The sequence below is a fragment of the Pezoporus flaviventris genome, unplaced genomic scaffold (assembly GCF_033815535.1).
Source record: "Pezoporus flaviventris isolate CSIRO_AGI_PZ_B2104156 unplaced genomic scaffold, CSIRO_AGI_Pfla_v1 ptg000013l, whole genome shotgun sequence".
Lineage (NCBI taxonomy): Eukaryota > Metazoa > Chordata > Aves > Psittaciformes > Psittacidae > Pezoporus > Pezoporus flaviventris.
The window spans coordinates 36405231-36636854 of NW_026892561.1; the positions used below are offsets into that span (position 1 = coordinate 36405231).

Sequence of the window (231624 nt, forward strand, 5' to 3'; positions counted from 1 at the left end):
ACAGTCCTTCCCTCCCTGCATGGGCACAAGACCTGCCCCTTGGGGACAGCAACCCGGTGTGGTGGCTGCAGGGAGAGGTGGCACCTCTACCACCAAGAGCAGGACCAGCACTGCCAGCTGGGCACCCATGGGTGTCTCAACACGCACTCGAGTTTTGCAGTTCTGGGGTGGCCCAGGAGCTGTGGGACCTGCTGTCCTATTTGCCATCGCTAGCACTCCCCATGCAGCATGTGACAGTGGAAGAACTGCTACAGGGGGTTTGATCCCACTGCTGGGGGTTCAAGCTGTGACAGCCTCTTGGCTGGGCTTCCCAAGCTGCCTTATGGCAGCAGGTGCCTTGAATCTGAGCCATGGGCTGAGCTGGGCGTTGAGAGGCTGGGGTGGCTCTGCCATCCCAGCAATGTGCCCGCTAAGCAGGGCTCAGCAGTGAGGAGAAATGTTATCCTGACGGGCCCTTGCAAACGCTCAGCAGCTAAGGTCAGAGCAGAGGGGAAACTGCTGGAGCCCTTGGACCGCCAACAATTCCCTATTGGCATTTTAGCTGTGCTGCCTGCCAAGACTGCTGCCTCCCATTTGGCTGGAAGGGAGGGAGCTGTGGGGATGTGCCTGCAGTGGCAGGGCCAGGCACCTCCAGCAGCAAGGGGGGACCCTGGCCCCACACATGGAGGAGGTAGCTGGGAGCATCCTCCCACTGGGCAATTGGAGGGAACTGCACCAGGTAGCTGGCTCTAGGAGTCCTTACGCTTTGCACCAGTGCTGTGCAAAAGCCAGCCAGGGTACGCTGGAGAGCAGTGGGGTGGGATCAGGCTGTTGGATCATTTTGTGAGAGATTTAGGGTAGAAAATGGGCTAACACACACACAGCCAGCAGTCCCTTGTATCTGCACTGTAGCTTGCATGCACAGTGAGCCATCTCTTAGTTCACTGGTAGGGGATGGATATTTAGTTACTCCTAAGAAAGCACTTAGTTATCCATTGATATGAATTGATAAAAGTGGTCAATTCATCTTTAGGGCTCCTGACAACCCCTGGCACCCCCAAACTCCTGAGTTGTGAAATTACAAACTATCCATCAGCTGCCTTCTCCTTGCCTTCTGAGCCTTCAGCTGATGCTCCTGTTGCCTCTTCCATGGCTCTGCCTAGCTTAGCCAGGCAGAGGCTGTCACTGAGGGTGTGTTGGTGGCCCTGGGTGCTTTCAGGCTTCTCTGTGAACGTAGGGAAGGTTTAAGCAAGCTAATTCACTCTTCCCACCTTGGAACCCCATGAGAGTCAAATGTTGCTCATCAAATATACCTGGTACATAAACAGGGTCATTAGCATTTATATACATGTATGCACACAGTGAACTACTGAGGAGGGCAGACCAGACAGAGAAGGGAAGCCCTACCTGCCTTTACAAGAGAGCTGGTCCACCACCAAAGAGATGAGGTGCTGTCATAGCAGAGGGCTGGTTAAACCTCACACTCCATATTTCTTCCTCCTTCCAGTGCAATCAAACCTCTGCAGAGTGTCAGTGAGGCCAGCCCTCATTTGAAACCCAGTACGCAAGCCCTGGAAAGGTTTGTCTGATACTTTGTGAATATTTGACTGATGTGTTTGAAAAGTGTAACAAAACCCAAACCAGAGAAGCGCTGCAGGAGCTGTTTGCTTTTCTTCCTCAGTTCTGACAAGGAGAGACTGCTGACCCCAAGCTCCCAAGTTCAGTTCCTGCTCAAGCGAGCTGCTCCGCTTCAAGGGCTTTCAGGAGAGGAGTTCAGGTCTATGCCTAATGCCAACAGCAAACATTCTCCGCTTGAGAGGCTGTGTGGGGATACTTGCAGGCAAGCAGCAAGTGGCAGGCACAGCTTGTAAGCAGGGCCTGCCTCTGCTTCGAGGGGGGGACGCAGCTCGGCTCTACAGCAGGTACACATTGAATGCTGTCCTCACAGCAAGAAAGGCTGCAAGCCACCACAGCTGTGGCCAGGCAGTGGAAAAGGTGCCAGTGGAGTGCTGGAGCCCCAGACATTCTCACTGTGCTGGAGTTTGTCTACAGCCAAGGGGCAGAGAGGCCACGCTGCTGTCCTCAGTTTGGAGAGATAAGCCCGAGCCACCATGTTCAGTCAGTGCCCTGGTCAGAGTTTTCCCAGAGCCTGGGAGCATTCTCATCCTATGTTTGGCTTGGCCCACGGCCTCTAACACCCATTGGCCTCATTTCGAACCCGCTAATATCATTGTCTGTCTGACTGCAGCAGACTCCCAATTTTAATGGATGCAATCTAGGAAAGACTCCAAATTAATTGTATTAGAGCTTTGTTTGGTCAACAGGTTTAGAAGGGGCTGAAAGCATGAGCTCTGCTTCTGCCTGACCCTCCGAAATTGTGTGTCTCTGACTAGGTAGTGAGCATCGCTCTCCAAAGGTTTCTGAAATAGCAAAGAGTGCACCACAGGCCGACTAGAGTAATGAAGAAGTCAATGGCGGGGTTGTATTAGGGATATTCCAGATCACTGGGGAAAAAGTACTGACTCTGCCTCTCTTCTTACCCCATAAAAGCTGTCATTGGCAATGGACCCATCATAACATTTGACTAAATACAGCAAGAGCTTTGGAATCACATCTCTGGTGAATTGGGTATCATCTCAGTGTGGCTGTTGGCCAAGCAGCATGTCCCGGGCATTGCAGGGTCTGGGTACCTGGCTCTGCCTCCTGAACACAGCTTTTACTTTATGGGACCAGGTGGGTAATGTCACTTGGGGCCCCAGGAAGGAGCACCGTGGCAGCTGTACTAGCAAGTACTGAGGGCATATGAGCATGTCTTGGGCAAAGTACCTAAAGACCAAACTGGAATTTCAGACTGCAGCCATCCCACCCTGCTTGTGCCATTGTAAGCACCCAGGCTGCCCCAACAGGAGCTTCCTGTGACTCTCACCAACCCAACTCCCTGAGAACAGGGAGGGCACTCAGTCACCGGTGCTAATGTGGGCCAGGAGCTGCAGCAGAGATGGACCTGGGGCTGGCAGCACACCTCCAGGACATGCTGTGGTTTGGGGACCGTCATTGTTTTGCCTGGTCTGGGTCACAGACAGTAGGAGAATGGGGCAACACTGCAGCAAAGCAGAGAAGCTAAGAAGCTTTATTTTAATTGATCCCAGTTGACTGAGCCTGCCAAGTCCCCAGAAGGTTTAACAAGAGCCCGTGGCAGGCTTAGGAGAAGGAGGCAAAATATGAGGGCAGGAAAAGATGCTTGTCTGCAGAGCCTGATCACTGGGGCCAGTATGGCAAGGAGGAGCTGGGGAGGGCTGGCAGCAGGCATGGGGGCTGCCCTCCCACCAAGCCCCAGCCCTGTTCTCCTGTGCCCCAGGCCAACAATTAATTCCCTGGCAGGGTGGGGAAGGGCTGTTCCCCACCCGCTATTCCACTTGGTCTTGCTTTTGTGTGAGTTTAGAGCTGCCAGCATGGGGGCTTTTGCAGTAGGCAGCCAGCCACTCCACACCAAGCTGAGTGCCATGCCGGGGCTCCAGCACCAAGGCCCTCCAGGAGATGGTGTGCTGACAGCAACTGCAATGCCCAAAAGGGCTGTGGTGAGCATGGAACACGCTGGAGAGGAAGAAAGAGAAGGGGCTGGCTGCAGGAGCATCCCTCCACAGCACCCAGCATCTCCTGCCTTCCCCTTGCAGCCGGGGACAGGCATTGCCCCCGTGACGGAGCTGGGGCCGAGCCCCACGCCAGGCTGAGTGACCACGGCCAGGGCACTGGCCGGCTCCAGGCACAGCGGGGCCTGAAAGGGGCCATTGTCTGCCCAGGGCTTTGAAGACGAAGACTCTTGTACAAGTGCCAGGTGGTGCGAGCCACGGCATGGGGGCAGCTCCCAGCTCCCCGGGCTGCTGCTTCTGCTGTCAACACCCCACACACCCTTCGTTTAGGGGAAAAAAAGCCAAAGAGTGTGTGTGGGGGGGGGAATGCTTTCTAAAGGGAAAAAAAAGGCTACTGCCCTTCCTTCCCCATCCGTGGTGGCCGCGGCAGGCGCTGGGGGCTCAGATGTTCTTTGTCACCCGCGGGGCTGGGGGTTGGCAGCGGATCCGCACGGAAACTGGCAGGAGCAAAGCGCCGTTCCAAGGGCTGCAAGCCTCGGCTCCTGTTTCTCCCGCGGCGCGGCCGGGCTGGGGCAGGGCAGCTGCTGTGAGTTCACTGGAGCAGCACTTTCCCACAGTCTGGAGAAGTGACACATGGCTCTCACACATTCCTGCGCCGGCAGGCTCGGCCGCTCTTGGCCAGGAGTCAAGGCAGACGGAGGGCTGCCGCTGCTGGGAGCTGCTGATTAGCAGGTTCCGACTTTGGCACCAGCCCGGCCCTCAGAGGGTGAAGGAGACGGGGGCAGAACAGCCCTCGGCTCCGGGGTGGTTTGTGCAAGCTGCTTAACTCTTTGGAGGCAGGCACTGAGCGAAGCTTTCCTCGGGGGATTTTGCTCCGCGTTGCCTGCCCTGCCTTTGCTGAGCCCGCAGCGAGCTGCCCAGCTTCCTGTGCTCCCTGCTCGCAGTGCAGGCATCTCCCTTGCGCTGCCCATCACCCTCGCATCCCTTGGCATTTCCCCCAGAGTGCAGGTGGGATGTGCTTGCAGAACGGTGTCAGTGCTCGGAGAAGGCATCTGACCCTGGAAAGCAGGAGGTCTGATCCTGCCGGACACCAGCCCCACTTCCCACATGGCCAGTCAGCTTGTCCACAGAGCCTGGCAGGGGGAGGAGAGGGCTGGCAGGGGGTCAGCAGGGCTGGCAGCATCCCAGTGCATCAGTGGGTGCTGGGACAACCTGGCAGAGCACTGGGAGAGGTGTCAAAAGAGCTCCTAGTGCAGGAAGGAAAGGGGGTCTTCACTGACTTCAAAGCCTCATCCCATGCATGGGGGAAGGTTTGGGGTCTGAGCTCCCGAGCCCATGGAAAGGCTTGCAGGTTCCCAGGCGGGCTGGGTGAGTATCTTGCAGGGCTTTGGCAGTCCAGCGGCTCTCAGCCCTGCCTGCACTGGGAGAATGGTGGGTCTGGGGAGGACGCTGGACTGTGCTGCAGGGAGAGCAGCAGCACCCCTTGACCAGGGAAAGGCCCTGGGGGAGAGAGGTGTTACCCGGGCACACCCGGCACCTGCCCAGCCCTTGCCGCTGTGGGTGAAGGACCTGGCCACGTGCCAGCACTGGTGATTCACTGTGTGGCATGACCGACATTGGCCCCTTCCTTCTGCTGGAGCGGTCCAGGCGGTTCCCAGCCTGCCTCCACCAGGGCCTCCATCCCACAGAGCTGGCAGGGGGCCCAGGGCAGCGGCTGTGGGGATGGTGGGGGAAGCTGCTCCTCACCTCTGTGCTGAGGCAAACCCTCCCTTGTGATAACATCAGTTTCCAAACCCTGCAAAAGCTGTGATGCTCATTCCCATGGGGCACCCACAGCCCCAGCAGAAGCCCAAAGCAAGGACATGCATGTGGCTGGGAGGAAGGCAGAGGAAGCTGAGGGTGGTCTTTGCCTGCCACCCCCTTCTTGTGTCCTGAGGGAAGCTCCCAGGCTCAGCTTTAAGAAGGACCACAGTGTTTCATGTGCTAAGGGTACCCTGTTCTGCAGTGGCATCAAAGACTTGAGCGAGTTGGTGATGCTGCTGGCACCATGCTGGCCTAAGCATCCCTGCTCCACTGTCACATTTCAAAGCCCTGCCAGGCACTGATGGATGTGGCATGATGGCTCCTTGGGCTGCTCCAGCTCTTGCCCGAGTCCCCATTTGCTAACACAACTGATCCCTGACCCTGCTGCTTGGGCATGGCCATACCCAGGTGATGGCAGCTCCAGCTCTGCACCACTCTGCCTGTGGGAAAGTAATTTCTTGACTGTTTCCACTCCTGTTTTGTGTATTCAGGCCACAAGTTCTCTTCAGAGCCTGGAGCAGCTCCAGCCTTAGGTGGGGTTTCGGTACTTTCATGCAAAAGCTGTGGCAATCACAGTGCTACACCACCACCACCAGCAATTGCATTTACAAGTTTCCCAGTCCTCCCAAAAGTCAAAGGAGCTGGTTTCATGCCTTCCTCCCTGCCTGCTCACCTTCGCTTGCTAGTTTTGTTTGATTCCAGACTAACTATGACCTCCTCAAAGGCTGGAAAGCTCTTTTCTCCAAACAGCTGGAGGCAAACCCGGGATGGCTGGGGTGTTCCAGACAATGCAAACTCTCTCTTTTATCTTACTTAAGTATTTCTGCTCCTTGCAATTAGATGTGTGCCCTGTCTGCTCCCTATTTCCCTGTGGTTCCTCCCAGCAGCCCTGCCTCAGACACATTCTGACAGAGAAGCACATCCCCGTGCCCTTTAGTTCTTCCGACAGCTCTCTGGCAGTTGTGGGTGTTGGCCCTGCATTCACACCCACCGCAGGCACCAGCGAGGCACAGGGACCAGCACTGCAGCTTGCAACAGCTCGACCTCTTGGCCATCTCCTCTGCAGTGTTTCCTGCAGGAGCCTCTTCCCCTGTGCTCATTACAGATGACAGTCATGAACCAAACACTTGGGGTGTCTGGGTGATGCTTAGATATCCCTCAGAGGTGAACCAGTTCCCCAGCACATTGTCCGCAAGTGTTGGCTCCTGAAGCACCGTCTCCTCTTTCTGTTCATTTTTACTAAACCTCTGAGAAAAGCTGAGGGGAAAATAAATTGAGTGAGGTTGTGTCATTACAGCTGTGGGGACACCTAATCTGCAGCACCAAGCTTTGGGGCCTGCAGGCTCCTCCAAGACATGACAGATACAGCCTGCCTTTCTGCTTTCCTGCATCAGGACGAGGCAAGTGCATCCACATCTTTTTTCGAAAAGACATTAAAAAGAATGAAATAATGAATGCTTCCAGTGGCACTGTTGATTGGAACTCAGAGAGGGTTCGTTTGCCAACCATGCCAAAGGGGACCACAATTTTCAGTCCTCAAATAGTGGAGGAAGCGGAACAGCCTAAAACCCTTCATAGTATTTGCTTTTACAAGAAACCAGATAGCAGGATCGCTGCTGTACAAGTGCTGCCGATACATCCTCTCCGTGCACTTGGCCGTTACCTGGCCATTTCAAATATTATTTTTTGAAAACCACTTCCATAAGTCAACAAACACAACCCAGCACCAGCAGAACAGCCCACACAGCTGGAGAGCTGGTGGCCACTGCCAGTCACTGAAGTAGAACAAACTAGCAAGTACACAAAGAAATGTGATTAATGAAAGACAGACCACAAAGCCTATAAAAACACATTTCTTGCTTTTATGAGACCAAAGCAACTGTATAAAAAGAGCACATGAGTCCAAGATCCCCAGATAGAGGAGGGTGAGAACTGCCACTGCCCGGCAAAGACGAGGCATGAGGATCATCTCCCTGCACCTCATGCTGCCTGCAAACCCCATGCACATGGGGGAGAGGAGGCTCTACCATGGCATGCTGGGCTGGCAAGGACATGCATCCCTGCCAGAGCTGGCTGGGATGGTGAGAAGGGCTGGAGGGGAGAGGCATAGACAGAGAAATGTGAGTTAATCACAGCAGTATAGCAGTGCTCACGAAAGGATGGGTGCTGCTGGGTGTCCAGCACTGATGTGTTGGCACCACGTGGCTGTGGAGAGGATGCTGTGGCATTCCATCACTTGTCTCTCAGTGACTGGGGCCTCCAACCTTCAGAAATGTTATTTTTTGTCTCTCCTGGTGCTTCATTTCAAGCTAAAAATAAAACCTCCCAGCAGCGGAAAGGAAATGTTTGTTGTCACCCCCCATTCAGCGTGGTAGAGACAGCAACAACAGTGGGAGATCCAGTGGGAGATCGACACGGCACCTTCGCTTCCCAAGGAAAATAAAAGCCACTCCACTTCCCTGCCACCGGCATGGCCTAGGCATAGACACTGGAAAAAAAAAAAAAGAAGAAGAAGAAAAGAAAGCCCCTTTTTCTGCTCTTCTAGGCAAGATCTCCTCGGCGAGTGCTGGCAAAGAAAGGCATCTTGTTCAGGGGCTCTGAAAGGCAAGATGAAAGGGGAAACCTACATTTTTCAGCCCAGCCTGTTTCTGACATGGGAAAATAGCGCAGACAAGAATAGATAGCTTGTTGGCTCATTTTTTCCTTGACAGATTATCTGTGTGAATGCACCGTATTAAGCCGAGAGTGAGACGCCAGGATTCCCCCACCCTCCCTCTCCCCCTTCCCTAGCTACCTTGAGAGCAGCGAGGAGTGAGGAGCTGTGATTTGTGACTGTGCAGAGCACTGGGGCTGCAGGGGCAGCCATCCATCACTGACCACTTCTTTCTGCCACCCCTCATGTGCTCAGCAGCCTTCTGCCCACACACTCAGGCTCTTGCATGCCTTAAAAATGCAACCATAACTGTGCCGAAAGCTAAGCTCAGGTTAAGAGCTGTGCTGAGATTAACTAAGTGACACTCCCTGCAAAACATGTCCCAGCAGCACATGTGGGTGATGATGCTGGAGCAGGACATGTTGCCGTGATGGGATGGGAGAGGGTGACCACGATCACTGGGGTCCAGGCTGATGCCAGCAATTCTCTCAGGTGGCACTTGGGTCCCCAAAGGAGCTCATTTTGGCTCCACATCTCAGCTCCCTCCCACAGTGGCTTTTGGTGCACTTTCAGTAGCTCAGCAGCCATCGTTTCTACCCTGGCGCCGCTTGGAGTGCGGGTCACTGGCTGCAGACGGCTATGTGACCCACCAGCTCTATCACCTGTGACAGCTGCCCTCCACTGCCTGCTGCGGGTCGCCAGGCACTGGGTTATTAAAACAAATGTACAAGTGCCACACTTAGGGCTCGAGGGAGGCTCACACCAGCATCCTGCCCGCCTGCACCCTGGCTGAATCAGGTTTTCACGCTGCAAAGAAAATGAAAATGGCTCAAGTGAGGGCCCTGTGGCTCCCTGCGGGGAGGCTGGCTCTGCTCCCATGGGCAGTAGGGACATGGCACCATCAGTCCTACTGCTCCCATCAGCAGGGTCATGCTCTTTGCTTCTGTTTAGAAATGAATCCTTGTCAGAAAGCAGACCTTGTGGCTGCATTGCCCAGCCCCAGGAACATGCACCAAAAAGCCTCACTTAGGCCAAAAGCAACACGCTAACTTAAAAAAATACAATTAAAAGTCCGTGCATTTTGGATTACCTTTGTCCTCTTCTGAACCATTTGGGTCCTGTTGCCAGGCTTTAGACTACTGTTCAAAGACAGAACTAGCAAAGGGCTTAAATGATGGCTTTCCCTCCTCGTGGGATGTCAGCAGGGTGTGCAAGCCACCACCCTTCAACCGCAACAGGAACCCAGGCACCAGATGCACCAAAATGCAGCCACTGAAGCATGACACAATGATTAGGGAACATGCCTGACCAGACTATGGGTCACTGAGAAGATCCCTCCTCCTCCAGCACCTAGGATGTTTTCCAGGCTGGGCGAAACCCATCCTGGGACCCTCTGTATCCCCTTGTATCCCAGCACCCCTGTAATCCCCAGTGCTGCGCTGCCCCATCAGCCATGCGGCCATCTGCATGCATGTGCGGGTGCGTCTGCCTGGGCATGCTGCAAGGTGCTGCATCCTGCTCTGGAAGCGTGTGTGCGCACGTGTGTGTGTGTACCGGGAGGCCTGTTTGCATATGAAAGTGGCCGTGTGCTCCGGAGGGCTGTATCATTTATTGTATGATCTTATCTGGCGCGTGCCTCAGCCGCCCTTTCCCACACTCTGCATGCTCTGCTGCCAAGGCCCCGGGCTTAGCCTGTCAGCATTACCCAGGCTCAGCAGGCAGGCAGTAATTCCCTGAATAAAGAAAACATTTTAAGGTTTGACAAGTCCAGCATTTGCATGTCTGTTTTCAGAGAAATAACCATCTCAGGGGATTAAGCCCTTTTTTTTTTTCCCCATCCAGCCCAAAGTATGAAAACATTCTTGACATAGTTGCCTGAAAAAAGGATTTCTATAGAGTAAAATACCTTGTGTCCTGTGTGAGTCCAGTGATTTGCTTCGGGGGGAAGGAGAAAATAAAAAGAAACAGAAGGGGAAAAAAGAAAGAAAAGAGATGCTCTAGTCCAATATATTGTTGGTTTTAAAGTGGGTGAAACGCACCAGCAAGCGCCACAGATCCCAGGCGATGCACACACTGGGAAGGATTTTCATCCCTCCGTCACTGCCCACCTCTTTGTGCTGCACCAGCAAAGCCTGTCAACTGGGCTCCCCGTGGGGCTTGGGCCATGCTGGCTCTCAGCATCGCTTGTGAGCTGAATGAATCGTTCCTGGCTCAGCAGCCCTGGAGGGGCAGGCAGCTGCGTGAGAATGAGGGCTGGGAGGTCCAGGGGCCTCCCAGGGGCTCCAGGGTTCAGCTCGCTTGAGGTGTGCCCGACATGGGGGCTTTTGCCACCCTTGCCAGGTACATCCTGGAGGAGCGCTTGCTCACTTCATGGCTGAGTCAAGGGATGCGTTGCTGCAGGAAATCACCGTCCTCTGGAGGACTGGGAGCGGGTCATGGCAGAAAAGCAGAGCCATGTTTAGGGTGCCAAACACTTATTTACTTGGAATAAATTGGATTTACAAAGGGCTAGTCACCCTTTGACTCCAAGGAGGAAGTCACACTTCTTCAGATTCAGGCTTCTTAGGATTTGGCCGTCTGGTGCATAACTGAGGGGGACCCGGAGAGACCAGCCTTTGCTTTGGTACTGCCTGGCAGCTCTGCACTGGCAGCTTCCTTCAGAGCCTTAAAGCAAGAAGTTGCAACGGGAATTACACACACACCAACCCAGGGCCCAGGCTGATGATGAGCATCCTCCGCTCCTCCGGGCTCTCCATCATGGTGCTGCTTGACACACCAGGGATGCTACCAGGCACATCGGCCACTGGCTCCCATCCTGCCACAGCTGCTGTGGCTGTTTGTAATTTGTCAGGATGCTTTGCCTTCCTTCCCCTGCCCTCAACCCACCCCCCCCACCCCCCCCGCCCCAGTACACTGGTTTTCTTCACAGCTAAATGAGGCTTTAAACTGAGGGATAATACAGCTTTAACACGGAGAGGCTTAAAAAGCAAAAGTGAATCATTTCTCAGTTCTCTTTACCGTAATCTCTCCCGGTAACATTAATTATGAGCGCAGAGTGCCCCAAGGCAAGCGCTGCTTTCCCAGGACAATTAAAGTTACTTAATTATTAAAAACCATGTGTGCTGTTCCTGTGCGTTCCCCAAAGCACCGTGAGGCAGGCGGGCCACCAGGGCTCACACACTTTCTCAGAGCGGCAATTGAAGCATCTGTGGGAAAGTCTGCTCCTTTGTAATTCCTCCGGCATAATCTCCGCAAATCCCACCCCTGTCCCGCACCCTGGAGGGTGAGCGATGCTGCAGCCAGGCCTCTGCCCACGGCCCTCATGTGCGGGGTGGCAGCGGCATGGCAGTGGGGCAGGGTGCCAGGCTGCGGGCAGGAGGAGCCGGGGGGCTGCCTGCGGATGTGCCTTTGGGCGTCAGATGCTGGTGCGGAGCTGTGGAGGATGTTGAGCTCTGCTGCTGGTGCTCCAGGCTCAGAGCAGGGCTGACCCGCCTTACATGCAGCAAATGGCTCTGCACCAGAAAGAAACAGCTTGCCAGCAGCCACACCAAGCCCTGCTGCCCTCCTGCCTCACTCTACTTGCAGGTGCACCAGGTTGGGCATCCAGCACCTGCAGCCCAGACGCCTGTGACAGCCCAAGTGTGATGCAGAGGCAGGTTCAGCTTCTTTTTCTTCCTGAGTCAAGATGTTTTTCAATCCAACAGAGAAAAGCTCAGTCAAGTCTTGCTCATAAAAGCCAGGGAGGGGTGAAGGTGCTGTGCAGCAGAGGCAGGCCAGGGAGGATTTCTGCCCAGCAGCTCAGAGCCAGAGCATGGCACATGGGAAGCAAAGCACAAGGGCACAGCTCCATGCCTGACTGCGTCTGAGAAGGTGCCTCTTTACGCTCACGTCAGCCTCATGGTCTGGTGTTCTGGTCACTTCTTCACTTTCCCAGGCCAAGGACCGGCAGCTCACAGTGCATCAGGAGCTGATATAAACTTGCTCCTGTGGGAGTGGTGCCAGCCCCTAGCACCCCACTGGTGACACTGGCAGGTATGGGGCTGGCAGGGGAGCAGGGCAGTGAGGTGGGTGTGAGCAAGCTCATCCCAGCTGCTTGCTGTTGTGACAGGCTGACTCAGAGCATCAGTGGGTGCAGCTTTCCCCACCTCATGCACTTTTGTCTGCCACAGCAGTTTGTGGCAGAAAGTTCCACAGCTGAGCAGTGCCTGGTGAAGGCAACGGCTTCCTCCTCTTTGCTTTGGGTTTGTTCTCGCTGTTATTGCACTGTTCCCAGTTTGATGCTAGCTCTACCTCCACCTGCCACTCTGGCTTCTGGGACCTTTATCATCTCCCTTCAGCTTTTCCAAGCTTGTGTGACCTGGACAACTCATCTTTCTTCACCATGCCTCCAAACTCTACTTCCAAGCATCCTTACAGTCCTTTATACCTGTTACATCCTTTATGAGAAAAAAATCTGCACATAATACTCAAGAGGAGAAGGTTCTCTTTAGTAGCTCTCTAATCCTTCCACAGTCATGCATTATGGTTGCTGTCCTGGCTCTCACCAAGCATTGCAGAAGGGGAGATCAGGGTCCGCATGGCTAGTTAGGGCTGCTTTTCTGCAGGTTGTCTTTGCCTTTATCAATACTGAATTTCATCTGTCAGTTTATCAGCCTGAAGTTTAACAATGTGAGCTCCTGCTTCAGCTTTACAGTCTTTTAACCAGCTGTTTTCTTCCTGCTAGGCAAATGTCCCTCCGGTCCACTAGGCGTTCAGGGACTTTTGGAGAGGTGATGAGGCAAAACCGTTTTGGAAGTGCCGCTGCCCCATGCCGGGCACATTGCTCTGCTCCCCATGCTCACGGACCTGGCTGATTAGCAAAGCATGTCCTCCTCCTGAAAGGTGGTGTTCAGTCTTCTCCAAGTGCTGCATTGACCCAGACAGTTATAGATCACTTCTCCCAAATTGCCCATGACTCCCCTGACCCCTCTGGCTATGGCTGATGCTGCTTTCCCCACTCTGCCCCAGGCTGGCAGGAGCAGCTGGTTACCAGCCCCGGCTGGGCTGGCATTGCCTTGTTCCAGACATGTGCCACTCCGCAGCTCCTCTCTTTGTCGGAAGACACCTCTGGCAGGCCCCTGCCATGGGATGTGCCCCACGGCACAGCCCCGTAGGAAGGCTGCCATGGGGCACTGCCTGAGCATCCTCCCTGATCTTCAAACCACCCTTCAGCTTTTCTACTGAGGCTTTGCCTTCCTTGGGTGCCCTGCTCATGCCTCCACCATCCACAGCCTGCATTGGCTGGCTGGCTCATTCCCTGCTCCTGCCATGTATGCAAACAAGCTTATTTTCAGCTTTTAATACCTTTAGCAAATTCCTCAGACTTTTAAATCACCTCTATTGTGACTACTTTTAACTTGCCAGTGTTTTGTTCTTTTCTGTTTCTCACATTACACACCACATCTACTTTTGAAGGCTGTCTCCATCACTTGTTAGCTGCTCCCTACAACTGCTGGATTGCTTTCAGGCCTTTCTTGAGTGCCCAAGTGAGCTGGGGGCTGCACAAGCCCCAGCTGCTGCTCAGAATCACACTAGCAGAACATAGCGGCTTGCCCCAAACACCCGGGTAATCCTCTCCCACCCAAACACCCAGACACCCCTGGCTTCTGCCCCACGTACAGTAAAGGCTCCTTCCCCCCACACTACAAACCCAGGCATTTCTTTCCTTCCTGTGACAAAGCCAAACCCGAAACAAAGATTTTCTCCAGTGCTGCCAGCAGCCGGTTTGACTCCTTGAAGTAATCGCCGTAATTGACCCTTGCAGGCGCTGAGCGCCAAGGGAGAGGGGCTGTTCATCAGGCTGACAGGGTGTGAAAACTATCAACTCTTTGACTGGGCTGGCTCCAGGCCCCATCAGGCTGCCCCGGGCTGCCGGCAAGCCCCACAGCCATCCTCAACCCTCGGTCCTGGTTGGAGGGGGGGGGGGAGGGAGGGGGGAGAAGGGGGGCTGGATGGGAGGGTGCAGGTAGGAATGAGGTGAGCGGTGCCCTCATCCTCCCGGGCATTCCCATGGCACACGGGGAGTGCGGCTGGAGTGCTTTCAAAGAGAACCAGCTTTCACCCCAACACTGCCAAGTTTTGGTCAGCAGGTCCCGGGACCCCCAGGAGATGAGGATGGACCCAGCTCAGAACTGTGGCTCTGCACTACTGGCAGCATCGCAGTGTGGGGTGGCATCACTGTGCACCATCCTTTCAGTGCAACCCACATCCCAATCCAGGATTATTCCATGGGCTGTTCACCCCCAGGGTACGGAGCCTCTAAGTGGCTTTTCCTTAGGCAAGGGACATCTTCAAGGCATAGAGCTGGTATCAGAGGTGACACATCCCCAGTGACAAACCCCACGGGGCTGGCTGCTCCTTGCCTCTGCCTCCAGCACCTCCTCTGCAGGCTCATGGTGAGGAACGAGCTTGTGCTCCTGTGCAAGTGGTGGTGAATTAGGACACGGAGATGCAGCACAGGGGACACTCGTACCTCACCAGCCCATGCCAGCTCATCCCTCTCACACGTGGGCTCAGGCCCCAGGGAGCAATGAGGTTATTTTCTGGTTGCTGCCACTCCTGCCAGGAGCTGCTCCAGACCCTCCCGATCCCAGTGATATTTCAGCCCCATTTGTCTTCCTGGCAGTTTTGTCATTCCCTTCTGCAGTTTTCTTCCTCTGACTCAGCTGTGCACATGTAGGGAGCGCATTGCCCGCTGCCCACCCTCACAAGCAGCCCTGGGGGACCAGGCAGTGGCTCCCAGCCCCACACCAGCCTCCACATCTCACTTTCCTGGCTGGGGAAACACATCTTGCAAACAAATGCTCCCTTTCAGTGTCCAAGTCACTGATGAAAGCAGACCAGTGTCCTCCCCCAGCCCTCCAAGAACAACTGGCCACCATTCCTCATTCCTGTCCCTCCCTGTGCTGCAGCTTCTGGGCTGGATTCTCACTCCTCCTTTTCGTAGAGCATCTTCCCACGGCAAGAACAGCACTGCCATGCATTGCAGGGGGCAGCAATCACCTAGCCCTGCCAGGTCTGATAATGGTGTCTTAAAAGCAGATCTCACATTAGCATGATTGAACTCTTTATCCCTGTTTGTCCTTCAGTCTTATTTTCCATTTACACCTCTTTTAACTACCTTTCTTCCGAAAGGCATTGAACGTGTTGACACGGGTAAGAGTAATTTAAGTATCCATCACACTGTGGGATGGGTTTTCATGGGATTATGGCTTCCTCCCTCCCTACACCTCACGAACACACAAGATTTGGGATCTCTGGCTGCTGCATGACCGTGGGAAGGCAGTGGGAGGAAGGCTCCAGATGGGACCCGCCTTTGCTGGCCTGCAAGTGTGTCTCCTTCTGGGACAGCACCAGCAAACCTAGTTAGCAAGACCAGCACAGGGACTTCAGTGCCTGCTTTCCCCTGATGCAAGCAGCCTCTGATCACGGCTGTTATCCCTATGCCTGTCCAAGGTGGAATTCATGGACCTCTGCAAACTTCTGTGTGTCCCTTATTCCAGTGTCAGCAGCATCTGACTGTGGTGCTATGTTTGGTACTCAGCATCCAAAGGCAGATGTATGTGTGCTTCCCCTGGCTGCTAACCACTGGAGAAAGGCTGTCATGCACCAAGGGTGCTGGTCTGGTCCTCTGCTGTGACCACGGGATAGATCTGCTCTCCCTATTCTCCAGAGGTCGTTTGCTTTACGATCTGTGAACATCAGGAAGAAATGAAATAGCAGTGGAGAATTCCCTTCAGCAAAGCTTTGAAGGTGAAAAATGTGCTGTTGGGTTGTCAGTTCCACAGAATTGAGGGGAAAAAAAAAAAAGAGAGAGAGAGAGAAAGATGAGCAAAAGAAGGAGGAAGGAAAGAGAAACCATCTGCTTTTTACAGGAGCTCCTCACCCACACGCTCCATTGCTGCTGCTGCTGCTCGGAAAAAAAGCCTTTTCTCCTCTCCCCTCTGTTCCTGTGCAATCACATAGTCCTCAAACTGCCCCTGGGTTAATTGAAACCAGAAGCCGCTGTCACTTCCAAGTGTTACGAGCACAGGGACCACGAGGAGCTCAGGTGTTTTGGAAAGGATGATGTCAGTGGGGTCTGTGATGAAAGGCCCGCTGACAGCCTGCAAGGCTATGCTGCGGGAACAGCTGCAGGTAGGGGCTCAGCTGCGGAGAGGCCGGACACGAGCTCGGGGACTGCCCTATCCGCTCCCCACGCTCACCCCCATACTGTTAGCTTTAGGGGGAAAATAGATTTTGTAAAGCAAAAAAAGCCCGGTGTGAAGAGAGGCTCTGGAGCCCTTCCTGGGAGGGGACAGCTGGTGGTGGTGTGTACCCGGCCTCCCTTCAAAGTGCGGCGAGTGGCTAATCTTGTCTCAATAAAACCACCATCGTGTCAGGGTAATCAGCAGCCGTCAACACTTTAATGGCACTGGCAAAGCCCCAGCAAGGTCTGGGGGTTATCCTGGCTGCATCGTATTCCCACGGGAAAGGTAGATAGCAAGCTCCCTCCTCCAGGTACACATCCGAGGGCCGTCAGGTGCTGTGGGGCACGCGCGGTGCTGCCAGCGCCTCTTATGCAGCTTCGTCTGGGTTATTAATGGGTTCTTTGCTGCCTGCAGCCATCCCTCCTGGGCATCCCTCCGGCCAGCGCTGGAGGGGGCAGGATAGAGCAGGCCGGGACGGGACAGACGCCCGGCTCGCCAGCGGGCAGTGTAAATCTCAGCTTCCCAGGCGGGGCAGCTCTGTAAACCACAGCGGTTTAGCACCGCGTTTATACGCTTTACATTTACAACAGGCAAATTGACAGATTACGCTGTGTACACAGATTGTGTAAACTGCTGTCGGGTGCTGCCCCATGCCCCTTGCTGGGTGCCAGCACCTGAGCCTTTCTGTGGGGACAGGAGGGAGACAGGGGGACCTAACAGCGATGCAGCTCAAGGCAAGCCCAGCACACTCCCTCCTACCCGTCCCCGCGGCCTCAAGGGCAGGCCTGGAGGAGAGCGGGGTGGGGGGAAACACATTGATTTAAGATGTGAGAAGGTCAAAAGTTTTCTCTAGCGGAGTTACTATCACGATGCTGAACACTTCATCCCCCTTTTTATCTGCCCCAGTATTTATTGTCCATGAGCAAATACTTATGTTTTTATAAATTCCTTTAGAGTGAATCACCCTTCTCCTGTTTAAACCAGAAAAGACCACATCAAACAGTATTACCCCATCTAAAATTAATCATTAATTTGAAGTATTTGACAATATTTTGCCAGCATTGTTTCTTCCTCCCTCCTATTAATAAAGGTTAAGCTTCGGTACCAGCACTTTTGCAGGATGCTCGTGGATGGTGGTGTCGCTGGGAGCTCACCAGCCCCAAACTTGCCTGGGGCAGCACAGGCACAGAGCTGCAGGTCTGGACCTGGCTTCCAGGCAGGTGTAAGTGGCATTGCTGCTGCCTGCTCCTGATGTGGAGTGAGCAGCTGAGCCGCCTCACTGCCTGGTGAAGCCACAGGACGCTTCACCCCGCAGCTGGGGAACTAATGCACACAGGGGCTGGTGTCAGAGCCTTTCTGCTCTCTGGGAAGCACAGAAAGGCTCGTCTGGTCTAGAGGATCATAAAAGAACATGGAGCCTTCCTCTGCCTGCTCTTGCTGCAACCCCTACAAGCACAGTTTCAAATCAGGCCAAAATGTGATCTGAGATGCATGCATGTGGCTTCTATTCACATGAGACAGAATCCAGCCTTTAAACACCACATTTTGTACTTTGGTTTTGCTTTATGTCTCAGGCGTGTGTTTTGCTAGGACACTGCATTTCATTTAAAAATTATTTTTGACAAAGCTTTATGGTTCACAAATTCCTCCATGCCAGGTCCTTCAACACACATCCCAGAGCTGCTGGCCTCTTCAGAGGGGTGGTTTTGCTTCCCACTCACAAACAAGCCATGAAATTACCTTGGTTTTTCCAATGTCTTTGTGGCAGGGCATTTTCCTGACACTTTTCTGACATTCTGCTGCAGCCTTTGGATGGTTTGCTATCTAGCTTGCTTGGATGCTTTGCTATTTAGAGAGCATGGCTGGTTGCTTAAGTCATATGGCACTGCTTCTTGCTTTCGAACAGATGGGTAAAATGTACAAACACACAATGGCACATGATGAAGGCAGAATATAGCCTGCTGTCCACAAATAACACACAGAAGGAAAGATCAGGTATGGTAAGCTGGCCATGCTGACACCATTCAGGCAGACTGAATGAGATGTGGGTCTCTAGCATTTCATGAACGCATTTAGCTATTAATCTGGGAGTTAAATAGGGCAGACGGGAGCTTTTCGCACAGTTTCCACATTGCAGCAGTCAGTGAGGTCCCCTCAAGATCCTTCTCCAGGTGCCTATAGCAGACATGCTCTGAATCCACAGGTGCCTTCAGGTCTGAGGAGAAAACAGGCATAAACTTCTGGGCATGCAGCACAAGCTGTGTTTTCTAGCTCTCTCCTTGTCCTCTCTTGCCTGTGGTATCCAGAGTGTATGTCACAGAGGACAGAGAAGTCACTGCCATATGCTGCATGCCTGGCTGTGGCTTGTGCTGCTCAGGAGTGTGATGGAGACGGTGCCAGGCAAGGAATGAGCATTATTACCTTGCCAATCTCCAGCAGGGAGATTTCACAGGCTGGCTGACCCATCATAAAGCCATTGGCAAGGGGTGCTGCTTGCCTAGGAGGAAATCACCTACCGAAGTCTCTCCAGATTTACACCAAAAGGGCCCTATTTTACTGCAGAGAGAGCAGGACAAAGGGTACCGTAACAACAGGCTGGGCTACTCACTGTGACATCCCTGAAGTGGGCATCCCTGCCCGCTCTGGTTGCTGGCATTTCTCCACCAGGTTTATCACTCTATCAGCTATGTGAATACACCTTTTTTATGGCATGAGCCTTTCAGTGGACTTTCTGAAAGACAACGATGGGCCTTTGAAGGTTTGGCTGATCCTGTTTCCTGTATGCTCCTGAGCCTTGTATACGTTTAAATTTGACTTGTTAAATTTATAAGGATACTTCAGACTTGTATTGTACTGAAATTGGCTGGGATCTCAGTATCTCCCTTATTCCCACGTACTTTTTTCTTAGAAATGCTTTGTAGTCATGTTATTGCTGTTGGGAGGTTTGGCTTTAACAGCCTCCAATAAAGATATGATCCTACGAAAGGGCACCAGTAGCCCAAGATTATTCAGTAGCAACTGAAGTGCAGGTGCCTGCTGTTTGTCTCTTACTCAAGGCAGCAGCAACCAGCCCCAGCTCTGACACCCACTGTGGCAGCGAGCAGGCAGTGTGCAGTCAGTGGGCAGGCGGTGTGCAGGCAGCAGGCAGGTAGCAGGCAGGGTTCCTCATGCCCCAGAGGATGAGACATGCCTGTGACAGGTACTAAGTCCTGCAGCCTCCAGTGCTGTGAGCAGCAGCAAGCACGTACAGCAGTGGGCTGCAAAACCCCCTTTTGCTGGGTTTATTTGCCACTGCTTCTGTTTGCATCCTTGCACAGGGCCGAAGCCTCACCAGTGCTAGGGCAGTGGCACTAACATCTCCCCTTTATCTCCAGAAGTACTCCCAGCTCTGCAGCCGTGCTGCTGTCAGCTAACACTAACTCCAAGCCCATTGCAGGCATCCTCAATTTTTGTCTCTGCACTCTCTCTTTGCATTTTGTAGTATCAAAACAATTGCACCTGCATGAACCTAGGCTTGCTACTCTGCTCTCTTTGTCACTCCTGAAGGATTCCTGCCTTCCTCTCTGCTGCCAGGCAGCCTGAACCCATTTCTGGAGTAGCTGATGAAAACACTGCCCTTCATTGCAGGGAAGGAAGGACAAGGCCCTTGAAATCTCATTTCAGAACATTTCGTCATTTGGATTACATGTGAAAATAAATGTCATTTCATACAACATTCCAGATTACTTATCAAATACTGATCTGCCTCTTAATGCCTAGACGACTAGAATCTGTGCAAATTAAACTTTGTACTTGCAAATGTATTTATTCATTATGCTTGGCAATTAACTCATGATTTAAGTAATTGAGCTGTAAATTACCCCCTTGTTTATAAAATAACAACATCCTCTGAGGGATAATATTTTCTACAACAGCAATTAGTAACACATCAATTCTTGACTTGCGTGTAAAATATCTCCACCTCCCCTTCTCTCATATTAACTTGTATGAGAAATGCAGTTCTTCTGCGTGGTCTCCAGCACACAGCTTTGGACTAGCACATGTATGGCCATGTGTAACCAAAGCAAATGGAGAATGCACAGGAAGTTTCCAAAAATCCTACCCCTTGTTAACACATGTCCAAGGGGCTCATGAAGGGGTTTGGCAGCAAATCAGCAAGAGAAAGAAGGAAAATGAGGGAGAAAACCACACCATCCTAGCACGCACCCTGCTCTGCCATTAGAATGCGTTAATTGAGGATCTCAAATCACCACCTCCCACATGAGACCTGAACACCCTGTGCATGAAAATAAACAAAACCCCAACATCCCCGTGTCTCTCTGGCACACCGCCCTGGGTCGCCTCACCTGCCACTGCAGCTTAACTCTGGTGTAATTCAGGTGGCCCACCAGGACTGCGGCAGGCAGGACGCAGGGCAGGATCTGGCAGGGATGATGCTGAGGGTGTGCTGGCACCCAGATTAGCACCAAGCCCTGACACCCAACCCACATATATTAAGACATGTGTCTTCATAAAGTTGCTAATACTAATAACACATGCTCATCCTGATATTCTTGATATAGCTGAAGGACTAATTTTAGCTCTGCTATCACCTTGAATAATGAATATTGATTTTAGGAATGTGGCAATCAAATTACATATACGTTAAAATATTACTGAGATAGGCTAATTCTCTCCATAACTCTCCCAAGCTAAAACAAAACTGAAGACGCTGGGGAGATCAGGCGCCAAGTGTACATGAATCATCATACCCTGGATTTATCAGAGTCCATCTACTTACCACTTCAAGAAAGACACTGGCTGTGCAAAGGATCTATGCTGCAGTAGCAACAGAATGCACCCTGAGGCCTCCTGTGTTTTCTTGAATAAATTGATACTGGAATAATGGAAATGGGAGGGCTGGCAAGCTGTGATGGATCTCATCTGCCAAGGGGAAATGCCTGGTGTCCCAAGGGCTCTGGGACCAGGTCAGACCAGGAGGGCTGACACCTCTTTCCTTGCCCTCAGTGGGGCACGAAGCCACTGTGCTGGCTGGCCTGCCTGCCTGCCTGCACTGCCCTCAGCTGAGCTTCCCAGGGCCAGGCAGGGCTGCCTATTGCAACACCTCCCAAAGGTCCCAAATATTATCTTTCTGCATCGCTATGGTTGCCAGGGTTTTGAGGACAATATGCAGTTTACACACTGCTCTCCCTGCTGCCAATTCATGTCATCAGGAATAAGAGAGGATGATCAGCTGGTGAATTTAACAGAAAGCTCTGGGTCTGTGATCAGTCCAGGCTGCCTTCTTGGACTGATTAATGCAAAGGAGAGGGAATCATGTTGGGAAATGTGATTGATCACCCTGCAGAGGACCACAGATGCTGCGGTCAAGGGCTGGCCCTGTGGGATTTATGAGCCTGCAGATGGTGAAGGTTGAGTCCCCAGTGAGCTGCATGCCATGCTCCCACCTGCCCTTGTCTGTGTGTGCCAGCAGGGCAGGGGGAAGAGGGCAGAGGGGGCACAGACAAGGGCTTGTGTGCTGGGACTCGAGGGCAATCTGATGCAACCAGGCTCTGTTTCCCTGCGCTGGGGGTGGCTGGAGAGGTTCCCACCATGCCACGCTCCTGCCTGTGTCTTCCCGGCCCCCTGCCGCGCCGATCCAGCTGTACACAGCTGGGCTGCAAAGTGCACTGCTGGTCTGATCTGACTTAAAAGCCATGTTCTGGAAAAGCCTGCGGGGCTTCTTACAGCCACAGCATGCCAGGGATCACATATGGCTCAGCACACAAATGCAGGCTCAGGGCTGGACTCAGTGGATGTGGAGCTGATGCACATCCACCTTTGCCTGGAGGCTCTCAAGAGGGTGCCTGCTACCCCGTGTTTGGGTCAGGGATATTTTCTGTATAATTAACCTCCTCCAGCCCCACCACTGCCAAACTCAAGGTATTTTCATGTATGGACCAAGGCTCCACAGCTTGCAGGGCCTCCCCATGCTCTGCAAGCATACAAGCACCATGGCTCCAGCACAGAGACAGCAGCCTCAGGCAGCAACACAAGTGGGATCTTATTAAATAAATAACTCGGCTCTCACAGCCAACACCTCCCACCACACAGGAGGATGACAGGATCAGAAAGGATGACAGCTGAGAGACACTCCTCCTCTCTGGAGCACAGCAGTGACTGCGAATTTATTTCTGGTTCTCTGAGGGATGCAGGCTCAGCTGAATGTCCCTCTGCCTGAAGCTGCTATATCATGTCAAAGACACTGGCTGTTGTGCTGAAGCACGACTGCCGTGCCATGGCCAGCAGACCGCAAATTCGTGGGCCAGTGAACCTTAGAGCATCTCTAAGAGAAGGGCATAAGGCAGCTCCCAGTCTCTGGCTGGTGACTGCAGTGGCAGACACAGGTCCAAGCCCTGAAAACAACTTGGAGATGCTCCCACTGCCTGTTCCCTGCTGCAGCACCTGCCAGCACCCAGCCCTCGCTGCCAGGGGAGGACCAGGCTGGAGCTGGGGCTCTGCAAGGGCACAAGGGGGAAACCTGGGGCTGCACCATCTCATGCCCATTGCCACACGTGGCTGCTCCAGCCCAATCAGCAATCTCTGAAGTAACACCACGGGTATCAGGGCAGGAAGGGAATTCCCATCCACATGGGTGGCATTTCACAGCTGCCAGAATGCCCTCCCCGCCAGCAACCCAGCAACATTTCCTTGGTTCAACAGGATAGGAGCCTGCCAAAAGGAATCAGCTTAGCAAGAGATCCAGGTATCCTGGCTCTTGTCCCAGAGCCCTCCTCAGTGCAGAGCTGTGCTACAGCCTGTGCTGGGATAGGGAGATGAAAATGGTTTTTCAATGCCTGTCTTTAGTGACGCTGGAGTTTCTCAGAGTGGTGCTTTTCTACTCCAGCAAAGCTTTGGCTGCTTCATCCCACAGCTTCCCACACCATTCCTGGGATGCCTGCCTGGTAGTGTGGGCAACAGAAGGAAGGTTACCAGTTCCTGGAGCCCACAGATGCCCTCCCAATGCAGGGAGTGTCATCACAGAATGGCCAGAGCGCTCACACACCCGGCCTGACTCACACACAAGGGACTAAAAATGAACAAACACTTCAGCCTCTCTTCTGCAGCGGCAGCTCAAAGAGCCCAGCTCCAGCACAGCATGTCCTTGCCAGGAAAGCAGCTACCATGCGAGCCCCCTGAGGGTCATCTGCCAGTGCTGGCATCCTGGGTCCCAGCAGGCCCTTGGGAAACGGGTCCCCAGTGGAAAGGAGAGCACAGGATCTTCCATAAAACAGGGTTGCCATCCTACACAGCAAGCTGCTCCTGCCATCGGGAGGTCTGGGCAGTGACACTGCTGCACAAAAGCTGCCCTTTTTACTACAAGGACCGTGTGCGTAGGCAAGCAAGGTCCGTGAAAGCTTTCCTTCATCTAGGGAGCTTTGTCAGGAAGTCAGTTTGAAAGTGACCTTGTCCCAAAGATCTGCCAAATATTTATGGAGAGGAAATAAGCCCTGAAACCTTCACCCAAAGTTTCTGAGATCACAGCTCCCAGGGGAGCCGGTTGGGTACGGATTGCACAACAGCTTCTGGGATGGGAATCACGAGTGGAGGCATGTGTGCAGGGCTGCCCAAAGGAGACATCTGTGCCAGGGACATGTCCCTGAGATGCAGCACTTGTTTTCCAGCCTTCAGGGTCGTGATGGCTTTGAGCTGCAGCCAGACTAGGTTTTCAGTCCATGACCCAGAGAGGAAAAGCTTGGTGTGCCATTCCTGGGCTCTACCTGTACTCCAGCTCTTACAAGCAACTTGGTTTATATTTTCTGTATTCAGGATCCTGCAAGCTTTGGAAATAAATTATTTTGGATCTCTGGAAGAACATTTTTCTCATCTTGGCAGCTTCCTAAAGGACCCAGCCATCCCTGCCACCTCCTTGCCTCCCACATGCCGCACCAGTGGAAGCATCCTATTTTATTCCACCTTCCCAGCCCTGGGCCTGTGCCTGGAACTAGTCTAAATTTTCTCGCCAACATATTTTTCCTCCAAGATGTTCTGCCAGTCAGTAATGTCCTAATGCGCTGTCCAAAAGTTCTTCCCAAATCTGTTTTGGCCAATTCCCAATCTGCAAGCCAAGATGACCGCCAGAGCAAGGATAAAACCATTGCCAGAGGACTATGGAATAAGTGACATGCCACTCCGTAGGGCAGCCCCTTAATTTGGGGCTTCAATCACTTGATCAAACCCTCTGAAACCTTGACACCTCTTCCACAAGAAAAGGTAGGGCTGGAGAAGCCCAGAGGATCTGTTCCAGGCCCCTCAATGGTTACAACCCTCTTCAGCACCTCTTTCCAGCCTAAGTTTCTCCTCAGCCACTTTATTTCCAGAGACATCCTTCCATGCAAATCCTCCCCTTCCTCTCCTGATCCCCAGGGAATTTGCACATATACATGCTTCCACTTGAGGACCACAGCCTTCACATGTGTAAGAAGATGTGGAGCAGGGATGCAAGTATCACTGCCTCCCCGATGCCCCAGGCAGCACTCAGCCTGTGGATCCAAGAAGCCTCCACAGAAGCAGGTGCTTTTGAAGGCCCAGTGCTCCACAGCTGGGCTCCTCACACACCCCAAAAGTGAAACCCTTCCCACGGGCTCTGCAGCAGGCAGGGCCTGGGCTGCGGCAGGGTGGGAGAGCAGGCAAGGGCAGCTGCTGCCCAGCACTGCCCAGGTCCCGGATATTGCTAGTGCTGGCAAACTCCAGATTCCAGCCTGTTCTCGCTGCCTGCCCTGATCTCACCCCCCAGAGGCACTGACTTGTTGCCAGCAATTAGTTAGCAGCTCCCCGGCGACCATAAACTGCAGCCTGTTCTCCCTCCCTCCCTTTGCAAATCCCTACAGGAGGGAGAACATCAACTCAGTAATAGAGATTACCTTCTTTTTTATTTTTTTTTCTTTTTACCCCAAAATACATAAATAGCAGGATTAGGAAAAAATCAGAAGCTCTGGAGAGCTTCTTAGGCTCTCCGGAAATGTTTTGCAGTTTTCATGCTAATGGGTTGTCTCTGACAAAGGTGGCTGCAAAAAGGCATTTTTGGTAGTGCCTTCCCAGCGCAGGCTTGATCTTTTCCTCACTAGAATTTGTCCGGCTGTCTAGCTAATTGAAGCTTACGTCAAATATTGCTCATCTGAAGTTAAATCTCACATGCTGAAGGCTGCTCTTTGCTTTTAAATCAAAGGGGTTGTGCCTCCATCAGGGAGCAGAAAGAAAGCCTGGATTTGTACTCTTTTGCCGTTTTAAACACGACACTCTCCCTGTTATTTATTTTCCTTTCTCAGACTCCGCAGGCTCAGCAGGCAAGGCACCGCGGGGATGGGGGCTTTGCGCCGGTGAGATCTGCAAACACGTCTCTCCTTTCTTGAACTTTGCTTTTCTCACGGTCTCTGAAAAGGCGAGATCGGGTGATACGTGTGGGATTGGCCCTGTACAGGTGCAGATCAGGTACGGGGCTGGAGGAGGTGGAAAAACATCGCTGTGTGTACTCAAAGAAAAAAAAAAAAAAGAAAAGAAAGACGGAGAGAAAGAGCGAGGGAGCACATTTCTGAATAGGCCAGGTCTAGTTCTTGGCAGGATGACTCAGGCTTAGCTGGCAGCCTCTGGGAACAGGAGTGTGAGAAAGTCAGTCAAGCGGAGGGGAAAAAAGATTCGAGTCCCCAGGCAAAACACTTTTTCTTTCTTTTGCTTTTCCCGTTCTCTGTTCCCAGGTCACCACGCGCTGTCCGAGCCGGCTCAGGCAGCCCCAGCGCGGCCGCCCGCCACGGACCCGCGGTTTCGCCTCTGCCCGCTGCCGCGAAAGCAACCCGCGCCACAACGCGCGCGAGCGCCGGGACGCGTCGCCCACAGCGGTGGCTCTGGCAGCCCCGCCCGCCCCCGCCCCGCAGCCCGTGCCCGGCCTGGGTGCCACCTGCACGCGGGCAGGGGCAGGCGGGAGCCGCGGCAAGCCCCGCACACGGTAGCCGGGCTCTGGCCACCACAGCCGGGCGCTTCCCGGCCGACACCCCCGGAGGGCCGCGGCCCCCCACAGCGCAGCCAGCGCGGGGCCTGTGGCCGGCGCCCCCCGAGGGGAGCAGGCGGGGCCGCGCCCGCCACGGGGGCCAATTAACCCGCTAATTAGCGCGCCGCTCCCCGAGGGTCAGCCCCTTGTCCCCGCCCTTCCCGCGGGCGGCGCCCAAGGGGTTAACCGCGGCCTCCCGCCCGCCTGCCCCGCGCCATTGGCCGGCGGCCGCCGCGCGGCCCCCAGCCAATGGGCGGGCGCCGTCCACGAGCGGGGCCGCGTGCGGGCGGCGCCCATTGGCTGGGCGCGAGTGTGGGAACGGCGGCGGGGGACGTTTCACACGAGCCGCGCGCGTGCGGCGCGCGCTATAAGTAGGGGCGGCCAAGGGCGCGCGGCAGCCGCGCCGTGCCAGCCCCGCCGCCCCCAGGCAGCGCGCGCACAGCCGCTCCCGGGTCTTCCCGGTCACACGCTCGCCACCTCTCGCTTCCCCCCCTCCCCCCCCCTCCCCCCGCTGCGGCCGCGGCGCCTCTCCCGCGGCGGCGGGCGCGCAGGATGCCGGCCGACCTGATGGAGAAGAGCAGCGCCTCGCCGGTGGCCGCCACCCCCGCCAGCGTCAACGCGACGCCCGATAAGCCGAAGACTGCGGCAGAGCACAGGAAGGTAAGGACGGCGGGACCGGGTTGCGCCGGGCAGGGCAGCGCCGCACGGAGCAGCGCCGGGGGCTGACCGGCGCCTCTCTTAACAGTCCTCTAAGCCCATCATGGAGAAGCGGCGGCGGGCGCGCATCAATGAGAGCCTGGGGCAGCTGAAGACGCTCATCCTGGATGCGCTGAAGAAGGATGTAAGCGGGGGGGGGGGGAACCCGGGAGGGGGTCGTGGGGAGGGCCGGTGCCGCCGGACCGGTCTGAGCCCTGCCTGTCCCCGCAGAGCTCGCGGCACTCCAAGTTGGAGAAGGCCGACATTCTGGAGATGACTGTCAAGCACCTGCGGAGCCTCCAGCGAGCCCAGATGACCGGTGAGTCCCAGATGACCGTAGGGAAGAGGGTTGGGGGTTCCTGCCTGCATCCTGGGGGCTCGGGCATCGTGCTCCCTGCCGGCTGCATCCTCAGTATGGAGGGTACATGGCTCCACACCTGCACCCCTGGTGATGAGGGTACTGTGTTACGCCTCTATCTCTGGTACAGAGGGAGCCCCCAGCTGCATCCCCAGTACTGGGAGGTGGTGAGAGGCACTCTGCTGTGTACTTGTATCCCCGGTACAAGGGGGTTGGGGGCGGAGGGGGCATTGTGCTCTGTATCTGCACATGTACTGGGGGACACTGAAAGAGGCTGCAGTCCTTGCTTGGGTCCTCTCTACCAACAGAGCTGTGTTCCCCACCTGAGTCTGTTTTGGTGGGGTGCGAGGCATAAGACCCACAGGGGAGCTGTGCACCCAACCTGGATGCCCAGTATTTAGGGCCATAGGGCAGTCTTTGGGATAGTACGTACCCCACGTGGGACCCTGATGCCGGTGGACATGGTAGCAGAGGGGCCATGCTCTCCATCTGAATCCTTGGCACCCAGGAACACAAGACACCCTACCAGAAGGGCTGGACTCCCTTCTTGGATTCCTGGCTTAGAAGGGCTCCAGGATGTAACACCTGTGGGCTGTGCACCCCCATTCCCTGAGGACCCTGCTGACTGCTGTGCTCCTCTCTTCCGTTTGCAGCAGCTCTGAGCACAGACCCCACAGTGCTGGGCAAGTACCGTGCTGGCTTCAGCGAGTGCATGAACGAGGTGACACGGTTCCTCTCCACCTGTGAGGGTGTCAACACAGAGGTGCGCACCCGGCTCCTGGGCCACCTGGCCAGCTGCATGACCCAGATCAACGCCATGAACTACCCTGCACCCCCACCACCACCACCGCTGCCACCAACCGCAGCCTTTGGGCCACCCCTGGTGCCACCAGGCAGTGCTGCAGGGCCGCTCCCGGGCATCCCTTGCAAGCCAGGTGCTGATGCAGCCAAGGTGTACAGTGGCTTCCAGATGCTGCCAGCCTCCGATGGGCAATTCGCCTTCCTCATCCCCAGCGCTGCCTTTGCTCCTGCCGGAGCTGTGCTGCCCCTGTATGGTGGCCCACCCTCGGCTGCCACCGCTGCCTCGCCGCCTGGCCCGCCACCCGGCACAGCTGACTCGGTCTGGAGACCCTGGTGAGGGTGGTGGGCACTGGACTGGACTGAGCACTGCACCCTGTGCTGCTGGCACGGCTGTACATAGGTTATATGTTCATATTGGATTGTGCCTTTGTACTATAGTACTCCTTTGACAGTGTTTCGTGTTTTACACGAGATCTTTTTTCTCCCTTCCCTCCCCTTCTCCCTGTGACACCAAAGATCGGGGGTTTGGTTTTTTTTGGTTGTTTTTTTTTGTTTGTTTGTTTTTGTTTTGTTTTTTTGTTTTTTTTTTGGGGGGGGTGTGTTTTTTTTGTTGTTTTTTTTTTGTTGTTTTTAATGCTCTTAAAATAAAAGTGTCTCTTCCATTTTGGAAGGCCTCTGGAGATAAATTGGAGTTCTGACATACGTGCATAGGAGGGAGCCCTGCTCCTGGCTGCCTGTGGATCATGCTGTTCCAGGTCTGCCTTGTCCTGCTCTCCAGGCTGGAACTGTCAGTCAGACCCTCTGTCCCCTTTATGTTCTTGTGAAATTACCTGGCCCCTCTCCCTGCCCCGGGGCAGATGTAATTACTGCTTCCTTGGGAGCAGCACAACTCATCAGACTTCTTAAAAAGAGCTTATGTTTGCAGAGATGGTGAACGCGCTGAAGGAGGCTTCTCTGCTCTGTTCCTGGCTACTTGGGCTGACGGAGTGGAGTAGCCCAGGCAGATTCTGGCTTCCAGCCCAAGCTGCCCTGGTGAGCCTCCTGCCCGGGACCTGGAGGGGCCCGCTCCCGGGCCGTGGTGTAAGTTGCGAATGACTGCGGTCAGTTGATGTGGAGAGCAGCTCCTGCCAGCTTCTCGAGTTACAAACCCAGCGGCTCTCCGCGGGACCTGACACCAGCGCTCCTGTCTCCGGGCTGACAGGCTGCAGCAGGAGCTGGGCACCACCTCCACCTGGACTTAAAAGCACAGAGCTGTTCCCGGCCCTGAGCACCAGCGAGGCTCTGCGTGGTGATTAATGCTCTGCATATGTTTCTGATAGAGTTGGGCATTTCCTCTGCTGTTATATGGAAAACACGTGTCTGGGGGAGTGATGCGGGGCTGTGTGGACTATATAACTGAGTGGCAACTGACCCCTTTGACTTGGGGATGCCCCATTTCCAGGCAAGATGCAAGCCCTAGATAGAGTGAGCAGCAGTCTCGGGTTACAGCTTGCATTGCCCTTATTAACAAGTCCTAACTCAGAGCGGACAGCTTTAAAACGTGCTAGGATACTCTGGGGATTCCTTCCAAATCCTGTTGCAAAAGCCTGTTGGATTTTTGTCTGGATCAGCCAGGTGCTTGACTGTATCCAGGTGCTGGGAAATGAAAGCTGGGGAGAGTGCGAGACCGGACAGATTGAACATGCTGGGGTATGAATCCCTCCTGTTCTCCCTGTATACAGACATCCTCCTGATCTGAAAAATGCTTCTTGGGATGGATTTGTAGGGGGAAGTTGTGGATATCTTAATGAGGGGTGCACTGATGAGCTTGGAGCTCCCTTTTAAAAAGGGTCTGCAGGGGCTGATCTCCACAGGTGATGTAGAAGAGCTTCCCCTCTGTCTCCGAGCACCTTGCTGACCTGCCTGCATTGCTGCCCTCATGGTGGCATCTTGCAGCCAGGTTTTGTGTGCCAGGCTTGGGAATATTGGCTTTGCTGTCCCTAGGCACGTGTATAGCCACGCAGGCTGAGCCTGCTTTCCCTTCCACCAGCCATAGTGTCACCTTTCTGTGCTGGAGATACTGAAGGCAGGACTGAGGCCAAGCTGTGTTCAGAGGAGTATGCACAGGACCTGTCTGGGAATCGCATCAGACCAGCTCCTGCTGTTTTGTGGCCTGTGTGGAGCTGATGCAGACCAGTAACACATCACCTATAAGAGCTGAGGCTGTTCTAGTTTAGCAGAATCTTCCTTTTCTGCTGAAGCAGTTGGTTTGGAAAGTGCATTAGAGAGAAGAAAAAAATAAAAATGCTTTGCTGTAGGCTAAGGGAGAAGCAGGTCCAGGAGGGAAAGACAAGACGAACCTATTTGCTAATGCAGTTTAAATAGCCTAGCATAAAGGAGACATACCATGCTTGGACCACTTTTCTCTAAAGCTTTGTTTACTATATCCCACAGCCTGTTGACATGAGAGATCTGCTTGAGTTTGTGAGCTTTGAAGGGATCAGAGCAATTCCCAGGAGCCGTGCTCTTGATGTCAATTCACTGAGCCTGTGACAAATTGGGATGACAAATGCAGGCTGTGGTCTGTGGACCTTGATGTGCAGGAGTTGCCCTTCAGGTCCAGCAAGTGCCTTCAAACTGGTGCCGTGGGATGAGCAGGCAAGGGTAAGGGAGGGGTAGGGAGGGACACGGAAGGGACAAGGCTGAGCTGCTGTATGGCGCCTCTCGTTTGGCCATGACACCTGTGCAGGGTTGTGCAAGACAGGTAGGAAAAGGGACTGGACTCAGTGCTGCTGGGCGGGATGCAGCTCCTGTTGGTTTCTCTGGACACCGTGGTGAGCCCTGCCCCTCAGCAGAGACATTACCCGGAGGAGGCCTGCAGCCAGGGCTGCTATCTCTCTTGGGTTTGTAAGCAGTTTGCCACAGTTAGGTGCGTGCATTTGCGGCCCGGAGAGCGCTGAGCTGGAGGGAGCAGCGCTCCATCTCTGCCTGCAGCACACCTGCACGGGGGTCCAGCGGCAGGAGGCTTTGCCTGCCTCCCCCGGCACCCTGCCATGCCCCCCACCCACCGCGGGGCTGACACCCTCGGCTGCTCTTCGCAGCCCTGCAGCTCCCGCCATCGGCCGCTGCTGCCGTCCCGGGAAACCTGTCATTAAAGACAATTAACTTTTCCCACACTCCTCGGGAGCGGTGCAAAAACCCCTCCTCGCTTCCTCCTTGGCTCTAAAGTGCTACCATATGGCACAGGCCCCCGCGCCCCCCCACACCCGCCCTGCCTTTGATTCCAGCCAGACAGCCGGAGCTTTATGATTTAAGCCGGGAGAGCCCTCGTACCAAGCCCTGGGCCGCTCTGCGGCCAAGGTGGTTTTTTTAGCAGGCAAGGCTGTTTTCTGGCAGGAAATGAATAGCTCCCAGATGAGCTCAGGAACCTGAGAGGTCGTGAGAAAGGAGCGAACCCCCGGCGCGGTGGCGGGCTGCCAGGCGGCGCTGGGCGCGAGGGAGGGAGGGAAGGAGGCAGGAGGGAGGGAGGGGAGCGCGCTGCCGGCGGCACACGAGCCTGCCCCGGCCCCCGCTGGCAGGCGGCGAGGCCGAACGCCGGCAGCCCGCCGCCGCACGCCGCTCGCCGCCCGCACGCCCCGGACCAGACCCGGTGGCACGGCCCCCCGGCCGGCTGTCCCAAACCACCGGCCTGGCTCGTGCCACGGGCCCGCGGCCGCCCGCCGGCCTCGGGCTGGGATCCAGGCATCCGGCCTGCGGGGAGTGTGGGGTTGGTGAGAAACAGCCCGGCAGCCGGGCTGGGATCTGGGGGCAGCGAGGGAGGGCCCCCGGGGTGCCAGGACCCCCCGGACCAGCAGTGCGCACCCCCCCGGGGGCTGCATGCTGCGGGTGTGCGGGCAGGTTCGGGGGAGCCGTCTGCTGCGGGAACCGGGATGCGTCAACCCCCACGGTGGGGCCAGATCCTGCCCTGACCCAGGCACCCCGTGTCTCAGGCTTGCACCGACGCCCTGAGGCCAGCGCCCGCCTTTGCTCTGCTGCTACCCCCAGGGTAGGGAAGGGTACCTGTGATTTACAGGAGTGACATGTGTTTTGCTTAAAAGAAGTTAAACAAAAGGCCGGTTTGTTTTGTGGAACACCGACTTCCTATGTGGAGGGGGTCAGCCCAGACAAATGACTCCACTCCCTTTCATCAAACATTCGCGGCCATCCCATCAGCTGACGCTGGGGACAGCTTTCCGGGCTCAGCTGGGACAAACTTCTTCCTTTCCCTAGCCTCTGCAGGAGGAGAGATTTCCAATGTCCCCTGCTCCTGCAGAGCTGTGCCCTAGGCACAGTCGTGCCTCAGGGGTACCAGCTCCAGTTACTGTGACTCTTAAGTGTCCGAGGACAGTGATTTGACTGACGCAGGCTGTGGTCCGCTGCTCTTGTGTGCAGCAGTGGCTCAGCCCTGCGCCGGCGCCAGTGGTTAGCACTGGGAACAGGGTTGAACATGTCCTTCGTGCCAGCGCCACAGCGAGGGTGTCACAGGGGCTGTGCACCACCGGAGGGGTGCAGGGCTGGAGGGAGGCTGCCTCCGAGGTGTTTGCAGTGTGGACAGCAAGCAGGGCAGGGCAGCGCAGAGGTGCTGAAGGACATCCGTGGAGGTAGGGCTACCTGCAATCTGTAATGATTAGGAAGCTTTTTCCAGCCAGGGTTTATTGCCAATAAAAGCTAGCTCAGCACAACTGCTGGGACATTAACTCTTATCTGCCTGGTGCGATAAGAGCCACGGGTATCGCCTTGGGGCACGAGGAGAGCAAACACCTGCGGCAGGGCCATGGCACAGCCTGCACCGTGCCCTGTCTCCCTGGGGACACAGCAGGTGTCCTGCATGGGTGGGACACGGCCCCGGAACGTGCTCCCAAAGCCCGTGGCCCCAGCTCTTTTTGCCGGCTGCCCACCACGCGGGAGGAAGCATCAGGAGCCCGGCCACAGGGGTGAAGGCTCCGTACCCGAACTCCTGAGGGGTTCAGCTGTACAAAGCAGTACAAACCCATTTAATTAAAAGCAGACCTGCTGTAACGAGCCTGCCAGCACACCAGCGTGACTCGGGAGGCTCTGCTAGATCAGAGGACAGGACTCAACCTCACTGCAGGGCTGGGATATGGGGTGGCCCAGGGGCTGGCAGCCAGGGCTGTGACTCCCTACAAAGCCACATCTCCCTTTTGTCCTCCCAGCCCACCAAGGAAACACAGCTTGCCTCCAGTCCAGCCTGCTGCTGCTTAAGACCTCACCAAAAGTAACTGTCATCCCTAAAACTGCCCCTGGAGCAGGGTCTCCACTGAATCCTTCCCTCCAAGTGGACTCCCACACCATCCCCAGCCTGTCAGCTCCCATCACACCGCCCAGCCAGCTGTCACTGGGACTGCCAGTGAACATTCCTCTCCTGCACGGAAGACATCTATGGAGGCAGCCCTGGGAGGAGGCTGCTCTCTGCTTTGGGTACTCGGGAACAGCACATACCACCCTGCATGTGGGCACACCGCAGTGCCTTGCAAGAGCCTTTCCAAAGGTGCCTTGCATTTTGTTGGGGTTTTTTGGCTGCTGAGGATGTCAGGGCTGTCAGCAATGACTAGAGGCTGCCACGGATCTTCCCACTGCAGAAGATGGGCTACAGTTCTGTTTTCTGGAAAACATTATGAGTTCTTGAAACCGTAAAACAATCTGGCTGGTGTTTCTCCCTCTGACGTTGGAAATCTGGACAGTGTTTGTACCAAGAGAGGGAGCAGGATGTAGAGACACATGCTGAACCTCGCAGTTACATATCTTGCCTGGCTCTCACTTCCACAGCCCTGCTGCAGCCCAGGCACAGATAAACCCCTATCTCTTCTGGCAGCACCAACATGCGTAGGACATCTGCCAAACAGGGGAAAGAGTTCTGGGCCTGAGCCCACCACAACATCCTCACTGAGAGTAACAACTGGTACAAAGCAGGACAAACACAGGCTCATCCTGCCGGCCTCAGGAAACATTCGGCTTTGTTTGCAGCTCCAGCATCAGGCTGAGCCCCATCCCTGCCTCTATCAGCAGCAGGCTCTGCTCTGGACCTGCTGCACTCAGGGGTTCAACTGCAACATGCAAATGCAGAGAAATACCAGAGCTCTTTCTGGGTACGGAGGAGAAAGCAGGACATCCTTCAGGGCTATATAGTGGTAGGTGCTGGAGGAGATGAAGGATCTGGAAGGGGATAGGGGAGCTTTGGTATGACGATACACTGGGACAAATCCTTCCACTAGGCCATGTTCCCAGCTGAACCAGTCCCACATATGGTGAGTGGACAGGTAAACTGGAGCTCTCATTCCCAGCTCTGCATCTGGGAGGCTTCCATCTGGTAAGCAGCAGGACAAGGTTCTCATGGTGAGGACCTTGGTGGGCCCAATGGATGCTTTCTTTCCCCCTGCAGCCAAGCCTCTCTCCTTACTGTGGTTCAGCACTAACTAGTCCCACAGCTCAGAGCTCCGCACTTCGCTTCCCACAGGGTGGCTTGCTTTCAGCCATCCTTTGGCTTTCATTGTGCTCTGAAACAGAGGGGCTGGCAGCTGGACAGCCTGGGCTGGTGTTTCTCAGAGGGCTCCAAGCAGCTGTTTGTGCTTGCAGACAGTGCTGGCGCTTGCTGCCTTCCCTGCTGGGCTCAGCTGCGTGCGGGCAGGCTGCAGGCAGAGGCTGCATTCAGTCCCTGCCCGTGGTGCTGCCTGTTTGGGTCAGCTCTCCACTGAGATTTGAGAGCAGGTTTGATGTTGGGCACTGGGTAAGTGGGGTCAGGTCTCCCCAAGGGGAGCTGGACCTCTGTGGCCTCCCACTGCTGCACAAGCAGAGGGTAGTGGGAAGGGAGCAGGCAAAGAGGCAGAGGCGAGGGGCATGGCCATGAGCTGCATTGTGCTTGCTCAGCCACTGTTACGGTGAGCATGAGGGTCAGAAGGCGCCTCCCGGGAGCTCCTGCTGCGCCGGGGTAGCCCACGGCACAGCCAATGCTCCCCACTCCCACCCTCAGCCCCGCGGCAGACCTCACACGGGGCGAGGGCTCTCTTATTGCCCAGTGTTTTTCTGAGCACGCTGCAGACAGGGCTGGTTAACCATCACCCATAGGAAATGGGACAGGAAAAGGTCTGATGGGACTTGCTATCCATGGGCCCCATCCTCCATGGGGGAGGCTCAGACCTCAGCTGTCCCCGTGCTCTTGCTGGCGGCTGCGTGCTGTTCCAGGGATGGCTCTAGTGTCAGTCACATTTCACAGTTCAGAGTTGTCCCTCCTGCATTAAAGCCCTCTAGGGCCCCCCTCCCAAAGTAAACAGGAGCCAGTTTATTGCTTAGGTCAGAAGGGCTCTCCTTGGGGCTTGTGACAGCCTGCTAAGCTCTGCTAAGCCAAGGTGTTATGAGAGTACCATGTGCTAGGAAGAGCAGCATTTAGCCGTGGGGATGCCTGCAGCCTGCTCTAAATCTTGGGACAAAGTCCTGTTTATCTTCCCTTGTTCTTCAGGGTGCTGTGCTTTGGGCTCCCCCCTGCTTGCTTATTTATGGCACTGATGCAGAAAATTGCAATGGCTGTAATTGCCAGCGGTTTGCTGATTGCACGCCCATCGAGTTTGTCAGGCTGGAGACAAAAGTCCTAAATCCCCTTTCCAAGGTTTGAAACCGTGTCATCCGGACAGGCAAGAAGGGGAAGGGATTTACTTATGCATTTGCTTAGAGTGCCTGGAGGTAAAGTTAGAGTGGTGCACCTCAGGGCAGGAACAATGCCAGCATCCCGGGGTACTGCCCTGTAACACCGGCTCACAGCACCGGAGTGCCTCCCTGTGCCAGAGAGGCAGCTGGGCACCCTTGCACCCCCTCTGGGCTTCAGGTGCGGGAAGCCAACCCCCCTGCAGGCTGCCAGCTCTTCTTCTGGCACCAATCACAGAACCCTAGAATGGTTAGGGGTGGAAAGGACCTTAAGATCATCCAGTTCAGATCCCTTTCCAGCTCGGGCAAATTGGCAGAAAGCTTTCCCTGGGGGCCGAGGCACCACAAACGCAGGCTCCGCGTGCCCGAGCAAGCCCAGCATCCCAGGGGACCGCCCCTGGCAGGGTTCCTGCCTCCAGCCGGATGCTGCCGGGAGGGTCTGCAGGCTCTTGAGGGGAGGGGAGCCCCACCCTGAGTGCGAGACCCCAGAGGGAGCTCGGAGCAGCTGCAGCGGGGCTGGGCAGAGCGATGCAAGATGTGCGCAGACGGACAGCTACCGGCGGGAGAGTGTGGGAGAGGAGCTGCCCGCCGCGGGGCTCTGCGGGCGCGGGAGGGACCACACAGGCGCTGCGCCATCCGGCTCTTCGTGGCCGCGGGATAAGTGGAAAGAGCAGTACAAATTTTCCATCTTCCCCCGGGCTGGTCCCCACCTCCAGGGCTGCCCCGTCACCCCCCACAAGCGGGGCAGGGGGCTGTGCATGTGCTGCTGGGTGCTGGCGCAGGTCAGGCATCGGTGCGGGACTGAGGGGAGTCACTAAGGCGGAGGGAGCTTTGCATGTGACCCTGGAGGGGGGGGGGGGGGGGGGGGCGGAATGAGGATTTTCACTGAGCAGAGCCCCCGAGGGTAGCCTGGGGAGAAGGGCAGCACAGTGACAGACACAGGGACACCCCAAGTGCATCAGACAGCTGCAGCCTTGCACTGTGCAAGGTGGGGAGCAGCAGCAGCTTGCCTGCGGCTCTGCCAAAGCTGTAGGGAAGAACGCTGTGCACAGCCACACTGGAGCACATTTGCACAGAAAGAGTAAAACTTCAGACACTGGGTGTTGTTTCAACCCCGGAGCCTCCTCAATGGAGAGCTGGCCTCCGGAGACCTTCCGTCCGGCTGCAAAATGGAAGTAGCAGCCTCAGCACTTTGGCAGGAGCAGCAAGCTTTCTGCCTCCCAGCCATGCTGAATAGCAGCAGAATTCATTATAGCCCCGTTTCACTTCTCCCTCCAATTATCCCCCTGGACAAAGGGCTGGGGCTGCTGCTGAAGGTCCCTTTCAGGAGGTGCTGGTGGCAGGACATGCTGCTGGGGATCAGCCGAGAGCCCCTTTGCTGGAGGGCAGTGACCTGAGTCCCCCTAATGCCCCTTTTTTGGCCCGGGGCAGTGAGAATGCACAGGACAGCAACGCTGGCCTAGCACTGAGGACCAGGGGATGCAGGGTGGGAAGCACTTGTTAAACAAGAGCTAGTCCCAGTCAGCAAAACACCTGCAATGTGCATGTATTTGGGTCAAAAGTAACATTGATGATTAATTAAGTACTGGAATGTCATTTTATCTTTACAAACACAACAGTGTTTCACCCCATGTGGCACTTCTCTCTGCACACTGACTTTGGAGCCAGCAGACCACAGGTTCTACTTGCACTGTTTCTCTGACTCAAGGGACTGGGCTTCTGCAGGTGACATCTTGTGTGCAGGGACCTAAATGTCTTCCTTGCTGAGCTGTGGCCACCCAGATCACCACTGTCCAGCCAGCCATGTATACTGCACCCCCTGATCATCTTTGCGGCCTCTTCTGGACTTGCTCCAACAGCTCCATGTCCTTTCTATGTTGAGAACACCAGAACTGCAAACAATACTCCAAGTGAGGTCTCATGAGAGCAGAGTAGAGGGGCAGGATCACCTCCTCTAACCTGCTGGTCTCGCTCCTTTTGATGCAGCCCAGGATAGGGGTGGTTTCTGGGCTGCAAGCGCACACTGAAGCTGGGTCATGTTCAGTTTCTCAACCAACACCCCCAAATCCTTCTCCGCAGGGCTGCTCTGAGTCATTTCTCCACCCAACCTGTAGCTGTGCCTGGGATTGCTTTGACCCAGGTGTAGGACCTTGCACTTGGCTTGGTTGAACTTCATAAGGTTGGCATCAGCCCACCTCACAAGAGTGTCAAGGTCCCTCTGGATGGCATTCCTTCCCTCCAGCGTATCAACTGAACCACACAGCTTGGTGTCATGGGCAAACTTGATGAGGGCGCACTCAATCCCTGTCCATGTCAGTGACAAAGATGTTGAACAAGACCGGTCCCAACACCAACCCCTGAGAAGCACTGCTGGTTACCAGTCTCCACTGGGACATTGTGCTGTTGACCACAACACTTTGCGTGCGGCCATCCAGCCAATTCTTTATCCACCGGGTGGTCCATCCATCACATTTATGTCTCTCCAGTTTAGAGACAAGGATGTGTGGGAGAGATTAGCATCCTGCAGGCAGTGAAAGCCTGGAGCTTTGTGCAGCCACCCTGTCCCTTCCACCACCGGCTTTGCAAGAAGTAGGGGCTGTTTTGGAGGAACTTTACCCTAGCAGGTCCAACCCTGGCACGCTCGAGGCCATGCACATTACCTAAGCAGGCTGTGCCCCAAGCTGGGGAGCCTGCTGAGAAAGCCTGGGAGAGCAGGACAAGGGCTGAGGACATTTCTGATGGAGGCAGACAGGACACTCAGCCTACTTAGTTTATCAGGAAGATCAAGAGGCAGCTTGATTACAGTCACAAGGACCTTGGTGTAAGTACCTTGGCAGAAATAACAAGCCATGTACTTATAAGCTCTTTAATCTAGCAGGGAAAAGCAAAACAAGGGCCAATTGCTCCACATTTCTAACAGTCCCAGGTGATTAACTCCAGAAGGAGAGGCAAGAACCCAGGCTGCCTTCTCTGGGGCTGCTTCAGGGCTGGCTGGGGGCTCCCACCCCAGTATCACCCAGTGTGGCAGCATATTTTACCTTAACATAAGGTACAAGAAACAGAGAGGCTGCGGGGCTGGGGCAGCGTGAGGTGACCCATTAAATGCTTTGGCTGCAGAGGGCACACCTTCTCAGCAGGCAAGGTGGCCACTGCTGGTCCATGGGAAAAGGCCAGGTACAGGCAGTACGGCCTGGGAGCAGCAGGTAGCATGGCATGAAGTGGGTGGCTCTGGCCAGGGAATCTGCAAAAAGGCATTTATGTTGAGATTGCCACCAAAAGCTCTTTGTGTAAGAGGGATCCCCCACTGCTGAGGTTTGAGCTCCTGAGCAGAGGGACAACTGATCCCCTCTTTGCAAGCTCACAGACCTGACCAAAAGTTCCCAAGACCACAGAAAACCTGGATCCCAAGCAGCCAGCAGTACCCAGGGCTGATCCCGGTAACGTGCCCCTTGGATCTTCTGCTGGACACAGCTAACATGTACCTGTCAGCTGTGTCTCCACCGTGCCAAAAGCATGGTGAGCACTTCTCATGGTTTCTATTTAAATCTCATTTCCCCCTTCATTTTTAGTTTTCTGGCTAAAAACCAGCAGTGGAGCCAGGGCCCTGTTGCAGAGCACCGACAAGATACCTGGCCTGGGGGTGTTGGCGCAGGGCCCCCCATGCTGCCTTGATGCCCAGCGTGCTGCCAGTGGGGCTAACAAAAGGCCAGCAGCAGGGCCAGCCTGTGCTGGGAGCTCCATGGTGCCGCTGCTGAATAGCTCTTCCCGCACAGAGGAAGGCATGAAGAGGCGTAATCAAATAAGGGTATCAGCATGGTGCTCCTTGAACGGCGCTCCCAGCGTGAGCAGGCGGCAGGGCCGGGTGGAGGTGACAGGTATCTTTATCCTGCCACGCAGGAGAGCTCCAACATCCCGCTGGCAGGAATTTGTCTGCAAATTTCCCCCATTGAAAGGAGCAAGGGGGCCAGTGAGACGCAGGCTGAGATGATCGCTTGATTAAGGCTGGGGCAGGCGAGGTGGAGAGAAGGGGCAGCTCCCAGGGAGCCATGCTCCCAGCCCTTAACCTCTCCTCGGGAGACCGCAAATTATATCTGTTATTATATCAGCCCCCTGGTATCCTACAAATAAGTCGTCTGGCTAAGTGCGTGTCAGACGTTCACAGGAGGAGTTGTTACCTTTTCATCACTTAATCATTTTCATCATCATCATTTAATTTATATTACAGTAAACTTTAACCCGCTAAGTCCCGGGAAAGACAGGTAAAGAGGCTTACCAGCCCAGCTGGACTGTAAACATGAGCAGGAGGCACCGGCTGCAAAAGGGGTTTGAAGAGCAGAGGGAAACGGTTATTCCGTTTCCCTCATGGAAATGGGAAACCCTCTGCTATGGAGACAGGAGTATTCGCAGTCCTGCTTCCCATCCCAATCCCCTGCCAGCCGGGGACGAGGGTGTGTGCAGAGCTGGGGTTCCCCTCCTCCGGGGAGCAGGAGCAGCCGGAGGAAGCATGCTCCCCTGGGTGTAGTGGGGCTCCGGAGGGGAGCACATCACGCACTTCCCCTGGGTGCCAGCAGTGATTTACACAGTGCACCCGAGAGCAGAGTCAATTAAGGTCACATTTCTGTGTTGCTAAACAACAGGCGGCTCTGGGTTCAGGCCCGCTGAAAAGAAAACAAAAGCCACCCCTTGAAACGGGGGCTTTGAGAGGGTTCAAAGGAGCACGAAACAAAAGGCGGGCTTTGTGGGCTGCCCTCGCCTGCGCCTTCCCGGGCCCTTCCGCCGCCAGAGACACCGTTAATGTGGCAAGGGGGAGTTTTTAATTGTCCGGCACAAACAATGCTGGCATATTTAGGCCGGCCTCATTACAGAGCCATCCGAAATGCTTGAGAAGCATTCCCACCGCTTAGCATAAATAGCAGAAACTTTCTTTCATGAGCAGAGCAGGTCCCATCTGCTCCCAGCCTGTCCTCACCTTGACTTGCAATGGTGAGCCTAAGAGGCCGGCCCCTCCATCCCGCTGCTCCCAAACCCCAGCACGGGAACCTGCCTTCCAGCCCTCAGCTCACCCTGCCATGAAGTGCTCCCTGCATCCCATGGAAGCAGAGGGCAGGACCCCATGGAATTTGCAGCAGCGGGTGCTTGATGGAATTGGCCAGTGTGGTAGCCCTGGCTGGGGTTTGCCTGCATGGTTCCAGCAGCTTGGCCATGGTTGCTGGGGGTCTTGAGAGGCATCATTCATGGCTCCTGACAGGACAAGGCAGTTTGCACATTGCCCCATTGGCTGCTGGCTGATGTACCTCATGGGGAATGAGAATGAGAAGGGCCTGGGGACCTTCACCAGCTGGGCTGTATCTGAACTGGGAATAACACTGACATTTCCTAGTGAGACCCAAACCCAACTTGGAATTGGGGTCTGGGCTTTTCATGGCTGCGGCTGTTTCATGTTTACACCCCACGGCACTTATCAGAACTCCCTACCAGCTTCCCAGCTGGTGCATGGGTGCCCTAGACGCCAGCAGAGAGTCCCACAAGCCCCTTGCAGTGAGCCATGCTGGCAGGCCATCCCCCAGGCCAGGCAGAGGGACACTGGGAGGGGGCAGCCCTGGCAGGGACACGGCCCTCGGGGCTGGGGAATGGCATGGCTGACATGGGTCAGCCATGTGCCTGGCATTTCCCAGGCAAGCAGTGCTGACAGGTTGCAGCCCTGCAGCCAAGGTGAGAGCAGAGCAGAGCTGTGCTGAGCGAGGTGGCACCGCAGGGCTGGAGAGCCAGCACCATGACACAGGGACAGACAAGCCCCAATCCTCCAGGAAGCGGGTCCCTGCGGGGACCGAGCTCTTCTCCTGCACCAAGGTGCTTGGGAGTGGTAAAGGCACTGCGGGCATCCAACCTGTGTGTTTCACATGTTCAGGAGAGCAGGGATCACTTTGCAGCCTGATCAGTTTCTGTGCACCCTGCCCTGCCTGGCTGCCCAGTGCAGGGCAGCCAGGGCAGTGAGCCTGTTTACACCCCATGGGTCCTGGCAAAGAGCCTGGTCAGCTCACAGGGATCAAAGCGAGCAGCGTTTCCCGACCGATACCTGATCCCGAAGCTGGAAGGAATCCGTGAGGCTGCTGAGTGCCTCCCGCACCGCTCCCACTACCATGCAGCACCGAGCGTGCCGAGGGCCCCATGCTGCCGGCCTGTGTTTTATGGCACTGCAGTTCCTGCCAGTTCCCTCTTCCCCCGCTTCACCTCCCCTTTCTCAGAGGCAACCAGCTCCACGTACCCCACAGTTTATTAAAAATCCCGGGTACCTTGGAAGAGACAACACAATAGTGGACTTGTTACAGCTGCCTTGTATTAATAGACTGCCCCTTTTGATTTTAGAGTGGAACTTTTGGCAGAAAACCAGCATCCAAAAGGGAAAATGGCCGTAAAACTCGTCAAAAAGGGGAAAAAAAACCAAAAAACGCCCCCAGCTTTGATCAGAAAGGCTTGAAGATGAATCGCAGTGATGCCCAGGCAGATTTGCTAGCGGTGATGTTCAGTTGCAAAGAGGGGAGCGAGGGCGGGAGTGGAGGGGCTGAGTGGGGCAGCAATGGGGCTGGGTGGAAGGGAGCCACAGCAGCCAGAGGTTCAAAGGCTTCTGCAGCGAGGAGCAGAACTGGAGGATTATTCACTTTCTATATTTTCACTCCTGCAGCACACATGGGAATCTAATTGGCCAGGATGAGAAATACGCCAGACAGCTTACAAGTGGGCTCAGAGAAGACAGAAAAATATTTGCAGCTGCAAGCCATTAAAGGCAAACCCAGCCTCGCTCTTACACTTTAATTACCCTCCTGTATGTTCTCTTCTGTGTACGAGAGCTCATGTCAGTTCAAAACCCTTCCTGATCTTAAAAGGCCAAGCGCAGTGTCTGACTGCACCGGCATGGCAGCGCTCTGGCACAGTGAGGGCTGCTGCACACCTTGCAGGGCCTCCGAGCATCAGCTCTTCCCCCATTGCCCCACCACAGACCCAAATACCAGTCCTGCATGGCTGACAGCAGCTCTGAGCCCCCCCAAAGGGGTTAGCTTGGCTATTCACGTGGTCAGCATTTTCCAATGCAGCCCATGCTCTGCAGGGTCCAGCCAAGCTCATCCCGGCATCTCCCTGCAGTGACAGTGTGTGGCAAAGGCCTTTGTGGGGTGATGCATCCACATGCATCCTCTCACAGCCTCCCCAGATGGACATTGCTGCTCCTGCATTTCAGCTGAGCCACTTATTCCTCAGGATCCAAAACGCTTGCTGAGTGGATTTCTCCCTTCTCGGTGCCTTGATCCACCCTAAAGGCTGGAGGCAAAGGGTAACAGAGGGATTCCATCTCCCCATCTCCACCTCGGCAGCCACACCTTGCAGGTCACCAGTGCTGTGGGCGCTGCGGGCTGCTCGGGGCACCACACTGCCCATGGCTGCAGTGCAGCTACCCTGGGGTGCCAGTGGGAGGCTCTGGATTCAGAGAGAGGTGGCAGGGCAGCAATCACAGCCCAACCCGCCTGGCCACCACCATGCTGCTCCCAGCTCCTTGACTTCTCATTTCCTTTTCTGCTCCTGCTGTGACACCAAAAATGTTATTGCAGGTGCCGGCCCCAGCCCCGCTCGCTCCCCCACATGGTTCACCCACTTCTCCTGAAACCTGAGGAGAACTGAACTCATTTTATGCCATTTTATTTCAATGCTCTGAGGGTTAACCTTGTGGCAGGCATTCTTAATCCAGCCATAAACGTGGAAGAGGAGAGGAGCTGCAACTTTCCTTAATGCGGTAATTTTTTATTATTCCAAAGCTTTGATGGAATCTCCTTCTGAATGCATGAGCTAGGGGACTAAGATGGTGTTTGAGTCTAGATTAATTTAAATTGAGTTTAGAGTTGCTTGGCAGCACCAAAGGGACATTGCAGAAGGTAGGCAAGGACCCCAAAGGGTGGGAAAGACCCTTAAGTGGAAGATCTCAAATGAGTGTGTTTGTGCTAGTTTGAGATGTTAAACCCAGGTGCTTGCATAGGACAAGGGGAAGACCTGTCTGGAAATGCTAGTGCTTGCACTGTGCACCAGTATGTAGGCAGGCAGGTTTTGAGGTCTTGTGGTCCTGAGCCCTTGCAGTGTTGGTCCTGGGGTGCCGAGAGAGCTGCCCTGCTTCTGAAGGAGATGCTTCTCAGAGAGAAGTGAAGTCCAGCAAGGAATTGCAGGGATAAACAGGCTTGGGGTTCCAGCACTGCCTGAAGACATCTCTGCTGGAGCCAGCCTGCTAGGGGAGCGAGAGAGCGACAGTGGTGTCAGTGGCACTGCCTGGGAGCCGATGGGTAGAGCACAGCAAAGCCTCGCAGGCAGGATGGCAGAGGGGCAATGATGTAGCACTGCCAGCAGCCCTGGTAGGCCTCTGCATACGGAGTGCAGCTAACACGGCCTGGCCTTTCTCCCTCCTGCCCCAAGCACTGCCAACCCGGCAGGAGCTGCCAGGGAGGACACAGGGAGTACCATGTCCCAGGAGCCCACCTGTGTCCAAGGACAGGGAGGAGGAGGCAGTGGCCCTGGCCAACAGCTGGGGAGGGTGAAGTGAAGGCTAAATAAGGATGCTGGTTGCTCCTGGCTTCCATCCCAGGGCTGCTCCCACAAATCACCCAGTGGCAGATGAAAATCAAACCCCAATGGGAAGACGATGCCCAGGGCTGGGCTAAGCGCCAAGGGAGTGATGTTAGCTCCTCCACAGGTCACGTGCCAGCAAGGATCATTGCAGGCATCATGTCCCCAGCAGGAATTTACCATGAGACAGTCTCATCCCTTAGGGGATGCTTCCTGGGGTGAAGGTTCCCTGTGCTGCCAGGGAGAGGGCAGGCAGGAGGACACATCTTGGGGTCGGGGACGCAGGCAGCTGCTGTGTGCCCCGGCCGCTGTCCGGGCTGCTCCCGGCTCGGCCCCGCTCGGCTGCTCCTGGCCACTGCTGAGCCCCGGAGGGCAGCGCGGGGGAACGGGGGCTCCAGATTGGAACCACATGGAAACACATTTGCAACGAATTAGGCCAGGAGCCAGCAGCTCTTGCTTGGCCGGGTGTGCAGCCAATCTTTGGGGATTGTCAGCTCCTCCCAGGTTTCCACAGCGGATGTTCCCCGGCCAGAGCACAGCTGGGCTCTGTGCGAAACCGCGGCCAAAGCAGCACAGAAGGAGCTGAGCACACGCGCGGGCAGGGACCCCCACCCGCACACAGAGCTCTGCCGGGTCGAGCGGGCCCCACGCACTCCCTGCCTCTGCCAGGGATGCTTTTGAGGGGTGAGGATGCCCCAGTGCTCCGGGGAGATGAGGCAGTGCATGGGAGAGGCTATTCCAGTGCTTCCCAGCCTGGCAGCCGTGGGGCAAGGTGGGCAGCTACAGCAGGCATCGTGTGTCCCTGCCTGCCCTGGCTCACCAGCCCCTCGAGCTGCACTCAAAGTTCGGCAGCTGGGGAGCTCTGGCTCAGGCACTGGTCTGAAATCACATCTCCCCGTGGTACCTGAGAAAAGGGCTGACCCAGGAGGTGAGGAATAAAAGCTCTTCCTGGCAGCACTCACAGGAGGTGAGAGGGTTAAGTCCGTGGTACAAAAAGGCTTTGAGTATGCATGTCAAAGAATGACACTAACAACTCATGTGACAACCTGCCAGGAAAACTTTTCAGATCATAATTCGCATAGCATTTGTATCATGTTCCCTTCCTGTTTAAAAAGGCAATATGGAAACTGTGTGAGGGGTTATTTGCTGGTCAGGCTGGTTTTCTGGTTATGCTCCCTGTCACGCGCATCCCTTTAGGAAGTGATGCCACCATGACAGACATCATTACTAAAAATAATGCCATCCCATGCATTAGTCTCCAGTGCCATTTGTTTTAATAATTTATACCCAGTTAAAGAATAATGGCTAATGGTTAGTGGTGGGTACATACAAATCCCCTGGCAGAACAAGAAATGGCACTGCCTCCCCACAAACCATCTTCCCCAGTGGCATGTCCTATGGACAGCAGAGGACAGAGAAAGAATGCTGCTTTCCTCTGCCCGGACGTTTCAGCCCTCAGAAACCTGTCAGCAGTATTTCACCAATCCTGCACCATTCCTAAGGGACAAATCCCAGAGTCACCCAGTGCTTCCACGCAGCCGCAGAACCACAGCACGGGTGATCAGCTGGATGCATGGGGGACTCAGCAGCCCTGAGACATTCTGATAAGGCCACGCCTGCTGTAAAGCAACCTCTTGCTCTGTGAGTAAGGATATTTATGAAACGACAGGCTGCAGCACTAATCTCTGGCTGGCGAGCGAGCATGCCAGCAGCACAGCAGCCGGGCACAGCCTGCAAAAGCCCTTTGCCACAGGGAAGCACTTGGGGAGGTGCTGGAAGTCAGCCCAGCTGCTGGTGGGTTTCACCTCCATCACTTTACATGGCCCCTGCTCCCCGACACCCACGCTGCGGGTGCCCAGGTCCGGGCACAGAGGTGCTGGGGCACATCCCATCTGTGGGAGCTGACCTGTGAGCCCCCTGCATCCTCCTGCTCACGGCCCTGCAGCAACAGTGGCCCAAACATGACTCCCCCTCGGGTTTTTATCACCCACATCGTGCTGGTGAAGGAAGAGAGGCCACCACCAGGGAACATCTGGGCTCCATTGCTCATTGTCTGGCAATTAATGTCAGAGCTGAAGACAGAAGGGACGTCAGATATTAAATAAACACAACTGCACTCTGCAGACCAGAACAGTCCCCGCAGGGAAGGCACACATGCATCCTCACCCCCACTCCTCCCCCCGGCATGGCCCCGGCCAGGGTGCAGGACACGGCGGCTTGCCGCACACACGTGTGAGCACAGCCACACATGCTCGCAGGCTCCCACACAGCTTGGGTTTCATGTCAGCCAAGGCAGAGCAGGGAAGAAAACAGAGGTCCTTTCCTTTTTCATTTTCCAGCTGGCAGACTGCATCTGCAAGTGCAGGAACCCTACCCCGCAGAACAGGGCGGTGCAGGGAAGGTGGCCAGAGCCCCTGCGGTCTGGGCTGGCTGATACCCCACAGCCAAAGCTGCTGGTCAGGGTCTCAGCCCTGGCTGGACACATGCTTCCAGCCGCGTGCGGGTCCTGGTGTGTGTGTGCACTTTACACACTGTGCTCTGCCTTTACGAGCCCTCCCAGCCCCTCCTGCAGCCCCCACAGGCCCAGCACTGCCTGCCATGCCGGGGGGCTGATGGCAGATTAGCACAGAGCCCTGCCCTATGGGTTTCTGTGCATCCCTCTGGCCAAACAGCAGTGATGGATGGTGCCACCCTCTCGCCAACCTGGTTTAAAGACTCTTTACCCCCACTGTGACCTTGGTGAGCACTGAAAACCTTTTTTTCCTGCCCTTTCCCTGCCTGTCCTCACAGGCAGAGCAAGCATGAGAGTGGCTAGACCCCCAGAGAGCAGGGAGGCTGCCCAGCCCCTGCACGATGGCAGACACACGCCTCAGTGCTGCAGACCCCACGCTGAGCAAGCTGGGGCACTGTTCAGTTCACAGGCTGGGACAGTTGTTCCCCATGGGCTGCCTCAGGCCTCTGGCACAGCCCCAGCTCACAGGGCAGGATGACCGGGTCACAGGACCACAGCAGGGCTCAGCATTACTCTGGTGCAGGCTGTGGCGCCGGGCTCAGATTGGCTTCTGAGATTGCTGCATGGATCGCTGCACTGATGTGTAAGAGCCACACTGCAGCACTGGGGCATGGCATGGACTGGAGCTTGCCGTGCAGGTGTGCAGGGTGCTCCTGACCTCTGCTCACTGCTGCTGCTGGAACAGTTTCCTGCATCCTGGCATCTTCCATCATCAGCAGTTGCTTCAGCAAGGTGCATTCACCCTGTGCAAGTGAAACAAAACACAGCAGGCTGGTAGATGCCCAGGCTCAGCCTGGGTGGTCTCCCATCCCTTCTGGCCTTAACCCTGTGGGTCCTGTAAAGGGCAGCAAGGAAAGGGACAGGCAGTGAAACGTGCCCTGCGCACACAGGAGAGGACCGCTGCACCAGCCAAGGGCAGCGCACAGCATTTTCTGCTCCTGTATGCGGCAGGGACTCATTAGCTCAGGGCTGGCTGTGCCTACTTTATTCTCTGGAAGCTTTTGTTCCCTTACAGAAACTTAGTCTCTCTCTCCCTCGCTCTTAGCCCCTTTTAATATTAAGGTCAATAGGTTGACGATTAAGCAGGAAAAGGGCATGAAGAATCAACCAAATTAAATCTTGTGTGCAAACAGGTGGGTGTGAAATTTCAATCAATGGCTGGTGTTAGCAGGGACCTCCGGGATCCCGATTTCCCAGGGGAAGACTGGGCAGCCCCAGGGGGATTTGGGTACAAAAACTCCAGACATGGGAGAATAGAAAAAAGTCTTCTCAAAAACCAATATTGACAAGGTCCCTGTGTTTGCACCCCGGCTTTCCCCGGCAGCACAAAGGGAGATGATTATCCCGGGTACTGTGGGGAGGGGATGACGGGAGCTCAAAGGTGAGCCGCCCCCCCCCCCCCCCCCCCCCCCCGGCTCCCCTGGCCCCAGCCCCTCTGCTTAATCCCCCTCTCGCCCAAGCTTTGAAGTCGCCAGAGGTTGAATATGGGATGTAAATCACGTTAGCCGCAGTGTGTGATCACAACGCCCCTGCGTGACAATGCCGTGCTTCCCCAGCACCTGGGCATCCCGCCGAGCCCTGGCCAGCACCGTGCTATAAACAGCCCCAATGTGTGGAGGAAAGCAGGGACCGAGGGTGGGCTGCAGCGGGGGGTACCCATTGCCTTGTGCTCTCTCACAGAGCCGGGAGCTGCGGTGGGCACTGCTCATCCCAGCGGCCGCGGGGCTGCCGATAGCAGGAGGTTCATCCCTGGGATTAATTAGCAAAGGCTGCGGCTGCAGAGCAATGTAAAACACGAGCTAGGGCGTTGGTTACCAGAGCTGTCCCACAGCGTTGCACATCTTGTAAGCATTAGCATCACGTAAGAGGAGCCTGCACAGAAGGACGTGGGGTTTATAGGGCTGTAAACTGCGTTGTTCCCATTACAGTAACGACATTGCTGGTGAAGAAATGTGCCTTTCGCACACGAGGCTTGGGAACCAGGTGTGCTGGAAGGAAACATAGCAGGGTTGTTTGGAGGCCCTGCTGTCACCATTGGGATAACAGAGAGAGAGAAACAAAGCAGGCGTGGGAGAAACCACGAGGAGGCACCAAGAAGATACTAGCGCTACCCACAGGGCTGCTGTACCTTTCAGCCCTTTGCATTTATCTTCCCCAGACACAGATCGCGGGTGCTCAGCTCCCCTGCACCCAACATGGGACTGCACACTGTGCCTGCTGCCTTGGGAGTTCAGTGCTGGGGTGTGAGGGGTGTCACAGAGACAGCAAGCATCTGCCAGCTCCTTGGCAATGTTTTGATGACCTTTGCTCTGCCTTGTTCCAGCACTTGCACTGCTTCCAGAGGCACCTGGGAAGATGTGACACATGAGATTTGCTGCCAAGCATAGAACAAGGGCACTGCTGCCCAAGAGAGCATCCCTGAGCACCAAGGAAAAATCTCCCGTGCTTAGTTTTCCTTTAGCCAAGGAATCAGCCTCCAAAAAATTATGATACTGGACCCAAATGATCAACCAATTTCCCTTTTTCCCACTACCAAAAATGCATTGCTTCTCTGCAGTCAGCAAGTTGGCTGGTTTGATTCTTTTTTTATCCTTTCACACCCAAACCTTGACTGATTGTCCAAGACCAGCACCAGAGCTTATCAGCCACAGTCATCCTGCTGCACAGGTATGGATGAACTGCATTACAGGTATGTCTCCACCAGCCTGGCTCCAGATGCTGCTGGGTTCACCCTGGCGCTGCCACCTGCCTTGGTGGCCCCAGCAGACCTTCCCAAGCAGTGCCTGGTAGGAAATGCAAGACCTGTCATCCCCGTCATGTGATGAATGACAGAGAGGAGCTGGGTGATGCCATGGATCTGAACCACATGGCATTGATGTGACCACATGTACTCACTAACAGGAGCCAGGCCCAGGTACCAGCCCAGCTCACCCTCAGGCTCCCCTTCACTCCTCTGCAGCTGGAGGGGCTGCTTCATGGCTGCCCACTGCTGCAGTGCCTGAGCACAGGGCACTGACGGTCAGAAAATAGCTTCCTTTGAAGCTATTTTTTTTTGAAGCTTTTTCTCTTGATTCTTAATTGGGAGACCGGATGATTTTTTACTTCCCCCCCCCAACAAAATATGTTGTTATTGTGGAAAATATGTGCTCTCCACAGAAAATGCCTTGCATTCACTGTACACATTGTAGGCCATACCAGAAAACATCCAATGTGCTTCCAAAACCACTGGGGCACTTCTTTTCCTATTAGAGTGGAATTTTCTTCAGGAAACAAGTTTTACCTAGTTTGCACTGACATTTGCCACAGCAGAAAGCAAGCAGCCCCGTCCCCATATCACTCCCACATCTTTGGGAGGTGGCATCGTAGGGGCACCCTGGCATGACCAAGCACCCAAACCTGCAGCACAAACCCTGGCTTCAGCCCAAGCTTTGACCCGAGTCCCATATGCCACCAAGCACCAACAGCCAGCATCCACCCATGCTGTCCCAGGAGTAAACCATGGCTCCTTAGGCAAGATGATACCTATTTGAGAAACACAGAGAAAAATACATCATTTTAGTCCTGTCAAGAGCTCCCCAGTGCCATGCATGAGCCCACCAGCCTCCCAGGGTCATGCTGGCTCAAGGACAGTTACGGAGATGCCCTTTTCTGCCCCACTTCATGAGCTGCCCAATACTGCAGCACTGCTCTTTGTCCCAGGTTGGAAGAAAGGTGTGAAATTTAGTGTGGAATAGCAATGTTTGACTGTTAGATCTGGAAAAGTGACCTGATATTATCACCTCACCTTCTGCCGGTATCGCTGGTATTTCACAGTGCTGGTATTTCAACACTACCCAAGACAAACATCTAATACATTTAACATTAGCCAGTACAGCTGTACAGCATCAATGCTAACTGGAAGTTTAAAAAGCTAAGTCAAAACCAAACACTGCATTTAGCAGTGTTAGCAATTTAGCATTTTCCATGATTGTGATATTAAAGACAATTAAAAAAAACCCCAAACAAACACAAAAAAAAAACCAACCAAACCACAAACCGAAAACCCTGCAAAATTTCACTTGTCTCTTTAAAATTCATCTGAGATTAGCATAGATATCAGGATGGTGATTACAGCAACTGCACCCATTGGTTTTCCTGCTGTGACCATGGAACAAGGTAGGAAGCACCTGAGACGACTGTCACGGTCCCTCCACAACAGCTCTGGCTGGGCCTGAATCTGACAGCCCAGGACTTAAACTCTGTCTGGCTCAGGAGCAGCGGCACCCTTTCCATTTGGAGACTGTTCCTTAACACTGTTCCCACATCAAAGCCTCTGGGGACAGTAAATACAACCATGTGTGTGCCTCCCCACCTGAAGCACGCTTTGTTTACTAACTCATCAAGTGTTTATTTATAGGTTCAAACCCAAGGTGGCTCACCTCTCACACTGGAGAGCATAGACGCTCACTAGTCAAGAGCTGGCTTCACGGGCAACAACGGTGGTGGAGATGCTGTTGTGCTGGGCGGCTTGGCCGGCCAGGAACAACCATATTCTCAATTTCTTTCTCCTTTTCTTCCAAGCAGACTTCTGAGAAAACATCTGCTGTGCCCCAATCCCGCACCGGAGCCAAGGACCAAAATAAAGGACTTTTGTCTTTTTATTAAGCATTTTAGCAAACGTGACTATTACATTCATATTATATTTCCCTGTTTTGTACAAACATGTTTAAGTCAGCACTAAGAGGATTACCTTTATGGCACACCAATCTCTGCTCAAATGGGCTGACTAAAGAAACTCTTGTTAAACAGTATTTTCTCTAATGCCTGTTGCTTTTCTTCCTTGCTTTAGTACTCAGACATCTATCCAGGCTTCCTAAATCCACCCTCCTCATAAGCTTTCAGATCAAGACTCTTCCCCCCTCAACCCCCCTCCGCACCCTTCAATACAGCTGAAGATGAACATTAGTGCTTGGTTCAACTGCACTGGAAAGGGAAAGGGCAGATTCATCAAAATCTTTATACCTCCATAGAAAAATGTAGCCTTTTGCCTTTCCTCGAGTGAATGCCTTTTCTAGAGGGTATTCATTAGGGGTTTGGTCTGTTTTTGCAGACAGCTCCACAGATGTTGACATTTTTTTTCTTCGCTGGGTTAAGACGCCTTCTATAGGCTTTCAGTCTTCATTTGTTACTTCTTTATTATCCAAGAGGGGTTTTTCTTTCTCCTTTTTTTTTTTCTTCTTTTTTTTTCTCTTTTTTCCCTTTCTTCCCAAGGAGTTGACTCGGTTCTCTGAAGAGAGCAGTGGTAGTCAGCCTCATTATTATCTTGGGCCCTTTTTCATCACCCCGGCAGGCCGGCCGGGGCCGCAGGGCCATTGTGGCAGAGCAGCAGGTAGCTGTGGCACGGCGGGGTCAGCGCTCCGGCCGGCACAGCGCCTTTGTGCGCCTGCCTCGTGCTGCCAGCTCTGTTTGTCCGGCGGTGGGAAAGGTCAGGAGCATGCTGATGCTCCATACCTGAGGTTTTGTCTCTGGCCGCTGCTGAGAGCTTATGGAAATAAGCTGTTGGAAAGCAATCGCTGCACCCAGAGTGGAAGCAGAGTGAAAGGGTGGAGGTGTGCTGGTGTTAGCGGAGCTGCCTAGTCCATCAGACACGTTGCGTCTTGGCCAGAGCTGCCGCATGCTGCCTGGGAAGCCACAGGCTTGCCATGGTCCAAAAGCCTCTCTACCATCACCTTTACACATTGAGATAGCTGTTTCCCACAGCAAACTTTGCAAAGAGAGCAATTTGGCTTGGCATGAAGGATGAAAGCATAATACAGGCAGCACCCTACACTGGTGTTCCCATTTCCGACACCAAACACACCACATTTTGCCTGGGACCCATCACTTGTGCCTGCAGACATACGCCAACCGAATAGTCCATCCTAGTGTCCAATATTCCATCCAGCTGTGCAAATACCTCTACTTCAGCTCCTACAGAAAATTTATTGCGGATCTAGAGATTTTTCCTCCAGAAATATTGCTGGGACAGACATGGACACTGGCAGAGGTATTGTGACTCAAGGGGTGCTTCAGGACCTGCCACAACAGGTATGGGCTCCAGCTTATTCACAGCTGGGCTCATTTTGTCACCATGAATTACTCTGGGCAAAAGGAAAGCCCTTCTTCTCCTCCCAGGAGCCCTCCTGGCCTGTTCCCACACTGCCCAGACTCACCAGCCCAACAACCAGCATGAGGCTCCCCAGCCACAGTGTGAGCTGACAGGTACCTTTATCCTGTCAACCAGGAGAGTTTCAGCATCCCGCTGGCAGGAATTTGTCTGCAAATTTTTCCCCATTAAAAGCAGCTGAGGTGGTCATTTGATTACGGCTGGGGCAGTGAGGTGGAGAGACAGGACAGCTCCCAGAGAGCTGTGCTCCCAGCCCTTAACCTCTCCTTCCCAGCCTGATGATTTAATGCCTTAGTGGGCCACATCGGCTTCAGCCATGGGGCAGTGCGTGGGCATTAAGGGTGATGTGATCATGACCCCTATTATCACTTGCCATCTAAATAGCGCTGGCTGTGGTTGGGAAGGAAGGAACCTGGCCAGCAGGCACAGCTCCCTTGCAGATGCCACTGTCCAGCTGAAGGTGGACCAGGAGTGGAGCGGCTCACCCCTGTCAGCTGCAGTCCTGTGTCCCAGCCTGGGACACTGAGCTCACTGGCTGGAGTCTAGATGGGAATATTGATGGGGACACTGAAAGCCATCACTTTCAGTCCCCGACAGAATGCTAAAAGCTCCTGCAATTTTCCCTTTTTATCACAGCTTTAGCAGGAGAGCTCACATTAGCTTTGCACGTCATCCTTGGGGAAATAGCACTGGTAGATGTGTGAGATCAGGCATGTGGATTTTCTTTTCATCACTTATGCTGGAGAAGCCTTCCACTCCTAAAAGCATGAGAATGAGCCAGCTCTTGCAGCCTGCTCGTGGGTCATAGCTGGATTTCACACACCTTGCCTGGGGCAGGGCAGGATCTGGCCCAGAACAGCACTTTCCCTGGGGCTGTACTCCCCATTTCCCCCTGCACAGGGATGGGTCCTCTCCCAGCAAATTCCCAGCACAACCACAAGCCGAAAGTCGCTTTTCCATAGAAGAGACTCTGTGCCTGTCCTTTCTTACTCCAGTCTGTTTGTGTTGGCCATTGTGGCCTCCTGAGAGTGCCGCATGCTGAGTTGTGCAGTCTGGCTGGCACTCACATCAGCATCAGGGATGTAAAGGAGTTCCAGGCGCGGGATCCGCAGCAGCCTTCACATAGACACTGCAAGCGCTGAGGTTTATAACCCAGAAAATGCAGGCTCTGAAGGGCTCTATCTGGCGGGGCAGGAGGCGTGCCGCCCTGCCCAGAGCCACTTTTATGCCATTGTGCCTTTTCAGCACTGCATTAAGGCAGCCAAAGAAGGGGGATTTTTAATGGTTCCAGGGGAACAAAGCGGGAACATTAGGCCCAACTTCATTACAGAATCATCTGAAACGCTTGAGGAACGTTTCCCACTAATTATCATAAATAGCCGAAAAAAATCTTTCCCTCCCAAAGCAGGTCCCAGCTGCCCCTCTGTGTTTTCTCACCTCCACTTCCAATAGCCTGACCCTACCCTCACACAAAGGGGAGACACCATCTCTGCACACACACCCCCCCACACCCCACCCCCCCGCTCTCATGGGCTCTAAAGAAATACAAACAGGCAGCAGATTAATAGCACTTGTTTGCACCTTAAACAAACAGGCAACTTCCGCCCCTCTGGGGTCTCCCCGTGCCCAAGGAAGGATGCACCAGCTGGTTTTTCTTGCCCTTGCTCTCGTGCCCTGCCCATATCCTGGATAAAAGCATGGGCAGCACCAGGCATGAGGCAGGCAGACCAAAGATAAGAATGCTGGGAGTGCCAGCCCTGCACCCCTTTGAGCTCTATCCCCTCTGCCCGCTGCCCTCTTCCTGCCCCAGCTGCCCTGGAGGTCAGGCCCCTGCCCCAGTGGGACATGGCTGCAGCCCTTTTGCAAGAGGGTTGGGAGATGCCAAGGCCAAAGCAGATGAATGAATGTCTCAGTTCAGCTCCTTCTCTATGAGGCTTGCAGGGTTTCACAGCAAGGGGCAGCCTCACACGGCTGTGTGGATACCATGAGAGGGCACAAGAGGGATGATGTGGGTGAAGGACGGAGAGGGAGAGAGACCACCCAGAGGACACACAAAGGAGTGGTGCTGGTGTTCAAAGCCATCACCAGCATTGGGAGGGCACAGCAGCAACACTAAGCAATGACTGCCAGCCCATGGTCATCTCTGTCAAGCACAATAGGAGATGGATGAATGGATGGATGCTGGACATACCATAGCTATTCGGCTGGTCCTTAGGCTGGTACTGATCCCAGCAGATACAGCTGCTTCTGCCAGGGACTGCCCCAGCTTGGGTCCTCACCCTGCAGGTCCTGTGTGGCACATCTCACCTCTCCAGGCAGTACTGCTCCTATGGGAGCTGGTGCCAAATCAGTCCTACCTGACCCTGCCCACAGCACACAGAGCAGCCAGCCCCCAGCCCCAAACCCTGCTGGGGCATGGAGTCACAGGAGACATGTGGGCTCAAACCACACAAACAGCTGGTGAGATGCCGCTCTTGGCACAGGCATGGTACGGCACGTGTTTGGGGTCAGCACAGAAGGCAGGCACCCGGGTGGAAGCTGTGGCAGCACGGCTGTGGGCTGGGTCAGGTTCCCAGCAGCAAGCCGGCAGTGGGACCTGCCCATCAGAGGCCCAGGTTTGCTCCCTGCATGGGTTATCGTGCAGATCCCCACATGCAGGTGTTCATTGCCCCCCTTCCCATCAGCCACAAGAAAGTGCTGTAGCTCATGAGCCCCCTTCCTGCCCACGGGGCTCCCAGGGACAGGAAGGGGAACTGGAGGCAGGTGGCAGAGACAGGGGCTCCCGGCAGGGCTGATGGCCTGCGGGGTTACCTATCAGTACTGCAGAACGAGTGACAGGGCTGTGGGAACCACATCTCCTCTGCACAGAGCAGGAAGAAAGCCAGCGGCAGCCATGCAATGTTGGAGACCCCCAGTCCCAGCACCACACAAGGGCAGCACACACATGGTGCCTTGTCCCTGCTTCTAACTGGCTGTTCACCTGAGGATAACTATGAGGACCACAGTCAGTCACTGCAACTGGAAAGAGTTTTAGCGTTTCAAGCAGCCTGAAGACACCACACAGGATGCTCAACTTTTGTTTTCCAATGCAAGAACCAGTAGCATCCTGCTCAAGGAGCAGCAAGCAGAGTGAGAGCAAAGTGATGTGCTGCCTTATTTAGTGTGTGGGCAATCCTGGGTACTCCTTGCCACAGGGTGCTGCGGATGTTAAAATCTTACCTGAGCTCAGAGAAACCAGATAAATTCCCAGATTTAAAACCATCGAGCGCTGCTGAATGCAGCGGCTGTCCTGCAGGGCTGCCCAGGCTGCCTGCAGCATAGCGGGGAGGGTGTGCTGTGCACTCCTAGACACTTCTCCTGGCCATGTACCTCTCCGCTGTGAGGAAGGCTCCTCCCCTTGGCATTGCAGAAGCTGCAGCTCCGAAGCAGCAAACCTATGCTTTGGTCTCCCCGGTGCAGATCCCCCATGCTCTGCCCCATCCCTGTGTGCTCTCTGGCTGTTCTTGCTCAGCGATGAGGAAATCCAAGCATGTTTTCCCTGAGGCTGCCCAGGGACATCACTCCCAGGACACCCGGCATCCCGCCTGCTTCTCAGCCTTTCCCTCCCACGGCGAGCTAATGGGAAGAGCTGCTAATTCCTCCCAGCACAGCTGTGGCCCTCCAGGGATCAGCCCCACAGCAATGGAGGGAGACGACTCCTGCCTGTGAGCCCAGCCTGGCCCTGGGAACATGGGCGGCTGTATTTTCATTGCAAATTAGGAATCAATCATAGCAGGAAATTCCCGTGCTGAGAACACTCTGGCTATTATTATTTTACAGCACTCGGCAGTGTTCTGGGCACTTAGAAAGGCATGGCGCTATGGGGGTATTATGGGGCAAATTAGTTTTAAAAGTGGCTGTAGGAATTTTGGCCATTTGGCTTCTGGAGCGGGGTGGGCACAGGTGAAGGCTGGAGGGGCTTTGTGCTGCTTTCAGACACAGCAGCGCTCTGCAAAGAGGGAACCAGCACGCTCAGGAGAGAGCACCTCTAGCCTGACCCCAGCTTTATTAATAACAAGTAATTAATATGAGAGCGGATGTGCTTTGTGCCTCTGAAGACCTTTTAAGATGTGATTATGTTGTGCTAATCTCACCCCGAAGTACTTCCCTGTTTAGACTGCGCTGGGCCATTAAATATCTGAAAAGCCAGCAGAGACCCCCCCTCACTGCCCCGGGAAGTGCTCGGGATCTGTTCCCCAGCAGCCAGGCCCCACTTTCAAACCTTCTAAATCAAGTATAAAGCCGAGCCCATCTGGACTACCAGGAAAACACTGCCTCCCCCCATCTGCCTCTTATTACCCGCCGTGCCAGCCCGGCCCCGCTCCATCCCGCCCAGATGTGCTGCCCCGCGCTCGCCTCCCGTATTTCACAGCCGTCAGCAGGACTTCAAGGAGCAGCCGAAGGGCCTGTAACACTGCACAGGCTCTTAGCAAAGACATATATCCAGCTCCTTAACGCGTAGCTTCAGGCACATACCCTAACGAAAAGCACCTTTCCCCCACCCTTGGTCTTGCACCAGGCAGAGAGCTGGGGCACTTGGAACTTACACACCAGGAGGTTTCTGAACCGCTTCCTCTTTGCCTAGCACATGTCCAGGCTATTGATTTTCAGAGGTTCTCCTTTCTGAGACCCTCTAAAGCCAGGCAGCCCCTGTGTCCCACACCAAAGGCAGGGCAGGTGCCAGCAGCAAAGGCGAAGATTTGGAGATAGATAGATACCTGCACCCCTGTAGTGAGCAGTGTGACTAAATTTGGGAGCAGCTTGATTGGCACAGTGAAAAATCAACATTGAACCTAGAGCAAAATAACATGCAGAGACCCAAACTAAGGAACAACCCCTGTGTTCATCAGCTCAAAAGATCTCCTGTGCTAAAGCTTTCCTGTGACAGTTTCAGCACTTTCTGTGATGGCAGAAAACCCAAAGAAACAGACACTTCTGTTGAAGTTTGGCACTTTCCTGGCCCTGGCGGCAGCCCAGGACTGCGGAGGTAAAAGCACACATCAGCCCTTCAGTTATGAAGGGCATTAGCCCCTTCATCCCAAGCTTCCTGTGCCAGTTGGTGCCACGCCTGCAGTTGGGGCTCAGCATCAGGTGAAGTTATGGTATAAGAACCATGTAGCCAGCCATGTTCAAACATTACTCTCCCAGAGAGGCCAGGGCAGGCAGCATTACAAACAGATCTCAGGGGTATGAGATTTGAGAGGGGAAAGAACAGCAAGTCTATTGTATCATTATGCCGCTGTCTGCAGCAGGGTGTGCAAACCTAGTCCTACACAAGTCCCTGATGGCCAGCGCTGACTGGGGACCCTACACTCCATCAAGCAACAGGAATCTTCCATTGTAGGTCATGGCAAGAAAAGCCCTAAGATGAAAATACTCTTCTTGGTTGCCCTTCAGTGCACAGCAGAGGTGCAGGGAAGGCTTTTAATATCAGTGAGGAGGAAAGAGAGAAGACAAAGGAAGAGGTCAGAGTGTTGTGATGGACATACAGGCACTGACACATCCAGGATGTGGGGAAGAAGCCAAGGTGTAGGGCAGGAAACCTTGGGATGTCCTTCCCCAAGGACCACTTGCACCCTGCAGGTATCTGCCAGGGATGGGGAGGAGATGCAGGCAGGAGCCCCAAGGCTTCTGCGAGGAGGTCTAGCGATGTCTCCAGCTGGCCGGGTCCGGCTTGTCCAGCATTTTGGTGCGGTACCTCCAGGGCCACAGGTCACCCTGGACCCTCTGCTCCCGGTGGGTCTAGGCAGGCTGTGGCAGATACTGCTTGTGTCATGATGCCATCTAGTGTCGCTTGGCAGAAGGACCCGTGAGGCAGAAGGACCGCGCACAGAATCTCCAGGGACGCACCCCAAAACAGCCTGGGTGCTGGGACAGTCCTCATCCTATGACATAGGCACCCAGTGGCTCCAGACGGGAAAGGAGGACGACGGGCATTGCCCAGGTCATGCAGGGCAGCGAAGCTCAAAGCGGTGCCCAGGCTTGCTCGAGGGATCCTGGGGCGGCCAGGGCTTGGAGCCTCAGCAGCCTCACCGGTGGCGCTGAGCGGCCCCGGCGGCTGGTGGCCTGTTGGAGGAGAAAGGCGAGTATCCCCCAGAGCAGTGTGCAGCCTGCCTGCAGCACCAGTGCTGCCAGGCCCAGCACCAGGGACACCCGGCACTGCTGTGGGCTGGACAGCATGGACAAGCCCCAGGCGTGATGGCTGCTGGGGACCCGGGAGGGTGGCCAGGGGCTCGTGTGGTCTGGTACCGGGGGGACGGAAGGCACTGGGCATGGGATGGTGCCTGCAGTGGTGAGAGCGTTTTGAGGGGCAGTGGGAGTGGGCTGGGTGCCAGCAGTGGACAAGCCCTTCACAGTGGCATGGTCCCTCTTCCTGCCTCTTACAGGAACATGGTGGGTCAGGGTGTATGATGCTGGCAGGACCGTGCCTGGTGCAGCAGCCCTGGGCGATGGCGAGAGCGCCATAGGGAGCATTGAGATGAGGGAGATGTTGGATGTCATCCATGGGATGGTGGCTGGCCTCTCTGTGGACACCAGAACAGGAGGCATGTGTCTGGTGGTGGCTGCCAGTGGGCTGGTTGGTGCTGGTGTGGTAGCATAAGCTAGAGTGGACAATGCAGGCTCTGAGCTGGTGGTCCCAGGAGGCTGTAGCCTTATGATGGCTGGAGTTGGACGCAGGCTGAAGGCCTCCTCTGGCACAGATGGTGATGGCATGGTGATAGAAGTCTTGTGCAGCATGGTTGATGACAGGGTAGCAATGGAGACCTTTGGCAGCACAGCTGGTGATGGTGTGGTGATGGAGGTCTCAGGCAGCACCATCGATGGTGTGGTGATGGAGGTCTTGGGCACATTTGTTAATGATGGTGTGGTGAAGAAGACCTTGGGCAGCACAGCTGGTGATGATGTGGTGATGAAGGCCTTGGATGGCGTAGCTGGAGATGGAGTGGTGAAGTGTTGATATCCATCCATTGGCATGGATGGTAACATGGCAGAGGTGGCGACAGGTGACAGCATAGTTGGCAGTGTCATGACAGGAGAGGCTGCCAAGGAAAGGGTGGTTGTTGCTGCAGTGGGCAGGAAGGTTGAAATCTCTTGCAATGATGTGGAGGTGGATGGCAAAGATGCAGTAAAAAAAGATGAAATAGACTGAGTAGCTGGGCAAATTAAGTGGTCATCCCTCAGCGATGCCACTGCTTGCCCTGCCAGGTGGGGTGGACTCTTGCATGACACTTGGGTGGACAATTTGACCTTCTCACTGTTGTTTAGGATCCAGCTACGCAGGTAGCAGAGGTTGCAATCACATCTCCATGGGTTCCCACTTAGGTACACTGAGCTGAGCTTCTTCAAGGGGTCCAGAAGCCCTGGAGGAACACTCTCCAGCTGGTTCTTCCGAAGGTTGAGGGTTTTCAGATTTGGGAGAGAAGCAAAGACCTCATCATCCAGAGCAGAGAGATGATTTGTGTCCAGCTGGAGATCTGAGAGCTTGCTGAGCCCAGTGAAAGCTCCTCCTGGCAGGGCTGCTAGCTGGTTGTGGGACAAGATGAGTTTGCCAAGAGATGTGAGGTTGACGAAGATGCTGTCTGTAAGCGTGGCCAAACTGTTCCTGCCCAGGTCCAGCTCCCTCAGGTTTGCTATGGCGTCAAAAAGGCAGCAGGGGAGCTCTGTAATGCAGTTTGAACCCAGGGTGAGAAGCTTCAATTTGTTTAAGCCAAAGAAGCCCTGAGGTGGGAGAACCTGGATGAGGTTGTTGTCCAAGAGGAGTTTCTCCAGGTGAGGCAGATTCCTCAGAAGCATGGGTGGCAGCACCCTGAGCCTGTTGCTCTGCAGGTTGAGCTCCAGCAGCCCTGTCTGTCTGTCCAGCAGCCCCTCCGGGAGGTCCTGCAACTCATTCTCATAGAGCCGGAGGACTTGCAGCTGTGCAAGTTGGCTGAAGGCATCCCCATGAAGAGTCGTGATCCTGTTTCTGGCCAGGTCCAAAAACGTTAGATTGACAAGAGAATCAAAAATGCCTTCTGGAAGAGAAGGGATGGCATTGATGTGCAGGGAGAGCTCCCCCAAACTTCCCAGCCCATCAAACAGTCCTTTGGGGATGTATCTGAGGTGGCTGTCTCTCAGCTCCAGCCTCTGCAAGCTTGGGAGGTTTTGGAAAGTTCCCACAGCTAGTTCTTCTAACAAGGCACCAGAGATGTCCAAGTCCCTCAGGTTGTCCAAATTATCAAAGGCTCCAGGTTCAATTGTCTTGATCTTGTTGCCAATAAACAAAATCTTGACCAGGTTGGGCATGTACCTGAAGGCACCTTTCCTTATAGCAGTGATGCTGGTTTGCACAAAGATCATCTCAGAAATGAAGGGCTTTGCAATCTTTGGGATCTCTTTGACATCATTTTTTGTCCCTCTGTAGATCTCCTGGTAGTCTTTGGGCATTTCATATGGATCTTCATCCAGGGTTTGATCTTGGCATTTATGGAGATGGAAGGAAAGAAAGAAAAAGAAAAGGAAATGCTGGTACATTGTCCTGAAAAAGAGGTTGTAAAAACCAGTTACGAAGAAGAAAAATAAAAATCTCTTTCCACAGCTCATGAACTGTGGCACTGCACAGCTGCTCAGCTCCCGGGACTCTTCACACATCATAACTCGTGAGAAAAAGAGACACCATACAAGCCAATATGCACTGCAGTTACAAAAGTCTGCTGCTGTTGGTATCCAGGGACAGAGATGAAGGGAGAGCGTGCCAGCTCATGGCTTGGCACTGGGAGATGCTCCAGGAGGAGCAAGGGCTGGACTGTCTGTTCCCTGTCCTTCCTTCTCCCACGCCTGGCCTGTAGCTCAGCATCTGTTTGGGTGAAGAAGGCACAGTGCTGCTGCCCATTAGCACTGCCCCAGTGGGTCTGGTTACTCAGCAGGGCAACAGCCCATTCATGCAACAACAGAATCAGACAGCCCTGTGCTTGTTAATGAGGGATCAGCAAGGGTCCTGGGAGCCAGTCAACACCAGATGACCTTGTTTACTTGGAATTCCCACACTGTGCTGGATGCACTTGCTATTTCATTGGTGCTTTTCTCAGTCCAGGGGTCATTTAAAAGACAGCTTCTAAGCATCTCCTTTTCAGGATTCTTGCTAATTGCATTATATTTTGGCCTTGGTTATGCAGCTCTGTCAGATAAAAATGGTTAACTTGTGAGCAGCAACCAAGTTTTAGAGCAAGGCTCATTAAAACATTAATGAGAGTCCACAAATGTAGTCTTTAATACCCAAGATTTAGGGCTCTGACCTGCAGTTAGGAAGTGAAGTCACAGATGCACACCCACCAGTCATGTAAAGCCCATCACTTCCGTCCAGTCATTTGGAAACACTCTGCTGACACATTAGCTGGAATTTAACTGCCATGAACATCATACTGGGACTGTAGTTTCCAGCTTCACAGCCCTGGGTGGGAGCAAGGGAAGTGCTGTTGGTTGCTTCTTTGGTGTCCATCAAAGCTCACCATGCAAAAAAAAACTTGTGCTAGGAGGGTAGATTTGCTATGAAAAGCTTTTTTCTTTTTCCTAAAAATGCTGAAAGCTCAGCAAATACAGGAGGCCGAAAGCCACTGGGTTCAGAGAGAAAACAATGGGAGGTGATGTACGTGCCACCTGCCCCATGGGGCTCCTCAGGGCAGAAGATGCTGCTGACCCCTGCCCATCCTCTTGCCACGGAGACTCGGGTGCAGGAGCTGGGTCTGCAGGTGCTTAAGTGCCTGCTTCACTTCAGCTGCAGGAGCAGTGCCATAGGCTAAGTGCGCAGGTGGGGGTGGCTGGGCTGAGTGCTTGGGCATGAAAATAAGCAATTTGGAACTGCAAAGCTCTTAAAGCCCTCCCTCACCCCGTGTGGCTGCAGTGGACCTCAGTGTGGTCCTGTACTTGTGCCACCCTCCAACAGCACAGGGACACCAAGGGACAGCCCCAGCTCACAGTGCTCAAGCCTCTCCTGCTCCATGCTGCAAGGAAGCCATCAACAGCCCCCTAGAGCAACCCCTTCCAGCACAATTTAAACAGCAAAACACAGTGGTTTGCATCACTTACTTGGCTGAGCACTTGCAAATGAGTCCAGCTGCCGGAGAGACGAGTGAGGCCAGCAGACAGGGGTCCATCACCTGGCTAGCTCTTTATCCACAGCCCAGGCACAGGGCTTGGTTTCATGCGAGACACAGGGCTCAGGTCTGGGTGGGGAGATAACGGATGGCTGTGGAGAGGCAGTGGAGCTGTGCCCCCTGTGCGGGATGTTGTTGCTGAAACCCCTCAGATGGGATGGAGGCACGTACTCACTAGGCGTTATCTGCTGACACCACTTGACTCGTCACGTCCAGGGAAACCTGAAGATCTCCAGGCTAGTCTGTTTTGTAGCCGATGGCCTCTGCAGCCCAGTATATCCACCAGGATAACCCACCAGCTTCACCAGCACCACCCCCACTAACACAACAGAAAGGAGATTTCCTATTTGAAGCTCTTCTTATTAAAAATATCCTGCTGTTTCCTCCCTCAGGAATTAGTTTACATAGCTAAAGGTGCTGCTCTGAAGCCATTTATTTAAGCTTGGAGCAGGGATGACGTGTGGCAGGACAGGTACACTGACACCCAGATTCTTGGCTAAGCACTGCACCTTCACACCTTGCTGGCCTCAGGTCTGGAGCTGTGTTGTGCTCTTCTCCACCCTAGCACAAGCCAAAGACACCCAAGCCACAGTGACACCCAAGGCTCCTGGCTGGTGCAGGGCATCTTGTGGAAAGAAGCCCTGTTTGTTGCAAAGACTTAAAATTACATTGCTTCTCAATGGATAATTGCACTAATTGCATTCAAACATTTCTTCATCGGTTTCCACCTGCTCTTATTAAGGCTCAGCTGGTGCTTGCTGGGTTTCATTATACCTTTCCTGGCAGATTCAAAACCACACAAACTCCTGCATATTTTCAGCAGCCTTACCCCTTTCCAGCATCAAAGCCATGTGTGTCCAGGTCCCCACTCACTTGATGGCAGGTTACTCCATAAGCTGCAGGGTGGTGGGAACCAAGGGTGAATGAGAAAGCTCATAGTGGGAGTGACATCAGCCTCCCAATGCCTCAGCGTGGCAGCTATGCCAGAATCTGGAAAGCTGCAGCCAGCCACAACACCCCTGGTCCAGCCTGAGGTGGTCATGCAGTATCAGCTGGGAGATGGAGCGGAACAGTGGCAGTCCCCTGTGCAGACAGGCAGCAGGGTTGCCGTGCAGGACCGTGTCTGGGGGTGCAGCATTACCCACCTTCCTACCAGGAGCAAGGGGCGAGAAGTCCAGAGCACGGCCAGGATGGCAGCCAGCTGCCGGAGCAGGTCGGGCTGACACGACACGGACTCTCCTGGGAAAGGGCTGGCAGGGACGCATAGCTCCAAGCAAGGACCCCGGCTGCCCTGTCGGGGCAGGGCCGGCAGTGCTGGCTCTAAGGAGAGTGCGTGGCCGGGGCTGGCCGGGCTCTCCCGGCGCTCCGTGGTCCCGGAGCGAACACTGGCCCAGCGGCCGCAAGATGGTGCAGCAGCCTCGGGCGTGCGCCTCGCACACACGCACAAGTCAATGCACGCACAACACGCTCCTGCTCTTAGGGGAGGACCCCCCTTACCTGCCCCCCCTGCGTGGGCAGCGCCGCGGGGACTCTGCCACATCTTCATGGTCCCCGAGCCTCCCCGGTGCAGCCTCCGGGGCTGCGGGCCCAGCCCTGTCGGGGGGAGATGGGGGACCTGCCGGGGCACAACCCTGGGCTGAGCCCCCCTGCAGCCAGGCAGCCCATGCCCCTCGCTGGGCAGCACTTGTCATGTCTCCCTTGGACACCCCAAACCCATGCATGCCAGGGGGTTAGTGCCAGGCTGCAGATGGGTCTCTGCGCTGCTGAGAGAAAGGGGGGCAGGAGATGGGCCTGGAGAGCTTCAGTAGGCAGGGATGAGCATGCCAGAAAGTGGCACCTGCACCCTGCCAGGCACCTCCACCCCTGCCACACCATGCACAACCCCAGGCAAGTCCCCATTGCACCATGGCAACCTTCACCATTTCCCTCAGATATGTAGACAGAAGCAGAAGAGCAGTGTTTCCTCTCTCTGCCATAGTAACTGGTTACACAGAAATAATATATATATTTTAATTACATTTGAAATATACAGGAAGCACACAGCTGGAAGAATAAATACCACCAGCTCAGCTTTTGTGGAGAGCTCGGTGACAGCTGCTGACCATAGTAGGGGTAGCCGATCAAGACGGGGTGCTGTTTCCCAGGCTGGTTCAGAGGCTGCCAGTGCAAGAGTGGAGCAGAATCAGGCTCCTGCCCGAGCTCTAGGGCGCAGTGGGAAGACCTGGAGATGTGGCCTCATCCCTGCTCTGTGCGGTGACCAGCACATTGACCTGCAGTGTGCCACAGCGGGAGTGCAGCACCCAGGCACCCTGGTACACCGGCCCCAGCCCCGCTGCCTGCCTGGGAGGAGGAGAAGGAGGAGGAAGGTGAAGGCTGAGCTGCTGGCAGCTTGTGGCATCACAGGTCATGCTTACGGTGCCCTCGGGGTTCCTGTAGGTGCACTGCCCTGGACCGTGCTCCCCGTTCCAGCCCTCCTCCGGGGTGACACCCGGTGCTCCCGGGCACTGCAGCTGCCTGTTGGGGACCTCCAGCAGGGACCGTCCCTGGAGAGCAGCTGGGCTGGCACAGGAGGCTTGCGCATGGGTGAGGGGCTCGGCAAAGCCCTGGAGCCAGCTCAGGAGATAGGCAAGGTGGCAATCACAGACCCAGGGATTGCTGCCCAGCCCCACTCGCACCAGCTCCTCATTGGCATCAAAGAGCCCCGGAGGCAGGCGGGCCAGGCGGTTGTGGTCCAGCGCCAGGGCAGTGAGGAGGGGCAGCCCTCTCAGCAGCCCGGCCGGCAGGCTGGAGAGGTTGTTGTGGCTCAGATGCAGCGTTGCCAGCTCCGCCAGACCCTGGAAAACCCCGGCGGGAAGGTGGTCTATGGAGTTATATGACAACACCAGGGTCTGAAGCACAGACAGGTTGGCAAAGAGTCCCTGGGGCAGCATCTCCAGCCCATTGCGAGCCAGGGAAAGGTGGAGGAGGCGAGGGGTGCCGGTGAAGAGGGTGGCAGGCAGGGTGGCCAGGCGGTTGCCCTCCAAGCTGAGGACGGTGAGGTTCGGGAGACCAGTGAAGATGTCAGGGGACAGGCTGCCCAGAGCGTTGTGTTGCAGCTGCAGCCGCCGCAGCACCCCCAGCCCCGCAAAGGCGTTGGCTGGCAGCTCCTCCAGCCGGTTCCCATCCAGGTGGAGCTCGGCCAGCAGGCCCAGCGCCCCAAAAGCTCCGTGGGGCAGCCGCGCCAGCAGATTGTCACTGAGCTTGAGGAGGCGGAGGGCGGTGAGGGGCACCAGCAGCTCTGCTGGCAGCTCAGTCAGGACGTTCTGCGAGAGGTCCAGGGTCTGGAGGTGCCGGAGCGGGCGGAAGATGCCGGGGGGCAGTGCCTCGATCCTGTTCCCCGGCAAGCGCAGGTCCTGCAGGCAGCAGGCAGAGGCGAAGAGCCCTGGCTGCAGGGAGCGGAGGGCATTGGCACCCAGGGAGAGCTTGCTGAGGCTGGGCAGACCCGCCAGCAACCTGGGGCTGACTGCTGGCAAGGGGTTACCTGACACTTCCAGCTCGGTGAGGCCGGGCAGCCCCTGAAAGGCACCGTCCTCCAGGTCCTGGATGTTATTGTTGAGGAAGACCAACTTGGTGAGGGTGGTGCTGAAGCCCAGAGCCCCACTGCGGACACTTCTCAGGGCCGTCTCCACAAAGAAGAGCTGGGTGGCGTTCCCTGGCAGGCCCACTGGGATCTCCCGCATCCTCTCCTCCGAGCAGAAGACTTTGGAGGTGTCATAGCACTGGCAACTGGAGGGGCAGGGTAGGGGCAGCCCCCTCACCAGCAGGAACCCCAGTCCCAGCAGCGTGTAGACCGCCAGCCTGCACTGGAGAAGGAGCCGAGCCTCATCACCTGCCTGAGTGAGGCAGAAATCTGTACCATCAGGCCGGCACTGCTGAGGAAATGGCTTCCGCGGCCAAAAATGCAGCAGGAGCAATCTGTGGGACACTGCTGGCATGGGCAGCTGCAAGGCCATGGAGGCAGCCCTCCAGCCCCAGCTGCCTGCACCACTCAGTGCTCCCTGTGCGGGAATGGAGAGTGCTCCCCTCGCAAATCTCCCCCATGCGGTCCGTTGGGGTTCCTACCTTGAATCCCAGTCCCACTCTAGCCCACCCTGTCACAACAAGGGTGGTGCCACCCTCACCAAAGGTCCCCACATTCTTTGGGAGGAAGCATGTGAAGCACAGGGTTTGCTGCACACACTGGGTGGTGGGGATAACGCTGCAGGGCTGCCCTGCACTCAGTGACAAAATGAGCAGGCTCCACCAGCTCTATTTCTAACTGCCCATTAAGTACTTCATCCAACCTGCCTGAGGGACATTGAGTTTGATCAAATGCCTGTTCCCAGTCCATGGGATTCGCTTTTTGAGGCAGTGGCCTCCAGACCTCTGCCAGTCCATCCCTACTTTGGATACATTGCCATTGCTGCTGCATGACAGGAGATGCTGCCCAGCCCCAGCAATGCCCACATGTAGACAACACTCACAAGTGGGGCTATCCTGGGCTTAGTTGGTGCTCGACAGCAGTGTTGGCTTTTCCTTTCCACTTTCCACCATCCCACTTGTTTTCACCACAACCAACAGCGATTTCCACCTATCCCAGGCCCCCCACGCTACCCAAGTGGCATGGCCACCACTTACCGAGTGTAGCATCGTGGAGACTACCACGGAGCCCGCAGCAGGTTTGCAGGGAGGCTGCTCACCAAGATGAAACAATGTTTTCTGGGGCAGATGGGAAACCTGCAGGGAGCTGTGCCTGCTGAGGCGGAGCTGCCCCTCGCTGCTTATCGGCAACAACAACCGGCGTCCTTGGAGCGCTTCAAAAATAACCCAGCCGCAGAGGGACAGGAGGTGAGGCCAGAGTCAGCTGCCGGTGAGCATCCTGGCAGGGAAGTGGGGTCCCGGCCCCAGACATCCACTGGCCTGAGGACGGTGGCAGGGTGCTGCTGCCACAGTCGGCACTAGTCCCACACCAAGGTCAGCATGGTTGATTCCCCCTGAGATTTCCCCTAGACTTTATGAAATCTCACTGGGAAATAGTGCTAGCACCCATCTTTTGCATGAGAGAGGGGACCAGGCACAGCTTAGCAAGGCAAGGCAATGCTATGGGGAGGGGACCACCCTGGACCATCACCTTGAGATGCATCATGTGTTTTGCATCCCATGAAGTGCACCCAGCTGGCCATGGGATGGCCAGAGGGGCCTGTGGACCAGCTGGATTCCCTGGGAACTTGCAATCCGCTTAGGAGAGCAGCATACACCACCGTGAGGGCTGCCTTGCAGGGGCCTGTGTTGGAACAGGCTGGGGAGGCCGCTGCCACGGGGGCACACTGAGGGGCAGGGGAAGGGACACTTCAGCCAGGCTGATGGAGCACACAGTGAACACAGAGGAACTCAGCTGATGCAAGCCCACAGCAACCAGCTCTGAAGGGAGGCATGCGAGCTCCCACCCCTGGGGTGGCACTGAGTAAAGTGTGCAGTAGGCAGTCAGTGTCTCCATCAAGAAGCTTGCTGAGATCTCAGCTCACTCTTCAAAAGCTATTCCCCTGCTGTTGGATTGCTGAGCCCTCCTTGTCCTGCAACACAGGTTGGAGTCCAGGGACCAGCACAAGCTGTGCAATCACAGCCCACTAACCCTTTCCTAGCCCCACCAGGCTGTATGGACTTTTCCTCAATATGAAAGAAAAATCTCTTAGGAGTGAAGATCAGGCACACCTCCTGTTCCTGCTGGGTCATCGGGTCATTCCCCAGCCACGCACAGTGGAGGAGCAAATAAACCGTTCTCGGCACTGGGGATGGACAACTGTACTTTAATGGAGAGGTCACAGAGAAGCACCCAACAGCCCCGCAGCAGTCCTGTGTCTCCCACTGCCATGCAGGTCCCAGCCCAGAGGAGCATCCTAGATGTACACAAGTGTGGTGCTTCTTGTGCTTGACTTGGCTCCTGGGGCACTCATCCCATGGCAGCAACCCCCAGGCAGCCCAACACCACCAAACCATGTGCAGAGGTGAGCTGGAGCCCTCTGTGACCATGCTACATCTGGAGCAGGCAGGGTGGGCGCTGGGTGCAGCTGCTGCAGGGGCATGGTGTGGCAGCTACCTGTGAACTGCAGAGCAGCAGAGCTTGCTGACTCCCCGCTGTGCACTGCCAGCATCCCCACTGCCCGAGGGATGTGCACGCAGCAGGGCTGGGCACATAGGGGGGGGATACTCGAGGGAGGAAGAGGAAGGAGCATTGGCAGGCAGAGCAGGGCCAGGCTGTTCACTAGCTGGTGGAGGATGCACAGGGTATTGAGGCAGCGAGGACTAGGGATGGGGTGCAGCAGGAGCAGCCCCGGCACGCTCCCGCTGCCTTCGGGCATAAGGATGCAGCCCCTGCAGATACTTCACCCCCATTCTCCCACCCGGTAATTCCCCCGCCGCGGGGCACAGGAGAGGCAGCAGGAGGGGGCAGGAGGCTGTGCGGGCCAGGGAAGGTGCTGGCTGCCTGCGGGCAGGGCGGCAGCGTGGAGCGGTGCGGGTGTGCCAGCCCGGCAACAGCGCCCAGCCCGTCGGCGAGGGCACGGCAGCACCGGGTGTGCGGCTCCTGCCCGGGCGGGGGCAGAGGCTGGGGCATGGCGGGAGCAGCGGGCAGCAGGCAGTGAAACGACAGGTAGCACCAGAGGGGACAAAGCAACGTGAGGGACAAGGGAGTCCTGTTTAAGCACCATCATGAATGACCAGGCTGTGGCTCTCTGCTTGAGGGGTCCCCTCTCGGCATCGCAGCTGCTGGCCCCCGGGCAGGGGATGAGCACAGAGGCGGGAGGGGCTGGGAACAGGGCAGCCATGGGCGGTCACCCAGGTGGACACCCTACTGCAGAACAAGGGCAGGGCAAAGCAGAGCGGGACAGGGGACATGCAGCACGCACAGTGATTGTGGCCCATCCCAATTAGCAAGGGCAGCTGATGCAGAGCCACTGTCATGTCCCTTGGCCCATTGGGGAGGGAATGCCCCACCAGTACCATTACCCCAGGGTCTGTTGGGTGCTCATGCTTCATTGGGCGCCTTCATTCTCATAAGCACAACTTGGCTCTTCTTCCTGCAGCCGTAGACCACCAGCGCCACCAGAGCGGCAAGCAGGGCCGCACACACCAGCACAATGACCGCCACCACCACTCCACTCTGTGTGCTTGTCAGCCCCCACTGCCCCCTCTCCTCTTCCTCCTCCTTCTCCTCTTCCTCCTCCTTCTCCTCATCCGCCTGTGGGGAGACTGGCAGCCCCATGGGGGGCTCCGTCCAGGCACCCTCGGGTAATGCCACCTCAGAGGGGCCAGCAGGGAGCGGGGTGCTGGGACGGGGGGAGGCAGTGGAGGGCACGGGGACGAGGAGCTGGTCCTGCGGCAGCCCAGCGATGGGGGTGCCCCGCAGGGAAGGGGGCTGGGCACAGAGGGGGGGTGTCACGCCCACCTTATGGAGGTTGTCCTCCAGCCAGCCCCGCAGGGGCAGGATGCCCTCGTCACAGCGCCAGGAGTTGTTGTGCAGCTTCACCTCTTGCAAGGCAGCCAGAGGGGAGAAGATGCCGGCGGGCAGGTACTCCAGGGCATTGGAGTGCAGCTGCAGGTGCCGCAGCCCTGGGGTAGTGCTGAAGAGGCCCCGCGGCAGCATCTGCAGCTGGTTGTGGTGCAGGGAGATGTTCTGCAGCTTGGGCATCCCTTCCAGTGTCTGGGCATCCAGGCGGCGCAGGGCGTTGGAGTGCAGAGACAGCTCCAGCAGCTCTCCCAAACCCTGGAAAGCACCCCGTGCCACAGAGCGCAGCCGGTTCTTGCTGAGTACCAGGAGCTGCAGCTGGGTGAGGTTTCCAAAGACAGCAGTGGGGAGGGTAGAAAGCTCATTATCGTACAGCCACAGCTCCCGCAGGTTGGGCATGGGCCCGAAGGCACCGGGGGAGATGTCCCGCAGGCGGTTGACATGCAGGGTGATCTTAGCAAGGGCACGCAAGGGCAAGAAGACACCGCTCGGTAGGGTGACAAGGAGGTTATTGGACAGGTAGAGCTTCTGCAGGTTTCCATTGTGCACAAAGAGCTCCGGGGACAGCGTCTCCAGCTGATTCTGGTGCAGTCCTAGTTCCTGCAGCTCGGGCAGCCCATCAAAGGTGCCCACTGGGATCTGCCGGAGCCGATTCTCATAGAGCCGCAGCACCTGCAGCCGCGCCAGCCGCTCAAAGGCCCGGCGCGGCAGGTGGTCGATGTCATTCCTGGCCAGGTTGAGCTTGGTAAGGCTGGTGAGCTGGTCAAACACCCCCTCCTTCAGCTCCTGCAGGTTGTTCCCGTGCAGCTGCAGCTCCTTCAGGTTGCTCAGGTGGGAGAAGTGGGAAGGCTCGACCTGAAGGATCTGGTTGCTGGAGAGGAGTAGAGACTCCAGCTTGCCCAGGGGCTCGAAGACCTGCACGGGGAGCTCCTGCAGCTTGTTGCTGGACAGGCTGAGGTAGCGCAGGTCGGGCAGGTGCTGGAAGGCCCTGGGGCTGATGCGCGACAGGTTGTTCTTCTCGATGCGCAGCCCGATCAGTAGGGAGGCGTTGCCAAAGGATGCGTCTCCCAGCTCAGTGATGAGAGTGTTGATGATCTGCAGGGTCATGGCGTTCTCAGGAATGGGGCTGGGGACTGTAGTGATGCCAGCACCGGAGCACTCCACCTGGGCAGTGCGGACACACTGGCATTGCTCTGGGCACTGGCCACTGGCCAGCTGGATGCCCACCAGCAGCAGCAGCCACCGCTGCCAAAATCCCTGCTCCATTAGGCCTGCAGGAAAAACAAAGCAGGGGGGCTCAGCAATTCCCCAGCTCCCTGGGCCTCCACCAGGGATGGGTGCTGCTTCCTGGGAAAGGCCACCAAGGCTGTGGCCATCCTGCCCCCAGCATGGCAGCAAGGCAGAAGAGGGTGGGCAAGAAAGGCTGGGGGCAGGCAGCCAGGCAGGAGAGCAGAGCAGGACAGAGCTGGGGGCTGTCGTGCCTTTCTGCCATACCACAGCTATTAGTGGCACCACTGGCGTCTCCCTCGCTCAGCTCCTGCAGTGGCCAGGAGTGTGGTTTCCTGTTTTGTAGTGTGTGTGGTGAGCGGCTACCAGAGGTACTGGCCTGGCACCACCGAACAGCCCAGACCTTCACCAGAGCTGTCCCACAGCATCCTCAGCAGGGTGGGTCCCAGGAATGCTGCTTAGGCTCAGGAAGAAAGGCCCTCCCCAGCACACTCAAGCACCCTCCTGGCTCTAAGCTCCTCTTGTGGAGCCAAAAGCAGCACCAGCCCCCGCTGCCAGGGCATGCTTTAGCTCCAGTCCTGCAGGAGACTGGGTCAGTGGGACCCTCTGCCAGCTGCCCAGCCCAGGGTGGGTACACGGCTGGCCCTGTCTGCACCTCATCCCCAGCAGAAGGTCTCAGCCCTGGCCAATTTTGGCTGTGAGAATGGGGTGTCTGGTGTGCAGGCTGGTCCCAGAGGTAGTGCCCAAAGAAACTCTAAAGCGTAGGGAGAGTGATGGCTCTGCAGTGAGGCCCTCCATCATCCTATGAAAAGCATGGCCACTATGGACACCCTCTCCTCCCTCCTCTGGCCTGGGAGCTTTCTCCCTCCCTAGATTAAAGCAGCAGTCTTGTGCCAGGCTGTCATGGAGCAGTCCCTGCTAACAGCTTCAAGTGGCACAAGGGGTGGAGAAAACCTGTGTCCCGCCATCCCTGAGCACAGCTCAGCCAAACGGGCAAGTCCAGCAGTACAGGGGTCCAGGCACGGTGCCCCAGCTGGCACAGCACCCCGGGGTGCTGGGCCACAGCCCCTGCCCTATGCTCTGGGCTCCTTCCAGGGAACACGCTTACTCTCCGGCAGGGAGGGAGGAACCCTTCACAAGCCAGCACAGTTTATGTTTCCATATGGAAACAATCTGCATCCAAGAACAGCTTTGTTTATAGCAAGCCACTTATAAACTTCCCCAAACACTCTGCACATCAAAGCCCAGTTCATGTCACTCCCTGGTAAAGCAGCTCAGAGAGCATCCACACTGAAGCATCCTTCAGGAAAGACAGCTGAAAACAATTTGTCTCCTCTTTTCTTCTAGGGACAAAAAGCATCTTACAGACCAAGGGGCTGAATATCCCTTGCCACTCAGCCCCTCAGCATTCCACTGCTCCTAACTTCAGCCCCCCACAATCTTACTTTGCCCCCCTTAATTTTCTCTCTTGGTTATCATTTAAGGTACGTTGTCTATATAACTAATTCAGCTCCCACAGTGTCGTCTCACTTTGTTGGAGAGCCCTTGCAAGACAAACATCTCCATCAAATCAAACGATGATGAACATGCAGATCCCACCACCCCTTGGACCTCTCCCAGGAGTCCCCCTGGCCCAGGGCCACTCACAGGATCAGTAGCGAAGAGGAGACTTACCCGAGTGTCCTGCAGCCGTGAGCGCCGAGTGAGCACAGCTCTGAGCTGACAAGAGAGCCAAGTGTGGTTCATGCTTCCCCTCCCAGTATATAACCCGTCCAAATCAATGAATCAGCACAGGGGCAGTGGCGGGGTTAGGGAAAGCGCTGGAGCAGAGCTGCTTCCAACTCCTGTTTCCTCAGCAAACAGACCAAGAGTCTCGAGGATGGAGTTTTGGGTTTCCCTCTCCTGAACCCCAGTGCTCTTGTTTGAAGACAAGCAGATGGCCTCATGAACATGGGGGGCTCATGTCAGCCAGTGCGCAGATAGCAGCTCAGCCCTGGGAGCCCCTCTTGGTCCCTGGTGGGAGGGGGTGGGTGCTCCCCATCCATGACGGCAGGCAAGACAAAGCCAGGTCCCATGGCACAATCCTGCCCTTCCTAGCGCACATTCACACTGCTCTGCCTCATGGCATCACCGCGGCACATGCGCAGTGCTTGCCTCCCTAGCTATGGCTCCTGCCAGTGTCAGGACCCCCGGCCATGCCCCAGCCCAGGGCCAGCAGTGCAGGCAGCTCCCCCCCTCCGCACACTGACCATGCCTGGGGTTCACCATCCCAACCACAAACAGGCCAGGAACTCAAGCACCCACTCCAGGACTCTGTCCCACAGATACCTTGCCCAGTCCAGCCAGGGAGCGGTCACCAAACAGGGGTCAGTAGCACTGCTGGTGCCAGCCAGAGGCCAGGCTGCTCCAGAGAGCACCCACTGCCACCACCATACCTGTGGGCACCAACAGACCCCCTCAGCATGAATGGCAGGCAGCCTTTCAACCCCAAAGTGGTACGTGCTGCCATTTCCCAGGGGCTGCCATGGCTACAGCCCATGTGCTGCTCTTCATCCTCAGCAGCTCTGACACATGGGTGACACATTCCAAAACTCAGGGGTGTTCAGAAAGCAGGGTACAAGCCCATCACATCCACTTGTTCAAAGGCATCTGCTGCCACCCATGTACTGTCCCCTCCAGCCCACATGGGTGCACAGGGGTGCCTTGGGTCCCCACCACCTAGCCCACGTCACTACCCCATCACCCACTTTTCCCGGGCAGCCCTTGTCCAGCAGCTGCCAGGAACGGATATTGGGGCGGAAACAGCTATGGAAAGCCAGTGTGCGTGAATGCTTTGGGCTTCCCGGAGCCAGAGCAGCCCCGTGCTAACCACGGGGCAGCTGGAATGTCCCTGACCATGTCTAATCCCGTCTCAGCCCACCCATGTTTCCGCCGGCTGCAGCAGCCCCTGCTCACGTCCCAGCCAGCGCTAACGAGCTGCTTGTGATGGGAACAACACGGAGCTGCTGCAGAGGGGGCAGGACGCTGCCTCCATCCCCATGCAGCCCCATGTCCTGACATGCTGCAAGGGGTGGGAGAGCACAGGGCAGTGCAGGCGATGAGGCGTCCTGCTCAAGAAGGGGACCAGACCAGGATGAACAGCAGGCAAGGGATGGAGAGGGGACTTTTCAGCCAGGCTCAGAGGAAGGCAACAGGGATCATGGGAAGAGGGTAGGGAGTGGGACCTCCGCTGAAATCGACCACTGCTGATGTGGTAGATTGCATAGGGAGCCTATCTGTCATTGGACATGCCAGATGGCTATGGACCCCTTCCTGAATGGGGAGTCAGTACCAAGGCTGGGGCTGCCCCCAGCCATGCTCCCTGCCTGCTCCGGGGGCAAAGCCCAGGCATTTGGGCACAGAGAAGGGGCATTTTGGAAATACCACCCACAAGTGCTTCAGCTCACGCTCTATTGACACAGCAGATTTTCCCAGCAATGCGGTTCCCAAAATAACCTTCCCGCTTCCTTGACAGCGGTGCAGCTGGAGGTCAGGCAGCAGGCTTGGGAGCTGCCCGCTCCCTGCAGCCCTGGCACAAGAGCAGGGCTCTCATGGCCTTATCACATCCTTATCACCGCCTCTGTCTGCCCACTGCCAGCGCTGCCGGGTTCCTGCCGGCTCTGACTCATCCCAGAAGCACACAGCTTTTCAGAAAGGCAACACAGGAATTAAACCCCAGCACTTCCGAAAAACCACCCCCCCAAGCCCAGTCCGACAGAGGAACGCTGGACTCAGCTTCTTCCAAGTAGCATAGCCTGAGAAGGACAGGGATGTGGTGGTGGGTACCCTCAAACGCCCTGCCCCCAGGAAGGGGGGTGATCAGGCCATGGTTCTAATGGCCACACAGAGTGCCCAAAGCTTCAAAGAAACCCTGCCAAAATCCCAGCCGCCTCTACCCAGGCCTTGAGAGCCTGGCTCCAGCTCCTGGCTGGGAAGGAGAAGTCTGATTTCAAGACATCCCTAAAAATAAATCAAGGCTGAGTAACAGCACAATCCCGTGCACCGCACCCACAGTGGGGAGGGAGCCGCTCCCAGAGGTGAGCACACAGGCGCTTGCCCCAGGCTATGCACAGGGGAGGGAAGCAGGAGGTGTGAGAGCCTGGGACAGCCGCACAGACACGCTCTGCACATCTGGAGGGAAGAGGCAGCTCTCCGAGACAGCATGTGGATGTGATTGAGGGTAACGTAAGTGTTCTGAGGGGGAGGCTGCTCCACATAGCTGGGAGCTCGCACGGTGCTGGATGGAGCAAAGCAAGCCTTGTGCTGCAGGAAGCCCCAGGGTCCAGCAGTGCTCTGGGAACTTGCCCCACCTCCAGCCACACCAGCCAGAGGAATGCTGAGCCCCTCAGACCCCCTGTCTGAGCTCGGGACAATGTGGAGTCACTGCCATGTCCCTGCATCCCTAAGGGGATAGAGGACCCCAAGCGTGGGCATCTGCCAGACCCTGTGCCCCAGTGAGATTGGGCCAGCAGCAAAACCTGTGGTCAGGGCTGGGCTGGGGAGTGGCTCCTTCCCCCCGAGCCCCCAGCCCTCCCTGCCTGCACACACAGTGTTCTGATGCTGCTCCTCTGTCCATGGAAGAGCAGGAGAGCCCCCAGAACTTCCCGCAGGTATTTCTCTGCATGCAGCTGGGCCCACAGGAGCGCTGGAGATCCTGCGGCAAAGCGGTCCCAGCCGGAGTTACCTCTTATGCTTTGACATAATCCTGCCTGAGGCTCCTGGAGGCTGTCAGGGACAGGAACTGGCAACGCCTGGCTACGCTCTCCAACTCACTTGTACTAACAGGACTGGGTTCTCAGCCCCTCCAGGGCTCCCGTCTGTCCTATGACCATTGCACAGGCCCTGGTGCTCCCCCATGCCGAGCTCAGCCCCAAAACGCCACCATGGGAAGGTTTCAGGAGCCCCCCGACAGCAGCATCACTTATTGTCGAGGAGGTCCGCCTCACTGCCACAGGGCAGGACAGCCCGGGGTCCGTCCGCGCTGGCGCAGCTCCGGCGCATCCCTCCAGCAAAGCCGGGCTGCTCTGAATCACCGGGGGCTCGCGGCTGCTTGGAAAAACTCATGTAATCGCTAAAATTAGCAGCCTGTGGGCTGGGCTGGGCCGGGAGCCCGCAGGGCTCATCTGCTAAACAGCCGAGCACGCTCACCCAGGCCGCTGCTGCTCCCCGGCCCCTGCTCCCCCCTCCAGCTCCCGGCAGAACCGGCACCCCTGGGAGGGACGGGGTGTCCCGAGGCCCCGCAGCGCTGGACCCCCCATTGCTTTGCGCTGCTGCAAAGCGCCCGCCCTGCCATGAGGAACCCCCTCGGTGGCCCCTGGTGCTCACAGCGAGCGGCTGGCCCGGGGCACCCGGCCAGGCTCTGCTCTGCTGAAGGGAGGAGCAGGGTGTTGGCTGGGCCGGGGTCCAGGGAGGGGATCCCTGCAGTGCTCTGGTGTGGGCAGCACCTCCTGGGCGGGCCGTGCAGCAGGACACAAGCTCAGGCACAACCGAGGGGGGAAGGAAGGAGCATTAGTCAGACCCTCAGGGACCAGCTGGGTCCCACAGCACCCATAGAGAGGCAGCAGCAGCAGCCCCTTCCCCATCACACGCCCATCCTAATCCTTTGAGGAGCCCAGACCCGAGGGCTCCTCCACAGGGGCAGGGCCAAGCCTTTACAGCATTTTCAGCACCCTGTTTGAGGAACGCAGGGCCAGGGAGCCCTCACTGCTAACAGCTACACGATGCCCCATCTCCATCTGCCCCAAGGGATGGGGACATGTCCTGCCTTCCCTGGGCAAGTAAGTGCATGGGCAAGGTAAGAGCTTTTCGGAAGGAGGAGCAATCCTGGGCCCTTCAGGATGGGCAGGAAGGATAGCCTATATCCAAGCACCAGCACAAGACCCACCACAACTCTCCTGGAGCTCAAGGAAAATGACATTTAGGATCTCAAGCAGCAGCAGCAGAGCTTGCCTGGCTAGCAGAACCGTGTCCTCCAGCCTCGTCCCTGGCCCGAGAGATAGCAGGAGCACGCCGGGCTTGGCGCAGGCTCGGGGCAGCGCTAGGCTGGAAGGAATGCAGGGCCCGTGGCCAAGTCCGCCTGGAGAGATAATCCGAAGCGGAAAGAGCTTGTCAGATGGGCGCTGTGAGGGGGAGGAAGGACCGGCTGGAGCAGGAGGTGATGGTGGGGGGCTGTCCCTGCTCATGCAGTGCTGTGTGTTTGCTGGATCAGCTTCACACAGTTCTCCACCTCTGTAAAGCCATCCCTGACAGCCAGGAGGGCCCCAGGGACCCCCTTCTAACACCCCAAAGGGGAAGGGGCCCCATGGCTCCCAAGTGCCCAGGAAAATCAGGCAGAGGACTGCACAGCAGCACAGGGAGCAGCTACCAGCCATCGCTGGCTCCCTGCCCTGGGCTGTTTTCATCTAGAGGGACACAAAATCACAGCTGGAAGCCTGGCAACTCCCAGAGAAACACAACAGTCCTGAATCAGTGATTGCACAAGAGGGGCTGGGGCTGGTGGCAGCACGTCGCAGGGTGCTGCTGGAGCAGCAGCCCCATACCCTGCAATGAAGCGGGACTCATTCACCATGGACCAAGCAAGAGCCTTTGCCAAGGCTTAGCCACCCATAGACACCCAGGAGGAAAGGGGATGTGAACCCAGACTGGCTAGGAAAATGGGGCAGAACACCTCCATACCTCCAATCTCTGGCTGGAGCAGGGGCAAAGCAGGAGCTTCAGGCCTCCTGATCACTGTGAGAGCCTATAAACACTCACAAGCCCAGCCTTGTCCCATGGGTACACGCCATTGGCCTCATCTCTTCCCAGCTATTCTGTCATCCCTTGGAAATGCCGTGCTGTGATACTGTAGCTGCTGCATCAGCATCCCCAGGCGAGATGTGCTGGTTGGAAGCTTGGATGAGACATGGCCAAATCTCCATAACGTCAGGCAGAGACACAGCAGGGACATGAGCACAGGACACAGGTGCTGATGGCCTTGAAGGGTCCTGCAGCAGCTGGGAAACAGGCAGAAAGTTGCTGGCACTTACAGCAGTGGTTAATTCCCTCCTTGCCATGCTGCTCTTCAGGGGCTCTGGCCATTCAAGTCCCAACAAGCTAAGGAGAATGGCACCTGCAGTGACATCAGGCTGGAAACATGGAGCATACTCCCATGGTCTGACATGGAGGATCAAAGCTCCCACTGCTCAGGGATTTCCTAAAGCAGGAACAACTGCCACAGAAACGAGTGTTTGAGGCAACTGAGCAAGTTACTAAGACCCTTGGCTAGGCTGCATTAGTGACGTACCCCAAGCGCTACCGACTAGGATGTGGCCTCAGAGGCAGCTCCTGGACTCATGTTAATCATGACTCTTCATCCCATGCAGAAGCCAAGAGTGTGCAGCCAATCCTCTCAGCCACTGAGTGCAGATGTGCTTTGCACCCACCCTTTCTCCAACAGCAGGGATGCCCCAGACCAGGGATTACATAGCTCCAATCTTTTCCAGCCCACTGTCCCTCCAAGCCCAGCCTGGTGGGGAAGGGTGAGCAGTAGATCTTGGAGGTGTGGGCTGTGGGGACTGGGAAAAGCCTTGCCAATACACTGGTGATGGCAAGCCGTGGGAGCCTTGAGACAGCTGCAAGGCAACGCTGCCCAGAGAAGGGCTGCACTTTTCCCAAGGTGCCTCCCTGCCCACCACAGCCACTGTCACACTGACCTGGAAGACATCCTTTCTCCAGGCAAATCAGAGATGGGATATAAACAAGCATATCCTTGGATTTTCCAGGCCAAGGAGTTTTGCGGGAAGGGGTGAGCTCTGCTGGACAAGCAGCAGTGAATCAGAGGCAGCTCAGAACATGACACCTCAGAGGAAGAGTTAGTAAGAGACCCCTTATTGCTCCAGCCTTTTGTTGTCTGCTGACTTCACATCCTCATCTGGCTCAAGTGTGGGGAAAGCCCGATGACAGCATGTAGAGACAAATCATCCTCCTCTGAGCACTCAACTGCACGCAGCCATGTGCCAGAGCCACCACGTGCCAGAGCTCAGCGACTGCACAACAGGAGTCAAAGGAGCAGCGCAGAGACCCAGCTGGCCCCACTGCGGAGCTAAAGTAGCCAAAGGAGAGTTGAGGAGGATGGCAGCTGCTGCTATCCCACTGCTCTTCCGGGGGCTGGACATCAGGGGGTCATACACCCCTATGACAACCAAAGTGATGCCTTTCTTAGAAATCAGACAGTGTGCATCCAAGGGCCCATAGCCATGGGCACACTTCTTCAGCGTCTCACCCAGGCAAACAGTGACCAGCACGGTTTGCATAACAACTTCCTAAGTAGCTCAGATTATACTTGTCTCCTGCCTGCTGTGAGCAGATGCTTGCGTGGCACCAGCACAAGAGCACTGGAGCAGGCACAACACTAAGTGGTCATTACAGTTGTCCAACCAAGAGCCTAAATTCGTAACAACTGCCTCCTTTTGGGCACTAGCATGCAACCCCCATGCAAGCTGCATGTTGGGTTTGTGCTTCTCTCTTAAATATATTGCAGCAAATATTCTGGAGGTTGTGTTTATGAATCCAGTCCCAGTTTGCTTTGCTCCAGCTGTAGTGACTTGCATTTCTCTTTCTTTAGAGATAGCTTCCATTTAGCCAGGCTTGCTAAATTTTATTAAACCTCACACCAGCAAGACAACAGTTACTTAACACTACAGAAGCATACTGTCTCACTTCCTAGAAGAGGAATTCAAGTCCAGTAGCAGAGCACCCTGAAACAAAGCAGTGTGTAGAACAACACACAGCCTAGAGTAGCACACAACAGGGAACAAGCCACAGACCTGCAGCAAACGCAGGCTCCCTTCACCTCAGGCTTGTAATGTGCCATTTCAAGGCCATCCAGGAAAGACCTCAATAGTCAGAAAGTCAGTAAGGCTACAAAAGGACTCCCGGAGTATAGTGTCTCCTGCCCAAAGAGCCACAGATCCACTTCCAGAGTCTTTTAAGTACAACATCAGAGTTTTTAAGAACAAGCTAAGTCACTTCACAAAGTTTATAAACAAACAAAATACATCAAGTTTCTATTTCCTAGCCCAGCACCTTCCTTACCTTCCTCTGGTTAAGCTAGAGGAAAGCGCTATTAGCTTTAAATGGTACCCCTTACTTCTGCCATGTCCTGGAAAGGGTCTGAGGACATAAATCAAAAACTAGGGCACTTGCACTATGCCATTCAGCCCCCACCCATATTTTTAAAAGGTCTTTTCCAGCATCTCTTCCCCAAAATACCCTTTGCTTTCCCAATAAACAGACAAAACATTGCAGGTAGTATAAGGAACATTTTGGAGTATTACAGACAACCTTTAAAGCATGGTTAAAGCCATGTTCCTATGTGGACTTCCCTACATTGATGCCATGTACATGTGAGCAGCATGAGAAGACAGCAGACATCGGGGCCTGGCAGGGACAGGGCTGCAGTCCAATTCAGGTAACTTGTAGTACACACGTAGAGATGACCACAGATCTTCTTTCACTCTCCATCCGGGTTCACACACCAAGTGCTGTAGCAATATATGGTATTTACAACCACTTTTAGCAAACGTTAAGGTACATAAAAGCACGTTTTCATTATGCTGCAAAAACAACTTCTTCTTGGTTCTTTGTATGAAGATTTGTAATCCATACGTGAATCAAGCGTCAAGGGCCCAAATACTCAAAATGCATCCAAAACAATGCTTCTAATCCTCTCTTCAGCTGGTATTCTCTATCATCTTCTCAAAAATTTTATCAGAACTACAGGCTGAATAGGAGTATTTCTGGAGTGCAAGAGTTGCCTGGTTTTACCCATCACATACAGACTGAACACAATGGTTACAGTCTGGAGTGTTAAAATCAAACTGTAAAGGCACAAGAACAACTGACAATATGCAACTCTGGTATTAAAATAGGGTTTAGCACTTCTGCGGGCTGGTATCTCATCCGACTGGGCAAGAGTAGTTAAATCTGTTCCTCTGACACTGTTGGTTTGTACAATGACACTGGGTGAAGTTTGGATTGGAACTTCTGACAAACGAAACCTATGCTGTCCAACATCTTCAAGATGTGAGTAGGTAAAACCTGGGGTTGCAAGAGGAACTGATGTGGGTGTACTGGTATCCATGTCGGGCACTGCAGTCTCCCAAGATGTTAAGTGCTCTATCACAAGAGAAGTCAAAGCTGAGCTGAACGTCTGGTATGTAATGGCTGTGGTTGGTGGGCAGTTCAGGTGCTCAGCTGTTAGAGCCACAAGAGAAATATTTTGTAGTGCCAGTGGGCTCTGACACATTAGAGATGGCACATTTTTAACTATCTCCATGCTTTTGAGGAGCCACTCTCTGAAACCAAGAATTTGGCAATCACATCTCCAAGGGTTGTCGTCAAGGGAGACTTCTTGCAGCTGAGGTAAAGCAGTAAAGAAGTCTCCAGGAAGAGACTGCAGTTTACTGCTATTCAGGTAAACTTTCTGAAGGTGCTTGAGATTATGAAAGAGGTTTCTAGGAAGAATCTCAAGCCTCTTATCAAAAAGAGAAATGTTCTGCAGTTTCTGAAGGCTCAGGAAGATGCCTTCTGGCAAACTGGAAATATTATTTGTATGCAGAGAAAGGCCCCGCAGTTCATTCAGACCACTGAATACATTCTTAGGAAGAAAACTAAGCTCTGGATTAAAACTCAGCACAAGAAGCTCTAAATTTGTCAAGTTACTGAACACAAAATCTGGTATTGTTGAGAGCTTTGTGTGATACAGCCACAGGCCACCAAGATGCCTCATTTCTCCAAACAATACTTCCGGAAGAGACTTCAGTGGGTTCCTGTACAAGGTCAATTTAGACAGGTCATGCAAATGCAGAAAGAGCCCAGAGGGCAAAACCTCAATCTTGTTCCTGGAAAGTGTTAGGCTTTTCAGTTTATGAAGACAACAAAATGCATCAGGGGCAATGGACTGGATGTTATTGGAATGCAGGAAGAGCTCCATCAGCTCCTTCAGGCTATCAAACGTACCAGACTCTATTGAAGACAGCTTGTTAAAGTACAGCATCAGCTTCTCGAGCCTGGTTAATGTACTAAATATATTTCTAGGCAGTGCTGCCAAATAATTTCTTGACAAGTTCAGTACTCTGAGTTTGGCAAGTTTCTTCAGCATGCCACTGGGAAGTGCTGTTAGTTGGTTTTTGTTCAAGTAAAGCTCCTCCAAACTAGCTAGTTTGTCAAACAGGTTTTCTTCGATGGATTTCAACCTGTTATTCTCAACGATCAATTGCTGAAGCTGTACCATGTCATCAAACACTTCTGCGGGAAGTTCGACCAGCTTATTCTCTAGCAGTTTGAGGGCTTTTAGCCTCCTCAGGCCTTTAAAAGCCACTGGTGAAATCAGAGAGATGTTATTTGAAGACAAGATGAGATGCTGCAGTTCCACCATACTAGAAAAAACACCCTGCAAGTATGTTACATTAGTGCCCGTTATGTGAATTTCTGTCATATTGCAAGGCAGATTTAAGGATTCCAGGTCTTTGATGTGGGGACCAGAGCAATGAATTGCATTTTTTGAAGAGCAGTTGCACTTCTGAGGACAAATAGATGCATCCAACTGGAAGAAAAGCTTGATCATCACTGACAAGCAGAACACCAACATCTTTGTTGAAGTGCTAGAAACATTAGCTGTTACAAGAGACAAGAGAGAGTCAGGATTTGATCACACATAGTAACTTAGCAGCACTTGTACGAATATATCATAAAACCTGCAAACGTGTGCAAAATTTCTCTTGGCTTGAAAGAAAACTTCAAAATCTCTATTACTGTTGACTGCAAATATTTCTAAGGTGGTCAGCTTACACTGAGAAGTACAGATAAAACTCTTTTGTAAATCAAGTATTCCTTGTTTATATTTGTACTAGTCAAGTATAAAAAAATCATATGAAAATCATGATGAATCCCCAAGTAGTCATAAGGCATGCGTTTATTTGAACAGAAAAGCAACTCTAAGTTACACACAGAAAGTATTTTAAAAAAATTATCAAAAAGTCCCGTACCCACTGTTTTTTATTGTAGGTTACCCAAGGTTTAAAAATAAAGTTTAGCCTGCAAAAATAGATAACGGAGGTAAAAGGGTGTCCTATATTTTAAGCAGCCTATATTAAAAACAAAGCAGCACAAAGTTCTGTTAAATCATTTCCCAGTACTTGCAAATATTCACTTCTTGGAACAGCTCAACACCACACAAAAAGCAACAGGCTATTTTTGACATAGTCTGAAATGACACACAAGAACTCATAGAGCACAGGACAGGAGTGAGCCTCTAATAATCAAGGAGTCTCATTTCAGCAGCTTAACACAATGCCAAGTTATCGGTGGTATCAAAAATATAATGAAATGAGAGGAAAGAAGTACCATGAAGTTAGCCAGAAAGCTGTAGCAATAAAGGTAGATCAGTACGAAACACCATGAAGTTGGGAAGTTGTATAGATTTCCAAACAAAAAAAGGAACAGGAAAGCAATCCTGGCTATAATGCTAATATTTAACAGAGCATGTCAAACAGAAATCCACAGTTTAGAAATACTTCCTTAGTGAAATCAACAAGTCTAAGTGTACCAAAAACCTGGAAGTCAAGCACCTGGCTGATGAGTAGGAGAAGCAACAGCTGGGACTGCAGGAATAGCAGCACAAGTTCTGCAAACACAGCTGGCACAGCCGATGCCGTGTCACTCTTCAGCATTGAGAATACTGGGGAAGAGGAGGGCCCATCCCAACATACCCTTTTTCCAGGGGAAAGGGTGAAGCTCTCCCCCAACAGCATCAATAGACACAGGTACAAACCCTACCACTGAGATAGCAGAGCTTCTTACATGCCTGAACTGCTGACAAGAACCAGAGATCAAAACCAGCTGCTGCATAAAAATAAAAATATAAAAAAAAAAAGCAAAGGAAGGGAGTAGCTTGAACATAATAAATAAAAAGATTCTTGGTTAGGTTCAGAGTACTGCAGGTTGGTAAACCTGCATCCCTTCCTTGGGAAGGTAAGGACATGGCATCTAGTGTTATCAACTACCAGCGACATGGTGCTGCAAAGCAAGCTCTTACTGGGCTTTCTGGAACTTTTTGAATGAGACTGTAAGTCACCAAAAGCAGGCTGTAAGATTTCACCCTTCCAAAGGACTTTTCCATGTCAGAGTATCCTGTCTTCCTAGTAGTATCTCCCACCCCAAAACCAACCATCCCTCATAAACCTTCACCTCAAAACTCAAGAACCATCCTGTCCTGAACCCCCTTATCCCCACCTTGGCATGTTGATGAGCACATTCCTGTCCACATGGGCACCTCCGCCCACAGCACGATGAACAGGCAGCTGGTGAACTGCTTCCTGGTGGTGCCTGGGCACAACCCTCCACATGCAGCAGAAACACACCAAGAAAATTCCTTCTCAAACCCTAACTGGCATCACAGCCTTCCCCAACTCAACCCAAGACCACTGCAGAACTCCAAGATTCAGTGAGATGGAAAAAAAGAAGATCTAGAGAACAAGAGGGGTAAAAAAAGCCCAAACTAAATTGTTATGTTAAAGACTGTAAATGCAGGTCCCTCAGAGGGCATGACTGCAGACCACAGTCTGTAAAAAAAGAAACAGGCTTATGCTAGACTAGACTGGGGATGTCCGTGTCCCTGGTCTTATAACAAGAGTGTATGCAACGAGACAATGTTAGACACTCAGAAGTGCTTGAAGACATTTTCACAAACAATAAAATGGTAGAAATTCTTGCAAGAGACTAAGACCACAAGCATACGACTGGCACAGGAACTGGATAATCCTATGGATCTCAAACGTCTACAGCTGCAAATGGTATTTTTAAAAGAAATATTTAAACTTCTATAATGGAAGTCACAGTAAGATCCATCTAATAATAATAATTATACATTCCTATGCATCATCTCCTCAAACCCTTCTGTGAGACACCTGGCATTCCAGAAAGGACACCAGCCTGGCTGGTCATTTACCATGTTCTAATCTAAAGCCTCTTTCCCTTTCTTCCACCCCCTTAATATTTCTCAAGACTAAAAAAGGATGCTAGAAGCAATGCATCAATAGTGTTGCTATAGTAAAAGTCACAGATCAGTTTTGAACTTAATTTCATAGAATACTAAGCACACATATAATTCACCATGGTACTTAACATTTTTACTTTCTTGCAAGTTTCTAAACTCATGTGAGCATGAAAAAGGAATTTTAAATTGTACCTTATAAACTTATCTGCCTTTCAGATGAACTTACTAGCAGGCAATCGGGCTTCACCATGATTCTACACTTTAAATGGGAAGTAAAACAGCAAAATGCATCCTCTAGATAACACTTTCACCCCTGTTTGCGTAACTACTGTGAAAGGCCAAAGAGTATTTTAAGCTTCAGAGCAGATTTTGCCTATATTTAGTTGTGTAAGCAGCCAGCTTCCACAGGTTGTATGCAACTCCAAAATCAGATTTTGAGACCCCTGACAGAACAGGAGAAGCCTGAAGTCACACATGCAACAGCACAGAAAACGCAGCTCCTTTGACAGCAATACTGGAGCATGTGCCTCAGCCAACCCAGTGCAAATCTGGGTGAAGTCAGAAGTATACATTTCAATACGAATTATCATCAGAAATTACAAATTTGTTACACAGATTCACTGTGGTCTGACGCATTATGTTTTGAAGGAGTGGACACACCCACTTTAAACAACCAAGCGACGGATCTGTACCTTTACAAGGAGCTCTGACTTACTTTCTTGCAGGACTGGAGTCAAAGCAATTTGAGTAAAGAAGGGAGAGTTTTTTATTTAATGCTTTGGCTAAGCAATCCAGGGTTGGCCTATTTGGCTTCTGTTTTTCCTCCAAGTCTTCTGGCCAACAAAGCCTAAATCCAGACAGATTCTGAAGAGAAAAAAGCTTTAAGTTACCAAAATATTAGCTTGAAATTGAAAGTTTTTCTAATTAAGTAACCAGGTATTATAAGTATCTTATCTTCAAATTTAAAATCACGTGCTCTGACAATGAACATTTAAATGGTGGGTGAGCCACAGGATGGAAAAGGCGCCTTCACTTCTGCGTGATTCTTCTGAGGCGACTGCGGCAAAGTGACAGCTCACAACCAGGAATGCTTGCCCTAGAGTCTTTTCAAGATAACGCCTCCCACGTGTCAAAGAGCAGAAGGAACATGTGGATAACAGGAAGCGGAAACAAGCTGCTATCACATGCGCAAGGTCTGGCTTTGAAATGGCTCTCATGAGCCAGCAGGTAAAAGTACGGTCAGTATTACCCCACTGCAGAACTGCAGTGCTACCGTACCACTGCTAACAAACAGCATGCATACTTTTCCACCCAGTCTTCAAAAATACACAGGCACTGAACAAGATACCCATGACATCAGGGAATAAGTCTGTATTCTTCAATAAGCTTTTGATCTAACTGTATGAAGAATAATTAAAAAAACATTTCATGAAACTAATGAGAAGAGTTAAAATATCTGTTCATTTTAATTTTATTTTCAAAGAACTTCAGTCACAAAAATGATTTACAATCTATTTACAATTCTATTGTACAGTTAATTATGTATGCCTCTTGACAACAGGGTACCATTCTAGAGCAGCAATACATATTTTAAATACAAAGATGTAGTATCATTTCAGATCTAAAAATAAAAAGGAAGCTGAGCTTCTAGAGAGCGCTTGTAATGATGAACCTTTTAATCTGTGTTAGGCTTGAGGAATTCATGACAAACTGAGTAGTTTCTGGTTCACATAATTATCAAACAAGCTGCAATTTGTTGAAAATAGCTTTAAAAACCTGAAGCTTTACTGTATAAAAATCAACATATTCAAGACTCTAAAAACTGTCAAAACCCCACAGCTTTCCCTTGCACATACAAAAACCTAAGTTTACAAGTCAGAATTCCATGGGAGAAATCCTACAGAACTTCAGCTCTCTCATTTTGTGATGCCCAACATAAGCATTAAAAATTTGCAGCATAAAAAGAACTCCACATCTGCTTAATGTTATACTGTATATACACATACAGTACAGGATAATTTACCCAATTTGTGACGACTGTTCAGCACAACCTTCATGAAGACAAAAATAAATAGAATTAAAAATCCAATAACTCTTAAAAAGTGCAACAGTAAGAGTTTCCAATTGACATTACAATGAATACGGACAGTCAGTGCTGTGAGTGTTTTAGCTGCTTCTACTCAAACATTACTCACAGCATTTTTTTGTTGCTTTTACAGTAGATTTTGTTCTATAGTACATGAAACTACAGTTTCTGCTAATCGAATCTGAAGGGAAGAGGAAAAAACCTTTAAAAATAACCCTGAGGGATATACAATTTAATGATCTTGCAATTTATTTCTAAAAAGTAACATTTATTATTTAGCAATTGCTTTTCTGGATAGACCAGTCCTTTAGGTATGTGCATAAATAATATTTAAAAATCAGTAATATTTACAAATCCTAATACATCAAAGTAAAATACGTACAGATTAAAGTCTGCATACACAAATAATTTAATAATAAATCAAACTCCTCAACGTAAGGCCAAAATATACAGCAGGAAGAAAATGTCTAATAAGTATCTAGTGGAGCTCACTAAATCAGTCTGTTCACCTGAATTTAGACTTCCAAGATGAACATTAGAAGAGATTCTTTTCACTACAAACTGAATTTCATTTTACTTCAAAGCAGAAACTGAATACACTAGTGCAGATATAGTTTGCTGCATTTCTGAAAACCAGAAAAACTAAACTGCTCAAGATGAGAAAAATTATAGGTGGCTAAACTCAGCTCTTGGGCAGGAAGGCATAAATCCCAATAATTGCAGAAGATGCAAAAGCTTATTTTGTGGCTGAACTTGCAACAACAAAAAGGATTCTTAGAAAAGCTGATTTAGTATTCTTGACTAAGCGTCAGAAGCAAATAGGTCAGAGCTCAAGCATGCAACCTCAAGAACATTTACCAACTCTGAACGCATACCTTGAGGAAACCAGCTCCCATTTGCAAAATATTCAAGTTTAATGGGCTCATGACCCATGAGTCACTCAATCAAGTGGAGACACTTGGCAACTGAGTTCCCTAAAATGCTCTCCAAAGTCAAGCTTACCTTAAAAAGCTGTTTCCTCCTTACTTTCTAGATAAGTCTAATTAATCAGAATCAGATTGAAAGTCTACCTTCAGGAATCAAATACGCCAAGAGAAATTATCAGTTTAGAGAAAGTATTAAGCAAAAGTATTTAAAAGGGAAAGACACAAATGTTTTCTTTCACTTCTGATGGAACACTCAAGCTATGATGGTCAATGAAATGGAAAGCAAAAGCGTTTAAGCGTAAGTCACAGCTCCCAGGTTCAAGATGCATAGCTTAACAACATTTTTCAACTAAAATATTGTGTTTTTTTTTTAAATTTGAATACTACTTACGCAGCTCAGAATTATTCTTCATCAATTATTCCATGCTACAAAGATTGTGTAAAATCAACAGTGACAGAAATCAGCCAACTGACTCAAGTTCATGATTAATAAATTTATCCAAGTCCACAGTTGCAGACTCCTTAAAAGCTACTGATGTTGTTCTACGTTTATGGCCTTAAGAAGCCAGGACTTTTACACTGCTCTGTTGAATGAATGCTAAGAAAACCACTTCCCCCTTCCTCCTGCTCCTCCCCTTAAAAACAAACAACAATAAAAAAAAGAAATCAGGAAGAGAGATGGCAGCTGGACTGGAGGATAGGACATTATATGCATACTATTTATGAGGAGCAAGTGCTAATAACTTAAGTTCTAGGAAAAAGTCTTCCAAACCATTTAGCACGACTTTTAAATTCCTCATTGGCACAGTAAATGCTGCAGAACCTGTAACCTCAGCAGTGGGGGACACTGTGTATACTGACTTACAGAACAGCACAAGGGAATTAGGTCTGACCTGAAAATTTCCCCATATTAAAACAATGCAGGAATGAAGTTGTCTCCACAGGAATTAAAACAAAAACAAATCCCAAACAAAAAAAAAGAACAAAAAAACCAAAGCCCATAGAACAGTGAATACCACCCAACCTTGAATTCCATCATCAGAATACACACACTTTAAAATGATCCCAGCCAGCGAGGGAGTTTGGGGCCCTCCTGTCACAACTCCTCTGAAGGACCCGACTTGCTTCTCTGAAGGTTCTCTAGAGAATTGTGACTTCTCCAGATCCCTCCCAAAGCTTGGAGGTGTCTGAACCAGTCAGTTGCATCTGGTCAGAACAGACTGATCAAGAGTCCTTATTTTGTCATCTTCCTGAAGACACCAAAACCGACTTTTCTAACAGTTTAACAAGTTGAAGATGGTTTGGACAGAAGTAATTTATGGTCTCAATAAAATAGAAAAGAAGTTTTAAACTCTGCACATGAAGACGATGCCTGCTTCTACATCTTTGCAGGCCTATTTTTTTAGCGGTCTTGTATTTGACACCGCCTAATGGCAAAACAATGTACCGCTACCCCAAGTGCTTAAGCAGCATTACTGGTGATGCAAAGCTTTCTTTTTTTTTCTTTTTTTTAATATATAAAATACACATAAGCCTTATAGTTCTGTAGCAAGACAGATTTTAGCTCATCTATTTTCACTTAGTTGTGTTTCATACAGCTACATATAGTGCTTAAGACACTGGCAGTCTCTTTAAAATGCGTATGTTCTTAACATGCACAAATCCCAAAGCATGGGCATGTGAAAATATTCTTCCCTCCCACCCCCATTTCCCTTGCAGCAGTAACTCTGGCCTTACTACTTCAAGGTATATAGGAAAATTGTCTTAAGATTTACAAATAAAACATGGTCCACAAAGGGATAATCGAATCCTTCTGCTGGAAAAAACAAGGTGTGTGAAGAAATGCACAGCTAAATGTAATAAAACATGACACAGAAGAAAGTGTTTAGATTCTCCAGCCTTCCTTCTCCAAAAACTTTAGAGTGTAGCCAAATGCCTCCTCCTCTGGAGGCCACTTAAGCCCTTCCTTGGGGTTAGCTACAAAAGAAGCCAAGAACCCACTTGAAAGCAATGTGCTTTCTTCTTAAGGACAGAGCATAATGTTTCTATAGCATTTCCAATTCCTGCTGTGGCAGACTACAGAATTAAATTTAAAACCCAAACATTACACCTGGAAACAGTCCTTAACAGCGGGGACAAAATTCATGGTACACACACCAAAACTTCAGAACCGTTCTGAGGCACAAAGCTTTTCAACAGCTGAGTATGAAAAAAGGGAAAAAAAAAGAAAAGCATGGTAAGATTATTATGTGCCTCTAGTACATTGATGTCATTGCACCATAGGGTTTACATAAACACGTGCCCTGGTAAGCAGGTTAGCACAATGATTAAGATGCTCCAGGCAAATATAATGAACCTGTTTTCACTGCTCTGCAGTTTAAACCTTCAAATACATCTCATTTAAGAATAATGAAATTCGAAAGAAGGTGGAAGGAAACAATCATTTTTGTTCTGCCTAAGGAAACCTACATTTTTAAAATGTATAGCCATAACATGTCTGGCTCTGAACTTTGTATTCAGGGAGACAAAACAGTTGGACATATCTGCATTAGAATTTGACATTTAGTATATTGCAATTTCAAATAAAGCCTTAAAATTACATTCTTACGAATACTACTAAAGACACATGCCACCAAGATCCACTGTTATGTTACAGTGATGATTTGATATGAACCATTTTCTTGGGATGGTGCTTTTGCTTCTGTTGTTGTTCTGGGTTTTGGTGGCCATTCTGGATCAACCAGCAGTTCCTGAGCTAGATGCATATACTTGGCTTTTGGCGTCTTCTCTCTGCAACCGAACAGGGAAGAAAGGAAAGAGACTCCACAGCGATCCACAGCCTCCTGCAGAAGTGAACAGATTTGAAAGTTGGATTACCATAAGAAAAAATTAACTAAGAACACACTAAAATGCTGGAACACCTATTATTTTAATTTCTAATTTACTATTTTGTCATTTTGGTTCTAGAATGTATAGTACAGAAACTCTTCTGTTGTATCATTACTTCTACACTATATTGGCAATGACATTTAAAAAATATTAAGAAAACCCAAGTATTCTGCATTATTGCAACATCAAAGGTCACCAACAGCTTTTATGCATATTTTATAATAGTTTCCATAAACAAGGGTATAACAGGCACAGTTAAATGATGTTACTGTTGAAGAATAAAAGCCTGGCCTAGAAAAAGAAGTCAAATTCCTGGAGTCTCACAACACTTTTAAGCAATGAATTGTTTTAACTGAAGGCAGCCAGCCAAAAGTGGCAGAATTCAACTTGCTGATACTGTGAAACCTAAGTCCTACAGGTATCAATAGTTATCAAAACAGACATAAATTATTGAATTTAGGTCTTCCTTCCTATTTTTCCTCTCCCAGTCCTAAATGCATTTAACTAACTGCAGAAGAGAAACACCATTCCTGACTCTCAAGACTGGATCCGTCTCACATCTCTGCGAGCACCTATAACCTACATGGCTGACATTTAAATAAAGATATAGTCTCCGGTTTTCTTTGTGCTCTGAACTTCTTTCAGTTGGTGAACTGAACCAAACATGAGCCTTACGCACAACTTCCATTATTCGGTGAACACAAGGCAGTTCATTCTTAAACAGCCTCAAAAGGACAAATGTAAGCTGAAGTGAATACATTTAATAAAAATTAGTGCTGAGAAATAAACCACTGTAATTCTAGCAAGAACAGATGTATAACCAACTGAAAGTAATAAGCCAACAGGCCTAAAGAAAAAGCTAGTTTATATGGGATTCACACAGATTTCCTTCATGTATCATGACCAACATTTCTGGTGACCTGAAAAATCAGGAGCTAAATCCGAACATCTCCTAATGGCCTCCTAAACCATCTGAAGTTAGTAACATACTTTCATTTACCATTTTGTTTAATTTCATTTATACATGCTATAAATTACAGCTCTCAGACAATGATTTAAAACTCCCAACCAAATCAATGTAATAAAGAACTGGATTAGACCCAGCATCAGCAATTCTGATTCCAAGCACATCAAGCCTTTCCCAGTCCTAGCACGCTAACTTGTGAAAAAGCAAATAAAATTTCTAGTGTGCAACATGAAGATATAGTGAGAAAAGTCTTAAAAGCAATCCTCTGGGTTTGCTTCACAGCTCTTCTAATACAGAGGTAGTTTCTTTGATAGTCAACAAGGAGAAAAATACATAACCAGAAGCCTTTCTCTTTTAATATTCTAGTAACAGAAATCTGATTTAAGTAGCTTAAGATAAGGCAACAGACACTTATAGATCATAAAAAGGTAACACTGAATTAATCTGCATGCACTCAAATGATGACAGCAAAATACTAGTCTCCAACCTGAGGAGGCTGGGCCATGGTGAGGCGATATTCTCCTTGTTTGTCTCGATTGAACACAACCTTCCAAAGGATCATATCAAGGAGGACATTCTGTGAGACATTACAGTGAGCAGGGAGAGTTAAAGAAACTAATGATCATATGTTGTTAGTACGCACATTACAAATAAAACCTGAAATAGTGTTAGGCATAACTGAGTGCCAAAACAGAGAGTTTACATTACTTGGCAGTACTTAAGTGATTAACATTTTCGTTCTTAAAGTTCTCACATGAGATTTAAGAATACAAACATGTACTTTAAATCAACTGCAACAGTGACCACAACTGCATCCATGACTATGGGTAAAAATCATAAATACAAATTCTTAAGGTGTTTCAATACTCTAAAAGAAACTATGAAGTACTGAAAACATCAGTGCTTAAAGCACTTTCCCCTCAAACCATCTTTAATATTATAGTGGATTTCATGCTGGAGCTATGCTTTGTTCATAGTTTGTTTTAAACCAGTCACATTCCCAGAAAAGCTTTAGTGGGGTGGCAATGCAAGGCCATCAGCAGGAAGTCTGAAGGAATTCTGCAGGAGCCATTCCAGATTTCAGAACGGGCAGAAGTTGAACAGTATGTCTGGTTACTCTCATACTGCTGTGCAGGAGGACTTGAGAGCCTTGACAAATCCGGCAACACAGGTGTGAACCTGTATCTTTCATGTCCTTGAGCCTACAACTCTGATCTTTGGACAGATTCCACTTTTAACTTCTGACTAACCCCTGCCATTAAGAAAGGGGAGCTAATTAGCCAGACTTCTATAATAGATTTTATAATGCTTACGATTTTATAATATACCAGAATTTTATAGCACTTTTATAAACCATTTGCCAACAAATCTTGAAGATTACTAGATGTTCGTTTTTGAAGCCAGTCTGTCCCAGGCTGTAAGGAGGTGAAAAGAAACATCTGCTAGGATCTGACTTTGTTGTGCAATATATTTCTATCATCTGGTAGAAAGAATATGCATGCTTTGTGAACCTAGTCTGCGACCCACATGGAAGCAAAAGACTTACAGAGCATTTCAGAAAACATGCCTGGGGCAGCCAGTCAGAAACCATTCCTGTTGTAGAAGCCATGAAGAAACTACATAGGATCACAGCGTGACACAAAACGTTCAAATTGGCAAACGTGACAAAAGATGATAAACCAAATCCCTTATTTATCCCATCATCATAAGACTCTTAAAGATGCAATTACCGAGAGATTAGTCTCAGCAGAACAAACTTTAGGTGATATACATACATATTACCTCGTTAAAAGAAGTAAGGAGATGCCACCAGCAGCTTTTCCTACATACTCAGAATATGAACCGTAACTGTTCCTCAGTAACTCACACCCAGAAACTCTGAAGCGTAGTGAGCAGAAAATCCAGCCAGACACACAAGGACAGAAAGGCAATAAGCTGGACTGGAAATGAGCTGGCACTACATGAAAAAGCTTCAGGGAGCCTAGAATAGCATTGCTGGAGTTGGACACAGTTCAAAGGGTGGGACAAAAGCAGGCTGAAGTTATGGAAGGTGAAGTGTGTATCATAAAACAAAGTCTGGGATTTGAGGATCACAAGACAATGCTTCTGTTGGTCACTTGCTGTAAGACAACTTATCTGTCCTAACAAAGCATTCAACTAATAGTGGAAGAGGAAGAAATAGGTTGCAAGTCAATGCAGAACATCCCAAAGAATTAATGAATTGTATAGGTACTTCTATTCCACTGCTAAAGTACGCGCAACAAGATAAATAGGTAAGTCAGTCTGAAAGGAATGCAACAAATCATCCTACCAGTTTTGGCAATGACAGTTAAGTGATTAAAGTGTCAAAAGATGATAAATCAATCCAGCCCAGGAAAAAGAGTGGGGTGGGGCTTGAAATACTGGGTGAGAGCAAACATTGTACAGTAATCATACTGCTTAGGTTATGTTTAGTAGAATTTCACAACTTTACAGATTGGTGTGGCAACCAACAAGGCGCAGGAGTGGAACATTATGAACTTTTAAGCCAGAGGAGAACCATTTGTCTACAAGAGGCACATGCCGATACATGGACTGACACTGTACAGACTGTCTACTGGAGCCCTTACACTTCCACAAGAGAAATAGCACCAGCTTGTATAAAAGTTAGAAAGATCATCTGCAAGAACAAAGTAATTCTTCAGCAGAAGGTAAGTTTCTTTCTCCAAGTGACGTTTACCACAGGACTGAAAACTGTAACCTGCACCTATTTAGACTTCATGTATCAACACAAAGCTCAATTCCAAGGAATAATCTTAGTATTTCAAAAAAGCTGATAACCCAGAGATGGTAATAAAATGTTTAAATTAATCAGAAGACAAAAAAAGGCCACGATTCTGCAACTTCAGAATGCCTGTTTTGTTTCAGTAGTAAAGACAACAATATACATAAAATTTAACTTAACAAATAAAAAAGGAGGCAAAACCCCCCAAACTATTAAGAGTTTCACAGTACAAAACCATGGAAGAATTAAAAGGCATAAATGAAAACACCACAAGCAAGATTAAGAGTAAATATAGGACAATGTAAGAAAGACAGGATCTTTAGGAGAGGATAAACTTGTTAACCACAAGGCAAAGGCCAAAATAATTAGTAGCTACTGCCATATTTTGGAAAAGACAAGTTACCACCTATCAGGTGAACCACTTGAATACATGGTCCAATAGGCAGTGACATAATAGCATATATTGCAGATTCTATTTGGAACACATTTTGAACACAAAGCCTTTTCAATCAAATTATGCAAAAAAACTCTTTGGTTGACTTATTTTTACTACGTCATGAGTAACAGGAAAAAACTAGTCAACTGGAAAGAACAGTAATACTATAGCAATCTTCAAAGGCCAAACTGGCATGATCCAAGCAAACATTATGCTGGTTACCTTGATAGCAATCCCTCACATAGTAATGGAAATACTGACTAGAAGCTGACAAAAACATTGTGCAGTAAAAACAGATAATTGCAGCGTGCAAGTGCTAGATAATGTTGAAAGGTTTTTTCATCTTGCAGGAAAAAAAGTGACTAATGGCTGCAACCAAAACCCACATGTATTCAAGCTGGAAATAAGGCATCAATTTAACAAGAACTAACCACAGGAATAAATGACTGACTTTGAATCCAGACTCTTCCTGGAAGATGTATCTGTCAAACTTCAACTCTTGAAAACAACATAGGTGTAACTGAAGGAAAGGTAGGGCATGTTTCTGCCCCCATTAACTCTGGAATTACAGCAGAAGAGGTCAATATCCAGAGTGACTGACCTTGGTCAAGCTCAGGGCTGGAAAAAGCAGATCTGAATGAACATCCCTACTTCTGGACTTGCATCAGATTAAATGAGCAAGTTATATAGCCCTGCATTATTCTGAACAATAAGCTATGCACATGAATCAACTCAATAAAGATGTGCTCTCCTAATGATTTTATATAGTTCTCTACTATGTTAATTTCTTCTGAACTGAATTCACTTAGGAAATCAATATGGAGAGTACTGTCCCATAAAAGAGTTAAAATAATTTAGAAGCCCTTCCACTTCTCTACCCTCCCCCCGCCCCCCTTTTTAAATTAAAAAGGTTTTAAAATTATGTTTTTAACATAGAAAACTCTGACACCCTAAGTTTAGCCTAAAAGGACATTTTAGGAATACAAACTTAAAAAGAACACAGTGGCAACTTACACTGTGAAGAGAGACCTTCTAAACGAAAGACAAACACCTACCCTAGCAAAAAGCTCACTTAAACATTTTTTCCATTTGATTTCTTACCTCCACCAGCACGGATACAACTGCATTGAGAATAACAATGACGAGAATTCTTAGGCGCCACTCATATGGCACACACACGAGCTGTGTGAAAAAGTTGCCAGAGGTTAGCAACACACATATGAAACAAACACATATTCCAAGCAGGCTCAGAGTCATTAAATTCTCACTTCCCCCTCCCAGAGATGCTAAGTTAAAGCTCTGAAATGGTTCAAGCTTTCCCAAAAGGCAGCCAATCAGCTATCCTAGGAAGTAAAGATGCAGGCTGTAACTGGTGAATCTTACCTCAAGAAATGCGTCAATAGATTCAACAGGATGCAACATGATGAAAAATATGAAGACATAAAGAACTATCACAGATGTAACAAACAGAACTGTAAAACAAGAAGAAATATTTTTATCAGATCATCGCACAGAGTTTTGGACAGTTTTCCCGTGCATCATGGGTTCATTACTCCCTGGAAAGAACCTCTTTTCTCCCTCTAAACCCTTTCCTGGTAGATTTTGGCAATACAAGTTGTGCTGATAGCCACAAAGAGACAGAAGGCCAGACTCAGTTTCTCACTGGCTCACTTGTGATGCTGAAACATATATACACATATACTTCTACAAACGAAGCAACTATTACCATTAATTTCTTCATACATTTTAATACTTCCCTATTTTTATCTGATTATCAGAGGATAATTTGTGTGTTCCTCCAGCAACACTATTATGGCTCAAGTGGCACAAGACAATTGTAAGCAAGCCATGGATAAACAAGTTACTTGGAGTTTCACTTGGAAGTGTATACAATAAGAAAGGACTTACAATTTTTGTAGCATGGTTGTCTAAAGGGCTTTCCTTTAGAAAAGACAATTGCCACTATGAGGTACTGAAAGCTGGATATAAAAAACAAAGTTGTGTTTTCGTAATTTTTAATGTAATGTTCATCGTGAAGAGTCTCATTCCCATGGTGTGCAGAGCTGGTGTTTGTGGCATCCAATACATTACATTCACTACAAGATAAAAAAAACCAATAATTATCACTGTGTTATGGAGAAGATGCAAACCAGGCAATGACAGAACAAACTGCTACAGTAGTAAAAAAGCTTGTCCTTGAAAATCTATTACAGTAAGAAATAACTCAAAACTATGGCAGGGAGGTAGCAATTCTTGTGAATTCTGAACTTAAGAGTTTTCTTCTGCTTACAGGTTTTAAGTTTACTACATGAACTCTTTAGAAACTATCACTGTAGATACACTTTGAAGACAAGAAAATATTGCAATCTAAAAAAAAGGTTGAAACATGCCTTTGTTTTCTGAAATATCAGTTTGATTTACTGTAATTCTAACAGGAAAATCATAGAATCATAGTTAGGGCTGGAAAGGACCTTAAGATCATCTAGTTCCAACCCCCCTGCCATGGGCAGGGACACCTCACACTAAACTATGTCACTCAAGACTATTCAACCTGGCCTTGAACACTGCCAGGAATGGAGCATTCACAACAGAAGGGTTAAAAATAGGTCTGAACCATTAATTTACAATTTTAATCTCAACTGTCCCAAGGTTGAGGAGTCTTCAGACCCTGCAGTCTGGCTCTGATCCAGTTTTGCATTTCAGCTTCTGGGTAACTCATAGAATCATAGAATAGTTAGGGTTGGAAAGGACCTTAAGATCATCTAGTTCCAACCCCTCTGCCATGGGCAGGGACGCCTTACGCTAAATCATATCACCCAAGGCCTCGTCCAACCTGGTCTTGAACACTGCCAGGGATGGAGCATTCACAACTTCTCTGGGCAACCCATTCCAGTGCCTCACTACCATCACAGGAAAGAATTTCCTTCTTATATCCAATCTAAACTTTCCCTGTTTAAGTTTTAACCCATTACCCCATGTCCTGTCACTACAGTCCCTAATGAAGAGTCCCTCTCCAGCATCCCTACAGGCCCTCTTCAGATACTGGAAGGCTGCTATGAGGTCTCCACGCAGCCTTCTCTTCTCCAGGCTCAATAGCCCCAACTTCCTCAGCCTGTCTTCATATGGGAGGTGCTCCAGTTCCAGTCCCCTGATCATCATCGTGGCCCTTCTCTGGACTTGTTCCAACAGTTCCAGGTCCTTTTTATGTTGAGGACACCAGAACTGCACACAATACCCCAGGTGAGGTCTCACAAGAGCAGACTAGAGGGACAGAATCACCTCCTTCAACCTGCTGGTCACGCTCCTTTTGATGCAGCCCAGGATACGGCTGGCTTTCTGGGCTGTGAGCGCACACGGCCAGCTCATGCTCACTTTCTCATCAACCAACACCCCCAAGTCCTTCTCCACAGGGCTGCTCTGAATCTCTTCTCTGCACAACCTGCAGCTGTACCTGGAATTGCTCTGACCCAGGTGTAGGACCTTGCACTTGGCATGGTTAAACTTCATAAGGTTGGCATCAGCCCACCTCACAAGCGTGTCAAGGTCCCTCTGGATGGCATTCCTTCCCTCCAGCATATCAACTGAACCACACAGCTTGGTGTCATCGGCAAACTTGCTGGGGGCGCACTCAATCCCACTGTCCGTGTCAGCGACGAAGATGTTGAACAAGACCGGTCCCAACACCGATCCCTGAGGGACACCACTCGTTACTGGTCTCCAGCTGGACACTGAGCCATTGACCACAACACTTTGTGTGCGGCCATCCAGCCAGTTCTTTATCCACCGAGTGGTCCATCCATCAAATTGATGTCTCTCCAATTTAGAGACAAGGATGTCGTGTGGGACAGTGTCGAACACTCTGCACAAGTCCAGGCAGATGACATCAACTGCTCTACCCCTGTCCATCAGTTCTGTAGCCCCATCATAGAAGGCCACCAAATTGGTCAGGCAGGATTCCCCTTTAGTGAAGCCATGATGGCTGTCACCGAGCACCTTGTTGATTTTCATGTGCCTTAGCATGCCATTCAGGAGAATCTGCTCCAAGATTTTGCCAGGCACAGAGGTGAGACTGACTGTAATTCCCCGGGTCATCTATTTTCCCCTTCTTGAAAATGGGGGGTTATATTTCCCTTTTTCCAGTCGTCGGGAACTTCACCTGACTGCCATGATTTCTCAAATATGATGGCCAGTGGCTTCACAACTTCATTCACGAGCTCCTTCAGGACCCACAGATGGATCTCCTCAGGACCCACAAACTTGTGCACATTCAGATTTTTAAGATGGTCTCGAACCAGTTCCTCTCCTACAGTGGGCGCAAGGTCTTCATTCTCACAGTCCCTGTGTCTGCCTTCCAAGGTGGTTTGGGTGGTTTGGTCAGAGCCTTTGCCAGTGAAGACCAAGGCAAAGAAGTCATTCAGAACCTCAGCCTTCTCCAAATCCTGTGCAGCCTACTGACAACACAATGCCTTGTCAAACTGGTTTCTTTTTTCTGTAGGAGTCTGAAGTACTCCATAATTCACAGATCAATTGCTGAAGTATCAAGGCATGAGACAATTTCAGTTTTAAAATTCGCAAGCTATTTGTAATTGAAATCTGTAATCAAGCTTGTATTACTGAATCTTAAATACCAATGAAGTAATAGCTTAGGCCCACAATTCTCAAAACACCGTAAGCTTAGGATGTAGTCATACAGTTGTCAAAATTTTCCCCTTCAAACTCCTATGTATTGGTATGCTTTTCACAAAAGTTTTAGCAGACTACCTGCCATACAGAAGCTTTACATCTCAAGTACCCAAAGAGGGTCAATAAAGAGAGCAATTATTACTTATAGCTTTTCAATCATTACTGTATTCTGCATGGAACCACTGAAATACTTACTCAAATTCTGCACTCCAAGGCTTATACCAGGACTGCTGTTTGACCCAAAAAAAACCAAAGACTTGGAAAGCAAAGCAGATGATGATCTGAGACAAAACAGAACACAGAAGTGGACCTGAGATAAGACCTGATGGAGGCCTTCGAGCAACAAGCTCCTTCCAAGCAGGGTTTAGACTCACTGCAAAGAGAACAAAAAACAAATTACATATTCCATCATTACGGTTTTCAAAGGTCACTCTGTTCACATTCTGTGGAATTAGAATGGCTTGCTCATGACATCACTTTAAAAATCAGTCCAGAACTGCAAGTGTGAAACCACCTTGAAAAGATTATACTGCTCTAGAATAATGTCACAGTGCCTTCTACAGGCTGGTTAACCCCAGCAACACAGGACAGCAGGGGACAATAAAAGAAGCCATGAGACCTAAGGAATTAGTAGTGTCTGGCCAAATTCCCTTTGTCTTGCACAAGGACTTACAGCTCATCAGTTTTGGTTTGCCATTCAAAGAAGCATTTTCTATTAAACTGAAAAACGGTATTCTACCATTAGCCAGTAAACTGAGCGCTAGGTTCCTATGTGGAATCAAAATACTTCACTATGTAACAGCTTGGAGTACAACATTTTGTATGCAGAATGCAAGAAAATCAAAACATTTGAGAAAGATTATATTGTAACAACTTCTGTTTTGATTCCAAAACCAGTTTCCTCATGTCAGTAGAGATTTATGACTTCCCGTACTGTGAACAATTACTTTTCAAAGATCATGCACACAACCTGCTTTTTGTGTGAGGACATTTCACAAACTTCAGATGAATCTAACTTGGTACACAGTGGTTTGGGTTTTTAATGCATATACTGTAGTAGTTGTAACATCTAAATTGTACATCATGGTGCTTACTTCAAACAATATGTAATAAAAATAAAAAAATAAAAAATTGACCAAGCAAAAACTGCTTTATAGAAGCCAGAAGTACAGCACAATACTTACTTGTGAAGACAACCACCAAAATGATTGCCAAATCAATGAAGAGAAACTGGAAATCTCCCAGATTGCTCAGGATCTAGACAGAAATCACAACTGAAACATTGGTAATTTCTTCACACCCGGAAATATCTTACAGTGACACTCCTACAGCAATAATTCTTTAGATTTCCCCCTACTGACAAGACAATGCCTTGTCAAACTGGTTTCTTTTTTCTGTAGGAGTCTGAAGTACTCCACAATTCACAGATCAATTGCTGAAGTATCAAGGCATGAGACAATTTCAGTTTTAAAATGCACAAGCTATTTGTAATTGAAATTTGTAATCAAGCTTGCATTACTGAACCTTAAATACCAATGAAGTAATAGCTTAGGCCCACAATTCTCAAAACACCATAAGCTTAGGATGTAGTCATACAGTTGTCAAAATTTCCCCTTCAAAGGTCCTTTAATGCTTTACATGCTTAACGTACTCAGAATGCAAATTAAAATCCAGGATTTCTACTAAGTGCCATACTGTGAATCCAATCATGTTAACAGGAAACACTCTACCTTGCTCCCCTCCCCAGTACTTGCAAGCTGCTCTCTTTCAATCCTTACATAAAAGGAATGCATTGCCCTTTAAATAGTTAGGCTATTTAAAAATGCTGAGGGTTTTTAAATAATTGAAAAATCTTACTTTTGTTCAATTTATATGCTTATTTGGTCTTCCCGCTGGAGCAACTTTCTATACACAGGCATTAACTACTGCCTTTTAAAAACTGACACTACCATGTTTTTCATACAGTTAACATTAAACAAGACAAAAATACGAACAATACCTTTAGTCCAAATACAGTTTTTAAGAATGCTGGTGTTATGTACTCAAAAAGAGGCTTGCAACATTTATATGAATTATCTATCAATTTTTAAATCTCTGGATTAGGTTGACACTGCTTAAGCATTTACAGAATACTTACAGAATATAGCAGAGTAACACTGATGTACTGGATAATGCTGTATAATGCCATGAACTTAAATACACAGAAGGAAGTTATTAAAGCAGCACGGCCTTCCCTGTCAAAACAAATGCAATCATATAACTAGTAAGTTTTCTGTGCAAGCAGTTATATTCTACTTAGCAAAACTTGAACTGCACTTGAACACACCAGCAAACCCTTTTGAGGGACATTAGGCTGAAGATATACAGAGAAAAAGGGGTCACAATGGTACACTTTTAAATATATCAAAGTTGTGAGCATGCCTTCTGAACCCAGCCACCACCTTACTCTGGCATTCTTTGGGCTGTATATGGTTTTCCAACAGAGGTTTTAAAATGAAGGCCTGCTTGCCAAAATATCTATGAAGCACTAGTTTACTGCATGGATTGAATGAACATGCAGTCAACCACAGAACTGCTGACCAGAAAACTTTCTGATTACACATTACTTCATTAGTTCCACACAGACTTAAGTAGATTCTTCTCTGGTTGACGTTTATCCAAAATTATTACCTAACTCCCAATTCTAGGATAAAATTTTAAACACAACCTTTATGGAAACCAGCACAGTAGTCACTAAGACAACAAATTAAATACTAACATGTAGAAACTCATTCATGCTTTGAAAAATTAACTTTACCTGGACAAAAGGGGTTTATAACAAAATACTAAATCATGCTACGGTAAGCATTTGCTCAGGGTAACTTCAGTAAAAAAACAGAACTACTAAAAATGTATGTCTTTAATTCAAACTGGCCTTCTACAGCATCAAACTTATATTAATATACGGTATGCAAAAAGAGTTGCACAGACGCATTTAAGTTCACAGTAAGTCACGTTACCTGATCAGCTTTGGCACGCAGGAAATACTAGGTGTTCTGGAAGTGAATGGTGATGCCACAGAAGCCTCAAGTTCAGACAAAGATATACCACCATGTGCCCTCTTTAGCGCCTGCCAGTTAACATTGGAGAACATTTTAAAACTTGCTTTCAGCTGTAAAATTTAACTGAACTGTACTGTATAGGAAATAAAAACATACTTACCCCACAGTCATTTGCTCCATCTCCACACATGCCCACGTAGTAACTACAAAAACCAAACAGATGTCAGCATTCTGGACCATTCCCTAATTGTTGTCTATTTAGCATATTTCATTAAATACTTTAATGTTAACTTATCCAGGGTTTGCACAATTATGAGTGATCATTAATGCTGAAAGCAATTACTATTGCCATTATACATATAAGGAAGTAGACAGAAAAGTAATATGATGTAGAGAGGTCAATCAAACCAGTAATGATTATCACAGCCCTCTATCATTCCAACATGGTCTAAAGCATCTTTGCTCTAGGAAAAGAGACTTTTGTAGTATTTTGTATAGCTGCAAGGTCTGAAACTAACAGAGAGTAGTATACTGATCGTATATGAATGGGAAGTCATCCCATTAATACTTCTGTAATACAGAGAAAACATTTGATGGATTTTTTTATTAATCCAAGCAACCAGATTTATAAACTATGTTAGTCAGTTTAGCTATTTATCATTTGTAACTTCATGAAAAGCCTGAAACTTTCACAACCAGCCAGCAGATGGTACTACTCTCATTCCTGCTCAGCTAACAGGCTTATTTACCAACTCAAGGAAGTTATATTAGCCCAACTAATATATATATTAAATGCAATCACATATATCACATATGTAATTATCTATATATACACACAATATATATAATTAGCCCAGCTTTTTTCATTTGGAGGAACAGTTAGAAGCATACATAATTTTTTCCTCCTGTCACACCAAACAGTCTGTCAACCCTCCCACTTGCTGTGCTTGAGCAAATACTTACTCTACATTTTGTAAAGCTTCAACCAGCTGAGTTTTCTGATCTGGTGCCATGCGAGCAAACACAGTGCCATGTAACACAAGCTGGAAGACAGAAGATTTCTTAATGCTCACAGGGCAAAGTCTGTTGAACAACAGAAGTGTTCATACTCAAATGAAATGCTCACCTTGGGTACCAGGTCCTGAAAATGCTCCAAAATCACAGCAAATGACTTCCCATTCATTGCAAAATGGTACTTGGTCATCTGGAGATCCTCAAGACTTTCATGGACCAATTTAACTGGAATATCCTAGCAAAAGTAGTTCAATACTCTAGTACTGTACTCTAGTGTATTTACACAGATACTTGTAATTTCAAGCTAATATTCAAGAGGGGTATTCCTTAAGATCCCAAACTAGAGGGGAGGTTTCTAAGAATGTTACTTGAAAGGAAACCTCATACAATGAAAACACTTATTTAGTAACAAGCAAACACAGTTTAATATTTCAGCTACAAACAGCTAGAGCAGTCTCAACAGACTGAAATGTGGAAAAAATCCTGTCTCCTGCAGAACTAAAATATCAACTGTCGTATCACCATTGAAAAACTAGCTCCCCCAGCTGTTTTATTATTCTGTGGTATTTCAAAATCTGAAAGTTAACTAGTACATCAATTTTTATTTGACACTTAACAGGAGATTTGCTATTTGATGGAATAAGATAAAAAGAAACTCAACCATAAAACTAACTGATTACACCGTAAGGGCATCATAATGCTCATGTTACCTCTGAGTTTATGGCTGGTGATGAACTAGTGCATTTTGCGAGGGTATCTGCATAATGCCAGTTGATCCTGGCAGCCTGCCCATCCTTTGGAGGTAGTGCTTCAGCAATAATAACCTTATCCTGAGGTAGAATCATTCCACAGTCTCTGGCCACAGAGATAGCAGTTAGCATGTTATCCCCTGTTAAACAATTGCATTTAAAAAAGTTTCAGTCAGTTTCACTAATATTCCACATTAAGAGAAAAGCTAACAAAGCCAGTTTTAAACTAGGAAAAGGACTGCCTAACATACCAGTGACACCCTCAAGGCAAACCAAGCCTTCAGACAAAATTCAAAAACCTAGTCTGTTAAACCCTTCCTCTGCGCTAACATCACTAAAATGCTTCTTTTAGCCATAAAGATTTCTCATTGGCCAAACCTTAGGATATACTGAAAATCTGGCAGAAAGCATGCAGCCATTTAAAATATCACTTTTTAAACACGGTCACAGAACATGCAAACACTGAGTTGTATTGCCAGCCTATCACAACATTATTCCAAAGCTGCAATACCTGTGATTTAAAAAGCAAACACACCTATTGCATGGAAATACTGAGTACAGATACCTAGCCTGCTTAACGGGGACATAAGTCTTTCTTATAAAAAACCAAAACAAAAACAACACCACAAAGTGACTTATCATAATACAATTCAAAATGGTAGGGACCCTCAGGAGGTCATCTAGTCCAACCCCTTGCTCAAAGGAGGGTCAGTCATAAAATCAGACCAGGACTTTCACCTAGTCTGTGATTTGGAAGACCTCTAAGGTTTTGCATCCTTCAATTCAGTGTAAGTAACTTGTGCATGGAGCTAGGGAGAGGACTCATCCTTACACTGGCTTCCGATCTCTGACATACCAAAGCAACTTTCATTCAAAAAGAAACAGCAGACTGGTGTCCAAATATTCTCGTAGTAGTTTCTAAACTTTCCTCTTGCTATAAACACAGTGCAATCCCAGCCTACTGACACTACAATCTGACTTCATACACTATAATTAAAATAAGATGGATTTTTGAGTATGAGTGTTTATGTGCTAACCTGTAACCATGACAGTGCGAATGTTGGCTTTATGCAAATCTTCAAGTACAGCAGGGGTTTCTTGCTTTAACTTGTTTTGCATTATAATTAACCCCATAAAATCCATGTTGCTTTCAATAGCATCTCTGTAGAAAAGAAGGCAAGGAAGAGAATATTGCAAGAAATACGATTATTACATGTAGCTTAAAGAGCCCAATTTTCTGTTTATTTTGAATCATGAAAAGTGAAGAATTTGCTTTATAAAAAGGTAACCTGAGAGCTATCACCTTTCACAATCATTTATACTTACTTCCCTTGTTTTAGTTGAAAACCAGTATGAGAAAATGTTTTCCTCAAGTACCATTTTTAGTTTCTTCCACAAGATTATCTTTCTGAAAGAGATTACATTCTCAAAAGAAATATCCCTAGAAAAAAAATGCTCCAAGGCTAACTGCATTCGCAGCCAAATTTTAAGATTTTTTTAGAATCACATCTCTAATTTCCAAATTAGCTGATCCTTAATATACAAGCCATCAAATCATGTTACCAAGGCTAGTAAGATTAATAGACATTAGCTAACCAAGTGAAGCAACTAATTAACTTTGGTTTACATGAAAGTCAGTATTTACAGGCCTTGGGTATTTTGCTGGTACAGTAGATTTTCACACCTGAAACTGGAAAATCCATTTGTCTGCTTTGTACTGCTTTGCAGTCACCTTGCACACAGAGCTGATACAAAAGAACACAAAGCTCGTATTTTCATGGCAATGCTACACTTTCTGAACACTATGGAAAAGATAGATAGCACTACCCACAAAACTAGGACCAGCTGAAAAATAATTAAGAGGAAATACTACTCTTTGAAGGAAGAAACCTTTCTAACTTCTAAACCTTCCTGACAAGCTCTGCAATAAGAAAAAGGACATGTTGCTCATAGCAGATGAAGAAACTACAAACACACAGAGGAGAGTTTCTATTACATGTCATTTCATTATCTTTAATAGACACAGATGATGTAAGTATTATCAAGTAACAAAGAAATCAGATGAGGTTTTCTGCCACATTAATATAAATCAAACACTATAAAATATTACAGTTCATTTCAAGCTTAAAGATGTTCCTCACTATTGCAGAGAAACTTCCTTATCTTAAATTTCTATGTATTGTACAGAGTACAAATAAAAAATGCACAGAACTATACTTGTCAAGAAAGAACAGTAGCAATTGATTTAAATAAAAATTAACATTACAAAATTAATCCAAAGCATGCAGCTTTTAAAGACTTTAACTGCTTATTATGAAAGTGAAGTCACTCTTACCTATTAATAGTCTGGACTTTGTGCCATGTAAGCTTAGACTCCAATTTTCTGTGAGCAAGAGCAATAACTCGGAAGCCCTGCTTAGTGTATTCTTCCAGGACACACTCAAAGTCAACAGGAACTTTAAAAAGGTCAGATTTAGAGTTATTAAAATTATCCATACTGCAGCTGAGCTACACAAGAAATGAAGCTACAGTTTGTTCTTTTACCTGTTTCCTGTTTACACAAGCTTGCAATCACTTCAGGGGCACCTTTCATGTAAGCGTCCATTCTCTTCTCCCCTAGAACTCTCGCTATTACACACATACGTTGCAAAACTGAAGAAAATGGAAACTGGCGCACAATTCCAATTTCGTAACTGGCCTGTGTCATACAGGTAGGAAGAAAAGGGTCACATCCACATACATTCTAAGAAAAGAGGTGCATGCTTAACTGAAAAGCATACTTACCGAAAGCTCAAACAATTCCTAAAAAACAAAAACAAACCACATTTACTGTAAATATTAAGTATTTTTTCAGCTACAAACTATTTCAACAGAAGTAAGTAAATGAACCTACACAGCACTCTCAGCATAAAGCCACATTGTACTTGCAATGGATTTGTTACAGCGGAATATGAATCTCTTAAATCTGTTTAGTATCCTTTAAGTGAGACAGAACTTTAGAGCTTGCTTCCTTGATTAGTATTTGCAAGACTTTTCATAGTTCAACCTGTGTCCATTTAGCCTATGTAAATGATTAAAGTATTACGGATTTTAGAATAAGGCCATGATGATGAAGTATGCCCCCCAAAAAATCACGTAATAAGTTTCAAGAATGTTCATGACAACTACTGCACAGTAATTACTGCTGTGCACGTACACAATGGTGGCAAGAATTCTGCACCATAAAGTGACATTAACAAATGATTGTTTTAACTATACTGTGCAAAGTGAGCACACCTAAGCACTTCAGTAGCACAAAAAGGATTTGGTAATGATACTAATATTAAAATGTGTAATGATACCAATATTAAAAGGTGTAAGCTCAAAAAGCATTACAGCACTTAACAGCTAGTTCACAAGGGTAATGATGCTGACAGCCTGCTCACACTGGAAGTGGCATATTTGTATAACATGAAGGATTACTTCAACTCAAGTAATTGCTTTGATTTTTCTTACCATTTCTTGATCTGTTGCTTGCTTGGATTCTGGGAAAAGTTGTTTTGAAGGTCGAACCACTGTCGGCATGATTCGATTATGAAGGGCTGTTTCCTCTTCAGTTGCTTCTTCCAAAATCTGTATTACAAATAAACAACTACTTTATGCATGTATTAACTTTGACTTTCTCATAATGTTATTTTCAGAATAAAAAAACAACACCAAAACCAAACCACCAAAACCAAACCAAACCAACAAACAAAAAACCAACACCCAAAAAACCCCAACAGGCTTGGAAGTATGTCCAGGGTGCCATGACCTTTCTAATCAATATTTCCTGTGAGAATTAAGTGTCTTAATTTAGCAGTTGACATAAGGATTCACTTAGCTATTTCATATGTTTATCGTATGTATTGATACTTTGCCACAAACAACATCAGAAAGAAGTAAATTAGCTTTTCAGATTCTTTCAGTTCCATGAATGAAAAACACATCTTAGGAACATTTTCGTATTAAGACTTCCTTTGATACAAGCAGTGTCAAAAGTCCACCATTTTACAGTTACAGGTTAAAACAGCACATAATGGTTTATCTTATATGTAGCAGGATCGAAAATTTCAGATTACTAATCTTGAAAATGCTGAGTCTCCTAAAACAAGCAGACACTTACCCATCCTATTGCTTCAAACATCTTCAAATCAAGCGGATCCCCAGAAAGCACACCTTCAATTTTTGTAAGGGAATGACAAGTTGCCATGCAAGCAACAAACTCCGACTTCAGCAAGCTCTCACTGCAAGCCCTCTCTTCCGGCAAAAGGAAACTAAAACAATGAAGTAATAATATACTTAGCACTATAATTATTTATTATGAGCCAATTCAAAAGGTTTGTTTATATTAACAGAAGAAAATTGACTGCACAGGTCTCTTCACTTGTATTTTCACACATCACAGAAAATAGACTAAGATTCTGGGCTGGAATCTCCCAAAACAGTCACTACTTTCGTCTCCTTAAAAAACTGCATTAATTCACTGTGTAGGGAGACATCTTAACACTTTGTACTTAACTAAATTAATTAAGCTAATTCATTTTAGCAGCCCAAAAAGTCATCACCTGGGAGGACAGGATTAAGAAAACATGCTATACTTTAATTGCATAATTTCTGCAGTATGAACCTAATGAGGTCTCAGATTTAACAAATTAAATTTCACTTCAGCCTCATAAGAGACCTATAACTTTCGTTACACACAAACCATATTTCCAGTTGCATTCTTACAGCTCATTACCGAAATGCAAACATGTATGAGATAACTTGGAATTTTCTATTCTATTTTGCTGCAGTTGCTAAAGCACAACTAGGTATCACATACGCTATCAGCTGTGAGCTTATCCTTACCGAGCGTTTTCCACCCGTTGAATTCCCCAAAGATCCAAGCCATCCTCAGTAAGTGTTCCAGTCTGCAAAATAAAACCAAAGGACATGGCAAGAAGAAAAAGCCTTCAGAAACAAATTTTCCTCAGGTAAAGCAAAAATTAGCAATTAATTAACCAAATTACACCTCCACAGTGTATTTTATTTTACTTTCACTTAAAAAAAAATAATATATATATATATAAAAATATAAGCAGGACTTCAGGACAGGAAATACAGTATCTCCCTTTCTTTTGGATAGTAACTTAAGTTCCAACTCTGTTAAATAACTTACCCCCCCCCAAAAAAAAACCATTCAAAGCCATGTCCCTCCTTGGAGACATGAAAAAAGAAATAGACCCTTAAATTTCAAAGATAATAGCTCAACATCTCTATATTCAGGGCTTGGGGGCAACAGAAAATGGGCACTAAGCCCTTAGGACTACTTTCTTACATAGCTGAAACAGTAACTGGAAAACCTTTACAACGGAAATATAAATCTAGTCTGGGTACTTAAGACTTTAGCTAAAAATCTAAAGAGGAAAATAAATTTTATCTAAGGCATAGTGACAAACAAAGGATTCTGATTAGTGGCATTACTGACTTTCACTTGTGTTTCTGTTAAAGAGTAATAACAAAATATGCTGGTTTGGCTTTTCACTGAAATAAATAAAACTAAGAAGTAAGTCTGACCTCACACTTCCATTTCCCAGAAGATGTGTACCTAAATAAAACCCCAACTATCACATTTCTGCTGCGCCAATAGTAAGTTAGGTCTGGGGAGACTTGAGATAACAAAGTAGCTCTCTCTTGTAACAGCTTTTTAGAGCAAACTAAATTAAGTGAGTTAACAGGTGATAAACACTGAATACCTGGAAGCTAACAGGACAAAAAATTATCTGATTTATATGTAAGTAATGAATTTTCCTGTAGTTGTCAGTTTATACAAATTCTCTTTTATATAATGCCCCTCCAGGTGGCAACACAAAGTTTCAAAATTCACCTAACCTTATCAAAGCACACAAGATTCAGCTGGCCACAAATATTTATCCTTTGTGGGCTGATGCAGAAGATGCCAATTTTTTTCAGCCTTCTTTGTGCATAAACAATGCCAGCAGTCATGGCAGCAGGGAGCGCTGGAGGCACCGTGATAGTGATAATGTCAAGAGACTCGATGATGATGGTATGAGTTGGAACCTGTAACAAAGGTCAGAGTGGATGAACAAGAACTCGCTATTTAAAGATTTACTATCTCACTGAAGCGTTACATCACTGGTACCAAAAGCAAAATGCACATATTGCTTTCCCCAGTACAGCACATTCTGTATTGCCCAGAAACCTAGCAATATTCACCAACCATAAGCAACCATAATAATCCAGTCCTAAATTAACCACAACGCACTCATTACTTAACATTTTTACTTTTTCCCCAGCAGATACATTACTTTAAAACAGTAACTGAGTAATGCAAAAATTTTGGAGAGACAAAAGTTACCGTTATCAGTTATCAATTTCTTGGTAAGGATTTTTTTTGCCTGCAGCATGCTTTAGATATGCTCTTATTTCTTCCAAGTGAATTATCAGTTGTATAGAAATCTTACATATAATAAAGGGTAGTAATTGGGTCAGTAAAAATAGAGGTAAACTCAAATTTCACTGTAATATATTGAAGTCCTGCTTCTATGCTGAATTTTGTTCTCAATGAGCTTGTCTTTCTTGTTCCGTGGGTATAAAATAAAGCAAAGAAATGTTGACTTCAAATTTCATTGTTTCTCATTATCTACAATCATCAGCCCCTTTCTAAAATAAGGCAGTTCTTGACTAGAAATGAAAACATACCTCATTTAAGATGCTGTTGACAACTGTGTAAAGAAACCCAATGCCTGCCACCACGACCAAAGACAGAAGAAACAAATAGGCATCTCTGTAGAGTTTAAAATCAGTTGGCTTTGGATATAGTATGGAACGAACAAGCTGCCCTTTCGCAGTACTAAAGCCTAGAAATAAAAATGAGTTATTGAAAGTATAAACAAGAGCAAAGCTATTCAAATACGTTAAAAACCCCAGTGAAACCCTTATGCTACTAATTTCATTAGACTGTTTCTCAATATACAGTAAAAGATATTTTGCATTACTGTAGTTAAGGTTCTTCAAAAATACGTGCACACCATATTAAGCGCTTCTCTCCAATGGCAAGGACATGCACCTGATGCCAACAAACCCCTCTTCTACAGCAGCAGTAAACCCTCAAATGGTTGGCCTGGAAGAGTTTGTTGTACTGCATTTTGTCCCTTACAGTGCAAAGCTAGAGGGTGTATTTATTAGTTGTCTAATTAAGCCAGTGCTAGCAAAAAGAAAATGAAGTTATTCATAGTGTCCAAACTTAAGTACTTTAGTGACAAGTCTTTGTAAGTTCACAATGACGTACGCACTAACATACCCATGAACTGAGTTTCAGGAGAAAAAAAAAAATACATTTAGTTCATCAGTATATTATATATATTTCAGCTCAAACACCAAACGTTTTGCGTTAAAGGCTTAACTCTGAAGAGTGCTGTAAGCACAGTTCCAATAGATCAATCTTAACATCTCCATTTAAAAGATCAAGACAACACGCCTTTGCATACAACCATATGTAGTTCACATCTCCTAGAATTTTTTTTGAGGACTAAATTACCTAGTATCTTCAATTTTTTGCATCCTTCTCCCTCAGATAAAGGGATTTTTATTTCTGTATCACTAGGTAAGAATCACTTCAGTTCTTAATGTCAGACACCTTAGGAGCAAGACACTACAAGTGCTGTGATATCCATCCAGTTCTGTGGAGTGGGAAATGCCCTACTTGACTAAAAGTTGTTCCTGTAAACCAGACACAAGAATAGAGAGCTTTTATACCCCTTTGCTCCTCACTATGTAGTCATAGCAGGAAAAGTGTACTTGTCCATATGTAAAATCTGAACATGGTCCACAGAGCTAAATTCATCCCGTTTACAACATAGGTGCTAACTCTGACCTGTCATGGGCAAAGAACAGATTAAAAAGATAACTCTAGATGTGAGGGCAGTAAGACTACATGTGTTCAGTCTTTCTGCAGAATAGAAAAACTAAGTCTTCTGCAGTCCATTTCTGTTGCTGTTTTGGATGGCCTATATATAGGAAGATGTGTTTAAGGGAAAGGAAATACTTTTCTCTGAGAAAAAAGAATAGACTAATAAAAGCTTCTAGAAAGACAATAGGTTTAATTTAAAAAATAATCAGAATATTTACTGCTAAAACAGACTAAAAGAAGGTAAAGATACCAGAGAAAGCAGAGGCTAATTAGGATGAAGTTATTAGAAAACTTGCTTTAAGTAGTATTCTAGTCAATGTAGTCAAATTTATTCTATCTGGTTTACTGTAACTTGATTATAGCTTACATTCCTCTATTTTGTGGTGGTTTTCTTAAGATCATCTTTGTAAAGCAGAATCTTACAACTACACCAGTCTCTGCAATTTTCTGCAATAGAATATCTGTATTATCTAAAACCAAACCTTAAACTTATTAGTATGAAGAGGCACCTCTGTAGAAAGGGCTAGATCAAATGCAGTTCCTAAGCAAATGTTATGTGCTTTGACAAAACTATGGGCAAAGAAAACCATTTGACATTGCCAATGATTCCAGTGAAATAAGCCATTCCCCACTACGCACCCAATCCAATCATATGGCAAACCTTTTCAAAGAGGCTCATGTAGTTCAACCAACACACTGCATAGAAGACATCTAAAGGACTTCAAGACACATTCAGGTAAGTTTTAAACTGATGCTAAATACTGATTCACTTTCTTGCTTGCCAGTTGATACTCTCCAGGCCATTATCTAGTTCTGTTATTGCTGTAGACGCTTATCAAATTATTTGGGGTATACCCATTTATGCAAGCTTAGCAACGTTCAATACAGTACTCCAAAGTATAAGTTAACAAGTGATAGACTCAACAATCAATACCTGTTCTCACTACTAGAGCTTTGACCAATTCTCCAGTATAAAAACGGGTTTGAATTACATTGGTTCCACAGAACAAAGTATGCCGTTTATGCACTTCTGGGCTGTATATTTCATCTCCCATTGCTTTCGGATACTCCGAAGGATTTGGTAGATTAATCTTTGTGACAGGAACACTTTCACCTTAAATGGAGAAAGAATATCTAAGCAAAATCAAATAACAATATACATTTTCTCCCTTCACAACTTCCAGTAGAACAATATAAATCTCACTTCATCAGCAGAAAAGCAGACTTATGGAGAAAGTGTCTTCCTTTCAGCATGTTACTAGGTAGTCTCTCACCTATTAGTCTCAGCTCACCAGATTCCTTATCCAAATCCTATTTAACTCTACTTGTTATTCACCAATACAGGTTCCGTAGCTCTTACTTCAAATCATACTGGTGTAAAATACAGCTTTTTGAAAGAAAACAGGATTAAACATCCTGCTGCTGCTGCAAGGCATCACCCCATCTTTACTCGGAGAAACTAGGGAACAAATTTCTTCAGCTTCAGCTCCTTTGCTGAGTACTCTCAAGCTTGGGCTGCAGTCAATTTACCTGTTGCTAGCAGCAGCAAGAGGTTTAAGTATATTCAAAGAATTTAACATGATAAAACAACAAATATGCAGGCACAACTTGAGATAATAATTCCTGGTTTTAAATACAGCAGAACACTCACTACCTGTATACATGGAAGCAGCTAAAAAGTTTGGGCAAAGAAGTATGAAGGAACATATTGCAGAACTGCACTGAGAACAACAAATCAAGAAGCAGGGAGACAAGCTATCAACAAAGCTTTTCAACAAGAAACCACCATTCATTTTTGGAGTTGCCAAGCAGTACCAGGTAGCTGCTGCAGATAACCCGAACACAAGTACATAAGTACTTAGGAGAATATGTAAATTCGAGAACATCCACATTTCATACAAAATAAACATACCCACTTCTGCTAGAATATACTGCAACTTAAGCATGCACACAGGTATAAATTAATACATGTAGCCAAACAAAACTGTATCAAGTTTACTTTACCTGTTAACATACTTTCATTTACAATGCAAGTACCACTGAGAAGTACTGCATCACAGGGCATAATTGTCCCATTAGATGGAATCAACATGGTATCTCCAGGCACAAGGTCGGTGGAAAGGATTTCTTCTATTTCTGAGTGTTAAAACAAAAACAAGTTTACCTGAAAATAGCCACCACCTACAAAACCCCATAAAGATCCTCACAGCTAAGATCCATGCGCTGACAACTGAGATTATACTCTGTTCTATTGATGGCATTATGAAAGGTTTTTTAAAACAGAAAAAGCCACTGATAAACTAAATTCCACTGCAGATTAAATTGTAGATCACTTGGATATAGTTCATCATAACAAATGAAACAAGGTCGTACAAAAAGCATTAACAATCAGCTACAGTATAACATCCATATAAAGATACAAGTCAAATACAAATGTATGTCTTACAAAACAGTACCACACTACAACCTAACCATCTTCAACTGCTGTGGTATCCAAATACGCAAAAGCCCAGAAATCAATTTGCAGTCCCTGCTGGGTAACAAATTGTAATGGAAACCCAACACATGCACATCTTTAAGCTGAGAAAGAAACTACAGTGACAGTTACATATGATAGATATGTAATATATGTGGTAGATAATGAGGAACAAGAATAGGACAAACATCTAATCTAGAACAAACCTGATACTTGCTAAGAATACCATCTACAAGGATAATCCTGAACATATTATTATCCTATCTAAATTCCCCTTGGCAACTTTCCTTTTCCCCATACAATTTTGCTAAGAAATCAAGCATTTCAAGGTGATCAAAGAAAGAACAGATGCACACCAACTTTACACTCACTGCTAATGGACAATTTAAACTAAGTTTTCCAAATAGCCTGTGAAATTTACCTTGGTTTCCTCTGCAGACAGAAACCCTTACAATGCTGTGAGCTGCTACCATGTCATGTAACATAACATATTGCTGCAAAGGAGAGAAAACAGTTTATTATTTAAAAGCACAGCTTGCCTTCTTCTATATGCACGTTCTATTTCTACAAACCAAAGTGATGAGATTCTTCACCAACATTCTTTTACTCAAAACATTATCTTGAACATAGTTTAGGTAACTTATGGGTAAATAGTTTGAGTGCATCAATCTGTAGAGGTTCCTACTTTTACCAGCATTCTGGAAGCAAACATACACAGCCAGGCAAAATGTTATAAACATTAGGTCATTAACATACGTAAGTAAAAACTGCAGTAGCTGTATGACCATGGATTAAGGTAAGAGTTTTTTTTTTTTTATCTCTGGTTTGAATTCAGATTGCAATTTAAGGATAATTGGTACTTTGATTACCACCAGCTACAGCTAAGTCTACAGAAATGAATACACCACCAATTTAACGATCCACGCATCTGGCTGGTGCTCAATTGTGTTAGACTTTTTCAAACAGAAGAAAACAATGCAAGACAGAATCACTACTGTCAATATGACTTAGTATAAACTTATGTCTGGGGTTTATTTAAGTGAGGTAGCATTTATGTTATCTGAGGTCAACCTACTGATTCAACAACATGGAAAGTGAGCAGAGACAGGTCTTTAGGGAAAATGCAAGTCCGAATTCTTCCAGCTCAAAAAGGGAAACCTTGTAAAAACATTCTACCTGTATACCTCTAAAAAATTCTTCAAGATTTGTAGGCAATTTCATACCAAAATAAACCAATCAGTAAAAAGCTGAAAAGATGCATCTGTTTTCTTTGAACTTACCTTTCTAATGGTGTAGAGTGAGCTAACAATGGATATTACAGACATGATCACAATTGCTAATGCATAGTAGTGATATTCATCAGTGATCCACAATATCACACTGAACAACTGAAAAATGTAAAAAGGGTTGAGAACCTAGAAGAGTGACAGAATATTAGTTACACCACAGGGTCACATGCATTCCCCATCAGAACAGAGTCAAAATCATTCTCCTCCTCTATGAAGGAGATAAATCATGTGTGAAGAACTGAGAGGTTTGCCTGTTTTGCCAAACTATCCTTCTTTTTCATTATTTCCTCAACCCCTCAAAAGAACAGCTCTTACTAGAATACGTAAATATGTACTTTTAAATACACCTCAAAGCAAAACAGTAGGTACATCTCATAGAATCATAGAATAGTTAGGGTTGGAAAGGACCTTAAGATCATCTAGTTCCAACCCCCCTCCTATGGGGAGGGACACCTCACACTAAACTATGCCACCCAAGGCTTCATCCATCTGATGCACCTTAAGTTGCAATTCTTAAATCAAGTTGGATCTTATTATGTACTTCTTATTAATAAATGCACTCTGTTATTTCAGGTTGGAGAGTTTCTTTGTTCAAAGGTTTCTATCATACATTATTATACCACATGGATAACAAGTCAAGTATGCAAATCCACCTTATACACAGAAAAAAGAAATTAAATCAAACAATCGAAAAAAAGTTTATGCAAGAACATGTTTGATTTGTTGTGTATATTGTCATGTATAATCCCCGGGTTTGATCATGGTGAACATAATTAGTCACTTTCTGTTTGAAATTAACAATAGAAAACAAATAAGATGCATACCCTCTGAAAGAATTCTGACACATTTTCCTAACATCCTTGCTATGCACCAGGCTGTGAACTCTGAAGAGCTTACAGCTAAGGCCTCTTAAATTTGGAGAGCTCCAAGATAAAGGTCATCTTTTCTTTTTTACAGTGCTGGGCTCTGGAGGAAAGCTTCTGGTTTACATTATTATTTGAAGACCAGTTCAAAAGTCATTGCATTTAAAGTAATAATTAATGATACACTTTCTTTTTTAATAATTTCTTAAAGATCTTACCTCCTTAATCAGAAGCTTAAAAATGGAAGGCACTTTCACAGCAATTTCATTTACTCCATAGAATGCTTTTCTGCATTACAAAAGAAAAATACCAAAAAACAGTTGAAATTTTTATTAGAAACCTTACTGACTTCAAAGCAATTCCATTAATATAAGAACAAAATATTACTTTATCTGTGGCCCCTTTTATTTATCATTGTTTCAAAACATGTTTATCTGAGAACATTTGCCCAGTGAGACGTTCAAATACAAGGATAACTATTTTATACTTCAATTTAAACTGTAACTTAATTTTTAGGTTCTTTCATAACATAATTTCCCTGTAAAATGCATATAGGCGCAATGTTAAACATGCCAGTATGGGATTCGCATTAACTTAAGCTCAAACAAGTGTTAACTTTTATCCTGCAGGAAGACATCATTTTTATAGTTCTGTATCTTAATTTTATTCTTAGCATGAAGAAAGGCAAATCATAGAGGAGGGGGAAGGAGACAAAAAACAATCCTCTGACGGGATCTGAAATAGTTAAATTACATTGACATGAAGAAACCCTTACTGGATGTTCTTAAGGAAAAGGCTTTTATTGTAGGAAAAGGCTTTTATTGTAGGAAAAGACACAAATTGACAGAAAATTGAATGATGAGCAAGCAGATGCTTCCATATTTTAAACTGAAAGAAGGTCTCAAATGCAAAAAAACGAAAACTGAACAAAAAAAACCCCAAAACCACCCCAAAAAAAAAAAAAAAACCACTCAAAAAACCAGCCAGGAATGCTACAGATGCCAAACTATTCTAGTTCAGGTAGTGTTTCAATAAATTAAAACACCAATAATTAAGTACATATCTACGTTTTCCAGCTTGCTGTTTCCATTTGAGGACTAAGAAATCCCTGAACTACGTACTATTAAAGTTACATTTTAAAGTTTTTTTTCTAGACTAAGTTCTTCTCTACCTATGCACTTGAGCTGTGTCCCTTTACACTGTTAGTCTAAAATTGCATGTTAAAAAATAGGTTCTCCCCTGTTACTTCTTGCCAACCAAAATTAAAAATGGGGAATGCATTTAGCCCCAACCAACCAGAGATAGACGCAGGTCCATATAGGACACACCTGTGATACTGAAGTTTTAAAATTAAAGCCAAAGTCTTGAGACCTGGGAAGTTTCAGCCTTATCTTCCTAAAATAAGAAATTAGTTACAGCTTAGGCCAAGTTTGCTGCACCTAATATTCCTTACTAGCCATCAAGCACACTATCCCCTCTCTCACAATCACTGCTAGGCAAGGACAGGAAAGAAAACAAGTACCAAAGTAAGCTCCCTCAGCATTACCTTCAAACCTTCAACCATCTGCAGCTTGAGACAAATGAGCATCTTTCCAGATAAAGAACTTTAGATGGACTTTTTCGCTGGGAATCAGTCTCTTTGTCTCTCAACCCATATACACCCTTCAACAATGACAGTATGTTATGGAAATACTTATGCCACTTGAGGGTGAGTTATGTGGAAAAAACTATGATTTTCTTTTCATCAACCACCAAATTTCACCATATACCTGTGATCTGGTAGAAAACATAACTGCTTGCTGTTCTTTTTGTACATTCATTTTATTTCAAAATGTTAATTAGTAAATATAATTTCACAAATATATTCTGAATTACTTTAAGCAATAGTTCCAATTCCCATAGTCAGTGTAGTTTGAAAAAACTAAGTCAACACATTACCTGAATTTATTTCCTACTCAGCGTATAGGTAAGAAACACAAGAATTTCATACATCTAACAGCCTTTAAAGGAAGCATAGAGTCTGTTTTTAAACACTAATCACTCAATTGTCTTCTACTGTTGTTAACACTTTGAGCACAGGTAATGGAATTAAAACAATTATTCCCTCAAATATTGTAATATTACCTGTAATCATGCATTCCCTTTGTCAGTCCTGTGCTGTATTCATTATGAATTGAAGAACATAATGTAGATTCATCTAGACCTCTAAGTAAAGGGAAAAGTCAATGAGTTAAGAAATCTGACATTTAAAAGTAACTCAAAAGGGCTGGGTCTTTATTAAGAGTTACACTGTATTATAAAAAAAACAAAGTCTATTGACTAATGTTTTCTAGCTATTTTTGTCACAACTGCAGATACCAATGAGGTGTTAAAAGCAGTCCTCTTGCTGTCATGTCTTACTCTTCCTCTTTCTTATTAATCAATTTATCAAATAAATCTATACCCAGTCTATACTGCAGCACCCTACTATCAAAATTTTATCCATGACTAGGTAAAGTATGGTCTAACATTTTAAGTGCTTCTTTATCACTGGAAGACTTACCTCCGTAGGACTTCTCTACATGCTGTGGAAGCAAATACTATAATTAAGTAGATCTGCAGATAAGCAAGAACACCTGAAACATCATTATGTTTACGACTATGGGGTCATTTCAACTACCAAACTCAGTAAATCAGACATATCATGACCAATATCCAGGGATTTCTACTGGACATACTTAGGATGCACAGGAAAATATCATTACCTTCCAAAAGGCCTTCCAAGATGGCAAAACCAGCCCTATTGAACACAAGTTTTTTTTATACTGGATATGTAATAAGTTACCTACTACAAAGATTCTGGTGCGTCCCAGTGAAGAAAAACCTCTTTATGGTACACATATAGTAACAATTGTTTCCATTTGCTAGAAGAGAGGGAAAGTTTTAAACACCTCACTAGTGCAAAGGCTAGGACCATGCTTCTGTCAACTTCTGGTAAAAGAACAGGTGAAAATGTCAATATGTTAATTTGGCCACAGGTTTACAAGGTTTCACTAAAAATTTTCAAGTTCAAAGATTTTTAAATCATGATTTTTCAACGAAGAAATATTCAATTCTCTGTTAAGAACTGTGCCTTTCCTGCCACTCTATGACAACTTTTTTTCCCTGCATAAAAGGAATGTAACAGTGAGTTTAAGAAGGGTCCCTGAAACTAAGTGCTTCATATGTAGATACGCATATCTATGTGCGTAATGTCCATGCAATACAAAGCTTCTAGCAGGATGTTACTTGCTTATTAGAGTACTGTTACAGCACTGAATTCCCAGGGCATTTGATAAAAACCTGCGCACACACAGTTTATTACATAAAACTCTCATCAACTCTGAGATTCAGTTGACACTAGCTAAAACAAAACAGACATTAAAGGTCAAAGTTGCATCCTCTTTGGCTATGTGACCAAGTCTGATTTAGTTTAAGAACAATTACACTTGCATTTCCTGTGTTTAACACAGTGATGTTAATATTACATTATTACAAAGAGAACAGTGATCTGAAACTCAAGCTCTCATAACAGAATTAGTTGCCCAAGAAATCTTAATTTGCCTCCCTTGTATTATTCCAAGTCTTTAATTATGTGATCAAACTGTTCTGTCTCTGGATACTTGCATAATTAACTGCACAGAGTGACTCTATCTTCATGATGCAGTATTGTGCTTAGATCACAGCTATATCTGTATTACTTGCCTTACAGATACTACTGTGAGGCTTTCCAGTCTCATATACAGCCTCTTAACAAATCTTAACTTGATTCTCTAAGATGTTATTAAGCAATACCAGTTCCTGGGTTTTACATTAACTGAAGAGCATCGAGAAAAAGTATCTCGATGAAGGACAGATTTTTCAGACTTCTTTTCAAAATATTTATCATTCATAAGTTCAGCTGCTATTTTTCTAAACTTATGATCATCATACCCAATTCACTTTAGAGAAAATTTATAGCAAACTCTTTATTTGACCTTGTGCAAAAGTGACTTTGCCAGTATCGGGTATGCCTCAGATCCAGCTGTTTCTACTCTTTATTATCCAATTGCTAAACAATGGCGTCCAGCTCAGCTACAGTACCTGACTAAACAAGTGGTCTGGCTCAGTTGTTGCTAACACATCTAACAAATGAAAGTTTGGCATATCGGCAAGAATGTGATTGAATAAATGGTCACATAACTTCACAGGCATATCTGAGATTTTTCCAGGGCTTATGAATTGGCTGGGTTATCATAAGAACATCAAAAGGCACAGTCCAAGAGCCAGCAACTGCCAAGTTTCAAGTCACCGCTTTAATACTAAGGAACAACATTTTTCCTAAACACATGGAGCTGTACGATTTTTTCCCCATACCTGTTCTTAGCATAAAAAAAACCAAACTCAAAACAGCACTTGTAATCTCATCTGTGGGAAGCATTCCCTCTGAACATTTTAAATTAGCAACACTACAGGCATGGAAACAGGACCCTGTGATGCAAAGTGACAAGTGCCCCTACCTGTACCACTGTAATTCATGGCAGGCTTAACATAAAAAATATGCGTACAAAGCTTTTAATTATTTACACATGAAGTGAAACATTTTCACCCATTCCCCCCTGCCATCGAGGGGGACTGCTCAATTTTATAACTGCTTGTATTATGATAATTTCTTTAAATTGTTGCCATTGCTGATAACTTCCCATACCATTTCTACATGTTTTTTTGAAAACGGAGAAACAGTTGCAAAATATGTTTCTTCTTACAGAAACTCTGGCTATTGTTTTTTTTCCTTCAGTCACCGGTCATTATTTTTTTCTATACGTACTGTTTGGTCTCTTCCACATGATGGTTCAATGTAGTGAACACTGATTTAAGTTGAACAGATTATATTATTGATCTGAATATCTTATTTTAACAAGCAGCTGTCAAAACCAGAGAAACCGGTGCTCATTTAGCTTGTTAGCACTGAGAAGGTCTCATAACTAGTATTAGAGAAAAGAACTTTCTTTTTCAACCCTAACATAATGCAATGGTGCTGCTGGATAAAAGAGAATACAGTGCACCACATTTAGCGAGCACAGCTACTACTGCCCACCAAAACACATTTTCCATCAATGCAAGAGACCTGGTTTTGTTACCAAAGAATCAAAAAGAGGGATCAAATTCAGTTCAACCGTACTAAAATGTAACAGCAGACCTACAGAAAGGTGACCAACAAAGTATTTGGTGAATTCCCCTCTTCCTAAATACTCCCTTTAGGCCTAGCTCAGCAGCAATGCAAAAAAAAAAAATTGGATTTATTCCGTCAGAAGCAAAGTTTTTAAGAGTTTATAGAAGGAGAACTACTGTCTGACAACAGGTGCTTTGATTCTCAAATAACACTCCAAGAACAGGCAAAAAGCCTGCATAGGCATGCAGCCTGTCGCCCTAAACGAACCATGCTCAATAAAGGTAGATTAAACAAATACCCTTCTGCCAAAGGCACATCAAGTTAAAACCTCCCTGCTCTAGCTATGCCTCAAACAAAGACTCAGTGAGCTAAACCATCTGGTCAGAACACAAAACCAATTTTCACCATACTCTCACGCATCCGATAGTATTTAAAAAAAAAAAAAAAAGCAGTTTGACGCACAACACAAAAGAAAAAGGTATTCTTACCGTATAACATCAAAACTTTGAACTGAATCATTCCAGAAATACTTCATGCTGTGATGGGTGAAATAACGAACCTGCAGGGCAACAGACATAGCTATCAACCCAGCAACACTTAACACCTCTCTTCTCCCTGCCTTTATCCTGAACAGTGATACAAAGTAAATTTAGAAAAAGTCCACTGAAAAATAAACACTTTTCTTTCAAAATAATCTTTCAAGCATTCCACAATATCCAGTAAAAGGTTATTGAGGAAAAGATTTGTGCTCCACCCAAAGAATGAGTTAGCCTTTTAGACAAAAGCAGCAGCTCACACATACTGTATTATGTATGTTTACTCTAGATACTATTTGAGATACTTTGAAAATTACCAAGTGTAGCATTGCAGGTTTACTTACAGGCAAACACTTCTTTAAATCATTTTTATTCTCTTCTGCATCAGATTCACAGAAATGAACTGCATGGCCGTTTGAAACCTTGTGTACAATAGGGTTGGGATTCTGTAAAGGACTGGCTCCCAAAGAAGGCATAATGCGAACCTTTGCACAAAACCATATCTTGAATTCATCCTTAAAAAGAGGGGGGAAAAATAAGCAGGTTCAAACAGCATTTAAACAGCATTTTACTACAACAGATTTAGCAAAACATGTCAACAACAGATGACAGATTAGCAGAGCCCATACATAACTACAAAAGATAGCCCCAAGTTAATATCAACTACCTTATGAATATATTTCCTTTCCACAATTCTAAAAGCATATTTTTTGTATTAGAAGATACACATATTTTTATTTTTTTTTAAAACATGAGTCTTGGTACTTGAATTTTTACATCTTTGGCCCTTCACAATTTAGCATAGTTGTTCTGTGGTAGGAGGAACTATGGGATTCCTACACATTCAGCTGCGCCCACCCAGCAACTTCAAATAACTGAGGACTTAACACAAGGGACTGCACACAGCAATTGTGCAGGAAGAAAATAGCTTGAAATCAACCATACTTGGGGCCACCGTTACACTTTATTTCAATAAACATATCTTTGCTGAACAGGGAGGGAAAACCTGATAACCACGTTATCAGGTTATATGAACAAGGTATCTGTTCTGTAACTTTTGATGACAACAGCATTCATGTATTTCTTACAATCCAAAAGCAAACACTTTCTTTTTGCTATGTCCTTTGCAAACAGCTGTCAGTCTTCCCACACAGGCAGCAAAGCTATATACAGCACCAAGGAGCACAATTCTGCAGTGCTGTAAAACGAAATCATGTCTACTCTGCAGAGAAGGGTTTGTGCATTTCAGCAAGCAGCAAGAGGGATGCAAAACAGATGCACACTGGGAGAAGCACACCCTCCTTTGACTTACAGTTGTTCTCAGCAGAACCACTTCACAGTCTTTAAGGGTAGTCCTTTTACATGTTGCTTTCACACGCCACTCAGGCATCCAGTAGAGGAGGAGGAGGAAAAAGCCACCAGAACAGATCACTCCTATAGCAACTAGCACCAACTTCCAGTGACACAGATCATAGCCATAGATCTCCTGCATGGAAACAGAGAAACAAATAACAAACAGTGATGCTCTTAATTACTCTGGCATGGGAAGGCAACATTCATTTTTCATAAAGAGTGGTATTTAAAGTGAACCAAATTTCAAAGCCATTTTCTCATTTTTCTTTTCTGGGAGAAGGAAAGATTTAAAAAAATTAGTACATGATGGAGTGGCAAAAAAAGGGACAGTTTTGCTCAATCAGAAATACAAGCATTAATAAACGCCTGACAAAGACAGAATATCCCATCTCAAGTACTGAAGTTGCGACACAACCTGTCTTAATTCTCAGTGAACAACAAAATTTTTGACCATGCACAGCACAAGTCAGCTAAGCATTTAAGAGCAAAAGCATATGTGGTTTTGTCAAACGTTGATTTTACCACATTAGAGCATTTGATTAGCTAGCATACATAGTGCTGAATTACTGATGCTAGCTGAATTTCAAACTTTCTAAACAAGCCCGTGAATGTATTTATCAAACACTACTTTTCAGTAGAGAACTGGCTTACTCTGCCTGCCATTAAACAAGAAATGCTATCGTGAAACATCAGCAACTGCAAGCCACGCTGTCAAAGGTTCTGTAACTTGCACGAGCCGGAAAAATCCTCTTCTCCCATTAAAAAAATCCACAATGTATTAAGTGTGCCTTGGTCAAAGGCATGTACCAACTTAACCTGTTGGCAGCCAGGAAGAGAATATAATTCAGTGACTTAGTAGATGCTGTGTTACATTCCTGAGTTTCACATTACATCATTAGATTATATTTCCTGCTACAAAAGGGCAATGAAGTTTCCCATTGGGTCCCACCCACATTGTTCATATTGACAACATTTTTGGTTTTGTTTTTTTTTTGTACTTTTTATTAAATAGCACTAGAAATTGTTTAAACTCCTGTCATGGTTTAAACTCCTGTCATGTCCTGGCTGAACTCAAGACAACTCCTTTCTTAAGGCTTTTTAAAAAGTTTGTTTTGCAGCCTTCTCAGCTGACAAAAAGCAGAGACAAAACCCATTCCCTGCTATTTTCAAAATACTGTAGCCAGTATTCACTCCTTACCAATAAAAACAGGTGGGTGAAAAATAGGGGGAGAGGTCGATGCTTCTTTGGGGCAAAACAAATCATTTCCTCTAAAAAGCATTTATTTTTAGTGATGAGACCATAAGCATCTCAGTTTCAATTTTTGTTGTATGATGTATTTGCCTACTCCCCATGCTAGAGCTGGTCTACTGAAGAGCACATTTTCCTAGCAGCATGCACAAATACAGAACAAGGACTTCAATTCACAGGAATCTACCATGTTTTAAAACAAAAATCCCTACATACCCCAAATAGTTTCTGCTGTCTCTAGAATGGACTAGAAATTTAAAGATCAGCTGCCCCTGTCTCCTTGTCAAAGCTAACTGCTGCATCTCCCATGACAAATATTTGTAACACACCCCACTGAGAGAGAAAACCAGGAAAATGTGTTTTTTTTCACTGTATAAAAATAGATGAACAGAATTTATTACCATCTCATCTTCCTCTGCTTTATTGACAAACTTCTTTTCTTCTTTCTCCATGTTTAGGATGATATGGAACTTCTCGACTTGAGATATGGAAGACCTTTAACAACAAAAGAATTAAAAGTTGGAGCAATGTCACTGGTTTTATACCCAAGTATTAAAACACGTTGACAACATATTAATACAGATCTTAAAATTGCACTGTTACTATTTTCCAGTAGTAACAACCTGTAGAACTCTAGTAAAGCTTTAAGATTGAATGCTGGATGAGCACAAATGAAATATTGCAGAAACAGCAGACTTTGAATGAGGGAAAAGAGCTTGTACCAATACAACCTGGTTATATTCTACATGCAGCAAACAATTCTTGGTACATTCTGCAAACATTAAAAAAGCTTAAAAGTACATAAAGATTACACATTTCTATCATTCTACACTTAATAGCTCAAATCAGATGCTTTCAGAAGCCAGGCTATCATTCAAAAGGCACTGTACCCAAGATATGCATGTCTCATCTGAAAAAAATCAGAAAAATAAGTACATGCTAAATAGTCTACTCCCCAGTATTTCTAAGTCAAGGCATGCTTAATGGTCTTTTTGCTTCTTTCCAATACTTTTACCATTCAATTTGTATCAATGTTCACTGGTGTTCAGGGTTCATTTATGGTCACCAGACTCCAGGTCAGATGCTCTCAATGCCAGCCTCTGAATCCATGTACTTATATTGAACAGCAATGACAACTTCAGAAGGTCCTTCCTCCCAACTCCTGCAGCTTAACATCATCACACCCTCATATGTTTTCTGCAAGCTATCAATTAAAGCCAACAAATGAAGCAGGCACCCAACAGAACAGGTTTCTCTTGCTGCCCAAATCTGTTCTCCTGAGAAACCTATTCCCACTGCTGATTAAAGTCCTAGTGGAAGAAATACACACTCAAAGCAAAGAACTGCATCACAACAAGGGGCTGTCACAGGTGAAAAACTACTCAGCACTTCATAAATTGAGCTCTTGACACTCTCAATTTGTATGTTTTGTATGGAAGGAAGCTAATTTGGTAACTACTGTCTCCTTTGACAGAAACACCAGTTCACATGCTCCTTGCTTTAAGCTGAATATTTTTTGTTACTAGCCAGTACTGAACTATAAATACCTTTCTTCCTGCAAATTAATTTGGAAATTAAGCCAAAAGGTATGTATCACTGATAGTTCCTTATCTGTTACACAAGTCATACAAGTTCTAGAACACGTTTTCATTTAAACTGCCACTTTTCCTCACTAAATAACTTTTTATCCTGGGAAAGATATATATATATATAAAAGGAACTAGTTAAAATCTGTCCTGAACCTACACAGGATTGCCAAGAAAGCTCCTGAGAACAGTCTTTGAATTAGTAACATCAAGCAACTTTATGTACACCATACAAATCACATTTTCAATCAAGAAGTCATGCAGCCAGAAAAAGTTTTTGTATTTACAGAATTATACTTCTAGCACAGTTCACAGCTCCATGACAGAATTGTTAGATTTATCATACTTGAACTAGTCTGCTCCTAAACAAATACGCATTTCCTCACTATAGTGTACCACACCACTAAAAACAGTGCCTGCAGGCAAAACTCCAATCTTGATGAACATACCTAGCAACAACTGTATTGATACAGGCAAGCACCAGGTGGCAAAGTAAATGCAAACAACTTCAAGATCAATAAAACTCAACTGAGATTTCCATGTGGCAAACATGCCAGAACAGGCACTTTTGTGGGACACGGCAGCAGCATAAGAGAGAAGTACAGCTGCCTTCATTTAGGGCTGTTCCACAGCTAGGAAGGAGTGTCAAGTTTTCAGTCTAAAGCAGCACAAAGGGAAATTTGAGAGCACCAGCAATAACTCCTGTGATTCAATGTGTACTTTGAAGAGCTGGGTAGAATCATACAGGGAATACACAAGCAGCATTAGGAAGCTATTTCTGACTCACATCATTAACTGCATCTGCATTATTTTATACAGACTCATTTACTGAGCAACCTTCAATTAACACAGCATTCTCAATATTTCACATACTGCTTGTAATTTTCCATTTTAAACTCAACTGTCTAAATTTAGAAGAGAGATCTTCTCTTAGCTGATAGGTCAAGAAAATCATTACTATTCAGCAACAAAGAACAGCCATCTTTCTCCAATCTTACCCCTTTTGACACATCATCACCCCAAACTCATCATCAAGAGTTCAAATGCAGCATGGGTTTGTTTCTCACTGTCCTGTTTCTCAACTGTCAGTTGCAGTTAAACACCACCACCACAGGCTCTACAGGGTTGCCCTCTCTGGAGGTGACTTCAGGCTGCTGAGTCAGACTGAAGAAATAAATAGTAGCATCCAACCAATTCAGAAAAGACTTCAGCCATCTGCATTTGGTCTTTACTTCTTTCTTTCTTTCTATAATATGGTGTGGAATTAAACATGACAATACTTAAAATACCTAATCAAATATTCAAATTTAATTAAATAGTTGATTAAGTATTTAAATATAAGCCTTGGACTTTTCAGACTACAAGGGAGTACAGCATTTTACTAGTACCCGAATTGGGGTTGAAATGCACTCAGAAGAAGCAATGTGGACTCAGGAATATTCAAGTACCAAAAGGGCTGCCACTCACCTCTCTCTTGCACAAGTTCCCAGGAGTGAACAGCTGGAGAAGTCCTTCCCCCTTTAACAAACTGAAAATATCAATCAGAAAGCACTATTTAGTCATTTTAAAGAGAGGGGCCAAACCCAATGGAAGTGGTGAAAGTTACTGTCACTCCACTTACATAAATTTTTCTCATTGAGCTACTATTGCATAGCTAAGAGTTTTCTAGAGTCAGAAAAGCAGGAAGTATCAAAAAGGTCTGTAAAAGAAATGCTGTTTTCCACTGAAACTAAGAGAACAACTTAGGTATAAATTTAATGAATGGTACAGTAATCAGCTGAACAGTATCTGAACTGCAAGTACTTGGAAGAACATATACGTGAATTACAAGCTTAAACAGTGAATCTGCCATTTGGCAAAAAAAAGTATACCAAAACTAAGTGCAACTGCATTTGCTATTTACCTGTGTCTAGAAGAGTATGTAGCTATAAGCAGGACAGAACCTGCAATTCCAGATTTATGCTGATATTATTTTGGAGCTAAAGTCCATCACAAATTGCATCACTGGAGAAATAACAGCAGTGTACACACCCTAAAACTACATGCATCCTGCACAATGAAGACAGCATTGCACCTCTTACTCCACCAATATCTACTTATTGATCTATCCTGACTAAACCACCAGGATACCAAGCAGTTCTATCAAAATATTTAGAGGCAATAAACATTTGTGGCAACATAATAAAATGTGCAAGTGAACTCCTGGCATATTTATTTAGAAAATGCTGTAAAAGAGCTACAGTAAGTCTCAATCAGCAAGCCTGAAGAGTTCTGCAAGCCACACTTTCAAAGGACTATCTGATCTGAAGTCAGTTTTCTAATAGTTGGCATAATCAGCAAACTACTTCAGTGCAGATTTTACCCTTCAAGTTTGATTTGAGGGGTAAGAAGCAAAGAGATCTTCCCTCTGCTCTCCTCAATATTTGTCTCAAGACCATAATCCTTAAAAACTAATTCTGCTTTAGCATAAATACATTGTTGCCATCAGTTTATTCTTCCAGTTTTCCAGCTTAACTGGAAATTTCATCCTTTCAAGAGAAAAATCCCAAGGTCTGGAAAAATTACTGCTATGAAAGAAAAAACTTTTGGTATCTCCTGCAGTCACCACATAATTTAAATACCAAGTTTCTCAGATGAAATTAGACTTTTGACAGCTCAAGTCTTTAGTAGAATCCATGTACTATGCATTCAAAAAATCATCAAGCTGTTACATCTGCTTATGCTCTGTCATTGTTTGCCTGATTAAAATATGCAAGCAAATAAACTTATAAACTTGTATGTTAAACATCTCCCATTTTATTACTTTCAGATATTTGTAAAAATCCTGAGATAACTAAAAGAGTTTCTCTTACCAACAAGCAGTCCCAGCAGCTGTCCTCTGCACTTGCTTTTGTTATCATGAGTTAGCGAGGCAGTTCTTAATAACTGAGACCCTATCTACAAGGGAAGTCCTGACAAATGAACTATTTTGTCTAAAAGCTAAAAAAAGTCTCCAAGGGCTTTTCAAACTGTTATCAAAAGATTAACATATCAAAGAAAATTTGGCACTGCTTGGAATGCCTTTTTTTTTTTTTTCCCCCTCTTCCCTCCAGGGTGGCTGAACAATTGCAAGACTGTGGCCGGGCTGGCGCGGAGGCTGCGCTTCCAGGCATCAGCCGCCCGGTCCAGCTCCTTCTATTCAAACCACAAATGCCTCACACCAGGAGCCTGCAGACAGTTTCAAGTCTATGCACGAGTCCTGATACTATCTGTCCAGCTAAAAGCATGTATGCTTCTGCCCAAAACCTTCCACGTATTTACAGCTGTTGTGAGTGAAGACAACATTCATTTTGAGGAGCTAACCAATGCTACATGCAGCAGTTAATACGCACATTTCTCATCTCAGCATTTTGCAATTTATCACAGAGCATAATAAAACAATCACACCAAATTAGACGACCTTTAGAGATGAAGTGCTACAGAGCTAAAAAAGAGAACTTGGTCACTACCCAAATGTCACAGAAACAAGTTTTTTTTCTATACAAGACAAAGATCAATCAGCACTGCTTTGGTAAGAACATAAAGGGCAGATGAAAAGATCTAGCAAATCAGACAGAAGAAGCAGGAGACATCCATGAGAGACAACAAATTCAAAAATCACCTATGTGCAAGGATTAATACAAGTCATTCCTTCCATATCATTTAATGATGATTCCTATGTAATCACTATCATTAAATAAACCAAGCAGCAACTTCTACAGGAAGACCAAAATACCAGACTGACCTGTCTTAAAAAAAGATCATGGTATAGATCAAAAGTGAATCATATCCCTGAAAACTCTTCTAGTGCCTAAATGACCTGCCTGGCTCTCCTTGGTCCAAAAGGGAACATTGTTACTTTAAAGCACTACTGAAAGACTGGAAAACCTTTTCCAGAACTTATTTACAACAAACACATGCTTCATTAAGAGATACTTCACAGAGCTTTGGAGTTGAAAATAAAAGTTTCTAAATAGTTTGATGTCATTACAAGTCTTTTAGATTTCTGAATTAAAAAATATCTTGAGCAATCTTAACTGCAGATTACTGCACAGCAGGCAGACATCATCTTCAACCGTATCCTCATTAGCTGTCAAAACACAGAAAAAAAAATGGTTTGCTTTGAAGCTAGAAAGCCAAACATTATTTCCGTCATTCAGAAATTAAACATTTCTCCATTTAAGAGCCATACTTCCACGCCTTTATCACAAGAAGGAATCAACCTTGCAAGGTAACAGACCTTAGAAAGGCAACTTTTACCACCAGAGTTTATTCTCATTCCAGTAACATGTGATTCCCACACATCAAGAGCAGTTACTGAACAGTCAATTTTTTTTCAGGCATTATGGTAAAGCTTTCCAGCATTCATGCGATGGACATGCAGGAGGTAAGCAATTCCTTTACATACACAAAACAGAAACTAATGCTCAATCTCTGCCACACTGGCAGTTACAAAATTAAAAACTGAACTACTCACAACAGAAGAGCAGTAACAGGCCAGGAAGCAAGAGGAATGTATCTTCTGAGAATACATTCAGTTTCAAAATACATCCGATTTCTTAGGAAAGATGAAAACACAGCTGACCATTAGCAGAATGGTCAGTTAATTTTACAAAGCAACTGACAGGAAAAGTATTCCTTTGCCCTGCCACAGAAGACAGCTTTCCACATCACCCTACAAAGGCTGTGTATCACGTGCTGCACAAGAGCACTTGGCACATCCAAGGACATAGTAATTTGAAAGACAGTTCTGCACTTGTACCTCAAGTCAAATGCCAAAAGATGCTCTGAATATTAAGTGTAGTTCGAAATTTTAATGTTACAATATGCCTGTATGCATATAAAAGTACTTATTTAACTACCAGCAGCAAAACCCAGTGAAAATGCTTTTTCAAAACTATTACAGAAAGACTAAAAATGTTTTTTCCCCCCACACCACAGAGACATTTCTCAGGAGAAAAAAAAAACAAAATAAACAAGCAAAAACCACACACAAACAAAAAAAAAAACCAACCACAAACAAACAAAAACCACCCCCGTTCTTGACCTAAGATCTTTGCCATCCTCCTAACCAGACCTCCCGGTCTGCATAACACTGGGCAGCACTGATCACACGAAGTTGCACTCAATCCATCACTTTCAATGCGTGTATAATATTTAACCTGATGTCAGAATTGCCAGCAGTCGAGGAAAGACATTCTAGGTATAGCCTAAGAGGCCATGCTCTAGAAAAAGCACTTTTAAATGGTGCTATAAAAATAGAAGGAAAAGTCTTATCAGCTATTACTACTTGAGCTTGCAGCTCCTTCCCATGCCAACTGCCAATGAGTTCCACATACAATACCTGAAAAGCTAACTCTACGACACTTAATTTAAAACGTGTTATACCAATAAATAAATGGACAAGGATACAAGGCTAAGATGATGCAAGCATAAAAAAAAAGAAAAAAGAAGAAAAAATAGAGCACGTTCTTCTCAAACAGCACCACATAACATGCCGCACACATTAAAAATCACAAAATAAAGCAAACTTGAACAGACCATTTCAAACTTTTAAGAGCTGAAAACAAAGCTTCTACCCACAGTGTCTTGGACTTGAGTACTGTGTTTGTTGCCCAGTTCTTGTCTTTTATGTAAGAGATCCTGCTTCAGCATTTATAAAAATAATATACTATTTCCTGCGATTTCTCAACTGGCTGCTTTCAAAACGTACTGACAGAACCTGCAGCCACTCAAAATTAAAAAAGGACCATTTTAAAGTAGACTTGTAGTTAAAAAACTAGGAATCTTTTAAGGGTTCTAAGAACGCCCCGCTAAATTCCACATTATGACATCTTGCCTCCAAACAGTCTGTTACCAGGATTCATCATCCCTCCCTCATTACTCTCAATACCTTCTCAAAGGAGAGTTTCCAAACTTCCTTCTCAGCACTTTTTGCTTCTCTGATGTGCACCACTTGCAGAGACAACTTCCACTTAAGTATCTAAGAATGCAGGCATAGCTTTTGGCAGTCGGGATTATGTTACACCCTGGTCTCAGAGGGATTCCACACATCTGAGCTGCAGCACAACACTAGAGACTTCTCACACTACCCGGCAAGCCTAACACCACGTGCAAGAGCCTCTCTTTACCTGCTCCCAAAACATAAAAGCCATGTCACTCAAAGACCACTTCAAAACTGAAACAGATCACTTCACACCTGATATACAATTTAGCCAAAAGTCTTGAGATATCATGTTTTATGACCATGAAAACCAAAGGTTATCACACTCTGCTTCAATATACACTATGAGCTTACACTTGTAGGTTAAATTTATTTGTAATGCTTTCAGTATTATTTTAACACAACCATATTTTTTTGTAGTCTACATTTCAAATGCAAAAGATACTTTCCTTAAGAGGCATGCTCTCCTTAAGAAGCATGCTCAATTTAAGAAATGCACCTTACATGGCTGTAATTTATAGTTCTCAAATAGGTTGAGGGTAAACCCTTAAATACAAAATTATCCGCATTATATACGATAAATGTTTGGATAAGACATACAAGCTAAAAGAACTATGGAAGAACAAAAATCCTCCAGCTATATTTTGAAAGGAGTTAAGGTTATAATTTGTACTACAAACAAAGCTTAACACTTAAGTCAAGTAACCAAGCTCCAACAATAAGAATGACATAATAGTTTAATGAATACATGGAAATTTTACAAGTACACGAGCTAAATTTTAACAAAGCCCTCCACTCAATACCTATTTTATCACTTCCCATCTTGGGCTTTCTGTTATAATACAAGCTTTTGTTTCTGTGTTTAGGCCTAAGGAAGACCATTGTATCCAACAATCACCAAACCAAAATTGTATTTACATTTGTAGAGTGTATTCTTTGTAAAGTATACTTTTTGCAGGCTGTAATAGCAATTGCGATGTTTATAGCAGAATACATGCTACAGTGAGGAAAGATAATTCTCCATCTAACAATAAACTCCGTATTGCAATTCATCATGATAAGAAAGTACTACAGCCAACACTACACTCAGAACTTAATTTCTAACTGTTCTTCAGATCATTATGTTCAGACCACTCAAAAATTTGTTATTAATATGACAGCACCTACACAGTTGAAGATGTATCGGAAGAGAATTTAAGAAAGCCAGTGGTCATATCAAGGACAACTAGACAAGCACTTTACCACCTAAATTTCCCAGCATCTCATTTATCTTACCTTCGAGCAGAAGCTATTTATATTAATGAAAATTTTCAACTGATAAATCAAGCACCAGAAGTCAAAATTACCCAAATCTTGTCCCTACTCTCAGGCACACAGAAATACAGTCTCTCCTTGTTTCCGTTTTATTTTTCTGGGTGTCCTACCTGGCTGCTATGAAGGAAAGATGATGGGTCCCACAGTCAGGGAGGGAATCCAACAGAGCATACATTTGTTTTAGATGCTTATTGTTCCTCTCCTCTCTTGAAGAGTATACCAGACATTTGGGTTAGAATTCACAGACTTTGACAACAGGGACAGTGAAACATTTTATTTATACTTGGAAGAGAAAGTTAAAACTCTTTCAAATACATTCAGTATTTGAAAAGGCATGGCACCATTAAACTCAGAGTGAGTTTTCAATAGCTGAGTTCTGAAGCTGTTTCAAAAAAGATGTTCCTTTCTCACATCGGGTGTGAACTCTACCCAGTCCTTCTATTTTATTAAATAACTGAGACTATTATGGTTAGATAATGGAGATGGCAAAGGTGCCCCATTCCAGCACCAAGAGAACCACAAATATTCCAGTGGAGAATTGGGAGTCTGAAGACCCAGATCCAGTAACAATGGGTCCTTTCAAGGAAGCATTTCCCCTCAGGGGCTATGCCAAGAGCCCAACCTTTCCTGTGTGGCTGCTGCCTTATTGTGAGATGTAGAGTATCTGCTTCCTGGGATATATTTGCTTTAGTAGTATGGATGCTCAGTAAAAGGAGGTAATGACTTTTTTTCCTCTTCCTCTAAATTCTTGGAAAATATTTTTTAGGTTAATGTAAGAACATTTGAATCAAATTTCTGTTTGCCTACAAGGAAATCATCAAGCACAACCAGAACAATCATAAGAGATGAACTTTCCTCTTTAGTTTAGACATTTCAATTTTGTTTCCTCAAAAGTACACATGGTTGGCATACAGCTATGAGTACAGCACAGTTCCAGAACCAGTCATACTCTACATAAGCAATCTGCTTTAGTGTCTCTTTTCTTTCTCATCCTAAATATGACTTAGCACCTTTCGTTACCTTCAGCCAAGCATTGAGACAAAGCTGCAGTATTTCTTCACACTTTCCTGAAGACATGATGTGAAACTTAAAAGTTCAACTATATGACCACTAAATGCACACAGATAGAGCATCTTCCAGATTAACAGAAAGAGCACCAAACTGTACTCAGTCCTAAAACTTTACTCTGTAAGAAGTCCTATACATGCAAATAGGTTAAACTTCAGGACTTAAACCTGGGGTTTCTACAGCTTACAGAAAGTACAATTTTTTAAAACAGTTGCAATAAATTGATACAAATTAGCACATTCACTTAGAAACGCTTCCGGGAAAGAACTCTCTCCATGTGTGCAACCAACCCACCAATCACTAGAAATACGATGCATGACAGAAATTGCTAAAAAACTCTAAATACATAACAACACTGAAAATTAAAATTAAAAGGTTGCATCAAACAATTTAACATAATTTAAGATATCAAGCAATTTATTTGCCTTGATGAAATTCTAACTGAATATTTGCAGATTTTTCGGTTGCTTAAGTTTCATTCAGAGACCAGACTGCTGTAGAAGATTTTCTTATGTACAGGAAATTAAGCAACGTGACAGATTAGCTCCTGAAAATGATCAATTTACTCTCAGAACTACCATATGAGGCTAAGATGAGAAAAAAGAAGGGGAAAAGTTTCACTCTATGTCCATGAACAGAACTTTGCCAAAGACAAAAGGAGAACAGATGTACAGGACTGTAACATTTAACTCAATTTTTCCATGCCTGTAATGTAAACTTTGGCCCACATCCATCTAGCTATTAGCCCCAGACATTCAGAGCAGTCCTACAAACCCAGAAGAGCTTTATCAATTTAGTGAACGGTTATCCCTCAGAGAACAACTTCTACAATCCATGACATTAAATGAACTCACAGCAGCCTGCTACAATACATTTCATCATTGCCTTAAATAGCTCAGTCTAAATGACACTTTGCAGTGCTTGTGTACCTCTTGAGAATCATTTCCACAGCATCAGTAGTGGGAGACATCTTCTGTATAATAAAAACAGACTGCAGTAATCTGACATGTCACCCTCCTTCAACTGCTGCGATCTTGAGGACAGTCAGTAAATGTCTTCAGTCTTCTTCTCTCAGTGAATAGCTTTTCGTTACCAATCCATTTATAGTTAACTATAGTTAACATAGTCCTATGCACTTACATAAAAAAAAAAAAATTCTCCTTTAACATTTAATGTCTAGAGCTGTATTTCTGTCTGCATTTCAGCTACCTTTTTTAGCTTTTTTTTTTTCCTTTCTTAGCGTTTAAACCTTTTTATAATAGTACTAAGAGGTGTAACTGTATCCATCTTCTCTAAGGAGAAAAGAAAGTTTTCTTAAAACCAAGAGTGAAATGATGTAAGCAAGTACATCAAAGGTACAATAAAGGAGCAATCTTTCCTCAAGCACTAATTGAAGTATCACCACTGTCTAGTCAAATATTCAGAAGTACCCTCTTTTCAGATACCTCTGGTCTAGACGCTCTGCCTCAGATTTCCCCCACCAGCCTTGCTTTTTCATAAATGTTAGGTGAAAACAGGTCAGTTTTCTAAAGCACTGTTAAGGACTGCCACTATCCTCCACATACATTAAAAGAGGAAATTGCTTTTACTCTCTACCCTTCAAATGAAACTAACAGAAGAATAGAAGGCCTGGCTTAAGGCTAACAGAGCAAGAAAATAACAGTCCTCAAAAGGTCAGATCAAATGTGCACTTAGCCCGGCATCCTGAAGAGCAGCAGCCATGGAGGTGAAGTTGGATAATGATACTTCCCAGTAGACACTCTCCAATCCCAGTGACTTGCAGTTCAAGAGCTTTGTAAGCCAAATACTATATCATCTTATTTCACACTAAGTGGACTTTTCCCTCATCTTTTAAATTATTTTGGGGCACATTTTAAGCTTGCCAGCATCCTGCAAACAAAATTCGAGTTTGTGGGGAAGGATTTTAGCTGTCCATCTACTAGTTTCAGCTGAATCCTCCTACTTCTTGCATTTGAAGGGGCAGTAAAGACATGCCTTACTTACTCCCCCCTGCCACCTGTGACTCTTTTATAAACTGTTTTATCCCATATCGTTCAGTGCTCTCCTCTCCATGCAGAAACAACAGCTTCCCTTACAGAGGTCATTCTGCATTTCTCGTCATCCTTGTCAGCGTCTTTCACAGTTCTTCTATGTATCTTTCTTACAATGTCTCATCCCCTGTAAGAATGTGCACTTGGCAAATAACACACTAATGCCACAAATAAGTTAGAAAATAGTACATTATGCAAATAGCTAATTAAGATTAGGAAAAAAAAAGAAAAAATACAGCTTCACAAAAAAAGAGAAAAAACACAAACAAAAAAAAAAAAAAACCAACCAAAAAAACCCACCCAAACATTTTTCAAACAGCAGAAGTGTGTGTTTTCTGCCATACATACTTACTCTACTCTTTATTAATACACTGACTCTTTACAGGCACATGGGAGACAACCTTCAGAGGTCTCTTCCAACCTCAACCATCCTGTGAGTCTGGGATTCCACTTGTACCCAGTATATTTTCATAAAAGAACCGTAGTGGCTCACAAGATGAGAGATTTAAGCCAAACATTTAATGAGTTTTCATAAGTCATGAAGGAATTAAACTGGCAGTTACATAAATACTAAATTCCTCCTCATCAAGTCCTGGATCCCTGAGATCTCTCTAGCAAATGCTAAGTTCCCATCAGGACTATCCCTAAACGCCATTTCTGATGAGCACAAGTCTTTCTGGAATTCTGGTTTACAGGATGAAGTCAATGCTTCTATTCCACATGGTGCCACTGCACTCAAATCCCTACGTGCATCTTACACTTTGAACCCCACAGTAAAGAGATCAAGGGCAGATCACAGAATATATCTGAAAACACTTCAAACACAAAGTAAGCAATTTTTCAACCTAGCTTTCCACACAAAGGAAGTGGGGGTGGACATTCATAGTTTATGTAAGTGACCACAGGGAACCTCCGTCAAAGCTGACACTTCACCCTGAAGCTTCAAATGAATCATAAGACTTAAGCATACACTGAACCCCTTGTAGAAGATCTGCAGAGTCCTCAAATTCATGTACTCCTTACAAAAACTACAGCAGCGTAGCCCAATTCCAGATGCAGTAGGCTTTACCCAGGATACCTTAGCAAACCAGTGTGATCAATACAGTTAGAAATCAAAACGTGCAATTTTCCAGACGTTAACTCCCATCTTACCTACAAACATACCAAATGTGTCCATTTATCAAGGCAGAACAAAAGAAGAAAGACCCAACTTAAGCACTATCAATCACAACTCACTGTATGTATATACACTTGGAATTCTCCTTGGCCACAGCACTCAGGAAAGCAAATTCATTATCAATTTACCTGAATCAAAACAAAACAATCAAAAAGGTTTTAAAAAAGACTGAAGCTCTGAACATTACCTTATTTCTAAGGAACATTAGGAAGGGAATTGGCCACAAGTTACTGTATCTGTACTATCTTTCAAGCTGATGTAATAGGTATCAAGCCAATTTTATTAGCTGTATTTAATAGATACACTATCACACTTTCAAAATTAAAGAGATATTAACTTTACTAAAATCAAAACTAGCATCTAAGGAATGAGGATGTTCCCTGAGGAAGGCACAAATAAAGAAAACAAACTTCAGGAATACAGCAAAGGTAAGATGGGAGGACAGAGTGAAACACCAAGCAGATGATTCACCACAAAATACCGTCTCATGAACTTAGCAAACTCAATTGCCAAGATATAGTTCAATGTCCACAATACAAAGTTACAGTCTCCAATGAAAATGAGTTTTACCAAAAGTGAACTACTTCAATTTAGCAATAAGTCATCAGAAAGCATTTTCTCAGGGTGCACAGCAAAATAATCTCAACCTGACGGAGATTCTGTTGACAGTAGCTAATCAACCAGTACAATCACTGTCTGACTACAGTCTGTGTAAGTTCTCCTATCACATCCATCAATGTTACACATAACAAGTGTTACCTGACTTCAGCTGGACATGCAATTGTGGCATTTAATGTATTACTGCTTTCCAGACACTTATGCCGTCAGAAGATGACTGCTATCAGAACAAACTGAGGCACTCTACCTCTGTTCCACATGCAAGACGCAGACTACAGAAATTAAAAATACTTTGCACTGAAACCTGAGCAAAACACTCCTATGATCCATTCTTCCTGTGTGGACCAGCCATTGCCAGCAAAGAGACAGCAGCAATCTAACACACCAGATGATCACTACCGAAATGACCACAGCCTAAAAGCTGGTGTTACAAATGCTACTAGCATAACCAATACCAGCTTAAGGTACAGAAGTCCTTCATAACACATGCTCAGAATGCAATTATGCCAACAGTCTTGCTACTGACAAAAGCTGTCTCTCTAGGGAAAAACATGCTGCTGGATAAAGGCTGGCACAAGGAAGAACACTATGAGGATACTTACATTTGCAAGCCATAGAGTAAGGACTGTCAAGCTGACAAGACTGTAAGTTACTTTGCATTGTGCTTTCCCCTTACAAAAGGTATACAGTTTGTGTGGTGAAAGAGCAAGTGTGTTCCCACATTTTTGCCTGTTTATTACTAAAGTAAAGCTATTTCTGTTAGAAAAAGACACAGTTATAAGAAAATGCAATTTATATTGCAAACCAAAAAATAAAATTTGCAGATGAACTTACGAAGTCAGAAGCCCAAGTACACTTTCAACCAACAGAGACTGTACAGTGGTGGTTTTCTAAGTGCTTCTGTTTGCTCACACATTATATCTCTCTCTGCTCCAAACACATACCCTTCACCATAGGTTGATCACATGCTTTAACCAAGCACTAGGTAACTGTTGGAGCAGTACAACTGTACAGAACAACAAACACGCAGAAACTGTGTTTCATCCATACACTGTTGGCATTTGAAGCCTGACTGTCCAAAACAGAGTCAACATGATTACTCCTTCTCACACCACAAGTCTTCAATATTGCCAGTATTAAGGCCCAGGAGACTGCCTCCAGCAATAAAGCATGGCTATGATGAAAAAAAAAAAACAAAAAACAACAATCTCAAGACCCTCTCCTGAAAGACAATTTAACTTTTCCGTGGCCCTCGACAAATGGACTGACTGAAGATAGGGTTAATCCAAAGAATACTCTCTGCAAGACTGCACATTTGACAGCTCTTTTATGTTCCTGTTTGAATTACCAGTTGGTCTGAAAAGAACTTTTTGCTGGCTTGTCAGATCTGGAGTACTGCTATAGTGACAGTAGCACCAGTTTCAGACAGCAGCACCCTCAGCCAAAGACTGCTCAAGCCGACAGAACAGCTTTTGAATTCACTGGGCTTTCGATCAAGCCTTCACAACTTAGTGACAACTTAGTGGCAGATATGTTAAGATCCTCCACTCCTCTAAGATAAAAACAGTTCCCCTTTTGAGAAACATAAGTAAGAATATCCCTCTGCTCAGAGAACATATTCTCTAGCAATTCAGCAGTAGTAGGACGTTCAGGAAATTAATCTGTACCCAAAAGTTATGCAGCTCAATAAATTACTTGGTGAAGGTAAAGTCAGGCAGGTAATGCAACGTAACTGCCAACACACCACACAATCTCCACACTGGAGGCCAACCCGTATCTACATCATTGAACTTTCAGCTTCTGCTATCTACTACTGCATTAAAAGGATCCTCCAGAAGATAAGCTCTTGCTATTGTTGATGTTAAATGCGTAGCAGATCTAAAAGCCAGAGTTCACAAGGGTAACTGTTCTTCATTGATTTGGAGACGTGGTATGATAGCAAAATGCATAGGATTAATTTAAATGCTTCCACACATTCCAGTTATCTTACAAATCAATCACTGAAATTGAAGGAACAGTTGGATCAGTTGTTCTGTCATGCAGGGCATTGCAGGTAATCAAAAGCAATTATAAAAGTGCATGAAAATAATGATACATAAAATAGAATGGCTATACTCACAGTTGGACTTTCAACTTCAAAATCTGTCTATCCTCACTCTAGCTCCCTGCACTGCTGAATATAACAAAGTGTATGTTCTTCAAAAGATCTTCAAAGCCAAAGGTGGACCTTTTTAAGCACGGATCAGAGACATTAGGATTAGCACCTGAAACTACTACCACTACTAAAATTATTGAAAATTCCTCATTGTTCTGTTACACTGAAGTTACATCACACTGCCCATGTAGACATATGGATGTCCCATAGTACCTCCACTGTGGAGGTTTAGAACATCCTGACAGCATAAGAAAACTTGCTCCATTCACAAAAGGTAGCATCCCAGAGAAAAGAGTAGAACACACAGGGCACCATATGTTTCCAAACTCACTTAAGCACCACAGTCTAGTCATTGCAACCTGTGCAACGTCTGAACTGGCATGATATGGACAAAAAGAATCCAGTGTATTCCCTCTCCTTGGCCCAAACTTGACTTAAACTAAAACAAGAATCCTATCAGATGAGATGAAAGAGACATCAATAGAGATTTTAGTTTATTCTCCAACCAAAACCAACTATACCAGTCTTTCTCAATACACAAACTTGTTCTTCATGGCCACCAGTAAGAGACTTCTTAAAGTACTATTCTTACTGTGAGAAAGTCGAAAGCTTAATTGGCATTTTCCTTGATGAAACTTAATCTCATTTCAACCTGCCCATCATGGTCACTGAAAGTAGCATTTCCTTCTTACAAATCTTTCAAATACTTGAAATCTCTTACATTCCACTTAACCTCCTCATCTCTTGCCAAAATAACTCAGATTTTCTTCCATCTTTATGAAGTTGTTTCTTCAAACCGATCACTTGCACTTCTCTCTTCTGAACTCTTTCCAGCTGGTCCCAATTCTTCTTGAATTTTGGCACCCAAAAGAGATGCTGTCTTTTGAGAGTATACCAACAGCAAATAAAGACGACAGATTTAAACTTTACATCTCTCAGATAATATTCCCATTTAAACATCCCAGTAAGATATTTGCCTTTTCTGCAAACAGCATGACACTGACTCATGTTCAACTTGTGATCCAGTACACCCCCAGGTCCTTTTTCTAGTACCTAACCAGCTATTCTTCACCCTGCATTTGCACAGCTGATAATGCCTGCCTAAGTGCAGTACTCTGCATTCCTCCCTATTGCATGTCATCCTATTTTTCAGGTCATTTTGAACTCTCATCATGTCCTACAACACATTGTCCCCGAGAATTTAATAAGCACTTTTAATCAGCCAGTTGTCTCATGCTTTCACTAAAGGCAACCCGACCCAGGACAGAGCTCTTAACATAACCTCTCATTTCATCACTGAATCATTAACTACTGTTCTCTAAATAGAGCCATCTACCCAATTTTGCAAGTTTCCTAGACTGCTTTCCCCAGATCATGTCTCCATTCACTTATGAGGCTATTAAAATGTGGAAAACTTATTCAATCAATCAATCAGGAGACAAGATTTCCACTGCTTCTGCCATAGCCACAAAACTTTCTGCTCTGCAGTAAAAAGGTATTAGATTTGGGATGCAGTTTTCCCACAAATCTGTTCATGATGTTGTTCTTTTTGTAGTTATCTTCCAAGCACTTGAAAACTTAAAGTTTGCTTATTACTCTCAACTGACAGAAAAAACTGAAATAAAGTGAACTGTCAGCTGAGTTGAAACTCAGCTCTCTCCCACAATTCTCTGAAGACACCCTTTATCAGTCTTCTAGTACTTCTGAGTATTTTTAGGTAATATTTTTGCATGTTTTGAGCTCTTCTGAGAACTGTACAGTGAAGCTTATCAGGGCCAGCTGATGCAGGAACATCTAGTGGAAATACACTCCAGTGCAAAATACCACTTAACACAAGTATTTATAAGATTAAGCACCTGCATGACACCTGTTAGAGAAAACAAGCAAAAGAAGCACCAAGGACTTTAAATGTTCTGCACTTTCTGTAGATATATATGTTCTCCACTAAATCTAGAGAGACATTTCCCAATCTTCCTCTTGCTATCTTCCTGCTATCTTCCTCCTGCACTTCTACAGGAACATTGCTAGCTTTTATGCCTTTTCCTAGTTGCAATTCCATGTGCACTTTAGCTTTTCCAGTATCTGCCTCAACTGTTCTTTAATACATGCTCTTCCTAACATGACTTAATTTCAAGCACTACATATATTTTTTCTTGCATCCAAAGTAAAGCTCATAATCTAAGCTGATCCTGCCACTTTCTCTATTTCTTAAAAGCACTCTGTCTCCTACCCTTTATAAGTATCACAAGCTTTGATTCCATCATAGCTGTTGCCATGTATCACCTCTCATTTTGACATCCTCTAGCTAGAATAAAATCTAAGAGTTGCCACTTTTCTAACTGTAGGTACCTTATAAACTGAAAATGTCACCATCACATAACTTTGACAAAGGTCAAAAAGGAAAGTTAAGTATTTTGATTTTTAAAGATGGTCTTTTGATCTTAAATACAACATAAAATACCAATCAAACTAAGTAGAAATGGACATGCTACCATTTCCAGTAATTGGTCCTCTTTCAAGGAGCTGGTTTAAGATGAACAATGTAAAGCCACAATTCTAATAAACCGGAAGCATGAAAAAAGGGGCTAAGTTCTTTCAAATGAAAAATACACAATGAAAGAATAAAAATACAGACTGAATGCAAAATGCCACTAATTCTGGTAAGACTGATAGGATTCTGAACACGATAAACAACGCACCACTTCAGAGCAAGTGGCTAGACCCCATGGTGGTGAAGACCCCTTCCCAACCCAAGCACAGCACTCCATTCAGATGGTGCTGAAGTTACACACTTTAGAAAAGGAGTAGCAAGATACAGCACATCAAATTTTTGTGTGGATCAAATCCAAAACTCCTGAAAAGTAACTGTGAATCACCCATCCTTCTTTTATTTAAATCTGCCTTTCAGCTACCAAAGGTTAATCTTTTTTCCATCAGAAATAAAGGTGTCAGACTTGAGGATATAATACAACTGCAGTTTACTACAAACTAAAGTTTTGCTCTCAGCTAAGCAGATTATTTAACAAAGGAAATAGCTTTTTTTATGAATGAAAACTATTTTCAGCTCATTGCCTAACAGTGAAAGGGAAACACTTTGGCATTACTGTTATTTTAAAATATTTTTTTAAATGTCTAATTGGGAAATTAGGATCACTGGAACTCTGAATTCGGATTGAGTTTGTACAAACATCCTCATAACCAGATCCAAGCATTACTCAGAATGCTGGTTTTTTTTCGCTACTGAAAACACAAAACCTACTAATTTGCAAAATACTGTGCCTACAGACCCAAAGCAAGCTTGGTCATACTAGATGACATGCTGCAGAGACTGGTAATCCCTACCCAAAAAAGCATACATTTTAAATACACACTCCATTTTCCAGTGCAAGTGTTTAAGTTGTTCAAAAAGTGAGTCTAACCATAGACTGCAGGTACATTTCTTCACCACACTGATACTGTTTGAGCATTAAGAAAATTAAATTTAAGGAAGCCCTTTAGTTAATTCTCCCAAAACTCCAAGTTTAGGAAATTAGACAAAATGACTTTGCTTCACAAAGTATTTAAGGAATGAAACCACTTTGCTCCATGCCAGCTACCATCAGGTTCATACCAGACAGACACTGAATAAGGAAAGTGTTAGAACAGTTCTCCCTGGCCTGCTGCTAAAAGATGCTTAAGTGTACCACTCAACTCAGACATTTTTCATGCCAGAAGCAGTAATTCCTACAACAGACCTTGGAGAAACTAAGTCAAAGTAATCCACTGTTGGTACTTTACAGAAATAATGCAAACAGTACCTGAAGGTTTCCAGAAAAAAGAACAAGAGTGCAATAGTTAAGATGCTTAACAAAAAACTGGCCTTTCTATGTCAGCTTCTGGTTCTAATACAGATTTCCTCCATGACCTGGGCAACCTACTCGGACCTGGCTTTAACAATGAAAATGTATTTTACTCCCACAGAATAAATGGAATTTGTCTCCATACCACTGAAAATTTGTGTCTTGCTGACTGTTTTATACTCCACACAGAAGACAGTACGGAACTACCTCTTTGAAGCAAAAGAGCAAATTCAATCTGAGACTTTTTAATTTATTTTTAAAAATAATTTATTGGGACCCCAGCAAAAGAGCTTGTCGGATGCACTGGGCCTCTCACATGGCACACTACCAGAGGATGACTGAGAAACTTTGTAATTCAGTCTTACTCAGCCATCATGATACAACTTCCCTCCCTGCTATGCAGCCTCCATGCTCCCTTGCCAACACTGAAAGTTGCCTCACCAGGCAGCTAGAACCTTTCATCCCCCTCTCTCTTCAGATCAGAGATGAATCAATGCCTGCCCGAATCATCAAGTCCTCCCTAGAGGAGAAGGGGATGAATGAAAAAGATACACAAGAATACCAAGGAGACACTGCATTCTAGAAGACAAGTAACAAAAAAATTAAACGGTGAGAGCATGCTGAGCTCCAAGTCTAGAGAGCACTATTGGAAGACACGAAAACCAGCACCACTGCTCCAGGGAGGTATTCGGGAAGGCAGAAGCTGCTGTCCAGCACCTCTGCCAGAGACAGCGTCTGCAGAACTGCTCAGATCCCTTTCACTGCTTTCTCCTCCTTGTGGCAGGGACAGACAGCTTCAGCCACATCCAAAGTTAACAAGGTCCCTCTTGCCCATTTTCTGAAGCCCTTTAAAAGCCAGCTTTGGAGCACAACAGTTTTTTCTAGCTGACCTAGGCACTCACACTGGAACACTTCATGCTGCCAGAAGCCAGTGTTCTTCCTCACAGGTGACTACAACAATTCATATTTTTATTTCACCAAACCATCTTAACATTAAGCTTCTCAGAAGTCAGAAGAGTTAAGTCAGTCCCAGTAAATTTCCTAGTCAATTCTACAGTTCAAAGTTTTCACAGTACATCTTCTTTAAACTTTGTAAAATTGTTTTTGTAATTAGCCAATGAGAAAAAGCAGCTACAAACCCAGCAGTACGTAACCCCTACTGTCATGCTACGCACAACACAAATGCTTCCTTGGTATAAGTGTAGTCAAGATCTGCTGATACCTAAACTGCTACTTGGATACTAAGTTTATGAGGGCATGACTTATAGTATAGAATATGTCTAAATAATGCCCCCCCCAAAAGATGTTTCTCCGCAGGTTCAAAAAAATCAGTATTCTACAGAAGATAACAGTGTTGTATACAAGTCAGCTTTTCCTTAATGAAAGGTAATAGCGACTCTTTCAGATATGATGGAAATGATGGCAGAATAATACAGCTAACCTGTCTGAAGAGCCAGTGTGTGGACAAATCTCATACATACAATGTCTGAGTCACCTACAATAAAAAAAAAAATATAGTTAGAGGCATGAATAGACTAACTGAAACTTAGCCCTGGCTGAGAAAATACCATACAGTTCTAGTGAATGTGCACAGCAAAGGGAACATGTTAATGAATTATAAAACTGGAACAAAATTGTGAGCAAGCTCAGATGAAGTAGAAGCAGTCAGCATGGCCTGACAACCATGAGCACTCACGTAAGAACAGTTTAGAGTTAACCACCTCCCGCTACTGGAGGCTATGCTATCTTAGCTGAGGGAGACAACAGCTTCTTGAAGGGCTCCAAAAAAGCATCATCCAACCACAGCACTTACAGAGATATGCAGCTCCAGGGAAGGAGGTAAGCCAGAGCACCTGTGGTAGCAACAAGCTTTAAAGCCTGTATTGCAGACAGTCAAGTTATTCATTGTCAGTACCAGTGCAGTTTTAAAATTGTCAATTCTGTTCCAATTCTCAGTGTTTAAATCACTTAGTAGCTGTTTATCCCTGAAAAAGCATAAACAGGCCTCCCCTCTGGGATGATGCAGGGGCTGCCAGAGGTCCATTCAGTGTGAGATCACCATCTCCACAGCTGACAGAAACCCCTCTATAACCTCTGCCAACAGCAGCATAGCGCACCAACTCATCTGCTGGAAAACGGGTGAGTCGCACTGAGCCCTCATCTTGTACTCTACTGGGAAAGTTTCTCTCTGGTACACGATCACGAACGCTTCCCACCGACCCCACCACTACAAAACGCCCGAACGCAATCCTGAGCAGCGAACGCTCTAGGAGCGGCTGCGTAGCAACCAGAGCCCGCAGGCGGGACTGGGAGCAGCGCAGAGCGGACGGAAGAAGCGCGATCGCTCTGTTGCCCAAGTGCTGACGGTGCCGCCGTGAGCCCGGGGCACACCGGAGCTGCTGGCGGGAAGCCGAGTGGCGGGAGGGGAGGGGGAACCACCGGGCTGCGGGAAGCGCCGCACGTGTCCGGACACCAGCGGCCGGGTAGCCGCCATACGCTCGCAGCCACGCGCCCGCTCGCTCCCGAGCGGCGGCGGCTGCACCGGGCTCTGGACCCGCTCCAAGCTGATCGCGGCAGCAGCCCCGACGCGACCTCTGCGCCCGAGCCGGGCCGCCCCGCGGGGGCCACTGCGCACAGGGGAGAGGCCGGCGCGGCTGAAGGGCGCTGCGGGCGGGCGAGTGGCCGCGTCGAGCCCGAGGCGGCAGGAGCTGCCGGCGTCGCTGGAGGCCCGGCCCGGCCCGGCGCGGCCCGCGGACCCTCCCTCACCTGCCGGGCCGGGCCCGCCGCCCCGCGGCCCCACTCACCGGCGGCGCCCTCAGCTGAGCCCCATGCCGGCGGGGCGGGCGCGGGACCGGGACCGGAGCGGGACCGGCTCTCCCCCGCCCCACCCCGCCCGCCCAGCGGCGCGCCCGCGGCTGCCTCGTGAGGCGCGACCGGATCCACCGCCAACCGGCTCCACGCGCCGGCCGCGCTGGGCGGGGGCTGGGAGGGGCGCGGAAGTGACGTCACCGCGGCACGCTCCCCACTCCCCTCACCCCCACCCCGATTGTCACGCGCCGGAAGAGCAGGGTGCCGCGCGACACCGGGGGTGGGCGGGGCCTAGGGTGGGGAGGGGGCAGAGGCGAGCCGGTGTGTGTGCCCCGTTACGGGACGGGACGGGACAGGGGGTCTGTAGGGCAGCGGCGCCTGGCGACAGGGAACTGGGTCCCAGGGGGACAGGCCTGGGGCTCCCCGGGGAGCCGGCCGGTGCGACAGCGCCGGGGGTCTCAGCCGGGAATGGCAGCGGGCTCTGGGTTGCGCTTCAGCGTGGGAGCAAAGGTTCCCCGTGTGCCGGCTGTGGGGTGGCCTGCAGGCAGTGCGGGGCTGGACGTCGCCCCTAAAAGCCACAGGGCAGACACCCCCATGGAGTCAGGGGCCTACACCTGAGTTACCCCCAGACCTCAGCTGCCGTGCTGCGGTGAGCAGCACTGCAGGGGTGATCGGGCAAGACCTTCGAAGCCTCTGCTGGAGGAACTGACCCAGTCCACCATGGGCATTCCCACCATGGCGAGCTTGACAGTCAACCACAGGGCCCAGAGGAGCAAGGTACTACGTCTATGACCACCGTGTGTGTTATACAGTGGGGAGAGGGTGGGGATCAGATCAGGGAAACCTTCCTGTGAGAGAGGAGTGTTCTCTGTGGAGCATCACAGCGGAGGCACCATCCGCCAACGCCATGCCAGGGGTGGGACACAGCCCAGCTCCCCCAGTTTAACAAAGCCAGCTGGTCACTCAGCTCCTCTTCCTCTCAGCCCAACAGGACTTCCACAGCTCTGCTGTCCAATATACACCCGTTTTTAATAACCCATCTCTGCTTCTGTCAACCGCCTTTGCCATCTGGTAACGATATGCTTATCTGGAAATGCAGTGTGGCGTCCAAGGAACGTGCCCAGTGCTCAGCTGCCTGTTATTTGCCTCCTCTCCCATGTCACTGCTCTCCATGGCATGCTCGGCTGGGACTTGGGTGTGCACAGCTCTCGGTGCCTCTCAGAAACCATATAGAACATGCTCGGAAATGCCCAGCCAAAAAATCCCTTTGGAGCAGCATGCTGGATAGCCTCTCTGTTACTGTCCCACCAACTTGGGCATCTCTCTAGGCATGAGATCACAAATTATTTTTACTACTTTCAGGTAACCTATAATCAGTATTGTAGAGGCAAGAAGTGCATGACTTCACAAAACATACCTTGAGGTGGATGACAGGTATAGTGGTTTAAAACCAGCTGGCAACTAAGTACCATACAGCTGGAAGCAAGACACAGTTTAAGTTTCCAGATGCATTAGTTAAGAGTTTGAAGAGCACTGTAAACCATTTAGGGGATCTGTAAACCACAATAGGGTCAATATTTATTTTCACATAGTACTATTTTTTTCCCCAATAGTTCTCCACTACTGCAGACTAAGGGAGCCTTTGACCATTACATCTCATTGCATGCAACCCTAGCAGCAACTGAACAGGGACTATATCTGTGTAGCATAGCAGCCTTGCTCTCAGCTTCCTGCAGAAACTCCTGTGACTCCATAGCTCCGGGTGACTCAGCCCAGCATGGGGATCCAGCAGGAAACTGCCAGGAATAAAAAGAAAAGAAAAGGCACAGTTTTCTGTTGGCCCAGTGAGTTGAACTGATTCACAGGACACGCGTGTGACCACTATTTATGGGAATGAGAGGAAAAGGAGAAACAAAACTGCCCCTTTTGGCATCCATCCACAGGTTAGGCATAATACTGACTCAAACCAGAATGGAGACCTTCCTCTCTCTCAAAAATAAAAATATAATTAAAACCATCTATTTGCTATTAATGTGTTAAGCCTTAAACTGTCACAGTTTGTGTTGACTGCACATTTCATCAACCCGCTTACCACTTTTGCCCAAGGCTGGCATCAGCCTAAGCCAGAATTCAGTTCCTATTTACCTGGGCTACATCAGTTACTGGTTTTTATATAATGATTTAGCAGTTACTTCCTCTGATTCTCTGGAAATTCAGTGATGCAGTATTTGCTAAGAAATGAGTACTAAGGGTTTGGTGATCTGAGGCAATTTTAAAAATAATTTTGTGTACAAGTTTTAAAGATAGATGTGTATTAACTGGTGGGTTTCATTCACTGTGGTCATACACGCTAGACAAAAATTAAATATGGGGACATTGGTCTGTCCATTTGAAAAATGAAGAACAGAAAAAAAATCACTAATAATTTCAGGTTGGGGTTTTTTTCACTGAATTGTTATTGGTTTTGTCTAACATTCAACCTAAATTGTTGCTTGGGCCCATATATTTTCACTGAGTTTTCCTAATTCATTACCCCTGTTTGCAAAGTGTTGATCTACCCATTGATATTAGCTTCAGATTTCCACCTACATAGTCTTTATTGTTGCCTATACCTCCCCTTTTGAGCAGGGTGTTTTGTTTCATCTTAAAACCAGAAAAGCCTCCTTTGATGACATTGAAATTGCCAACATTTGAGTCATCTAATAACACATTGGTGAAGAACCCTTCCAGTTTCCATCTGGATCATGCTGAAGTATTTCCTCAGGCTTACTTTTGCTTGTAAGTGCTTTTAGCCTTGCAAACTTAGGAGCAGCGTCCCCAGTAGAGTCATACCAAGGCAGGGAGATTGAAATGGGTACCATATCTCCTGGGTATTGTGGAAAGAGAAAAACAGAGAAACATAGGCAAAACACATAAGCAGAGGTAGCAGACACCCATACAAACCTAGAAACATGATTGTGATGAGAAGCCAAGGAAATATATATTTTTTTTTTAATTAAGTGTTGGCTGGTTGAAAGAGCCTACCATATGACTCAAAGGAAACATGTTATTAAGTTATTAGTGCTATTAAACAGGCACTTTTATACTGCTATTCTCTATTAGTAAAAAGATTTATTTTAATACATACATTTCTTTGTTCATCAAAATTCCTTTAGTCATTTTCAATTAAAGATTAATTTCTCATCGCATCTTTCAAACCATTGCATTCATGTGTAAAATATATTCTAATGTATTGTCTTTATCCCCATTAGAAGGTTTCTCTTAACACCTTGACATGGCTTAACCCAGCCATCAACTAAGTACCACACAGGTGCCCGATCACTCCTCCCCTCCTGGTGGGATGGGGAGGAGAATCAGAAAAAATTAAAACCCACAGGTTTTTATCCTATCAGAGACAAGAACAGTTTAATAATTGAAACAAAATAAAATATAGCAATAAAGGGAAAAAGAATAAAATTCAAGAAATGCAAGTGATGTGTAATACAATTGCTCACCACCCACTGACCAATGCCCATTCCATCCCTGAGCAGAGATTGGTGGTTCCTGGCCAACTCTCACCAGTTTATATACTGGACATGACATGCTACGGTATGGAATATCCCTTTGGCTAGTTTGGGTAATCTGTCCTGGCTGTGCTGCCTCCTGGATTCTTGTGCCCCTCCTCACTGGCAGAGCATGGGGAATGTAAGAGTCTTTGATTAAGAGTAAGCACTGCTTAGCAACAACTACAACGTTGGTGTGTTATTCTTATACTAAATACAAACACAGCCCTGTACCAACTACTAAGAAAAAAATTAACTCTATCCCAGCCAAAGCCAGGACAGTAGCCACTCCTTATTCCATACCCTCTACATCATGCCAGGTCACACACTTTCCAATACACCATCACCTTTCCTGTCTTTTGATACTTATACACAGAAGTCATTCCCTTAGTCTATGGACCACCCCTATAAAAGTCCATCGAGCTCACTCAGTCCATGACTTTGGGCTCCATCTGTCATAACAATTTTTCAGGGCAGAAGAAATGGTGTGTGGTGTTGGACTGTTGCATGCTGAAGCCAATTGTGATTCCATCAGCACTGTGCCTGCTTGGTTTCATCAAAGTTCATTCCTCATTAATGTGGTGATCAAAAGAGAGTCTGGTTCAGATCCTCAAATCTGGAGCAGTAGAGACAGGCACCGTGAGGCACCTAGTGAGGTGATGGGTGTATACTTGCTATAGAAGCGATAATACACAGTGTTACATAGCTATTAACATCATACAGTTTAATTCATTGGCTGTTGTCACCAAAAATAAAATCCCCTTGAGGCACACATCAGATTTCCCCATCCTCCTGCATTACCCACCAAGTGTATCCAGGTCCTTGAACAGAAACAATCCCACAAAGGAGTTTGCATTTATCTGAGGCAGGAACAACCTAGACTGTTTTTCCTAGCATATCGTTTATGTGTACTACAGGATCTTTTTCCTCTTCTGCAGTACATAAAACTTTTAACTGGGCAGGGCCAGCCCAATTGGCAGATCCTGAATACTTTACTGCAGTCCACTTGCCTGGGTGACATATAACACCTTCCTTGAAAAGATACCTTTCCTTCATGCTTGAAAGGAGTCACCTCCAGAGGCTGAGGACTTCTATCCCTCTTCCAATCACCTTGTCAGTGCCCCCTTCCCTAGCAAGTGATCCTAGCTGCTTGGCTTCCCTATCCTCTAATTCCAAACTACTAGCCCCATTCTCACAGCATAGAGCAGCCAGGTGATAATGTCCTCACCTGGATGATGGCTGATACTGTTTTGCATATCTTGCAGCTCACTCAGGGATATGGACTGAGAGGTTACCTCTTGTTCTGCCTTCTCCTCCTGTTCTAGCAATGAACTTGCTTCTTCCTCCTTCACTAAGTGAGATGTCTTTTGTGTCCACTTCTCATGCATAGGGGTGACTGATACCAACATGGGTTAGTCCTCTAGTTCAGTAGCATCACCCCTCACCAGGGTCTGAGTGGTTGTAGTGCTTGTTGCTGGGATCTGAGTAGCCACAATGCTTGTCTCGGGGATTAAAGTAGCCACAATGCTTGTCTCGGGGATTAAAGTAGCCACAATGCTTGTCACTGGAGTTTGTGTAGCTGCAGTGCTTGTCACAAGGATGGAAGCAGCCAAAACCAGGACATATCTAATTGCTTTTCTTTTTCAGCTACTGGCAAATCTGAATTAGTTTATTGCTTCACAAACTTCAAACCATGCAGGCTTTTTTAATCCAGAAATTAATTTTGTTGTTGGCACAATCTTTCCATCTGTCTCATTAAGCTGTTTCTCAGCAGCTTTCCAGCTCTCTTGGTGTCACTCTGGTTTGTACTGGAAGTGCCTGGCAACCTCTGCACTCCTGCAGCATCACTGGCTGCACCTTCTCTAGAGATGGGATGTGTCACAGGGCATCAAAAGTTATTGCTAGATATATACCTAGAAATCATCATGCTTGGTGCTTTTAAAACATTCAGTAGTTCAACCTGGTAGAAACAAGAAAAAAAAAAAGAAGAGAAACAACAGGTTTTTAGTGTTTAGTTCACCTTAGTGAACTGGTTAAGAGGAGGAGGTGAGCACACATTCTAGCACTGTCACTGCTCCGGGAAATGTTACTACCATTCACAGCCAGTGTAATTCCTCACTTTGCTCAGTAATGTGGGAGCAGGCAAGCATCTTGGACCTTGAGGACAGGAGGAGAAGTAAATCCTGCAGCATTTCTTAAACAAGCTTCCCATGGCTATTTTGATTTCATAGTTACATACATTCCACCTGAACTGAGTGTAGGTCCCACAATAAAAGTTATTAACTCATTTACAACTTCCTATGACTAGAACATTTCTCACGTGTGACATTTCTTAATTGCTCCTTCCCATCACCTTTTCCCCAGTGTCAAGGGCGTACGCTGTTTTCCATGTCCAGCATTGCTCCACCAAGCCCTGCACTCTGCCAGGCGAGGCACAGATGTGCTGAATGATGCTCATTAGGTGCATGGCATTTGGTGAGTCTCAGACTGACTAATCACATTTTATGTGCTTTTTCTCTCTGACTGTATCCACTGTTATCTCTTATCTTAAACTGTAAATCCTTCAGGGCAGAGACCAGCTTTGTTATCTGTTGCATATTACCTAGCTAATGGGGGTCAAGAATTTTACATGCTTTGGCAGTAAACAGCATAAATATAATTTTGCTTTAAGAATATTTGCAAAGTTTTTCTCCTTTGCACATGATTTCTAAATCAGCCAGGACAAGAACCTATCTGGAGACCACATTTGTGTACAAAATCTATCTTGAGCCAAAACTAGGATATCCAAGTAGCAGAGAAAATAAATCAAAACCTACTGTTTATTTATTCAGTCTCTTTAATGTGTCTATATTAGTGTGTTCCACCCTGCTTTTTCTAGTAGGGCTGTATAAATACGTGCCTTAGCTCAGAGGAGGTTATAGGTCCACCTCCACAGGGCACAGGCACCTAGCTGGCCACATCCAATGCCAGATGCTGCAAGCACACCTCTGCTATGCCTGTACCACCAAGCCCTCCCCTGGGACAGCTGTGGGACCTCCTGTGGGACATTTCTGGGCTTGTTTGCTTGACTTTCCTGGCAAAGAAGGCAAAGGAACCCTGCTATGCTTAGACGATGAAGTTCCCCTGGCCCACTCTCTCTAATCCCCACTCTTCAGCAAATAAAAAGAGCTCCACAAGAAAAGGAGCTGGGAGTGGGTAAGGCTTTATGCCTTCCCTGAGCCACAGGGGAAGGAATTGGCTGTGGGTGGACATGACATTCTTCCTCTTCCCCTTATGTGTTTTCCCTGACCTCACAGGTTCTGCCAGTTGAGATTTTCAAGTTCAGCAGGTAGGCAACAGCAATGCTGTGCTGGGCTCTCAGACACAGGCATTGTGTCCTATGGGATCAGCACAGGAACATCTAACTCTTGAGTGGAGTGCCAGAGCTCAGGAGCACACCGACAGGTATATGGTGACCCACAAAATGGTGGTTAGGAATCTGAAATTACAGTTTCACTCTTCAAGAAGATGATTCATATGCAGCTGAAAGCCACAAGTCTCTTTTGAAAGCTCCTTAAACTGCTTTGACAAGCCCAAGTTGTTAATTTGTTATCGCTTCTCTGCCAGAAGAGCTTGGGAAACATCTTAAAGAGCAAATTGTACAAAGTGCCCAAGATTGTCACAGAAGAAGCCTCTCTTTTCTTGTGCTACCCAATCCTCTTTCCCCCCTTTCCCCAGACATGCAGTTCTTCTTGGTTTAAAATAGCCTGCCTAGTTATTTCTATTACAACAGAAGCATATCTAGTAAGTCACATGCCTTCAGCAACAGTCAGAGTGAAAGGGGAATTCATTGCTTCATTTATACGAACAAGATCTTAGTCACTTTTTGTAGAAGATGGAATAAATAATACGGTGCTTTCCCGCTCCTCTTGCTAGCCCCACAACTGCCATGGGAAGGAGTAAAGGAGGTCAAGCCTGTCTCCAGGTAGCTTCTCAGGCACTTTGAAGTTTATTCCCTCCCCAGAAGTTACCATCCCCTCTCCTGTCCTGGCTCCATGCTGCCACAAAGCCATAACTGAATCACTGTGCAGCTCCTTGGCACATCCTTTTTGTTGGCATTTGTCCCTTTCCCCCTACCCTTTCTATTTTAAATAATAAGTCTTTCAGTTAATAGGGCTGTCAGTCTTTGGCTAGACTGTATCATACCAAACAAAAAGTGGGATCTGAGTGTCTTTACCCACTTTCATGCCTCCACCATATTATTTCTGAATGCTGCCATGTATCACACACCCAAAAACTTGCTGATGGATTGTCTCCACTGAGGACACCAATCTCCTGATGGCTTACACAGGGAGTTGGGCTGAGATCCTTGGGCACCACACCAGCACCGGTGATGCTAACAGCAGAACAAAGGCTGCTGCACTAAGAAGGAGATTTGAATTTGGTAGCAGTTGTCCCAGCTAGAGGGAAAAAGTTGCCACAGGGATGCAGCAGATGCCTGCAAATCTACTGACTTCACTGGAAGTATTCCAGTAAATGGGGAAGCCCTCCACCCACACCAATGGACAGCATAAACACAATACTAGGTAACCTATTTACAGATAAACTACCTCAGGACTGCTAAAAAAAAAAAAAAAAAAAAAATAAAGTAACTATCTAAAGAAATAACGTATAGCCAAACCTCAAATGCATGACTCTTGAGAAAACATCACTTTTACCTAGCAGAGTACAACTGGCAAAGGGAAAGTACTTGTATATTTATTATTCGGCTGCAAGTAAGCAGACAGTGAAATGAACCTGCCTGTCACTGCCCACCCAGTACAGAGGACAGATTCAAGCTCTTTGGCAACTTTCCTAGCTGGAAAAGGAGATATCCCCTCCAGCTAAAGAACACACACACACCACTAATGGACCTTGCCATCTAGCAGCATGATGTTTTGATTTCATATTAGAATTGCTTTAAAATAGGGCCTTTAATACCTCTATTGTTATACTTTTCTCCCTCAAAGTATGTTTAAAGGACTTAATCAAACTCATTTCCTTAATTTAAAGTGTATCTCTGAAAATGTGTTATCCCAGGCTGATGGCATCAAAGAGTAAATTAGGAATAAAGCCAAGTGAATAAAAACAAAGATATTTCCTTTCAGTTACTGTACAGACTTCACAGGCTGCAGAGCATTAGGGCTGCTGAAATACCACTGGCACATTCTTCAAGATCTGTGAATTTGCTTGCTTTGACACCCTTGGCAGAAAGTGAGGATACGATCCCCGTTACACTTAGCCTGACAAGGGCTGTGCTGTGATGAGGAGATTTAGATTTATAACACTAGAAAGATTTCTTTGAGCCATTTTTGTTCAGGTTCTCAGTTTCTAAGACATATTTATCATAGCAAAGTTCCCCTATTAAAACAAACAAAAACTGATTTGATTTTTATAGCATACACAACACCCATTTTCACCTTCTGTCCTTCAACATCAATTGCAGAAAAGCAGCAGAACTTGCAGTCATCCTGGGCCAGGCTGAAGGTCTGTGCAGCCTATGTCCTGACCATCTGACGGGAGCTGGCCCAGAGCAGTCAATCATGCAGTAAGGACCTGAAACCTAGGGTGAGCTCACACGCCTTCCCATCAGGGTATCAAACACACATCCCCTTTTTACTGCCTACCACTGGGGACTGTAACACAGGCAGGATAGGGGGTGTTTGGCATCCACAGCTTCTCCAGGGGTTCATCAGAGACCTCAAAACTAAGCTGCCCCTGTCCTGCCAGGCTAAGGAACAGCTCCTAACCCCTGCCATGCCTGGAGACAAGACACCATTTTAACAGTGTGAGCCAGGGCAGAACAGGAAGGGTTACTGCTGAAGTGACTTATGCAACCTTGTTCTCACAGCAACTCCTGGGAAACCGCCCAGCAGACAGGCAGTCGGTGCTGTTACAACAAAGTGGAAGGCTGGGAAGCCTCTCTTCTGCTTTGTGCACTCCAGAGCAAAGCTGGGATGTGCTGGCTTTCAGAGAGCACAGGAGCCAGAACCTGTGTGCATCTCGTCTCCTTGGCACAGTGCCTTGGGGAAGGAGGCAAAGTGGGTTATGCTGTCTGCTCATTTGGCCCACCATCAATCATCCTCATTAGTAACTTTTTCATCTCCGTTATTTCAACTAAAAGGGCAAAGTCCACAAGCTTATTACAGTCTGAGAAGCTATGCTTCTGCAATGCCCTCAGCCGCCCTGGTGGCTCCCAGTTCACCCCACAGACCAGCAGCATTGCTGCCATCGAGGCTAGTGTGCCCTGCCCGCATGGCCCAGCACCAGCTGGAACAGAGCGGGAACTGAATGTGCTGATGGGCAAAAAACATCTTGTGCAAGGGCCAGAGAAGATCAACTTACCCACAAGACACTGAAAAGCAGTTTCTAGGGCAGGCACAAAGCCTTGGGACCACAAGCAGCACAATCTGGTAACTGCAGAGTGACGAGGGACAGGCAGCTCTGCACAAGTGATGCCTATTGTAGGCATTTGGCTAGGGGTACCCTTATGCTGGGCTGTTGGGCACAGCAGCATCTGAATGCTCCCGCTTGTGAAAGACGTGAAGAAACCCAGGACTAGCTATGATGAAGCCCAGGCCTTCCTGAGCTCACCAAGAGAGGCAGTGGAGCATCCCCAGCATGGGCACCCGGCTTCCCCAGTTGGAGAGGCTGGGTTTGCTGGTGTGCAGCAGGCAGAGCAGCACAGCCAAGGAGCCCCCACACCACAGCCAGCCGTACACACAAATGCCCATCAAATAGCTTTACAAAACACAAGGTGAGAACATGCTTGAGGGTCATTTTGCTTTTTTGAAACTCCAGGCTTCAGAAGTTACCTGCTTTTCCTTTGTCCCCTGCTTTGCAAGACACACTGCTCAGGCTCCCTCCATCTCTCCAGTCTTTCCTCAGCAACAGCCAGGCCTGCAGACAGTGCTGCAAAGAAAGCAGGGAGGACAGTCACTTGCAGCTGACAGGAGCCGGGGTTTTTTATGCCCAGCCATGGTACCACCAGGACAGAGCTCATCAGTGCTGCAGCCTGACAGAAATGGGCAGCTGGAGGCTTTCTTTTCTCCCAGCCCACGCCAGAAGAAGGCTTCCCCATGCTCTCCTTCCCACAGCTCAGCAGGGCGTGAACTCCAAAGCTACCACATGTAAGCAACAGCTAATACTGAAGGAGAAACTACTGGATCCTTTCCACCATCCCTTACCCTCTGGGAGCCTTTCTTTTGCATCTGTAAGGTATAAGCATAAGAAATTACTAATTACTTTTGCAGCTCCACCCTAGCAAAGCAAGCTCATCTGCCTCCTTAGGAGAGGTCATGCCCGGACAACCATCTGGCTGCTTGATTGCTTCAGACACCTCCTGGGGTTCTAAAGACAGTGTGGACTCTAGGGCATGAGGAGACAAGTGGTTGCTGAGTAGCTATAGGGTGAAGCAGCTTTCAGCCCCCTGCCCTGGGCTGAGCAAGCAGTACCATGCTTTTGGTGGCTGGGAAAACTGAGGAACTGTGCAAGGAAGAGGGGTGCTTGCGTGACAGCACATCCCACCTATTCACACACACGTGCAAAGGAATGCATCCATGTGCACATGCCTATGCACCACATTGGGGCTTTCTGCAGCTCTCCTGTGAGGCAGCACAGCATGCAGTGATGGGAACCTCCCCAAACGGCTATGTCCATGGAGAAGATGTTCATGGGGCCTCTGAAGGCTTCATCCAAGACATCTGGCCATACTACTCCAGCAGCTGGAGCAGCTGTACCCTCCTTCCCTCCTGTCCACACCTACGAAACCAGCAGAGATTAACGTCTTTCTTCTAGCCCAAAACCTCAAGTCACCCTGTGAAGCAGAAGACCCCCAGCAAACATACTGAAACCACTAGGTCTGCCCAAACCTGACGTGGTGCCATCCCTGTCCCTGGCCAGGCTGGTGAGCTAGGCTGAGCACAGCTCTTGGGAGGGGGAGCTAAGCAGACAGATGCAGCTCCAGCCCCTCAGGAAAAGCTTCCTCCAAAGCTGTACCCGCTCAGAGCACTCCCACCCTGGCTATTGTTTTGGGAATGGCTGGAAAATATCAGCAGGGCGCTGGGTGCGGGTGGGGGGTCAGGAAAAAGGAAAAACGGATGATTAGATTTTTTTTTTTTTTAATCAGCCAATAAATTATATTAACTTTTCCACTGACCTTTTGTCAGGTCACATTATCAGACTGGTGAATGTGGTTCATGAAGATAGTATTATGCTTGGATTTCAAACTGTGAAGAAAATGCATCCAAGCAATATGCCAAAATGGAAACTTAGGCTCTGCCAGAGGGGTGTGCTGCTCATTGCCCTCCTGAGGAAGGCCAGATCCAGCACCTACCACTATAATACATCTTACTGAAAAGGTCTGTTTCCCAGCGAGGCGGGGGATTTCATTAGCTCTGGCTTTGTCAGTGGTGCTGTTTACTGCTTTTTCCTTGAGACTGTGGTGGCACTGGAGCTGCCTCCAAAGAGACTGGCTTGCACAAGGTAGCCAAGATCTTCCTGCCTGTGCTTGGCCAGCAAGCCACAGTGAAGACAGCTGAGAACAGGCAGCTTCCCTTGGGCAGCGCATGAACACTGTCCTCTATCACAGTGCAGGGCAATGTCCAAAGCATGGGAAGGAAGAGGGTGTGAGGGTGCAGGTACATGCAGTGGGTGCCAGCAAGGGTAAGGGGGACCACTGGCTATCAGGGCTACCCCAGCCTCAGGCTGAGCTTCCAGGTGCTGGCAGGGACTGCAGCAATGTGCTGCATTGTATTGGCTCCATATCACAAAGCCAGTGGCAACAGCTCCTTCCACAGCCATGGCACCTTCCAGGACCATGGAAGGACCCACACACCAGGGAGTGTGCCAGCCCATAGGAGACAGCGTGACCTTGCTGTCCCTGGGCTGTCCTGGTTCTCTAGGCTCAAAGACCTGCTCTGCCCCTTGGCACAGACAGAAGCACCCTCTCACCTCCTGCCTGCCAGCAAGGCCAAAATTAGCCTCCCCTTCGTGTGTGCCGGGTAGGAGAGCCACAATTGCATCTCAGAACAGCATTATTGTACTCCACAAGCCCTATCTTATCAGGGAAGGGAAAATGGGACTTTGACGAATTGCCTCTGTCACAGCTGCAGCCGGGGTAAGCACATGATTTTCGGTAATCGCCCACCCTGGCCACTATTGTTCCCGGTCCCGGTGCTGTGCTGGGCAGGATCCGGGCAGCCGCAACCCTCCCCGGGTCAAAAGAGCATAGGGGCCCCAGCCACGCTCCCTGTGGCTGTGCCCCTACATTGTGTTTGCAGGTGGGGATGCAGCTAAAGCTAGATTGATCCCTTTATCAGGAGCCTTCAAGTGCTGATAAGGTGACATCATCCACCAGGAGCAAGGACTTGAACTCTTTTGCAAGGGGAGATGGTTATCAGCAGGCTCTGGCAGGGTTCTTCAGCCCTGCAGCTGGAAGCAGAGCCACCCTCGGAGCCTCTGACAGGATAGGAAGGGTTTGTTTTGCTTTGCACAATGGCTGCTCAGATCCTGTCCAACAGCAGTGCAGAGAGCACTTCAAAGCCACTCAGCTTCATGGTTTCATGGCACAGGAGACCCAGCATGGCCAGTGGCCATCGTCCCCCTGGAACGAGTAGACAGTTGAAACAGGAGATGCATTGTTCCCAGTCCTGAGGCAGAGCATCACTGCCTGAAGAGCTTATGTCATCTCACTGGGAAGCCCAAAAGCAGCCCATGAGCCCCTCTCCGCCTGCAGAGCAGGGGAGAAGAGCTGATCACTCCTGCCATCTCTCCATTCTTCACAGCTGCAAGACCGCCTGGGGGCCCTCAGGGCTGGGAGGGCCAAAAGAACCTCCTGAGGGACTCCAGGTACCCCACAAACCACACCCTCTGGCACAGCAGGGAGCAGTGGGTGCTTGGCTCACCTTTGCTGCAAGCCATAGGGCAGGAGAAGATCCAAAAAGCAACTGTAATGGCATCAGAACAGCCAGAACAAGCTCACAGTGATGTCGAGTGGAGGAAGCCTGCCCGGCCCGCTCGGTTCACCAAGTAACAGCAAAGGGACCATACTGGGCGCATGCAGCCAGCCTCATCGTGTGACTGCTTGTACAACGTGTGGCTGCAGCAGGACTGGCTGGGCAGCAGTGCTGGGAACACTCCAGTGTGCTCTGCACTGGGAAAAGCTCTTCATGCCCCCACATGGCTGTGGTTGCTGTGGGATGATCTCCATCAGAGGTACCGGTGGCAGAGGTAGCTCCTCAAATAGCCCAGCAGAAGCAGCCAGTGAAGGCTACAGGGAGCTGGCAGAGAGGTTATAGCAAACCACGCTGCACAGATGTGCAACACCTGCCCAGTGTTACAGTGCTTTGTGCTGTGTTTTGCTCTGCTGCCAGATCCTGCTTCCCTAGGCAGCACAAAGCGAAGCACTGCAAGTGTCATGACAGTCCAACCAAAGCTGCTGCTGTTCTGACTCCTGCACTTCTCCCTGTGCCTACAGCTCAGTCCCCTGCCCTTCCAGAGCCATCAGCGTGAAAACAAAGGGGAAAAAACCCAGGTGGACTGAGTACAAGATCTGAAAGGGCTGGGACCACTGATCTCCCCTCACTGCACCCCAGGGCAAAGAGTAACTGCAGCCACTGCAGAGCTGCAAACCACAGTAATGTGTGATGTACCCAAGTCCCAGGCCCCCCTGCACAGCTTCTCCTTTCAGTTGGGTCCCTGCACCCTGAACTAACACCATCACACCCCCTCACAGCTCCCATCATGGGACCCCAGACCAGAAGGGAGCAGGACACAGCACCTGTCCTGCTGTTGTCTGAAGTTGGCTGTTAATGACAGGACCCCAAAGCAGCCCAAATGACAGGACCTGTTAACAGGGCTTTCTATGACAGGACCCCAAAGCAGCCCAAAGCAGCATAGGCTCACCTCTGAGCAGGGAGGCATAAGGTGACCTCCTGCAGTGAGCCCTGCCACTCCCAGCGGCCACAGCCCTGGGTGCTTCCTGAGCCTGAGGGGCTGCCCTGGCCCGTCTCCCTGAACTCCTCTCATCATTCATCCAAGCCCTGCTGCCCAAAATAGCACACAATGATTTCCACAGTTAATTTAGGCCTCCTCTGAGCCTGCAGGCTGTAATCTGAACTTTTCTCTGCCAGCTTCATTTCAGAGCTCCCTGTGCTTGTGCTTTGAGATGCAGCAGAGGCACTTGTCCTTCCCTCTGCCGCCCTGATGGTACGCACCCCGTTACGTCCCCTCTTTGGAATAGGATACCTTTTCAGAGGCTCACCTCCATCCTACCTATGTAGCTCTGGGTGTTTTGGGGGATGCCCGGCTCTGTACACACACCAGCATTGCACAGATTCACTTGCAGCCCTTGCGCTGGCAGTTCCCACACAGTGTTGTGCTCCCAGGAACAGCCTCCTCTATGGCTGGAGCTAATCCTGCTCCCAGCCCTGCCATATGGACACACTCTCATCCCTGTCCCCACCATTCTAGCATGTAATATAAGCTGTCACTCTGACCCCAGCCACTCAGCAGTGCTAGACCCTTTCAACACATTCCAGTACTAGTTCTGGGATGTTCATACACCCAACTATTATGTATCATTAGGAAATGTTGCGGCCTCACTTTTCTCTGCTCTTCCAGATCATTTAAAGTAAGATTTCTCCCATCAGTGTGTAAGTGAAGGACTTATAGGATGGAGTAGGCCAGGTTCCCTGTTGCAGAGAACTGCAGACACTGCTGCCACTGTGCACTGTGCGACAGGCGCACATGTTGGCTGTGCCCTGCCGGCTCAGGAGATCCTGGCTCATGACGACATCCTCCTGTGCTTTAGAAAGCAGCTGAGGTGCCCACCCCACCGTCTGCAGCGGGGACTTTTGTTTCACTTTAGGTTATCTTATCGCCATAGGAAAGGCAATACAGCAGAAGAATTTCCTTTCCTTTATATTTCCAGGCTTTCCATTGTCTGGCGTCTGGGTTTCTGAGCTTCGCCACTCAGCAGTTCACTCGGACCCTTGGAAACATGAATGCAGGCACTTCTTATCAGCAGGAGCTCTGCAAAGGCTCCTTTTGCTGCTGCAGGCAGACCAGGCAGGGTCTGACCACCCCAGGGCCCCATCCTCACCCTGCTAAGCCTCACCCTGTTAAGGAGCTGTGCATTTTCCACTGCCTAAAGCAGGTTCCCGCTCAGCCATTCACCTGGAGGGATGGCCATGCCAGGCAGCAGTGCCTGATGAGGTTTGACCATGGCATTAAAAAAACATGGTCTCTTGTTTCTTTCTTCCTCTGGTTTATTCATCCAGAGCAATGCCCAGAGACCAGGGCAGGACGCATGCCATTGGGAAGGAGGGTTAGCTACAAGCCACCAGCACCTTGGAAAAGACTGTAGGAGACACCATTAGCCCAGGGCTATACCAAAGGCTCTTTTCCTGATGTACTCCTTGTAGAAGCCACCATCACCCATCCTGGGGCAAAGAGCTAATCTCAGCTGCAGAGAGCAAACTGGCCCCATTTGTCCTCCTCATTGCTCTCCTGTGCGGGAAGCTCTTCTCCTCCCCTGTGCTCTGTAACACAGAGGAGCAGGAGAGCACCAGGCAGGTCCCCAAGTTCCCATCCTAAACCCTCTTGCTCATCAGAGTGTCCAGGCCACCCAGGGCTCCCTCCCCAGCATCCTGGGCCTGGGGCATCTGGGCACAGCACAGCATGTGGATTTGACAGTTACAGACAAAGTTAGAGATAAAGCAGCACTTTATGTGCAACAAACCCATCAGTGTGGGCTGTGGGGTCCTGGGATCCCCATGCTGCAGCCTCACCACTGCAGATGCTGCCCAAGGCACAGTGAATGCAAACTGACTGCTCCCTCCTGACCTTTGTGCGGTCTCCTGTTTCTGCAGCTTCCACTGGTCTGCACCACACACATTTTGAAGCACGCAATCATCCCAGGGTATGAAATTCGTCTCCTCAGCACAGGAATTGGCAGCACTCTCCTTTACAGCAGCAGGCACCTGCCAGGCAGACCAAGAGCAGTGGGTCAGTCCCCCACATGCAGCACTTAAGACATTTATAACCTTCCTAATGGGTGTCTGTCTCACTGGTGTCTGGCTAGTGTTAAGCAGATGGGGATGACCGGGAAGCATAGCAGCAACCAGCAGGAAGCCACAGTGGGGACTGTCCCTACCTCCTGCCTTGCTGGGCAGAGCAGCATGCTTCAAGAGTTTACAAAGCATGACTGGGCAGGGCTTGTAACCCCCGGTGCAGGGGAAAACAGGAGCCCAACCAAAAGAGGAAACTGCTGGGTTTAAACCCAGCCTTAAGGCTGCATATCTCCCACAACCCCCATTCCAGGGAGTGCAGTGGGGGATGCAGCGGGGGGGGAAAGGGAACTGCCACATCCCTTTGCAGCAGAACAAGGATGAAAAGAGATGCTGAAAGTTGTCACTGCTCCATCCAGCAGTGCTCCAGGCACAACACGGCATGGCAGCACGGCATGGCACCCCAGTGCTTATCACCTGTCCCAGGGCAGCCCTGAGGAAGCACCTTCTGTTTGCTTGGTCGGGGGAGAGGGTGCTCGGGGTGGCTCGGAGGGGCAGCAGATCTGAAGGTGCCTGGGCACAGCATGGAGCAAGGCTGGGCAGCAGGGCTGGGTTATCTCCACTGCATCGTCAGGGTCCCACTGTAAAGAGCAAGGAGCAGGCAGTGGCACAGCTGGGTGTGAGGGAGCCGTGGGCAGCACTGCTTCCAGGCACTGCTCCCACGGGGGCTCAGGATCTGCACCGCCTGTACGGGAAAGGGGAATTGGCTGTTGAATTGAAGGGGAATTGAAACCAGAAAGTGTTTGTTTCTCCCTTTCTCCACAGCAACGCAAGCAAAGCTCAAAGCAGAATGACATTGGGCTCCATTTTCTCACGTGCTTCCCTCCCTGCCCAGGCAACATGAGGACAGGGCTCAGGAGCACATGGGGTGGTGATCAAGTGAGACATGGAGTACATTAAGAGAGGGAGAATCCCTTTTCCCTAGGATCCCACAGCAACGGTTCCTGAGCATCCCCCTGAGGTGCCATAAGCAGAGCTGGTGCTGAGAGTCACTAAGCAGAGACAGGTCTTGCTAAAACCCTGCAAACCCCTAGATGAAGCTCAGGCTGGTTCATCAGCGTCAGCGACACAAAGGAGCTCTGCAGAGGCTTCCAGCTTCTTTTTGCTGTGTGCAGGCTGCAAAAGCCTGGCTGGCCTGACGGAATTTCCCATCAGGACATGATGTTTCTGTTTCTTTGCCTCAGCTGCTGACTCCAGAGTGACATGGGACTGGGGAGTGGGACATTCCCAGGAAGGCAACCCAAGCCTGCTCCACCCAGCAAGTGCAGTCTTTTTGCCCTGACACCACCCGTAGGACAGGCCCTTTTCCCGCAGCCACAGCAGGAGAAAACACTGGGGCAGAGTTCTTCTGACTCAGGAGCAGTTTCTTTTCCTCTCGTCCTCACCATGACCTCTCTTTATGTCCCAAGATGTCTTGGGCACCTCAGGCATGTGTCTCTGAGAGGGTACACTCTGGGGCACCCTGGGGAGCTGCTCCCAGAAGCCCAATGATCCTTTTCCCCAATATTTTTGCTGCAAAAGAAAGATGGAAAAAAGAAAAATAAATAAAACCACCCCAGGAAAAAAAAGCTGGACTAGATCCAGCATGGAGGGGGTGACAGAGCACAGTGCTGCTCCTCACAGACATGCAGGTAGAGAAACCTATTGGTGCCAGGCAGTGGTGCCAGGCTCACGGGAGCAGGGAAGAAGCTGTGAATAGTGGGGCTTGCTGCTTACATTAAAGCACTGGCGCTTCGGGACAGCCACGAGAGAGCTGCTCAACTGCAACAGAAGCAGCCTGAGCCGGCCTGGAGCCCCGCCTCACTCACCCGGGCACGGGCTCTTCCCCCAGGGTGATGCTCCCGACCGCGTTCTTGCCAGGCTGGCTGGGGACAGCCCGTTCCTGTGCACAGAGTAGGGTGCGGGGGGGGGGGGGGGGGGGAGGGGGTTCACCTCTGGTGGGGTCCCTGAACGGGACCGGACCCAGCTGTGCCGCGCCGCCTGAGCTGCAGGGCTGCTCTCCCAGTGCCTTGGAAAGGCCGGCCCCTAACGGCGGGAGGGCAGGATTTCATCCTCCTCCGAAGGAACGACGTGGTTTTGGACCAGGCAGCGACAGCAGAGCTGGAGGGATGCACGCGTGGCAGCCCCGTGCTGCAGTCATCGTCCCAGAGGTCTTTGAGCTGAGACATCAGGAAAAAATCAGACGCACCCGACCCTGACAGCGTGCTCCGTAGCGGGGTGACGGGCAAGAGCCTCTTGTCTAGTGCTGCAGTGTTAAAGAGCCACAGCACCCCACAGCAGAGAAGTCAGTGAGTGCATCCTGGCATCCCCTTCACTTGCTCACACGAGATGCTCCCATTTTCAGGGACAGAGTAAAACAATACTGCTCTCCCCCCAAACAGGCACTGCAAAACGCATTTTCTAGTAGAGGGGTGGCCTAGGCAGCAGCTCTGATGTGCAATGCCAAGTCCTGTGTGTGAAGGACAGCTCCAGCCTTCTGAACCTCGGGGGCAGAACTGGGGCCAGTGTTGCACCAGGATGACCTGCACTGAAACCTTCTTTCAGCCAACAGCAGCATCCTGAGTGGGAAAAGCTCTTGGGAGAAAGTAAGACTATCAGAAAATAGCATAGAAACTCTGAAAATGTACCAGTCTTGCCCCTCTTCTGGTAATAAAACTCCACTGATGAGTAGGCAGACAAAAAGAGAGAGAAGGGCCACTGTAACACCACCAAGAGGACTCCTGCAAAATCCATTCCTTTCACAGCAGCTTCTCTGCAGGACCACATCAGCTACAGTTCAGAGTAAAAAGACCTTTGAGTGAGCTTGAGACAGCCTGGAGCTCACTCTGGCTCCAGCCTTTTCAGGGGCAGCCATGAACAGGCTGCAAGCAAGGCTGGCATACACGTGAGATGTAGAGATGCTGTGATGGTGAACCTATGCCTTGATATGACAAGCTAGCCTCCATGCTCTACAGCGCATCCTGTGTGCCTTGGCAGTGTCCTGTGCATTGTTCTGGGATGGACCTGTCCAAATGGGACTCTAGATCTGCCTGCAGCAGCAGGACTGTCACTGTGTGGGGTGGATGTCTTAATGTACACACTGCAGCAGGGCAGAGCGATGCCATCTGGAGCCAGGCTGCCAAAATCCTCTACCTCCCCCTGTCCCCCCTGGGCCCAGCATCCCAGAGCAGCAGGCAGGTGTGTGGCCCATGGCCACCGCAGAGGTGAGGCAGGGTGCCCACCTGGATGTCAGGCTGGCTGGCAAGCAGCCCCCCAAAGGTGTTGCAGATGTGGTTCAGGAAGCTACACAGGATGCAGGACAGCTACCTGCCACCAGCCATCCCCAGGCACCTGCCAAGCAGGGTGGACTTCCAACCCAAACCACTCTGTGATTCTGCTGCAGATATCAGTGCAGCAGGCAACTGCATCAGCCAGGAAAAGAACTGTCTGCATTAGAAAGAAAAGCCCCCTATAAGGAAGGCACACTGCTGGGGTGCCACAAGTGCTGCAGATCCTGAAGAACAGACGAGCTGGTTGCAGCCTGCACACCCACTCCACATGCACAAGGCACTTTTAAGTAAACAGCACTCAAAAATGGAACTTGCCTTCTGTAGAAAGCAGTGGGAGTAGCAGAGCAGCTCATTCAACAGGTGGCCAGGGCACAGCACAATGTCTCCTTTGTGCAGGCTCCTCACAACACCAGAGTCCTCACATTGCCTCATGCCTGCCAGCTGCTCTTATGCACCGCACTAGGCACTAGGCTGTCAACACAGCCCAGCTGGCATTTCCCAGCAAGGGTAGGGCAAGGCAGATGCTGTTCAGCAACAGACCAAACCACCAGAGGAAAGCATTAATTTAACCATGGTCTTCACCTATTACCTTGTTTGCCCACTGCTCAGTAGCAACATAAGATATTAACAAGCTTTTAGGTCCACAACTCTTGCTTATGGTCCTCCTCCTATTGAGGCAAGAGTCCTTCAGCACAGCAAGGAACAGCTTACAATTCACAAAACTGAGCAAACATTATTTGCTCGGTTGTATTTACATTATCCTCTATTCACTCACACACACTGCAAGTGGTTTGGCAGGTCTTGTGGCCAAAGGTTTCTGCAAGCAACAAGCAGAGTTGTCTCAAATCTCAGGCCCTGGAGATTTGTTAACTCCCTACATTTGTAAGGGTCTATACCAGGACACAACCTCTCCAGCAAGAAGATTCATGGAGACCCAGCTGGCAGGAAGGGGCAGAGAATGCAAAAGAAGAAAACTCAGGTACATGTGACATGAGCCAAGAATTCGAGATGCTTTGAAAGAAGAAAAGCAGAACAGAAAAAATATTTTAGTACTTCAGTAAAGGATAGCCCAACTTCAGTTTGACAGGTAATAGCTTCCCACAGGACAGGACAAAAAGAAATGGGCACTTCTGAGCAGTCAGGCCCCTAAAGTATTGTAAGGGACAAAGGCAGAAACTGTCTCTCCAAGGTGGGTGGGGAAGCCCGATCAGAGACTATTTGGGTAGGGCACAACCTCTTCAGGAAAAAAGGCAAAGATCACCTTCCCCAGGAGAACCAGATTAAACAGTCTCTCCTGCGAATCTACTTTCTGCCATGGTAAACTGACTTAAAACACCAATGACCATATTCATTCAGTATAAGTATGCCTTAGCTGTACAGGTGGCAGGGAAATATCTTCCCTCCAGTGATGTAATTAAGAGCTTGAGTAGGGACTTCAGGGGAAGCAGAAGCCAAGGTGAGAGCTCAGTGTGAGGGTGCTGAGGCACTGACACAGGTTGCCCAGAGAAGCTGTGGCTGCTCCATCCCTGGCAGTGTTCAAGGCCAGGTAGGTTGGGGTTTTGAGCAACCTGGCCTATTGGAAGGTGTCCCTGCCTGTAGCAGGGGGGTTGGAACTGGATGAGCTTTAAGGTTCCTTCCAACCCTCCACATGCATAGTGCAAACTGGCTGCACAGTACAAGCACACAAAGGGTCACAAAGTCAAAACCAGCTTGGTCACACATCCCACATCTGCTGTGGCTTTGCTCAGCAGTTGCTTTCATCTTTCCATCCACACTTATGGACTGGAAAGTACAAAATTACAAGACAGCAATCCCTTTTTTAGTATCAGAGACCAGCATCATCTGTTATCTTGCTCCACTACCTAAAAACAAAGCACGATTTGTCTTTGTGAGCCTTTCCAGTCCTATTATTACTCCCTGCGTGCTGGACTAGGAATGAACACCACTCACCAAGTGCACATTTTCTCAGCAGGGTAACCAAGGAGTAAATCTCACTTAAGTCTGACCCAAAGTAAGTACAGTCCTTTGAGAGTCAAATACTAATTAGTTTCAGAGACAGTTAAAATATACTGTTATGACATTTCTGTGACCAGGTCAGTGCAACAGAACATGACACCATATAGGAAGTAAAAATCTCAAATATATTTAAGGACAAATTAGCACCAGATTGTTGGCCGGCCACACAGAGCTTGTGCTTTAAAATACCAACAGAAAGTCACACAGAAAAACAACTGACACCAGCTCAGTGTGAAGGACATAAAAGCAGCATTTTCCTTGCATGGTATACCATGCTCTGCTTTAAGATGGGAAAAAGGGAGTGGTTTCAGTACCGGATTGCATGGAATAGGGCTTGCATAGCAGAGAAGGAAGAGGTCAATAGAGATCCTTTACTGTGTTTTTCACCAGATTGAAGTACTCTGTCAAATCAACAAGCTTCAAAAGAATAATCAGCAACAGTGCCACAAAGTGTAACAAACATCACTCACTGAAATTCAGTGTTCCAAAATTTTAGTCAGTTTTACAGGTCTTGCCTTGATCCCAGCTGCTTAAAAATACATCCTTTAAGGAAGGAAAAAACATTCCCACACAGTTCCATCTGCTCCCATTGAAAGGATGTTTCAGCAGCAAGCAAACACCTGGGCTGGCTTCCAGATAACACTAACAGCCAGGTCTCTTTTGCCCTCAGAAGGGGTGAGCTCAACTAGCAGAGCCCAGTCTCATCCCCTGCTCAGGACAATCCATAGCAGGTGAGCTATCAGTGCCCACTTATCCTTTTCTCACCCGCCACAGTTCAGGCCTGTATACAGCACAGTGCCTGCCCTAGAAAGGCCAGACACCAGTGCCACAGCTAAGCCTCCAGGTGCTTAGTGATCCTGCGGATTTTCTCCTTCTTGTTCCTGTTTCCATGTTTCTTCCAGGGCTTTCCTACGACATTCCCAGGATTGGATGTAGTCACAGGCAAAAGGCCACCGCTGGGCCGGTATCCCATTGCAGCCCGGACCCCTTTCACAAGCGCACGAACGTTTTCCTGGAAGAGAAGACAATCACCAGTGACCATGAGAAGATACCTAACCACACGGAACTGTGACACGTTAATAAAACCAGATACAGACAAGCTCAAACCCATCAAGACCTGCTCAGCCCCACCTCCAGAGCTGCAGGAAAGGTCACATCAACACAGCTGAGTTAAAGCCTGCCAACACGCTCCAGTTTTGTCTGCAGCTACGCCTCACTGTGCCAAGTCCTCAGTGTCTACCGCTGCAAGCACATGAGCATTGGCGAGACACTGAGCTCCGACAGACATGAGCTATGGCACCAGGATTGAGTCTCACAGTCTCTGCTTTGCACACAACAAATTGGCTTTGCAAATAAATCTGGTGTGTGTGAAAAGCCAGAGACTAAAATAACTTGCTTGAAGTCTGGAGTGTGGGTAGCACTGTCGTGGTTCTCAGCTCACGCCAGCACTTTGGGCAGCCAGAGTATGGTAATTCGAAAAATTCTCTTCAGGCCATGGTTTTTGAAACAGCGCCTGGGGTTTTTTTGAAGAGAGCCTGAATTCTTTATTTCAAAATGCTTGGCTGTCTTTAGCTGTGCTGAAAGAAATACTGCTCATATCCAGCTAACCAAACAGAATGGATCATGTTTCTTATGACCCATCTTCCTCACTATGAAACACCCTGTTATGATCTCTGCCAGGTACATAGACTTAATCAGTTCTGGATTTGACATTTCAAGTCACTAACAATTTTTTCTGTAGTGTAGAGGCAAAACAGATCCCTGTGGACCTAACAAAAAACATACAAGTTAAAAAAAAAAATAAATCCCATTTTCCATTTCAAGATTTCTCAATTACATCAGTTTGTGCTCTTTTCATCTAATTTAAGGTTTTGAGCCAAAACAACCATATAGTACTAAATCAGTTGTCTTTAAGAAGCTTATCACATCCCCTAAATGCGTCATCTCAAGAAAGGAAAGTTAGTTTGAAGGACCTGTTAGTCCAAAACTATGTTCCTGCTAGGTTGCTGTGTCACACCACCCTCCTTCCTTGTGTCTCCTTCCAGACACTCTCCTGTTTGCTCAAGATCGATGTCAGGCCCATGATGACAGCTGTCACCCTGCTGACCTTTTAAAAAAAAAAAATCAACTATGTGTTCCTCATTAGCTATCTTTCAGTCACCCAAGACACTCCCAGTCACTTAGGGGATAATAAAAACAACAGAGAGGTCTTGGGTAGAAATTACAGGCAGCATAACACACCTTTAACTCAACCCAGCACCCTTCCGTCCTCAAAGCTATATGTTTTCCAGTAACTATGGCATGCCAGTGCTGCAGCAAGAACTAGAATAAGTCTCCTCCAGAATTTACCTGGTGGAAAAATGTTTTATCTACCACATTTTCAATTTGTTTTGCTTTGGTATTCTTCTCAGGCTTCACCTGTCCATTGGCCTGCACAGTTCTGCTCTCTGGGCACCTTTGATGCTGGTGCTGAAAATCATTAGGGTCAATGCCAGGAGGTGGATGGCAATATAACAGCTTCCCCTGTGAAAGCAATGAGATACAGTTATTACAAGAAAAAAAAAACCCAACAAAAACCTCAGAGATACACAGAGGAAAGAAGACAACACCAAACCCAAGAAGGGCCCTGGAAGTCCGGGCACTCACACCAGCTGATTATCGGTACACTTTATTTCTCCTTCCAGGCAACAACTGGCTCAACTTCTAAGTTAAAGTACCATTCCACCTCTACTTCAAAGCACCATTTCCAGCTGCAATGTCCAGCTACAAACAGTATAGTGCAAAACTCTGAGGAGTACTGGAGGCTCCTATTAAGAAATACCCAACAAAAAGTTGCTAAGAGGTGCTGCAGAAGCATGCAGCATTACAACACCACAGTCCTTAGTGCCAAACACAGGTCCAACTATACAATATGGATTTCCTGAATATCTCCTGCCTGTTTTAGAGGCACAATTTATTTAGCTGGCACCATATTTTTAAGCAATCATCTTTTTAATATTAAGCAGCTCAAAAAGTTCCATTTATTCTTTTAAAACATAAAGATAGCCCAATTTAAAGAATATTTTGATATATGGTGATTTTATTCAGAGAAATAGAATTAATTTTACTGTGCTCCTCAGGCTCTAGTGAAACCTTCAATTCAACTCTTAGGAGGAGAGAAAACCCAGATGCAGAAAGCACTTACACTGACATAGTCTTTTAACACATATCGAGCTGATCTTGGCTGGTCTGGCTGTCCATGAGCTGTCATAAAGCCTCTCATATCTGTAAACCAAATCCAAAGTACACTCTGTGTCAGTACAACCAGAGAATTAGCAATGTTGTTCTCTGCTGCCTAACTGCATATTTGTATCCTTTCTCAAAAACAACTCACCAAAAAAAAAAACAAAACCCGCAAAACCCATTAGAAAGAAGCTTCTGTTGAGGAAAGCAGGCAAAAAAAGAGAACCTGCTGACTGTAGAGGTACTGCAGAAGCATCCTAACCTGAAATCTCTCTACAGCTCAGTTTTTAAGGCCAGAAAAGATTGACTGCCTCAGAGAATCAAACAAGGGAGATAGTCCTTCACTGTATTCTTCAAAATCTAATTCAAGACAGAGTTGATAAAAGGTATCTAAAAGGATGAGAGCACCACACTGCCTAGGCTGGCAGGGCACTTCAACATCCTCAACACAATCGCATCATCTGTCTGACAAAACTGGCAAAGCACCACTGAAACAAACACGTAAGATCAGCTGTTACCAAAGGTCCTTCCCAAGAGGAGGGCAAGTCTTAATGGGGACTTGCATTCAATGTGCGACAAATCTGAGTTGGGCCTAACTTTAAATAGTTCTAAGGACCATGCATGCAGCATAGGCAATAGGCTTTGAAGGGATCATCACTCACATCCATACGCTGTTAGCAGCTCTTCAGCTGTTGGCTTTCGATCTGGATCCTCATCTTCCCTTGGCCTTATGATATTTATTCCATAGGTTGCTTCTAAAATGTTTCGTGGGATATGCTGGCAAACGTAATAAGCTAGTGAAGGAAACCACCTGGTTGATTTTCAGCTACACAAATAATCTTGCCCCAGTCATTCCAAGAGCATACATGAAGAATGACTTTCAGGTTTTGCTGCAAACCAGAACAACAATGTCAGTCTGACAAGACAAACTTGAAATGGTGAAACACCACCACCACAGGGCTGTTTTATCCAATGTGTGTCCCCACCACCCTCAACACATGAGCATGTGTGCCCCTAGCAGGGCTGGAACATGCTAAATTGCATACTCCAGATCCAGCGCTTGCAGACACTCTCACAAACCCACATAAAGGATATTAGAGAAACAGGTGGGACATGGTCCATCATCTGATCTATAGGCAGAATTCCAGAACAAATCATTTCTGCCTTGGTAGAGATGAAAGATGGCATCACCAGACCAGGGCAATCACAAAGACACAGGCCAGGTTCCACATATAGAGTCTACACAATAAATAACCAATTAGTTCACCAAAGCAAGTCAGTGTCCATGGAGGAAAAAGTAACAAAAAAGTCAAATGCACAGAAGAAACATGGATGCAAACACAAATAAGCAGAAATTCTACTAACACAGATATCTGCCCTGCTGGCCTCAGCCACTGAATTAAGGAAATAATAGAATCATAGAATGATTAGGGTTGGAAAGGACTTTAAGATCATCTACTTCCAACCCCCATGCAATGGGCAGGGAGACCTCACACTAAACCATGTCGCCCAAGGCTCTGTCCAACCTAGCCTTGAAGACTGCCAGGGATAGAGCATCTACCACTCTTGTGGTTTAGGCCCAGCCAGTTAACTCATAACCACGCAGCTGCTTGCTTACTTCCCCCTCCTTCTTCTTCCCCCGGCTGCCAGAGGGATGGGGAGGAGAATCAAAAGAATGTAACTCCACAGGCTGACATAAGAACAGTCCAGTAACTAAGGTATAACACAAACCACTGCTGCTACCATCAATAATAAGGGAAATAACATGGGAAGAGAGTACAACCGCTCACCACCCACCGACCGATACCCACCCCAACCTGAGCAGCAACCTGAGCCTTCCAGGTAACGCCCCCAGTTTATATACTGGGCATGATGTGCTGTGGTATGGAATACCCCTTTGGCTAGTTTGGGTCAGGTGTCCTGTCTCTGCTTCCTCCTGGCTTCCCCTCCTCCCTGGCAGAGCATGAGATTCAGAAAGTCCTTGGTCAGAGTAAACATTACCGAGCAGCAACTAAAAACATTGGTGTTATCAGCACTGTTCCCAGGCTGAAAGTCAAAAAACCAGCACTGCACCAGCTACCAAGAAGGAGAAAAATTAGTGCTACTGCTGAACCCAGGACAACCACTTCTCTGGCCAACCTCTTCCAGTGCCTCATCACCCTCACAGTAAAGAACTTCTTCCTTATATCCGACCTGAACTTCCCCTGTTTAAGAAATCTGATGTGGAGGACAGCAGCACTTCCAAAGTTCATAAATAAGGTGTCCAGATGGGGGCAGCAAGATCTTCAGCTCTCCAATCTGATGGGAGAGAAGAAAGCACTCCAGAAACCTTTAGACCTTTTGAAACATGTAGGAAATTGCACAAGTACAAATCCCACAATGCTCATTATAGCACTGGAGTTGCCATCTCAAAATTAAATTTGATCAATATGAAAAAAAGCAGCATAACTACACTTACTCACAGCAATGACTGGACAAGGAGGACAGTCTGAAAGCTTGACCTTAAGCTATGCAGAGGAGCATTCACTTTTCAGAGGTGGTGTTGAAAAAAAAAGAGCTAAACTACCTAAATAAAATCAGGAGATGGGATATACTTCCCATTGCAGAGCAGCTTTCAAGAGCAACTCTCAGACTGTAGCAAGAGTTTGGAAGCAAGAACTAAAATTCCAAAACCATATACATCAAGCCCACCCCTCTCCAACTTACTCTGCTTGGCAGAGTTCAAGTTGGCAAACAGGGTTCTCAGTGAGTGCACATGGTTGCAACTAATTCATAATGAAGCTCTCTTCCACTGGGGAAAAAAGAAGTAATAAGAAATTCAATGCTCTTTGTTAGCAATACCTGAAAGTGTTTTGTATGACCTGGTGTAGCAGACACTGACACCTTCTTATTTCCAAGGATTGTGTTGATGGTTGAACTTTTGCCAACATTAGGGTAACCCACCTAGACAATAAAGAAGTGGAATGGTAACAGTGACATCAGGCAGGGCAATGCCAGAAGACTGGCAGAGCTCTGACACAAAAGTACTTTAATAAAACATACTAAAAAATGTAAGGCAAGCAGTGGGGAACACTGAGCTTTAAGAACTTCAGAATTAAACTTTGTACAAAACTCTTAGTAATTTGTGCTTGCTAATCTTTTTACCCTTACAGGAAGCCAAGCTACAGGATGAATTTTTCCCATGGAAGGCATATGGAATTAAAATTTATATTAAGTAAGTTCCATTTAAGCACAAAGTCCAACTCACCAGCCCAACATTTACTTCTCTATCCTTCACCCTTGGTCCATTGTGCATGGTTTTGAATATCTCCAGCAGCTCATTTCTCTGCACCAGATGGCTGAAGTTCCTGATGTTCTTGTTCTGCTCCTGCACTATATGCTGCACTTCAGCACCATCAGTCCTGTTTTCCATACTCTCTGGAGCAATAGCATTTACTTTGTCCCCACCTTCATCTTCAGAACAGGTTTTCCAGTCCTCCTCCTCATCATCATCTTCACAGTCCTCATATTCACCACTACTGTCATCATCACTAACCAGAACTTGGTTTACAGTTTGCAAAGAGTTGCCTGGGGATGTACTTTCTGCACTATCTTGTTCTGTTTCACCTTTTTCTTGAATGGAGCCTTCATCCTCAGAATCACTCAGGTCTTCTGCTACATCTTCAGCATTTAGTTCCTATGTGAATAGTATTTCACAGGTGAAATGCAAAGACAATGCTAAGTCTTGCTGCTGACTGCAACCGCTGCAGCACAGTCCATTGTGTTTCCATCAGCCAGATCCCAAGGACTGACAATTCACTACTTAAATCACAGAATTTTTTTAGGGATATTAAGTAAGACATAAAAACAATTAGCCTGTTTGAGTGGAATGACGAAAGTATGCTAAGAGAGACTGTTAGCTTCATTGTGAAGTTGTTAGGGGTTTCTCTCCAGAAGCACAACTGAATGCATGCACACCCACAATACCCATACACACAGCAGCAGCAGAGCACAGCAAATAGTTTTTTTAAATTATCCAATGTTCTCAGTAAGAGGAATTAATACAATTTTTTTCTGAAATATCAGAACACAAAGTCATTTTTTTTCAGGTCTAAACATTTCATTAAAATGATTTCAAGCTTTTTCAGTCTAACTCTTCATATTTCTTCCCTGAAAATTGCAAACAGTTCACATTCAAAAAGAAAGACCTTTTCATAACAATAGTATTTTGACTTTTCTTTCTGAAAAAGAAAGCACAACCAACACTTTGAATCAACCTGTAACAAGATTTTATCCAAGGGCTGTAAACCAGCTGAACAGACTAGTTATTTCTGGAGGGAGATATAGGATATTCTATAGCCGAGTAGCAATGGCTGTAACCAAAACCTGAAAGTGGCATATATTGGTAACATGTTAACTTGGGGCAGCAACAGTTTGTTCCAGTGGGCAAAGAAAGGCCATCAAGTATTTTAGGCTCTCTAGGAAACACCTCCTCTCCCTGGGAGAGAAAGATCCTGTGTGCAGATACATTCCTCACAGCATCCCTCTTGCAAAGGATTCCAGTTCTTTCAACAAGTCAAGGGTTTGCAAACAGATCTACAAGGCATGTTTCTGTAGCTATTCAGCAGCAACCTCAAGGAACAGTTACATTTAGTTCAGCATTACTTATTCAGTCATAAACCTTGAGAGAGAAATCGTAAGCACTACAGTGACCAAAGGGTGTACCATTTTGTTCACTATTTTACTGTACTCACTTTTGGTCTGAATCAATCATTATATTACTGTTTATAGCCAGGTCCTTACAATAATGCTTCCCTGAGATAAGGGCTGTGACTTTCCTAGAAAGGTAATCAGGTATATCACAAGCATAACTGCAAAGGAAGTTATCAGAGGGAGTCAGCACACACCCAGTTTGAACTGGTCACCCAGAGTACCTTTTCTTCTCCAGACAGCCGTTTGCACTCTGCCAAAGCTGACCAGAACACCACCTTAACACCCTCTTTCTCAAAGAACTGTGCCCAGGCAGCCCGCTGCTCCTCACTCAGCAAATCTGCTTTGTTTATCAGGATCATGTTCTCCTTGTCATCGCTGACTTCCTTAACATAACTTTCCTGAAGAAAACAAGAGAAAGATCAGTTCGTACTCTGGTTTAGACTCCTCCTCCCCCTAAGGTGATATAAGAGTAGCAAGGCAAGCTACACCATCCAGCTCCACACCAGTTGACAGCTAAGCTTACTGTACCCTGGGCTAGATGGAGCTGTTGTTGAGCAGACAGCTTACAAGAACAAATCAGAGCATGGAACTACAGCAATAGAGGCTGTTTCTGGCCACCTGTGCCAACACCTTGTCTGCTTAGAGCTATGACAAGATATTAATCAGCACCTCACAGTAGGAACTCCTGAGATCAATTATTTGAGCAATTTCGTTAACTCACTGATGCACAGTGTTCTAATTACTACAAAGTTGTCACTTCAATAATTACTGATTCTCCAATTTCAGAGCAGTAATCCTTACCCATTTTTATTCCACCATGCTTTTAAATAGGACAGTTCCTTTAAGCGTGGACACATCTAGTGAGTAATGAGAGGCAAAGTAATATCTGCAATTTAGTATCTGCAGAACTCCCTCTAAATCCTGAACACTCCATGTGAAATATCAAAAAAACACTGAAGAAATATAATTTGATGCCAGAATACTTGCATAAATAAATAAGACATCCAGTTAGGCACAACAGAAGAACAGCTTCAACGTGGATGAATGTATTAAACAAAAAAAAAAAATCACACAAACTATAAGAAATAAAATGAAGACAATATTCAAGAAAGTGATTTACTTACCAGATCTTGGCATCTAAACAGAAGGGGGTTTCTGGCATCTACTATCTGGACTACAATATCACTGCAAAAATAAAAGAAAGCCATATAAACTTTTCCCCTCCTTTTGAAAAAAAGAGTAGTTTAACTACAGGCACTTCCACTAGAAGTCTCCAGGCAGATAATGTTGGTTGCCACATGCTCATTCTATTTTCTTTGACAGTGATTTCTGCTAACTCAGGACAGCTTCAGAACATCACGGGGTGAACGAAAGAATTTCAAGCCTCACTAGGCAGTTGATTACATATAAAAAATAAAATAAATAAATATAAAATCAATACATTCCCAAGGGAGCAATTTAATAAGCCACATTGGTACAAAGAGGTACTGAACAGTTACAGAAATTCCAAGATGAACATGAGAGAAAGCTGACACCATGGTAGTGAGATGAGATATTGAGAAGTTACTGAGTCACACTCCTGGGAGCTCATCTGAAGCAAACACAAGAAAAGGCTGACAACAGATCAAATTATCTGGCAAGGTGAAAGACTGGAAAACTTTTGTTTGATTCTGAGACAACATTCTCACTCTACACAAAATAAAAAGCTTCAACAAGAGCAGAAAGGCACTAATAACATATTCCAGCTCCCTCTAAACACACAATATACACACTGCACATAACGATACCCTATAGTGGATGCTCCTGACCCAGCTCTGTACCAGCCAAAGGCCCAGCAGCACCCAGTACAAAGCCACCTCTGTGAAAGGACCAGCTTACCATGACCTCACTGGTGAAGTATTTTTCAATTTTAGGAAAATCAGATGAGATGATCTCAAACTTAATTACTAGCGAAATTAAATGCCCCAGTTGGATTAACAAAGCAGATAGCACTCTTATTTTATTATAGGTCTGCAGAGCAAACAAAGCTACTTCTGTGATATGACAGGCTTTTGCCTTTTGTGCACTGCTGCAATTTTTCTGTATGGCAAGAAGCCAAGGACGAAAAGGCTCCTTCTTTCTTAACATTACTTTAGTTGATCTCCTTTGCCACCTGTCCCTAGACGTTAGGCTGCAGCTGTGTGGCTGACAAAGAGGGGAAAGGGTTAACTTGGCTGAAGACCTCAAAGACACATTCTCAGAAGAGGCCAAGAGCAGCAGCATCTGAAGAACCATCACAGACTCCAGCGAACCGCCTGCAGAATCACAGTGCTGAGGGCAAACATGAGCCACTAAGCAGCCACCCTTCTTCACATCACTTTGTGATCACTTTAAAACAAAATCACTTCAGTGCCGATAGAAAAATGTTACTGACTGTAATTGCTCTTCCTGGGCTCAGACACCTGAAGTTTGACTCAGAAGCTTTAATTCAGGGAAACACATTAAACACCACTTTTAAAAAGCAGAGAGAGATATACTTTACCTTCTTTCAATGACTCTCCAAAGCTGACGCCAAAATTCCAAGTTGCGTTCAAATGGGGTTAGAATTAACTTTTTTTCTTCCTCAAGGCTAAGGTAAAACAGAGAAAAGACATCCTATTTGGCCCATGTCAGGCAATAAGCACACCACCAGTTCTTTCCTATATCCAGAAGCTTTTAGTTTCAAGGATAGTTCATAGTTTAGTTTCAGGAGTCAAATCAGACTCATATATAGGTACTATTTCTGCCAGTTTTGCAAACAGATTAGCACCTAGGTAAACTGCAGTCAGTGACACTGGTTCAGCAGTGACACAATGGCTCCTCATCATGCCAAAGGAGAAGTGGTAATTTATGGAAAGAACAAAAACTCATCAAAAGTTTGCCCATGGAATGTCAGAGCCACAATAATAAAACAGAGAAGGTATCCCAAATGTCAGCAGTTCAATCGAATATCACCTGGAAAATCTGGGGATGGTACCTGAAATGGCTCTATGCAACCCTTGAGCTGCTGTTACCACCAGCTGAACAACTCTACTCAGGACAAGAGTAGGTTTGCTCACAGGGTGTGAGCAGATACCATCTAATTCTCCAGGACCAGCACAAGCTGGCACGGGCTGGCAGCACTGCACCCTATTAAGAGCAGCACTGTTGCTCTTAGAGGACACATTCACCACTACCCCACTGCACAGGCAAAAGCAGAACATCACACTCCACCCTGAAGAACTGTAACTGTAAACAGTGTAAGAACATGCACACACAAGAGCTTTGCAGAGCTCACCACAAATATATGTCTGGGCTGTGGCTAGGATTTCCAGCCTTTCTGAAGAAGTACAGTGAACTACTGATGAATTAACTACTGGCCTAGCAAGGATAAGTACAAGCCACTGCTTCCCGTGTCTCCAAATGCCAGCTACTTAGGCAGACACAAGCAGCATACTCACTGGGCAAGCTGTCGCCTCCATTCGAGAAAGCTCTCCCTCTCAGCTTGCTGCAAGGCCTCTGCACTGGTTCTCTGATCCCAGCGTGGCCTGTAACAAGCATATTTTGGAGTGGTCAGAAGTAACAGTTACACCAGTTTCACTGCTGGAAACATCTATAAAGAATGCAGGCACCACACATTCAGCTATGCTGAGATGGTTAGAGCTCAGATGCAGTGCATTTGCTTTAGCAGCTTTAAGTACACCTTTTAAACTTGTTCCTTCTAAACATCACTAGCTGTTAAGACACTACCCTACGCACACCAGATCTCACAAAGCTGCTTTTTCAAGCTAAGATTTTCAAAGCATTTAAGATGGAAGATGCACCTCTCTGCCTAGCATACACAGAGCTCTGGAAAGGTTTACTAGGTGGCCTGGTTGCACCAGCTCCAAAAGTGCGAGGCTCTGCACAGAAAACCCACACAATCAGGACAGACAGCCTACTGCTGGCAGCATCCACAGGGCACGCAGGCACCCGCGCTTCAGGTTACAGCAGGCTCATGCAGGTTAGGCAGTGGCTTCCCCAAAAACAGGGTACTGGCAAAGCTGCGCACTGTCCACATGCTCGCAGGCACTGTGCGACTGAACCCACTCAGCAGAAGGGGATCCAGGCCCAGCCCCACGGGACTCACCTCCGCGGGATGCGCAGGAACTGCTGGTTCTCCTCATGCAGCTGCCGGACGTGCTGAGCCTCCTGTGCCGTGAGCAGGCCATTGCGGCTCTGGGCAGACACGATCTGGATGTTCAGACGCTCTGCAGGAAGGGACAGACAATTATCCAAAGGCAGCTGTCCCCATCCCTGCCCGCCACCCCTCAGCCCGGGCTCAGGACCCCATCCCCCACCCCGACAACCCCGTTGCCAGCCCCAACCCCAGCCATGCTCCCACTCCCCATCCCCGGGTTCCCCTTCCCAGCTCCTGGATCTCTGCCCCAGCCCCAAAGTACCCCCCCCGCTGCCCAGGACCCGGTCCGGCTCCTCACCGGCCACGAAGCGGGTGCCGGCCAGCTCGGCCGTGGCCAAGAACTCCTCCAGCGGGCTCTGCTCGGGAGCCGACCGCAGGTCCGGGCCGCGCTCACCGCACACCTCGCTGGCGTGTAGCTGCCGGGACAAGACGCCGAAGTCAGCCCCGGGCCTCCTGGTCCCCCGCCGCGCCCGACCCCCATCCTCCCCGCCCTACCCATGAGGAGGCGCCGCGGCGTTCCAACCCGCGCTGCCGCTGCAGGGAACGGCCAAGACCCACGCTCCGTTTCTTGCCCATGCCGCCGCCGGAGACGGAAGTTCCGGTCCCCGCCGGGCTCCTCCGCCGCGCCCCGCCTCCCGCGGAACAGCGTTCCAGGCAGCCGCGTTCCGGGACGGCCCCGTGCTCCCTGCGCCAGCCGCCGGGCGGCGCCACGGCACCGGCACCACCGCCCACTGACCGGCCCCCGGGGCGTCCTTGCTCAACGTGGCGCTGCGCCGGTCCATCCCAACCACCGGCACACGGCCGCACGCCCCTCCACCAGCACCCCTGCGCATCCCTCCGACCATCCCCACACTGCCCTGCCTCTCCATCCATCCATCCATCCACCAACCCACCCATCCCCATCTATCCATCCATCCATCCATCCATCCATCCATCCATCCATCCATCCATCCATCCATCCCATGTTGCTCAGCACGGAGACATGCCTCTCTGACACCCATCTCCAACCCTCTCACTCCCTTAGGAGCCACCACCCCACCATTAACACACAGCACTAATAAAACCCGGGGCACATTTGAACACAACACCTCGAGCCCTGCACTACTAGTAGCAAGGAGCCCTGACAGAGGGACAACACACAGGGATGTGAGCCCTGGCAGAGCCCACAGCAGCACCGATGGCTACAGGGGCCGGTTTCACTCACCAGTTTGGCCTGGCACAGATACTATCCCTGGGAAGCAAACAGTGCTGGCAGTGAGACATGTGAAACCCTGTCCCGGCAGCAGGCAATAGGGGCAGAGGTTCTGTGTGTCCCTCCAGGGAAAGTGGCAAGCTCCAGGGCCAAGGTTGTCCCTGTACCTTGTAATACACCTAGCCCCACGCAGGATCTCCATCCCCAGCACACCAAACACTGCATATGAGGAATGATGGTGACAAAGAGGGATCTTGGATGTCGAGATGTAGCAATGTACCTCAGATGCCATGAGGTAGCTGCCAAAATTTGGCCAGAGTCTGGGCATCTCTGCAGGATGGAGAACATTGCTTGCCCAGCCAGGGAACCATCAAATGGGATTTGGCAGCAGCCACTGCGGCCAGTCTGGGTCAAGAAGAGAGAGAAGGTTAAATTAATAAACAACTTGACCTCTTCATGCACAGTGAACTGATCTATGAACCATTTCTCTTTTATCAATGCTGGGTTAAGGCCAGACATTTTTGACTAACTCAGTACTGTGTGTCAGTTGTAACTGGAGAATAACCTGGCTAATACTTGGAAAACACAGGTACTACCTACACAGGCAGGCAAAGCTTAACTTCAGGTATTGTCCACCAGCAGCATGGCAGTGTGCAACACCCTATGGGCAGGAGTGGTATTTTCTCATGCTCAGCAATACGTGATGCCTCCCTATGATAAATGCTCAGTAAGAAGACAAAGTTCTTCCTTTCTTCTCATTTTCAAAGCCAGCAACCATACAGCATGAATTTCCCACGTACATCTGAACCCTTGCCATGTTCATCCCTGGCTCTGCCACCACTGCCAGCCTGGCCCAGTCCCTCCTTTGCTTCCTAAAGGCAAATGAGACAGATGAAAGGGGACTCAATATTCACCTTTTCATTTACATAAGGTACTTCAGTGAAAGGCTGGTGGGCTGCAGACAGCATGCAGTGATTTAGTAAATTCATTTTTAATCAAGTCATCTTTAATGAAACCATTTCAGGTCTTTATGTGGGCACTGAAGCAGTAACGTAAGTGCTCATTATTGTATTTCTTTTGTACTTCAGTTAAAAGTTACCTTCCTTCTACACTGCATAATCATCAACCAGAGCAGCCAGCCAGTCCGGCCTTTCCCCATGCCTTGGGTCTGGCAGCACTTCTAACTCCACAGCCAAGGCACACGCAGTGCTGTTTCCAGGCTGTCCAACCAGGGGCAAAATGGTTCAATAATCCCATCAGCACAGCCCTGGCAGCACGGCCTCGGTACCGCCAGGGTTCTTGGCTGGTGACACAGCCACTGGTATGGATTGCGGGGCTTGATGCACCTCCATGGGACATGGGCAGCCACAGACAGCGGCATAAACTGGAAACAGAGACACACAGAGGCAGGCAGAAGTGCTGGTGTGGTGAGAAAAGGAGGCTCAGGCTTGCTTCATGGCCTGCAACCCTCTGTGCATCCTGGGGCAGTGAAGTTTGAAGGTAACCTGAAGAGCAAAGATGTGTGCATTTTCATTGGAATGTTTTTCCCACACGTTGCCCTTTTTCCCACACCATTCCCCATTTCCAGACTGAAGCGCTCCAGAGACAGTCACTGCAGATATCTCCTGCCACCTTTGTGGGAGCTGATGAAGAAATGCCCAGATTTCCCTCATTCTTGCAACAGAAACATTTCTGAGCTCTCCATAAACACTAAGGAATTATTTCCGTACACTGATAGCAGCAGCACAGTGAGGATCACTTAGAGCAGAGAAGTGATGAAGGAGGTACAGATTGGGTGATCCCAGTGACAGAGACATCAGAGCCTCAGCTAGTCTTAACTGTCTATTTCTAACTGCCATGTTTCTCATCCCAGTCTTAATGCTCTGCTGTGCCTACCTCAGCAAGACAGGCTTCTTCTGGTTTTACCTAAATACGACAACCTGCTTCTTCTAGAAGACATTTATGTGTGGATTAATTGCACGCAGTGAAAAGGGCCACATCAAGATAAATGATGTCACAAGATAATTAAAAGGCAGCTTGGCACCTGTGCGTACCTGCCAAGAGCACAGACAGCCAAGGAGAACACAGAGGAGAGGGGCATGCTGCTGAGAAGTCCAGTAAACCTGTTAATTTGCAGCCCACTTCCATATAATGAAGCAGCTGCAAAGTGAAGACTATTTTCGCTGTTGGGCCTCGCTTTTACAACTCAGGTCTTTGACAGCAGTGCTCAGGATGGAGTGCAACGCTGTCCTGGGACAGCAAGCACCACCTGTGCATCACCGAACCTCTTGCTTCTCCATTGAAGACTGTTAACTGAGTGCTCAACGCTGCCGGCTGTTTGGAGGGTAGCCATAGCTTCAGGACTTCTCACAAAACCATTGCGTAAATGAAGTAAAATCTGCTGTCCTTCTTGCACACTATAAGCACTGACTTGTGTCAAAAGGCCTGGCTTCCCTCCCAGCCTCTTCTGCCTTCAAGCCAAACCACTGTTCCAGTTCTTGATGCAAATCCTGAGGATTATTTAGCAGCAGCAGCTCTTTTCTAAAAGCCAACTACACCAGTGCATTCTTGCCTAAAGGAAACATTGTTCTTTCTGGACAACTTTTGCTCCATTTTCCTCTAAGGCAGCTCTGGGAGATCTCAGGGCTGTGTCTCTGAAATATTCATGTGATGGCTATTCATTATTCATGTAGGCTCACAATGCTTGCTTGATTCAGTGGTACTGCCAGCCTCAGCCTGACAAGCAGACCCATTAAGAACCCCCCCAAATCACCCCTGCAAGAACACAAAGACAAGTTTGCTCTGTGCACAACTGCAGCTGCTTGAACCCCCTTCTTTCCAGCCTTAATCAGAAGCATGCCAGCACAGTAAGAAAAGGGGGAACCTGCTCTGCAAGCTGCTGGTGAAGGCCTTGGTCCCCTCTAGAAAGAGCAGCACCCTGGGGAAGCTCTGAAGTGTGGCCCAGGCTGAGCCCTGACAAAGCACAAATCCTGCTAGAGCCCTCGAGCAAGTGTTTTAGACTCTGCTAAAGATAAAAATCCCTTCCCTGCCTGACAGGGTGAGGGAAGATTAATTAGAAAGAGCTGCCTACATCTTCGACAGTGCAAAGTGACGGGCAGGATCTGTCAGGGGATTTCTCCAGCTCCCTTTGTGTTGGCTTTGCCTGGGCAGGCTCACCCTGCTGCCCACCGCTGCCTGCTCTATCTTCCCCTCCACACAGGCAGGGATGGCCCCATGGTGGTAGTCCCTAGTATGGGGCTTCGAGCGGAAGATGCCGCCCCGACACCACCTCTGCACGCACTGGCTGGCAGCATGGCGGGAGGACGGGCAGAGGCACAGCCCCACCGTCCCAGCAAGCACCCCCGCGGGTGCCGTGACCCCTGTGGGAGGAGAGCTCTGTGCCCCTGGCTGCCGGCTGCCCTTCTAATTATAGCTGTGGGCGCAGGAAGCGCCGGGGCCGCCTGTGCAGGAAGCGGGTGTGCCGCCTGCAGCAGCTGAAAAACAACCGTGGTGGAGGTGTGCCACCACTGCCATGGCCCTGGCGACCCTGGCGCTGCCACTGGGCTGCGGCACCCTAAGCTGCACCGGCATCGCTCTCAGTGCACACAGGGGGATCCAAGGCATCACCACATGGACTCCCCACAGTCCTCACACCACTGCACCATCACCCCAGAAACCCCACCAGCACACGGTGGCTGGCAGAATAGGATGCTGATCCCCTTTGGAAGGGCAGGAGGGTAGCAGGGGTGTCATGAGGCATCCATTACTGGCTGTTAAGGACCCTTCTCCCTGAGCAGGAGATCCTGTTCCCTACCCCACCAGCTCATCTCCCGCTGCCCCAGACCACAGCAGCATGCAGCCATCTACAGCCAGTGCTGGTGAGACCTGGATGATGGCCAGCAGGGCTGGAGGATGTAGCATCCTGCCTGCCCCCACTGATGGCCCACAGGGCCCAGGTGCTGTTCAACCTTTCCATTTCATGGAAAATCCTGACAGTTCAGAATTTCCTTTGTTCCAGTCCGGAACAAAGAATCGAAACGTTGACATTTAGCATAGTTACAGTCTCTGAAATACTTTGCTTTGGAAAATACTGAAATGCCAGTTTGAAATGTTTCGCTTTGACTGTGTCACCCCAGCTGCTGTTGCACGAGCTCCATTGCTATCTGGGGGGTTTACATAAGCTGACAAAACCAACACATTCCCATGAATTATTTAGGGCTTGTCCTATCAACTTTTCTCAGCATCTTTTCCTTCTACTCTTCCCCAAGCAGAGACTCACATCAGCTCCAGTTCTGGCTGCTGGGCACAAAGCATGGCTACTCTCAGTAAGGTTGCACTCTCTTCCATTGGGCAGATGCTGTCCCTGGGCAGCCAGCATGGGCAGCCCAGCATCCTCCTCCAACAGAGGCAGTGGGGAACTGCCCACCTGCCTATGCCTCAGCAGGGCAGCTTGCACCCCAGAGCCCATGGGCTCATTCTGGAGTGTAACCATGGTCTCCAGCACTGACCAGAGCAGCAAGGGGCAGAGGAGGATGAAGCAGGGCAGGGGCAGCGGTTCTGCCAAGAGCCAAGTGCAGCAGTCACTGCACTGCCGCATGGGGCTGTGGGGAGAGATGGTATCTGAAAGACTTTCCCACACCTTGCACAAGCCCTCCCAGTGCATGCATGCAGGCAGGTGATGCTCAAGAGCTGCTGGGGTATTGCATAAAGAGAGCAGGCTGCTGGACTCCCCCAGGCTACAGGGCCATGCAGATAACCCCCCGGTATAAATGTCCTACATAGCATGGGTGCTGCTGGCCTTGCAGGTAAGGAGTGAGCCTCGTGCTCACTAGGAACCAGGCAGCATGCCCTGGCTCCCCTCTTACTGTGCCTCAGTCTCTCCTCCTGATAGTGAAACACAGACATCCAATGTCACGGGAATAGCGCTACGCTTAGGGCAGGTGCCCCAAGCTTCCTGCTGCTGGACTTCATCCAAACATTGTGGCACAACCCCTCAGCCAGCGTGGGGCGAGGAGGAGTCAGCATTTTGTTTGGGAATTGCCGTCACAGGCCACCATGACTTGCAATGTACTCTTCTGCTGCTGAAGCATGCATCGATCCTCCATGCTCAGGACTGAAGCAGCCACTGCACAGCAGGAAATAGATGGTCCTGAAGATAACTGGGCCCATTAATGAAGCAAGGAAGGCTGCAATGGTCTGGCACACCAACTGGTGAGCAATCATGGCAAGGAACTGAGCTGTGACAGTTTCCATCCTCGAGCAGGGCTGTAACGCTAAGACACCTTCCCTGCTGCTGCACTTTCAAGCTGGCCCAGAGGCAGCTACGCCAAGGATGCTGCTGCTCCCAAACCAACACATGAAGCCCCCAGTGGGTCTCTAAGGGGCTGATAAGGGAACCTCTGCCCCAAGAAGGCAAAGCAGAACTGGGGAGGTGGTGAGGAGGGCAAGGGGGTCAGGGTTCCTCCTCAGCTTACACACCACTGGGGCTTGTAGAAAGGTGTGCCCAAGTGCTGTTGGAGAGACACAGGGATTGGCAGCCTGTGCAAACCACACTGTGAAAATTGAAGGTCTTCATTTCTGAACCCAGGTCACTTCCATCAGGACAGCAGAGTTCAGCACGGCTCTGCAAGCCGTGGCGGTAATGACTCTGTGGGAGTCATTACCACAAGTGTCCATGCACCAGCCCCCCCAGCACTAACCTCCCTCTGGAGGCAGGGCTGCAGGGAGGCCTGGCGGGATCCTCCCTTGCTCCATCCCGCCCAGAGCACATCCCTGCCTGTGGAGCCACCAGCCCCGGACCCAGGAAGGGCTCCTCTGCCCACAGCCGGAAGGAGGAAAAAAAAGCAATTCCTGCTCGCACAGAGAGGCTGCCGGGCCCATGCATTTCAGGGCAGCAGCCAGGGATGGTCTCGGCCTTGCGGCTCGCAGGCACTGTTCAGGGAGGTGGCAGAGCTGAGCACGGGCATGAACTGCGGGCTCTCACCACACTGGTTCAGCAGGACAGGCCGAGGGGAGAAGGCAGCTCTGGGGGCACTGCAGGAGTGCCACGCCTCATGTGAGTTTCACGTCACCATAACCCGCTGGATTTATTCTCTGTGCACAGCAGAGTTTTCACCTTGCAAGACAAAGGAGACAAAGGAAAAGCACTTCAGATGCTTCTGGAGGTGAAGTGAATAAACGGTACAAACCATCTCCTGGTATTCAGGAGGATGGTCCTGCAGGCTGTCAGGAGCTGCCTGCAACGGACTGCAGCATGGCACACATTCCTTCCTGCCCTCCACACTAGCAGTGCCGCAGGGTCTCCGGATGGGTGCCCTGCCCCCAGCCCATGTCAGGCCAGGCAGGGCTGAACTCAGGGACCCCAGCTGGGGCGGTTGCTGCTGGGCACCACCAGCTGGGGTGGACTTCAGCCCCTCACCGGCCCCTCTGGACTCCTGTGGAGTCCCATGGGACTGTGCTCCAGAGGCCAAGCAGGCATCTCAGTGGGTGCTAGGCTTTACACCAAGGGGCCAAGGCAGCTTCCTCCGCCATGCAACAACTCCTGTGCATTGACTACTGTGTGCCCAGCCCACGCAGCAGTTTTCCCATAGGAAAATCAGAGCATCAACACACTCACTTCTCAGGGCCAGCCACAGCCTTCCTAACACTGCAAAAGTGCTGCACTGCTGAAGGCAGGAAATGCAGTGTGTTGCAGATCCACACCCACCACCCGCCTCTGGAAACCGTGGATTCGGCCAGGCGTCCCGTGGTACCGGCTGTGGCCGAGCAGCCTCAGGGGATGGCGCTGATGACGCTGCCCTCCAGGGAGGGGGAATTTTGGAAATGTAAGCAAATGAGAGATGCTTTGAACAATTTGACGCCTGTCTCAAGTAGTTACTTGCAGTTCTCAAGTAATCTGCTAGATGGCATAATGCTATAACAATAACAATGATAACAACCATAATGATAACTATACACGGGTTGATTTTAATTGATCCAAACTCCAGAAATGATTTGTTAAATAATTTAAGCAGGCCTTTACATATCGCACTGCACACGTATGTACCACTTCCTTTTTGTTGAGCTTTTATTCAAACACTGACAAAGTGCTGTTCTCCACAAGCTTGGAATTTCTCTTCTTTCTGGCAAAGGATGCATGGGCCTGCAAATGACAGCATGTGCATGTGAGGAGAAAAAAGGTCATATTTTCTGCGTGGCAAGTTTAAGGAGCATCTTCCAGAATAAAGAGAGGAGGAGAGAGCAAGACCTTCTCTGCAGTAAGTTTGAGTGAAGAGCTGAGCTGCTAATGATTTTCTTTTGAAACAAGTAGCTTCTTGCCGAGCTGAAAAGCCTACTGCTGGCTGATGGGGAGGCAGCCCAGGAGAAGCACAGGGCTTTGGAAAAGGCTTCTTGTGGGACACACAGGCTCTGCTGCCTGCTGCAATGCCATTCTTGTCCCAGGCACTGCTCCCATTGGTAGAGGACAGACTGTTCTGTGGTCTCTGCTCAGTGCTGGGGCTGCTCCCTGCAGACAAGGTGTAGCGTTCCCCTAGGCGTGGCATGTCCCCTGCTCAGGATGTAGGCAGAGATGCACAGTCCCCCATCCATCAGGCTCCATTCATCAGTGCTAAGTCAGCTTTACAGCTGGCGATGGTGAATCAGTCCCTGACACAGCTGAGGCGTGTGGGCTGCACAAAGAGCAGCGCAGCCCCTGGAACTGCTCTGTGACAGCCAGCAGCCCCATCCCACCGCTGCTTCCTAAGGATGGGCTAGCAAAGGGAGAGCAAAGGCAGCCTGGTTGCTCTGCTGGTAGGTTTGGACTGTGTGGGGAAGTCAGATGTGGGAGCAGATGTTTGCAGAATTACATGTCAAGCATTGCTATCTGCCACTGCTGCAAATCACTGCCCTGCTCACTGACACATCAGTCATGGCTTGGTGGGCCACAGTCCTGCCTGGGGTCGGGCAGCCCTTACAGCATGGTATGGTTGAATGCTGAGCTTCACACAGGTCTGATCTAGCAGGCAGCATGTGATGAATTGGCTAGAAAATACCCATAACAAATGATGTAACACCAGGAAAGGCAATGATCCTACTCTACAGGCTTCAGCTTCTGGTCTCAATCTGGCACACAGGACTGATACTTTGGCAGGGCAGCTTAGGTACTGCACCAGGTGCCTGAGATTTACTGAGCATGTCATGGCTAAACAGAGCATGTAATTATTCCAGGCAATAATGATGATTTCCAGAATATGAAGAGATTAAGGGGAAAAGAGCACTTGTTGCTAATACTGTTTGTTCACTTTGTGTATTTGTCTCCAGCACTGACCAGAGCAGCAAGGGGCAGAGGAGGATGAAGCAGGGCAGGGGCAGCGGTTCTGCCAAGAGCCAAGTGCAGCAGTCACTGCACTGCCGCATGGGGCTGTGGGGAGAGATGGTATCTGAAAGACTTTCCCACACCTTGCACAAGCCCTCCCAGTGCATGCATGCAGGCAGGTGATGCTCAAGAGCTGCTGGGGTATTGCATAAAGAGAGCAGGCTGCTGGACTCCCCCAGGCTACAGGGCCATGCAGATAACCCCCCGGTATAAATGTCCTACATAGCATGGGTGCTGCTGGCCTTGCAGGTAAGGAGTGAGCCTCGTGCTCACTAGGAACCAGGCAGCATGCCCTGGCTCCCCTCTTACTGTGCCTCAGTCTCTCCTCCTGATAGTGAAACACAGACATCCAATGTCACGGGAATAGCGCTACGCTTAGGGCAGGTGCCCCAAGCTTCCTGCTGCTGGACTTCATCCAAACATTGTGGCACAACCCCTCAGCCAGCGTGGGGCGAGGAGGAGTCAGCATTTTGTTTGGGAATTGCCGTCACAGGCCACCATGACTTGCAATGTACTCTTCTGCTGCTGAAGCATGCATCGATCCTCCATGCTCAGGACTGAAGCAGCCACTGCACAGCAGGAAATAGATGGTCCTGAAGATAACTGGGCCCATTAATGAAGCAAGGAAGGCTGCAATGGTCTGGCACACCAACTGGTGAGCAATCATGGCAAGGAACTGAGCTGTGACAGTTTCCATCCTCGAGCAGGGCTGTAACGCTAAGACACCTTCCCTGCTGCTGCACTTTCAAGCTGGCCCAGAGGCAGCTACGCCAAGGATGCTGCTGCTCCCAAACCAACACATGAAGCCCCCAGTGGGTCTCTAAGGGGCTGATAAGGGAACCTCTGCCCCAAGAAGGCAAAGCAGAACTGGGGAGGTGGTGAGGAGGGCAAGGGGGTCAGGGTTCCTCCTCAGCTTACACACCACTGGGGCTTGTAGAAAGGTGTGCCCAAGTGCTGTTGGAGAGACACAGGGATTGGCAGCCTGTGCAAACCACACTGTGAAAATTGAAGGTCTTCATTTCTGAACCCAGGTCACTTCCATCAGGACAGCAGAGTTCAGCACGGCTCTGCAAGCCGTGGCGGTAATGACTCTGTGGGAGTCATTACCACAAGTGTCCATGCACCAGCCCCCCCAGCACTAACCTCCCTCTGGAGGCAGGGCTGCAGGGAGGCCTGGCGGGATCCTCCCTTGCTCCATCCCGCCCAGAGCACATCCCTGCCTGTGGAGCCACCAGCCCCGGACCCAGGAAGGGCTCCTCTGCCCACAGCCGGAAGGAGGAAAAAAAAGCAATTCCTGCTCGCACAGAGAGGCTGCCGGGCCCATGCATTTCAGGGCAGCAGCCAGGGATGGTCTCGGCCTTGCGGCTCGCAGGCACTGTTCAGGGAGGTGGCAGAGCTGAGCACGGGCATGAACTGCGGGCTCTCACCACACTGGTTCAGCAGGACAGGCCGAGGGGAGAAGGCAGCTCTGGGGGCACTGCAGGAGTGCCACGCCTCATGTGAGTTTCACGTCACCATAACCCGCTGGATTTATTCTCTGTGCACAGCAGAGTTTTCACCTTGCAAGACAAAGGAGACAAAGGAAAAGCACTTCAGATGCTTCTGGAGGTGAAGTGAATAAACGGTACAAACCATCTCCTGGTATTCAGGAGGATGGTCCTGCAGGCTGTCAGGAGCTGCCTGCAACGGACTGCAGCATGGCACACATTCCTTCCTGCCCTCCACACTAGCAGTGCCGCAGGGTCTCCGGATGGGTGCCCTGCCCCCAGCCCATGTCAGGCCAGGCAGGGCTGAACTCAGGGACCCCAGCTGGGGCGGTTGCTGCTGGGCACCACCAGCTGGGGTGGACTTCAGCCCCTCACCGGCCCCTCTGGACTCCTGTGGAGTCCCATGGGACTGTGCTCCAGAGGCCAAGCAGGCATCTCAGTGGGTGCTAGGCTTTACACCAAGGGGCCAAGGCAGCTTCCTCCGCCATGCAACAACTCCTGTGCATTGACTACTGTGTGCCCAGCCCACGCAGCAGTTTTCCCATAGGAAAATCAGAGCATCAACACACTCACTTCTCAGGGCCAGCCACAGCCTTCCTAACACTGCAAAAGTGCTGCACTGCTGAAGGCAGGAAATGCAGTGTGTTGCAGATCCACACCCACCACCCGCCTCTGGAAACCGTGGATTCGGCCAGGCGTCCCGTGGTACCGGCTGTGGCCGAGCAGCCTCAGGGGATGGCGCTGATGACGCTGCCCTCCAGGGAGGGGGAATTTTGGAAATGTAAGCAAATGAGAGATGCTTTGAACAATTTGACGCCTGTCTCAAGTAGTTACTTGCAGTTCTCAAGTAATCTGCTAGATGGCATAATGCTATAACAATAACAATGATAACAACCATAATGATAACTATACACGGGTTGATTTTAATTGATCCAAACTCCAGAAATGATTTGTTAAATAATTTAAGCAGGCCTTTACATATCGCACTGCACACGTATGTACCACTTCCTTTTTGTTGAGCTTTTATTCAAACACTGACAAAGTGCTGTTCTCCACAAGCTTGGAATTTCTCTTCTTTCTGGCAAAGGACATGATACATAAGAAGCTCTAGCAATGACACAGAGATCAACTTTCTCATTATGTCTGTGCCTGTACTCGAACAACCCCAGCAAGAAATTGCAAGACAGCTTCTTGTTATGCTGCTGCTGCGTGTAAATAAAGAGCAAAGCATTACTCATGCATAATAGCTTTTAAATGCTGCAGGCTCTTCAGCTCTCAGAGCCGTACTAACCAAATCAAAGGGAAAATTATGTTGCAAGAGTGGGGCTCCTGCACTGCACGCCCTGGCCCGGAAAGCTGCCGGGGTTCGGGTTCTCCCGGAGTGTGAGGCCCCACAGTGGCTTTGAGATTTTTATCATTCTGGGAGGTTTTGAGCTGCCGGTTCCAGCACACACACACCCCCTCCCCCCGGGCCCCGCAGCTCTTTTCATTCTTCCGGCCTCGGGAGCCTGGCCATGGGTACGGCTCCCGTAGGGACGGAGCCGAACAGCAGGCGCGGGGATCGCGCTGACCGCGGGCAAGGACACCGCGGGCAAGGACCCCGCGGGGCCCTCCTCTCAGTCCGGAGCGCAGGTGCCAGAGCTCCCGCTGGGGGCCGCGCTCCGCGGGCCGGTGCGAGAGGGAATACGAGGGGGCCGGGTTGGCACCGCCCCGTGCCCGCCCCCAGCCCGCCCCACTGCACGCCGGGGCCGGGGCCGGGGCGCCGCGGCGGGCGGCGCAGACCGGCGGTGGCGGGCGGGCGGCGAGCAGCGCGCCGCCGGCTCGGCGGGCCGCGGGCAGCGGGCGCTCCGCCCTCGGTGCGCGGGGCCTCCCCTCTCCGCGCCCGCGGAGCGCCTGCGCCCCCCTATATCTACGACCGCGGCGGCCCGCAGCCCGCAAGGATGTGAGGCGGGCGAGTAGCCCAGCCGCCGCCGTCGCCGTGGCATGCCCCCCCGCGCCCGGAGCCGTCGTCGCGGCGCCTAGCCGCGGCTCCGCGGGGCGATGCTGCCCTGGAAGCGGAGCAAGGTGGAGCTGGTGGCGGGCGAGGCGCGGCGGCAGAGCAAGCCCAAGGGGTACGCGGTGAGCGTGCACTACTCGGCGCTCACCTCGCTGGCCCGCGCCTGCCCCGAGAGCGCTCTGCACCGTGTGGGCAGCATGTTCCGCTCCAAGCGGCGGAAATTCCGCGTGACCAGCGAGGATCCCACGTACACTGTGCTCTACCTGGGCAACGCCACCACCATCCAGTCCAAGGGTGAGGGCTGCACCGACCTGGCCGTCTGCAAAATCTGGAGCAAGAGCGAAGCGGGCCGGCAGGGCACCAAGATGAAGCTGACCATCAGCGCGCAGGGCATCCGCATGGCCCACGCCGAGGACAAGGGGCTGCGCCGGCCAGGCCACCTCTACCTGCTGCACCGGGTCACCTATTGCGTGGCCGACCCGCGCCTGCCGCGCGTCTTCGCCTGGATCTACCGCCACGAGCTGAAGCACAAGGCGGTGATGCTACGGTGCCACGCCGTGCTGGTCTCTAAGCCCGAGAAGGCGAAGGCCATGGCCCTGCTGCTCTACCAGACCTCGGCCACAGCGCTGGCCGAGTTTCGCCGGTTGAAGAAGCGGGACGACGCGCGGCACCAGCAGCAGCAGCTGGTGGGCGAGCAGAGCATCCCGCTGGTGCCGCTGCGCAAGCTGCTCAACGGGCAGTGCTGCTACAAGCCGCCGGTGGAGCGGAGCCGCAGCGCGCCCAAGCTGGGCTCCATCACGGAGGACCTGCTGGGCGAGGAGCAGGAGGAGCGGGCCATGCACTGCGACTGCGAGGACATCCTGGAGGCGCTGGGCGAGCCCGAGGGCGAGCTGCTGCGCGCCGGTGCCGGCCGCGGAGAGGGCCAGGAGCTGGGCCAGCTCCTCCGCGACCTGGGCGAGCTCAGCCTGGGGAACGACCTGCGCTCGCTGCGCGCCGACCTCCGCGTCCGCCGGCTGCTCTCTGGCGAAAGCACGGGCAGCGAGTCCTCCCTGGAGAGCAACGGCCCGGACGGCGCCGCCCCACCCTGCAACGGCGCCGAGCAGCCGCCCCCCGGCGACCCCGAGACCGGATGAGCGCACGGCCGCGCCGGGGGTCCGCGGGCCATTCCGGGAGTGCGCGGCGCCGCCGGGGCGCATCGGGTTCCCTCCGGTCCTTCCGGGAGTGCACGGCCCCGCCGGGAAGCACTGGGCCCCCTCCGGCAGTGCACGGCCCCGACTGGCGCGCTGGGTCCCCTCCGGGCCCCGCCGAGATAGCCTGGCACCGCCTCGGGCGCTGACGGTCCCTCCGGGCTCCCTGCGGCGCCCCCGCGTCCCGCCGCATCCCGGACAGCGACACCGGAGCCGGGCCCCAGCCCGCCGTGGCCCGAGGAGGGGAGGCTGCCGCGGGCTGTTTACCTCCGGCTCAGCCCTTGAAGATCTGCCAAATTCCTGGAATAGCTTTCCCGGGGGAGGGCGGCGGGAGGGAGGTGTTGCACCTTGTTTACAGTCAGAAATCTCACATCCGAGAGGGCCCCCCGCCGTTTTCTCCATTAAAGTCACTCCATTGTGCTGTTGTGTCCGAGAGGTTTGCACTGTTGTGAAGGTTTTGTTTTTTTAATTATTGTTGTTTCTAAGTTAGACCTTTTTTGGGGCCCCAGTCCTGTCCCCGGTCTCAGTGCTCTAGATCTTTTGCTGTGCAAAAGAAGACTCTACTTGTGGCTGTTCACCTGTACATAGGGAAATGTATGCAAATACATTTTGTTATTTTTAAGAACACCACCATTGCGATCTCCTCTGTTTGCACATACATGAAGAAAATAAAGATGACAGTAATTTAAAAGAAACTGGGGTCACTGTGGTGATCTGGCCTCTGTGTGCATTCCTGTAAGGAAATGCGGGGGGGTGGAGGGAGGGAAGGAGGAAGATCCCGTGGGATGTGTTGTAGCTGCAGGAGTTCACTGCACAGAAAGGCCCTTGAAAACACTGATCACGATTCCTGAGCCAAGTGGAAATCTTACCCTGGGGAAACAGCACCGGGGACTTAAGGTTTCATGAGACACAGGGATGAGGTTTTTTCTTTCTGAAGCCTTTGATGACAGGGGCAGGAACGTGTGAGAAGCCTCGTGTCGGGGGCTCTGGCTGGATTGTAGGCTCAGCTTGAGCAGCCCTCACGGAGTTTGCATTTGTTCCCTGCTGCTGGAGCTGGTCTCTCCCAGCTCGCAGTGCCAGCCTGAGACAATTTCATAACCTCACCCAGGGTAAGCAGTGAAGTTGATTAGCCACGGGACTGCCGCGGTATTTTTAGCTGTAAATCTGTTTGTAAGTGGCAGGCTCCCGGGGCAGTAGGGATGTTCCGGTTTCATTTGTTCCTGAGTAGAGGTATCAATTAAAGGGTAATTAATCAGGCATTTCTGATGTCTAAATGTTTTCCACTGTGCTGCAATGGGGTGAGTTGCAGGAATGTCAATGAAAAGCCCAACCAGCTGTCAGGGCCAGGCCACACTCCTTGTGCAAGGAGCCAGCTTCCAAACTTGTAAATACCCCATTAAAACAGATTGCAAAATCTGCCACCACACCAGGGAGAAGCTTCTACCATTGCCTCAGCATGAGTCAGCCCGAGGAGGGTGGCACGCCGGGGTGGTTTGCACGGGAAGGGGTAATGGTGAGAGGGGGACTCCCCATCCAAACAGGCACCTTCCTGCCCAGGTCACGCTCGGCATGGGCAGCAGGATGCAGCAGGTGGCTGTGGCCACTGCTGGATTTGTCACTGTTGAGACATGCCTCGCAAAAGTGCATCTTGCTGCTCCTTCTCAGGCAAAGCTCCTTTTGCCTTTTCTGGGGAGAGAAGGGGCAGGTAATGAGAGGAAAATGAAACACCAGAGAGGCCTTATCCTGCAGTGCTTTCCCCAGGGTGGGAGCTGCAAGGCTGACTTGCTTACAGGGGGGACCCTGGGGATCACAAGTGCCCTAGGTCTATGCCCAGAGTGCTCTGCCACTGCCTGCTGTCTCCTGGGGCGGAGCGAGCAGGTAGTACTTGGAGCAGGGCATGCCAGGGGAATTCACAGGCTGGCTTGAGCTAACCTCAGTTGCTGAATGACCGGGAAGTGTTTGCTGTACATCCTCCATGTGTGCTTTAAAGGTGGTTAATGGCATTAGCTCAGTCAATTCCTTTCCTCTGTTCAGAAGAGCCATCGTGTCTGCAGCAGTAAAGAGAGGTTTTTGTTGCATTCGGGAGCTGCATTTCCTGAGCAGCACCAGAAGCAGCCAGGGCCTAAAGCGGTCCTGCTTGAAGCCATTAGGAGGGTTACTATGTATTTTCCTTAGACTCCTGTACAGATCATTAGCTGTAAATGTAGGGTCCAAATCCTTTTGTGGCTGAGATATTTTGGTAGTAGAGCCACTGGAAAAAAAAACCACATACAGATACCTGCAGTGGTAGTGCCAGGTTATTATGTGTGCTTAACTGCCATGGCCCCTCTGTAGCAAGATGCATGGGCCTGCAAATGACAGCATGTGCATGTGAGGAGAAAAAAGGTCATATTTTCTGCGTGGCAAGTTTAAGGAGCATCTTCCAGAATAAAGAGAGGAGGAGAGAGCAAGACCTTCTCTGCAGTAAGTTTGAGTGAAGAGCTGAGCTGCTAATGATTTTCTTTTGAAACAAGTAGCTTCTTGCCGAGCTGAAAAGCCTACTGCTGGCTGATGGGGAGGCAGCCCAGGAGAAGCACAGGGCTTTGGAAAAGGCTTCTTGTGGGACACACAGGCTCTGCTGCCTGCTGCAATGCCATTCTTGTCCCAGGCACTGCTCCCATTGGTAGAGGACAGACTGTTCTGTGGTCTCTGCTCAGTGCTGGGGCTGCTCCCTGCAGACAAGGTGTAGCGTTCCCCTAGGCGTGGCATGTCCCCTGCTCAGGATGTAGGCAGAGATGCACAGTCCCCCATCCATCAGGCTCCATTCATCAGTGCTAAGTCAGCTTTACAGCTGGCGATGGTGAATCAGTCCCTGACACAGCTGAGGCGTGTGGGCTGCACAAAGAGCAGCGCAGCCCCTGGAACTGCTCTGTGACAGCCAGCAGCCCCATCCCACCGCTGCTTCCTAAGGATGGGCTAGCAAAGGGAGAGCAAAGGCAGCCTGGTTGCTCTGCTGGTAGGTTTGGACTGTGTGGGGAAGTTAGATGTGGGAGCAGATGTTTGCAGAATTACATGTCAAGCATTGCTATCTGCCACTGCTGCAAATCACTGCCCTGCTCACTGACACATCAGTCATGGCTTGGTGGGCCACAGTCCTGCCTGGGGTCGGGCAGCCCTTACAGCATGGTATGGTTGAATGCTGAGCTTCACACAGGTCTGATCTAGCAGGCAGCATGTGATGAATTGGCTAGAAAATACCCATAACAAATGATGTAACACCAGGAAAGGCAATGATCCTACTCTACAGGCTTCAGCTTCTGGTCTCAATCTGGCACACAGGACTGATACTTTGGCAGGGCAGCTTAGGTACTGCACCAGGTGCCTGAGATTTACTGAGCATGTCATGGCTAAACAGAGCATGTAATTATTCCAGGCAATAATGATGATTTCCAGAATATGAAGAGATTAAGGGGAAAAGAGCACTTGTTGCTAATACTGTTTGTTCACTTTGTGTATTTGCTGGTGTACTACAGACTTGCTCTTGGACATAGGTAATGAGGCGAGGGGGGGCGGCACACACAAATGTGGAAGTGTTTGCAAGATCCCACGTGCAGCTTCTTGTTTTGATCTTAGCATGCCCTTCTCCTGTCCTCACATATTCCTCAGCCACAACAGGAAAAAATATCATTGACAACCAGAAAAATTAGCCAGTCATCAAGTGGAATGAGCCAGGACACGGAGTGACTTTTAGCCCAGACTGCAGGACTGATTTAGATCCAGAATTATTTGCAGTTCAGTTTGGAGACATGCCCTGCATGGGGCACATCCAGTTTGCTGGGCCAGGGGCAATGCTGCAGGAACTGCTGAGGGCTGCTTTGGGCTTCCAGGTGTGAGGTCTGGTCACATGTCACCAGGTCAGTGGTGAAACCCTCTTGTTTTTGAGGTCTACAGGCAATAATACCCAGTACTGACTTATGGCTCCAGCCCCTAGGGTGGTTCCAAGTCACCTTCAGCACATACGCTGCAACTCATGCAGGAAGGCGTCAGGACTTCCTCCTTGGCGGTGTGTTGGGGAAGAGCACCTGACCTGTCCCACTGCTGTTAGTCATCCCTAAGACACCACAACTGCCCCATTTCCTAGTTCTTGGTCATCACACCATATCCCCCACTACTTAGTGGGGAAACACCATAAATTTCAGCCTGCAAATTAGGCACAGGGCAGGCCTCCTTCCTACCTTCAAACCACCCAAGGGGGTGTGGGTGACAGCACTGCACAGACCCTGGTTTTCTTGGGCAAAGGTAACCAGGATCCCATTGGTGACCTGTGGTTCTGCAAGCGATGCGCAGTGCCGGCCAGCTGTGCCTCACCTCCCACTTCTGGAGCTGGGAGGAAAATATCCCTGTATTTCCAAGGCCAGAAGCAGCCCCAGCTCCTGCAGAGCTCATGTGCCGTGAAGGCGGCTCCCCCTCCTCACCCCAGCCGCTGGTAGCAGCAGGGGCTGTTTTCCCCAGCAGCTGGAGAGAGATGATGTGCAGGGACAGGAATGCTAGGGCAGCCAGGCAGCCAGGGCAGGGCATGGACAGCATGGGGTCCCGGAGGCCAAGCCAGGTCAGTTCATCTGCACCGCTCAAGAGAGCTCAAAGAGCTCCATGGATGAGCTGACCTGGCCTGGCCTCTGGGGTTATGCTTCTCTCATAGCTCCATCACCCACCTCAGGCCAGGTGACACCTCTAGCTTGCTGGCTAGTGGCTAACAGGGGGCTGCGTCTTTGTTCATGCCCTGCAGGGTGCTTGCTGGGGGGGTGGGGTAGGTGGAATTTGCTGCTGCTACGGCCCAGTGTGAAATCAAAGCTACGCATTCAAAGAACCATGACATTCCCCTTTGCCAGTGGGGGCTCTGCCTGGCAGGAGAGCTACAAAAACACATGGAGAAACAGTTATATAATGAAGGACATGGGCCCAGTCCTGCCCTCAGCTCAACACTGCAGCTCTGTAAGGAGCTGAGCTTCAGGCTGCAGCTGCCCAGGACCGTCCAGGATCACTGCTCTCCATGCTGCTGCTGAAGGGTGGGGGCAGCAGAATGGCTGCAAACCCCTTTTTCCCAAGCTGGGAGATGCCCTGCGTACTCAGCCTTGGTAAGCCAGAGCCCAGCTTCCATCTGTGGACTTAAAACAAGTCCCATAGCAGGAGCTGGGCAAAGTCTGGGGTGGAATAGCACAGAACTGCTGAAGGGCAGGGACTGTTTGATGCAGGCATTTGGGCTTTCATGCTACTGTCCTTTATCTCTGTCCCAGGCATCCCAGATGTGGTGGCACATATGGGGACACATCATTTGTCCCCACACCCTGAACATGTCCTCAGCTCCGTGGGAAGGACATGAGCTCTCCCCTCACGAATTGGCCCCAGAAAAGGGCTGTTCTTATAGAGCTTCTCCCATGTTCTCCTGCTGCAAAATGAAGGGCAGCTGGGCAGCCTGCCTCTTGCACCTGATCCTGTTGCCATCCCACATAGAGGGGTGATATGCTTGTCATCATGTTCAGATCTGTAAATACCTGCTCTTTGGTGTGGGTACTCTGAAGACCCCAGGGGATGCAAGTGGATGCTCTGGGATGGGACTCATCGCTCTTCCCATGGCACCGTGAAGTTGCACACAGTCTGCTCGGATGCGTGAGCAAGTTAAACTGTGACATTAATTAGAGCTGACAGCGTTCCTGGAGGGAACCAACAGAGCAACAGCATGAAGCCATTGCTGCTGGGTCTGTGAGCAGAGCAGAGCTCTGCGGCAGGCTGGCCTGGGCATGCCATGGCCCTCAAGTCCTGCTACATTGAGCTTCTTGCTCATGCCAGCTCCAGAAATCATGGTGGGAGGTACACCCTCAGCCCCAAGGGACAGGAGATGTGGTGCCTGAATCCAACCCTGGTAGTTGCCTCCTGCTGAGCATCTGCCCAGTATCGCTGTGCCCTTTCCAGTCAGCCCTGCCTGCAGCTGGGCACTGCCTTTTCCAGCCCCGCATGCTCCCCTCCAGCTCTCCCCTCCTGCTGTGGTCCCCAGATTGCTCCAACCCTCAGGACTGCTGTCTGTCACAGCGATTTTCCTATCCCAATTTCATGCTGAGTAAGGGCTGCCAGTCACTGCTGTTTCAGCAAGTGCCAACAAGAACTGTCTGCGCTGGCACACAGTGCAGGCAGCCCAAAGCTGTGAGGGCTCCTCCTCCTCTGGGCAAGGAACAGTTAAGGGAATTAGGATTAAAAGGTGATACAAATAACTTGGTAGCTCCTGTAGGAAGATTGCGATTTAGCTTCATTATCATAATTACATTTTCAATCTCTCTGCTAATAATTATGAAACAATAGAGCCAAAAGCGAATGCATCTGCCTGCTTTCCCCACCACTGACTTCTCATTCTGCTGCTTAAAACAGGTCCACGGGGACAGCAAAGAGTAGGGATGACAGGTAGGGATGTGGTATTTCCCCAGTGCTTCGTTCTGGGCATTGGGAAACCTCATTCCCCTCTGCCTGTTGCAGGGATTTTAACTTCAGCTCCAGGGTGAGCAATGAGATCGTCTGAGAGCAGCCTGCTTTGGTGCGACATTTCCTCTTCCCCTTAAAGCAGAGTGCAGTCTGGAAATACTTGTTTCTGAGCAGGGAGACCTGTGCTTTCTCTGCCCGTGCACATTGTGATTGCGGACTGCAGGGGCAGCTCCATCCATGTCCACCATGGCCAAGGAGATGAGACTGGTGCAAGGCAGTCGGTCCAAGGCAGCTACTGGCAGGAACATTCATTGGCAATAGCTAATTATAGCTGAGCGCTAGTGATGCTGACTTAGGAACATGGACAGGGCTGTGTTTGCCCTGCAGCCTGCTTCTGCATTTGCCTACACAGGAGGAAATGGAGGCTTCCCAGCAGCAGGGTCATGTTCTGGGGTCTATGCCCTGCCCACCACCTTCTCTGGGGTCCTAGGTAAGCCCAAACCCAGGGCAGCTTGCCAGGGCCCCAGCAGCAACAGGCACTGTGACCAGGAGGCAAATGAGCCAGTAGAAGATGCAGTTGCAGAGGGCAGGGTATATGCTGCATCTCCATCACACACAGAACACAGAGGAGCGGCCAGGGCCATGGGAGGTCCTTCTCCATCCCACCATCCGCTTTCAGCTGGGAAGTAGCCTGACCTCCCTGGAGGGATCCCCAGTGCAGGAACATACAGGTACCTGCCCTGCTCTGCCCTGGCTCAGCAGCAGCAGCAACACCCATGTCCATGTCCTGCATCCGCAATACCTCTGCTCATCCAGCTCTGATCAGTCCAGGGCTGGGGCAGGTCTGTGTGCTCGGACTACCCCAGGGGCAATCTGCCACTGTCCCTGCAGGTGACACTGTCCCATCCTGCCTCCTGCCTGCCACACTCCTCCAGCAAGTTGTGGGATGAGATCTGAGCTGCTTATCTTCGGTGCTGCTCTGATCTAATTTTACTTTCTTAAGCAATGTCCAGGCTTGTCTTGTAACGCAAAGGCTCAGCACGGCAAGGAGGGGAGTCCCTGCACCAGCGCAGCAGTTATCCCCATACGACTGCTGCAAAAAGCCTCTGTGGCTCCAGTGCTGGCTGGAGTGAGGTCTCAGCAGACCTAGTAGAGCATACAGTGTGCTACAGCAGTGCAAGAGACCCTAAGGTCCACCAAGATATGCTGGAGCTGCAGCCAGGAGGTACACAGCCATTGCTAGGAAAGGCCACCAAAGATCTGCATTCTCCCCTTTTGGACTCCCAGCCCAGCCCCACAGAGACCTCTCAATTACTGCTGCTTTGAAGTGAGCTGAACCCAGCTGCCTCTGCTTGGCTTTCACTGCTCTTACTGAAGAAACACCAAGGAAACCAGACCCTCCAAGCTGCAGTGGGTGAGCGAGGCAGAAGAGCAAGGACTGCTGCAGACACAGGGTATTGCCAGGACCTGCTGCACAGCAGCAGAAGGTCTGCAAATCCTTATTGCACCTCTGGGCTAACCCAGACTTGGGGGTCATCAGCCAGGCCATAGATGGCTGTTAGTTCTGCTCCCCAGTTTGGGCTACCAGGGCTCAAGACATGACCCGAGCTCAGGTGGCCTCTGTGGCCACACATCACCCCAGTGCCTGTGAAAGTATCTCCTTGGACACTTACACCTCTGCTTCCCCATGGTACCTGTGTGAGTAATACTGAGCAGAAAGCTATTTCAGGACCCAACATGACTCTCCCTGATGTCAAGTCCAATTATTTACATCCTGCAAGGGAAAAAAAGTTGCCTAAAGCCAGCCCTGGTGGGACAATGACATTAAGACATCACAGGTGCTCATCTGGATTCCACGAGCAAACCAGGAGCTAAACATTGCGCTGGGAAAGTGACAGGAGGGGGTGGCTGCTATCTTTTTCCCTGAGGTCTCCTGGGGAGATCTGCTCCTGCACGGGCCATCCCTTCTCTTTGTAACCTGGCCTTCCTCTGATCTGCCCCAAACAGGCAGTGGGCAGGATTCACCTGCCTGCAGCAGAACTAAAGCAGGGACCAGTCTGGCCTCATCTTGGTGGGCTTGACTCAAGCTTTAACCCCCCCCCCCCGGTGTCCATCACATCTCACTGTAGTTTTTCAAGGAAATACCCATTGGGGAAAAAAATAATAAAAAAAAAATCAGTCAAAATAGTGAGAGACAGAGAATTTTAGGCATTTCATATTCTCATTGTCTTCCCCCACAATGGCATTATCCTTCTCTAAATAGATACTGAGCTGAAGACATAACAACACTCTACTTCCCCCCAGATAGCTTGAGTGAAACAAATGCAGGAAGTTTGGGGGGGTTGGAGCAGAGCTGTGGCCAGCCTGGAGCCGGGGCACCCCAGTGGGCTCCTTGGGGCCACTGGGGCTTCAAGGGGCTGGCAGCTGAGATGCAGCAAGCCAAGGCCCTCTGCAAAATGAGGGTGCTGCCTTTGCACAGCAAAAGAGCTCAAATGGGGGCCTGGGCCTCGGTCCCCATGCTGCCCCCCATCCCTGGGGAAGCACTAGTGGGGCAGCCCTGAAGCACGGGAAAGGCAGCAGCAGAAACACAGACCCCACATCCCAGTGTGGCTTGGTCCTAAAAGCTGGTGGTGGCAGGCTGGTGGCAGCCCACTGTGGAGCACCGCTGTCCTGAATAGCACCAGTGCCAGCTCCTGCTGTGGGGTGATGGGGAATAAACTGGTGTCCCTGGTTCAGTGCAGCCAAGCTTTGCTGCTGGCACCAGTGTCTGTCCTGTTCGGTGTTGGGAGCTGTGCTCTTCCTGCTGTGCCATGCATGGGGTGATGGGGATGTCCCAAGGTGCAAGTAGCCGCTGCAGGGAGATGCTTCTTATTCAAAGGCTTGTGGTTCCCAGTAAGGGCTGTATGCCATGGGGACAGTCCCCTCCTGCTCTTCATCTCAAAGCAAGGGTGATATTCCCTCTCCCGGGCTGGTGCTGAACCCCACCAAGCAGCTGGGGCTGTGCTGGGACGCCCAGAAAGAGCTGTTTCATCAGGACCAGGGCTTTCACACACAAGGGCAGAGCCCCCAGCAAGAGCCACGCTGAGACAAATAGATGGGGTTCAACCCCAGGGAGAGGCAGCCTAAAGCTGGAGGGCTGGTGCCCGAGGCAGGGCTATGTGGGCCCCTCTGGCAAGTGTCTTCGCCAGGGTTTGGATCTAGCACAAGGCATGGAAAAGCTGCTTCTGGCAGTTACAACACTTAAGCAACTTTTCTCAATCATCTGTAATGGCAGAACCGGCAGTAAGTCACTCGGAAGTGCAGTTAGACTTTCCCTCCCCAAGGAATACTGTTAACTGAAACCAAAGCGCAGAGGCAGGGAAATTGCTCGGTGAAGTGGTTTGGTAATTGTGAAAAAGAACTTGTTTTCTTTGTCTTGCAACAGCAAATTGCACAACGTGACCTGCAGCAGCTTCAGCTCGGCAGGTTTTCAAGAGGAGGCTGTGGGGTGATTTAAAACTCAGACTGTGAGGAGGAAAATGATTCCAAGACTGTTATGGACCATATGGTATAAGGAACGTAGCTGTGGGTGATTGAGATGGCAGTGATTGTGCTTGCTTTGCCACTCAGGTGCCGTCCTCTCCTGTTCGGGGGGAGGAGGCAGCTAAGAAAGGAGTTGGCTCAGCCCCAGGACTTGCCTGTGTTCCCAGGGGTAAGGTAAGCATAAGGGCGCCCACCTACGAGACATGCATTAAGCAAGAGGAGCTTTTAAGAGCTCAGTTTCCTGTGTTGCCATAAGAACCATTATGGTGATGATGACTTTTAGCAGTGTAACATAAAGATACTTTCTAGCAAGATGAAGAGATGCTCTTGCAGCCCAGGGCAGAAGGAGAACAAAAGCCACGAGGCCAGCTCAGTTTGGAGTGTTTGTTTTGGTGTCACTCCTACATACCCGAGGCCCAGACATGAGCTGGGTGTGCTAAGTGCAGGATGAAAAAGAAGAGAAAGAGTTAAAAAATAGTAGTGCTGAGAGGAGCTGGCAGCAGAGAACAGGACAAGCCCTGGCCAGGAAAGCAAACCCTAACAGGAGCCCCTCTCCTCCCCTTCTGCATCCTTCTCTCCCCAGGTGCTGCTGCCCCATCCTGGCTTTGCCATTCAGATGTGAATAGGAGTGTTCTAGCGTGAGGCAAAGGCCATGGATAATGTATATTTAATTCAACTCAAAAAAGGCTCCTGGGTGTTAAAAGGGAAATGAAAACAATATAACCCCACAGAACCCTTCCAGCTCTGTGTTGTCCCAGTTTTAAATGGTAAAATCTGTACTTTGTTCTCAGCTATTGTTGCAAAATTGAACCGCTCTCAGCCTCTCACCTTACTTAACCACAAGCTACCTTCATGCAGAGCTGCTGAGTGCAGCATGGAATGAAAGCTCTTGCTTGGCCTAGAAACCTGATGTGTGTGAACATCAGTAAAACGCACAGGAGCCCGGGCTTTGAAGTAAGTGAGGTCAAAAGCGAGTCCCCAAAGAGCAACTGGAGTGTGCTGCTACCAAGCCAATGTGAGTGCACCTCCAGCTGAGAGACATGCTGCAGACATGCTGCACCTCACAGCCCCATATGCCTTCCCAATAACCACCATAGCCTAGAAATAACCTGGTGCTAGATGATGCTCCTAAGGGGCTGATGGATGTTGCTGACTTTATGCAGCAGCCCAGCAGTTGCATCCCACCTGGCCGCACTGCCCCTGGGCTCAAGGACCTGTAGCACCCATGTCTGATGAGCGCTGAGCTTTGGTCGCCTGGCTAGGCAAGCAGCTCCTCTCCTGGGACAGAGGAAAAGCATCTCTCATCCTGCAAATGTTGCAGGTGCATTGGCCTCCCTGGAGGCTGTGCCTCCGGGAGCAAGTCCAGCACGCAGAGCTGCCAGGATAGCATTTCGTTTTCTCTTTGGAGACATGCCCCTGGGAGGGGTCTAAGCTCAGGCTGGGAAAATGCCAATGCTCATCAGGAGCATCCCAGTACTGCTGGCTGGTGCCCTCCCGGTGGCACAGAATCCTGCTCAGCCTTAGGCTGCACACTCCACTGGACTCTGCTGGGCCAGGGATGCTCCAGCAGTGAGACCAAGTTCACTCCAGCCCCATCCCCAGCCCTCCACACACCCCATTTGCTGCTGCTGCCACTCTGCTGAGCTGGCTGTGGGGTGGCTGCCCCCCAGACTTTCCTCCTGCACCCAGCACCAGGCAGCTGCTGGAGAAGCCGTGGCTCCTGCCAGAAGCAGGGTCGCTGCTTGGCCCCGGACAGAGTGCAGTGAATTGCAACCTGCAGCTGAGTTCCTCATGCCCAGATGTATGCTTTCCCCTGCTCTGCAGGATCACAGTGCAAAGCCAAATGGCTGCTGCACTGCATTTCCCAAGCAGCCACTATTTATCAATGAACCAAGCGAGTCCTTGCCCATGTGAGCACTGCTTATAAGTGTTTCCACATGGAGCAAGCAACCAGCAGCACTGGAGGACTGAAGTCAATAAAGCCATGTTCTTACCCATCCATCCACTCTCTGCAGAGAAGGCAGGGATGCTTCTGCTGTCAGCAGGTAATGTAGAGGGGATAATTCACTTATCAAGTCATTTAGTACAGTTCTTAGTTATTAATACTGTGCTTTCTGGTTTTTTTTCAGCCTTGTGTAATCTCTCTCCTCTGATTCATGCTATCCCCAAGAGTTCTGAGCTCTGCACTGTGCTGGCACTGCTTGTGAGATGCATGAGCTCCATAGACACTTCATGGCCCTGCTGAGGGGACACTCCTTCTTCAGCACTAGACCCTGACCTGTCCCCTGCAGTGCAATGGGAACAGCCCGACCTCAGTAACTTGCCCCAGCTCATGGCCCCAGGCTCCTGCAGCAGCACTGACTTGTTTGCAGTCACTCTACAGGGGAAGCAAAAGGCTCTCTGGCATCTGTTTCATCTGTGTCCATCTTAAAGCACTAGAGTAAGGTGTTAGTCAGGCTTAGCAGAAGGGCAACTTCTTATTTTTTTATTTTTTTATTTTAATGAATGAAACGAGTTCTATTTGCAAAGTCACAAATTACCTGTCCCTAATCAGTTCTTGCTCATCCACAGTGTTACTCAAATACAGGGTTCCAGGTCAGCACCATGGGGACCTGATTTGCACACATAGGTGCCTGGAGACCCCAGAATACAAGGCCTGTCACACTGCTCCTGGAGACAGGGCAGGCGCATGCAGCCTGGCTTCTGACCCAGGCTCCAGCACCACAGCAGGGCTCCCTGCCTCAGCCTCCTGTTTGGAGAGCTGGGTTGCCACTATCCAATCCCTCCCTTCCAGACAGAATGTCTTGCTGATCTGCAGCACTCATAGCTTAGTTAAAAATGATGTATCTCATATTGGTGGGATGTTATTTACACAACAACTCTTGTTGTCTGACATCTGCAGTGAGATGACAGCATTGCCAGAGGCCAGCATGGTGCATTTGGCTCACCACTGTTGCTGCCTCAGTTTCCACTTCTTGGTGTCTGAGCCAGGAGCCACCACTCACATCCCTCTGTGCTTCCCTCCATGGGAGCATAGCAAAGACTGCTGCTTCTGCAACTGTCCCTTTAGCTCCTGGGGCCTGTCAACCCACCTGCAGGCAGGGAACCACAACCTGCACCAGCCACCATGACCAGAGCCAGTGGGACCTGCAGGGACGTGCATGGAGGCATCCCACAGTAGGTCAATGCCACTCTGCATTGCCATCCTCTGCCAGCCCTCTCCTTGAAAGGGCCTGGAGGCAGAGAATGCTCTGCCTGGGGCAAGATGCCTGGAGCTGGCATGCAGCGGCAGCTGGAGCTGCTTTAGGTAGCTGGCCATGGGCTGTGCTGGGCAACCAGGCTTCGTGAGTTATTTATAAGCTATGGGAGGGAAGCAGCAATAAATAATACATTGGCACTCTCACATTCTGCACGCGTGTGGCTATAGATAAATATTTCATTCTCCCGGAGTACACATAGATGCTTGTTGATAAATAAAAATTGGAAAATGTTCTATTGGATGGTTTAAAATGTGACTCTCAACTTGCATCCAAAGAACAGAGTGTACCTTGTGTACAGCACAAATATGATAATTTCCCACAGCAGAGCCTGGCTTAAATGTATCACTGCAGTGTACTGGGCACAGTGCCCAGTGTAGCGTGCGCACCCCAGAAACATAGGGCCCCAGCTTTCCCATCCACACCATTATTTTAACATCACTTTCATAACAACACTATTCAAGCAGTTTTCTAATTATACCTTGTACTGACTGGGCTCAGGGCACAGCTGCCAGCCTTCTACATACTAGCAGACAGAACCAGAAGGCAGCATGCTTCCTCTTCTAAGTGTCACTGGAGTTTGCAGTCTGCTTAGGCATGGCTAGCGATGCTGTTTAATTAGGCAGGATATTTCTCCCATAGGAAAAGCAAGAGATACTGAGTGGGATGTGGTCAAATCCATGTGTCCCACCAGGCCTGCCACTGACACGGAGCCGCCATATGCTGCTCCCTGTGCCAGCTTTGGGGATGCTTGGACCCAGGGAGCTCCTGGCCTTGAAAGTAATTTGAAAGGCAATGCATCCCTCTCCATGGAGAGTGCAGGGAGTTGCCTGCCCTTGGTACTTGCTGCTCAGACCAGGGCCAGTATCCCCACTGCAGCATCAGCCTCCACCAGCCCAGCACCATCAGTGAGAGCAGGTGAAGGGGTCACTTTTCCCCAGAACATGGGAGGATGGGGTTCCTGGGACAGGTTGCTGTCAACCACCCCTGAGCACAGTATTGGAAGTGGAATGATTTAGTGGGGTTGCTGTTGAACTTGGCCTTCACCGAGAAGGCCATGAGCTGCACAGCACCGCTGCCCCTGTGCCAGCTGGCAGCACAGCCAGGTCTGCACAGAGCAGCCAGCCCCAGCCAGCAGCATGCACACTACCAAGTGCCAGTTCGCTGTTCCTGGCCTGGTAGGCGCCGATGTAGCACACTGACATATTTGGACTTTTTCCAGCGGCTGGTTTTGGCTGCGCTGACTCGGAATTTTTTTGAGTAACCCTTTTTCTGTTCCAGTTAGTTATCAATAACTGGGTGCTGTGCCACGCTGGCTCCTGTCCCAGTGGCATGCAGACAGCTCCCAGCACTCTCCACGCTGTGCTTCATGCCACTACCCAGAGCAACACCAATGGATTTCCCACCTGGAAATCCCAGGGACTGAGCCAGGCTGCAGCAGCAAAGCTTGGTGAGGAGACTTTGATCGTTGGCCAGGGCTCATCCCCATCAGCCATCCCAAGCAGTGGAGTGCCACACATCAAAGAGCAAAGCGGAGTAACTCCTGCTGAGCACAGCAAGGCTCCGTGCCATGAGAGACTGCAACAGGCCCCCAGGAAGGGCAAGGCGCAAGGAGCCAATGCCTCAGGGAGGGGAAGGTCCAAGCGGCTCCTAGGGGCTGCAGGGCAGATCCAAGCTCAAGGAGAAAAAGCCAGGTAAGAAGTTCCAGGAAGCAGAGCGAAGCAGCTAGGGTGGGAGAAAGCCAGGAAGGAGGCTGGCACTGCGTCTCCAAGAGCTTGTCCTGTGCTCCTGCAGCCACAAGACACCAAGCCACTGGGGTCTGACTTCAGCAGCCCTTCTCATCCTCCCCATCCACAGGAAGCAGGGAGGCCCTGGGGGGAGCAAGACTATCCCAAGGTTTAGGAAGCTGCACAGCCGAGGTGACACACACACCTGTCAGTACACCAGGGGATGCACAAAGTGCCCCAGAACCTGCCCAGAACACATGGTGATGCAAAACATGGCAGGCGATGGGGGAAGCACTTTGATGCCATGTCAGCCAGCTGGAATTAGAGCCTTGTCAGCTCTTCCTTGGCCGGAATCTCTATTGCTGGGAGAAGGTTTTGGGACAGGAGGGCACCACATCGACAGCACCAGGGGCCACGCTGCCTCCTTGCTCATGCTAGGTATGCACTGCCAGCCCCAATCACACTGTGCCTTCATCTCCTTCTCCCCCTTGCTGCGTGGCATCACTGTCATCTGCCAGAAGAGGTTCATTTTCCCTCTCCTCCTTCGCAAAGCTGTTTGCTCTGCAGCACCTTTTGCTTTCCCGCCACCTGGTACTTGCATGAAAGACACACAGAATTTTGTTCAGCCCAAGCAGTCTGAAACCACAGTACATTTATCTCTAATGTAGGAAGTGCAGGAATTGTATTTCTAGTTTGAGCTAGTTTGCTGCAGGTCCCCACTTCTTCAGGCCCCATTAAGACATGTTCAGGCTGTATTATATGGCAAGAAGTAAGTTCAGAAGGAGGATACATCACTCCTGTGCCTCATCTCATTCTTTATTGCTGGTTTATCACCCTGAATAAACTGGAGTAATTGTGCATAAAATTGCTCCATCCATATCATGCCCATGAGGAATTTCTGCTCCGAGTAACTGATTGTCACCACTGGCCAGACCCACCCCTGCCAGCAGTTTCCTGGGAACATCAGGCAGTGTGAGGGTGCTGAAGGGGCCAGGAGCCTTACTCCCCAGGGCAGCAGAGCAGGACTTCACAATGGGCCGGTCCCACCGCCCCAGAGCAGGACACTGGGGACAGCCCCAACCCCAGGCAACCCCATGATTGAGGTCAAGGTGGGAAGCCCACCTGTAGGTCTGGACCAGCAGTGCTCATCTCATGGCTGGGCAAGTACAGCACCTGGGTGCTCTCCTGCTCCCTGCTGCTCTGGGAAGTGATGCCATCACAGGGGTAGGATGAGGGCAAAAGCACCGTCTCCTCAAAATACATGCCTCTTTGGACTGGGGTTTGCAGATTGAGCAGGCAGGGCAGCCTCTGAGCAGTGCCCAAGCCTTGGGCTTTGCTCCCTGCAGGACACTGATCCCATGTCCTGTCCTTGTTGGTCCCAGTGCGCTGGGCTGGCAAGGGCAGGCACAGGCAGGGCATAAGGACAAATAGCTGAAATGTCCTACATAACAGCACAAGGCAGGAGAGCTTCCACCCCAAGGACATTTGTGTTGCCTGTGTCAATCAGAAAGGGAATAAAAATAGTGTCTATTGTAGTGTTCAGACAGCAGGCTGTGCAGGGTTGTGTAATGGTGCCACCCAGTGCAAGCTGGCTCTCCCAGGGATGGTGGGACTGCTGCAGGGATGTGGGTCACCCAGACACAGCTCAACAGGGGGTCAGGCAGCAACAGTCCCCAAGGTAGAGGAGGGGTGTCACAGCCACTACCTTTATGGATCCCAGCCTGGGGCTGATATCCCTTGCTGCCCAACTGCCAGGGGCTGGCTCCATCCTCTACCAGCTGCCTGCATCCCCCCAGCCTGCCCTTCCCTGGAGCAGCCCAGCTCCCTCTGCAGCTCCTCCAGCCCTGACCAGTATGCCAGGTCTGCTCTGGATGCTCTCCAGTTCCGGTCCTGAGCCAGAGAGCCCAAAGCCAGCCAGGAACAGCATCAGCAGCTGCTCAGGAGAAGAGACCCTCACTCCCCACTGCACCCTGCACTGCACAGGGACATTTTCCCCTTGTGTTTGTCTGCAAAACTATGACAGCATGAAGGGAAAGAGCATTGAGCCCTCCCTAGCAGCCAGCATGGCACTGGCAGGAGCCAGGCGGGTTGGACCTGTGACTGTGCCAGGGCAGCTGTGCTTATGTGTTCTCCCTGTAAGCTGTCACTGTGCCCGAATTTGCAGCCGGTGTGCTGCCATGCTTTGCCAGTTGGCTTGCAGATTGCTTTATGATACCATGGTCCTGTCAAGTGTTTTAGCAAAACCTGGGTTCTACTTTTCATATGGATTAAACACAGCACCAGCAGGAGCTGGTCTCTGACAAGACGTGGCTGCAGAGTAACTGGGTCAGGAAAGCAGTTTTTCAGACACCAGCCAGAGCCAAGAGCTGTGTGCCTGCAAGAGATGATGCCCAGCACTCTGCTTTCCTTGCAGAGAAGCTCAGAAATCACTTGCAGACGTGGCTCAGTGCAGGCAAGCACCAACCACTCAGGTATGTGTGTTTTTTGATGTACCACTATGTCTTAAACTGACCATATACAGCGACTGGTGTCAGTGAGCAGTCGGGCAAGTCCCAAAAAGTGTGCAAAGTAGGTTGGCATGACTGTCACATCCAGCGAGCATCTACCTGACCTGCACTAGGGACACTGGAAGGGTGAACACATCTGCAAGACAAGGGGAGCTCACCACACCACCCCCACCCTGCAAAGCACAGCTTGGCCTGACTCTCCCTTCTGGCTCCTCTGCTTTCCTTAGTGTTGGGGGAAAGCAAAGAGCTCAGGTAATAAAGCACCTGCCTACACAGAGCATCTGAAACACACCTTGACCTGTGGCAAAGAACCCACCAAAAGCCAGCACCAGTGTGGTCAGTGCTTTGCACGTGCTCCCTCCCTAAAGCAAGCTGGGTTTTTAGTGGGAAACAGGGATTGCGCCAGGAGAAAATAAATGGCATATGCTGTGTGGGCAGTGTCCATGTTTCTCACTGCCTCATCCCACCCTTGGGTGCACACAAGAGCAGACCCAGCCAGAGGGGCATCACTACTAGAAGGGGTGGCTCAGGCCAGTATTTAAGCCATTTACCCCAGCAGCAATCCCCACCTTGCTGCTCTGTGACAGCCCTAGTCACAACTTCTCTTATAAAGGAGTGTCTTGCTGTAAATCCTCACTGTCCTCACCAGCACTTGAAGTTTGTCCTTTCTTAATCTCTGTTTGGCTCTTTCCCTCCTTCTGAGGAGCATGCAATTATCTTTAGAGTTGATAAGTCCTTTCTATGTCAACTTTTAGGTTTATTTATAGAGCAAAATATCACTTCATTATAATGGAGGTATCCCTGGGAAGCAATCAAAGCAAGCAGAGAGGTTTGTTCACACTATTTCATGTCAGACAAGCTGGGATGAAAGGACTGGCTGGCAGGAACTGCTGTCTACAAATGCCACCATGCTTTTGCTGGTCCTGTGCTGATCATGCTCATGAAGGCACAGGGCTGGAGCTCTTCTCCACACTGGCTCTGCAGATAACCCTCCTTCCCCTTCACCCATCTGGCTACCTGGTGCCACCAGAACAGATTCCCATCCATTGCAGCACTTTCTGCAGCAGATGCCAGCACACTGCATGCTGCCTGTCCGGCTCAGCAGCTGCTGGCATTACCTGAGCACTGTGCAACCCTGTGCCCAGCAGCCACCCAGCCCATTGCCCAACACCTAATCCTGCCCCACAGCAGCCTCATGCTCAATCCTATCTCCTCACCCTGCTCCGGCATCTCTATTGCCATTAGAAGAACAAAGCCAGCTAAGCAGCTCACCGTATCCCACACCAAACGAATAAGCAGGAGTACTGGAAAACAGTACTCCTGGAAAACAGGTCCCCAGAGGGGAAGTGCTGGGGGCTTACTCCACTGCCTGTGCATGCAGCAGGGCAGCACAGCAAGCAGTGGGAAGGAGGGACAGCAGGAGCAGCACCACCAGTAAAGGAGCTGGCACAGGAGAGTACAATGCATGTCAAGCAGGCACCACAAGCACCAAGCCACTGCCTGTCCCCAGGGAAAGGGATGGGGACCATGGCCATCATTCTCCAGTGTGGGAGTGCCCAGCTCCCCTCTGGGTGCCCCAAGAACGTGCTGGGGCTTGGGGACAGCATCCCCTCCCCAGAGGCACTGTCACCGCGGGGACAGCCTGCGAGGCCAGGGGTGTTAGCTGGTGTTGGTAAAGCAGGTAAGCTGGTTCTAGCTGGTAAAGCAGGGTGCAGACCTGAACATGGGCAGATAGGAAGGTTTCTACCCTTTTTGTGAGCTGGGACATGGACAGGATCCATGAAGGAGAGGCTTCTGGAGGCTCACAAACCACAGAACTCATGTGCCATTTGAAGACTGAATATTTGCAGTCTAAGAGGAAAGCCTCTGGCACAGCTTAATCCAGCTGAAGCAATTGTGCTTAGATAAAGTCACTAGGTGCAAATGGCTCATAATGAGGGAGTTTAGCTGGATGAATATTTCTGGGTAATTGCAGCTTTGCCTGATAAGACAGCCTAAATGGGTTTGCACTCTCCCATTATAGCAGGAGCAGAGAGCTCAGTGCCCAGTGAGAGAGCTCCTGGGCCAGTTTCTACCTGCAGATAAAGAGAGTGGTTTCCCTGGCATCTGACTGTCTCTGCTGTCCAGATCCCACCACAGGAGTACCAGCCAGGTCATCACCAGCGGGTCCCACCTGGGCAGTATCAAGTATTTAGCTAGAAAAGGTCCTGGGCCATGTGCCCCTGCCTGCCCTAAGGGGTCTGCACACCCTGCATGAGATTGGGTCTCCAAAGGACTCCCTTATAGGAAGACTCCAACAACCCAGAAATAATCAGCCCATTTTTAAAGGTTAGGAAGGCTCCCAGCAAATGATCCCCTGGGTTTCCTTCCCTCAAGCTTTTTCTCACCCTCTGCCTCTCCCCTGAGATAGCAAACAATGATACCACAGGTTTAATTAATGTTTTTGACTTCCAGCACAGGGACGTGATTTCTGTTCTGTGCTTTTGCCAGAAGCCATCTTACCCTGCCAAGTAGGCAGGTAATCTGGGCAGGCAAGACTGGCTTCATACCTGCAGCTGCTAACACTGCAAAAGGTTGTGCCTTCGGGATCTCTTGGAGTGCTGGCAAGGCAGCAGATCCCCAGAGCTTGTGCTGAGCATCACGTGCTGGTGATGGAAAAGCTGTGAGCTGAGGCGGGACCTCTGCAGGGAGGAGAGGAAGAGGAGGCAGCCCCTCTGCAGGTGGGATTTCTCCCAAAAGATGCCCTGGCACAGGGAGGGCAGTAGGCAAGGTGCTGGCCTTGGGAAGGGACACAGGAATCCAGCACAGAGGCACCCAAATAGCCCTGATGACAGCTGGCGTGTTGCTGTCATCCAGAAGTGTTTGAGGGCCTTTCTACTTTTGTCCAAGGTACTCAGACAGTGTAAAATTAGGTTTAGCCTTACTGCTAAAAAGAAATGCTAATAGCATTCAGCCTAAAGGCTAAAGATGGAGCCACGTCTATTAATACACTGGCGCCTTCACCCTCTGGAGTGGGATTTCCAAGCCAGCCTGCTCCAGCACAGCCGAGGACTCCCTGTTGCTCAAGAGCTGGCTTTAGCCACAATTCCCTTCTGTGCAGAGTAGCAAGAACACATGATGCAGGTGGCTGCTATTAATTACAGGGAGGACTTTTTCCTGCAGGTTGTTTAATTAGTGCTGATCAGCAGAGATGTGCCATTAAAGCCAAGGCAATCTCTGTAGGGCAGCATGGTCTGGAAGACCACTCAGATCTGGAAATGAGGCAGGAGTGGGTAGCTCATTGCATTGGGTGCACTCAGCAGGCAAAGGGGCAGCAGGGGCTTGGCCACACCAGTGTCAAGCTGGGAAGGCCACCTGTGCTGGCTGTGGCAGGGAAGGGAAGAGAACTCAGTTGATGCACCATGCCATAGGTCTCCTTCCTTGTGCAGTGCATGTGCAGATGGGAAAGGGAAAGCTCAGACCTGCTCCCTTCCCAGTGGCACCCACCCTGTCCTAGGTGGAGTAGGGAGACACAAGGTAAGTAAGAGGAGGTGATGATCCTGTTTTTCCTGGTCCTGCCTGCATTCCATTGTTACTGCACTCGAGCTACAGAAAACCATCACATGGACCATAGGATTTTTTTAAGTCTATATAAAAACATACAGTGAATGAAGAGGCCATGGACTGATCACGTATCCTGGGAGCAAAGCCTTACCTCTTCTCAGCCATAAATTGCCTGAGTGGGCTGTGACATTTCTGCTGTGCTTGTCATCCTCATGATGCATGAAGCTCTGCTGCAAGCACCCCTGGCTCTGTAGGCTGTGTGAGTACTGCCTCTGGGATGAGCAGGCTGCACCCTGCTTCTCTTATTTTGCTGCCCAGATCCCCAGGGTCCCTGGATTGCTACAGCCTCATGAAGCAGATCAGCTAACCACCAGTGTCTCCATGCAGAACCAAGGATGGTTTTGCTTGTTCTCCCCCAAAATGTGTTCCATGACATAACACCTAATGCCCCACAATCACCACACCTCTTCTCCATGGACCCTCTGCTACTACAATGTCCACAAAAGCCCCATCTCACATCGTCCTCAGCTGCCTCCTGCCCACAAACTGCAGGATGGGAGAGGAGGCTGCTGGTGCCCCAGCCAGTCTGTGTTCACAGTGGGTGAGTGCTGAGCTCCTGCTTGCCTCTGGGGCCCCCAAAATGAAATGTGCCAGTAGACATCCCTGTAAGGGGAGATGATCAGGCAGGCACCCATGATTGTACAACCCTTGTTTGCTTCAGAAACCAGGACAACAGCAGCCCTATTTCTGCCAGAAGAGATGACAGCAGGGATGTGGCTTACTGGAGTTGATGGGGAGCAGTGCCAGGGGCAGTCACCTGGTATTGCTGGGAGAGAACAGCCCTGCAATGGCTGTGGCAGCGGAGCCATGCTCTCAGGCTTGTACTAACCAGGCTCAGTCCCTATGAACACGCCTTGGGGATGGCTGTGCTGAACCACAGTCCCTGCCTGCAAGGAGGGGGGTGGAAGCTCTTCCCAAAACCATCCAGAACAGTAAATGCTGGGCTGTGCTGACAGCCTTGCTGCTCATTCACCCATCCCACAGTGCTGCTGGTGGTGACTGCGGCAAGGCGGTAACTGGAAGTGCTAAACACAGCATGTGCTGCCCACCAGCCAGCTTTACACCTCTGATGAGCAAAGGGCTGGAGGGACAGCAGGTTTCTCCGTCCTGCCAGCATGTGGTCATGCCACACACACATGATGATAGGAACCATCAGCTAGGCTGGAGGAAGCTGCAGTTGGGGCTGGGGGGTGAAAGGGGGCAATTTATTAAACACTTGTCATGAAATGCTGTGGTTTCTGTGAAACTCATGGCAGAAACCTGCTCACTTCCAGGCACGCAGCTCAAGCGATCAATGCACACCAACCTTGCTGCTCATGAGGCTTTTTGAGCAGTGAGCTCAGCCTGGCTTTGGCTGTTTCGTATCAGCTACTTAACCATTTCCCTGGCAGCATTAGAGGGCACTGCCAAAGCTGTGGCTAGCAAAGACAGAGTCATGGACACTGAGGGCTATGCAATCTCTGGGCTGGGTCCCTGCTGCACTGCAGCTGGATTGGCTGCATAAGGCCAATGCAAGCCTTTAGGAGCATTCTTGGCCCTTGCTCCTGGTGGTACCCAACTCTCCCATGGGACATTACCCCAAAGGTAAGCTGATATGCAGCAGCATCCATCCCTTTGCTCTCTATCCATCATCATGTGGCTGTGCCAGGGGTGTCCTGGAGGAACCTGCTCCAGCCTCCCCTCCCGGCTGGGCAGGGCAGCAGCAGAGCCAAGCCACTGAGCACAAATCCCATTAAATACTCCATGGCACTGAGCAGCAGCTCCAAGCCCTGAGCCTCCCGAGGGAGATAAGGCTGCTTAGGACACCCTAAGCTTTTCATGCAGATGAATACTTGGGGCCATCAAAGAGATCTTAAAAGCTTAAGGTAGGTAAATGTTTAAACTGCTCTAAGCCCTCAGTGTTGTAGCCAGCTCAGAGGGAAGTCCCCAGCATAAAGCCATCCCTGCATGGTTGCTCTCTGCCTCAGCAGATGCCCCTACATCCTCAGCTGTGTTTCTCCCATCCCTGTCCTCACCATCTCCCCAGACCACATCCACACAGCAAAGGGTTGGGCCACCATGTCTCTCACAGCAACATACTTATTTTCTGTCTAGACACTAGTGGATTTGATATGCAGCTCCCTAAACCCTAGCCATGGCTTCTCTGCTCCCTCTCATCAGGAGAGCAATAAAGCAAATGTTTTTTGTGGGCAGTTACACACTTAATTCAAGTTCTACCCACTGAAAAGCCTGAATGAAATTGCACAGAGCACAGTCAGTGCCCCAGGAGTGTTACAATAAATAAATCCGGAGGTTTCAGTGGGATCTTTAATACACACTGAATTGGAGTCTGTCACAAACACGTCCTCTTGCTAAGAGACAGCAGAATATATATTGTCCACAACAGCAGATCAATCCACACAGATTTTCCTCAAGTGATTTCTCAGTGTCACTAATGACTCATTCCTTCTGGTTGCAGAGAACCATATTTGAAGTAATGGGATACCGCAAATTACTTCACTTGCTTCCAAGATGCTGAAGCTGCCCTTAAGCTTAATAATGCAAGTTATTGCAGGTATCTGTTCTTCTTTCCACTGAGGTACCATGAGAAAAGCCTTGCTGCCTGCCTCCCTCCCAGGTCTTGTGTTCCTACATGTTTATTTTCTGTGTGGGAACAAATCAGGTTCTTCAGTTCAGTCCATGCATCTGCCCTAGAGAGGTCCCTGGTTGCAGGGTGCTCATCAGCTGAGCTTTAGCCCTGCACTCACAGACATTTCTCTCCCCAGACTCCGTTAACTCAGTGAGTGCCACCAGCATAGTGTTTCCAACTGTACTCACAGAGCAGGAATACCATGTCCCTTCCCAGAGCTGCCTGCCCTGCAGCAGGGCTTGCTTTCAGACTCCCTCTTTACCTTTAGGGATACTTACTCCTACAGCATTAACTTTCAGTTTGCTATTTAACTTTGCTGGGATACACACCACCTGAAGTACAGGGGCATTGTAAAACCAAAGCAAAGTAAATTAATATTTTATTTTGACACAAGGAACATCACATACAGCCAAGTGATTAGACACCTGCACACATCCTTTTCAGCATCCTCTCCAGCCCAAGCCATCTTCCCACCATAGCATCCCATCCAGTGCACAGCACTTCTGCCACTCCTGCAGCCAGCTTGCTCACAGTCTAAAATGACCTCATCAAAGACCCCTTCTGACCTCCCCAGCTTTTGCAAGAAGATGATACTACTATCAGCTGTGACCAGTGCTTCCTGTAAACACACTGCTTCCTATGAAGTTCAGCCTGGAAAGCACCCCAGCAGCCAGGTCCCTAGCACTGTGCTGTGGGAGAGAGCAATGGCTGGCATGTGATGGATCACTACTTTCAGATCTGACAGGCATGGGAATCTACTGTTGGATCTTTCATAGGTTTTATCTCCATGCAGAGCCATATAGAAATTAGAAAAGACAGCCAAGCACTTTGATGTGGATCTGCACAGAGAGTTCCCAGCATTCAGGCAGCCAACTCAGACTCCCCAGGTTACCAGAGGACTTTTGCTTCTTCCAGACCTCTGAGAAAACCTCACTCCAGCCCCAGGAACCTGGCAGGGGTGAAAATATATTTGGAGGGAGGAGTGGATTTCCATATGAAAGAAGGAATCGACTTGAGAAGAAATAGGAAGACTGCAGCATGATGCTAACATGAAAAGCACACTCATGAATATGGACTTGGTAGAAGAGCCTGTAAAAACCCTTTCTACACTTTGCTAATGCAGATCTATTTTGCATGCAGGACAAATGCTTGCATGCCCCAGCTCTGTACTGCACTGCCAGAGAGGCTCCAGGCCCTTCCAGCAAAGACCTGCAGCAGCATGCTCAGGATGCTCCTGTGCTGCCGCCACAAGACTCAGACCCTGTGGATGTGGATACACCTGCAGTTCTCACCGCAAGAAGTGCTGTTTCTGATGACTTCTGCTGCTGGAATAGGAACTAGGGACCTGCAGCATTCTGCTTACAACACCCCCTATTCATCCTCTTCCCCTGTATGAGACCCCACTCCCTAATTCATAGTCTCAGTCTGGGAGACCCAGGGACCCCAGCACAGAAACTACTGGGAGGTAAGAGTTCCTTAAGGCTGAGGTACCTTTTGTGCTGAAGGAATTCTCACATGACTTTCACAGTCTCTTTAAATAAAATCCAAGCCCAGGCCAGCAAATTGAATCCTTTACCATGGTGCTAAATTTCACACACATTTCTGAACCTAAAAAAAAGCAACTAATTATGATGCTATAACTATGCAATTACATCATGAGGGACAGGAAAATACAGAGAGAACTTATAAAAAAAGCCAGGCTTACTCAACTTTTAATGTAGCACAAGTGTTCACTCGGGCATCCTTGGAATGAGATTTTTGAATTAAGGTTGATGATAGCCTGCAATAACAACCTCCATACCATCTATGAGGCTTTCATTCTATTAACTCCTGCATCTCAAGCAGGATGATAAATTCACTCAGTAGTGGTCAATTAGCACTTTTTCTTACAGCTGGTATTTTCTGCAGATACCATCTCCACAGTCCAGCCTGTGCTGGTGTCAAGAGCACTTGCAAAAAGTCTTTCTATTCAACTGCCTTGTAATGACTGAGGAGCTTTGCTGCTGGGGATGTTCTGGTCCCTAGGATGAAAGTATGTGGGACATGCTTTTATGTCTCACTGATTTGTGCTTTGCCAGTTTTTCTTGTACAGAAATATCACCCAAGTGCCCAGCACATTGTTAGCCCCTGTCTTGGGTTCAGCCCTCTGGTCTCTGTGAGCTGGTTCAGCTTCATTTCTCTTCTCTAGGGTCAGACCCCCTCACATTTTTCAGGAATATCTTTATCCCCTGAGCTGTCATTTATATCTTACACCTGGCTTGTCACCAAGTTTGTACCAGCATCACTGCAGGGGTAACAAGGACACATGCTGACAAGTGAAGCCACTGAGAGTAAGCACCATGAGGCCTTGCTTCATTGCACAACCGCCAGCATCCTGAGAACCTCTTCCGCATGGTACCCTTGGAAGCTACTGTGAAAAAGAGAATGACTCACTGTTGAGAGCTACAACAAAATAAGAAATACTCAGAAGAGGAGCAGTTGCTCTGGGTTGCAGAAAGGGGCTGCCTTTCTCAGGACTCTATCTCTCCCAGCATCCCGGCTCCAACTGTGGCACACAGCACATTCAAGGAAGGGTGCAAGAAGAGGACAAGTTTAATGATATGTCTCAGGATGTGGAACCAGTACCAAGAGCTTGCAGCCCTGGGACTTCTTTGAACCAAGGCAATATCTTGTCTTTATAGCCTCCAGTGGCCAGCAGTGTCAACTGCCTGTCTGGCATTCAGCCCCAGTAAGGGACACCAACCAATGTCCTTTTGCAAATGGCACAGCTCCTCCAGGAATGCAATCCCCATGTAAGCAAGCAACACCATGGAGAGGCACGGAGAGGCTGAGGAAGGAAGAGAGACAATTTCAGATAAGCTCTGGATGGGAGCCAAGCACAGCATGGACATCAGCACACCAGTTCCTTTCCCGCAGCGCAGGCCACAGCAGCACATCTGCTCTCAGTGTTCCCAGGGTGCTTCTCCAACCTCATGTACTGATTTGGGAAATGATCTGGTTTGGAAAAAAGCACAAGTTCCATTTTCAGCTCATCTTTCCCAAGCAGGGACATTCTCTCCCAAAAGAGATGCAAGGGGAGATGTAGCAGGGGGACCCTGCAGGGTCTGAAAATTGCCTTAGCAGGAACGACTTGAAAGACCAGGGCCACAGGAGATAATAAGTGAGGAGCAGCAGGAAGCCACTGACCTCTATCTGTGGTATACCATGGAGAGGAGGAACAGGGTAGACTGGTCCCTGGCACTCCTGTGGGAATGCAGATGTGACTCAAACAAAGCTTTGCCTAAATACTGTGTCTTGTCTATGGACAAGGCAAGCAGCAACAAAGAGCCTTTCTGGTTTATATTCAGGACACAGGTACAATAACCGATTCGGTAAATAAAATGAAATGCCAGTGGAAAGGGCTCAAGCTCTCAGGGAATTTTCCCCTTAGGACGAGCCAATTCTTCAACAGTTAGACATCTAAGGTGTCCTAAATTCCTTAAACTAGACTCATAACTGGAGAATGCAATGGTGGCTATCATCTCTGTAGTGACAAAGTGGAAAATTCAAGTCCTGACTCCCCCGGCCCCTTCCCCTACCTGGTATTTTTCCATGGCCTGGTTACCCTTTGGACACATCCCAAGTTCCTTCCTGTGGTGGTCTCTGAAATTCATTTGAATCAGGAAATTACCCTGCCTGTTTTTCTCCATAGATTACATGTGCCCAGGCTGACAAATCACAGCAGGACTGGATGTCAACCATGATTTAACTCTTCATATCCAGGGCCATGAAGGACCATGCCCTCTCAGCTCCACAGCACAAATGTGCCAAGACCACAACTTCTAGGAGAAGCTCTAATCAGTTATACTTTGGTGGATCCTCCCTGACTCCAGTTCATCACCCCTGGGACTGCTCACAGCACTCAGGGTGTGGGCACACAGTGGTTTTATGCAGGTATATGCTCTCCTGCATGGTGGCAGCTGATGCACAGAGCAACACACGGATGCTAATGGCATGCAGGGTCCTGCAGATAGTGCCAGGACACATGGCAGTGAGACCAACAGCACTGCTATTGCAGGCTGTAGCAGGACAGGACATCTGTCAGCATGAGTGAAGCCACAAGGCTGTGCAGAGGGCAAGGCTATTTCTCAAAGAAAAAAGTACTGCAGGTGTTGCTACAGGATGGGACACGGCATTCTGCAGCCAACAAGCTCGTGGGGTCTAACAGATCTTACCTCCCCGAGGAGCAGCTGAGCTACAAGTCTTCAGTAATTAACATCAGCTTCTTACAGCTACATCATCCTCTCTGGTGCATCAGCCAGGATGGAAGGGGCAAGCGAGTCTAGAGCATCCCTGGCAAAGATGCAGTGAGCAGAGGTGCCGCATGAGCTGTGAGCAGCTGTGGAGGCCATGCCTACTTAACAATGGTCGCTTCTGCTTTTTAAAAGCCTTTCCCCGTCCCCACATGGGATCAGATCACACCCATGGCAGGGCACAGCAGCTCTGGCAGATAGCAGGGTACAGAATTGGGGTTGACTGTAGCCTTTAAACTCACATTGGGAATGATTTGGAGACCCAAGGTCCTTCTGTGATGTTCATTCATTTGGCAAGCTCACATACATGGGAAGCCTTCTGACCTTGAAGCACATTCCAAGGAGAGCAAGTGGCCAGTGCCCAATGCTACCACCAGCAAACTGCCCAGACCAGTGGCACATATCCTGCCTCATAGGGTTCTATGCAGAGGACCAGGGTCAGGAGGAGGGAGCTTAAAGAGCAGGTCTAGACTAAGGTTAACCCCAGCCAAAGGTCCTGTATCCTCCAGCTCAAACAGCCAAGCAGAGGCTGCTGCTGGAAGACACGAAAAGCTGGAAAAGATGATTAATAGAGGCTTGGAAAATAGCTGGCTTGATTTCTTTTGAAATGGAGAGCAGTTCCTCAGACAGCCGCCTGCATGAACCTGTGTGGCTTCCAGTAGGAAGGAAGATAAGCATTGGCTGGATGCAGTCCAAATCACTGCAAAAGAGAGATGCATCAGGGAAGCAAGCGTTTCACAAACCAACCTGTGGCTCTCTTTCCAAGGTGCTAAGATGGGCTCCCACTCGTGGGACAGCCACATCATCACCCTGCACGAGGGCAGAGGCCTTCAGGAGACAGACCCTTTCAGCAAAGCCAGCTGGGTCAGGAGATGCAGGAAGCTGGTTTACAGCTTTTGGCAGAAGCTCCAGGAGCTGTAACAGGAGCTGGCCAGGATGGAGAGCAGAGCTGCTGGCTGTTTCAAAGTCTACACTGCACTGGCCCTATAAATCAAGTGGGGACATGTAGTAAACTCATCATGGTGGGATTAAATGGATTTCTCATTGGTATTATGCCAATGCCATAGAGCTTTGGTTCATCTCACTCTCATTTCCAGGGGCTTTAAATAAAGCCTTCTCCCCTGCACTGTTTGTGATCGGGGTGAACAGAGCACCAACTCCTGACTGGAAGGATGGGGAAGGCAGCACTGAGCACCTGTGCTGCACACCACCTTCTGTGAAATGGGGAATAGATCAGGATAAGCTACTCCATGCAGGCACGGGAGGGGAGCTGAGGTCCCCCTTACCCAGCAGGACTTGCAAAAGACCCAGTGGCCTCCACAGGACTGCTCCAGCTTGCAGCTGAGGCAGGTAGTCCAGCCACAAACCACACAGGCCGAGGGAACGATTCTTTTAATTAGAAATAAACCCCATCTATTAAATAGCCTGCAACACTTAAAGGGCTGTTTAGAAAGAAAATATTTTATTTCCAGGGAGATGGCTCACTTATGACAGCTGTAAAACCCCATTAATGAGAGGATAAGAGCTCTAGAGCTGTTACAAAATCCACTGGCTCATTTGTTGCTTTTACTGTTGCTTACAATTCAATTTGCACTCAGGAATGTTTGTTTAGCAGATGTTAGTATAGCGAAGGTGAGATGACTGCATCCAGCACTCCTTCACTCCCAAAAGCCCATCTGCATGACCCAAAGGGTGCAGCTGTGACCCTCCAGCTAGACAGGGCCAGCACAGAGCCTCTCCCCACCGCAAGCAGTGGTGCTTGTGGTCCCAGCCATTGTTTGCTGATCCCTCAGGAAACCTGTGTCACACCAGGCAGCTGTCCCCCTGCAGCCCACCTCCACACAGTGCTCATTGGTGCCTCGGGCAGTTCTACAGAGTCCCACCATCATCTTTTGGGCTTTACTCCACCACCTCCACAGTGCTCAGAGCACTTTGGATACCCAGCCCATGCGAGGGGACATCCCTTCTTTGCAGCTCCTCTCTTGTATGGGGCAGCAGCCTGGACTATGGGATGACAGCACTGGGGGTGGGGAGAGCGGGGCAGTGCCCCATCCTAATCCTAGTCCTTCTCCCACAAAGACAATAAAAAATGACATCTATTCCCATAGGAACAGCACTCAGCTTTGCACGCTGAATAGAGAATCGGTTAAACTAGACAGACAGCCTCTCCTGAAGCTTATTCTGTAGAGCATAATTAAACACTACCAACAGCTTCACACCCCCAACTTTAACAAGGAGGCAGGAAAACTCCACTGCAAAGACTCCCACACAAAGTTACACCAGGGCAGAGGTGCAGACCCAAGTGGGTAGGAAATATGTGGGGCAGAAGGGCTGCTGAAGCCACCAGTCTCAGGCACCTCCTGTCATCAATGCCTTTGCGACACTGAGATTTGACTGTTGCACTGAACTGCAGTGAGCTGTCTCCATTTATTTGATTTGTATTGCCTGAAGGAAAATGCTTTTGCTGCCTTCATGCACTCTAAGCATTTGGCTTCAAAACAGAAGCTCTGGGGACCTGTCATCACACACTTTCCTTCCCATAAAGAAAGGGCAAGATGCAGTCTTTTTGAGCTGAATTGCAGGAAAGTGCTCAAGCCCGCTGCTGCTGCTGCTGCTTTGCCTTGCTCAGAGATGACCTTGCAAAGGTTGTTTTCGAAAGCAGCTATCTCCTCTTGCTGCAGTTTTACATTAGAGCTGTCATGTCCTGACTGCCCTGCTTTACCTGGAGTACTTCAACAGCCTTTGGAAGAGTCAGAAAAGCAGCAGCATGGCTCAGGCTCTTCCACCTTGCACAAATCCTCTCGGGACTTGATCCGACATACCCACACACATGAATGCCTCTTCTGCTGGCATCACACGGGTGCTCATATGCACAGAGCAGTTCTGTGCACCTCTGTGGGATGGGGTCAGGCCATATCTGCTGCGGGTCTGAGTCATTCCCAGTGAGCTCTGGCAGGATTTCCTCCTCTCCAGTCATGCAGAAGGGCACTGGGGAGGTATGTGATGGTGCTCCTCCTGCCCCATGCACATCTGCATGACCCAGACTGCAGCTCCCAGGGACAGTGGCATGGATGTGAATGGCCTGTGTGAGCCCAAATGAAAAGCACAGGACAAAGCTGCTGAGAGAGTTTGTCTCTGCTCTTGGGAATGAGTGGAAATCCAGTTTCCCAATTGCTCCCAGAGCAGGTACTGGTTTCTTCATCATCTTGGACACCTCACTTTCGTGCAATGCACTTTCTGTGGTCCATTAGCCAGACATGTATCCTGAAGCACATCACAGTGGGCATTACTGCCTGCAGGGACACCAGGCAGCTGCAGTGGCCCCTGGGCTCCTCTTGCTTCTGCTTTCACACCGCATCTCTACAGCCATGCACACCCAAGCACTCACCCAAAGGGACACAGCCTACAGCCAGAACCAGCCAGAGAGCTCATTCCTTACTCTTAGAGGAAGAAAAAGAAGTATTTGAATTATTTACTTTGCAATCGACTCCAGTCCCTCAGATCAGAACGAGTCAGAACAGCAAATGTTTCCCTAATTCTGCATTACTCCAAAGCACTGTTTTGCTCTAAAATATTTAGCTTGCTCCAACAGCAGAGTTAGTGTTGTACCAGATCTCACTCCTCCTGTCTCTCACTTTCTCCTCGCCTCTCCTCCCTCCCCCTCCTGTTTTTCCCATCTGTGTTTGGAGCAGAGGAAGCGGAGATGAAACACAGGCTGCTGACTCTTCCTGCAGGCTCCAAATCGCCCAAACCAGTCGACTCAGTTCAGGCTCTGCCTTTCTTTGTCCACTTCTGACAAGCTCTAAGATCACAATGTATTTACTCTTCTCCTGGTGCACTGAGGAAGATGAAATATGAGTGCTCAGTGTATTGTTACAGAAACCACAGAGAGGCTCTGCAAATTCTGTGGTTGGAAGAAGGGCTCAGATCTGACCTACCACAGGGGCCCGGTTAAATAACTTCCCAAGGGGCCATGCAAGCATCGTGCAGGGCAGCCTGCTGCTGGCTGCAGAAATTACCTGCTTATTCCCTTTGTTTGGGTGTCCCTCCAACCCTACAGGAGAGAAAAAAGAAGGGGTTCTTGAAAGCTCCCACCAACTGCAGTGAACTGCAGGATCAGGGATGTGGATGGAGGTGACCCCACCAGGTCACGGCTCATTCAGCAGCAGCCCACGAGTGGTGCTCACTGGAGAGCGGAGCCGTCCCTGGCAGCTCCCTGCCCTACTTCTCCTTCAGAATACGCAGTTGTGACACTGCGTTACATGATTTATCTTGTTACATCCAGACTGGGGCCGTCCTTGTGCAGCTGATTCCGCTGGGAGTGCCAGCTGCCAGGGAGGAGAGGTAAGAAGGGCTTGCAAGCGGTTTTCTCCACTGGAGGATTGATTTTGGGAGGCCCCATGCTGCAGCTCTGGAAACAGCCGCTTCTTTAGAAAAGGCTTTTAGAGATCAGAACAGTCCAAGAGACCCTATCGCATGGCACGCAAGCAAGATGAGTTGCACAGTCCCAGGTTCAGAGCAGACTTTGGCCTGGCACAAGGGTGCATTCCCTATCTGCACCACACACATCAGGCCTCGCACAGCTCCCTGGCATGCTGCTCTAACCATGGGGTGCAAGAAAGGGCTCCAGTACATCAGCAGAGACTTCCAACCAGCACACTGCTTTTTCAGTGCTCCCTTCTGCGCTGACCAAGAACACAAGAAAGGCACAAACACTAACGGGTAAAACCCTCCCCACCTGGGGTGCCTGCAGAGCCAAGCAAGCCAGCATTTGCTGGCCCAGCATGCTCGCAGAGGAGGATTACACCCTCGCAGCCACAGCCGGGCTCAACCGGCCAGAGCACATCCGTGTGGAGCAGCAGGAATTACGGGCAAGGGCTCATCTCCCAGAAGGTGCCAGCACAAGAGGGGGCTCCGGGTACCAGCACCTCCCACGGGACACGCTGCACGTGCTCCGCGTCCTGCCGCCTCCACCGGCCAGAGGACAGGGCTCAGCCTGTCCCAGGATGCACACTGCCTGCTGCTGGCTCAGCTCCGGAGCCCTGCCGTGCTCTCCCAGGGCAGGCAGCGCAGTCCCGGCTGCAGCTCCCTGTCCTTGGCACAAGGGGATTCGCAAGGGACTCGGTAACCTCACTCAGCCTGGGAGCTGCCGCTCTCACCCCACTGGCAGCAGAAGGATAGCCCGCTCCAGCCTGCATCTCCCCCCGCCCCGTGCGGGGCAGCTGGCGCCTCACCTCTCCCCCAGCCCGCTGGGGTGATGAGCTTCGCAGGCACAGCAGGGCTTCCCGCTTCAACCCACTCAGCGCTGAACCTGGAAATGAGTCTGTCAGCCCCAACAATGATGACGCTGCCCCAGCCCTCCAGCCTCCAACCTTCCCCCAGGCAAACCATGTCCAGCTGCAGGACCTACCCATCTGGGAGGGCAGGGCAGAAGTGCTGCTGGCAGTCATTGCTCGTGCCATTTCTTCCAAGGCCACAGCAGTAGTTCCGTGTGCACACACCATTAGTGAGCCCTGACACAGCCTTGTAACCACCACCTTACCCCCAGACCTCCTCACGAGACAGGGATGCTCAGCAAGGAACCACCAGGGACCAATGGCAGACTACAAACAGCCCTTGCTGTCCCCAGGGGGAACTTGCTTCTCCCATTAATATTTTTAACTGACTGCCACTGATTTTTGCTGTGTGGAAGCCTATACAGTGGAGGAGCTAATGCAGCTGCACACCCAGCACCAGACAGAACCTGGGGCCTCAGCTCAGAGGCGGACAGGGCAAGAAACACTCCAGTGCCACCAGGTCCCACCCACAACCAAATGGCTAAGGTATGGGATGGTATCCAACATAGTTATGCAACTTATCCTCTCCACCAGCATGGCTCGTGAGAGAGAGGTTCAAAGCTGTTGCCCCCTTTTTTGGGGGTGAAGACTACAGCCCTGTCTGACAAGCTGGGATGCTGCCTTGCAATCCAGTTTCCTTGAGGGTTTTTAATGCCACCTGACATTCTGAACAAAAACATCATATGCAAACAGATGCTCTGACCAAGTCTGAATTGCAGGAGAGAATTAGAGATGCCATTTCGCTGTTACCAGCAGCTCCTAGGGGATCAGCTAGTTGAGTTGCATAATTTAATACTTAAACCAATTGACTAAATGGCTAAAAAAATCTTTCCTGGTAAGACAAGCAGGTGACACAGGCTGGTGGTGCCATAAACAACAAGCAGCTCATACTGCTAGTGCCAGTGATCTGAATCACTCAGGGAACAGCCACAGCCCCAAATACACCTTGAAACCATGAGCACTAGGTCAGGCTTGGACCTGAGGGCACAGGTAATATAAAAGATGAGGGATTCAGTACAGGG

General features: G+C 48.9%; 8 protein-coding genes and 1 long non-coding RNA gene across 14 annotated transcripts; 3 read left to right on the forward strand and 6 right to left on the reverse strand.

The window, feature by feature from the left end:
• The first annotated feature begins 17090 nt into the window (after positions 1-17090).
• LOC133268951 (uncharacterized) lies at positions 17091-19966 on the forward strand. The gene is made up of 2 exons (XR_009743235.1): positions 17091-19011; positions 19800-19966. It is a non-coding gene; the product is annotated as an uncharacterized LOC133268951 (long non-coding RNA).
• A 6798-nt stretch (positions 19967-26764) lies between these two features.
• HES1 (hes family bHLH transcription factor 1) lies at positions 26765-28569 on the forward strand. The gene is made up of 4 exons (XM_061452815.1): positions 26765-26937; positions 27023-27118; positions 27205-27292; positions 27985-28569. Exons 1-4 carry the CDS (start codon positions 26830-26832, stop codon positions 28467-28469), a joined length of 777 nt encoding a protein of 258 aa, XP_061308799.1. The 5' UTR covers positions 26765-26829; the 3' UTR covers positions 28470-28569.
• A 30412-nt stretch (positions 28570-58981) lies between these two features.
• On the reverse strand, positions 58982-64289 carry LOC133268945 (insulin-like growth factor-binding protein complex acid labile subunit). Its single transcript, XM_061452807.1, has 2 exons — positions 63166-64289; positions 58982-61618 (listed from the first exon to the last, which is right to left on the reverse strand). Exons 1-2 carry the CDS (start codon positions 63231-63233, stop codon positions 59068-59070), a joined length of 2619 nt encoding a protein of 872 aa, XP_061308791.1. The 5' UTR covers positions 63234-64289; the 3' UTR covers positions 58982-59067.
• Positions 64290-65229: 940 nt separating this feature from the next.
• On the reverse strand, positions 65230-68077 carry LOC133268948 (carboxypeptidase N subunit 2-like). Of its 2 annotated transcripts, none has more exons than XM_061452813.1 (2): positions 67890-68077; positions 65230-67075 (listed from the first exon to the last, which is right to left on the reverse strand). In XM_061452813.1, the coding sequence occupies exons 1-2, from the start codon at positions 67899-67901 to the stop codon at positions 65435-65437; spliced, it is 1653 nt and encodes a 550-aa protein (XP_061308797.1). In that variant the 5' UTR covers positions 67902-68077; the 3' UTR covers positions 65230-65434. The 2 variants fall into 2 exon arrangements, with proteins under 2 accessions (XP_061308797.1, XP_061308798.1); XM_061452814.1 differs by having other exon boundaries at positions 65230-66998; positions 67890-68010.
• Positions 68078-69455: 1378 nt separating this feature from the next.
• On the reverse strand, positions 69456-75794 carry LRRC15 (leucine rich repeat containing 15). Of its 2 annotated transcripts, none has more exons than XM_061452811.1 (2): positions 74730-75794; positions 69456-72026 (listed from the first exon to the last, which is right to left on the reverse strand). In XM_061452811.1, the coding sequence occupies exon 2, from the start codon at positions 72019-72021 to the stop codon at positions 70276-70278; it is 1746 nt and encodes a 581-aa protein (XP_061308795.1). In that variant the 5' UTR covers positions 72022-72026; positions 74730-75794; the 3' UTR covers positions 69456-70275. The 2 variants fall into 2 exon arrangements, with proteins under 2 accessions (XP_061308795.1, XP_061308794.1); XM_061452810.1 differs by lacking the exon at positions 74730-75794 and adding an exon at positions 73657-74378.
• Positions 75795-80641: 4847 nt separating this feature from the next.
• On the reverse strand, positions 80642-89584 carry GP5 (glycoprotein V platelet). 2 transcript variants are annotated; one of them, XM_061452809.1, is made up of 3 exons: positions 89460-89541; positions 86249-86920; positions 80642-83676 (listed from the first exon to the last, which is right to left on the reverse strand). In XM_061452809.1, the coding sequence occupies exon 3, from the start codon at positions 83648-83650 to the stop codon at positions 81749-81751; it is 1902 nt and encodes a 633-aa protein (XP_061308793.1). In that variant the 5' UTR covers positions 83651-83676; positions 86249-86920; positions 89460-89541; the 3' UTR covers positions 80642-81748. The 2 variants fall into 2 exon arrangements, with proteins under 2 accessions (XP_061308793.1, XP_061308792.1); XM_061452808.1 differs by lacking the exon at positions 86249-86920 and having other exon boundaries at positions 89460-89584.
• Positions 87499-149226, reverse strand: ATP13A3 (ATPase 13A3). 3 transcript variants are annotated; one of them, XM_061452799.1, is made up of 34 exons: positions 149055-149226; positions 147692-147745; positions 126882-126975; positions 125191-125364; positions 124223-124393; positions 123831-123901; positions 120297-120377; positions 118391-118460; positions 117301-117435; positions 116442-116514; positions 115549-115680; positions 114479-114658; positions 112335-112492; positions 111504-111692; positions 110481-110542; positions 109756-109906; positions 109107-109223; positions 108396-108413; positions 108156-108309; positions 107947-108067; positions 106649-106773; positions 105573-105751; positions 104975-105097; positions 104812-104891; positions 104009-104051; positions 103807-103916; positions 102945-103041; positions 101992-102064; positions 101003-101180; positions 98033-98220; positions 97508-97596; positions 97226-97306; positions 93412-93501; positions 87499-91911 (listed from the first exon to the last, which is right to left on the reverse strand). In XM_061452799.1, the coding sequence occupies exons 2-34, from the start codon at positions 147727-147729 to the stop codon at positions 91714-91716; spliced, it is 3843 nt and encodes a 1280-aa protein (XP_061308783.1). In that variant the 5' UTR covers positions 147730-147745; positions 149055-149226; the 3' UTR covers positions 87499-91713. The 3 variants fall into 3 exon arrangements, with proteins under 3 accessions (XP_061308783.1, XP_061308784.1, XP_061308785.1); XM_061452800.1 differs by having other exon boundaries at positions 149017-149226; XM_061452801.1 differs by lacking the exon at positions 93412-93501.
• A 21860-nt stretch (positions 149227-171086) lies between these two features.
• On the reverse strand, positions 171087-183710 carry LSG1 (large 60S subunit nuclear export GTPase 1). Its single transcript, XM_061452817.1, has 14 exons — positions 183560-183710; positions 183363-183480; positions 183014-183134; positions 182346-182432; positions 181409-181495; positions 180012-180072; positions 179109-179285; positions 177443-177871; positions 177037-177138; positions 175302-175434; positions 174858-174992; positions 174158-174237; positions 173323-173496; positions 171087-171985 (listed from the first exon to the last, which is right to left on the reverse strand). The coding sequence occupies exons 1-14, from the start codon at positions 183638-183640 to the stop codon at positions 171806-171808; spliced, it is 1965 nt and encodes a 654-aa protein (XP_061308801.1). The 5' UTR covers positions 183641-183710; the 3' UTR covers positions 171087-171805.
• A 12304-nt stretch (positions 183711-196014) lies between these two features.
• FAM43A (family with sequence similarity 43 member A) lies at positions 196015-197974 on the forward strand. Its single transcript, XM_061452818.1, has one exon. It carries the CDS (start codon positions 196137-196139, stop codon positions 197223-197225), a length of 1089 nt encoding a protein of 362 aa, XP_061308802.1. The 5' UTR covers positions 196015-196136; the 3' UTR covers positions 197226-197974.
• The last annotated feature ends 33650 nt before the right edge of the window (positions 197975-231624 follow it).

Bases quoted from the DNA above. Each gene is read 5' to 3' on its own strand.
- LRRC15 (XM_061452811.1), bottom strand. From the start codon at position 72,021: ATGGAGCAGGGATTTTGGCAGCGGTGGCTGCTGCTGCTGGTGGGCATC.
- HES1 (XM_061452815.1), top strand. From the start codon at position 26,830: ATGCCGGCCGACCTGATGGAGAAGAGCAGCGCCTCGCCGGTGGCCGCC. The intron at 27,119-27,204 runs GTAAGCGGGGGG...CTGTCCCCGCAG, and splicing joins TGGATGCGCTGAAGAAGGAT to AGCTCGCGGCACTCCAAGTT. The intron at 27,293-27,984 runs GTGAGTCCCAGA...TTCCGTTTGCAG, and splicing joins CCAGCGAGCCCAGATGACCG to CAGCTCTGAGCACAGACCCC.
- LSG1 (XM_061452817.1), bottom strand. From the start codon at position 183,640: ATGGGCAAGAAACGGAGCGTGGGTCTTGGCCGTTCCCTGCAGCGGCAG. The intron at 177,872-179,108 runs GTACTCTGGGTG...CTATTCACATAG, and splicing joins GGCTGTCTGGAGAAGAAAAG to GAACTAAATGCTGAAGATGT. The intron at 173,497-174,157 runs GTAAGTGCTTTC...TTGCTTTCACAG, and splicing joins TGTTAAAAGACTATGTCAGT to GGGAAGCTGTTATATTGCCA.
- ATP13A3 (XM_061452799.1), bottom strand. From the start codon at position 147,729: ATGTATGAGATTTGTCCACACACTGGCTCTTCAGACAG. The intron at 125,365-126,881 runs GTAATAAATTCT...GTTTCCATGCAG, and splicing joins AAGCAGAGGAAGATGAGATG to GAGATCTATGGCTATGATCT. The intron at 98,221-101,002 runs GTAAGTATTTCA...TTTATCTTGTAG, and splicing joins CCTTGGAGTGCAGAATTTGA to TGAATGTAATGTATTGGATG.
- LOC133268945 (XM_061452807.1), bottom strand. From the start codon at position 63,233: ATGGACCCCTGTCTGCTGGCCTCACTCGTCTCTCCGGCAGCTGGACTC. The intron at 61,619-63,165 runs GTAAGTGATGCA...CCTCTTTTTCAG, and splicing joins ATTTGCAAGTGCTCAGCCAA to GACAATGTACCAGCATTTCC.
- FAM43A (XM_061452818.1), top strand. From the start codon at position 196,137: ATGCTGCCCTGGAAGCGGAGCAAGGTGGAGCTGGTGGCGGGCGAGGCG.
- GP5 (XM_061452808.1), bottom strand. From the start codon at position 89,481: ATGAAGAATAATTCTGAGCTGC. The intron at 83,677-89,459 runs GTAAGTAGTATT...CTCTTGTAACAG, and splicing joins GAAGAATAATTCTGAGCTGC to CTAATGTTTCTAGCACTTCA.